This window comes from Triturus cristatus, chromosome 5_1 (assembly GCF_964204655.1).
Source record: "Triturus cristatus chromosome 5_1, aTriCri1.1, whole genome shotgun sequence".
NCBI lineage: Eukaryota > Metazoa > Chordata > Amphibia > Caudata > Salamandridae > Triturus > Triturus cristatus.
The window spans coordinates 970,211,898-970,500,255 of record NC_140587.1 but is presented as its reverse complement, the minus strand read 5'-3'; the positions used below and the strand labels follow the sequence as shown (position 1 = coordinate 970,500,255).

At 45.5% G+C, this 288,358-nt stretch overlaps 1 long non-coding RNA gene across 1 annotated transcript; it reads left to right on the top strand.

Annotated features, from left to right (window-relative positions):
* The first annotated feature begins 130,132 nt into the window (after window positions 1–130,132).
* On the top strand, window positions 130,133–130,891 carry LOC146832738 (uncharacterized). The gene is made up of 3 exons (XR_014961329.1): window positions 130,133–130,215; window positions 130,580–130,666; window positions 130,758–130,891. It is a non-coding gene; the product is annotated as an uncharacterized LOC146832738 (long non-coding RNA).
* The last annotated feature ends 157,467 nt before the right edge of the window (window positions 130,892–288,358 follow it).

The following is a 288,358-nucleotide window of genomic DNA, read 5'->3' as shown; positions in this document are numbered from 1 at the left end:
CTAATGTAATTGCTTTAACAAGCCGTGGCAAAGGCAATACAGCAGGCTAAGCTGTTGGCTTTTCCAATGTTGTCTGCAAAGTATTGTTTTAAAAAAGTGACATTCAAAACCACTTCAAAATTCTAGAGGATAAGCCAGCACATAATGTGTGGTATCTCAAAACTGTACAGTGAAATCAATGTTTTCAATCTTTATAAAGGGCATAGTTTCTTTTTCATATACTTGTGTATCAAAAATCTCAGAACAGAATATAAAAAAATAAGGAAGTGTCAGGACGTAAAGGGAAACACTTGCCTAACACTAATTTACTGTCTACAGTATTTCACTATTTGGCCCTCTGCAGTTGCCCTAGAAGCATATTCATGTGCATCCAGGAGAAATGTCAGCTAAGTCTAACTTCTGCCTCAGATGCCAACTGAGCAACCGCAGCAGATGGCCCTTCCCCAGCAAATAAAAGCTTTTGTGTGCCAAAGATTCCCAGAATTCCCAGAAGTATTTTTCACAGAATCATGGGCTGTTGAGCTGACACCGGGACTCAAAGCTTGTTGCCCAGTTGCAAAGGCGCCCACTCTAGCCTTTAGGTCACATCTCATCCCATGCATATTTGGAAGGTAGGAGATAAAACAAAAACAACCTTTAATGGCTGCACTTTAGCCATACCATAGTAAAAACATCCCTGGTGCTTTGCTTTTATATACAAACTGGGAGGGGTGGGGAACAGCACAGTGTTGGGGGTTACTTGAGCTGGGATAAAAGAGCACAGAAGGAAGAGAGTTAGAAAGCACATGCTTTCTCACTGAAAGCTAAATGAAAACTAAAGATAAGTAGTTCTCTAAATGTGAGTAGTAGAAGTGTACAAGTCCGCCAATCAAAATGCTCATAAAGAGGTTATGCTCCAGTGGAGGGTAAAACACAAAGGACCTAATTATGATATCGGGCGGATGTGATCGCTGCGGTCTCGGGACCGACTGACCTCTGGTCGAGGGTCCCGACACTGCCATTACAATGCAACTGCACATGGTGCAGTCGCATACTCCCATTTCTCTATGGGAGCTTGTGCTGCGGCCGTAAACCGGCCTTAGAACAAACTCCCATGGAGAAATGGGAGATTCTGTTAATCTCTGCACCATATAGCAGTCACCTCAAGGTGCCTGCCTCACGGTGCAGGGATCATCAGGGGGGCACCATAAGTGCCCCCTCAGCCCCCGACCGGAGGCCGTGGAGTAACGGGGGCCCTGCTAGGGGCCCCTAGAGCCTGCAAAGTCACTTTCTGACAGGCATCCCATGTCGGAAATCCCAACATGGTAAGCCTGTTGGAAACCAATATCGTAATCCTGACGGTGGAAACGCCGTCCTCAGGGATTACATTGGGGCCTCCAACTGGCTGACGGGCTCCTTGAGCCCATTGGAATCCAGACGGAATGACTGGCCGGTTTCAATTCCGACCGCCTACATTGTTATTAGGTGGTTGGAATTGAAAGTGGAGATGTCGGTAGGAAAGCCTCTGACCTGCAGCCCCAAAGTGTGGAAGGAAAACCATTTAATAATAAGCAAACAAACGAGAATGACAATAAAGCCTACCAATGATAAGCAATGGACAGGCTGAAAGCGAACGGTAAGTTCATTACAGGTCTTTCACAACCAGCCAGCTTGTGCTGTCTTTTGCGCGGTCTAAAAATGCCAACAGCCAATGGTTGAAAGGGGTTGACCCAAAGCGCAATTTTTTGTACTGTATGTCCATGCTCAATTAATGTATGTAGTGTAGTGTATTAGCAACTTGAAGTCTCCAACTCACAGCTACAGCTATTTGTAGGTGAGTCCTGAAAAGTAAGACTCTGCCTTTCTTTAAATATGAATGCAAATTTTTGAATTTAGTTAAGAGTGCCCTCCTTAATGACAGCAGCGCTGGCACGTCCCTATCTTCCTCCAGTGCTGCTATATCTAACACTTGTCACGGTCGCCATTTCTTACGTTTTACATGTGGTTTTCTGCACCATGTGTTGAATATTTAATACATTGTTTACAGGGCGCCCTCCGATAGGACTGCCCTTTGTAAAGCTGTATAGACTTTGCAGTTTAAGCGCAATGTGCGCACGTTAGATTAATATAAGCAAGACATCATTTTTGGCAAATAAAAAGGTACTTTTATGTTTATATACAAAGAAAAATGATTCATGTTTGTGCTTCATATTAAGCTGCTTTATATGATTGTAAAATAAAAATGTTATCTTTAAAAAAAAGAGTGTCCTCATTGATAAAAGTATACTTGCACGGAATAGAAAGCACGGGACGATGTAAGTACAATTTTAGCAGAGATTAGAGGGGCTTTGAAGGCCTTGGTACCAACGCCTACTTCCCCAATTCGCACAGTGCCAGAGGTTGCACCAGTGGTGGCCCAAGCCCAGTGGGAGTGTCTGGTCTGATAGCGCCCCCCACCTCAGGACAAACGGGGTCAACAGCAGAGGGAGGGCAAACAAATACAGCGGCCATACTGGCAACAGTGGCGACACATTTAGCACAACTGGGCGCACCCACAGTGGGGAACCCGAGTAACAGCGGCGCGACGGTAGTGCCATGGGCTCCAGCAATGGGTACGCCAGACCTAATCGACGAGTTGAACAAACAGGTGGCCCTTCTGGGGAAAGCCCAGGAGAAGGATGCAAACACGCCCCCTCAGGCAGTGGGTCAAACTACCCCCGCTGTATGTGTGACAACGGGGGTAACTGCAGGTAAGGCAGGAGAGTGTACAACCAAGGAGGTAGACAGTGGTTCAAAACCGAGTGGAAGTCATGATGTGGTGTTATCTAAACGGGGGAAATTGGCATCGCACGTTGCGCAGGACACAAGGGAAAAGATCTGGAAAGGGGATTTTATTGACATATTCTCCTTGATTAGACCAAAGAGGAGGGAGGTAGAGTCTAGGGAGAAGGATGGGAAAGACGGTTCCTTCAGAGAGAGGAAAGAGAGGGTTGAGGAGTCAATCCCTAACTGGTTTTTGGCTTTAATGTTTTTTCCATAGTAATGCTAGAAAAGAAACCAGAGTTGGCTATTCCCCTGATTTGTTATTCCAATAAAATTCTAAAGGCTCAAGCAATGTATGGTGGTATGGCTTAGCTAGATTATGATAGGGACTTCAGATGGGCCAAGGTAGATGACCCTGACATGGGCTGGGATCAAACTGAGGTAAATGTGTGGTTAGAGAGCGTCAATCACAAGGTGCCCATGAAACAGCCCTTTCAGACTTCCCAGGGGGGCACGGGGGAGAAAAAGGGAACATGCTGGGCTTTTAATAGGAAAACGTGTACATGGGCACCCGGTACATGTAAGTTCAAACACGCTTGTGCCTACTGCGGCCACCCTTCTCACCCAGAGTTTAAATGCATCAAGAAGTCCAAAGAAAAGGGAAGAGAGCCTAAACCCCCGCAACAGTGAGCTGCCCACGCCAGTTGATCTAGGGAAGCTGATTTTCTGGCTGAATCAGTACCTGAATAGGAAAGCAGCCAAGATATTGTATGAAGGTTTCTCCATGGGCTTCCGCATCCCGGCGCAAGGTGTGCCCCCAGTGGGGTACTGCAATAATCAACTGTCCGCGTGCACACATCCTGCAGTGGTTAGGCAGAAGGTCGATAAAGAGAGGGTGCTGGGGAGGGTGGCTGGCCCGTTTGCTGCTCCTCCGTTGCCTGGGTATGTGTGTTCACCGCTGGGCGTGGTTCCTAAGAAGGAGCCAGGCCAGTTCCGGATGATTCACAACTTGTCAGCGCCGAGGGGGGCATCAGTGAATGATGCCATAGACCCGTCCCTTTTCTCTGTGACATATGCTTTCTTTGATGCGGCCCTGCTAAAGCTACGTGGCCTGGGGCCCTGCGCCATCATGGCTAAAACGGACATTGAGTCTGCTTTTCGGTTATTGCCAGTTCACCCCAAGGATTATCACTTGCTGGGTTTCCAGTGGAATCACCAGTTTTACTATGACAAATGTATGCCCATGGGTTGTGCAGTATCATGCAAGTACTTTGAGATGTTTAGTTCTATGCTGGAGTGGTTGTTTGTCTTCAGAACAGGGCATGGGGAGGTAGTACACTACTTAGATGACTTTATGATCATGGAGCCCCCAGCGTCAGGAGCCTGTGGCCAGGCATTGACTAAGCTAGTAGATATTATGGCGGAGCTAGGCGTGCCACTGGCTCCTGGGAAGACGGTGGGCCCGGCCACTTGCATGTCCTTTTTGGGCATTGAGATAGATTCTGTTTTGGGTGAGGGCAGGTTGCCCGAGGACAAAGTACAAGCCTTTTCGAAAGCAATAGATTCTGCCTTAGCCGGGCCTAAGGTAACGTTGCATCAGCTTCAAGTCTTGGAGGGTCAATTGAATTTTGCCCTAAGGATTATCCAGATGGGACGCCCTTTCTCAAGGTTGATTGACCGGGCTATGGTGGGGTTAACCCAGCAACATCACCACGTGCGATTACAGGCTGAGGTAAAAGAGGACCTGAGGGTCTGGCGCAGTTTCCTGGCCGATTTCAATGGGAAGGTAATGTGTCCAGAACCCGCTATATCCAATGTTGACTTTGGTTTGCTCACTGATTCAGCCGGTAGTGTTGATTTTGGAGCGGTTTTGGGGCTGCACTGGTGCAGGGGCGACTGTCCATCTTCATGGCATGAGAGCGGTCTGACCGGGAATATAGTCTTTTTGGAATTATTTCCCATAATAGTGGCAGTGGACATCTGGGCGGGGTTGTTTAGGAACAAATGTAAAATCTTTTGGTCAGACAACATGGCAGTGGTCAAGGCAATCAATAGGCAGGGAGCTACTTGTAAACATGTTTTGAGATTATTGAAACACCTGGTGTTAGCTTGCTTGAAACTCAATCTGCTCTTCAGAGCAGCTCATATGCCGGGGGTGGAGAATCAGGCTGCTAACGCTTTGTCTCGCTCCAAGTTACAGGATTTCCAGAAGTTTCACCCCAAGGCGGAGGAGCAGATGACTGGGTTCCCGACATCTCTGTGGAGGATTGGAGCCCCGCCCTAGCAGGGCTGGTGGGAGCCTCTTTGAGCGAGCGTACTAGAAGGACGTACCAGCAACAGTTCAAGACTTACAGGATATTTGCTAAGCGCGCGGGCCAGTTGGCCCTCTTTTCCACAGCTGCGCTTTGCGAATTTCTATTTGTTTTGAAGAGTCAAGGGAGGCCAGCTTCTTATGCTAGGGCGCATGTGGCGGCGATTGGTTTTTTCGCTAAATTAGCGGGCAAGCGAGATCCCGGCGCAGCCTTTGTAGTAAGGAAAGCATTGACAGGTTGGGCTAGGCTGGAAGGGGTCAGGAAAGATAGTAGAAGACCGTTAGATGTCGAAACCCTGGGGGATATTCTAGGGGTTCTACAATCGGTATGTTCTTCCCATTATGAGAGTATCCTATTCGGCAGTCTTTTCCCTTGCTTTTTATGGGGCTTTTCGGTTGGGGGGTCACGATTCGGTTGTGCCGGGCGCCTGGGGAAGATATCTGCCCGGTGGCTAGGATGAGGGCATACTTGGGGATTCATCCAGCAGGGGTGGGGAAGGCCCTGTTCATACATGAACAAGGTGACTGTGTGTCACGCTTTCAATTCAGTGCTGTATTTGGGCGGGCACTGGGTTGTCTGGGGCTGAATTCTAAGGGCTATTCTTCACATTCATTTAGGATTGGGGCGGCGACACTGGCAGTAGGTGCCGGATTACCAACTGAGGCAGTCAAGAAAGTGGGGCGTTGGTCTTCAGCGTGTTTGAAGCGCTATGTGCGGCCCGAGTTGTTATGAGGTGCTCGACATGTCCATGCTGGCTTTTCTATTTCTTTCCTGTTATTAGTATGTCTGCGAAGGTCGTATGGGTGTTGGGACACTCGTTCAGGCGGCGGACCGCCGCCCGTTTGCGTCATAAGCACGTGTCAAAACCACCGGGTCTGAAGAGGATGGCGTTCCTATGTCGGGGCGTCGGTGGCCTACGAATCCGGCAGCTGCGGCAGTTGATCGAGGAGACAAGGGCACGCGAGGGACATCAGTTCCCGGACTTGGTAATCCTTCATCTGGGCGGCAATGACATGGTGGATTTGGGACGCTTGGCGGTCAAGGAAGCCTTACTGACTGAGTTCGCATGGATAGGGAGGAAATTCCCTCACACACGGATTGCATGGTCCTGCATGATGCTTCACCGGACATGGGCCACCGGAGTTGATCCCGCGCCCTGAACGTGTCGGTGAGGCGTCTCAATGGGAAGTTGGCCAGGATGTGCCCAGGATCGGGCCGTTTGTGTCACATTCCACATAGACTGATTGCAGGGGACATAATGTTTCATCCGGACGGCGTACATTTGTCGGATTTTGGCACAGACACATGGATCAGAGGGATTTGGTCTTTTGTCGAGAGTTTGTTTGCAGGTGGTGAGGGTGAAGGACCTGTGGGCCCTGGTCACCCTAGTGGTGGAAAAGAGACCCCACAACATTGATTTCCAGTGTAACGAGAGGCCTACTTACATACTCCTGAGTCCAGCACTGAGGGGAGAGGCAGTAAGCTCCTCCCAGAGAGAATGGGGATACCGGCTGGGGTGGCAAGAGCGCCAGGTCATGAACACCTCCTTTGCAGCCTGGTGGTAGAGGGGTGGGCCCCGGAAAGGACAGACAAGGATCGAGGGCTAGGGGCTCACCGCTCAAGGACGCAGGTGGGTTGCGCCTTGCGTGGTTCTCAGTAAGAGGGGCGAGCCAGAGGGCCCCTTGGTGCTGGATTAAGTAGATAATTAGATAATTCATAACCGGTGGTTATGATCAACGGTAACACCTGTAAATATTAAAATGTAAAGTTTGAATTTATTAAATGAATTTTAAAGAATACTTTGTCATGTTTATGAATAAGTGATTATCTGTTGGTTATTAAACATGGCCATTCTTCAACCCACACTCAGGTTCTGTCAAATTTGATTGTGGGATTTCAGGGGTTGGGGCGGGGGACTACTTGGGTGGTCCGGGCTCTAGGAAAAGCGCGAGCCTCGGTGAGCACGCTGTTAGGGCCCGGACCCCCAGGACTCAAGCCACACCCCCCCTTTCTCTTTTCGGGTCCAGGCCAGTAGCCCAGTGGGCTGCTGGCCGGACAAAGTGCTTCCGGGTCAGGCCGTGACGTATGTACGGTCAGGGCCTGGAAGTGGCGGAGCCGTGGTGGGGGCTATTTAGCCCCAGGTCTCACCTGTACGCCCTCTCTTCGCTCCAGTACCCTCCTGGGACATTGAACGACCTATTTTCTTATCTCCCACCCACCCGTCCCTTGGTTTGGAGGTTTCTTGGGGCAGGTTAGGGCAGGTATGGGTGGAAAAGAGACCACACAACATTGATTTCCAGGGTAACGGGAGGCCTACTTACATACTCCTGAGGCCAGAACTGAGGGGAGAGGCGGTAAGCTTCTCGCAGAGAGAATGGGGACACCGGCTGGGAAGGCAAGGGCGCCAAGTCACGAACGCCTCCTTCGCAGCCTGGTGGTAGAGGGGTGGGCCCCGGAAAGGACGGACAGGGATCGAGGGCTAGGGGCTCACCGCTCAAGGACGCAGGTGGGTTGCGCCTTGCATCGTTCTCAGTAAGAGGGGCGAGCCAGAGGGCCCCTTGGTGCTGGAGTAAGTAGATAATTAGATAATTCATAACCGGTGGTTATGATCAACGGTAACACCTGTATATATTAAAATGTAAAGTTTGAATTTATGAAATGAATTTTAATGAATATTTTGTCATGTTTATGAATAAGTGATTATCTGTTGGTTATTAAACATGGCCATTCTTCAACCCACACTCAGGTTCTGTCAAATTTGATTGTGGGATTTCATGGGTTGGGGCGGGGGACTACTTGTGGGGTAAATGTTGTATACTTGTAAAATGTAAAGTTTGAATTTATTAAATTAATTTTAAAGAATACTTTGTCATGTTTATGAATAAGTGATTATCTGTTGGTTATTAAACATGGCCATTCTTCAACCCACACTCAGGTTCTGTCAAATTTGATTGTGGGATTTCAGGGGTTGGGGCGAGGGACTACTTGGGTGGTCCGGGCTCTAGGAAAAGCGCGAGCCTCGGTGAGCACGCTGTTAGGGCCCGGACCCTCAGGACTCAAGCCACACCCCCTTTCTCTTTTCGGGTCCAGGTCAGTAGCCCAGTGGGCTGCTGGCCGGACAAAGTGCTTCCGGGTCAGGCCGTGACGTATGTCCGATCAGGGCCTGGCCTGGAAGTGGCGGAGCCGTGGTGGGGGCTATTTAGCCCCAGGTCTCACCTGTACGCCCTCTCTTCGCTCCAGTACCCTCCTGGGACATTGAACGACCTATTTTCTTATCTCCCACCCACCCGTCCCTTGGTTTGGAGGTTTCTTGGGGCAGGTTAGGGCAGGTATGGGCGGAAAAGAGACCACACAACATTGATTTCCAGGGAAACGGGAGGCCTACTTACATACTCCTGAGGCCAGCACTGAGGGGAGAGGCGGTAAGCTCCTCGCAGAGAGAATGGGGACACCGGCTGGGAAGGCAAGGGCGCCAAGTCACGAACACCTCCTTCGCAGCCTGGTGGTAGAGGGGTGGGCCCCGGAAAGGACGGACAAGGATCGAGGGCTAGGGGCTCACCGCTCAAGGACACAGGTGGGTTGCGCCTTGCGTCGTTCTCAGTAAGAGGGGCGAGCCAGAGGGCCCCTTGGTGCTGGAGTAAGTAGATAATTAGATAATTCATAACCGGTGGTTATGATCAACGGTAGCACCTGTATATATTAAAATGTAAAGTTTGAATTTACGAAATGAATTTTAAAGAATATTTTGTCATGTTTATGAATAAGTGATTATCTGTTGGTTATTAAACATGGCCATTCTTCAACCCACACTCAGGTTCTGTCAAATTTGATTGTGGGATTTCAGGGGTTGGGGTGGGGGACTACTTGTGGGGTCCGGGCTCTATGACAATAAAGCCTACCAATGATAAGCAATGGACAGGCTGAAAGCGAACGGTAAGTTCATTACAGGTCTTTCACAACCAGCCAGCTTGTGCTGTCTTTTGGCGCGGTCTAAAAATGCCAACAGCCAATGGTTGAAAGGGGTTGACCCAAAGCGCACTTTTTTGTACTGTATGTCCATGCTCAATTAATGTATGTAGTGTAGTGTATTAGCAACTTGAAGTCTCCAACTGACAGCTACAGCTATTTGTAGGTGAGTCCTGAAAAGTAAGACTGCCTTTCTTTAAATATGTATGCACATTTTTTAATTTAGTTAAGAGTGCCCTCCTTAACGACAGCAGCGCTGGCACGTCCCCATCTTCCTCCAGCGCTGCTATATCTAACACTTGTCACGGTCGCCATTTCTTACGTTTTACATGTGGTTTTCTGCACCATGTGTTGAATATTTAATAAATTGTTTACAGGGCTCCCTCCGATAGGACTGCCCTTTGTAAAGCTGTGTAGACTTTGCAGTTTAAGCGCAATGTGCGCACGTTAGATTAATATAAGCAAGACATAATTTTTGGCAAATAAAAAGGTACTTTTATGTTTATATACAAAGAAAAATGATTCCTGTTTGTGCTTCATATTAAGCTGCTTTATATGATTGTAAAATAAAAATGTTATCTTTAAAAAACAAAGAGTGCCCTCATTAAGAAAAGTATACTTGCACGGAATAGAAATCTGCCATAAAACAAAGGGGCATTTTGGTAAGTAACGATATCAAATATTATATCCCCAATCTTTTCAACATGTACAACGACGACAGCTTTTTAAGCAACGTTTTATAAATCTGTAAATACAGGTTTCTATTTGGGGCCAAACGCATGATAAATGTTCAACACGGAGAACCAACACGTTCGCGCGGTAAAAATGTTGCAAAATTAAACAGGCCTGCAAAACGGCACCCCCACAACGTGCAGGAATGCATGCCAAACAATTACTTATTTTGATTGCATGCTCCGTAATTTCAGATTACTACCCTACAATACTTTGCGTGTCTAGTTACACGTGTGGGCTAGACGAAGGGTGCGCGTAGCGAGGGCTCAATGACAGTCCACTCTCAGCTGCGCCACGGCCCCAATAATTAGCCTTCCGTGACAGCCACCTCTTGTGGGTTTGCCTGTGAGAGACATTTGACACAACAGACTTCAGAGGGAATTTTCAGGAGGCTCTTGCGGCGTCCGAATGGCTCTTAATTAACCACTTAGGTACCCCTCCCTCCCTCTTCACTCTCCTGCTTGGCGCGTTCCAAATGGTAGGGGCTGCACTCTGGATCTAAACACCGGGGAAGCGTACTATCAAAAGATCTCGTAAATGAAGGCTTGTGTAAATTATTTTTAATGATTCCCTCCTGGCGCATCATTATGTTTGTAGTTACACGCAGGCACTTCAGAGCCGGCTCATCCTCGGTGAGGTCAGCTGCAGGACCACCATAACTAGCTGCAGTCAGTAAATGGCTTATTAATTAGCGCAGTGGTTTTACATTGCTAAGAGCTCTGATGTATGGAGCTGGAATTGTAATTGCGTGGGACCGAAATAATAAGCCATCTCAGGGCTCCTTATGCAAATTGGCATATTATAAAATCATTACCTATCTAAACACCGAGTTTTAATAAGAATTACAATGATGAATTTTATGATAATTGACACTCAAATTCTAATCTCTGGGATTTTTATCATTTTGGTGGTTAAAGTGTGTTTCTAATTAAATGTTACTTAAAATGCAAAGGGCTGTTTAACGATTCCATTCAGGACTTCTGGTTCACATCAGGTTATTCTCTTTGTTCACAGGAAATGGCACTTCTTGGTAATAGGTATATGACATTTTGTATTGCTTGTAGAATAAGATGTTTAATCATGTTTTTATTTCAGTTATGATTTTGATGAAAATGTATTGTCAACTGTGAGACGGAGACTACCAGGTGTCATTAGGTATGTCATTCATAAGAGAAGTGGCTCAGAGAAAACAATTAAAAATAGAGCACATTTTGCATATTTATGAGTTGCACTGTGCTTAACATTGAACATGGTTCTTATGAGGAAGGGATGCATGTACTTCCGCTAAGCGTGTAAATTCTAGGTGTATAGCAATTTGAGGGTTCTGGGTGACATCACAAACCTCGAGGCCAAAGGCCGCGTGGTGTTAATGGCACCAGAAACATGACATGGCAATATAGAACCATATTAAATGTTATCGGTTATGTCGTTTTTTTAAATTGCATATTCATTTTGGTACAGTTACCATAAAAACTAGATTTTTTTTTTCATATACGGATATGTTTGTTGAACACAGCAAGTGAAATAGTGGATTACATTGCCTACTGAAAAAAACAAAAGAAAAAAACTTCAATATGTAAGTAAAAAAAGTATTTTTTTTGGGAGCAAAATCGTTTTTCTGTGTTAAAAATATATTTTCTGTGAAGTACCAAGATATTTTTGTAGCTGCTCTCCTTAAGGTAGAACTATCAATGGGACCTAAATGCAATTAGAAATCAAGTTTGTTTACATGCTTTGAAGTTGATTTTGATTAAAAGGGGCAATGGTGAATCACAGCAGTTTCAATGAGCTGGAAGCAGGGAAATTAAGCCTATCAATCCTATCATTGGATAAAATCCAGATTTCTCAGGAATTATGGCATATGTGCAAAATAACGCTACACTCCAGTGAAATGTGGGTTTGAAAATTATAATATTGTGACTATAAAAACGTCAAACGTGTGATTTAAATATATGCCATTTAAAACCCAAATTGGCCACCTGTACAGCCATGGAAAGTGGTAGATGTCACTTGTGCCACCTGTGCGACTGCTCAGGGCACCAATCCAGAGCACCACCATTGGAGCTCCATGCCACAGGGTTTCCTTGGCAGCTAACAGCAAACACCCCTTTTCTACTTCTTAGGTCTCTAGTTATAAACAAAGCTACATATGAACACATTTTGCCTTCTTCATTTGGTGATTTTCTTGGCTTATTTGTTTCAGATGCTTTTAACATAGATCAGCCATGGCTAGGTAAGGTGGAAACATGTTAAATGTGCGTGTCACAATGGACACCCTTGTTCCACCCTGACAGAGGGCACTCAATGGGCACCCAAATCCCACAAGGGCATTTGAACAGAGATTCATACTGGCTCCAGGTGAGAGTGTGCCATGTTGGAAAGACAAAGCTTGCAGTTGAAGAGTGAGTAGAGTTCCCAGTGTTTTCCTCTCTTCTCGGGTGGTGCTAAACTGGAAGGCTGTGCCACCTGCTTAGCTACTAGATGTGATGAATGACATATCCAGAACCCCAAGTCCACCTAGTCTAGTCATTTTGGGAGTCTGCTGATGGCAATGTCATTTGAGATCAGCTTCCAACTTTGCCCACCCAGGTCCCTACTTGCCACCACCTACAACAACCTTCTCTATACATGCTGCTGGTGCTCCCTCTCAAAAGAGCACACCAGTGTGTGCTTCTAACACTGCTTATCATGGCTTTGAATACTATTACAGGCCTCAAGAAGTGTCTAGCGGTGCCCACTCAGAATTTTTCTTTCCACAGCTATTGGAAAATGGCCCTCTCTGAAGGGTCACCCCAAACCTTTTGCCTTCCTCTTCTGTTTTCTGACCTTCTTTGTGTTAGCTTTAGGACTTTCCTCTAAACATTGTATAATTGGTTTACACCTTTTTGGCATATTTGATTTACTTGTAAGTCCCTTGTAAGATGGTATACCATACACCAAGGGCCTATAAATGCAATGCTGCTAGAGGGCCTGCAGCACTGACTGTGCCACCCACAGAAGTAGCTTTTCAAATCTGTCTCAGGCCTGCCACTGCAGGGCCTGTGTCTGCAGTTTACAGCCACTTCGACTTGGCATTTAAAACTACTTGCCACGTCTTAAACTCCCCTTTTATTATATGTAAGTCAACCCTAAGGAAAGCCCTAAATAACCCTAAGGGCACGTTGCTATGTAAGTATAAGGTAGGATATGTACTTTTATGTTTTACATGTCCTGGTAGTGACAAACAGCCTACTTTGTTTTTCACTACTCTGAAGCCTACCCCTCTCATAAGCAAGCATTGGGAATTCCTTACTACACTTCTAAGCTGTAATTCTTGATCAGAAAGGAGTAGCTTTTTTCATTTTTCATATGCTTGGAATGGTAATGATAAATCCTCTATACTGGTGAAGTTGAATTTAGTATTACTGTTTTAGAAATGCCACTTTTAGAGTGGACATTTCTCTGCACTTACTGCTCTGTGTGCCTGACAGCCTGTCTCCAATACACGTTGTGGGTGGGTGACAGCTATACTTTGCGCATTCCCTCTAAACACCCACAACGCAGGAAGGCTAGGTATGTCTGAGTAACCATCTACAATACATCTGCATTCTGATGACCTTGCCTAGGCAGGATGGAAGAGAGGGGCTAACACTTCACTTGAATAGGTAATGTCCTGTCCACACACAAAGCACTGATTAACCTCCCCCCCAGATAGCCTGGCAGACAGGACTGGGTTGAAAGGGATCCTTGTACACTGCATAGAGCTGCTTTGAAGTCACCTCGTACATCAAAGGCACTTTTGAGTATAAGCACTTGGTCTCTGACCCACTAGATCTTGAACTGAACCTCTGACAGAAGGACTGTTGCGCTACTTAAAGGACTACTTTTCTGGAAGGACTGCCTTTCTGCTTGTTGCCCTACTGCCTGATGCTCCCTGACTTTGCTGGAAGAGAGCTGGACTCTGCCTTCCCTCTAAGTGATCTCCAAGGGATTGCTGGCTTGCCACCTGTTTCCTGAAGTCTCAGAGACACAAAAGACTTTTGCAATTCTGCTAGTGCTGCTGGACTCTGCTTTCTGTGAGCTCTAACCTTGCCTGAGGTGCCCTCTCTAAGATCAGGGCCTCAGAAGTGGCTTCTGCAGCTGTTTTGCTACAAAATCGACACATCGTCACCACTGTGCTGATCTGATTCGATGTAGTGCCCTTCGATGCCAACGCAGTGTCGATCCAGGGAAGCCCTGCACGGCTTGACGACGACGCAGGACATGACAGCGAGGTTCAATAATGATGCCAAATTGATCTGAGGTCCTGACCGCAAGGCTCGACTTTGACGCATTTTCCCGCCTGCGTGAATCGGAACCAACGCAGTGCCTTTACTGTGTGGAGAAGATCGACGCATTTTGTTGCTTGCGACCATGAAATGTAATTTGTTCACTGGGGCATGCGTGGGTCCTGTAGCCGGCCTGTACTTCCACGAGGTCAGTCCGAATTCTGACTTTGTCCCTGTCCAGCATGAGCTAAAGTAATCTTTTTAGCACTACTTGCTTCTAAGCGGTTTACTGCATTTATTCCTTTTAAAATTCAATACCTCAACTTCTATACATTACATTTTTGTCATTTTGGACTTGTTCTTAATATAATCTATTCTTCTCAAAATGTGTAGAGTAGTTTTGTGGTATATTCATTGTGTTACAGTGTGTGTGTGTGTGTTGCACAAGTACTTTACAGATCAGATAAAGTAGAGTGGGGCCCTACATGCCCAATGGGACAGGGCACCGTATCAGACTAGTCAGTCAATATCAAACTCCCACTGGGTTTTTATATGCACAGTCTTGGACTCATACAACACTCTCACTTCAGTTTCATTCCGTCTTTCGTAAACATCCTCAAGAACATTAAGGTACGAGCTTTACACCAATATTTCTATATAAAAAGAGTATTCTCTTAGCTTTTTATTTTTATTTCTAATCTCATACTCAAACTGTTTAAAAACTATATATCATTGCACAATAAAAAGTCTAAAAACACAATTAAAAACTCCTTGTTATTAAATCCCTTTAAAAGCGAAAAACGGGCCCATTTTGCAATAAAATACAATCTGTTACAGAACACATAAACATAGACAGGGAAAATACAATAGACAACAATGTATGTTTTTCCTATCACCAATCTTCTTGGTTCGTTGTATGCATCAAAAAATGTCATCAAATAATTAATAACTACACTGTACTTTCAATGCTCTCCAGATTTGGTATCAAGTTTCTGCATCAACGCATTTCGGTGGATATGCTGGACATTAGGCCACCATCTTCAGGACAAATAAATTCTCTCCCACCATTGTAGCAAAAACATATTCTCTTCTCCATGCTGCCGTTGTGCATAGCATAAGATTACACGTTATCGCACTTCGTGTGGATTCAATTTAGACTTGTAAAAACAACCCCATCAGAATGTCCGTCCGTTATCTCCGGTGTGGAGGAGGTGGATCTTTATCAAATTTGTGGGCTGATTCGCATATTCTTAATTTCGTTTTCTCTTCTGCCATAAACAAATGTCCTTTATATAGGTTATGACCTTATGGTCTCTGGGACTCGAATATCTTCCTGATTCAAACCACGTTTGTGAGTCCCACACGTAGGGTTATGCCATGCACATTGGCAGGATGGAAAAGAGAATTTGTTTTTGCTAAAATTGCGGGAGAGAATGTATTTGTCCTGAATAAGTTGTCCTAATATCCAGGGTATCCACCCAAACACATTGATGCACAAACTTGATACCAAATCTGGGGGGCATTGAAAGTACACTATAGATAATAATTATTTGGTGACATTTTTTGATGAATACAATGACCCAAGAAGACTGGTGATGAGAAAAACATGCATTGTTGTCTATTGTATTCTTCCTGTCTATATTTATGTGTTCTGTAATGGATTGTATTTTAGTGTAAAATAGGGCCCACTTTTCCCCTCTAAAGGGATTTAATAACAAGGATTTTTTTAATTGTGTTTTTACACTTTTTATGGTGCATTGATATATATTTTTATCAGTTTGAGTATGGGATTTGAAATGAAAATAAAAAGCTTACAGAAAACTCTTTTTATATAGACATATTGGTGTGAAGCTAGTGTTATTGGGGATGTTTACAAAAGAGAGAATGAAACTGAAGTCAGAGTGTTGTATGAGTCCAAGATTGTGTATATATAAACACAGTAGGTGTTTGAATTTGACTGAATAGCACAAATACTTTACACATTTCCTCTTAAAATAAGCCTGACTGCTCTGTGCCAGAGAACCAGAGCGTGAGCACAAGTTATCTTTTAGTGTGTATCTAGCTTACCCTGACTAGAGTGGTTGTTCCTGCCTGTTCTAGGTGCATACCTCAGCCAACCAGGAATCCACTTAGTAACAACTTGTCCTCTTTCTACTATCTCCCTTGCTAGTCTTACCACTAATGAAGGCTACTAAAACACGCTGCTTCAAGTTTCTCATAATCTCCGAGATTACCAGCTGCTCACAGCTCACTGCCACCATTACTCACACTGTCCATCAGTAATGCTCACTGTCCAACAGCACCTTTCTTTTATCACCGCTTTCTTGCATTGGCCATCATGTTCTCCTCGTGCTGATCATTAGATATTATTCTCGTCAGCCGCACTGCCCATCAATAACTCACTCAACCCATCAGTAGATCACAGTGCCCATCGGTAGCTAACACTGCCTGCAAAAAGTGAAGTGATGTCACTTTCTGTGATGTTGCTTTACTGATGTCACTTCCTCTGAGGCTGTCATAGCATATGGAAATTAGAGGGACCTCACCTTGCTTCTTTCTTCCAAGGAACCAAAAAAGCAGAGGTTCAACCCAGTTTGTATCTATTTATAAAACAATTTAAAGTTAAGATTAGGGGCGTGGCTTGAACGCCGTGGGAAGATGGCGGACCCTGCCTGAGCTCCGCTTTGTCGCGGGTCTCAGATCCGGCTAATTCCGTCGTTTTGGCAGCGGTGCTGTTATGAGGGACTGCAAAGCAATGGGGACATTGCGGTGAGTCGTTTGACCGCCTTCGCTTCAAGTTTCCTCACAACTGGTGGCTTTTACTCGCATCGGCGTTTTCTCTCCCTCAGCGATGCGAGCGGCCGCCATTTTGTTTCGTTTTTTGCGGCGCTCGCCTCTCCCTCTTCAATCTTTGTCGTCTGCTGAATTAAGGCTGTGTTCCCTCCAACCAATTTCTCTGTGATGCCTGAGACCCACCTCTGGATTCATTATTGTTATTTTTAGCAGTTTTTCTCCGCTTCCTGATACTGAAGTGCACTGGACCGCTTCCTATTTTAAATATGCTGTGCGTCTCCTCACATTGGCTGTACTTTATGAGGTACCTTTGCGGTTTGTGTTTTTCTCCAATTTCAGCTGCTTTTTCCAGGTGCTCTTTGCTTTATTGTTGATGGACTATTTCTATTCAAGGCTTGGGACCACTGTTTTTTTATTACTTTCATCAGTGCATTGCCCTTGGGGTTCCTCGGCCCTGCTCAGTTCCAAGCTCTAGTCCATTTTCAATCGTCAATCCCTGAATTGTTTCAGTGCACCTGCGTAAGTGGCGTACTTACCTCCTTACGTTGCAGTTTCGTCAAAAATTTTGCTGCTTTGGATTTACTTTCTCATTTGACTTTCTGGTTTTTCTTTCCTGTTGTTTTTGAGGATGGCTAGCGACCCCCACTTGTCCAGACCATCGGTTTCTGGCACAAAGCCGAAAAGACACAAAAATGATCCACCTTCACCAATTTTATCATCGCAAAATCCAATCGTGGATACCATTTTGGATGAGGTTCGTGGCCTTCAGCCCTTCATGACTGCCACCAATGACAAGCTTAAGCAAATTGAGGAAAGATGGATTGTTATGGAAAGTAAAGTTCTTGATCTTGAGCAACGAGTTAGTAACATTCAAGATATCTGTTGGACAGGCCACACGAAGGGCTTGCTCCCTCCCCGCACGACAGGGCCCGAGCTCCGGCCCGCCCGGCATAACCCACGAAAAGCACCTGTACCCCGTCTCCCGACGGATCTTCTGCCCTCGGACCTCTACTCATCACGGGGCCCAGCCCCACCGGCTTCCCCGGCCGGTTCAAGCCGCCATCTTGGGCCCTGCACCACGAGGCCGCGTGGCCTCGGCCCGACCCTAACCCCGGGCCTGGCCGGCCCCGACATCCCGGCACCACCTTCCACCCAGGAGGTGAGCGGACCACTTGGCAGGTCAAAGGGAGAACGAAGTGTCAAGAGCTCTTCCCCCGCCAGGTGCCGATCGCCTCCAGCTCCCCCAGGAGCTGGCTCCAACCCCTGCTGGGTGTCTGGACACCTTCATCCCGGGCCCTCCGACCTCCGAGTGCGAGGGTCCGGACATCAAAGGGCGCCTGCCCTATAACTGGGGCAGCTCCGGAGCAGGAAGGCAGTTGTATCCTGGAGTCGAGAGACACCGAGAGAACTCAGCCTTGACAGACTACTGGCGCTGCCGTAGCCCGCTCTTGTGAACCATCGTCCTGCCTGCTGGCGCTGCCGCGGCCTTCTGCAACATCCATCCTCGTCGGGACCTGCTGGCGCTGCCGCGGCCCGTTGTAACGACCATCCTCACCGGGACCTGCTGGCGCTGCCGCGGACCGTACATCGACCATCTTCACTGGGACCTGCTGGCGCTGCCGCGGACCGTGTATCGACCATCTTTCACTGGGACCTGCTGGCGCTGCCGCGGCCCGTACATCGACCATCTTTCCGGGACCTGCTGGCGCTGCCGCGGACCGTGTACCGACCATCTCAACCGGGACCTGCTGGCGCTGCCGCGGCCCGTACCAACTAACCCACCAAGCTCGAGGATTGTGAGCTAGTCATCATCTCATCCGAACTACCTGACTGGTAGACAGACTGTCCCGCTACCCCTTACCCTGCTTTGAGAGACTTGAATCGAGGGGACCCCTGAGTCCAGACCTCCTTGTACCATTCAACCGTACCCTAAGAAGTGCATATAAAGAACCCTGAACCTTATCCGTGTGTGGTATCCGTCTGTGGGGGGGAAGTTACTTGTCTGTACGATCGCTGGAGACGGCTCTCCCCGGAGACCTCTCCTCCTGACCCCGGCCGACCCTCCCGGTCCGTCTACCCTTTCTAACATTGGTGGCCAGCGGCGCGATCCGAATCAACGCGTAATCGTACAGAGAGTAGCTCACCCCACGACAAAAACACGATGTCAGCCAAAGATAGCAACTCCACCGAGAAATTCCAAATGGATAAATTAGAAGAATACAACCACCGCGAACTGAGACAATTCTGCATAGAACTTGGCATTGCTACCACCGGCCTGAGTACCAAAGATGATCTAAAGCACGCCCTAGAGTCGTGGACAGAAACTGGGGTCGCCGGACCCTCCGACCAAAGCAGCATCACACCAGAGGGGAACGCCACGGCTCCCGAGGAGCGGGGAACGGGCCTCTCGCAGGAGGAGATCCGAGAAAGAGAAAGAACCAGATTGCACGAGTTGGAAATGGCACGACTCAAGATGGATGGGGAACTCAAGTTAGCTGAACTGAAACTCAACCTCGAGCATATGCGGCTCCGAGATGAACGAGAAGAGAAGCAGAGACAGAGAGAGCTGGAGGAGAAAAAAATAACGCTCGAGCACGAGCGCAAACTGGCGGAAATAGAACTTCGGAAACAGAATAAAGAACTGGGGGTGCCTGAGCGACCACACACCCCGGGGCCAATCGAGAAAAAAGTCCACATCCCCAAGGATGTTGTCCGCGAGTATGTCCGAGAAGACGACATACAACAGTGGTTTAAAGCCTACGAGATCGCCATGACCTCCCACCGGATCGACCGGAGTGATTGGGGAGCCGGACTTTGGGGGAGGTTTATCAACGAGGGTCGCGATGCCCTACTGCAGCTCCCAGATCACCAAATGTCGTCCTACGACCACATGAAGGCTGCCCTCCTCACCCGCTACGGCCTCACACCCGAGATGTACCGCCAGAGGTTCAGAGATTGCACCAGGATCCCAGGTACAACTTGGGTAGAATACGTGAACTATTTCAGCCGTGCCTTCGAGGGTTGGATAAAGGGGAGCCATGTCACCACCTACGAACAACTCTTTAACCTGATGGTATGGGAGCACCTGTCGAACAACTGCTTCGTCGAGCTCAGGCAGCACCTCCTCGACAGTAAGCTGACTGACCCCCGGCAGCTCGCCGCCGAAGCTGACCGATGGGAAAGCACCCGAGTGGGCCGGAGGGTGCCACACGAACAGAACCGAAACAACCAAGGCCAGCACCGTCCTCGGGGAGGAGGAGGGGGCCAGGGGCGAGGGAGAGACGCCTTGCCCGCAACACCCGTGGCCAGCACCCCGCCTCAGGCCCGCCGGGGCAACCCCCCGTGGCGTCCTGGGGTCCGAGCCAACGTCACGTGCCACCGATGCCAGCGAGTCGGCCACTACGCCAATGACCCGAGCTGCCCGCAGAACCAAACACCCAAGCCCCGCCAGGTAGCTGCCGCCGCCCTGGGGGAAGAGCGATCATCGGAGGAACCAGAGGAGTATGAGCCAGCCCAGCAAGAGTGGGAACCGGCCGCCATGGTCCTGGCGTGCTTAGGGGGAAGAGACATGGTCCCGCGGGCTCCCCTACCCGCTAACACCAGGAAATACGGTCAGTGGGTGACCATTAATGGACAGCGAGCCGAGGCCTTGCGTGACACAGGCGCCAGTGTGAAGGCCGTCCGCTGTCACCTGGTGAAGCCCGAGCAGATCCTGCCGAACATTCTCTGCCCCGTCCGCTCGGCAGACAACTCTGAAAGTATGTGTCAAATGGCCTGCGTCCCATTCGAATGGGGAGGGATCTCCGGCCTGTTGAAGGTGACGGTCCGGGACGATGCCCCCGTGGACTGCCTCCTGGGGAATGACCTCGAGAGTTCCCCGTGGGCCACCGTTGAGAGAAGAGAGCACCTGGGGATGCTGGGCCTCCCGGACTGGGCCTGCATAACCACCCGGTCCATGGCCGCCCGTGCCGTCCCTCGATCAGAAGAACCAGAATGGCCAGCACCTCCGCCCCCGGTCGCCCCAGTAGAAGACAACGACGAGGCCAGCCTCCCAGACCCGACGACCGAAGGGGACGCGCAACCCCAGGACCTTCCTGACCTGGCTCAGTGGCGTCAAGAAGGGGGGCCCACCCAAGAACAGTTCCGCCAGGAACAAAAGACCTGTCCCTCCCTCGAGGGACTCCGCCAACAAGCCAGCGCCCAGAACGCAGGGGACTCCACCGGAACTCACTGGGTCTACTGGGATAACGACCTGCTATACAGCGAGCAAAGAATCGCCGAGCTGGGGGCCGGTCGAGTACTGGTGGTACCTCTCCGCTTCAGAGACTTTCTGCTCAACCTGGCCCACGATGTCCCCCTGGCTGGACACCTGGGCCAGGATAAAACGTACAGCCGCCTAGTGACCCACTTTTTCTGGCCGAAAATGATGAACGACGTCCTGAACCACTGCCGATCTTGCCCCACATGCCAAGCCAGCGGGAAGAGTGGTCGGAAGCTGAAAGCCCCTCTGCAACCCTTCCCTGTGGTCACCACCCCGTTCGAGAGGGTGGGGATAGACATTGTGGGGCCTCTGGACCCCCGCACGGCACAAGGACACAGGTTCATCTTAGTACTGGTGGACCATGCCACCCGCTACCCCGAGGCGGTGCCCCTACGGACCGTGACAGCTCCGGTGGTTGGCCGGGCCCTAATGGGGATCTTCTCCCGGGTAGGCTTCCCCCGAGAAGTCGTCAGCGACCGAGGCACGAACTTTATATCCAAATACATGAAGTCCCTCTGGCAACAATGCGGGGTCACCTACAGATTCACGACCCCCTATCACCCCCAAGGGAACGGACTAGTGGAGCGTTTTAACCGCACCCTCAAGGGGATGATTGGGGGATTGGAAGAGCCCCTCCGTCGCCAGTGGGATGTACTACTCCCGTGCCTCCTCTTCGCCTACCGAGAAGTTCCCCAGAAGTCCCTCGGTTTTAGCCCTTTCGAACTCCTGTACGGGCACCCGGTGCGAGGGCCCCTCAGCCTAGTAAAAGAAGGTTGGGAGATGGCCCCCCTGAAGACCCCTCCAGACGTCTTCAAATACATCCTGGCCCTACGCAATCAGACCCGGCGCTTCAGAGGGATGGCCAAGGCGAACCTCGAGGCCAGCCAGGAGGACATGAAGAGGTGGTATGATCACAATGCCTCCTCCGTTGAGTTCGAGCCTGGGCAACAAGTATGGGTGATGTCCCCCACCGAACCATGTGCCTTGCAGGATAAGTGGACGGGGCCCTTCAAAGTGGTCGAGCGCAAAAGCCCCGTCACTTACCTCATCGACCTGGGGACCTCCCGGAACCCCCTCCGGGTCCTCCACACCAACCGACTCAAACCACACTTTGTGCGCTCAGAACTCAGCCTCCTGATGGCTACGGACAGTGGGGCAGAGGAAGACTCCGAACCCCTTCCGGATCTTCTGAAGACTCAGGAGAATGACGGCTCCGTGGACGGGGTCCGGCTATCTGACGCCCTCACTTCGGAGCAGCGCCAGGGCTGCCGAAACCTCCTGCTGCGGTTCGCTACACTGTTCTCCCTCACCCCCGGGGTCACCCCTTGGTGTTTGCACGACGTGGACACCGGGGACAGCCCCCCTGTCCGACACCGGGCCTACCGCGTACCAGATCGGGTACGGGCCTGCATACAGGAGGAAGTGGCCAAGATGCTCACAATCGGGGTCATCGAGCCCTCGGACAGTCCCTGGGCCAGTCCGGTGGTATTGGTTCCCAAAGCCGCTGCCCCCGGCACCGCACCTGAACTGAGATTCTGCGTCGACTACCGGGGCTTGAACGCTGTCACCCGGACCGACGCTCATCCGATTCCCCGAGCAGACGAGCTGATCGACCGGCTGGGGGCCGCCCGCTACCTTAGTATCTTCGACCTAACAGCGGGCTACTGGCAGATCGGCCTCACACCCAGGGCTCAGGAACGGTCAGCCTTCTCTACCCCCGATGGCCACTACCAATTCAAGGTCATGCCCTTCGGCATGAAAAATGCCCCCGCCACGTTTCAACGCCTCGTGAACCAGGTCTTGGCGGGGCTCGAAGAGTTCAGCGCTGCCTACCTGGACGATATCGCTGTATACAGCCGCCACTGGCCCGACCACCTCCGTCACCTCCAAGCGGTCCTGCAGGCCCTCCAGCGGGCCGGCCTCACAATTAAGGCCGGCAAGTGCCAAATTGGCCAAGGGTCTGTGACCTACCTTGGGCACCAAGTGGGAAGCGGGCTGGTGGCCCCGCTACAACTTAAGATTGCTGCCATCCAGTCCTGGCAGCCCCCCGTCACCCAGACCGAGGTCCGAGCCTTCTTGGGGCTCACCGGCTACTACCGGCGGTTCGTGAAAGACTACGGCAGCATCGTGGGGCCCCTCACGGGTCTCACGTCCAAGAACCAGCCGAAGCGGATTAACTGGACCCCCGATTGTCAAGCGGCCTTCGAGAAACTGAAGGCCGCCCTGTGCACCGCCCCTGTGCTCCAGGCCCCCGATTACAGTCGGGAATTCGTGGTACAGACCGACGCCTCCGACCACGGCATCGGAGCCGTCCTTTCTCAGTTAAACCCTGAGGGTCATGACCAGCCGGTGGCCTTCATCAGCCGACGTCTCCTGGCCCGAGAACAGCGCTGGAGCACAATCGAGAGGGAGGCCTTCGCAGTGGTGTGGGCCCTCAAAAAGCTCCGGCCTTATCTCTTCGGTACCCACTTCCGGGTACAAACCGACCATCGACCCCTGCAGTGGCTGATGCAGATGCGGGGAGAGAACCCAAAACTCTTGCGCTGGTCCATTTCCCTGCAGGGAATGGACTTCACTGTGGAGCACCGGCCAGGCCAAGACCACGCCAACGCGGATGGCCTGTCCCGCTTTTTCCGCCTCGACGAAGAGAGTCCCTAAGGAGATGGGTGACTCTCCCCGCCTTCAGCTGGGGGGGACGCATGTTGGACAGGCCACACGAAGGGCTTGCTCCCTCCCCGCACGACAGGGCCCGAGCTCCGGCCCGCCCGGCATAACCCACGAAAAGCACCTGTACCCCGTCTCCCGACGGATCTTCTGCCCTCGGACCTCTACTCATCACGGGGCCCAGCCCCACCGGCTTCCCCGGCCGGTTCAAGCCGCCATCTTGGGCCCTGCACCACGAGGCCGCGTGGCCTCGGCCCGACCCTAACCCCGGGCCTGGCCGGCCCCGACATCCCGGCACCACCTTCCACCCAGGAGGTGAGCGGACCACTTGGCAGGTCAAAGGGAGAACGAAGTGTCAAGAGCTCTTCCCCCGCCAGGTGCCGATCGCCTCCAGCTCCCCCAGGAGCTGGCTCCAACCCCTGCTGGGTGTCTGGACACCTTCATCCCGGGCCCTCCGACCTCCGAGTGCGAGGGTCCGGACATCAAAGGGCACCTGCCCTGTAACTGGGGCAGCTCCGGAGCAGGAAGGCAGTTGTATCCTGGAGTCGAGAGACACCGAGAGAACTCAGCCTTGACGGACTACTGGCGCTGCCGTAGCCCGCTCTTGTGAACCATCGTCCTGCCTGCTGGCGCTGCCGCGGCCTTCTGCAACATCCATCCTCGTCGGGACCTGCTGGCGCTGCCGCGGCCCGTTGTAACGACCATCCTCACCGGGACCTGCTGGCGCTGCCGCGGACCGTACATCGACCATCTTCACTGGGACCTGCTGGCGCTGCCGCGGACCGTGTATCGACCATCTTTCACTGGGACCTGCTGGCGCTGCCGCGGCCCGTACATCGACCATCTTTCCGGGACCTGCTGGCGCTGCCGCGGACCGTGTACCGACCATCTCAACCGGGACCTGCTGGCGCTGCCGCGGCCCGTACCAACTAACCCACCAAGCTCGAGGATTGTGAGCTAGTCATCATCTCATCCGAACTACCTGACTGGTAGACAGACTGTCCCGCTACCCCTTACCCTGCTTTGAGAGACTTGAATCGAGGGGACCCCTGAGTCCAGACCTCCTTGTACCATTCAACCGTACCCTAAGAAGTGCATATAAAGAACCTTGAACCTTATCCGTGTGTGGTATCCGTCTGTGGGGGGGAAGTTACTTGTCTGTACGATCGCTGGAGACGGCTCTCCCCGGAGACCTCTCCTCCTGACCCCGGCCGACCCTCCCGGTCCGTCTACCCTTTCTAACAATATCTCTACAAAGATTCCTCTTCTTGAACAAGAAATTTCGAAACTAAAACTCCACACTGAGGATCTTGAAAATCGCAATCGTAGAAACAACTTACGCCTTTTTGGCCTGCCGGAAAATGTTAAAGGGTCTGACCTGGTCTCGTTTCTACAGAAATTTCTTCCAGAGCTTTTGGACCTTCAGTCACTGTCTAATCCTCTCAACATACAAAGAGCGCACCACTTGGGCCGGCTTCAGCCATCTGCTAATAAACCTCGTGGTATTATAATGTTGTTCTTGGAATTCACCGAACTCATGCAAGTTTTGAAGGCTGTCACATTTAAACGTCGCCTTAGTTGGTCTGGTCATAACATTTTCATTTCTCAAGATATATCTAATGGTACTAACGCCAGACGCAAAGAATTCCTCGCTCTTCGGCCTCAACTGCGACAACTCAACATTCAATATGGAATCCTTCATCCCTGCCTCTGCAAAATCACTCATGAGGGTCGCTCTCGCTCCTTTGAGGATCGGGATAAACTCAAACTTTTTCTTCATAACTTTTCGTCGCATGGCATGGAAACTGGCTCTTGATTTCATTTACATTATTTGATTGTTCCTGCTTTAATTGTTTTATTGACTTACCTGTTTTCTAATGTTGATTTTCTGTCCTTCTTTATTATTGTGCGGCTTATAGACCATTTCTTATTTTCTCCTCTGCCCTTGTTTTTTATTGTGGTCCGCGTCCTTCGGTGTCACTACGCTTCCCTGCTCTTAGATCTTCTTTCTTTTTTTTCAGATCTGGATGTTCGTCCTTGGTCTGTTTACTTTTCTCTTCCTCTCTCTTTCCCACCTCTTTCCTCTTCATCTTCCTTCTTTCTACTTTTCTTTTCTTCGTTCTTCCTCATTTTTAATCTTGTTAGCTAAGTCTGGCTTATTTCATAAGACTTGTCTTTATGTTTTACTTATTGTAACATGTCTTTCCTTTTTTCTCCTTGTCAACCCCGCAGTTTTATGGTCCTATGTTCGTACGTTCCCCTGTTCCTGGAAATATGGTTAATGTCGTGTCGTGGAATGTTCGTGGTCTGGGTCACCCCGTCAAGCGTCAAAAGGTATTGTCTCATCTAGCTAAACTTAACACCCAGGTTGCTTTTTTACAGGAAACTCATTGCAATGATAAAGAATCACTTAAACTTAAACGTCAATGGGTCAGTCAGATTGTTTTCTCTCCTGCTAATGACCGACACGGTGGTGTCGCTATTTTATTTCATAAATCCATTAATGCTCAAATCCTATCATCTGAATGTGATCCGAATGGTTGATGGATATTGGCTGAGGTTATCATTAATAAACGACAACTGTCTTTTTTCAATATTTATGGGCCGGTTAAACCAGACATGGATTTTTGGAATTCTATAAAATTGAAATTATTATCAATCTCCAATGCTAATATTGTGATTGGTGGTGATTTTAATAATTGGTTGGACCCGTTCACTGATAGGCAATCCAAATGCAAGTTCAAACCTGACAAATCCCACAAAACCTTTCAGACAGCCATTTCCTCTCGTCCGTTATTCGATACTTGGAAAACATGTAACCCTGATACCTCAGAATTTACTTTCTTTTCACCTGTACACCACACTAGATCTCGTATTGATTATATTCTTATTTCCAAATCACTACTTCCTTGTCTCCAGTCATCTGAGATTGGATCTATTTTTATTTCTGACCATGCTCCTGTCTCCACCCATATTGACTTATCTCTCACCACTTGTATACAAGGTAGATGGCGTTTTAATAATTTTCTTCTAGCAGATCGCACTTTTATTTCAGAAGCGACCTCTTTTATTAAGGAATTTTTTTCTTTTAATAACTCTTTAGATACCTCCCTACACAACAATTGGGATGCTTTTAAAGCTTCTTTCAGAGCTTTTACTATTGCATATTCCTCAAAGAAGAAAAAATTGCTGCATGCTAAATATAAAGAAACTTTATCCCACATAAAAGCGTTAGAGCATAAGTATTATTCTTCCAAATCCTCCTCGTCACTACATGAGTTAATCAAAGCTAAATCCACCCTGAATAAGATTGCTACTACGGATGCCTGTAATATGCTTCTCAAGGTTAAGTCGAAATATCACGGAGGCCAAAATAAAGCTGGGAAAATGTTGGCCAACTATCTAAGAATTAAAACAGAACGAAAAGCTATTGGCCCAATCCATTCAGAAGTTGACGACTCTCTCCTCTCATCTGATTCAGATATTATTGACACATTTCAATCATATTACAAGCTCTTATACACAGAAACCACCAATCCCTCTGATAATGATTTTACTACTTTTTTTAGGGATATCCCTAAGCCTCAAATTTCCCAAGATAATTTTCAACCCCTTGAAGATGAAGTGTCCTTACAAGAATTATCTGATGCACTTAAATCTATGAAGAAAGCAAAAGCGCCTGGCCCAGATGGTTTTTCAATTGAATTACTTTCTGCTTTCTCCTCAATTTTCGCACCCAAATTATTAGAACTTTTTAATTCTTTTATTTCTAATTCCCAAGCCCGTGGTTCTTTTCTGGAAGCTCTTATCATTGTAATCCCCAAACCAGACAAAGATCCCTCCTATTGTAAAAATTTTCGTCCTATTTCATTAATTAATTATGATTGTAAAATTTTTGCAAAAATATTGGCTTCTCGTTTAGAGAAAATTATTCCCCTTCTCATTAATCCTGACCAAGTTGGTTTTGTTAAAGGTCGCTTGGCCTCTGATAATGCCAGAATGTTTTCCAATATCCTTGCTCTTAGTACAAAATATCCCTCCCCATTAGCGGCTTTATCCCTGGACGCTGAAAAAGCCTTTGACCGTGTTAATTGGGAATTTCTGCTTCACACCTTACGATGGTTTGGCTTTGGTCCAAAGTTTATTTCTTATGTTAAGTTGTTATACACCAACCCCAAAGCTTGTGTTTCTGTTAATGGTCTCTTTTCCCCTTATTTTTCCCTTCAAAGAGGTACACGCCCGGGCTGCCCTCTTTCTCCATTACTTTTCCTGTTATGTCTAGAACCATTTCTGGAACGTATCAGAAGTAATCCTCTCATTACTGGTTTCAATCTTAAATCTCAACAAATTAAACTGTCCGCTTATGCTGATGATGTTCTTATTTATATGTCTAATCCTGTATCCTCCCTACCCCCCTTTTTGAAGAAAATTGCATCATTTGCTAAGGTCTCAGGTTACAAATTGAACTTCTATAAAACTGAGATTTTACCTTTAAATCCTTCATGCTACAGATATATGTTTGAATTGTCTAATTTCACATGGTGTCCCCAGAAAATAAAATACCTTGGTACATGGTTTACCCCCACCATTCGTGATACACTTGCTCAGAATTTCGCTGCCTTAAAACTTAAAATTACTAATTTGTTAAATCTCTGGTCTCCGCTGTTCCTTTCTTGATGGGGCAGACTTGATACAATTAAAATAATGATTGTTCCTCAGATTTTGTTTATATTGTCTATGCTACCCTTCAAAATTCCTAAATATTATTTCTCCCAGATTAATTCGCTGTGCACAAAGTTTCTTTGGAATAACAAACATGCACGCATTGCTCTGGCTAAACTGATTCGTCCTAAAAATGAAGGAGGTGTAAGATTCCCTGATTTCAATTTATATCATAATGCATTCTTGATTCGTCAATTTTTTGCTTTGTCTAGGGACTATCAAGATTTACCTAAACCCTCTTGGGTTAATGTTGAATGTTCTCTGCTTAATGAATTTTCAATACGAGATGTTGAGCACATGACGAACTGTACTTTTATTTCCAAATATCCTATTTTGAAACATTCTCAATTGTTGCTACACACACTTTTCTTTAAGAACCTGAACAATTATGAATCTTTTCTTGCATCATCACTTTGGTTTAACAAGTACATTAGATTTCGCCACAAGTCATTTTACTACAAACAATGGAAAGAAAAGGGCCTTCTCTTTGTACATCAACTAATTGTCAACAATGTAATTCTTTCCTTCAATCAGTTACAAGTTACCTTCAATCTCCCTGATTCATGTATTCTACAATATGATACGCTGGCCCCAATTCTACAGGAATATCTACAGAAATTCTCTTCTCCTCCATCTCCTCCTTCCTCTCTTTCTGACTCTTCATTATTTCTCACTTCTTCTGATACTATTCCTAGTGCCTCCTATATCTATAAATCTCTATCTACTCCTATCTGTACATGGGTCAAATCTAAGGTGGAACTAGAGTGGGAACTTGATCTTTCCTTGACTCTGTCAATATCACAATGGGATAAGTTTTGGCAGAAACTATTCAAGACCTCCAAAGCTGCAAATCTCACACAATCCCTCTTTTTTTATTTTTAATAGAGTCATCATTACTCCTCTTTTGTTACATAAATTCAATCATTCTGTCACATCTTCTTGTTGGTCTTGCCCTAATGCTGAAGGCTCCTTAATACATTTATTATTTTATTGTCCTAAAGTTTATGCCTTTTGGAAGGAGATATGGTCAAAATGTACACAGATTTTTCCTAACATTGTCCAACTTAATATTCAAAACGTATTTTTGGGCACTGTTTCACCAGATTTTAATCTAACTACTCCTGCCTCCCCGCTGTTAGACTTATTCCTTGCTGTGGCCTTTGAAGTCATACTCACTTGCTGGAAGGACAACTCTAAATTATCCTTTCTTCATTGGTGGAACTATATTTGTGACGAACATAGAATTGCATCTATCCCTCAATCCTCCATTCACGTACAAATTAAATCAGACCTACTATGGCTACCCTTTACAGCCTTCTTATCATCAACATCATAGTCCCTATCTACTCTTAACATTTTGTTCTTCTTCTTTTTCTTCCTGTCCTCTTCTTTTCCTTTACTTCTCTTTTCTCTCTCCTTCTATCTTTTTCCTCTATCTCTTTCCTTCTCTCCTTTTTGCATAACATTTTTTCTCTCTTCTATTTAAAAAGTATATTCAAACTACTACCTTTTTTAGGAGTTCTATATTTCTTTGTGGTTCACTATGCTTTGTTTTTTATTGCCTGTTCTTAGCAAATTTTTAAGTTTTACTGTTTATACTGTTTAAATTATGTCTCCTCATCCCGTAGTATTAGTTTAGTGCTTTGTCTCTATCTCTATTTGCTGGCTTGTTTTACAATTTACATACTCCTCCTGGCTAAATTTGTATTCGTTATCTTGTGTGCTTTTATTTTCAATAAAAATTACTTAACTAAAAAAGTTAAGATTAGCTAATTCCTAGCCTACATATTGGATACTTTATAGGAGGCCATAATAACGTAAGAAAGGCAGCTTTTTGAGCTTAATAGGTCGAGGCCTGAGGAAATGTGCTACTGCCAAAGTATGTCATATCAGTTGCAATTCGTGGTTTATGCCTTTTTGCAAATTTATTTGTGGAAACAAATATTCAGTGACTTTATCATTTCCTACAGGCCCTCATACCCTTGTGAATCCCGATATAATTCCCTGCCCTCTATTGAAGTTGGGCAGGAGAAGTTATCAATTAAAGCTGAGAAGAGGGGCACGTTTCAAGAGCTGATTTGGTGCCCAAAGACAGGTTCATCTATGGTATCAGAATTTGGGCACTTCTGGTGTCTGAGCCACTAATACTACAGTAGAAGCAGACGAGACATGTACATCATGGCAACTGGCAGCAATAGTCCCTGTCTGTAAAAAAAGTGACAAAATGTTGTCAAATAATTACAAACCTATCTTGTTTCTTAATGGTGACGGTAAATTATTTGTGAAGTGTTGGGCCTCTAGACTCTGTTGTTATGTGAGTAAGACTGACATTAATAATTGACTGACTTGCATTAAGTGCTCAATTGGGACAGTAGAACAACATTTCCAGCTGTTCTGCTCAGTGATGAAATATCCCATCCTGAAGAAAGGGAGGCTCTTTTGACATTCCTTGACTTCAAAGTTCAGAAGTTCCTTGAAACCATGGTATGTTCTTTTCATATTGGTCAATGTTTTTTTTTCTCCTGGGTTCAAACATTTGGCAGCTGTATGCTTTGGCACAAATGCAGAATCATCAGATTACTTCCTGGTCACGACCGGAGTTTATCAGGGCAAGCTTTGGCATTTATGTTATTTAATATATTTATTTATGGCATTTATTGATATTGACAAAAGTGTAATGTTGATTGTTAAATGGCAAATATCTCTGCAGTAATGTGCCTGTTATATCCAGATGATATTAATATACTAGCACGTAATGAGAACACTTCACATTAGCAGCTTGATACAATTCAGAAATAATAATACCAACTAAAAATCTGGAAGATAACGTCAACAAATTTAAGGTAATGGCTGGAGAGAAAACATATTGTCCATAGAGATCCATTTTATTAAGTTATGATGTAACTATTTGTAGATGAATTTCAGTTACTGGGTTTAAGGTTTTGTGTAATGAGGATAGCCAAATGCCATGTAAAAACAATGTTGTTATCCTGAGTAATATTGAACTAACATTACATGAACTTGTTTTCAGGGGCGTAACACAGGCCCCCGCAGCTCCTGTGGTGTGGGGGGCCCCCAAGCTCCAGGGGGCCCCCTCGGCACAGCACTCTGGCCGGAGAGCTCTTAATTGAGCCCAGAGGGGGCCCCTCCGTGTACCTTACAGGGCGGGCCTCTCAATTTACGTTACGCCAGTGCTTGTTTTTCAATTTGACGTACAGACTTCGGAAGCACCCCCAGAGCTATTTAGGTCTAAACTAACTGCTGAGTCTTTATCTAAAGTTGCTTTTATGGGTATTTGAATATCCGGCCATTGTCAAGAGGCTACAATATGTACCTCAGAAGACTTACCGGCTTCTCCCAATCTTCCATACTGCAGTCTCAAGATTGAGTTGCGAATTATGGATATAAAGCAGGCTCTTTAACCTTCCCATCGGTGGGCTGGACTATGGGTAAACTGAAGCCACAACAGTATTTCAGCATACCATTCAGCACTTGTTTAAAGGAAATCCTTCAGGTTATTTTCCTTAGGGTTATCATTAAAAACACTGTAATGAAAATTTTGATATCAGGTGTGGAAAGTGTAGGTATTGCTTGTGGAAGTTTATAATGGTGTTGTCTCATGGTTGGATGAAGACTGGGAAGACTAAATCTATTTTTCCACAATAAGTTTAATCTCTCCTATGCTTTCGCATAGCATAGTCTTTAAATGAAGAAAAATATGACTATGATAATTTGTGATACAATCTACATAAGTAACTGTCTTGGAGCTTGTTGTATTACATTGGGGGGCAGATCACTGTTTTACCTTGTTTTACTTTTGTGTGGTGACATGAATTTAGTTTTAATAAGGTATATTTATCTATTGCATTGTTTGATTACACTTGTATAATGTGCATAATCCGAATAAACAAAATTCATTGATTGATAACATATACATTTCATAAAAAATACACTGAAAGTGTTGTCAACAGCGATGTCAGCAATGGTGTCATGTGTGATGTTATCTGTGACATAATTTTTGCAAGGCTATTGTGGGGTGAGTGTTGTTATGCGCAGCCGACCATAACATTTTAATATGAGTGGCTTTGTTTCTCAACCATAGCATCACTTTAATGTATTATGTTACTCCTTTAATTCAAAGGATGTGGTGTTCTCTTCTTCTGCATTACCTTCACAGATGCGGGCTAAATGAGCATCACATCTACACATCAAAGGACAAGAAATACCTCTAGTGCAAGCGCCAGAGCGGTTCCCTTCTAGAGCCTTCCACTTTGAGCTGCTGGGGAAAAGGTTCACCAGCAGCATGGGGCTTTTTTTGTGAATGACGTGCATGGTGTGCTGACGTCATCAGTTTTGAAAGTGCGAGTTCGCCCCACAAGCACCAATCACAATGGGAGCGGTTCCATTTGAAAGGGGACATTCTTCATTTTCCAATTTTGACTCTCTATAGGAAATCCCTGCTTGAGGAAAGCCATAGGAGGGTGATCCGCTAGGAGGGTTTCAACCACTAAGCATGAGACAGGTGAAAGGGGGCAGAGTCTCCAGGGATGCATAATTACTCCTTCCACCCTTCAAAGTCTCTAACATTTTCCTACTCTTATATGGTGGGAAGAAAGCCCACTAGACACTAGGGATTGATAAAAAGAAAAGTTGGATAGGCAAGGAGGATGGCCAATCCTACCATCAGGTTGCATCCCTATCCCTGGAGTCTAAATGGTATTTAGGGCCAAAAGCACACTAGATACCAGGGACAATTTTTTCTAAAACAAATAATAGAATTATGTGGGGGCAGCTCATCCTGACTTCGGGCTGCATCCCCCACCTTTAGAACTCAAATAGTTTTTCTGCGCCTCTGTGTGGCAAACTCATGAATTTACCACAATTTGCCTTCCCCAGAGTGGCAGAAATAATACTAATCACCCAGAATTGCTTAAAAAAATGGAGTGGGGAGGGGCTGATACTTCATGGCATCTGGCCACAAACACCACTCCTAGAACCGAAACAGTCCTTCTGCCCCCCAGGGAGAAGATTAGGGGACTGAAAGTGCTCAGAAATAAGGGGCCGTTTTACAAAACGTTTCCTGGGTGTGCTACTTGAATTGTGGCCATTCTTTATGCTCTACCGTTTAGTAGAAGGGAACATAAATGCTTGCGCATGTCAGTCCATATTATGGATTGCACCAGCATGATCCCAAGCAGGCATTCCGTTGTTTGTATGGGGGTTGGCCCTATGCAAACACGGGAATACTTTGTCTTTGCTCTGCATTACAGATGCTGGTGCAGAGACAACAACATCTCTAGAGACACACTGACTGTGTACCACATAGAGGTGGTGCACTAAGAGTTCACTGGGGAGCCCAGGGTCCCAGGTTCTCCTCAAGCATCCCCGTGCAGGTGGGTGATGTCACCCAGGTCACCCTCCTGCAAGAGATACCTTTCCCCTCTTCTAAAATATTCTGGTTTACTTACAGTGAAAGATAGAGTCGCCGATTCAACCAACAGCTCTGTCTTCCAGTAATGCATCCACCTCAGTGTCAGCACGAACAGCCAGAGTTTGCACTTACACTGAGGACAGTGAGTTTTTGTAATCGGGGACACTGTACTGGTCAGCACACAACACTTTGCTCAATGCATAATTCAGTGCCAGTAATTCTATTTTGTTTTTTCTAAAAAAAGAATGAAGCAAGGGTTGCCTGTCCTCGTATTGGGCACACCGCCACCCCTTGAGCCCAAACAATCTTTCTACCCTCTGTAGCTCAAACCCAAATATAGCATCCATTCCTATATTTGAGAGGATATTTGGAGCCTTTGGGCATGTATTTGAGATATTGTCCAGTAGGGAAGAGCTAAACAAATCAAATCTGCAGAAACACCATCTGGTGCCCGGGGGTATATACCAATGCCTGAACCAGCCTTGGCCCTACATCATTCCATTTTTTGGAAAACAATGCCTTGTGTCTAGTGGACATTCTGTCTTCTGGGCAGGTGAACCCTCCAAAGTGCCCTCTAGGAGACAGAAAAACTGCCTGGTACCCGTGGATGGGGACTGCAACCCAGTTCAAGGAAGGGCAATCCCTGCTCCGTGTCTTTTATCTCCCAGGTGGTCTAGTGGACTTTCTACACCTACTGTGATGGGCAGATATGTAGTAAACACACCAATTCTCCAACCCGGGGTTACTACAAAGCCGACTCGTCAACCAGGGGGAAAAATAAAAAAAACAAGGCATGTGGTGTGGGGCTGTCAAATCAGGGCATTCAGAAGCACCCCAAATTCTCCATGTTTCATTTAGTTTTTCAGAACACCCTTGGAGTGCTGGTTGCGGCACTAACTCCTTATCTGCCCTCAGCAGGGATGGCTTAACTGACTACCAGGAAAATAAGTGAGAAAATGAATGAGATGGGGTGCCAGGTCTGGTGTATGCCACACACCTATACATAAGACAGTTTAAGTGCCTCCAGGATGAGGCTGAATGAGGGGTTTATCCCATGTCTGCCAGCCCATATGTCAAAATAATGTCCAAAGAAATTATATTTTCTTTCCACTTGCCAAGGGGGATGGTTGGCAAACTTGGAAATGTCTGAAACAGAGACCCTAAGGATCTCATTTTGGCATGGCTTACATGGATCACCACACATTTTCTTACTCAGTATGCCCTATAGATATTAAACCTGCCATAAAAAACCCAATTGCTTCTCTCTTTCCAGAGGAATTTGGATCCAGTGTTCTGTCACACATAGGGAAGCCTAATAACCTAGATTTTTCTGAAAACTACAGACCTAGTGAAAACCAGGGTTGTGTGGCTTATATGGATCCCACCAAATTTTCTTACCCAGAATGTTGTGCAAATTTAAAAAAGCTATATCTAAAAACACCAAATTATCTCTCTCTTTCCATGGGAATGGCTACAGTATTCAACTCATGGGAACAGCAGCCACCAGGGAACACTAACAAACCTGGGCATTTCTGAAAACTAGTGACTGAGGAGGGTAGAGTGGATGCGTGATTAAAGCCTGTTAAATTTAACAGAAGATAATGAAAATATCCAAACTGTACCTTAAAACACCAAATTATCTCTTTCTTTCCCTGGGGGGCGGGGGTGCCTGCAGCATTCAGATCATGGGGTTGGCTATCACTTAGGGAACCATACAAACCCTGGCCTAAAAACAAGCGATGCTGGAGAATCCAAGGCGAGTGGCTTGGGTGGATCCCAGCATCATTCCTTACCGAGAATGCCATGCAATTGTAAAATTTTGAATTAGTGTGACAATGTGACAGAAATCTTCTGCACTTACAGCCAATAGCAAAAGGTTTGCCATGATACATTCCCATATTTCTTCCAAAAAAAACAGCACCCCACATTTATGGGCCATCAAAACGTGTGTGATAGGAATAGATTAAAACTGTAGCCCTGTGAAGACCTCATTGACACTATTTTAACATCACACACTCAGAGTTTTGACTCGTTCCTGTCCAGTATGATAGGTCCACTCAATAATATGGGGCAATGTTTTTATCGGGAAAAGTGTGGAAATGCTGGGTGATAGGAGTTTTGTTGATCCCCAGAGACTCCTGAACTATTCCTCAAAAAAATAAAGGAAAATGTGTTTGTATCGGGCAAAGTGTGGAAATGCTGGGTAATAGGATTTTTGTTGATCCCCAGAGATTTGTTATTTTTGCTAGAGATCGATGGGTGCAAAACATTCTGAGGAAGAAAATCTGAAAGCATCCAAATAATCCATACCATACTGGACTCACTCAGGTGTCCAGTTTTCAGAAATGTTTCAGATTGGTAGGGTTCCCTGGATGCTGGCCAACCTTGAACCCAAAAAATGCAGCTAACCATTACCCAGAAAGACTGAAATTCAAAGGAAATATCTTGATGTTTCTTCGTTGCTTTATGGGGATCATTCCTGCTACAGGTGATAAGTTCAGCAATAGAAGTGGGGTACTGTTATCGAGTGAACAGTATGATTGTTGGTGCTGCTGAGATTTTCTGATCCCTGCAGATCTCCAAACCTTTCTTCAAAGAAATGTGAATACAAGTTGTTATCTTTTTATAAAAATTGATATTTGCAGGTCCTATTGGGCACTAAAAAGGGGTGGTATCCAAGCAAACTACACCACCCTGGACTCCCCTGATGTCTACTTTGCAGGGTAATCTGTGTAAGAAAACATAGAGGGATTAGTGCAAGCCACACCATCCAGGACCCACCCAGAAATCTAGTTTTCATAAATGCCTATGGTTAGTAGGTTTTCATGGGAACTGAAAGACCACAGGCCCAAATACCACAGCAACCCACATACCCTGAATGAGTGAAAAACAAAAGAAAACCTTGATATTTCCACGTTGAATTTTAGGGCCTTTGCTGTTGCAAGCAATTGGCCCACCACGCAAGTGGGGTACTGTTTTTATTGGGAGAAGTATGGGATTGCTGGGTGGGAAGACTTATGTTGAATCCTGCATAATGTAGGCCTTTCCCTCACAGAAATCATGTGAAAATCATTTTTTTAGCCAGAGTTTGATGTTTGCAGAGCATTCTGGATTAGAAAAAGCAGAGGGATCCAAAGAAGCTTCACCACCATGGACTCAAATTGGTGTCTAGTTTTTGGAAATGTATGGGGCTGGTAGGTTTCCCTGCCTTCTGATCAACCCGAGCCAAATACTGCATCACCACAAATCCCTAAAATAAGTGACTTTCAAATGGTGGGTGGTAGGACTTTTGTGGATCCCCACATATCCCAGAACCTTCACTTACAGAAATTTGAGGAAAATTTGTGTTTTTAGCCAAAGTTTCACTTTTGCAACATATTGTGTCTAAGAAAAAGTATTGGGATACACACAAGCCACACCACCTTGGACTCGGATGGGTGTCTAGTTTTCAGAGATGTCTGTGGCTGGTAGAGTTTCCTGGGTGCTGGCCAACACCAGATCCAAATACCTAGCAACACACATACCGAGAATGAATGAATTTCAAACAAAAAACCTTGATGTTTCCATTTGCAATATGCAGCCATTCATGTCGCAGACGATAGGTCCACACACTAAAGTGTGCCACCATGTTTATTGAGAGAAACGTATGAACACTGTGTGGTAGGACGTTTGATAATCCTTGCAGATTCCAGAAATTTCATCATAGACATCTGAGGAAAATCTGGAATTTATCCACAGTTTTATGTTTGCAGGCATTCTGTGAATTATAACAGAGAGGTATCCATGCAGGCCACACCACCTTGGACCCATCCAGTTGCCTACTGTTGGTAGGTTTCTGTGGGTACCAGATGACCACAGTTGAAACACTGCAGCAGCTCACATTCCCAGAATGTTTGAATTTCAAAGGAAAAATCTTGATCTTTCCACATGAAATGTTGGGGTCTTTTCTATCGGAGGTACTAGGCCCACCAAAACAGGTGGGTTTATTTTTATAGGGGGAAGTGTGCAAATGCAGGATAGTAGGATATTTGGTATTATGTTTTGAATTTTACATTTTTGGTTTCAAACTGTAAGCCAGTGTGCGCAAACTAGCTTATTTTGTAAAATTCCCACAGATCATCTGATATTAAAAGTAACAACAATTCACATATATAAATAACCCCTATTCCTAAACTAACATTTATGGGCACTTTTCAAAAATATATAGCTTTCCTTCCTAGCCATTTGTTATTGATTTGATTTTAACTCCTGACTTGATGGATGGTCAAAACGCCAACAAAAAATTAATTATGTGTTGCAGCTTGGTTGATAGGTCTGAGTATGACACAATTATAATCAATACATGTTTTATAACTCCGCCACTGAAAGAGTCTGACAGTCATAATGATATCTTACTTTTGTAGATTGGCCTTCAGTTAAAAAAATTGCTGCTGAAAATAACGTGTCCTATTTTAATGTTTTCCTAGTTACTTTCACAATGTTTTGAATTAAAAGATTAGTGTATTTGGGAAAATCATAAATGATTTACACAAATGGCTCCTTGTTAAAGTTATCTCTTTTTCAAGAATGCATAACTTTCCAGATTCACCCACGGATTTAACATCTTTCTCTCCAAAAACCTGCAAGCAGGCAGAAACAGCAAAAACATTTTTAGAGCTTTGCCTATTCTCGCAATCTAGGAGAAGGGTGTTCTTAGCACAGTAAACGTTTGTTGATTCAGTTCAGACACATTCTTGCACAGCACATTTGTTACGAATTTGTTTAAAAAAAAAAAAAAAAAAAGAAGTTGCTACATTTTGACTCAGATCCCTCCAGAGGAATTATCAAATCTTGGGTACCTTTAAAATTTCCAAATTGTGCAGGACAAAGGACACACATTTGACAAGGATATCTTTTCTGACAACACGTTATGAAATCCTAAGCAAAAACTACCACAAACAGCAGAAAATGGTTCAGCACTGAGGGAAATGCATCACCTGTTAAAGTGTTAAAGTTTATTCCTGGGTTTCTTTTTGAACAAACATTAATGCCTTTTAAGAAAAGAAAACGTCAGTTTCTTATGATAAAGAACATCCGGTGTTTTTGTAGTCCTCTTTTCTCAACCTACTGACTTAACAGCTCCCATTTCTGATCAAAGCCTTTGGCTATGTGCAGAGGGGCTTACCGCAGTGCCTTGTTTGTAGCACTATAGTTGGCAGCAGGGTTTGGCCTGTAGTCAGATCCAGCACCCTACCTCCTTTTTGGCCAACCTCTGCTCTGTATGGCTTTAAGACTTTTTATAACATAAACATTTCAAAAAATGGGTTTTCACGAACCAAAAACGAAATTCTGTATCACAAAATCACAAAAACTACAAGGTGGATTTACACCAAGCATCTATAGGCCCTTTTAGGAGAAAAAAAAACAAGTTTTATTCCAAGTTTTGTATGATTCAGTTTAGCAATATTTGCTACAACAAAGAGTAGGAATTCCCAAGGGAGCTAGAATGGGAAACACAACCTTTTTCCACTTTAACATTTACTACTCTGTAACATGTGGAATAGCATTTACAAAATATATGTATATGTGATATTACATATGGCACAGGCTTTGCTGCAAGTTACCATAACTATTGGTTTTGCATAAAGTGTATTTGACTGCTTGATGGCTCTTTAGTGGGACTGTTAGCGTTCAAACTTGTATGGTTTCAATCGTCACATATTTTTCTGTAGCTCAAGTTAACAAGGCACAGAAAATATTATTCCACATGTTGCATGTGGCCAGGTATAGGCGAGACCCACTCCTGCGTTTAAATTACCCACCAGGTCCTCCTCCTCTCCCTGTGCATCATCCCTCACAAAGACAGCACACAACAACTTCTGTAACTTTTTAGGTTAGCGAACGTAAACCCTCGGTCATTTTTATTATGGTAAACAGAATTTTTTTAACAAAAATCCAAGTTTCCAATGTCATTTTACAAATTTAATACACAGAAACCCCATAAAACCAAGATAGTATTATTTACAATTTTCATGGATGGCTAACCTTAACATAGACTCTAATACATAGCCATTCCTAACCATATCTTGCCTTGTACCTGCGTATCCAGCATTGAGCCTACGAGTGAGATCATGACTGGTCAACATATGAGGGGCCCTCTCTTAGGAGAGAGGGTTCATTACCTTGCCTGCCTCCCCGGAGTAAGCTTGTGCAGGGGGCCCTTCTGCCCGCTAGGTGACCTACCTCAGGCACCCCTTATACTGAGCCCTCTTTAAGGGGAGGGAGCCTGTTAGACTTGGCATCTTTTGGCATGTTTTCCCTGAGTTTTTGCTTTCTGACCTCCCAGTTTTGACTCTGTTTTTGCTGGTGTAGTGTTTCTGCGCACCTTTCTCACTGCTGATCAGTGGTAAATTGCAAGTGCTCCTGTGGTAAATTGTGTTATGGATTGGTGTTTCCATGATTGGGGATTTGGTTTACTTGTTAGTCCCTAGGAAAGTGCACTGAGTGTGCCAGGGCCTGTAAATCTAATGCTACTATTGGGCTTCAGCACTGATTGTGCCACCCACGTGATTAGCCCAGAAAAAGTACCTCAGACCCGCCATTGCAGAGTCTGCACGCAGTTTGTAACTGCCATGTCGACTTTGCCGGTGCACACACTAGCCAGTCCTTCACCTTCCCTTTTCTTACATGTCAGCCAACCCTAAAGTAGGCCCAGGTACCCCCGTGGGCACGGTGCACAGTATGTGAATTGTAGGACATTCCCTGGTGTGTGTGGCATGTCCTGATAGTGAATTACGGCCAATTTCGGTTTTCGCTAGGGCAGGGCTAGCTGTTCCCCATAGGACAGAATGGGGAGTTTGTGTATAACATCTTATAAACATAACTGGCCCGGGGAATTAGGTAGAATAAAGTTTAGTATGCCTGAACTCAGAATCTAAAGATGCATCTTTTAGTGAAGGTGATTTTTACATTCGGTGTTTGAAAATACCACTTTTAGAAAGTAGCTATTTTCTTGCTCAATCATCCTGTGTGCCTCTGCAGGAAAGTGGATTGCCTGTCTGGGTTTTGGATGGCAGAAGGCTGGGGAGCAGGAGCAGCTCCAGATAGTCTAGGTGGGTCAGGAAAGGGCTGAATAGATGTGGGCTGCAATGGGGGAAGGGGGATGAGATTTCCCTGCTCCTAAAACGGCCTAGTCTGCCTCTGACCATGCCGTCTCCACTTACTGCCAGGAAGTCAATCCAGAGAAGGCAGAACTGGTTCTGGCTGGGCACAGACACTATCTGCCTAAGAGATCAAATGATTTTGGAATATAACTATTGGGGCCTAGACCCCTGAACTTTAGAACTCTTTTGGACCAAGAAGACTGCCAAGAAGAAGAGCCGGAGATGCTGTGAGGAGGAACTACCACTTTGCTGTGGGCTTTGCTGTGTTGGCCTGCAATGGCTGCTTCTGTCTTGGGCAGTGAAAGGACTGGACTGAACTTTCTGCAATCTACTTTTGTGAGTTTCTCCAAGGGAGGTAGAGCTTGCCCCCTGTTCAAGAATTCTCAGGAACAACAAAGACTTCAAGCTCTTCTTCCCTCAGCACTGGGGATTGTGTGTTTTGCGCTGCAATAGAGGAAAAGCAACCCAACGACGTCTACGAAGCCACTGCCGACTCCGTGTCCTGAAGGCACTCAGAGGGAACTGCTGCAATGCCGCACCGCGAGCCTGGTCTTACAGACGATGCCTACTGATGCCGCCACTGAGCTGCTGCTCGTACCGCAACCTTTGGGTACCGCACTCCGCACCGTCTCGCTTCACAACGATGCCTTGATATCCCCAACACCGCCGCTCCACGCCAAAATCTACCCCGCTGCTTGCACCATGGTTAGAGGGCACCACTCGTAAACTTACATGACGCACTGCCCTCCTCCCACACCACAGCCTTGGCCTACCAACGCCGGCGCCATCAACTCCAGTTCGTCAGTCAATGACAGCGCCTCAGCAACGACGACGACGCTGCTTGCACCGTGACCTGCCAGCACCGCAACGAGCACCACATTCATCTCGCACTGTGACCCTGGTCTCACCGACGACGCCGTCTGACGCCACCACCGAGCTGCTGCTCGCACCACGACCTGAGGCCATTGCACCGCTGCACTTCGCACCGCAGCACCCGACGCCTGCCGACCCCAGCGCTCCTGACTCCAAAAGAGGAGTTTGATCTGCAACGCGTGTGACTTCAAGGGCCCCGTCGACTCCTGTACCGACCTCCAGAACCGACGCCTGCAGACGCCGTGGTTTCGGAAGCTCAACGAGAGGTCGCTGATGCCCTGCATTTCTAAAAGGTACTGTTTGCGGGTCTTACCAACACCATAGCTGCCCTGCCAAACTGCAGTCAGCCAGAACTGTTTGGATCTGTTTGCTCACGACGCCGTGATAGCCCCAGACAGAGCTATCGACATCAAGGGAATGTTTTTCAACCATATTTTGATAACTGAATATTTTTAAGAACTGTATTGTGGATTTTTTATTATTTTTGGTCTTGTCTTAGGTATATAAAAATATTGGATATTTTTCTAAACTGGTGTGGTGTCCTTTTGTAGCCCTTACACTGTATTACTGTTGGTTACGTGCAAATGCTTTACACACTGCCTCTAAGATAAGCCTGACTGCTCGTGCCTAGCTACCAAGGGGGTGAGCAGGGGTTATTTTAGGAGTGCAACTCCCTTATCCTGAGTAGAGTGGTGGTTTCTGCCTGGCTTTGGCACATGCCCAAGCCTGCTAAAAATCCCATTTCTAACAGGGCCCATCACCTTGCCTCCCACCCTGGGGTAAGCTTGCAGTGGGTGCCCCTCTGCCTGCCCAGTTACCTACCTTGGGCACCCACAATGCCCTCTTTATCCCCACCAAGGGTCAGTGCTGTTAGCTTGGCACATAAGTGCCCATGCGGGTATTGGCAGTAAGGGCCTGTTGGCAGTGTGCACTCCAAACCCCGCACTCTCTAGCCAATTTGCTGTAAGCACCCCCTGGAGGGCCCTGTGAGACCTCTGTCTCCACCTATCCAAAGTAAAAGGATGCCTTCAATGTACCAGAAGTACCCCACCAATCATGACTTCACCCACATCTGGAAGAAAAGAGGTTAAACCAACATAGCCAATCAAAACACACCAACTTAAATCACAGAGAGCTGAAAGAGAAAACCAAGCAATCTGCAACAGGAGAAAATTTCTACACAAGTAACCGCTGTCTAAGGGGATGGCGGGCGGGACAAAATTATACTGTTCTGGTGCCCCTTAACGGGGGTACTAGCTCCGTTTCTGCCGCCGGAGCAGTGAATGGAAAGAGAATGGCTCACTGCCCTGTCACCCCTTTTATGGGCAAAAAAGTTTCCAACTGCTTCTGGGTCACCACGCTTGACAGACCACTCGCTGTAGCTCCTGTTGGCTGGTGGCCGTGGCGCCATATGTCTTAGCCTCCAACCTCCCACATCTTGGGCAGGACTGGTGTCCCGCCATAGGCACGGCTCTCCCTATGCCAGGGCACCTGGTCATATGGTCAGGTATCGCCGATACCCGCCCCTGCAATTAAATTACCCACCAGTTACTCCTTTTCCGCTCCCTGTGCCCCCATCATCCCTCACAACTTCTGTAACTTTTTGGGTTAGGGGTCATAAAGCCCCGGCCGTATTTATTATGACAAACATCAGAAACATCACAATGATCAAATAGTTTCCAAAATTATTTTACAAAATTAATAGACAGAAACCCCATAAAATCCACACCGTGTTATTTTCAATTTTGATAGATGGCTAATCTTAGCATAGACTCTAATACATTGCCATGCCTTACAATATCTCGCTTTGTCCCTGCATATCCAGCATTAAGCAAATGAGTGAGATCATGGCTGGTCAGCATGTGAGGGTCCCTCTCTAAGGAGAGGGGGCCCATACCTTGCCTCTTACTCTAGAGTAATCTTGCACAGGGGGCCGTCTGTCCACCAGGTTACCTACCTTTGGCACACCCTATGCAGGCCCTCTTTAAGGGGATGTGTCCCATCACCTTGCCTTCTACCTGGGGTAAGCTTGCTCAGGGTGCCCGTCTGCCTACGTGCCTGTGCGGGGATTGGCGGTAAGGGCCCATTGGTAGCATGCACTCCTGTACCCCCCTTAACCCTTTAGCCGACTTGCTGCAAGCACCCCCCGGAGGGCCCTCTGAGGCCTCTGTCTCCATCTATCCAAAGTAAAAGGATGCCTTCATTGTACCAGAAGTACCCCCCCCCCCCAAGACGGTCATGTGCAACTGGCCGATGTATCAACCAGGCTAGGATGTTCTCCAGAAAAAAATCTCATTTAGCAGCTTAGAGAGGGGAACCCCCATCCTGAACAAAAAGCCCACCTCTTGGTGTGCCCATGCAGGATAGTCTGCCATTTGGGTGATCTCAGCAACTTGTCTACCTTCTTATTAATACAATTCACAGAATGATTCATAGCTCTGACTGACTGCCCCCCTCCCCATAACAGCCTCTGGATGATGTGGGATCACGTAATGCATTCCTGTGGAAATTTCTTTGCCAACCAGCCTATCCTAGTGATCAATCCTTCTCTCCTGCCCAAGTGCACCAAATCATTGCCACTGTGATGCACTATCACAATCCTCGGGGGTGGTACACCCCTTAGGTAAACATGATTCAAGAGCACTCCTCAAATGAGCCAAACAGAGCCCTACTTGCATGGGGAAGGACTCATTATAGGCCGCCTAGCGCGCCCAGTGCTCAAAATTACCTTCAGAAAGACATGTTTAAATGTTTCTACATAAGAATGGCCAATTACTCACACCTCTGCCAATTGCCACTGCGGCATACAGCAGGGCTGCACAGGAATCTGGCAATTTACTTCTCTCTTCTGACTCCCCTCCTGCTTCACAGGACAGGAAAACTGTGGGAGAGGAAAAAAGAAATGGTCAGCACCAATTCTACAAAATGATCAACCTAACAAAGTGCTTGTGACACTCCGAGGACCTTCTGCCAATCCTCGGCACCAGATAATTGAGAAGGGGGATGAGTCAACCCTACCAACGCCCTCTCAAGCAGGAATGCTTCCGCCCATCCGTGTGCTTCCAGAGCTTCGAAGAGCATGCGCTATGCTTGCCTGGCGTAATGCAATGTTTTGCCCCAACTTCTGTTAAGAATTCCATCAATGCCCTAACCAAACTCTGGGGTGAACCACACCCCTGCATGCCCAAGTGAGTCTCAGGGTGGCTCATGTAATGTCTGGAAACTGGGGCGAAAGGTCACCGCTGTTGCTCCGGTATCTTTATTGGAGCCACGAGGTCTGGAACTCAGCTGCTCCCAGTAGATTGTACCTGGGGACCTACTTCTTCCGAAAGATAAATGTAACCACTGAATTGGTCAGAAACAGAAACAGGTGCGTGTTTGGAATTTGATTGACCTTCACCGGTTAACACAGCAACACCATCCCCTTAACAGCTTAAGGACCCACTAGCAATTGTCTGTCTGCTGATTAGTGAATTATGCCATAAGTATGGTGTCTAACCAGGGTTATTACAGACTGGTTGCAGAAACTACCCAGGCCCGGACTGTGAGGGTCACTAGGGTGGGAGTAAGGATGAAAAGGAGGAGCAGAGACTGTTATTCTTGCAACGAGGCGAACAATCACACACCCCATTAGAGACCTCTTCCATTTCATTCCCCTTTGCCAAGCAAGGCAGGGTCAGGATTGAATGGCTTCAAACAAATTCAAGGGAAATCACAGAATGAACATGGGGCCTGATTTATAACTGACTCAGTACACTTAAATCGCTTTTTTCTGAAACCAACGCACAGTATTCCTAGGCCCTAAGTGATGACCTAAGTCTGAGGCACCATAAAGCCCTACACCGATTGTTTGCTCCATAGGCACGTGCAAAAGAAAAATTCTTTCAGGGGCTACAAACTCTGGACTGTGATGTGACCACAGTGAGATGGGTATAGTGGAGGAGGCCTATATACAAGTGATACCAAATTGCGTACTGTGAAGCCAGAAAACCAGAGAGTACACTCAGCATCCCCACTTCACCAAATTGTGTGACCCTAGGCCACTTTCCCTCCTTGTCCTTTGCACTACATACAAGAGAAGTACAAAATACATAACCTCTGGATATGAGCTGAACAGAACTTTCACCTGTGCCTGCTTTTCAGCCGACTGTAAAGTTTTACATATATAATAGGAGACCTATTGCTTATTTCCTGTCATCCAATGTCAGTGTAGAGTCGGGCCAACCACAGCCCAGTCCTGCAGATTAAACCAGGAACCCGTCCAAGGTCATGCGGGCTGCATTTTATAGGGCTCCTAAACCTATAGCCTCTCCGCTTGCTGCATGGTCAGATAGCTCCTATAGTTATTTGAGCTATATAAACAAAATGTATTACCGTAGTGAACCAAGCACGTCGAGGATCATGGTGACACCAAGTGTGTTTAATAAACCTACGGGAGGAAGCTGCAAGTATTCAGGCCATCATCTTTTGGTTCATAATACGTCCACGCAGCTTTAGTGAATGAAGCCCAGGGGCTAGGACCTAGAACATAAATGTGCATTAATTCCAAATTACTTCTATCCCTCTTACTACCCTTTTTTGTGCTGCTTAATGATAAGTCAACTTGGTTTCTTAACCTGTGCTTCGTGACAGCAGAGGATTATAATGGTGTATCTAGAGCCCCTCTTGGGTAGGACATATGAATTCCAGAAGACTCCATCAGGACAACTACTTATAAAACAGACTCTCTGTATGGAGCGTGGCCTAATGACCTCCAGCGGTGAATCAATGGAGTCATGGGCCCTAATCTTCATGAAGAACCTGTGGCCTGCAACCAAAGGTCAAAGAGAGTGGTAACCGGGAAGCAGAAGGCCTCCCTCAGCATTGTAACCACCTGTCGTAGCCCCTGCTGCCATACTGATGGCTACTCCATTGGTGCTCTTGCTGTCAGAAAACCTCAGAACCCCGTTAGATTCCCTAATCTGTGTAACCCAAATCTGAGCCTTCTATACCCACCAGCAGGCCATTCCCTTACTTCAAATACTCTTAAGGTAAAGAAGCATTTTCGGGCCTATCTTGCCTACGGTGGCATGAGTCTGCACAGTAAAACAGAGCTGCTAAGGAATTGATTAAAACTGAGGCTAAGGATCCGGCTGCAACAGAGGTTGGAGTGATGTGTAAAATCCCCCTTTCCCGTCTACCCACTGCTCCCATCCAACTGCTATGAAAGTGCTTATGATTTATTAAGGAAATCGTTGTGCCTCGGTCTTCCATGCTCATGAGCTGACTCTGGGATTCCCCAAAACGCAGCCTTTCCGTGTCCACAGAACAAACAGCCTTTCACGTAAATACTGTTTGATTCAAGAATCACTGTTTATGGCAGCTACTTGCTAGCCTCACAAATCCCACATTCCAGCAATGACCTCCATATGTACAACTGTTCCTGAGGGACTAAGCGCTCGCCCCCATGAATGAAAATGAAAATCTCTAGCCACTTACGTGGTCTGCTATTGCAGGACAATTCCAAAGGTGAGACATGCACTATATCCTGTCCTATAACTTAACTTGGCATAGGTATATATATACATACATATATATATTCACTTAAAAACCATAGGTTTCACACACGTTATAGTTAGGAATTAGCATTTAAAAAACCTTGCAAATTCACTTAAAAAACCATAGGTTTCACACATGTTATAGTTAGGTGGACATTTCACTCGTAAAAAACCAATGAAATTCCACCGTTATAGTTAGTTCAGATAACTATAACTCGCGCGCCCGCAATCCACTGCTCATGACATCACATATTACATCACTCATGACATGGTCAGTGGCATCACTCATGACATCACTGATGACATCATCCTTGTGATAGAGTTGCGGTCGCGCGGGTTATAGTTATCTGAACTAACTATAACGGTGGAATTTCATTGGTTTTTTACGAGTGAAATGTCCACCTAACTATAACATGTGTGAAACCTATGGTTTTTTAAGTGAATTTGCAAGGTTTTTTAAATGCTAATTCCTAACTATAACGTGTGTGAAACCTATGGTTTTTTAAGTGAATTTGTACGGTTTTTTAAATGCTAAGTTATGTATGTATTATTATTTTTTTTCACCGTGCGCGTACCTTGTGATATTTAAAAAAAAAAATTAAAATGTTTTTTCACCCTTCGGGGTCCTTTAGGGACCCCATGACAAAGGCTAGGGGGCAGGAACTCTCTACCCTGCCCCCTTTTCACGTTCGCCACCTCTCTTTTTCACTCTCGTACCCAAAACAAACGAAAATGGTGGCCGACACTTCCTGATTTTGACCCATTCGAACGTTGACTGACATGTAACAACCAATCAGAATTACGCTCGCGCACGTTAGGGTGCGCGCACGGTGCGCGCTTATAGATATTTATATGCTTTTAAATGCTATTTTCTCAGGAAATACTAAACAGATTGACTCCATATATGCAAAAGGCACTTCCTTGACCTGAGGACTACCTCTTTGCCAAATTTCAAGTAATTCTGTTCAGTTGTTCGGGCTGTACCTTCGACTAAAGGTCCTATGGGAAAATGCATGGGGAAAACGCGTTTTGGGACCCCCTTTTTTCTCGGCCCCCGCTTGACAAATCACCCCGAGACTTTCAGGGTAGGAGCTGAGCGGAGCGCCCCATTAGTTTTACAAGTTTCGCGAGGATTCGTCAACCGGCGCCAAAGTTATTCAAAATAGAATTTTCAGATTTCCTATGGAAACACGATCCTAACTATAGCTATCTACTGGCGACCGCCAGTAGATTATATACATATATATATATATATATATATATAAAGTCACAGGTTGCCCCAAATGAGAACGCCACACACAGAGAGAATGACGCACACCACCAATTGCAGCAGCAAGCAGGTCGGTGATCGCGCTCCCACCCTACTGAGGGATAATATTTACTAAAGCGGGAACTGCAACCACTGGGTTAATGAACTTTGGGGTCCTGGATGGCAGTATATGGACTACCTTAACCAGCATGCTATGCGCCCAGTTGGGCGGGACCTTTGATCCAATAAAAACAATTGTTCTTACGATGCAGTTTTCCTGCTTTTGTGCCAGTGAACAAGAGCTAAATCAGAGCTCGAAACGCGTATGGCTGTTTGGGACCACGAGCGACCTGCTGAACTGTTGACGCTTGCGAGGTGGTGTGCGTCATTCTCTCTGTGTGTGGCGTTCTCATTTGGGGCAACCTGTGACTTTGTGTATAGCGGCTAGTCCGGCCGCGAGAATGCCCCGCTGCCTATAGGCGGACCGTGAGTGCCGGGATACAGCAGTGCTTAGCGGACAGAGGGAGCCTCACCCGCTTGGAGAATTGCAGCAGCAAGCAGGTTGGTGATCGCGCTCCCACCCTACTGAGGGATAATATTTACTAAAGCGGGAACTGCAACCACTGGGTTAATGAACTTTGGGGTCCTGGATGGCAGTATATGGACTACCTTAACCAGCATGCTATGCGCCCAGTTGGGCGGGACCTTTGATCCAATAAAAACAATTGTTCTTACGATGCAGTTTTCCTGCTTTTGTGCCAGTGAACAAGAGCTAAATCAGAGCTCGAAACGCGTATGGCTGTTTGGGACCACGAGCGACCTGCTGAACTGTTGACGCTTGCGAGGTGGTGTGCGTCATTCTCTCTGTGTGTGGCGTTCTCATTTGGGGCAACCTGTGACTTTGTGTATAGCGGCTAGTCCGGCCGCGAGAATGCCCCGCTGCCTATAGGCGGACCGTGAGTGCCGGGATACAGCAGTGCTTAGCGGACAGAGGGAGCCTCACCCGCTTGGAGAATTGCAGCAGCAAGCAGGTCGGTGATCGCGCTCCCACCCTACTGAGGGATAATATTTACTAAAGCGGGAACTGCAACCACTGGGTTAATGAACTTTGGGGTCCTGGATGGCAGTATATGGACTACCTTAACCAGCATGCTATGCGCCCAGTTGGGCGGGACCTTTGATCCAATAAAAACAATTGTTCTTACGATGCAGTTTTCCTGCTTTTGTGCCAGTGAACAAGAGCTAAATCAGAGCTCGAAACGCGTATGGCTGTTTGGGACCACGAGCGACCTGCTGAACTGTTGACGCTTGCGAGGTGGTGTGCGTCATTCTCTCTGTGTGTGGCGTTCTCATTTGGGGCAACCTGTGACTTTGTGTATAGCGGCTAGTCCGGCCGCGAGAATGCCCCGCTGCCTATAGGCGGACCGTGAGTGCCGGGATACAGCAGTGCTTAGCGGACAGAGGGAGCCTCACCCGCTTGGAGAATTGCAGCAGCAAGCAGGTCGGTGATCGCGCTCCCACCCTACTGAGGGATAATATTTACTAAAGCGGGAACTGCAACCACTGGGTTAATGAACTTTGGGGTCCTGGATGGCAGTATATGGACTACCTTAACCAGCATGCTATGCGCCCAGTTGGGCGGGACCTTTGATCCAATAAAAACAATTGTTCTTACGATGCAGTTTTCCTGCTTTTGTGCCAGTGAACAAGAGCTAAATCAGAGCTCGAAACGCGTATGGCTGTTTGGGACCACGAGCGACCTGCTGAACTGTTGACGCTTGCGAGGTGGTGTGCGTCATTCTCTCTGTGTGTGGCGTTCTCATTTGGGGCAACCTGTGACTTTGTGTATAGCGGCTAGTCCGGCCGCGAGAATGCCCCGCTGCCTATAGGCGGACCGTGAGTGCCGGGATACAGCAGTGCTTAGCGGACAGAGGGAGCCTCACCCGCTTGGAGAATTGCAGCAGCAAGCAGGTCGGTGATCGCGCTCCCACCCTACTGAGGGATAATATTTACTAAAGCGGGAACTGCAACCACTGGGTTAATGAACTTTGGGGTCCTGGATGGCAGTATATGGACTACCTTAACCAGCATGCTATGCGCCCAGTTGGGCGGGACCTTTGATCCAATAAAAACAATTGTTCTTACGATGCAGTTTTCCTGCTTTTGTGCCAGTGAACAAGAGCTAAATCAGAGCTCGAAACGCGTATGGCTGTTTGGGACCACGAGCGACCTGCTGAACTGTTGACGCTTGCGAGGTGGTGTGCGTCATTCTCTCTGTGTGTGGCGTTCTCATTTGGGGCAACCTGTGACTTTGTGTATAGCGGCTAGTCCGGCCGCGAGAATGCCCCGCTGCCTATAGGCGGACCGTGAGTGCCGGGATACAGCAGTGCTTAGCGGACAGAGGGAGCCTCACCCGCTTGGAGAATTGCAGCAGCAAGCAGGTCGGTGATCGCGCTCCCACCCTACTGAGGGATAATATTTACTAAAGCGGGAACTGCAACCACTGGGTTAATGAACTTTGGGGTCCTGGATGGCAGTATATGGACTACCTTAACCAGCATGCTATGCGCCCAGTTGGGCGGGACCTTTGATCCAATAAAAACAATTGTTCTTACGATGCAGTTTTCCTGCTTTTGTGCCAGTGAACAAGAGCTAAATCAGAGCTCGAAACGCGTATGGCTGTTTGGGACCACGAGCGACCTGCTGAACTGTTGACGCTTGCGAGGTGGTGTGCGTCATTCTCTCTGTGTGTGGCGTTCTCATTTGGGGCAACCTGTGACTTTGTGTATAGCGGCTAGTCCGGCCGCGAGAATGCCCCGCTGCCTATAGGCGGACCGTGAGTGCCGGGATACAGCAGTGCTTAGCGGACAGAGGGAGCCTCACCCGCTTGGAGAATTGCAGCAGCAAGCAGGTCGGTGATCGCGCTCCCACCCTACTGAGGGATAATATTTACTAAAGCGGGAACTGCAACCACTGGGTTAATGAACTTTGGGGTCCTGGATGGCAGTATATGGACTACCTTAACCAGCATGCTATGCGCCCAGTTGGGCGGGACCTTTGATCCAATAAAAACAATTGTTCTTACGATGCAGTTTTCCTGCTTTTGTGCCAGTGAACAAGAGCTAAATCAGAGCTCGAAACGCGTATGGCTGTTTGGGACCACGAGCGACCTGCTGAACTGTTGACGCTTGCGAGGTGGTGTGCGTCATTCTCTCTGTGTGTGGCGTTCTCATTTGGGGCAACCTGTGACTTTGTGTATAGCGGCTAGTCCGGCCGCGAGAATGCCCCGCTGCCTATAGGCGGACCGTGAGTGCCGGGATACAGCAGTGCTTAGCGGACAGAGGGAGCCTCACCCGCTTGGAGAATTGCAGCAGCAAGCAGGTCGGTGATCGCGCTCCCACCCTACTGAGGGATAATATTTACTAAAGCGGGAACTGCAACCACTGGGTTAATGAACTTTGGGGTCCTGGATGGCAGTATATGGACTACCTTAACCAGCATGCTATGCGCCCAGTTGGGCGGGACCTTTGATCCAATAAAAACAATTGTTCTTACGATGCAGTTTTCCTGCTTTTGTGCCAGTGAACAAGAGCTAAATCAGAGCTCGAAACGCGTATGGCTGTTTGGGACCACGAGCGACCTGCTGAACTGTTGACGCTTGCGAGGTGGTGTGCGTCATTCTCTCTGTGTGTGGCGTTCTCATTTGGGGCAACCTGTGACTTTGTGTATAGCGGCTAGTCCGGCCGCGAGAATGCCCCGCTGCCTATAGGCGGACCGTGAGTGCCGGGATACAGCAGTGCTTAGCGGACAGAGGGAGCCTCACCCGCTTGGAGAATTGCAGCAGCAAGCAGGTCGGTGATCGCGCTCCCACCCTACTGAGGGATAATATTTACTAAAGCGGGAACTGCAACCACTGGGTTAATGAACTTTGGGGTCCTGGATGGCAGTATATGGACTACCTTAACCAGCATGCTATGCGCCCAGTTGGGCGGGACCTTTGATCCAATAAAAACAATTGTTCTTACGATGCAGTTTTCCTGCTTTTGTGCCAGTGAACAAGAGCTAAATCAGAGCTCGAAACGCGTATGGCTGTTTGGGACCACGAGCGACCTGCTGAACTGTTGACGCTTGCGAGGTGGTGTGCGTCATTCTCTCTGTGTGTGGCGTTCTCATTTGGGGCAACCTGTGACTTTGTGTATAGCGGCTAGTCCGGCCGCGAGAATGCCCCGCTGCCTATAGGCGGACCGTGAGTGCCGGGATACAGCAGTGCTTAGCGGACAGAGGGAGCCTCACCCGCTTGGAGAATTGCAGCAGCAAGCAGGTCGGTGATCGCGCTCCCACCCTACTGAGGGATAATATTTACTAAAGCGGGAACTGCAACCACTGGGTTAATGAACTTTGGGGTCCTGGATGGCAGTATATGGACTACCTTAACCAGCATGCTATGCGCCCAGTTGGGCGGGACCTTTGATCCAATAAAAACAATTGTTCTTACGATGCAGTTTTCCTGCTTTTGTGCCAGTGAACAAGAGCTAAATCAGAGCTCGAAACGCGTATGGCTGTTTGGGACCACGAGCGACCTGCTGAACTGTTGACGCTTGCGAGGTGGTGTGCGTCATTCTCTCTGTGTGTGGCGTTCTCATTTGGGGCAACCTGTGACTTTATATATATATATATATATATATTATCTACTGGCGGTCGCCAGTAGATAGTTATAGTTAGGACTGTGTTTCCATAGGAAATCCGCAACATTCTATTTGGAATAACTTTGGCGCCGATTGATGAATCCTCGCGAATTTTTCAAAACAGGTGGGGCGCTCCACTCCGCTCCTACCCTGAAAGTCTCGGGGGGATTCGTCAAGCGGGGGCTGAGAAAAAAGGGGGTCCCAAAACGCATTTTTCCCATGCAATTTTCCATAGAGACCTTTAGTCCAAGGTACAGCCCAAACGGCTGAACAGAATTACTTGAAATTTGGCAGAGAGGTAGTCCTCAGGTCATGGATGTGTCTTTTGCAAATCTGGAGTCAATCTGTTCATTAGTTCCTGAGAAAATTGCAGTTAAAAGTACATATATATCTATAGGCGCGCACCGTGCGCGAGCGCAATTCTGATTGGTTGTTAGATCTCAGTAAACATTCGAATCGGTCGAAATCAGGAAGTGTCGGCCGCCATTTTGTCTCTCACAGTCTGAGGCAGTTAAAAACAAAGGTGGAGAACGTGAAAAGGGGGCAGGGTCGACAGTTCCTGACCCCCTAGCCTTTGTCAGGGGGCCACTGAAGGACCCCCAAGGGTGAATTTTTTTTTTTTTTTTTTAAAAAGCTCGGGGTGCGCGCACCGTACGCACATGGCACGGACAACGCATCGTAGGTGCTCGGTGCGCGAAGCGCACCTAGCGCCTACAGAGAGCGCACGGTGCGCGAAGCGCACGGTGCGCGCACGGTGCGCGCATGGTGAAAAACCTGAAAAAAAAAATATTAATAAATACATAACTTCGCATTTAAAAAAACGTACAAATTCACTTAAAAAACCATAGGTTTAACACACGTTATAGTTAGGAATTAGCATTTAAAAAACCTTGCAAATTCACTTAAAAAACCATAGGTTTCACAGATGTTATAGTTAGCTGGACATTTCCCTCGTAAAAAAACAATGAAATTACCCCGTTATAGTTAGTGCAGGCAACTATAACTCACGCGACCGCAATCCTCTGCTGATGACGTCAGATATTACATCACTGATGACATATGTGTCTTTCTGAAAAATAAATATTTGTAATATATGTATAGCTAAAGATTAATGGAAGAAGACATGGGTAAATAAGTGTCTAAATACAGTGATGTAATATCTGACGTCATCAGCAGAGGATTGCGGTCGCGTGAGTTATAGTTGCCTGCACTAACTATAACGGGGGAATATCATTGGTTTTTTACGAGGGAAATGTCCAGCTAACTATAACATGTGTGAAACCTATGGTTTTTTAAGTGAATATATATATATATATATATATATATATATATATATATATATATATATATATATATATATATATATATATATATATATATATATATATTCCTACGAAGAAATCCAATGGAAAAGAATTCCAGGCGAGCCCACAAGCTGATTCAGCAGGTATGATTTATTCCTGGCAGAAAAGAAGACGCGTTTCGACCACGTCCGTGGTCTTGGTCACATAACCTCCGTCTCCATATTACAATCCTTTTAAAGGCATAGTGAGGTTCATTGTCATAGACATAGTAGAAAGCAAAATAAACATGTTTGTTCACATTTGAAATAAATGAGAAAGTGCAAAAGTGCAATAGAGTGCATATATAAAGTACAGTACTGACATTTCATACAGAAGTTTCTAACAATGGTTATTGTTTATAAATAAATAGTCAAAAGGACATTCATTATATAAACCATAATTGTTTTTTATAGTGGTTTTCTCTGTTTTGCTGCAAATGTTCATATATAACCATGTGTGATGACTAATAATGTGCTCTAGTGCCCATAGGTACTACATAGATGTGCAAATTCTTCATTTCCTGATAAATCAAGGGAAAGGTTTCTTGTACAGTGAAGGTAAAGTACCGTAGTGTATCTAAATTAAGAGGTGGCTTGGAGTTCAGGACAGCCGCCGTAGACTCCAGTGCTCATATCTTTACTATTAGGCGTGATTTTCAGGATTTGTTGTGCAACATCTTCCTGTCAACGAGAATTTATAAGGTTTTAGTACATACAGCAATACTTCAATTCAATGACATATATTGTTCACTGAAAAAAGCAAAGGTTACCGGGACATTATAGCATTATAGTTAGGAATTAGCATTTAAAAAACCTTGATAATTCACTGAAAATTCCAAAGGTTTCCGGGACGTTATAGTTAGGCTGTTGTTTCACTTGTACAAAACCAGAGAAATTCTGCACTTATAGTTAATGAGCTGATTATAACTCAAGCCCCCGCAATGCACTGCTTATGACCTCACATATTACATCACTCATGACATGGTTAGTGACATCACTCATGACATCTCAAATGACATCACTGATGACATCATCTGGTGACTGTAAGTGATTTTAAAAAATTTGAGTGTTAAATGATATACCAAGGTTGGTTGAGGCTGGATGGATGAGTCAGTGGGTGCATGACTAACTGTATAAGTGAGTGATTAGGTGTCTCAGTGAATGTATGGGTGAGTGACTGGTTGTGTGAATGTCTATATCTGTCTGCCAGTTTGTAGGTAAGTGGTTGTATGGCTGTGTGAGTGGGTATGTGAGTTTCTGTATGGGTGAGTGATTAGTTGTCTGAGTGTCTCTATGGGTGTCTGAGTATTGCGTGGGTGGGTAATGAATGAGTGGGTGAGTCAGTGGCTGTATGGGTTAGTGAGTGCAAGTATGGGGGGCTGTATGGGTGAGTGAGTATGTGTATGGCTGTGTAGGTGAATGAGTGCATGCATTAGTGGTATATGGTGAGTTATAGGGTATGTGAAAATTAGTATAGGTGAGTGATAGGGTATATGAGTGACTGTATGGGTGAGTGAGTGAATGTGATGGTGGATGTGTAAGTGATTCTGTGCTTTTGTCATTGACTCTATAGGTAAGTGAGTACATGTTAGTATCTGTATGAGCAAGTGAGTGTGTGTGCAACTATATGGGTGAGTAAGTGGCTGTGTGATTGACTGTATGGGTGAGTGAGTAGGTGTGTGAGCAACTGTATGGTTGACTGACTCAGTGTGTGAGTGGCTATATGGGTGTATGAGTGGATAAGTCAGTGGCTGTATTAGTGAGTGGGTTTATGAGTGGCTGTATGGATAAGTGAGTGGATGTGAGTGTTGATCTATGAATCAATGAGTGGCTGTGTAAGTACTGGTGTGGGTGTGTGAATGGGTTTGAAAATGGTACTGGGGAAGCTGAAGTGGATGTTTGAAAGGTTACATGGGGATGTGAGTGGGTGCATCAGAGATTCTGTGGATGATGTCATCAGTGATGTCATTTGAGAGGTCATCAGTGATATCATGGACCATGTCATGAGTGATGTAATATGTGAGGTCAGAAGGAGTGCATTGTTGGGGCACAAGTGTTAGTTAGCTCACTAACTAAAACAGCTGAATTTCTCTGGTTTTATACAAGTGAAATGTCAACATAACGATAACGTCCCTGTCATTTCCAAGGGTTTTAAATCTAATTCCTAACTGTAACATCCCTGTAACCTTTGTTTTTTTCAGTGACTTTCTAAAGATTTTTAAAATGCTAAGTTCTAATTATAAGATATCTCTATGCTTTAGTTTTTAAATTGAATTATAGAATGTTTTTATTATGTTTTTGACCTAGAACATTCCTCCACCATATAATATCTTAGTAAATATTTGTAACTTACTTTTTTTTAAAATGTAATTGGAAACAGTATTGTATTGCATATTTTTTTATTAACTAAATATTTTTGTAGATTTAAAACTGTAAATTAAAGTGTTTTAAGAAAAGCTTGATTAATAAAAAGTAACTAAATGTTTTTTATTTGTAAACTTTGATATTCGTTAAAATTTGTGACAGTGATTGTACAGTGGAATGCATTATTGTATAATAGAGTGTATGTATAGATATGTAAGTATTTGATTGTATATGTTAATGAAATTGATATACTATATTTTTTTGTAATTTAATGCCATTAGTTTAAGTGTTTCAGTAATAAGTTTATATGTTTTTAAGGAACATTGTATTGTTGGTTGTATACAGTTTTTTTTTTTTAGTACGGTTCACGTACCGGGTGCGAATCCCCACGTATGGTATGTGACTCGGGCGCAGTGTAGCTATTAAAATTATATATTATTATATATGTATAGTAACATTTTCAAATTAGTTTGTGGTGAGAAGATTATTAATATAGTAAATACTAAAATATAGGATGCAAAAATATTAAAGATTTGATGTCACAATGGTGTTGCATACAGTTTTAGGGAATCACGTCGGGCAAGCGATTCCAACGCAGTTTTGGCACTATTAATACACATATATATAGATATGTATTTATGTTCTTTATTTTTAGATTATCGTTTTATTTATGCACAAATAAAAATAATATTAAAATTTTAGTAGGTTTTACTACTTTTTAAAAATCATTTAGTGGAACTGAGATACCATCGCACACCCTCGCGTCACGCATTCTGGTGTTGCAAAGGGTGCGTGATGCTAGCAATTTTTTCAAAAGTATTAAAATGTATTTTTAATTATGTTTTTAGTTTACATTAAATGAGGAGATATACTTATAAGAATTTAGAATGGTATATTTAAAAAAAATACATACAACTTACGGTTTTGCGTTGGAGGCGCGAGGGGGTCCGAAGGGGTCATGCATCCCATGTGACATAAAATTTAAAGGATTTCATTGGTTAAAGAGCTTTTTATCGTATAGAGAGTGAAATCATACCTATGTTCTTTTTCATTTGGGTGTGGTACTGAACAGTATCATTTGTAAAGAAAGCAACAATTGTGAAGGTTCTTTGTTGTTTTTTTCTTGTGTTTAAGAGAAGATGGCAGTCTCTTCTGATTTGCAACAGGAGTAGGAAGACAACATGGAGGAAGAAGAAGAGGAACCACCAAAGTTTACTATACTCTAATGTGTCTTTACAGCGTGATGTTATATCCCTTGCAGGTACTGTGCGTCAAAGCAAGGGGGCTAATATCGCAACTAGGAGGTGATATGTGTTCGCCTTACCCTGTAACATTTTAACAACAGACAAAGCGGTTTCCCTCATAGAATACGGTAGGCATCTAAATCTTAATGCTTTGGGATAACAATTAGAAATGAAAGCATTATATTCAGATCTATTATAATGGTTCACGTTTTAGGTGAAAATCACCAAAGACAAATTGAGGAGGAGTTTCACAGTAAGAATAATCTGCCCCGTACTGAGAAGACGCAGGAGCAGGGTCTTGAAACACAACTAACTAATACCGCTCAACAAGGTGATAAGATTTGACAGTTTATGGAAATTTCAGATATAAAAAACTTTGTAATAATAAACATTACAATTTGGAGATTTATTTGGCGCAAAAATTTAAGGAGGAATATTTGCCTCTCAGCCATTAGTGATTGATTAGTTGTAAATGGTTGAGGTTAATTTAATTTAGGATATATGGTGGTTCTCAAAATAAATAAAGAGGCAAGGGGTGTCGTGACAATGCAGGACAGGAACATTGAGATTCGGCCAAGTTTAAGGCTGATCTACCTATTGTTTTTTCAGATGTTGTTGACAAAATTATAAAGAACAAATAGACAATCCGCGAATCTGAAGAGATCAAGATATGTTATAAGGTAATCCCCTGATTCCAAAATCTTCTTTATATACCTAATACCAATAACATCTCAAGCTTCTCTGGCTGGAGTAGCCCATTTGATAGGATAAAACAAGAAAAAGTGCAACATGTATGTAGATATTATCCATATGGTAATATAAATGACACTGCTCTATCTAGAGTTGAATAACTGAATTAAAGACTAAGTGAAATTCAAACATGACCATATGTATAGGTAACAATGTGTTATATACAAGATTATTTTAAATAATATACAATGCAGATGTTTTTTAATAATTACTACTTGCCATAAACGTAACTTTGCACTATTGATACATTTGTCAACAGGAGTTTATTACAACGGCAACCAAACAGTGCCTATAATAAGAGAGATGATGAAACAATTTTTGTCTTGAAAAAGATGGACAATTAGACTAAACCATCGAAACGCGTCGACGCAGCACTACAACACAATCTGTGGGAACAGCTTTTCTTGCAGACACTGTATTCATATATTGTGTATAGGAAAAGCCTTTTTGAGATTTATTAACGGATGTGTTACTTAATGACAAATTGTACTGTCTATTTCTGTCTCTCTGTTTTAAGTTTGTGGGATTGTTAATTGATGGGTGTAGTTATTGTGCACTGTTGGGTCCGAAAAACTGTACTCAAGTAAGGTGTATCAGTTGTGCTCTTGAATTTAGTAGAATTTACTTTAAGTACATATGCTATTTGTATATTGGCAACAGGCACATTTATGACAGGATCATAAATTGCTTTTGTTTTGCTTGTTTTTAACCGGTTTTTAATAAAATATGATGTTTTTATTAAATTGTATAGTGGTATGACTTATATTAATTAGACATATCCTAACACATGGGCTTATGATTGTGTATCTGTATATAACAATTCATTTACCTAACACGATTAATTCCTACATTATTTTGTACCACGGGAAAATTCTCTCTACCTTGATGTAGGGCAGCACAGCAAGAATCCGTACAGCGCTGACCTATGTCAAAATCTCATAAATTAGACCTTTGGTGTTAAATAGGTGCAATGAGGAGAAATTATTAATTTCTTCCTGTTTTTGCTGATTCTATGTGTGCTGTATTTTGCTGTATACACAGAAACAGCAAATTGCAATTAGTGCTTGTTCATGTGCAGGATGGTAGTCTTTCCTGGACATGAACAATCATTTCCTACAACGTAGACACCCTTGTACTATGTTTCGAAGGTGTCTGAATTCTCGCTAGGCAGCTAAATTTAGTACCAGTGCAAAATTGCACAAATAAAGCAGTCTCTAGGGAGTAGACTACCTCTGTTTCAGATCTTATGCTCTGCAAGTGTGTGTAAAAGAAGCTGCATGGATCACTTTCTGGTTATTATACAGGGCAGCAGGATATGAAGCTGTGTGTTCACGTTCTTCCATGAGGACTGCATAGCACATAGATCTGTGCTTCTGGGACTAAAAGGAGAAATAGCTCTCGCAATATTTGTCCAAGGGTATGATAGATCGTATAGTTTTTAAGTTAGGGTCATCATCTGCACCACACGTCAGACTACATGTAGAACTACAGACATACCTTAAATATGATAGCAGTCAGATATTCAAACTTTCTCAAAGAAGGAGTGCGGCCCCAACTACTCCAAGAGCCAGGGTACCTTATACAGTTAGTGCATCATAAACAAATTCTTTTGGAGAAATCGATTTATTCAGACATCTCACATTGTGCTGTTTACACATTCACACATTTCAGAATATCAATCTAAAATGGGACCCAAAAGGCAATTATAGAACTCTGTTTAATAATGCAATCAATAAAAAGACAATTATACCATTATATAAAATACAAATCACTTAAAAACATTCTAAAAACAATCTCAATTTATCCTACATTTTATCACAAAGGTGTTTATAGGAGACACAGTAATCAAGACATACATATTTGTCATTACAGTTTTGTTAATTAGAATGAATCAATAAAACATAAGCATGAGGTCTGACTAGCAAACAGATTTGTCCTTTTTTTTTCATTCTCACCCACCCACCATCAATAAATACCAGCCACCACTGGCAATGAACATTTTTAGGTCTAGCGTTAGCCAAGACTTTTTTTGTCACTGGGATAAAACGCATAATCTACTCACTTGTAGGGGTTTCCATCCGGAACTCATCAGTCACTGGTCTGTTGTATCATTTACATTTTTCTTCTGCCTACTACAGCATCCAGCGTAGTGCAATCTGCTCATTCACAAAGAGCACGTCCACACACAAAGTACTTCCCTTCAGTTCAAGGGACTGCTATGGCAATGCATGCATTTTCAGGCCAAATAAATATTATGATGTTCTAGTAGTTGTCATCAATAAATATTACAAATACTATGATAAAACACAACGAGCATTGACAAAGCCAAAAGACTAAGCACCAATTAAAGAGCTATTGGCTTTGTCAATGTGTGCTTCATCACCACTCTAAGTATAAACCATTGAAGTGTTTGTACCACTGCTTTTGTTGCCAGTTACAATTGACACCCTTGTCCAGTCCACAACACACTACACACAACAGAAGGAACAGGCTTTGGTGTGGGGCACATTAGCACTTCATAAGAGTGCCCCTTTCATAATGCACACGGCATCCACACTTTAGACATGGTTTAGTCACTCTGTGAGTGTGTGGATACATTCTGCAATTGGGTCAAGCATACATTTTAGGCAGCATTAAATATAATGGGGTTACCCTGTGTCCCTCAGAACCTAGGTATACAGTTATGAGCTTTAAACAGTTCTGTCGGGTAAAGGAATTGTAAATAATGTTATTCATCAAACATTAGATACCCCACTTATAGGCCCTTCCAGTATCTAATGTTTAATAGATAACAGTATTTACAATTCCTTTACTTACTTTCAAGCCGTGAGGGGAACGGCCAGCGTGTCCAGTTTGCCCAGCAAGTGGTGCTCCAGCCCTCCAGCTCTCCAGCTCTCCAGCCGTGAGGGAAACGGCCAGCGCTCGCGCACCGACGCTCGGGGGAACTACAGTACCCAGGTGCCCCGGCGGCGGAAGTGACGCCGCACGAGCGCCAGGAGGCGCCTTAAGGCACGGAGCGCCCTGAGCTCCTCGGGGACTTACTTTCAAGCCGTGAGGGGAACGGCCAGCGTGTCCAGCTTGCCCAGCAAGTGGTGCTCCAGCCCTCCAGCTCTCCAGCTCTCCAGCCGTGAGGGAAACGGCCAGCGCTCGCGCACCGACGCTCGGGGGAACTACAGTACCCAGGTGCCCCGGCGGCGGAAGTGACGCCGCACGAGCGCCAGGAGGCGCCTTAAGGCACGGAGCGCCCTGAGCTCCTCGGGGACTTACTTTCAAGCCGTGAGGGGAACGGCCAGCGTGTCCAGTTTGCCCAGCAAGTGGTGCTCCAGCCCTCCAGCTCTCCAGCTCTCCAGCCGTGAGGGAAACGGCCAGCGCTCGCGCACCGACGCTCGGGGGAACTACAGTACCCAGGTGCCCCGGCGGCGGAAGTGACGCCGCACGAGCGCCAGGAGGCGCCTTAAGGCACGGAACGCCCCTCGCACCCGCGAGTCGCACCCGCGGGAGAAGCCCGGGCAAAGGGCGGGCCCTCTGAGGCCCTCAGAGGTCAACAGTGGTCGGGCGGGCCACCCATCTAAGCTGTCTACATAGGGATTATGAGGTGAGAGAAACGAAAAAATGCCAATTAGCGGAAAGTGCCCTGTAAATCAAACCAGCAAATCATTAATGGCACACCCCACCATTCCTTCATCGTTAGAAAGCATGCTGGATAATGCATTTAATATGGTCGCTAATGAAATCGCGAGCACTGAGAGACGGATGTCATTGGGCCTTTTACGTACACACCCGGAGTCCGGGGATTTTAGTACAGAACACACCCTACCCCTATCCCCAACTGTGACAGTTACCAAGCCCAACATGTGTCATCCACCTACTATTACCCCAGAGGAGGAGGGCGACACTATCATCCTTGATTCTCAGCTTGACGTCACTGAATATGTCCCTATTTCCCAGGCACCTTCAAAAACCAAACCCACTGGTGGGACAAGGAAAAAAGGGTCTATTAAACAGTCAACTAATAGAAGGAAACCAACCACATGCAACAAGGATCAGCCCACACCACAGAGCATGTGGACCAGAGGGAAACAAAAAACAACAGAGGGTAGTAATGCCAGGACTGAACTCGTACACTTGGCCGAAGGATTGTTGAATACTACCCCCCCCAGAGACGGTACAAACTGTATTTGCACACAGACTGACCCAGTGAGTGAAAGTGCCACACTCAATAAGCCAAATGCTAATTTTATGGAAACCATTGTGGACACCATTTTTAAACAGCTAGAATCTCAAATGATCAAACAGTTTAATAATGTTTTTAAAAGACTAGATCGTATTGAAACTATGATCAAAAATGAGGATGCAAAAAGGAAGGGGGCTATTAGCCTTGACTTAACAAGGGGTGAGCGCTTCATTAAAGATCTAGAAGCTGTAAATAGGGGCACTCTGACTGAAAAACAAAATGCTCCCAATAAAACGACCACCCCTAGCATCATTATACCCAGAGGTGTTAACAAAGCTATAGAATCAACACCATACACCAGTCAGGCCAGTAATTTGACAAATGATGCTCCCACTATGTCATCTTCAGGGAGGAATGTAAACCCAACACGCCACATTAGTCAGGCTAGTAATATGCCAAACGATGCCCCAACCCTGCTATCCACTGGGGGGAAGGCTTCTGCTCCCACTGGATTAGATAAGGGCCATACACTCACTATCAGGCCAACAACGCATTTTGGGCCTGTTCTTCATCTGCCCCCCGACGCCTGCCCCTATGTAATAATTTTGGCAGGCGTACCACAGCTAAGAGAGGGGCAGAGCGAGTCATGGATGCAATTAAATAACAAATGCACAGACTGGCTATGCAAACACAAAGGAGTAGGCCCCAACATTATGAGAGAAATCATAACCACTAGACGGGTGAGTTGGGTCGGGCCATCACCCAAGAATATTGAAGGGGACTGTATTGTCATCAACTTTAGAAATCCTTCTACAGTTAAATATATCCTTGGCTGTACTAACATGCGCTTTTCCCTTCCGAGCGACATAACTTCTCTGCAACTGGGCTATTTTTACAGACCGCATCATAGATTACCTAGCCCTTCTTCATTACCTCTTCCCTTACACAATAGATACAGTGCACTGTCTGACTTGGACACTCTGGACTGACCATCAACTATTCCCTTTGACCCACTGGGTAGAAATCAATCTAACATACTTGACCCAGTAGGGGATCTGTCCTTGGACCCAAATAAAATGACTGCTAATGCACCTAAGGCGGCAACGGACAGGTGTTATGTCTCCCCCTCGGTAATATCTATCAATAACTTGACAATCCTGAGCTGGAATATAGCAGGTTTAAGTACTAAAGTAACAAATGGGGATTGGGTGGACTGGGTCTCCAAAAATGATATCCTGATGTTTCAGGAAACCTGGTGTACCACTCCTTTGTTTTTTGATGGATACCACTGTTTTAACCAAACCGCATTAATTCCTGCGTTAGGTAGACCAAGTGGGGGACTATCCATATGGGTTAAACTAGGCGCAGACATTAAAATCGAACCATTGGCAACACACGACAGGAATTTCCAGGCTTTGCTCTACATCAGTAGCATTAGAATATGTTTAATACATTTTTACAACAACGATTTTAAAACACATCCCAATATGAATTTTATAAGGCTGTTTAATTTTATCGACGATGTTTTAGAGGGACATAAATTTGGGAAACTCGACGGGATATGTGTAGGAGGAGATTTTAATGCACACATTTACCGACAAAACCCTCCTTGTAAAAGAGGCATAGAATTATCTAACCATCTGGCCACAAGGGACCTAATTAATGTCATGGAAAAAGCCAACATTATGGAAAATAAACGTCCCGCGGTCACTTATGTCGGGCATGGGAGTGCATCCACAATTGATTATGTATTTGTGACCTCCGCACTTGTGGACCTTTTATTAGAGGCCAAAGTAGTTAGGTCTGTACATAGTGACCATTACCCAATCCTATCCACTTTGAAACTTCCCCTTAAGAGGGTGAACCGGATAGAAATTGGGGCAAAAAACCTAGTTGCATCCACAGACAAACTTAGGGTGGTCTGGAAGGGGATTGACAATAAGGGGGTGTTAGCCCGAGTTATCAAATCTGAACCAAGATTAGTTCTTACTTGTTTATCTTTTGAAGGCCCAGATCATGCGATCATTGAAGCATTCACGGAGCTGTGCAGGACCATAAAAAAGGAGATATCTAAGCCAGCTAAAATCAACTTTGATACTACCCCTAGATGGTTCGATAACTCCTGTTCTAGAGCAAACAGAGATTTGAGAGCTGCCCTAAAAATCGATCCACCCAATCAAATATTGGTGAGGTCCCTGAGGATCAGTTACAAACGTACTTTAAAAAGACGATCTGAAGAGCTATTAAAAACTCACTGGGAATCACTCGTACGCACCGCAGCAACTAGGGATGCTGCTGGGTTTTGGAAAGAGGTTAAAAACCTGAAAACGTTTGGTTCCAATATCACCCCCACAAATTGTAGCATAACAGGGGACGTATGGGTGAAGCACTTCACTAATATTTACCTGTCATCGACCCCTCCCACCGAAAATCGTCAACCTTTTAAGCTTCCACATATTTTAATAACAGAAGTGGAGGATGCAATTTCTCAGAGCGCAGGAAATAAGGCGCCCGGGCCTGATGGAGTATCCATCGATTTAATAAAATCAGAGCCCGACCTATGGTCCCCATTACTGTGTAATGTTTTTAATAACTTGTCCATTACCTCATTGCCTGATACCTGGTCAAATAGTACAATCGTCCCTATTTTTAAAAAAGGTGACAGACTCGACCCTGGCTGTTATCGCCCAATATCACTGATTGACAATACATTGAAGATTTTGGGCAGGGTCATTTTTAATAAGATCAGCACCTGGGCCGAGGAAAACAAAATTTTACACCCTTGCCAGCTAGGCTTTAGAAATAACGTAGGGACGGTTGAGCAGTGCTTGAACCTAAACCTAGTCTTAGATAAATACATCAGAGCTAAAAAATCCCCACTTTACCTAGGTTTTATGGATTTAAGCTCTGCTTTCGACCTTGTCAACCGATCTCGCCTATGGATTGCCTTGCTGAGCTATGGTCTAGATGAATCTCTGGTCCAATTCTTGGCTTATCTACACAGAGACCTAAAGGCCCGTGTTCGCATCAATAATGATGGTGAGGTTTCGGACGAGATTTTAATTGGTAGGGGTGTCAGACAGGGTTGCGTCCTGGCTCCCCTACTTTTTATCTTATATATAAATGAATTAAGTTCATCAATAAATAAACTAACCACTGATGTTCCGCTCGTCAACGGCAATCCTTTACCTGTACTCCTTTATGCCGACGACGCGGTACTCATAGGCCGTACTCCTAATGCACTTCGCACTTTAATTTCAGGCTTTGTTTCTTTTATGGCCAACCTGGACTTATGCACAAATTTTAAAAAATCCTATATAATGTCCTGCGGGCCAAAGAAACACAAAATCCGACATATAATGGCAGGGAATAATACCTTAGACAGCACTTGCACTTTCCCTTATTTGGGCCTGTTGTTTTCTGACTTTGGATCCTGGCAACCACACGTTGCCAGAGGGAGGAACAAATTGGGTAAAGCTATTAATTCCTTAATCACTTTACGCCAACCAAGGCACGCTGAGGTCACTTTATCTTTACTACAAATCTATAAAACCCAGTGCGTCCCTACAGGAACGTATGGCGCCGAGGTGTGGGGTTACTCGAGCTGCACCAATCTTCAAGTAGAAGAAAATAAGTTTTGTAGGAAGGTACTGGGGGGAGTCTTCTCGGCCCCGTCATACATATGCCACAGAGAATTGAACCTCCCCTATATAGAGGATTTTATAAAATCAAGACCCGCTCTATTCTGGCTAAAAATTTGGCGTAACCAAGCCGCCTCATTGACCCGCGATATAATCTCTGATTGTTTAAAATGTGAGCGGGTAAATTGCATTCCTTGGCTTAAAGCGGTACAGGCGAGCCTAGAAAGCATTGAAATGGGGCATCTTTTTTCAGCACCTGACACAATAAATTCATCACACAAGCTTATAGTGAAAAGGGCCTTATTCGACCTATACCGAATAAATAGAGAAAATATCGAATTTAGAAAGCCAGCCATCCTTGGGTACCTACACATACAAGAACATTGTATTAGGCCATCAATCAAACCCCAAGGTTATTTGTGTAAGGTATTGGGCAGATGGGACAGGAGCCTGTTGTTTAGATTTAGGGATGGGAGCGTGGTAAATCTACTTTGTTTCCCCCTGGGTTATTCCCATAACTTAAAAGACTTACCCTGTCCATGCAACCAAGGTGGCAAGCAAAGTTTGATGCATTTTACATTATTTTGTGGCTTCTATAAAAAATATACTAAAAATTTTCTCATCCCTTACTTTAAAACCAATGCACTGACAGATTTTAAAGAGGCCTTTAGGACCTTGCAGACACTAAGCAATGAAGATGTTATTTATAGAGTCAGTCATTTTCTTCGAACTGCTGTCCGCTCCCGTGCCTCAATGAACACGATTTGAATATTGTCTATTATTTTAGATTTCTGTATAACGGCTTGTATATTATTGTATGTTGCATCTCTGCATTTTAGGCGTACGACAATATGTGTTGAACATATATTTTAACTTTTTAAATTATTCATTGGGATGTTCTTTTTATGGATTTTAAAGACGTATTTATTGAGCTTCTGACGTGAACAAACCGAACCTGGCCCGTTGGTCTTAGATGTATCCTTTGCACATTTACATTTTGACTTTGCACTTTGTATAAGAATATATGGAATGATTTTTATGTACTTTTATGGATGTCTCTTATATATCCGAATAAAGATCATTTGATTGATTGATTGAATTCCTTTACAGAACCTGAATGGCTTAAGAACAAAGCACAGGATGGAGAAAATGTTCCAATATTTGAGAGATACTTCAGAACAGATCCTTATATTTCAAGAGATCAACTTATCAGAAAGTGAGTTAAAATCCTTATGTGAACCTAGAAAGTGGATCCAAGAAGTGGTCTGCACCACACAACAATTTTCAACTAAGGGAGTTGCAATTATTATCAAGAAGAACTCAGCTATCTCTCTAGAGTCCAGTACTGTGGATAAGATGGGGAGATGGGCTATTGCCAAAATTAAATGCTATGCATACGAGTTCACAGTAGCAGGGTACTATGGCCCAAATACAGATGACCCTACTCCCTTTAGGAATCTACTTTCTAAACTGTTAATTTACACGGACCCGCTAATATTGGCTGGATATTTTAATGTGGTCTTGGACCCAGTGTTGAATAGATCACAGAAAAGTAGAGCAATTCATAATTTTAAAATGGGTGTTCTGATTAAAAATGCAATGAAACAGTTAGCATGGTATGATGTGTGGAGAAGTAAAATGGGAAACAGGAGAGGTTACACCTTCCATATTAAAAAAATATGGACATAAGTCCCGATTAGATTTTTTCCTGTTGAGTACAGATTTTAAGGCATGGGTACAAGATATTAAGTATGTGGGGCAACATCTCTCTGATCATTCAGCAGTAACACTATCACTTAAGGTGCCAGTAAAATCGATCCTCAGGAGATGAACACTTGATCGTGCTATTCTTCTGGAGGAGGGCATAGTTGATAAGTTAATCCTTGAATCGAAAGCCTATTTCCAAATAAATCTAGGTACTGCGCCGATGCAAGTGGTCTGGGACGCATACAAAGCTTTCTTAAGGGGTTTTATAACATCTTTACAAATTGCCAGATACAAAAAGTATAGAGCCGAAGTTGAGGGGATAGAGAAGGAAATACAAGAGACAGAGTATTACCACACCACACATGAGAGTAACCCCTCAAATGCAGATATTCAATCAAACCTGCAGTCTCTTAAGTCAGATTTGGCTGGGGTGCTCAATTCAAGGTTGAAAAAGAGATGGCTAGCCAGCAAATTAGCTCACTTTGAGTATGGGGAGAGCTGTGGAAAGCTCCTGGCATGGAAGACCAAACAAGATCTGGCCAGAGGTACCATCAATGAGCTAAACTCTGTTGTCTCGGGTAGTTTACTTAAGACCCCAGCTGAAATCGAAAAGGCCTTTCAGATGCATTTTGGGGAAGCTTATCGTGAAGATTTAACTGTCCAGGAAGAGGAAATCAGAGGATGGTTGGGTCAGGCTCCCACAAACAGAATTGCTGAGGATAAATCTCGCAATATGAATATGCCAATATTAAGTGCCGACATCAGGAAAGCCATAGTAACCGGTAAAACTGGAAAAGCCGCAGGCCCGGATGGGCTACCTTCGGAACTATATAAAGCTTTAATTGAGGTATTCATCCCGGCCATGACGACATTATTTTCTCATATCATTGAGGAGGGGGAGGACATACTACCTTCTAGGAAAGAATCAACAGTAGCTTTGATCCTCTAAACCTCAAAATCACCACGCTCATGCGATTCGTACCGGCCTATCTCTCTGCTTAATATTGATTATAAGATCTTTTCAAAAAGATTGGCAGAGAGGTTGAATGGAGTGATAGAGGACCTGCTCCATAGGGATCAAAAGGGATTTGTTCAGGGAGAGGAATCCGGGATCTCACTTATAATCTGATTGGGGCAATTGTTATAGCAACTCTCTATAAAACACCTCTGGCCATAATAACCATAGATGCCACGAAGGCCTTTGATAGAGTAAACTGGGTATATACTAAAAGAGAGCAATTTAGGAAAACAAATTTGTAGGACAGTTTCCTTGATATATCAAGGCCCAATTGCCAGAAATCTGGTAAATGGGAACTTATCTGCACCAGTTAAAATTGAGAGAGGTACAAGGCAGGGCTGCCCGGTATCTCCACTGCTTTTTAACTTATACATTGAGCCTTTAGTTGAAAAGATTAGACAACATTCAAGTATACCTCCTTTTAAATTTAGCAACTGGGAAAGGAAGGTGGTGTTATACGCCGATGACTTAATGGTATTTACATCGGACTTGAATGCTGCAATCCCGATAATTTACAGGGAAGCACAGAGCATTGGTCTTGTATTGGGATATGAAATAAATGCTGCAAAGACTGAATGTATGGCATGGAATCTAGACTCTAGTGCTCATCCAACAAAAAAAGTGTTGAGGTATCTGGGTATACTGATCACCCATAATATTGACAATATTGCAGATACAAATCTTCAGAAAATCAAAAAAGAAATATATAACTTTTTAACGGACTGGGCTTATTTACCTTTGACTCTAATTGGTAGAGTTAATTTAATAAAAATGATGGTGCTTCCTAAAATAATATTTTAATTACAAAACATCCCTCTGGCATTTAACGAAAAAAGTCTGAAAAAACTCCAGACAAAAATAAATACTTCTATTTGGGCCTCAAAACGTATCAGAATATCGTGGACGAAAAAGCGCAGAAAGAAAAACAAAGGAGGGCTATGCCTCCCAGATCTAGTTTTGTACGCAAGAGTATTTCTACTGAGGGCAGGGAAAATGCTTATGGACTTACCAGGTAGCTCAGATATTGGTATAATGTTAAAAGAAATGCTGTCAGATCTTGAGGGAGATAATCAGGACTTCTTGTACAAATATGGAGACCCAAGATTTTTAAGAAAGTTTGCTTAAAGATATTGAAAGGTTTAGTTAGTACATGGTTTAAAGTTAAGAAAGTTTCAAAGATCAGTTATTTTAGCGCACTAGCACCCATTTGGAATGCTCCAGGCTCACCAGGATGGACCAAAGACTCTTTGGTAACCCCTTTTGATAAAGGCCGAAATCTTGCGTTGGGAACAATTGATACCGGAAGGTTCTCTGCTGTCTTGGGATGTTCTGAATACACTCACAGATAATGGGCTGTCCAAATTTAAGTACTGGCAAATAAAAAGCTGACACCAAGCCATCAGGACAGCTGTGGGAAAGTCCAACAAATTGGAAACGACACTATGGAGAAAAATCTCAAAAAAGAATGAGGTGGCGATCCTTTATTGGCTACTGCTGGAACAGGCGGAGAGTGAATTTAAACTACCGTGGGAGCTGTGGGAAGAGAACTTGCCTGGCGTCCATACTGAAGATTTATGGCAAGTATCTCATGACATGTTGTATACTACAGTGCAACCTGCAAATTTAAGAAGAAACCATATCTTTTCTTTTCACAGGGTGTACTGGTCTCCCTTAAAGCTTTCTAAAGTTTCGAAAGGTCCAGCGCCGAAATGTCCAAAGTGTTTCCAGGTCAATGCGAATTATGTCCATATGTTTTTAACCTGTCCAAAGTTGCATAATTTTTGGTCAGCTGTAAGTGGAGGTATGGAAAGTATTTTTGGAGTAAGCACCCAGGTAAGCATAACCCTGCTATTTTTTGGGTTGTTTCTATGTTATGAGTCTATGTCTCAGTTGGAAAATAAGTTATGTTTATACTTGATCTTACATGCAAGAAGAGAAATCTGCAAAATGTGGATTAAGGACACACCTCCAATGTTTTTAGATTGGGTAATGTCCATTAAATATACGATGAAGCTTGACAGAGTTAAATTAGAAAGAGACAAAAATAACATGAAAGATTTATGGGCTCCATGTGAGGAATGGTTGAGCACTCTTTGACACTAGGATAAATTAGTCAGATGATTATGCCTTTACAATGATTTACTTCACCCCTCTGTTTTCTGTGAGGAGCCCAGTGTGATACGGAACAAGTCAGCAGAGAGGCTCTGTGTAAAGCATATCCATCTAGGTGCAGAGTTTCTCCAGTTGACCCATCTGAGAGGGGGGCCACAGGAGTTAATCGAACGGCTCTGAATTTATCTGATGGCAAACGAGGACAAAACAAACAACATTTCCATTACTCACCACATAATTCAACAAGAAACCACATAACACATATCAACAACACAATGATATAAAACACCACAGACATACCACCCACACCACATAATTCAATATCCCACCACAAAATTACAACAGCACACCACATTATCAAAATCCAATACATAACACTCCACAACACAAAATACCATACCACATAATTACTCTCCATAACACACAACCCCACTCCACATAATACCTATACACTAAATACCACAACATTTCTATCCAAATAATTCAACTGCACAACATACCACACAATTCCATTACACACCACATACGTCACTCCATTCCGAAACATATAAAGAAAAAACAATTATATTTACAACACCAATAGCTCTAACTCTTGCAAATGCCAGACCTATTCCATTGCAAATGCTTGTTCAACTAGTAGTCGCGTTTGCAGAGTGGTGGAGAAAGGGTCTGGGCCTCTGAGCAGCTCTCAGGAATCCTGCTGTGTAGGAATTACAGGAGGTAACAGGAGGGCTTCTTGGCCCCCAAGGTCCCTCAGAAGTAAAGTGAACTTCATCCCCCAACCAGCAGGGCACCACGAGCAGTATTTGCAGAGTGGTGGAGAAAGGGGCTGTGGCCTCTGAAGACCTATTAGCAATCCCACTGTGTGGGACTTATTGAGATAACAGGAGGGGTAGCTGGCCCCCAAAGTGCTCTCCCCACTATTAGAATAATTCTGAATTATATTATTAGCATAATTAGAATAATTGTGCCTTGTTTCATTTTTATACTGTCTACTTTTAATTCAACTCCTCTATCTAATGTTTGCTAAATTCTTGTTATCCCTACATTATCCTCTTTTTCTATATTTCATGTTTCTGTAGCTGACTGTCACCTTTCTGTAGCTTTCTTCTGCTTTTTAGGTCTCGGCTCGAAGGCTGCACTTGCGCAGTCTCGTTCCGAGATTTAATGTTTTGGAGTAGAGGGGCTTGCACCCGCCCCTCTTCTCCCCTCTTCTCCATTGGCTGGCCTCTTGAATGCTGGCCAGCCATTGGAGAAGAGCTTCATCACTCCGAACAGGCTCCGTTCTTTTCGGATTCGGGGGCGTGTTTTTTTCAACTTTTCTGATTATCTCCTCCAGCCAATGGCAAGAGGAGAACACGCCCCCGAATCCGAAATCGCCGCTGCCTTTCTCCGAGGCATTTCTGCTTCGCCTCGGAGAAAGGCAGTGGTGTGCTTGTTGTCGTGGTTTCCAGCACCCTCACACGAATTGACTCCTATGAACTGCCGTGTGTACATTATTGTGAATGGGCAAATATGCTGCTTTTGCACTAATTAACAGTTTAAAAATTTGAAAAATGATTTATATTTTGTTACATTATACAAGCTTGGACAAATCAGTTATTCTCACTGTACTGACAAAAAACGTGACTGTGTCCTTGTGTAATGTTAACTGGTGCTCGTGTAAAGCGCTCCAATAGCTACGGGTCGAATTCGCGCAATATAAAACTGCAACAACACAAAATTGCATTACAATACAGACAAGTTCAATGAGCTGGCAGCCACACACTGTTAGCTGTCACTGGGGGAATGCCAAATTATGTCTCAGTAATTTTAAAGAGCAAAAAAACAAGGAGTGGTTTGAAGGGGAGGGAGGCCTGAGATCAAAAACCGAAGCTCCGCCTTCACCACCAGCAGCGGTGTGCTGGTGGTGCCTGCGACCAATGTGCGTGGCGGTTATTCCTAAAGGGAGAACAGGGGGCTCGGCAAAGGGGGGAAGGGCGCGCGCGCAGAGCACGTGAGGGAACCCAGACACAGACTGCAGCAGGACCTGCGCCCGGGCGCCCCCCACATTCAATACCTCGACCCCTTATCTTGGAGTCAACTTGCGTACGTTTCTGGTGAGTTGAAATGCCGTGTTTGCTCAAAGAAAGTTCTGTGGGTTCGTTCATGTCTTCGCAGCTGGCTCCACAGTGTGCAACTTGCACCTCACAACCGTACTAAGCAAGCGTAGTGGGTTCATGCGCAGCAGAGACCTGGGATAAGGGACAGACTTCGCAAGTGGCCGCCCTTGAAAGTTTACACAGTGAGGAACCCGTTCGCAGCTGCCATAGCAAATCACACCCCGCTCCGGTCACTGGAGAGAGCCGCGGTGGGCAGGGGGCTAAAACCAGCCCTGGGTGTCTTCGTACCAGCGCCACAATGTACTGAGCCCAGCCGTCTCCAGGAGGACTGCAGGAGCAATAAAGTGTTTAAGTGTGTGTCATAAGGCTGTGTGTGTTCCCCCAGGGTTGTGTAAGCAGGGTGGACGGCCAACGACCGATCTATCCGTCCACCCCTAAAAGCAGCTCTCTGGTCTGCAGCCTGTGCCCCACTTGGCATCCAACCCCGTTCCCGAGCTCAACTCAGTTTCCATTAATTCTTCTGATGAGCTAGAGAGAAAATTGTTATTTACAGTTCTAAGAATCCCTCACCTTGGCAGCAGCAGCTACAGGAAACAACGACCCTTATTATTCCAGTGGTCCCCTGACAAGGTGGTGGGTAAAGTAAATCATGGGCGACTTTCGCCTTTTGTTTTCTTTACCGACGATAAATGCCAAGGTGGGTTTCACAAGTGTTGTCATATGTGTTCGTGACTGGCGGAATGCCAAAGCTTGGGAATGGAGAAGAAGTCGCACCACTTCCCTCAGGAAAGGCAGTTTATCTTTTTGAGGGGCAGACATGGCTGCGATTTATCATTTCCTTGCCACACAGGCTGATTAGGAAGATTAGAGGAAGGGGTTTTTCCAGACAAAGAGGATGGAATCGGGGCAGGGGAGGGAATCAACAAATGTATACTCACAGGGTAAATCAGAACCCCCCACCTCAAAGAGGCAACCAACAAGTGAGATTCTTCGATCAGGTGAATCATGGGGAAATCTCAACGAGACGCCAGACATATCGGTGGTAACCTCGACCCCCATAATTGCAATTTCTGATACTTCACCCTCCTTACGCATTATTGCAACTTTGCCAGTTACCCATACCTCTCCCCGAGTTGAAGACACCAATGTCGCTACAGTTTCTAACAATGTACACAAGGAACCTCTGGTTTTGAATGATAGTGACCCTATTATCAATCTTTCCAACTATAATCTGTCGCAGGAGGAAAATAATATTCTTTCCAAGGGGTTGTCTTTTGTGCCCACTCACAGAATGGATCCATTTATGGTCAAATTAGAACTTATGCAGTTTTTCAGAAAGATCAGACTAAAATATTTCTTTGCGCAAAGAGAACCGTGTCTTCGGCCGATTGCCGCAACCCCTTTCAAACCCGACTCTGTCTTTACACCTCCAACACAGACTATGAGCCAAAAAATTCTAGCCTTTGAACAAATTGTAATACAAGAAGTGTTGTCCATATTTGATAAACCCAGATTTGTTCCTTACAACATCTCATTAAGAGAAAAATCGGCCCTTATGTCTCTCAAGAATAATGAGCAGATAATTATTAAAGCTGCCGATAAAGGTGGCTCTATTGTAATACAAAATCGAATGGATTACATCAATGAGATCCAGAGACAACTCAATGATCATGGCAGTTACCAACCTATCACAAAGGATCCAACATCTGAGATAAAGATTTTGATAGACTCCCTGGTAACACACGGCCTTGAATTGGGATTCCTGAGTATCCCAGAGTCAAAATTCCTTTTGAAAACCAATCCGAGAATTCCCACAATCTACACCTTGCCCAAGGTCCATAAGACGTCCAATTGTATCGGGCTGTGGTTCTGTATTAGAGCCTCTTAATCAATACATTGATTATTTTTTACAGCCATTTGTGAGTGAAACTAAATCTTTTGTTCGGGACTCTACACAGATGATTCAGTTTATAGAGGATTATCCTTTTGACAAAGAGAGACAACTGTTAGTAACCTTAGATGTGTCCTCTCTGTACACAAGCATTCCCCAGCTTGAAGCACTTACTGTGGTGCAAGAGGTACTTAATACAAGACCGACTCCCCATAGAGTCCCCACGGAATTCTTAATAGCTATGTTGGACATTGCAATGACAAAAAACTATTTTGTTTTTCAAAATCAATATTTTTTCCAGTGCAAGGGCGTTGCTATGGGTGCGAGCTATGCGCCGTCCCTAGAAAATCTCTACATGGACAATTTTGAGTGGGAGTATCTGTATGATGAAAATAATCCGTATAAAGACAGCATCGATATGTGGAAAAGATATATCGATGACATCTTTATGATTTGGACCGGTACAACTGCGACTTTGACGTCATTCTTTGAATGGCTAAATGAAAGATCCAACGATATAAAATTCACAATGAGTGAGAACAATGAGGCCATAAGTTTTTTGGACCTTAATGTGAAAACTATGGATGGGGTACTGTATACTGGGCTCCATAGAAAACCCATTGAAAGAAATGCTCTACTCAGGTACAACTCTAATCACCCTCGCAGTCTCCGTGATAATTTGCCCTACGGGCAGTTTCTCAGACTGCGACGTAATTGTACTCAGAGAATAGACTATTTTGCTGAAGCAACAGTTCTAACACAAAGACTAAGGAGTAGAGGCTATTCTAGTACTCTTTTGAAACGCGCCAAAAAGAGAGCGTGGTATTGTCCACGAGAGACTTTACTAGAGACGAAAACAAGTGATAAAGTGAATGACAGAATGGTGTGTGTCACCACCTTTAATCCAGACAGCCAAGCAATCAAGAAAACGATAGTTAAATACTGGAACTTGGTAGCTACAGAAATTGGGACTGCAGATTTACCACTGTTTGCGTTTAAACGTGGCAAGAGTATTAAAGATGCTGTAGTCAATGCCTACCTTCAGAGTCCCCCAGCACCAGACTTACATTCCCAATTATCACTACCACCGATCTTGGGTCATAAAAAATGTGGCAACTGTAAAGCCTGTGTGTCCACGATAGAAGGCCCCTTGTTTGTTTTTGGTACAAAGAGTTATACTCGACCTGCGTTCACTAACTGCAATAGTAACAACGTAATTTATGCAATATATTGCCCATGCGATAAAATCTATCTAGGGCAGACTACACAAAAAATAAAGTGCAGAATTTTACAGCACATGAGCAGGATCAAATGCAAAACACATGGGGCACCTTTGGTGGATCATTTTCTTACATCCAATCATTCACCAGATAGTTTGAGATGGACAGTAGTTGAGAAGGTGCGGCTGCATCCGAGAGGCGGCAACATACATTCCATTCTCAACTATAAGGAGTGTAGATGGATCCACTTTTTGGACTCTGTAAAGACAGGGCTAAACGAAAATGAAGAAACCAACAAACAACTAGGCATATTATGCTTTGGATAAGCAAAGATATGTTTAAAACATTTTTTTGCCTAATATGTTTGTTTATCCTTTATACTCATGTATGTTCGCTTGTCCTGCTCACTAATAATTAACCATTGTTAAATGATGATCTATGTGTTGATGAACTGGTTTCTGTGAATTATCGGGGTGTTACACTGTGCCTTAATGATTATATAACTGTTAATATCTCCTGAGTTATTATCTTTATACGGTACTTTTCCTCCTTTTTTGTGACCATATAATTGTTGTTGGTTCCGCATGTCAAAAAGTTGTGCTAAATGTGAAAAATACCGATTAGTGTTTTTAAACATTTAATTTGAAATGATTCATTTTAAAAGGGTTGCTATTTAATGTGAAAAAACATGCAGCTTTTGCGGAAATGTTATATATCTAGATGAATGACATATTCTGCATTGAATTATAGAGCATCGACAATATGGCACTGTTTTGTCTTCGTATGCGTAAGAAGAACAGGCAGGCTCCGAAAGAGCCGTCTTCTAGTTCTGTGGACGCTGCAGCGAGTTAGTCCTGTTTCTATGTTCTCTGACAGCAGCAATATAGCTGCTGCACGCGCGTCTTTCTGGCTCGTTGTCTCAAGCGAACGGACTTCCTTTTGAAGTGAGAGAAATAATTTGAGTACATCAGGTATGAGGCGCATTCACCGTTTTGCTCTTTAATCGGAAAGCATTTTGCTCGGGGGCTTTAATTTCTTGAGTATGCCGTTAGCCCAAATGCCGCTAGGCGCATTCACCGTTTGCTCTTTAACCGGAAAGCATCTTGCTCAGGGGCTTTAATTTCTCGAGTATGCCGTTAGCCCAAATGCCGCTACGCGTATTCACCGTTTGCTCTTTAATCGGAAAGCATTTTGCTCAGGGGCTTTAATTTCTCGAGTATGCCGTTAGCCCAAATGCCGCCAAATAGACTGCCATGAGTATTTTGTATGCATTAGATAAACATGGGGTGTCCGTGGAACTTTAATTATACATTGCATACTGTGTATTATGATTTGGTTGCAATTAAATCCTTGCAATACCAGCTTACATCATTTGGGTAGGATCTATTTACCCTTGAATATGTTTGATACCGCATACATCTTTTTATGCGATTTACAACACGTGGAACCACACATGGTTCGTTGACTTTACAATTTGAATTTTAAAGACCTAATGTTGAGGCCAGTGAATTTCTAGTAGACTGTACCTCGTTTGAGTATAATAATCTGCGAAACTAAAATTAGTTTGCTTATGCATTTGTAGTTGAATTCGTGTCCTGATGGCGGTGTCTACTTATGTAGTGATACACGCAAAGTCTCAAGCTTGAAGCCAGGTGAGCCACCACGTGGGTTATTATTAACCTATATTGGTGTTAAATGTTTATTGTATGATCAGGTTTTTTTGATTATTTTTCATTTTGGTTTACATTTGTAGTAATCTACAACAAGTCCCGCCAATTGAAGCGAAAAAGACAGAAAATAAAGAAAAAATTTCTCAATTAGACTCAGATGAATCTTTTTTCAACCAAGACTCTCTACGATTCTGGTGATAATTTTCCTAAGGGCTAAAATGGTTAAAATTATCTTTGCCTTCGATATATTCTCATTACTTTTTATATGTCACCAGGCAGTTTCCTTTGATTCATTACGAGTGGCAACTGCGGAATTTGTGTGAACATCTGTTCCATCACCTACTATCTAGGTGAGTGTATGGAGATACCCTCGCTCTCCTCATCAAAAAAACCTTTAACACAGCATAGAGATCTATTACTTATACATATTTATTTTGTTTAGGCTGTTATACACCTCCAGTGTCCTGAAGAAGACCCGATATGACTGTTTACAACGAATGGTTGATGTAGGGTCGAAACGTTGACGGTTCCACAGTCCCTTACCAATTGGAATTCCTTGTTATATAAAAAAAGATAGGACATGTGCCTTACAAGGTTTATTATATACCCATAAGGAAGTTGAGGACTTTTTACAACAGTTTTTGTATATTTCGATTTTATTTAAGAAATACGTGCTTATATTGTAAATATTTACACTTTCACTATTGCACTGAGTCACTTTATTCACTTTGTCACTGCGTCGTTTTTCTAAAATACTGTATATACAGCCTTTTCATTCTTCGTGTAGGATTTTTGTTTATTTGCATATATTCAAATGAGTTGTTACCTAATTGAATAGACCAAGAATAAATTGTTGTCTCCTAAATTGTAATTCATTGTTTAATACTGATTATTTGATTATTTGATTGGTTTATTAATGCTGTGTTTTTTGATGTGTTTTTGATTTGTGTTGTTGGATTGATTACGATTGAAATTAACTGTTTCCCTAGGGAACCATTGTTTACATTATATTGATGATGCCCAGGTTCCTTGGGTTATAGGGTTACCCCTGTTTGTTTAATCCTAGGAAGATTAGAAGGCACAGTGTGTGAGGGTGGCTGGACTGTTTCTTTAAATGTTTTAAAAACAAAAACATAAACAAAAATAATGTCATGAGCAATGCCAATAGCTCTAACTTTACCAATGCCGAGACCATTGCATTGTAAATGCTTGTTTAGTAAGCTTTCCATCTCCCCTTATATGTCTTGTGGTACTGTAAGACTAAGAGAACAGAGTTTTGGTACTGTGAGGATTGCAGGCCCAAGTAAGCTATTATTCACCACACATGTTTGTTGAAAAGGCTTTCGTGCTCATGCTCAAACAGTCAAAACAAGAGAGTGACCATGGTCAGGTACCCCTCCCCAATGTTGTATTATTATTCATTTATAGAGCATACCAGCAGTTGCCATGACAGTGCAGCATGACATGAAACAATGAGATCCCATTGCATTTGCCAACCAAGAGCATATGTTCTTCTTTGACCATTCCACCCCTTCACTGCACTTCAGTGACTCAGAATCATCATAGCTCTTTCCCTCCATTTTGAACATTTTTGGTTTGCTTGACTACTTGGCTTTTATTACATGTCAACCAACAAACCTCCAAAAGTGGGAGTTTCGATAGAAGACACTGCTAACCAAACTGTATTGAGGTATTGCTGTTGTACATTGTTAAAAAATAATAATTACTTAAGAGGCAAATCTGGTATCTAAAATGTATAATTTCTTTCTAGCCGCACAGACCACCAGTGATAGGGCCAGCAGCGCCAGTGCTATGATGGAGGCTCAGGAGGAGGTTAGAGGGTGAGGAGTCCCAGTGATGTCAGGGATGGGTGGTGTTGGTAAGTTATATTGCATGCTTATTGACAAATGAAGTATTCTATATTTGTTAAGCAAGGCAGCTATCACACCTATTATCATTCATCACCTCCCTGTCCATGGCATTTTGTCTCCCGTGACCTAACTGCAGCATGCTCGATTAATCTTCCCGAGGGCCCCCAGCGTCGGGATGCCTAGGGGTAGCTGTGCGCTTTACAAATACTGGATTTCCATTTACATGGTTCAATTCTGCTCTGCAATGTTGGCTGTGCAATGTGTGCCTGATTCAGATAATGCTGCATTATGAAGTTTAGTTTTCAATGCATTACAGAACAAACTCAAGGTGTTTCCCAGTGTCTACTTAGTCACCTCCCACTAGATTTCACTCCATTATTCTTTCCTAAATTCTGTCTCAGCATACCAAAAAATTGAAAAGTCCATTCTTGTTATGTGCCACATTTTTCTGGCGAAGTGATTAAATTTCATGGCTTCCTGGTTATTAAAATTTTTTCCTTTTGCTGTTCGTCAACTACAGTGACTGACTAAGCAAAAATTTAGCACATGATGATCAGTGACAGGCCACTATTCTACATCAAAACCTCTACCTAGCTTAGTCCCACTAACTTACAGTACATTCGATTACTTTCTCTACTGCCAAGTGAAGGTATTTGCTTAAAATAATTTCTGGTGAAGGGCAAGGCCAGGGAATAAAGACAAACAGGCACATGCATCAAAGAAAAAAACGGTCGCAAACGGGCAGATTCTCAGAATCTGCCCCTTTGCGACCGGTATTTTTGCATTTGGGATGCATCATCCCAAATGCAAAAATCGCAATTTAAGGAATCTCTCAATTGCGATTACTTAAATTGCAATTGCATTTAAGGAATCCCAAATTGAGATTCCTTAAATGCAATGCATTAAAGTAAAAAAAAAATAGCGATTTCGCTAATAGGGGGAGATAATTACCATGAGGTTGAACTTCATTGTAATTTGCAAAAACTTTGAAAAATGCACTTTTGTGCATTTTTATCAAAGTTTCATGTTGCGCACACACATGCCCTTAGGGCATGTGTGTGTGCAACATATGTGCACATATGTGCACAGATCAATTTCAGGGGTGCAATAGGGTGTCATTTTGACACCCTTGCACCCTTGAAATTGCATGAGCTATTTGCGAGTACCTACAGGTACTCGCAAATTGCTCATGCAATCTCCACTTCCTGAAGGCCCATAGGAATGAATGGGATGGCATTCCTTAATTGCGACTCGCAATTTGCAACTCGCAATTAAGGAATGTGTAGGAATCGCTATTTTGATAGCGATTCCTACATGCATAGGCTTTTGCAATTCCTTAATTGCGATTCCTTAATAATCGCAATTAAGGAATCGCAAAAGCCTACGTTGATGCATGTGCCAGTTAGTGTCAGATTTAGAGTTTGGTTGATGGAATACTCCTTGACGAATGTGCAAAATGAAAGATATATCTCCCTCTCTTCCCTGTACTGCTGGGCTCCATTTGGGCAGACAGGATATCTGCATTTATACATGATGTGTGTGACATATTATTTTTATTATTATTATTATTATTATTATTATTATTATTATTATTATTATTATTCATGTGTCTTTTTGGAGTCAGGGTAGAATTAAAAAGCAGGCAAAGAAAAGAAGGGCCATTGGAATTAAAGTCAGATAATAAATTGTTCATTACAGCTACCCTAGATGCAGACTGTAGAGAGAACCGGACCTGAGGCTAGCATGCCTACATTAATGTTGTACAACAAAAATAAAATACTATATGAATTGTGCTGCATATATGCCTTACTCAAAAAATCACTTTTATTCTGATGGTGTTCTGGCTTAATTTCTTGCAGTCAGTTGTATATGTGATACATGTGTAGGGAGAAGTTGGCCCTGACTAATCACATCAAACATTCAAATGGCCCTAGTAGACCAGCACTGGTCTGCTTCTGTGCTACTTTATAAACAAGTGTTTGCACTGAGAATTAGAAAAGTAATAATAAATGTAAGTATGAGCGTGGGGCCATGTTTTCTTAAGTGACTGCAGCTGGCTTCAGGACCACTGGGACTAGTGGTAGCTAGAGCAATGCCAGGGTACAACAGTGTAAACCAGTGTTAGCAGCTACTTCCCCTGGCTACCACTAATTGTCATCCATGCTACCTTCATATATCTAATAAACTAGATCTATTGCCTATTAGCTTTAATATTTGACACGTGTCTCATGCAAAATAGTTTGATTCCAATCTAGTTAAATTAATATTCTCTTTCTACATACTTGAGACGTTTCAACCCCCGTTGTCCACTATGAAAAGCCTGTCCTGGACATTGCTGAAAAGTCCCCATCGTTGATGCATGAGGAACTTCACCACAGGCTGTAATATGGCATCAGTGCTTATTGCAGGCTGTTTGAACCATTGGACTAGTCCTGGTTTCATGTGACAGGTACAGAAATTACCTTCTTCCTTGGTCATACAGTGCGCAGTGTCTGTCAACACATGGCTGCAAGTATCACAATATTTAGTAAGCTACTAAGATGCTTTCACTGTCTTTCAGATTAGGAAGAACTGGTAATCGTAAAGTCTGACTCTTTCTGTGTAGCATTTCACACTATACTTCTGTAAATGCTAGGCACTATAAAGAACAAACATTAATATTATCCAATTGAACGGAATAAAATTTTCGAAGCAAGGTTGAATGAAAGGTAAAGTCTGCTTTGCTAGGATTCAACCTTGTGATCTGCAGATCACCACATATTGCAGCAGAGATTGATGAACTCACTCTGTTGAGCTGTGGTATAGGTCAATCATTGATGAAAGATTCATGTACTCACCTCCTTACATATACTGGTTTAAATTACTTGTCATCCATGCCACATACATTTCCTTTTAGCTACCACTGTGTGAATATTTACACCATGCATCACATAAAAGGTCCCTCTCTATCTCTGCGGCTTGGTAAATGAGGCTATAGAGACTACTTCTCAGCAGAGGTGCTATAGAGACTACTTCTCAGCAGAGGTAGATAGCACCATGATCACAAGGACAAAGGGCAAATGAGATCAGGTCAACTTTAGACGTTGGAGGAGGGTTGATCTTTCTTGGTCCGACAATGTACCCTTCCTTTGTTCATGCTCCCAATCTAAACAACTTGACTCTTGTCTAAAAACTCGTCACTGTTTTATGGATGATTGAGCAGCACTTTTTCCTGGATTTCTTATGCCAATAAATCTTTAATCATAAATCATTTACAGTCGTATTCTGATGGTCCTTTTTGAAAGCAAACAATGGTCAGTTTACATCCCTGTGTTTACTCAGTTTGTTGTCTCCAGTGATAATAATGGAAGGATCCCTGGAGTCATCCAAAATCTTTAGTTTTATCTTTTATTTAGAAATACTTAATTTTCCTAGATGAAGAGATTTCTTTTCTAAAACAAGTTGCAACCTCTTGTCAAAAATGTACTGCTGTCTGCCATTTGGTTTCACATCTTCATGCTAATACGGAAAGGTATTCTCCAGTACCTCAATTTTCACATTAAAGGGGTGTGCATAATTGAAAAAAGGTCCCTTTCTTAATGCATATAAGAATAATAAAAAATATATGAAATTATGCATATTACACAACATGTACATGGCTGGAATCGCTTGTCAAAACTGCATACAAGGGCATACTATGCATTAAAAAAACCTCATGGAATATCAACGGGAACTCTTTGAGCAGAAACTGTCTCATGCCATTGTGAACAACAGTTTCAAAATTCTTTTCAAGACTTTTTCTACTCACACAAGTCTCTTGATGGAGAAAAAGTTCTCAAAGACATAAATATAAAAAACTTTAAATAAATCGAAAAATGCAGAAAACACTATGGGCCTACTTATAATGTCAGGTGGATCGCCACTAACAGGCCATCAGTGGCAGTCTGTCCGTCATCTGAAGCAGTGGTCCGACTGCCGGATTAAGATACCGGTGATCAGAACACATCTGGTGGGGGTAAAGATTGCCACCTCCGATAGGCTCAAGGTTCTCGTCGGGCAGTAGTCGGACCCTAATCCCTACAAAGGGGGCAATGCCTGTGCAGGCACTGCCGCACGGATCATGATGTCCATTTCCCTCTGCCTTTATATGGCAGTCTGAACGCCATGTAAAGGCAGACAAAAAGGAACTTTAGAGGCCCCTAGCAGGGCCCCCATAGGCCTCCATGATGTGGTCTGAATGGCAGATGTGATGTCCCCCCAAACATCCATGCACCGTGTGCCAGGCACCAAATGGTGTCTGGCACACAGTGCATGTGTTAAATGGTAGCGGCAGTTTCAGTCGATAACCTTTCAAGTATTGCCCGGCGGTAATCGCCTCTTATACCATTCGATGATTTACCAATAAAAGAGGCAGGCGCTGAAGACTGGAAGGCAAGAAACAAAGGTTTATTCTCTCCGGAGGAGAACACATCAGATCAGACCCACAGGGAATCTTCCCGAGATGCTCTAACCACATCTCTGAGGCCTGGCCTCTTATACACAAGTTTATTGCTTTATTACACGGTTTATTGCACATGGCACATTCTTGAGATTGCTTTGATACATGAAAGAACATCCTCGGAATCCCTGGCTTAGATCCGCTCCCACAAATAACTACAGTGGAAGTCCCCACCCCACCCACAGCAGGAGATGGCTATCACACAGCTGGGCATTCTGCCAATTCCCGGGGGGGTGAGCGTGACTGATCGGGTCACAGGGGTTGGGGGCCTTGATCTACTGCAATCCCTTAGATGTGAGGTGCTTCCTTTACAGTAGGGGCAATAAAACTGCGTCCGTAGGGCTAGGTGATGCCTGGGATCAGTTCGGACGATCAGGCGTGGAGGAAGGGGTTACCGAAAGGATGTATGACCATGTAAGGGATAAAAGGAGGTGTTGGCCAGGTGCGGGATGTGGTTTCATGGCAGGGTCGCGCAGAAGGAGAGGGTTCATGGCCTATGTATGAGAGAGCGGGGGGGTGACCGGCGCGCGGGGGATGTTTTGCAGCGCCTGGGGAACGCGCTGGTGGTTGGCGGGGGGAGGGGCAGAGGGGCCATGGCGCTTTCAAAAATGGCTACTGCTTGAGGGAGCGTACGGGCCTGAGAGGGGACAAGATGGCGACGATTATGTTGACATCGCAAACCAGATTTTAACAGTCCTCCCTTTTCAACATATCTAGCCAGCTTGTCTAGCCGACATTCACCTTCCTTAACCTCTTAGCCATAATATCGTAAATGCTTTCATGCGTTCCTGTTTTAAAAGTACAGAGTTTTAGGACAGACAGGAACAATCTGACACAATTGTACATAGTTACATGTGGTTGATGTGACAGGCGAGGAGGGAGCGTATACAAAATTACATCAGCTGCGTCATATGTCAGACCCAGAGATAGGTGAAAGGAAGCTCACTTGAACACAAATTTGATACTGTAAGAGGTGGCCCGGCAAGACAAGGAATATTATGCACATTACTCAAGGCCTAGACTTTGTGTGGATCAAACCAAACAGCATAGTCAGGTGTACGGCTGATGCTATACAATTGTCATTTATACCAAGCTATTGTTTCTTAGATATTAGTGTGTAGTTGGAAGTGACCGATAAAGGACCTTGGAAACTTGATTGGAAGATAGTAAATTCAAAAGTGGTTGGGAGAGGAATACAACTCAACATGAGTTACAGTCAGGGAGGGGGGGGTTTCTTCTTTCCAGTGTCTTATTGCATCGAGCCATCACTGGTAAGCTCTCATTGTTCTTCTTCTTTCGTTGGCACTGTTGAGCACCGGCGGTGGAGCTAAGGTCCAGCTCAAATCCAGGCTTTCGCGTTGCAGGGTGTGACCATTCTTTGCTTTTGGATCACAGTCCTGTTTTGTCCAGTCCCTTGACTGGTCTTATCATAGGTACCTTGAGACGGAGTACCCGCTTCTCATTCTTCTTTTGTCAAGTCAAGTTCAAAATAGGGGTGCTTTGGGAGGCCGAGGGAAGAGGGGGTGGAGTGGGATCGGATCAAAAAGTGGGCCAAGGAGAGCAGAATCTTTCAGCACTGGGCCCATCAATCGGGCCCGACGGGTTGGGACTTCAGGCACGAGCTGATCAGCGAGCAGGGGGCTTCGGGATAGCCCTTCATTCTATCGCTTTCCATGCTGAGAATGGTGCCTCGTCCCGCATCCTTTTGCTTCGTGGCTCCCCCTTGGTCGATGCCATAGGTGTTCCATGATCCGCAGCCAGGCTGTGCGTCACGTCCGACCCCTCTCTTCCGATGGCTGCATGTTATCTTTGAATGAGTACAAGAAACAGAATCTTAGAGAGCTGGCAGGGAAGACATTTACGCAGTTCATTTTCTCTCCCAACCACCGAGTAGTCGGGGAAATGTTTTATCGGTCGCTCTATGATGGATGTCTATTAACTCTTATGTCGGTGTATGTTACTGACTTATTAATCATTGCTGTGGTGCATGTTTTGTGCGTGTTCCTGCAAATTTCCATCGTCTGGCCTGCTAGGTGTCTATTCCTGTACCTTATAATCGTTGTAGGAGGCCTGACATCTGTCAACTTTCTGGTCTATCAAAATTCGAACCGGCTTCTCCGGTAGAAACTCGTTCTTCTAACACAAGCTCTGTTAATTCACATTTTTCTCCGAGGACTGCTAAGTTTATGAAAAAGTGCGAGGTGCTACTGTCATGGGTTCACAAATATCTATTTCGGGGAGGGACACAAGCTAAACATTTTTTTTTTTCTTGCTGGAGACAATAGGTAACCCTCATTAGTTTAGGCGATGTATCTTCAGAAAATAAAGTCATCAGCTGTATTATTCAAAATACCCTGGGACGGCTAGTACAGAACTGGGGCTATTCTGGGAGGACGGGGTGCTTAGACGTTCCAGTTCTGAGCAATTGGGCGGGGCGATTCTGAGCGGTGGAGGTGGTGTCGTTAGAGCTCTAAAACGAAAACCACTGACATATAGTCCCCGTGATGAGGGCCAGATTGGGAGACATCAGTCGTCGTACCTGTCCTTTCGTTCTCAGCCAGTTAAGTTCAACATTTTACAGAAAGGAGAGGTAGTAATGTGGTAAAATACGGTCGCTTTGCTTCTGTCAATTTGTTTGAACACTGTCGTGTTTTAGGCCAATTATACACATACTGAGGAGGTATAGTGTCGTTAATTTATTCAAAAAGAAATAGGGCAAGAGAGCCTTCAGCGAGGGAGAGAGAGAGAGAGAGAGAGAGAGAGAGAGAGAGAGAGAGAGAGAGAGAGAGAGAGAGAGAGAGACGTGCGCATCAAGTAGGCTATTTGGTATACGTACAACATAAAACGAGAGAGAGAGAGAGAGACATGTGTACGATAATAGGCTACTTGGTGTACACACAACATGGAGTAGCACGGGTCAGTTCTACGTAAGAAAACACAAGCGGGGGAAAAACATAAATTCGGCGATCACGTACACACAAATACCGGATAGGGCGTAACAGTACATACATCAAGCGCAGAAACTTAAGACGAAGACACAGAGCTACGTTGAGTACGGGGACCTCTCCTTTCCTGTCCTCTTTCCTATGCATGCTGCGTATTTTCAGTATTTTCCGCAATTCATTTTGGGGGGGGGGGGTGTCGGACTTTTTTTTTTTTTTTTTTTACTCCCCTCCCTTTGATCGATAGATAAGCACTTCAGTCATACGATGACGTTCTCTTCCAGCGACCCAAGCACATGAAATGCATACACATTCATACCGTACAATCAGGGCACATACGCACAGTCATACCATACAGTTTTTCACGTTCCCAGTGGTGGTCTGCACTTCACGCACCATCCCACAACGTTTGTCTATGTTTTTCCCTACATTGAGCACGGTGCGGTCCATGTCCACTCCATTCTTCAGACGGAACTCCGATGTGACCTATAGAGAAGAAAAGAAGGGGGGGGGTGTGCAGCATTCAAAGTACGTTAGCGCGCGTAGATACGAAAAAGTTCTACTTACCACGTACCAGGCTAGCTGCAGGAGCGGGTAATACCACAGACCTACTATATCCTTCATTTCGATTATACAAGATGCTCCATTTTATTCGTCTCCTAAATTCGGGTTTCCTTGTCGTGCATTTGTTTCTCAATCGGTCGCATATTATGGGGCAAGGTACCGTACCTTGCATTCGGCAGATACCTTAAGCTATAGTCAACCATTTTCTAACAACTCTGAAAAAGACAGGCGTGATAGGTACAAATTTCATCAATCCAAAATTCAGGCAAAAAAAAGAAAAAGGGTCTGCATTATCTGCCTTCTATTGCTTGGGAGTAACAGTCATTAAAAAACCTTTACCAACCTAGATGATTTGTTATGACGCTGATTCCGTAATTCCTTCAAAAAGCCCTTTATTGAAAACAATGTCAGTATACAAATACGGGCCTACAACCGTTACAGGCCGGCCACGGTGTGAGAGGCGTCGAGTATCATGAGCAACACTACCTTAACACGAAAAAAATAAAAATGATAATAAAAATGGGAAGGCCAGCATTAATAAGGTTGTTCGTATGCCCGATCAGTACCCTCCCCGTCCCCCCCGCCCATCATGTGTGAAAACATCGCATACATATCCTTCTAACATAAATGTCAAGTAACCGAAACGCCATAAGGAGTTGTAGGCCCCTCCTACATCGGCGCCATTTTGGGGCGAGGTCGGGTGGGTCCAGGGTACAGTCTAAGTCCTTCCACTAACTGGCGGCCGGACCAGAATCCCTTTCGGCAGTTCGAGAACTTTCGTTAGTGCCAACGGAAAGAACAGACAGCATGAATCGTGATTCGGGGGTGGGGAAGCACAGTTTTTGTTCCTACCGGGCCATGTTGAGGTTCCACCGGAACTGATCCGAGCGGCTAGGCTACAGTGTCTCCTGATAATTCAAACAGAAGCTTGCGTCAGCATGGCTTCACCACGGTCTCGCAGCAATGCCGTGATCCGTTCTTAGGGCGGGACAGCAGGCGGGTCTCTCTGCCGACGCCTTGAATCAGTCTCTCTCACGGCATCAAAAGGAGGCAAGATGGCTGCCGCCCGGGGCAAAGACAAGTTAATGTGGAATGATCGAGCAATAGCGGCGGTTGCCCCCACCGGAAGTCCACGGGAGTCGAAGGCCAATGACTCCTGCAGAATCTGCAAAGCTGAGAGGACGTTTCCAAGGGCGTGGCCCACGCCCGAGCAGGCAAGCTTCCGAGTTCCAAGGTAGCCCAGAGCCATCTTTTAGTGGACCAGGCCTGAATCTGAAGAGCTGACCGCCATTTTGAGAGTCCAGTGGCAGCAGCAGCTCTTCATTACAGCCACCGGGGTGGGTCCCCTCGACCACTTGGCTGCGGGGGCCCACTTCTTGCGTCGAACGCTAATGGCAATCTTGGTGCAGAAAGGAACCCGCGCCTGGGTGGTCGCCCGGCAGGCGAGATGTAAATGGCTGTCCTGCTGCAGCTGGCCGGTGAGGGAAATGGCAGGGGTGCCTTCTCAGCTAATCGGCGAGTGGAGGGGTGCCTTCTCAGCTGGTCGGCGAGTGAAACGGCAGGGGTGCCTTCTCAGCTGGTGAGCCTCCACCTGGGGAGGCCCGTTCGCGTCGCCTTCCCCCCCAGGGCACCCTTCATTGTCGATCTGTGTAGCATTGTAGGTTAGCAAGACCAGCACAACAACTTGTTGGACACCACTTCTTATGCCGTCCTGGTCTTGGCGCGTCGTGTTGCCTCCGGCCTATTCGCACAACATTCCGCCACTGATGCCACCTCACAGGGCGATGGATTTTGCGGGCTTTTTATAGCCCAAAGCCGACTAAAAAGACCGCCCAAAACAGGCCAATGTTGCTACTTCGAGGAAGGAGGGGCGAGGACTGTGTCACGCGGACGTGAATGCTTTGGGATGGGTGTTGCAGCAGGCTGTTATGTAAATAGTTGTTAAAAACGTGTTTTAACGTGCTTACCCTGTTGGAGTGTTGCATATATCTATAAGTTATTAAAACGTCTTAATTATACTACTTTGTTGGAGTGTTGTATATATTTGTAATCTGGCAACGAGCACAAGGATGTCACTGCGTAACCGGAAAATGACATAGCCCAATTGTGCGCGATCTAGCCCAGTTCGGTAAGGTCGATGGTGGGTATCGGCAGACTTCCATTTGTGCAGGATTTTGTTGGGTTTACTGGGCGAGGTGGGTGGTAGGGCAGACATGTTTAGACAACGAGAGCGACGGAGCCGAGCTACCTCGTGGCCATCTCGACAGTGAGCTTGGCTCCTTCCCCTAGTTTCATATTTTTCGCAAAGGGCTATTTCCTAGTGTTTCTTATTTTTGTAGGGTCAAAAAGATCCCATCAGTGGTCTACTGGTCTCTCTTGATTATTTTTGTTTCTCTATAGCGATTTTTATGCCCTAGTTTGTTGTAGGCTACAGCGACTGATCCATATTTAGCAAATATGTCCTTATTAGGGGTGCCTTCCAGTGGAGCCGGATGGTTCATCTCTAACAAGCGGTCCGGGCGGAACCAACTACCAATCAGTGGGGAGAAGATAGGCATGACGGGTTACAACGGGGACAAAAGTCTGCACTACCTATCTTTTCACTGCTTGCAAAGACTAGACAGAATATCTCTATTTCGCGTTGTTTGCAAGCAGAGAATACCTCCAAAGAACCAATATCGAACAACTAGTGTTCGGACAATCAATCAATCAATGGTGAGAGAGAGAGGCACGACGGGTTACAATGGGGGACAAAAGTCCGCGTTACCTATCCTTCACTATCTGCAAAGACTAGACAGAATATTTCTATTCTACGTTATCTGCAAACAGAGAATATCTCAAGAAGTACTATTCTTCAAAACAATCAATATTCGGACAATCAATCAGTGGGGAGGAAAATAGGCACGACAGATTACAGTGGGGGACAAAAGTCCGCGTTACCTACCCTTCACTATCTGCAAAGGGAGAGAGAGTATTTCTACTCTTCCCCGTTTGTAGGCAGCGAAGACCTCAAAAAGAGCAATCAATAAGCAATACTAGTATTTTCAATCAATCAATCAATCGTTTCGCAATTCGTCGTGTTACACGACCTTACCCGGACCGCATGGACAGTTTCCCATCTTCCACCTCCAGCGCCCCGATCGTCCTCTACTCACCGTGTTTGCCGCGGCACTCCTGATGGTTCCCAGTCAGGACCGTAGATCACTCGAGAGAGGTCTGCTCGGAACCAGTGAAGTTCGGATGATCGGCTGCCAGACGAGGGTCTATCAGGCAGGAGCTCTCCCGATCGCTGCAGTCGTTCACTCTGTCGTCGGGACCTCTCCCACTGGATCCACGTGTCGCTGATGGGCCCCACGCTTGGGACGCCAATTGTTAAACGGTAGCGGCAGTTTCATTCGATAACCTTTCAAGTATTGCCCGGCGGTAATCGCCTCTTATACCATTCGATGATTTACCAATAAAAGAGGCAGGCGCTGAAGACTGGAAGGCAAGAAACAAAGGTTTATTCTCTCCGGAGGAGAACACATCAGATCAGACCCACAGGGAATCTTCCCGAGATGCTCTAACCACATCTCTGAGGCCTGGCCTCTTATACACAAGTTTATTGCTTTATTACACGGTTTATTGTACATGGCACATTCTTGAGATTGCTTTGATACATGAAAGAACATCCTCGGAATCCCTGGCTTAGATCCACTCCCACACATAACTACAGTGGAAGTCCCCACACCACCCACAGCAGGAGATGGCTATCACACAGCTGGGCATTCCGCCAATTCCCGGGGGGGTGAGCGCGACTGATCGGGTCACAGGGGTTGGGGGCCTTGATCTACTGCAATCCCTTAGATGTGAGGTGCTTCCTTTACAGTAGGGGCAATAAAACTGCGTCCGTAGGGCTAGGTGATGGCCTGGGATCAGTTTGGACGATCAGGCGTGGAGGAAGGGGTTACCGAAAGGATGTATGACCATGTAAGGGATAAAAGGAGGTGTTGGCCAGGTGCGGGATGTCATTTCATGGCAGGGTCGCGCAGAAGGAGAGGGTTCATGGCCTATGTATGAGAGAGCGGGGGGTGACCGGCGCGCGGGGTATGTTTTGCAGCGCCTAGGGAACGCGCTGGTGGTCGGCGGGGGGAGGGGCAGAGGGGCCATGGCGCTTTCAAAAATGGCTACTGCTTGAGTGAGCGTGCGGGCCTGAGAGGGGACAAGATGGCGCCGATTATGTTGACATCGCAAACCAGATTTTAACACATGGATGTTCAAAAACATCCCTTTTTCCATTGCGGCTTGTGCTGCAGTCCTTTTCCTGGCTGCAGCACAAGTCGCACTGGAAAAAGGGATCTTTACAACCACATGAACGGTGGTCATGTCATAATTGGGATGTTGGGACAGCTGACTCCTGGTCGGACAGTCTCGAGCCCGAAATTATGGCAGTTGGACGCTCGTCCGACCACCATCATAATGAGGGCCTATGCTTGGAAATTATGCAAAACTATTGTTGTGTGATAAAAAAATATAATTTGCCAGGTTCTCATTCCTATACCTCTTCCATGTAGATGAATTTGCAAGTCACAGGTTCCTGGACGACTTTACACCATGCCCTCAAAACTTTATGAAATCATGAATCTTCTCAAATGAAGTACCAAGATCCTGAAGTCCTGGTGTCTTTTGTTTCTTTTTTTACCGTTTTCTACACATATAGCCTATGTAGATGGAGGTCAGAAGGCCTTGTTATTTTGGATTCAGGGCCTGGAATTGGGTCTGTCATTAGATCTCTGTTACAATTTGCTCATTCTGTACTATCAATAAAACTACTCTGCCTTATTCAGAGATATCCCAGTAACTTACACATTGCAACTATTCCATCCATGCACGATTTTCATGGATTTACAATTTGTTGTGGATTTTTGAATCCCCAAAGAGTTATTCCTGGATATCTATGCAAACTCTTTATTTCCAAGTATATTCACTGTTACTGAAGTGGACAATTGGTGGGAGAAATTATGGTAGAAATGTGAATTTGTTATTTTATTCCCCGTTATTCTTGACCTTGAACCTAAGGGGCATATTTACAAGTGGATATCACCATCAGGACATAAGTTTTAGTGCTGTTCTGATGGTGATATTCCCTTCTCCTTATTTACAAAGCGGTGTTAGGCCACTTAACGTGGCTAAACCTTGCCTTCTAAAAAATCCCTATTTCACACTTCACTTAGCGTGAAAGAGGCGTGCAATGGGTGCTGCAGTGGGCGTTCCACTGCAATACCCATTGCTTTTTGATGCTGCCCCATATTTACAAGGCTGAGGCTGCGCCAAAAGCTAAGACAAGGGAATACTTGGTCTTATACTGGCGATACGAAGAGAAATTATTCATTTCTCCTCATTTTTTGCTCTTCCCATGTGTGCTGCATTCTGCAGCATTCATAGAAAGAGCGAATCGTCTTTCAAGATTGTTTATGTGCAGGAAGGTATCCCTTCCTGCAAATAAAAAATCGCCCATGCAGTGCAGGCACCCTTGCAACATGGAGCAAGGGTCCCTGCGCTGGTGCTAGGCAGCTTTCTTGGCGCCAGAGCGAATATAGCACCTTACATCGTATTCGTTTACAACTCATGCGATTACAATGCGGTTGTTACAATGACAGCGTTGTTACATCGCAGTACATTACAACGTAAGTTGTTACATCGACTTGCTGGATTTAGGAATTGTATAATTTGCTATTCCAACTCCAGTGTGCGCAACAGTAGGGAAGGTGTTGGAATAGTAAATTATATTATTCCTTTGGTTAGTGCGCCCCTACAGCAAGTCGAAGTAACGACTTGCGCTGTAATGTACTGCGATGTAACAACGTGGTCATTGTAACAATCGCGTTGTAATCGAATGCGTTGTAACGCATTCGATGTAATGGCTGTTTCCCCCCAGCACTAGGAGAAACACAGGGGTACGCCGTATTTTTGTAAATAGGGCGCATCTCTGTGTTTTAAAAATGTGAGAGCATGGCGTTACCAATTTTGACGTAACACCGCACTCTGACATTTTGTTGTAAATATCCCCCTAAGTTTCAGCAAGAAGAAAACCCTACCCATAATCACTGCTACCAAAAAGGGGGATCTTTGGAGCACGTTCAAGAACAATTTGTGCAATTAATTCTATTATTAAATTAAATGACAAAACTAGGTATAGAAAAAACTGTGAATGTTGAAATACCTACAAATGTCTAATTGTGTGGATGGTCACAGTATTTTTAACACCTCTCTTAGGAAACTCTAATTTCTCACATTCCCACTCTTAATGCTTTTTTATATACAATATGTAATGAGCTTGTTATGCAATGCAATAATTCACACAATATAGGCCCGATTCACTAAAAACCCTCCTAAATCTAGACCAGCAAATGTACTCCACAGTACAGCCAAAGAAGAGATTCTGTGTACCTTCGATGTAGTACTTCAAGAAAGCTGCACAGGTTTCTTGGTGTACAAGTGGGAATGTCATGTGGCACTCTTCTGAGTTGGCATTCCCACAATGCAGAGTTGTATGCACAGCTGAAGTCTGCATTGGAGGAAAGTAATATGCTCTGTAATGCAATTGTTTGTTTGTTTCTGCAAGGGCAAATAATGTTTTCCCTGTACAAATATTCATGTCTCCTCACCTCCACAAATATTCTGTGCTTGAGCAGGATTTACTAGCCGTTTTCAGGAGCAAATCTACAACCATTTCCAGAGTGTGAAAGGGTTGTAGAGGAGTTTGTGACAGCTCACGAACCACTGAGTTAATAGTCTTTTTATGTCAATCTCTTCACATATTTTTGAAAATTTGAAACAAGCTACTTTTAAAGCACTCGTGTGCAATGTTTAAAAATTAATACAGACAAGAAAATAATAGGAAAAGCAACAAAAAGGACTATGGAGAATCTCAAGCATTGATTTTCCTTAAGTCTTTGCTCTTGACATGACAATATTAATGTGAGAGTGGCCATTCCATTGCATTTGCTCCTAATGTACTGGAAAGTCTTCCGCATGGCGTGCTTTTCTTCGTGTTTCAGGATATCTAGAGCTCAAGCACTTCCCCAGGCAGAACAACATGGCCTTCTCTCAGAAATGCCCAGTGGGCTATTTATTGTCTGTCTATGTTATGTTTCAACAGTGGAAACTTCAGGGGGAATTTTGTGCAGTTGTAGCAGGAACAAGAGGTCTAAACAAACACAAGGGCCATTGGAGCCCTCCAATTTATCATACTTCCCTGACAGAAGTTCAGATATAGCGTATGGAACAGCGGAATGGACGCTACATTACTTTTAGAGCTTGACATAAAATGTATTTCTCCCTTGTTTTGAATGTATTCTGTGCCTTCGTCATATTTGAGCTGTCAATGCAATTTGTTGCTTTCGTTACATACAATGTACAGGGAAGTGGAATGGAACGTTGAAAGCACTTTGACAGTTCTTTGAAGAACTTTGAAAGTACTTCAGGGGGAATTTTTTAAAATCATAATATTGAAGCAGTAACTTTATGTCTTTATCTGTGTGGAGAATATGAATTCGCTGAAGGTGAGACCAAGGACAAGGGAACCACTCAGCTAAAAGATAACAATTTCTCAGAATTATTCTGGTTCAAATTTAGACTGAGCTACAGATTTTCAATAAATGGATATTTTTCCATTCACTGTTCTATATTGATACTAGATATCTTATTAATTTCAAGATACCTTTTATTGTCAATCAACAGCGGAGTGCACCCAATATGGGGAGCAGCACAGATACACAATGGCAGGCTGCCCTGCCACAGAGAGCCACCAGGTCAGACTTCTGGTACTTTAGGGAGATAAAGGTTACAGTGCAGAAAGGGTGCAAGTGACATCCGCTTCTATCAGAAGTTATTGTCAAAGCATGAGGCATGCTGGGAAATGGGTCAGCTACTTAGCAAGGGGGCAGAAAAGTCCCATGGTGGAGGAGATTCAGCCTCTTTGTTTATTCTGGAGCATCACCCACCATCTGACAGCCAGCGTATAGACCTTTTTGGACAGAGGACCACTGTTCCACTGTTGTTTTCCCCACTGACCCAGTCCCTTGCTTTAAGGTCTGTTTTTCGTTTTTAAACAAGTGTAACATTTTGTAATGTTCATCAAATGTTTTCTGGTCACATTGCACATGATACATATAGATACAGTATGATTCAAGCACACAAACACTAAATGGCTCAGAGTTTGCATTGTTTCCACAGGTGTGGACTAGGGCTTAATTAAAGATCCAGGGCTTGTGCTTTCGAAATACCCCACTAGCCTCATCGATAGACGTGGAGGAGGGGTCGTTTGTTCTCGACAAACGAGCCATGTGTCCCAGGGGTCCAGGAATGTCCAGTGAAAGGGTGTGCGAGAACAGCTCAGATGGTTGAAATAAAAGTGATGAGTCGCACTCACATTTAGAGAAAGAGCAAAAATTAGACCCGCTTTTCTGTTAAAGTTCTTTTGGAAGTTAGCGATCAGGCAGCAGTATTCAGTGTGTCAGATGCTTACAGCCTTGGGCAACTGCAGTAAGCACCCAGTTATCTGACCACCTGAGGTTGTTTACTGGATCCAAATTTCGAGGCGCCTTTTAAGAATTCTAATAGGTAAATTGGAAGGTAAGCACAATCTCATGTGAATATTCAAGTAACATCAGAGCACCTTTCTTGATTTGTACTTTGCGCAAAAGGGATAAGCAAAAGACACTTAAATTGTAGTCGAATTTAGGCCTGGTTGAGGGTAGTCTGCTTTCTCAGAAAAACATTAACATTTTGTTAATCCATTATGCATATGGCAAAGAAAATATTTTTCTAAAGTAGTGAGCTGCAGAAAATATTGTCTGGTTTGAAAGGTCACTGTTACTCGTGTGTATCTGTCCTCTGCTTGTCATTTTAATGGCCTGCATGTTAAAATATCAAGGTCAGTAAACACGGATCTGAACACGAACATCACAATATCGGCCGACAATATATCATCAAGGTAAGCATATAGATAGTTCTGACTGTGATTTCCTTTACCTGCTGATATGGGAACTATCTAGTCAGCTGGGAGATATATGCTCTCACTTGTGATGGAGCAAGGTTTCGTATAAAAAGAAACTTGCTCGTATGCAATCCTCTCTATGTGCTTCCCTAAATAAGTAGCCCGAGTGTCCTAAAATGGCCGCCAAAAACGCGATAAATCTTCTGCGCAGGCGTCTACTACATCTACGTAGTATGACGCCTTCTGTCGCTTGGGGGGATTTCTTTGCAGCTGCGCAATAGCTTCTAACATGGCTGCCCGAAAACCCTCATACTAACGCACATGCTGTGCTGAAACTAACCTATGCAAGTTTTACTAAGCTATTAAATGCAAAAGAAATATTAAGTAAATGGGGTTAGAGTAGACATAGGTGGTATACAGTGAAATCATTTAATTTTGTATTCTAACATGTTTTTCTCTGACTTTGTTACAAGTTTGTATTTGGGTCTTGGACGGAGACAGATGTCCCTATCTGCTGCGACAGCTACGCATGCGCGCAACCTCCTTGTTCAGAAACTAATTAAGTCATTGGGTGACTGCTAATCCATGTGCCCAGCAAGGACATGATAAGATCAACTCTTGACCCTACAAGAGGAAGAACTAGAAACATAGTATTACAGATTTACCAATCCCCATATGAAATGCTCGTGGGAATAAAGCGTGTGGGTATTAAAATTAAGGGGCGGGGAATTAGACAATAGAACCAAAGAAGAGTATTGAACTTAGTAGGGTGTGATGCCCTCACCCCACTGCTTAGCCCAATCAAAATGCGGGTGAACCGGGAATTGAAACATTTGGGGGTGGATCATGGATTTGAATTGGTATAACAGGTAAGTTCTAGATAGTTGCTCACACTTGCCACACTTGACCTACGAGATGCTGATGCTATGCTGAGATGCTGCCCGATTTTGCTGCAATCTGACTGAAGAATCTAACACTAGGGAAAATTTGCGGAACAACTGAGGAGGCACATCTAGGAAGGGGTCCGGACGAGCCCGAGCCAGAGAGAGTAGCACCAGAGAGGGGTGTAACGCTGGCGTTACACTACAAGAGGCTACCTTCCCTGTCCTGAACATGGCCTGAATCCTTGATTCTCTGATGTCTAGGTCCTCACACCATTCTAGGTAAATATAGTTCTGTGGGTTGTGCTACTTGTTTGCTCTCTGTCCTTTCTCTCCTCAGGTACTGTCACCATATGAGATTAATTAATGTGAATTGAACTTATAAACTAATTGAACTTTTATTCCTGATGGAGAATCTTTATGTGTCCATGTGTATTCTGATTTGACTCACAAAATTATTAATTCAGATGAACTTGTAAAACTCCATCTGAGTCTGTGGTTCTTTAAATAAAGATAAATGTATTTCCTCCCTATACTAATCTACTACTAGATCTTTTGAATGTGCTTTGTTTTTTTACAGTTTCATATAGCGCGAATTTGACCCGAATCCAATCAGGTATCAGAGCGCTTTACATAGCACCAGTTACGTTACATGAGGACACACATTCATTTTTTTTATTTTTGCATTTACTCAGGAGACAGGAATGGTAGGATTACTGGTGTAAAGGTTTCTTTGGGTAAACAAAATTGATGACCAGTGGATTTTTGCTAGCTCATTGAGTGTATGAATGTATATGGGCCCTAATGAGTGTTGTGTGTATGTATGTATAGAGCTGGTAAACTCCGCTGCATCAGTTGTATCCAACTCACTTGTATGCAACTGACTGAAAGCATTATGGCACACTATTGTGGATGTAAAACTTCTAATGTTTATGAAAATGTATCCATAACACTCTAAAACAACTGAAATAGAACCAATATTGGTGGCTGCAATGTTTCAACCAGCTTTTATTAGACATCTATCCATCTGGCATTGAGGCAGTATATCATTGATGGAGTGTTGGGCAATACCATTTTTTGAAAAAGCAACACTACAGGCGCAAGCTTCTATCAAACGCAGAATAGGTCAGTATGTTGGCTGTTTTTTTACTGTTTGTGGGCCTGTTTTATGGTCTGCTTGGCCAATTTTTACTGCCGATCTCCCTGATACTAACACAAACAATCCCTTCAGCAACCACAAAAGCATGCATTGCCTTGCAAAATACAGAATGTCATTACAAGTTTAAAAGTGCTCTGATTTGTAAATGTGGGTCGCTTTTTAACTGTCTGATTCACTAATGGGGGACACCTATTTTGGTACCCAGGCCTTTTATCTGTCTCAGCCTAACCCTGAATGTCCATGAGACAGAGAAGATGCTCCAAGGGTTCAAGCATCCCTCACACAGAACAGGAAACACCAGGTGCAACATCACTCACACATAGACAACATAGACAGCATGGAAAGCAGCTCAGTGCATAATTTCAGCAAGTGTTGAAGGTGGGGCCCATCTGTACTTATTTTTGGGGACCAGAACTTATAATTCCTCAAAAGACTTTGACCCTGAGCAAGAAAGAGCAAAGAGCAAAAAACTCAAAAAGGGGGAAAGAAGGAGGTGGCAGATAAACATGTACAAACATTGACAAAGGGGGAAATCAGGGAGTAAAGGAGAGCAAAAGGAGCTAGGAGTGCTTGGTGGTAGCTAAAAGAGACATGAGGTGAAATCTAGACTATGATGCCTTGGTATTCAGCATCTCAGACATTCGGCCATGAGCTTCTGAGGCACCAATGCTTTTATTTTACGAATTAAGCCCTGGCAGCACTGAAAGCAACCTTGATACACACAGCTGCGTTTGCGCATGGAAATAAGTCAAGCAAGCTTTCCTCTCACAAAAATTGTTATAGATGTTGCAGAGGGTTAAATACATTACTATAACACATCTCTGCAAAAGTTCTGTACAGATTTCCACACATCACTCCAGTCTCCTCCTTACCATAAATAAATTAAATGAGAATGGTGTTTAAAACAATCACATTTTTTAACAGCATTGGAAGTTATCATGGCTGGACTATCAACAGAACACAGCTAAGGCACATAGTTGAGAATGATACCCAGGTTTTTAGGGAACGCCACTCAGCCCATACTTTAAAATGGCTCTAACTGCCCTGTATGCAGTTGTGCATATGTCCGGCCATAGACATCCAAATGTTATGCCTTTTGGTGTCAGTAGGGAGATCTTGATCGCAAATGTGGGGCATTGACAATTGCCCACACTGCCCATGTCTTAAAACCTCTCTGCACGAGGGTCGATCTCTCTGCGGTGCATCAGAGACTGGAAGAGATTGGTGTCTGCGTCTCTTTTGGATCTTAATTTCTATGAGCAGATAAACTGAGATTAATCAGATTTTCATGTCTAAATGAAAGATCCCTTGTACTGCGAAGGCCGGAGCTGGGAATAAATACCAGCCACACAACTACTCCATTGAAGGCTTTGTTGAGAAAGCAGTCAGTCTATTATCACCGAGGTCACCTCCAATTGAACAGCTCCTAGGAGCTACAGGTTTGTCACACAACTCAAATAAGTCTTGTCACATTGCTTTAACCTGTCAGTTTCACCCAGTTGATAATATTAGCATTAACGTTTCTGATAATAATGTTAATTGTCCTGCTAAGGATCCAAGCCAAACTGCGGGTGTCCAGAACATTCATACTTATAATGCTGTGAGTCCAGTAAACTTGTTCTCATTTCCCATTAACACACATTTAGTGGAAATTATCCTTGAGCTTAAGACTAACATCTTAGGTCTTGGCGATGGATAACCTTTTCTCTGTGAAGACTATCTCAAAGGTATGTGACTGGGCCACTGAGACTGGAAAGCCTAACATCCCCTATTGCTATCCTTTTGTGGCAACACTCAATTCTGAGAGCTCTAGGCAGAGTGGGGTGTGAACAACCAATAATTGATGATGCCTTCCTTGTCCTAACAACAAGCCAAAATCACACAGCCCAATGCTCTTTGATCCCACAACCCTCCCAAGTTTTGAACCTCCCTTCCCAGGCAACCCCCATGTGGCAGTTTTATTAGGGAATTCAAATATAGAGTGTGGGCTCTTGAAAACACAGACTCGCACATTAACAAGTTAGACTATTGATTTAAAAAGCACACACAAGCAAATTCATTATGGTATGCTGATTTACTGATATCTGACGGGTATCATAGGATTTGCACTTGTGGAAAATGTATTTCAGGTGACTGTTTTGTTGATCCTCGTTGGTTGCAGAGTTGCCTTTGCAGGCTACCAACCCTTTTAATCATTCACACAGCATGATTAGCCCCAACCAAGTCATAATACGTCTACAAAGGAAGTCCTTTTGATACAGAGTAGGTATATCAATGTTGCATAAAAATGTCAACATGTTTTTAGAGAAAAAGTTGATAGTAGTACAAAAGAGTCTAATCTGGGTCAGCGGAAAGGTAATTTAGGGCAGCAAGAAACTGGGATGACCTTCTCCAAATCTGTTATTTTATGTTCGAACATTGAAGGTTTAGCTCCATATTTGCATGTTCCAGGCCAAGAAACATTTGTGAATATTATCCACATTATCATTTTCCAAGAAATGCAGGTTATGAAGCCATTATAATTAGCTGGGTTTCAGCAATATATTATCACATCTGTACCTTTATTGAGCAGTGTTCTTCTGGAGGTATATGTATTTGGAACACTGTTCTTCCTTGTACCAATACATACTTACCTAATACTTCCACTGAGGTTGAGACCCTCTAGCTGGATTTTTCAAAAAGTTCTCCTGTCCCTTTATGTAATTACTAAAGTAATAATTTTGGCAGGGACTTTTTTCCTTACCTTCCTGGGTTCTCTGTCTTTGTGAACATTTGGGAGATTGAAATCATTTTACCAGGCATAGAAGACTCTTATTTGACTATCATTGATGGCTTTAATGCTAAGATTGGCTCGGGCGGAACCACTGTTGATATTATGTGATCAAGGGATCTGTGAGGGGATAACTGATGCAAATGATGATGATAATATTTACAATGTATACATATTCCCAGATCTCTTGACTGGGGGTGAATGTTTTGATTTGTGCTGCAGTTTAACTCAGATCTCTTGACTGGGGGTGAATGTTTTGATTTGTTCTGCATTTTAACCCAGATCTCTTGACTGGAGGTGAATGTTTTGATTTGTTCTGCATTCCGGCCATCAATTGTGTGTCTTTTGCTTTTTCGCTCTAAGTGCGAAAGGTATGCCCAGACGTGGCTCCTGGGCTCACTGTGCCACTGGAATCAAGCTATCCTGGCTGAAGAGGGGTGAAACCCCAAAACCGGTCCTAGGATGCTTGTTTCTGGTCCAGGGAGGGCCTGGCTTGGCAGTTCGGGCTGGACTGTTCCCATGAGGCACAGGGTCAAGACTGATTTGCATATGGCCAGGTCTAAACTGGGGTGGCATGGTGAGCAAAAGAATGATGGATTTAACCCAGATCTCTTGACTGGGGGTGAATGTTTTGATTTGTTCTGCATTCCGTCCATCAATTGTGTGTCTTTTGCTTTCTCGCCCTAAGTGCGCCAGGTATGCCCAGATGTGGGTCCTGGGCTCACTGTGCCACTGGAATCAAGCTATCCTGGCTGAAGAGGGGTGAAACCCCGAAACCGGTCCTAGGATGCTTGTTTCTGGTCCAGGGGGGGCCTGGCTTGGCAGTTCTGGCTGGACTGTTCCCTTGAGGCACAGGGTCAAGACTGATTTGCATATGGCCAGGTCTAAACTGGGGTGGCATGGTGAGCAAAAGAATGATGGATTTAACCCAGATCTCTTGACTGGGGGTGAATGTTTTGATTTGTTCTGCATTCCGTCCATCACTGTTGTGTCTTTTGTTTTCTCGCCCTAAGTGCTCCAGGTATGGCCAGACGTGGGTCCTGGACTCACTTTGTCACTTGAATCAAGCTATCCTGGCTGAAGAGGGGTGAAACCGCGAAACCGGTCCTAGGATGCTTGTTTCTGGTCCAGGGAGGGCCTGGCTTGGCAGTTCGGGCTGGACTGTTCCCATGAGGCACAGGATCAAGACTGATTTGCATATGGCCAGGTGTAAACTGGGGTGGCATGGTGAGCAAAAGAATGATGGATTTAACCCAGATCTCTTGACTGAGGGTGAATGTTTTGATTTGTTCTGCATTCCGTCCATCAATTGTGTGTCTTTCAATGTATACATAGTCAAAGGCTTTTTCTGATAGAGTTTTAAAATTAGTTATTCTGGAAGCCCCACGCCCCTATATGGTGGGGAAGGGCTAGTATTGTTCATACTCCAGTTTTCACTATCTTGTGGTCCCCGAAATACTCTTTTGAAATTATCTTGTGACCTTAGAGCAATCATAACCCCCATGGCTCTGATTTTTGGGGTTCGCTGGCTGAACCTCAGGCAGCACAATGAGTCACGTGCACAGGCAATATACTACTTCTAATGATAGTAGGAGGATTATTTGGGACAAAGTAGATTCCTCAGCCTTTTTAAAAAGGATGGTAAGTAATACCTTTCCTACTTTCCTTACACATTAAGATTCTGAGAAAAGCAACCAGGAGGTTCTCTATAGGATAACATGTGCTTTCTGATTCATATGATCTTACTTGCCTGTAAATTTCTACTTCTAGCACAATGATAATTAATGCCAATCTGAGGAATAAAAGTCCCAGACCTAATGGGGTCCCTTGAATGTTTATAAACCTAAACTGAGCCCATGGAGTCCACATCTTACCAGGGTGGTACAAGAAGCTTGCACTTATCCTGATTGTCCACAAATATGGGGCAAATGTATTGTTTATAAAATAGGGAATGGACTGAATTCAATTCACTATTGGCCTTTCTCCTTCCTAAATTTCACTATCAAACTCCTTGGCAGTATTCTGTTGAATAAATTATAGTCCAGGGCTAGGAGTGCTGGATTTTTTTCAGACATTCAGTTTTTTTTTTTTGATTAATACTCTTGAAAAGTATCTAAATATGTTTAGCAGCTGCCCATGCAGGTAAGAGCAGTGGGGCAGCTGGCCCTCTTGGTGGGGGAGGGGGGGGGGGATTCGACAGATGAATACAGGGAAAATTAATTATTTACTTAATTTTCCCTTCCCTTGTGGTCGTCTGTTGAATCCCCCCCAACCTGGCCTCACCACTCCTTCCTGCACGGGCCGCTCCTGATTATGTTCAGAGTATCATTCAAAATATGCCTTCTGCATTAAAACCCTTCTTAATATGGGTTCAGAGACTTATGACCTGCATTCGGCCTTTTGGGACACCCTAATGTCTGGACCATTTTGTTATCATTGCGCCTGGATGCTGACACTGTTGCAATTTTATATGCTTTACATAGATGCCTCAGCACCTTCATAAGATTTGTCCTAGGATGGAGAAGACGTCTTCCTTTAGCCCAGATAGAAATGTCAGGCAAGGCTTCATTTTTTTCTCTCTATCTGTTTTCACTTTTTGTGAACCAGCTAGACTTCAAGTTGTTGTATAATTGTGTCAATCCTGTCAAGGTTGGCCGTAGAAATCTGTCATCCTTCTCTATGTTTATTGTCACAGTCTCCAAATGGTTTGATAACACAAAAGGTTTTCTATTTGACATCTTTGGGCCTTGTCACAAATTTAGCAAAATCAAAGGCTATGATGGAAGTGATCATTCACCCACGTTTAAACCGCTTTTACCCATACCCACGGCTAAGCTTTGGTACCAATTTGAACTAGTCACATCTTATTTAAGATTGACCAGTAAAGTTAGTAGAATTAATGGGGAGATTCATGCTTTTGAATATACGCAGGGTTCCAGTCATATTTCTTCAATGTTGAAGGGGGAGCTGTTATTCGTGGATACTTTATTATGGAGTAAATACAGTCCATGGAGAAAGAATTCTTATTTTGGACCCTGTTTCTCTCTTGCTGTCACATTGTAAAATCTGCATGCTTCAGTCATGAAGGAGATAGCAGCAGTGTGATCAAGCATCCAATACCCGCAATATTCCTTGATTGGTTTTCATCAGAAATATTGTAGCACATTTGTGGTTTTCACACATTTTTGATGTTTCTCATTTGATTTTCCCCAAAAGTCTGAGTTAATAGAAGTAAAGCAAGTGAGAAAAAGCCATTTCTGTGAGAGGGATCATAGGCTGTCAAAGAAAGTTATTTGTGAACTGTTCTTGGTTTGGGCTGAGAGCGCGTATAATAGAGTATTCTTAACTTGTCATTAACTGGGGCTGGTCATTTAGATTTCCTAATTCAAGAGATCCTGTGAACTTCTGTGCATGTACCAGTATGAGCCCTCCACAAAACAAGCAAGACTACACTTTTTATTTTTCTGCAAGCTTTATTCAGCCTCAAATTGAACATTTTTCCATCCAATCTTCAACAAAGAGATGATTCATGAATGCAGACCTTTCTTTATTAATCTTTTATCTTCATCTTGTCCTTTTATGTGTTTTACAATCTAAAGGTTTGTTTTAACTGCTGTACACTGTGGAAAGTTTTTATTTTGTATTTTAGATCATATGGTTGCCAATAATATGCATTTTGTGTTCTTTGAGGTTGATTTCCGATGGCTTATTCTCATAATATTTCTCTGGGCCTGACTATGCACTTTATCAACTTTTTGTATTTTTGCATTTTGCTGATTGCTGTCAATAGTTTTTCGCATATGTATTATTTTAATGAAGGACCTAAGTAGGAACATAAGGGTTTTAAACACAGAAGAAGAATGCGGTGACAAATGAGGAAACAAATGCAGTGTAACTGCAGTGTAATTCTCCTTATACATGGGCACACAGAACTAGGAAAAGTGGTTAGCACCATCTTGGACTGAGAGCTTCAGATAACAAATATTGGGAAGATGACCATATATATTAGGCAAGAAGGAAAATGTTTGGTGTGTACTACGTTGTTGAGACAAATATAAGTTATTACGTGTGCCTTCAATTGATCTCACAATGTGTCAGCCACAACTACCCTCCTCCTTATTATACACATATAAATCCAATAGCTGCGTTATCTTCTGAGGGGAATAGGCCACATTTACTACTCACCGGTAGCCCAAATGTGATCATATTATTCATCTGAGAGATTGATTCTTTTTGAGTTATTTATTTATGACATGTAAAATATTAAACAGAATTCACTTTTTTCTTTGTCTTTAATATCATTCCAAATTCTATCTGCAGTCAATTTTACAACTTTATTATATCATTTTAAAGTCATGATCTTCAGCCAACTGATAACAATCTGTCCCAAATGCATTTTGGACCAATTGGTCCTTCATCAGGAGGATACACTTACTGATTTGTACATAAACTGTGTATCAAACGGAACAGAAAATACATCAATAAACAGTCAAAGGAGGAGGTTCATAGTTCATATTATAACACTAAAAACAGTCAATGCTTGTTCCACAAAAAGTTGCATCACAGTACGTCATTATTAACTGTGCCTTAAATCCAACCATTTATGGTGTATAGTAGCATGCCGCAACAAAATCACATTTAATTATTAACAGTGTATGTGCATTAGTTATTATGCTAAAGCTAGAGAGCATCAGACAGTACTAAGGAGCTTTTTTTTTTTTTTTTTGCATATTTATATAGCGCGAACTCGACCCGAAGGTATTGGAACGCTTTACATAGCACCGTATTTACATTACACATTCAGGCACGGGGAGATTAAGTGATTTGCCCAGAATCACAGGATGTGGATGCGACCTCGAGGCTCGAACCCTGGTTTCCTGCACCAGAGGCAGCAGCGTAGCCGACGCTAATATGCATAAGAAATAATGTGGACGTAGCACTGTGCTTCCACACATTTCTTTTTTAATCATAACTGTATGCAGCTTATCAAAAATGTACAGACAATTCATTAAGAGCAACCTCATTTAGCATGAGGCTTGCTCTTGAAAGAAACATAAATGATCAAAATGCTGAAGATTGGGGGTGTGGCCAAGCTGGTGACCAAGTTGGCCACACGGCATTGAAGCTCTGGAGCCGAGAGTCCGTCTCTGCAATGGTTTGGCAGTCATCTGAGATCATCACCATGCTACCAGCGCATATACACATGGAGGGAACCTCCATTTGTCCATAGCCGCCACTCCGGGGATCCGAGGCATGCTCTGTGGCACCCTCTGTGTGGCCCACCGCCACGGCCCTTGGAGGCCCTGCGGTGATAGGAACCACAGGTGAAACTGAGGGCGGGGCTGCGGCACATACTGGCCTTTTGGGGTCCAGCGAGCTGATGCCGCTTCCGTGACACCAACTTGACGGTGACAAGGCCAGAGGTCAGATGAATGCTGTGGTGACTGTGGGTGTGAGGCCTAAGCTGTACTTCTGAACCACTGGGGCCTGCATTGCATGTATGGAGGACTGAATGGGGAGCAGCCCTACTCTTGTGATATCGCTGCACTGGAGTGTAGGCGGCCCATGACTTCCCCTGTGTGTCTGCAGCCCCCTGTACACCAGGGTGCAAGGTACGTGGTTTGTGGTTCCACCAACCCCAAGTTTATCCAGCAGATGCAATTCTGCTTATTGGAGGCTGTCAGCTCCCCTGCGTACAACTGTAGAGTTTGCATGCAGCTACACTCAGCGGGCGGTATCCTTATGGGCAGCCGCTGCTCCTGACTGAAGCACAGCACTCCTGTTCCAGACGGTCACACTTGGGCCTACCCCTTCATTGGACCATGCAGCCTATGCTGTGCCTTACTCACCTTTGGATCTCTACTGCGCTGTTTCACGGCAGCTGTGATGTCCTTGCACTGGGGACTCTTTTTGTTACTGGACTGCATGCCTGGTGCTTAAGATGGGGTGCTGTGACCCCCAAACAAAGAAGCTCTACTTTGATGCAGCTAGTGTTCAGAGGCACCACCATTCCTTCACTGATACCAAGTAGCCCTCACACAGTGATGCTGCTCCATTGCCACTGGATAGGACTTCCCCCTTCATTGGCTGAGCTCTGCACTGGATTCAAATGCCGCTTTGACACTCTTAACAGTCGCCTGGATCATATGAGTGAGCGAATTGACCACCACAAAATGCGGCTAGCATGGGCGGAATGCAGAATCTCTAAAGTGGAGGACGACACCACCAATGTTAAAAGGTGCCTAGACAAGGTAGATCGAATGCTTAAATCTGCACTGGCTAAAAACAAAGACTTGGGAGTGAGATCACACCTCAATCACCTGTGAATTATGCGGATGGTTGAATCCACAAACATTGGATACCCAGACGTATTCGTCAAGAATCTACTCACAGAGCTCTTTAGCAGACAAGACTTTAGTGATACCTTCGTAGTAGAAAGAGCTCCTAGAACACAGGGCGCCCTAGTCCCTATCCTGGTGCACCACCACGCCCGATTATAGTTCGCATCCCTAATTTCAGAGACAGGGACATAGCACTGCGCCTCGCTAATGAGCGCAGTCCCCTCCAATATCAGGGCTCAACATTGTCACTATTCCTAAACTCTACACTTGCAGTCAAAGAAGTGTGGCGCAAATTTTCCAATGTCAAAAATACTCTCAAGAAACAAGGCCTCAAGTACAGTATGGTCTACCTGTCATGCCTCCGCATGGAGGGAAATGGACAGCAGCTAATCTTCAACACCCCTATGAATGTGGCCCAATTCTGAAAGCATAGCAAAAAGGATCCGTTGATGACGGATCAAAAGAACCTAGCCAAGGACATACGGGTGGTTCACCAATTGGGTGTAAACCACCTCTGTTGGCCAAAAATAAAAATTTATTTTTTTGAGTCCCCTCTCTCACCCAGGGTTGCCCCTAGGTGACATGCTTCATCATTGGGGCCATTCCAAACATCTACTTTTTGGGGCGTGCTGCGACTTGCGGAATTACGTAGGAGCACTTTTTTTGTGAGGATATGTGTAGTGCAGTGTAGGGGGAGTGGTGTAAGTGATATTTAAAAAATTTACCTAACTAGTGAGCCAAAGTTTTATTCCTGCTCCCAGCCGGCAAGGATAAAAAGGGGTTAATAAAAAGGAAAAATAACTGTTATGTAATTATAATCCCTAGTATTGTGTCGACATGTTTCGAGGTAACCCCTAAACCTCTTCTACAGGACAACAAAGGGACCAGCCCCTTGTGTACCACTCCATGCAGGACCTATAGTTAAGTGAAAATAAAGATAATGAATGCACACCTATTGTGCGAGCATTTCGAAAAAATACATACGGTTGATTCTGAACACGTAGTATTCATTTTATGGCCAAATTGCGCCTCATGGTCTGTCTGGGTGGAGGGGCCTGTAGATGCGGTCCACCCTGGGAACGAGTAGGTTGTATTGACAGAGGGTTGCTGAGCACAGGTTCTATAGGCCCCTCCACCCAGACAGACCATGCAGCTACCCACGCCACACCACACCTGATCGCTTCCCCACTGCGTCCACATCGGCATCACAGCACAACCCACCTGCATGATCGAAACACTTTCTGTCTGCACAGGCCTTTGTTGACTGATACTTGGTGCCACTTTAGATCTTGTCCCACCAGTGAAAACACTTTCCCCATGATGGCCATTGATACTGGATGATCGGCTTGAACCGACACCTCCCAGATACATACTAAGCGTACAGTAGTGCATGCAATTGAATGGTATACTCACGGAGGCCTTCCCGGTTACTAGAGGAATACGTCAGGGTTGTCCCCTTTATCTATTGCTTTTTGTTATTGCCTTGGACTATTCCTTTCGCTAATGCATTGATTAACATGTTGTCCACATAGATGACCTTGTACTTACACATTGGTTGCTATACAATAGTTATCCTGGGATATCTGAGTAGAGCGTGCACAGATTAAAATATACCTGGTAAAGTTTTCTATTAAGAGGATTACTTTTGGATTACTATTCAGTTTCAGTACATCTACTGCTGTTAGCGCCATACCTGCAATACAATCACAACTAGTTCTAAATCAGGGGCGTTTTTCTCAGCCTTATATTTCATGATGTAAATTCTTTTTTATATTACAGAATATGATATATATCACACAGAACTCAATGTCACATGAGGTTTTCCTGCATAACACTCTAGTGGCTTTATGGCTTTCAACAGCAATAGTGAGCAGAGTTAAGTAGCCATTGCAACATTGTTCACCATTGAGACCTTGATCTCCTAATAACATCATGTTATTCCAAATGCTTTAATGTCATTACTGCACCACACTGATGGCACTGGGTAGTTTGAAAGCGCCAGTCAAGTTTTATCTTACCATTCACAATGGAACATGTGTTCTACATATCTAATATCTACAGACAATGAGAGCTAAGCACATAATGGTATGTTTTGTTTTAGTACTACATAACAGGCAGTGACATCTTGATAATATATGTTTCTTCTAAGTAAAAGCTGATCATTACTCGTGCAACAAGATGCAACATTCAGTTGCATTGAATGCATTTTATACACTTTTTGACATGCTGCTTACATTTATGATTTTGAGAATGTTTTGTTGAATCACAGGGCTATGACCATAATCACTTGGTATGCATATTGGGTTGGCACAGCATATGATGGCTCCCTGGTATCACCTAATGCCCTCTAGCTATTAACACAATAACCAACAGTGAACACAATGTTGATAATTACCAACCAACAGTGATTACAATGTTGATCATTACCTGCGGGTATTTGTTGTGGAATATATTGTACATGATTAACTTGTGGATTTAGGGCACAGTCACTTATGACAAGGGCTCCCGGTTTTATGGCATTAATTTTTTGAACATTTCCGTCTGTATTTATCAATAATAATTTGTTCGGCCATCTTATTGGTAGTTATCCATCTTTTTTGTGTTTTGTGAATACATGAGGTGATAACTTTTACATTTCTGCATTTAGTTAATGAATAAATGTGCACTCATACTTTGATACCTGTTAGGCTTTCGCGCATTACACAGCCATAAATATTAAAATAATAAACCCACATCGAGAAAATAGCATGATAACACAAATTAATGTTGAGATATGCAGGAATTCAAGCAAATCTCATTGAGCATTGTAACTCCCCCTGCTGCCAATATGTACAGGTATTGGCCTGAAAGTCTTTAATCTCAGCATGGAGAGTCACTCAAAAAAAGCCAAATTACCTTCATTTTTCAGCTTTTAAAAATAAATACAGACAGGAAACACAATATATTCTGTCTGTATTTATTTGTAAAAATCAATAAAAATGGAAAACAGGGAGTCCTACTTATGACATATCATAATAAATCTTTAATGGAACCACTGTTGATTGTTTTTAGGGTCTTGATGTTAACTATGAGCCTCCTCCTTTGTCTGTAGATTGATGTATTTTTGTTTAATTTGATTTACAGTATATGTACAATACAGAAAATGTATGGCCATGATGAAGGACCAATCAGTCTGAAATACATTATCTGATGGTTGCAGATTATGACTTTGACTGATATCATAAATATTTAACAAGATGGAATTTGTGATGATGATAGAAGAATGTGAATTCAGTGCGATATTTTACATAGCAACTATATCTTGAATATGATTAGCATCACATAGGATTTATTTGGGCACTTGTGTTGCGTAATGCACTAAGGGTCTATTCCCCTTTCAGGGGATAGCAGCGATTTGGTTGATTTAAGGCTAACCATGCCGTCTTCCTTATGAGAATGTGTCTTTCAGACACGAAAAGAAGAAAACAAACTTTGACATTCTTCCTCCTTTCCATACTCCTGTACTTTGTAAACAGCAATCCGAACAGTAGCAGACACTTAGACACCCACATTTGATGCTGGAGAAAATGCCACACTTTGCACTGAGTGGACAGACAATTGATATGCAGTCTCCTATAAGAGCACTACCCCCATGCAAATACCGCTGCCTTGGTGGTTCATCTTTGCAAATGTAGCAATACCTATCTTGGAACCCAGTCTGCATAGCATGAAAAAGATCATTTTCAGTGGGTAAGCAGGACACTTTATTCAAGATATACAAGTCAAGCTCTTCAGTGAGCTCGTCTACCAATAGTGTAATTCTATAGGAATCTAAATCTATCAGATCATGTTTTCTGTTCTGTGGGATAATACTGGAATCTTTCTTCTAGAACTATTTATTTGGACAATAAATTCCTGTCATTGCGCTCCAATCTAAGTGCACCTTTAATTGGGAAATAGAAATACACATCAGGACCAGAAGCCTTAGGTTTCCTCATATTGGTGTCATACTAGACAACACAGACTCTTCTGAGATTGCTGGTAATAATAATGCAAAAAAATAACTTTCAGTGCCAGTGTCAAAATGAGTTGTCAAATAGGTTGCCTAGGAGTTTTCAGATAAGACCAAGTGGTCTGGGACCAATATGGTGCTAATGCTGATTCCCACCAGGGCTTATTTTCTGTCCAGGATGGCCTCCCCTCTGTATAGAAGTCAACTAACATAACAACTCGAGTGACATACCTAGAGGGAGTACCCACCTGTTCTCAGTGCTCCTTGCCAGTGCTGTCCCTAACAAGTTCCAGAACCGACGGAAAAACGCTAAAAAAGCAATGGCTGCTTCTGAGATAACTATTTCGGAAGAGCAGGAGTGAGGGTGTGGCTTTATCACTGTTTAATGCTTCTAATGCTTCTTTACTGTGCCTTTGAGCAACCCCTTAGTGTTTTTTCTAAAATGTAATTACAATTTTGTGTGTAAGGAGAAATGAGGGTTATTCTTATGTTTTTGATACTTAATTCCTCTCCCTATCACAGCAGATTTGTCCCTACACCCTACATATTTCCGTGGAGCTGGTGCCACTTTTAGCAGTAACAACAGCAGCACAATAACTGGTTTCCCTTCTCATGTCATTCAACAGAATTCTGAACACTATGGTGGTCAACAGACCACACTTTAGATGTATGGAGATCAAAGGTTTTCAAATCAAGGCACTCATTTTGGATTATATACCAACAGATGGCAGAAATGCTGAACTGTGTCAGATACATTTAGGGAACATGATTATCAATCAATGGGTGCAAGTTTAAAAAGAGTGTAAAGGTTTTGGGATAACAGGATAAACAGGCAGGTGCGATATAGGGTGTACTGGTCCCCTTCCTGTGTATCCTGCATATACTACAAGTTAATGACTTGTGTATTCGCCTGATTGAAAAAGAATCCATGGTTCCAAAGAGAAAAGAAATCGGAATGTCAATTTTACTATGTGTGGATGATGAACTGTTATCAGATCTGTGACTGGGGGTGAGTGTCTGAAAAGTTTCAGCACTCCGTCCATCATCTGCTTGTGTTTGCTTTGTTCGCCCTAAGATGGCAGGGTATGCCCTGACGTGGGTCCCTTGCTCATTTTGCTACTGTATTCAAGCTAGCCTGGCTGATGAGGGGTGTTACCCCGAATCCGGTCCCAGGATGCTTGTTTCCGGTTCAGGGAAGACCAGATCTGTTACTGGGGGTGAGTGTCTGAAAGGTTTCAGCACTCCGTCCGTCATCACCTTGTGTTTGCACAGAATAAAATGTAACATATTAGAAGAATAGATTAAATACATGAAAAGTTGAATATTTTCGTGTTCAAAGTCATCAATTATATTACTTTCAATTTAATTACATATTGTGAGCTTTTATATTCTTGTTCTCTTTACTCATTGCATTTCTCTGTTTCTATTTGTACATTTTAAAGTGCTTGCATATTTATGACTACTTTGAGGGTTTGTTTTTTGGTTTTTAACAGGAAAATTGCTTTGAAATATATTTTGATTCTTCGCTCTGTTCTTGGGTAACATGTCTAAAATGGCAGACCTCCAGCTTATCAGTGTCCTGTGCTTCCAGCATGTACAGAAGGGTGTCTACTAGGCCTCTGCAAAGTTTTAATTACACTGGAGTAATTGGAGTAATTTCAGTAATTTTGCATTGTTCTTTTGACACAAAAATGAAGACAATTATGCCTCATTCACATAGTTATGAATAATTTGGAACAAAAATTCTACAGCAGGAGCTCAGGAACAGCAAACTTAGCGAGCAGCTGTTAGCTACTATTGGTTATGTTCTGTTGCATTTAGCACTATTTTCTTAGAGCAAAATGCATTCTTAAGTCCATTTTGGATGCAAGAGTGCATTTTGTGTCAAGAAATTAGCGCTAAATGATCAGTCATGCTCCTTGCATAATTTTGCGCAAGCTCACATAATTTTGCTCCAATTACGCTACAGCAATTTACAAAAGTTACATCCACCCATAGTGTCTACCTTTCTACCTTCTTTGTAGAAGCCACTAGTATGTCATAAGACAACTGCAGGTCGTCCAAAATGCTGCTGCACAAATTCTGTACAGACTCCCGAAACATCATTTAGCCGCCCCCAGTCATAGTTGTCCTGCACTGTCTTCTGGTGCAAAAAGGATTTATTTTAAAGGTCTATGCATGGCCCATCATGCAATAAAAGGAAAAGGTTCCTCCCTTATTCAGCAACTCCTTATATCTCACATTTCTAGTAGGCCTCTATGATCTGGAAATGTAAAGTTTCTGACAGTACCTAAGATCAGAAAGGAGAGATGCGGGGGATGATCCTTTGCATATCTGGTTGTCAAGTTCTGGAAGAATCTCCCCATTAACCTTAGGTGGGAACAACCAGAAACCACCTTTAGGAAACTCCTGAAGACACATCTATTTCAAATGTCAGCTCTGTCAGATCCTTTAAATGAGTCAGGGAACTGACGGGTGTTTCTGTCTCAGTGCTGTGAGGCCCGTACGGACAGCCATGTGCTATTCAAAAACAACCTACACTGAACTGAACTGAACTTTGTAAGGGTGATGGCAGGTGTGCCTCTTTTATATCAGCAGTATTTCCTCATGAGGTAGATAAGGGTGATTCAAGTCCACGCACTTGAGGTGATGCTTACATTTACATTTGCTACAAAAGACCAGTTTGTAGAGCGCTGTGGAGGTGACTCTCTCAAGTAATGAGTGAGTTGAGGGCACAGGTAGATGTTGAAGCACGTTTATTCAAGAGTAAGCGTAGATGAGACCCCATCCAGACACCCAGCTCAACTGCCACACAAGCAATTCAACCCAGTGCCCGGCAACCGACCCTACATTCTAGAACAATAGGAATGTAGGCGTCAGGGACATTCAGGACACCACACTTCCTCCCCCTTTACCATCCAAAACAAAGTCAAGAACTTTATACACATAAGAGCAAACTGAAACAAAATATCAAAACATGAGAGAATCACAACATCAGGAATGTATGACAGAAATACACATGACGCAAGAGAATTAAGAAACAAAATCTTGCAGATAGGAGGAGTGCGTTTCAACCGACAAGGTCTGCCACCCCTATCATTAACAATGGCAACTTCTTGAACAGGACTTTGATTCCCAGTGCTAGCAGTAGAAGCACTGACAGTGGTGAACTTAATGGGACATTTCGCCACTCTTCCTAAATTACAGATTTTATGGTCACTGGTCTTTACCGCATTTTTAAACACTTTGATTTCCTTAAAAGATTTACTGAACTTGGAAGTAACACCACCCTACCTGGGAGACTTAACTTTTACCCAACCACCCACATTGACAACCGTACTCTTCCACCCTTTCTCTCATCAAACCGAACTTTCCTTTTAAGCAAAACTTCTCTTTCTTTTTCTTTCCAGCCTTCACTCCTTCCTGCATCACTGTCCACTAGCAACCTCTTAGTGGTAACCCATGACGGAACAACTTCAATGTTAGGAACCCTTCCTTTACACAAACGAAAGGAAGCTACCCCAGTGGAAGAATTGGGTATGAATCTATACTCACACACCTTTTTTTTGATTTCCAACTCCCAGTTATCACCACAAGTAACAGATTATTGCATGGTTCCTTTGAGAACATTAAAAAACCTCTCCATGACACTGTTGCACTCTGGGTGGTAAAGGGCAGGTTTCTTGTGTCTAATTCCCTTTGAACTTAAGAACTCTTCCATGAGTCTTGAGGTGAATTGAACAGCGTTGTCTGACAACAATGTCAACGGAAATCCTTCACGTTTGAAAAGTTCCTCTAAGAACTCAACTACGACAGAAGTCTCAACTGAATTTACAATTTTAATATCAGGCCACCGAGAAAACATGTCAATGCATACGATGACATACCGCTCCTGAGTCTTAAGTCGTACAGGACCTAAAATGTCTATGGAAATATCTGTCCATGGACCAGTGGCTTGCTTCCTAATTACCATGGGCTGAGTTCTACATTTAAGAACCCTGTCAGAACATGCACACTCTGGACATACACATACCAACCTTTTCACATGCACATCCACAGTCGGCCACCAATATGCCTCTCTGATCCTTTCTTTTGTTTTTGCAATACCCATGTGAGCTGCATGCGCACTTTCAATCAACTTGTCTCTTAAGACATGTGGTGGTACAAGTTTGCTACCACGCATGAGGAGACCATCTACGACAGAAAAGTCTTCTCTAACATTCCAAAAACCCTTGAGAACTTCCTCACAGTCTTTCTTCTCACACCAACCACCACTGACAAAGGATATGACCTTTTGCAAAACAGAATCTCCTGCCAAGGTTTCTCTCCAAAGACTCTCAGAAATAAGTCCCTCACTGATTACACACACATTGACTTCCTCTTCAAACTCCTCACCACCAAAACGATCAACTTCATCCGTCTCACCATCTTCACCACCCAACCTAGAAAGGCAGTCTGCCAAAACATCGCTAGAACCAGGCAGGTACGACATGTCAAAATTAAATTATTTTAAGGCCACCACCCATTTTCTAATGTGATGGTAAACAAAGTCAATCCCCTTCTTTGAGAAGACATCCTTGAGAGGTTTGTGGTCCGTAAAAATTTTAAACTTCTTCCCCCACAAAAACCTCCTCAAGTTGCGCACAGCCCAGAATACACCAAGTGCCTCCTTCTCCACTACAGAATAATTGCATTCCGCACCACGCAAAGGTCTAGAGATATACAAAACTGTTTTCTCCTCCCCGTCAACCTTCTGCAACAGAACGGCACCCAATACAGTGGAACTCGCATCAGTCATAACATAAGAGACTTTCTTGGGGTCAAAACTACTCAAACATGGGGCATTGTTGAGATGTTTCTTAATACTTAGAAATTCCTCCTCACAAGACTTTGACCATACAAATTTGCATCCCTGTTTCAACAGTGCTCTTAGACCCAACGTCTTCCCTGCAAAATTGGGAACAAATGTGTGGTAGAACTCAGCCATGCCAAGAAATTTGGCCAGTTCTTCCTTGTTCTTTGGAGCCCACAGGCTATTGATAGAACGTACCAAGGACGCTTTTGGCTTAATACCTGTAGAAGAAACAGAGTGACCACGATATTTATTTCCTTCACATCAAATTTGCACTTGTCAGCTGTAAGCGTGAGACCTGCATCATGAAGTTTTTTTAAGACTGACTTAAGTCTTGTGTCATGTTGTTCTGAATTCACACCAAAGATGAGCACATCATCTTGGTACACCTTGACACCATGGATACCTCTAAGAATGCCTTCCATTGCTCTCTGAAACACTGACACAGCAGAAATGAGCCCAAAGGGCATTCTCAGAAATCTGAAAGTGCAAAAAGGTGTGACAAAGGCAGTCAGATCTTGGGAAGTAGGGTGAAGCTTGACCTGGTGGTAAGCGGAGGTAAGATCTAATGAGCTGAAATGTTTTGCCCCCTCAAGTGAACACAACATCTCAGTTATATTAGGCAATGGGTAGTGATCAAGGATGACAGCTCAATTGAGTTCTCTCAAATCAACACATCATCCATTAGCTTTATGGGCCATTACTACTGGAGAGACACCCACTCTGTTTCTTCCACTTCTTTAATTATCCCTTTGGATCCAGCTCGTTCTTCATGCTCTCCCTTACCAATAGAGGCACATTTCTTACTTTGGCAACCTTGGGAATTGTACTAGACTTTATCTTTATACGATGCATATAGTTCTTCAAACAACCAAGATCACTTGCAAAAACAGAGGGAAGTTCCTTGACCCAGTCACGTTTGATTTGTCCACCATCCTCACCGGAGGTAATTCTTTTAAACAAACCAAAGGAGATTCATTAGGATCGAGAAACACATGCAAATCTCTTTGATGTAGCCAGCTTATAAGCGAATCTCCTTTCATTGAGACATACATTTTGCCAGGAATAACCCTTCCCTTGAAGTCAATTGTGCCCCAAAAATGACCAAGTAGCTGTATGGTAACTCCTCCATAACCTTTCGGTCTAATTTCTGACTTTAAAAGAACAACATTCTCCAGAAGACTACTTTCGTAAAAATGTTTTGGCACAAGAGCAATTTTTGCTCCAGAATCAAAGAGCATTTTTACAGGTGCATTGTTGACCAAGACAAGCTCATGTGGACCATCACTGATATCACCTGTAATTTGAAGAATTTCAACTTCCTCCAAATCTTCTTCGTAGAGATCAACCTCACTGACTTTCTTATGAGCCTTGCTTGAACGACATCATTTAGAGACATGTCCTTTCTTACCACAAACCTTACGAACAGCTTTGAACCCTGGACATCCTTTAAAATTCGCCAAGTGACCAGGGTTACCACACCTACAGCATTTACCTTGAAAGGTTTTTGGAGACAAAGTCATTTGAGTCGAAACGAGCTTGGGTTTAGTGGAACTATCCACAACTACCTTAACATCAGAATCCACCTTCTTATCATTTGAGGAGTCTTTACGTTTAGTATCAATACAAGCATTAGAGTGTTCATGCGTCTTGGCTATCGTGAGAACTTCTTGAAGTGAAGGGGAGTCTTTTTGCTACAAAGCATTTCTTGCTTTGTCTAGTGTACATCCCAACATGAATTGGTCTCCCAAACTTTCTTCCAAGGTTGATCCAAAGTTACAGGTGGAAGCCAATTTGCGTAAAACTGTTATGTATTCCTCCACTGTTTCATCCTGCCTTTGCATTCTTCTTCAGAAGTGGTAGCGTTCTAGAACTGTGCTTACTTTAGGAAGAAAGTGCAGGTTTAACTTCTTTATGCAAATCTCATATTCATTTAGTGAAGCAGCCTCATCATTAGGTAAATCTCGAAGATGTCAAAAAATGTACAGTCCCTCTGACCCTAAACAATGTAGCAACAAAAAGAGCGTCTCTCCGCACTCAAGGAAGTACCACAAACACGTGCATAATGTGAAAATACTATCTTCCATTTGAGCCAGGAGAGTGGTGGATCACCAGGTGTGGTCAGAAAGAACGGAGGAGCAGTAACATTCTGCATGGCGAGAAGTTGATGAAGAGAAGTGCAAAATAAAGGAAGAACAACAGATAACGCAAATAACACAGCTTTATCAAAATGTGAAATGAAATGCTACTGCACTTTGTGTGTAAAACTTTCACCTCTGTTGATAGCTGTGCGCATCAGTGATGAAGAAATCAGCTGTGCGCTGCTGCTCTCCAATTTGTATGGTCAAGGCAACGCTGCAAGTGCGCATCAGTGACAAACAAATCAGCTGTGTGCTACTGCACTTTGTGCGTCGTCAAGGTAATGCTGAAAACACATTAACAATGCCCCTTCAAAATGGCAGCCCAGTGTGTCCTTATGAACCGTGTATGGCACGACTGGCAAGTCAGGCAGTGACGTGACAGAAGGAGTCACGAGGCAACTCGCACAAGAAACTTTGTAAATGAGGTGGTGATGTTGAATGCAGCAGGTTACTTGCACGCGCTGCAGCCGGTCTCGTGCTCGAGCACACCAGAAGCTCGCGCACAGGTCTTGTGGATATTATTCCTCTGGTAGTGCCCGGGGACTCACAAAACGTAGTCAAATAGGGGTGCCACAAAGAAGCCCCTCCCCCAAAACGCCGAAGCAAAGCAGGGTCTTGAGGGCTGTGGATCCCGCTAGCGCCCGCCAGAAGCAGGGATGCGCAGCAGATGAACAAAAGGAATCCAGGCGAAACCGGCAACCCCCGATCCTCCTTACTTGTTTAAACAGAAGGGAGATGACAATCGTTCTCAACTTCAAGCAAGGTGAGCGATTAAGTTTGTGAGTCTCTGCGTGTCACTTTTGTAGAGATGATAACTGTTGGGGTCTCGTAACACGTGTCAGCTTCTTCAAGGTGTTGATTGCAGAGCGTGGGTAAATCGTCGCCAAAATGTAGAGGTGACTCTTTTCAGTAATTAGTGAGTTGATGACACAGGTAGATGTTGAAGCATGTTTGTTCAAGAGTAAGCATAGATGAGACCACATCCAGTCAGACACCCAGCTCAACTGCCACACAAACAGTTCAACCCAGTGCCCGGCAACCGACCCTACATTCTAGAACAATATGAATGCAGGCCTCAGGGACATTCAGGACACCACAAGCGCTTTATTTGTAAAATCTCTTTTTGCAGGGGCACACACAGACCAAGGTGCCGATCACAATCCGGTAAAAACCGGGTACGAACCGTCGGACGGAGCATATTCTCCGTCCGACGCGTACCCGGTCGTCAAAATATACAAACATGGAATTACGATTCGCACGGGTACACCATTACCGTACGAATCGTAAAAAAGACCGACCGAACAAAAAACACCTACCAATGCGATCCGGGAAAGCGCCGACCTGACGTCGGTACGAGTCGGACCACGCCCACACACGTCACCCCAACAATGGCGGGACGGATCGCACCCACGTGGCAAAGGCCTGGGTACGGGCCGCACAAACATCACATAGCGTGGGGACGGATATGTACGGACCCTACCCCCACCCCGTATGCAAGGAGCGTACCCCCCACCCCAACAGTGAAAGTACGACCCGTACCCCCACCCGCGTATGCAAGGAGCGTACCCCCCTGCCCAACAGTGTAAGTACGACCCGTACCCCCACCCACGAATGCATGGAGCGTACCCCCCATGCCAACAGTGTAAGTACGACTCGAACCCCCACCCACGAATGCAAGGAGCGTACCCCCCAGCCCAACAGTGTAAGTACGACCCGTACCCCCACCCACGAATGCAAGGAGCGTACCCCCCACCCCAACAGTGTAAGTACGACCCGTACCCCCACCCGCGAATGCAAGGAGCGTACCCCCCTGCCCAACAGTGTAAGTACGACCCGTACCCACACCCGCGGACGTACGGAGCGTACCCCCAGCCCAACAGTGTAAGTACGACCCGTACCCCCACCCGCGGACGTACGGAGCGTACCCCCAGCCCAACAGTGTAAGTACGACCCGTACCCCCACCCGCGGACGTACGGCGCGTACCCCCAGCCCAACAGTGTAAGTACGACCCGTACCCCCACCCGCGAATGCAAGGAGCGTACCCCCCACCCCAACAGTGTAAGTACGACCCGTACCCCCACCCGCGGACGTACGGAGCGTACCCCCAGCCCAACAGTGTAAGTACGACCCGTACCCCCACCCGCGAATGCAAGGAGCGTACCCCCCACCCCAACAGTGTAAGTACGACCCGTACCCCCACCCGCGAATGCAAGGAGCGTACCCCCCTGCCCAACAGTGTAAGTACGACCCGTACCCACACCCGCGGACGTACGGAGCGTACCCCCAGCCCAACAGTGTAAGTACGACCCGTACCCCCACCCGCGGACGTACGGAGCGTACCCCCAGCCCAACAGTGTAAGTACGACCCGTACCCCCACCCGCGGACGTACGGAGCATACCCCCAGCCCAACAGTGTAAGTACGACCCGTACCCCCACCCGCGAATGCAAGGAGCGTACCCCCCTGCCCAACAGTGTAAGTACGACCCGTACCCCCACCGGCGAATGCAAGGAGCGTACCCCCCTGCCCAACAGTGTAAGTACGACCCGTACCCACACCCGCGGACGTACGGAGCGTACCCCCACCACACCAGTGTCAGTAGACTCGTACCCTCACCTCTAATGCAGTGTGCGTAACCCCACCGTGTATGTGCCAAGCGCACATATCCAGAAATCGGAGGTGTGTGTGCAGAGTCCACCCAGCAGTGCCCTGAGACAGGAGTGGTGGGTGTGGAGTCCTCCCAGCAGTGCCCTGAGACAGGAGGGGTGGGTGCCCATCACTCCCAGCAGTGCCCAGAGACAGGAGGGGTGTGTGCAGAGTCCTCCCAGCAGTGCCCTGACACAGGAGGGGTGGGTGCAGAGTCCTCCCAGCAGTGCCCTGACACAGGAGGGGTGGGTGCAGAGTCCTCCCAGCAGTGCCCTGACACAGGAGGGGTGGGTGCAGAGTCCTCCCAGCAGTGCCCAGACACAGGAGGGGTGGGTGTGGAGTCCTCCCAGCAGTGCCCTGAGACAGGAGGGGTGGGTGTGGAGTCCTCCCAGCAGTGCCCTGACACAGGAGGGGTGGGTGCAGAGTCCTCCCAGCAGTGCCCTGACACAGGAGGGGTGGGTGCAGAGTCCTCCCAGCAGTGCCCTGACACAGGAGGGGTGGGTGCAGAGTCCTCCCAGCAGTGCCCTGACACAGGAGGGGTGGGTGTGGAGTCCTCCCAGCAGTGCCCTGAGACAGGAGGGGTGGGTGCAGAGTCCTCCCAGCAGTGCCCTGAGACTGGAGGGGTGTAACACATGTGTGTGAGGCCAGAATTATCCACATGCATACTGGCTACAAGGGAACATGTCCCCATGAACTCATGTCAACAGACTCCACACACAAGTACAGTGATCACCAAGGATGCCACGATTGTCGCAGGTGGAGACATGGCCCTGCATGCATGGCCAAAGTAGAAGGGCTCCGTCACACACACAGCTCATGTAGACACAGCTCTGCGCTAAACATTGGGAACACCCTGCAGGGAAGAAAGCTGGGTACACAGAGGAAGGAATACACCCTTGGACAAGTGCACCATGCAGTAACTGCCTACATGAACAAAGAAAGTTAGCCAACACCTTGTGATGGCACACAGATCACAGGGTCCCACCAATGAGCAGTACACTACTACATATCCCACACACCCAAACCCTTACACACCACCCAAAACCATGTAGCAGCCCCACCAACACCAATACCAGCATAGCAGTAGTGTGATAATGAAAACAAAATTAAGCTTTATTCAGCAGGAGCACAATGTCCGTGGATCGCAGGCAGTTCAATCTTCACAAAGCCCATAGGGCAGTCAATGATTCTCAGCTGGATGGGGGACACAGTGGGATGCGTGTCCCCTACCTTGCCTGCACAGTCAAATGGCATCGTCTTCCACACTGGTGAGGGCATCGGGGGGGGGGGAGCAACAGGCACCGCAGGGACATCAGGGCAAAGGGGCGGCGTTGTGGGTGCAGGGATGGAGGAGTCCACCACAGGGGGTGGGTCAGTGCCAAAGGCGGAGGCCAGGATGGCACTACACACCTTTGCAAGGTCATCCAGGGAGTCCCCTGCACCCGAAGGGACCTCAGGCCCCAAGGAGGGGGGGGGGGTCAGAGGGATGGGTCGCAGCGCCACCGGGGGAGGGTGGAGACAGGGGGGAGACTCAACCACCCTGACCGGGGACCTCCGTGACCGCTTGCGTGGTGGTGTAACTGTGGGGCTCAGGGACAGAGCGGCCATGAAGGAGTCCTTGGGGGAGATGTGGCCAGGAGAGCTGAGGGGAGGGGATTTGGAGGGAGTGGACTGGGTGGAATGCGGACTCCCACTATGGCTGCGTGTCACACGTTTGCCCCCCGACCCAGTGGGTGTGCCTACCTCACCCTGTGTGTGCGTGTCAGGAGGAGTGCGGTGGACCTTCCCTGCTGGTGTGGTGCCCGTGTCCGTTGATGTGGGTGCATGCCGACGTCTGGGTGCACGTGTGACAGGCATGGGAGTGGGAAGTGTGGATGGGGCAGGGGTAGGTGGGGGGAGGTCGCGCTGCAGGAGACCCACTGCTGCAGTCAGTGTGGAGTCGATGGACCTCAGCAAGTTGCGTTGGTCAGCCTGCGATGAATGAATGCCCTCCAAGAAAGCCTCGATGTTGGTGAGGGTTTTGCCGTGGGCATGGAGGACATTAAGGATCGCAGCCTGACCAACCTGCAGTTGCCGCTGGATGTCCACAGACTCTGCATTGGCGGCAGCAGTGGAGACAGGGGCAGGGGGCGCGGTGCCTGGCAGGAAGGAGACATGCTGTGACCGGGCACGCTGGGAAGGGACACGAGCAAGTGGGAGGCGGCTGGTGGAAACTGAGGGGGCGGTGCGAGGTGTTGTTCCGCTGTCAGCTGCTGGTGCAGCCTCCGCCCACTCGGAGACATCGTCCCCGGACCTGTCAGCTTCGTAGTCTGATGTGCCAGTCGACAGGTCCTCGGCCACACTCTCCTCCGCCTCTGTCCCACTCGATGTGCCAGCCCCGATGTCACGGCTGGCACTGGTGCTCGGTCCCTCCGCCTGGTCTGTGTCCATGTCTCCCTCTGTGTCCCCCGACGATGCTGTGGGCAGGGTGGAGAGACAGAAATTATTCAGACACCTGTACACATCTGTCACATGAGTCCAATCTACATAGGTAACATTGCATGGCCTGAAAAGGAAGATCCCTAACATCTACTGAACAGGGTACCGATGTAGGGCATGCAACACACAGTTGGTTGAGCCACCATGCCACTGAAATACCATGGAGAGCATGAGACAATAGCTAAACACAGGAAAAGGAGTCTGACATAGCACCCAGGTCCTGGGGACAATCCAGCACTGCATCTGCACCACACAGCGTTTGCGAAAATACCGATGACCAGGGACCATATCCATGAACTTGAGACACATGCTGCATAGGTAATGCTGAAAACATGCACAACATGACTCGGTCACTGCACATTGCGTGTGTGTCCAGGCACATCACACACTGCCCAGACCCAGCAAGTGGTAATCAGGATTTAACACATAGGCATTGCCCGCCCCAACAAGACCCTACACGAGGCAAATTGTGGAGACACAGGTGGCACCAACATCTCATGGTCTGGGTGATACACACAGGGGCAGGCAAAAAGCAAGATTGGACGCCAAACAGCCAAGGTGCGCCTGTACAAATAATGAGGTACCAGTGCCCATCCTCAGATGAGTATAACAAGACACACAGGCACTGGCAACTGTGAGTATGAAGAAGGACAATCAGGTCAGGCTGCACAGTGGACACCTGTACAAATTAGCACGTCTATATACATGGTGACAGGGGACAATGGCACAGAGCACAACTTACGCTGTAGACACTGACAGTGGCCACGTTCATGATGACACATACACCACTGAGGAAAAGGTGCCCCAGGGGACAGTAGTGGGCACGCAACTACATGCTACTGAATGGTAATGACAGCAACACACGTCACCATCCCTGCACTATGTGTATCGCACACTCATGCACATCATGTCACAGGCCACTACATAGGACATGCGCGCTGTAAGGCATGACACATGAGAGACCAACTCCCATGTCTGGAGTCAGCATCAGTGCCAACTGACATGGAACCCACATGCAGTGAACTTGACAGTGCACAGGCAAGGTCCCACAACCTGTTACACACCACCCCCACACATGATGCTACAGACATTGTTCCCGTGGACAAAGCGCCAGCCTACATTACCCTGGGAAGGAGTGACTACACACAGACCAGGGAACACATTGCAAGGAGGGGAAGGGTGGCAGGGGCACAGCGCTATACTGGGCCAAACAGGATCTGCACAGCACCTTTAAACCCTGCCAGTGGATTCATGCTACTGTGCCCTTACAAATGCCGGTGACACACAACAAACACACATGTACCTACCCCCTTCCGGCTGCTGCATCGCCTGTAAGCGCCTCTCCAGGTCTGGAAAGACCACCGGCAGCACACGCCTGTGGAGGTGGCTCAGACGGCGGCGGCCGCGGTTCTTGTGGCTCTCAGGTGAGTCCCCCAGCAGGAGCCGTGCAATCCTCCGCGTCCAGCACCGGATATCCTGCCAGCGTTTCCTCACCTGGGCCAGGCGCCGCCTCCGACCATCCACACCCCTCACGGCACTGACGGCGGTCAGCCAGATCTGCTCCTTGGCAGTGGCGCCTACCTGTGAGGAGGAACAAGTGACACCACATCAATACACCAGCCACATGTCACAGAGAGACATATGGGTACAAATTAGCTGGTAACAACAAGGCATGTCATGCAGCCAACGCATTGCACCTTTGTCATAGGGACATCATCCCCTGGTGAGGGAAAAAGCAGTACGTGCCACAGTGGGTACACAGGTGGAATGATGGCAATGTCACAATCAATGATCTAGGCTCACACTGTGCATCACACCCACCCCTCCTGGCTCAGGGCACTGCTGTGAGGACTCCACACCCACCCCTCCTGTCTCAGGGCACTGCTGTGAGGACTCCACACCCACCCCTCCTGTCTCAGGGCACTGCTGTGAGGACTCCACACCCACCCCTCCTGTCTCAGGGCACTGCTGTGAGGACTCCACACCCACCCCTCCTGTCTCAGGGCACTGCTGTGAGGACTCTGCACACACCCCTCCTGTCTCAGGGCACTGCTGTGAGGACTCTGCACACACCCCTCCTGTCTCAGGGCACTGCTGGGAGGACTCTGCACACACCCCTCCTGTCTCAGGGCACTGCTGTGAGGACTCCACACCCACCCCTCCTGTCTCAGGGCACTGCTGTGAGGACTCTGCACACACCCCTCCTGTCTCAGGGCACTGCTGGGAGGACTCTGCACACACCCCTCCTGTCTCAGGGCACTGCTGTGAGTGATAGGCCCCCACCCCTCCTGTCTCAGGGCACTGCTGTGAGGACTCCACACCCACCCCTCCTGTCTCAGGGCACTGCTGTGAGGACTCCACACCCACCCCTCCTGTCTCAGGGCACTGCTGTGAGGACTCTGCACACACCCCTCCTGTCTCAGGGCACTGCTGGGAGGACTCTGCACACACCCCTCCTGTCTCAGGGCACTGCTGTGAGTGATAGGCCCCCACCTCTCCTGTCTCAGGGCACTGCTGGGAGACATCAGGCACCCCCCCCCCGGGACCCCCCCGACAGTACATGGCATTTGTGTTACACCTGGACGCAATGGCAGAAGTCACAGTCACCACATAGGGACAGTCTGTGGCAGTGGCCTATGCACTCACCTGATAACCTGGTCGCCCATACAGCATGGAGTACTGTGGGAGGATCACATCCAGCAGAGCCATGTTCTCCTCCAGGGTGAATGGCTGTGTCCTCTCCACAGCCCTTGACATGGTTCCAGGGAATCAGTAGCAGCAGCTGGGTCGACGAATGCAAAGATGTGCAGGCAAGTGCTCCCTCATGGGACCTGGCTGCCTTATATGTGCCCTTCTGCCCAGTCTCATGCACAGGAGTACAGAGAGATTGGTCACTCACATTTGCATCCTATGTTTCCACCAATCCCTTCAAACCTAGCAGTCTGTGGGTTCTCTATCGGTTTCATTCTCCTGCATGATGTCAGCCCCACAAACACATTGCAACAAAGTAGACAAATCCCAACTGACTTCTGCTGTGCACCTTCCAGAACAATTTCCAATTTTGAACTTGGTCTCCATGACAACCAGCATGCATGTAGGCCTTAATACTTGTCCCCCATGTAATTTGGAGCATCACACACAGGTACGGTGCGTGTGGGGGCCCTAGGGCACCCCAAATGCATGGCAACGGCCCGTACATGCATGCCTACGCTCTCCATCACTTTTGGTCTGCACGCGTATGCGTACTCGTAGTGGTACGGACCGAACACTCGCATCTACGCTCACTATCACTACGGGTACGCATACGCGTGCAGACCCATAGTGATAGTGAGCGTAGATGCGAGTGTACGGTCCGTACCACTATGGGTACGCATACGCGTGCAGACCCATAGTGATAGTGAGCGTAGATGCGAGTGTACGGTCCGTAGCACTACGGGTACGCATACGCGTGCAGACCCATCGTGATAGTGAGCGTAGATGCGAGTGTACGGTCCGTACCACTACGGGTACGCATACGCGTGCAGACCCATAGTGATAGTGAGCGTAGATGCGAGTGTACGGTCCGTACCACTACGGGTACGCATACGCGTGCAGACCCATAGTGATAGTGAGCGTAGATGCGAGTGTACGGTCCGTAGCACTACGGGTACGCATACGCGTGCAGACCCATCGTGATAGTGAGCGTAGATGCGAGTGTACGGTCCGTACCACTACGGGTACGCATACGCGTGCAGACCCATAGTGATAGTGAGCGTAGATGCGAGTGTACGGTCCGTACCACTACGGGTACGCATACGCGTGCAGACCCATAGTGATAGTGAGCGTAGATGCGAGTGTACGGTCCGTACCACTACGGGTACGCATACGCGTGCAGACCCATAGTGATAGTGAGCGTAGATGCGAGTGTACGGTCCGTACCACTACGGGTACGCATACGCGTGCAGACCCATAGTGATAGTGAGCGTAGATGCGAGTGTACGGTCCGTAGCACTACGGGTACGCATACGCGTGCAGACCCATCGTGATAGTGAGCGTAGATGCGAGTGTACGGTCCGTACCACTACGGGTACGCATACGCGTGCAGACCCATAGTGATAGTGAGCGTAGATGCGAGTGTACGGTCCGTACCACTACGGGTACGCATACGCGTGCAGACCCATAGTGGTACGGACCGTACACTCGCATCTACGCTCACTATCACTATGGGTCTGCACGCGTATGCGTACCCGTAGTGGTACGGACCGTACACTCGCATCTACGCTCGCCATCACGATGGGTACACATACGGCAGCACTCCCACAGTGATTTGGGAACATGCACAGGCCCTCTCTACAGCAGTACGGCGGATTTTACACATCACTGTGGTGATAGGCGACACACATGTCGGAATAGGGCGGACATACTTGTCCATGGATGGACATACTTGTCCAGGAATGGACACCAAGGCATCGTCTGTGCATTACCACATGTGTTGGGCACAGGTGTCACAGGCTGTGATGTGGAACATGCCTCCTGAGTGGAGAAGGCACCAGATGTATGATGAGATGTGTACATGTGTACTGTGTGAGGGTGCAATGTGTGCCAGGCATGCCCTTGACTCCTTTGACATGTGTGCATGTGGGACTGCGCACTTGGGGTGAGCGTCACTGGCATGGCACGGACACCAACACACGGAAGTGTCCCATGATGCCCGGTACAGGGGTCATGACACATGACTCATCACTACCCACAGTGCACAATGTGACTATGCCATATATGTGTCCGGGATTTACATCGGGTTGATGTTGTTGCACCCTCAAAAGCTGCAGCCGTTGCAGCAACCAACATGTGGCTGTGTGTAGATTGTCATTGCACACTGTTCCCAACACCATGCCACATGTGTTACCGGATGTGAGGTGCACATGTATGCAAGGGACACGGAGTAGCGTGACAAGGCCATGTCAGCAAACTCACAAGGAATGTGTGGGGAGTCATGACATGTGCACCTTCATGGCAAGGTGTGTGGGCTGGACTAGTGTAATGTCATGTGACCTGTGGCTCAAGTGTTCCGCTGCCAGTCTCTGCAATCAGCATCACACTTCTGCTGATGTGTGGGTGTATGTCACTCCTGTCTTGCGTCGGGCAGTGCACTTGCACTGGGACACAGCTATTCCCATGGCGTGGCATGGGGAGGTTCTCAATCACCGTGTGTAGCTGGGTCTTGGAAGGAGTGTCACCTTGCATCCATACGTGTCCTGGGCATGTAGCACATGCCTGACTCCCTATGTGGCATGTGTGTATTGGCAGATTTACATGTGCTCAGTAGACATGAGTTGTTCTCGTAGTGCACTCACTCTTCCTTGTCACTTCCAAATTACTGCAGAGCGCCTCCTGTTGCCCGAAGAATTCCAGACTTGGCCACCATGCAGGAGAATGACAGGATCCGGCTCTACCGCTTCACCCAACCGTTGATTCTGGAGCTGACGGCGAGACTGGCACCACACCTGCAACCGCAGCACAGGTATCCTACGGCACTGACACCCCAGCTGAAGGTAATGGCTGCCCTACATTTCCTTGCCACGGGTACCTTCCAATATACCATAGCTCATGTTGGTGGCATGTCCCAGAGCATGTTCAGCGGTGTGCTGCATGATTTCTTGGAGGCCATGTTGATTCACCTGGATGACTTCATCAAGTTCCCAACCCCTGAACAGATGACTGAGGTCAAGCGTGGTTTCTATGCCCTGGGAGGGATGCCCCATGTCATTGGGTCCATAGATGGGACACATGTAGGTTTGGTACCACCACACGCACGGGAGGTGGCGTACCGCAATCGGAAGCACTACCACTCCATCAATGCCCTTGTGGTGTGTCTGTCCAACATGGTGATTTCACATGTCTGTGCTCGTTTTCCAGGATCAGCACACGATGCCTACATCATGAGGCGTAGCGGGATGCCTGATATGATGATGCAGCTGCGCAACGAACGTGCATGTGTTGTTGGTGGGTACAGTCTGTCTGTCCTGTATTCTGTTTGGCCGAGCAGCACTACCGCTTCGCCAGTTCTAACGATATCCATGTGTTTTCCATTTAGGGGACGCTGGCTATCCCAACATGCCTTGGCTGCTGACACCTCTCCGCAACCCCATCACGCCGGCCCAGCTCCGCTACAACACCGCCCATGGCCGGACAAGGCGAGTGATAGAGAGGACGTTTGGCATGCTGAAGAGCCGATTCCGGTGCCTCCACAAGACCGGCGGCGCACTCCCATATGCCCCGGCGAAGGTCTGCAAGATCTTCATGGTCTGCTGCATGCTGCACAACATGGCAGTTGAAAGAGCTGTGCCCCTCATCCTGGATCAAGATGACGAGGACCATCCACCCGTGGAGGACGAAGGGCTTGGCAATGGGGCTAGTGATGTGGAGGATGTGGAGCCGCAAGAGGACATCCGGACTCGGCTCATACGCGACTTCTTTGCTTAGTGGTGAGTACCAGGGTCTGAGTGTGCACGCATTGGTCCCCGTGTGGCATGCGTTGTGATGTGTGTCTCCACCTGCATGTATGGCACGTGGGTCAGAGGTGTGTGTGGGTGTGTCACTGGAGTGATGGTGGCAGTGATGGTAGTATTTCCCCAGGCATAATTGTGACCTAGCATGTTGTCATACATACATGTGTCGAGTAAATGCACATGCAAGTGGCTGTGCTTCTTGTGGCTGACTTCTTGTGTGTCTCTCTTCCCCAGGTACCTGCGCATGCCGTTTGCTGGTTGCATTGTTGTGGCACTGCTATTCCTCATGGACATGGCATCGTGGGCTGACTCAGCGTTACAGGCACGGACACGTTTGGAAGTCTCCATGGGGTAAGGGATGCATCTGGGGTGTATTGGGTGTGGCAGTTGTTCACGATGTGTGCACACTGCCCCGGTCGGGGTTTGGGTCCTCTGCAGACATGTGGCATCCCCATGGGACACGACATGCAGCTGGGTACACCTGAATAGATGGGCTGCCTGGTTGTCAGTCATCAGTGATGGGATGGTGGATTGTGATGAAGGCATCAATGTGTGTGACACTGCCCTCGGACACATACGGTTAACATTGTCTTGACATGGCGTGGGACTTCCACATCAGCGGATGTATGGTGTATGGCAGGCTCTCCGTGAGCAGCTGTGGGTATTTAGCTATTATCCGACATTTGTGTGCCAGTTCCATGGCTATCACGCATTTGTGCTGCAGAAGGGGGGTGCCAGTGTTGGAGCCACATGTTACTCCACATGATGTGTTCATGTGTACTTCAAGTTGCCTCTGCAATCCCAAACACATGACTATTAAAGGTGTCCCTATGCCTCCAAGGTGCCTCTTCTCAGTCAATGCTGGTGTGTTGGCACGGTGCATCCTGCATGTCTGGCATGGTATTCCCTGATTGTGGCTATGTGTCAATGTGTCGAGTGGCAAGATGCAAGCTGTGTGTGTGTGCTGAGACTGTGTAATGGGCATGATGTCCATGACTGTGTGGGTATTGTGACATGTGCCATCCCCATGCATCCAACGTTGTCCATGACCCCATTCTCTGCATCCACCGGACTCAAGCTTGCAGGACATGGTTCTGCCACCTGTCTACACGTACCTGGGTGCCCCCCAGGACACGGGCCAGGATCCCTGACCTCTGCGCATGAGTGTTGCTGTACTCAATGTGTCTGTCAGCACGGTTGTTCGGCCACCCCCTCAGCTGGTTCTGACCATCACGGGTGTGTATGGTGCTCCATGTCTGTCTTGCCTAGAAAACTGTGACCCATGTGTCCTGTGCCAGACTCAGGCCCCAGGGTGTGGATGGTTGAAGTGAACAGATGACTCAGGCATGTTTAGACTGTACAAGACACATGTTAGGTAATAATGCTACCAGCAGGCATCTACTCTTAATAGTGTGATTTATTATTGGGGGGGGGGGCAAGTGAGGGCCTTTCCGGGATTAGGGAATCCAAAGTTCAGTAGGGGAGTTGGTGTCCTTGCCATTGGAAATCCTCAGAGTCCATGCCACAGTCTTTGTCAACATTGGTCAGCCAGTGACCAGCAGGGCCATGTGGCAGAGAATGTCTCTTGATGCTGTGATGCTGTTGCTCCAGTGGGCCAGGTGCCAGGCCAGGTGTCCTGGGAGATGGTGATGTAGCAGCCACCCTCACGGTCCTTTCCGTGGACGACCCGGCTTCCTGCGGGGAACCTCAGCAGCAGGCCGTGACGACGTCTGGGATGCTCCGTCGGATGTTTCCTCCTCCTCCTCATGATCCCTCCCTGTGGGTGGTGATGTTCTCCGCCTTCTGGCACAGGGAGGGTCGGCCATGGTGTCGGCCATCCGACGGAGTTCAGCGTGAATCCCCTGGGACGCCGTCACTTGCTGAGCCTGTCTGTCCTCCATCCTCCGTTGGTGTAGCTGTAGACAGGCTATTAGCTCCGCATGTTGCTGGGCCTGCTGGACCTTGATCCCCTCGAGGACGGACACAACCTGGGCCATGCCCGTGGTGTCCTGCCGGTATGAGTCCAGGATGTTACGGACATGGGAAAATACCGGATCCCCAGCCAACTGGTCAGGCTCGCGCCTCCGCCGCTCTCCACTCCCACCACCCCTGCCCACTTGCGTCTGGCCTGCACTTGTGGGCACATGGGGTCTCCGGGACCCCTGAGGGGTGGCATTGGCGTTGTCGCCTGCCTCCTCCTGGGTGCCCGGGACACCGTGTCCCTCCTGGCGAGCCTGGCTGCATTGTGGTGTTGGGGCAGGGATCCTGGGTGTCTCCTGGGATGTGGCAGGAGTGGGGGTGGTGGTTGGCACGGTTGTACCTGACGCAGGTGCTGCAGGTGGTTGGACACCAGAGGGGCCAGGTCGGTCGGGGTCGTCCGCAGAGTGGTGAGAGTGGTCGCTGCCGGTGGGATCGGTCTCCTGCAGATCCGGGTCCTGTGAGTGTTCCCCCCCAGTGTTGGGGGGTGCAGCACGACGTTGACCTGTGTGTGAGAGAGACAATGTTAATTTTGATCCATGCAACATCCATGTTTCATCCGTTACAAAGTTGGCACATTTCCTCTTGGAATTAGGATCTGTCTTGCATTCCACTCACAGTGCACTTGTGCATGTGTGTGTCCCTTGGGCACCAATTTGGCCCCTTTAACTATGTGTGGCACAGTCTTACTTGCTGCGTAGAGTGTGACTGCAGTCAGCAGTGGAGTGTGCATGTGTGCCGAGCTATGCGTTTGCGCCTTCCTTGTAGCACTGTACATGTGCACATGGAGTAGATCCACACACTCATATGATGCAGGTGGCTGTCCTTGTGCTCGTGTACAGGTTGTAACATGGCCCTGCGTTTTGCCATGATGAAGAGGGGGGGTTCTGGCACTGGGCACCCTTGTCTACATGCACGCAGTCCACCTGCTGACGAGCAGACATTCCCACACACCAAAGGACTGATTTGCTCTCCCTGTGTCTCCCTCCTTCTCTGTCCCCCTCTCCCTCCCTCTCTGTCCCCCTCTCCCTCCCTCCGTGTGTCAGCCTCCTCCCTCTGTCCGTCTCCCTCCCTCTCTGTCCCCCTCTCCCTCCCTCTCTGTCCCCCTCTCCCTCCCTCTCTGTCCCCCTCTCCCTCCCTCTGTGTCCCCCTCTCCCTCCCTCCGTGTGTCAGCCTCCTCCCTCTGTCCCCCTCTCCCTCCCTCTCAGTCCCCCTCTCCCACCCTCTGTGTCCCCCTCTCCCTCCCTCCGTGTGTCAGCCTCCTCCCTCTGTCCGTCTCCCTCCCTCTCAGTCCCCCTCTCCCTCCCTCTCTGTCCCCCTCTCCCTCCCTCTGTGTCCCCCTCTCCCTCCCTCCGTGTGTCACCCTCTGTCACCTTGGCCCAGTTTCCTGGGCACACACTGTTAGCAGATCTTTGAGTGGCCCTTGGCCTGTTGATGTGAGTTTGTTTCTGATCTCCAGGCACCCATTTTGTCTGCTGTGTGTCTGTGCGCTGCTGCTGTGGTGGTGTGTGCTGCCACTCTTTCACACTGTTGGCTGTTCATTAGCTGCTGGCATGTGCAAAACAGTGCCTTCACCCCCATGTGTTGATGCAAGGCGTCCGCCATTTGCTGGCAAGTCATTCCTGTGTTGGGACACAGTGTTTGTCTGGCTGTGACCTAGGCCATATGGGCAGAGGGCATTGTTGTCTGCTTTGGAGTCGCACTATGTGATTCTTGGTGCCCAGCCTCCCGCCATCCGGGTTACCGTGTCATGTGTTGTTGTCTTCTGTGGCCTGTGACTTGACATTGTCCAGCTGGGTGCATGGGGCATGGTGGCAGCAGTGGCATGTGCCTGCTCATGGAGTGTGGTTGAGTAATGCGATGGCTTGTGGTGGTTGCGTGCCTGTTATTGATTTTGGTTGTGGTTGCAGTTCCCCCCATGTGAGGTGCGTTGTTTGTGTACTCACCCGGGTCTCGGAGTCCTTCTACTCCTTCAACTGCCTCCACCGGCAGTATGGCCATCACCCTCTCCTTCCAGGGATGGTACTGTACGGCTCTGCGGGAGGGCCCTCCTCCGGTGGCGTTGGCCTGGTCGTGTTCCTCCTGCCTCTTGGCTCTGACCCTCCTCCGCAGATCGTACCACCTGTTCTGGCAATCCTGCTTGGTCCTCCTGGTGTCCGCAACAGCATTCACAGCATCGACGATGGTCTGCCACATGGCTGTTTTGGCTGCCTGGCTGGTGCTTCTGACCAATGTTCCAAAGATCTGTGGCTCGACTCTGAGGATTTGATCAACAAGGACCTCCAACTCTCGGTGACTGAACTTTGGATTCTTGGTAGTGGGCATGGTGAGGGGTGTGGGTGGGGATGGTGTGGGTGTGGGGGGGGGTGTGGATGTTGGGGGGGGGTGTGGATGGTTGTGTGTGTGTGTGAATGTGATGAGAGGGTGTTTGTGAGGGTGGTCGTTTGAAGGTGTGCAAGTGTAAGGTGTGGTGTAGCTTGTAGTCTGGTTCTGTGGTGTCTGGCAGCAGTGAGTCTGTTGGAAAGGCTCATGGTTTGTGTGTGTGGGCCCTTTTTATTGGTCCATGGGTGGGTGTGGCAGTTTTTGAATTTTGGGTGGGTGTGTTATAAGGAGTGGTGGTGTATTGGGCCTCTGTTTGTTTTTGGCAGTTGCAGGTCAGTGATTGTGTTATTTAAGTGGTTGTTGGCCATGTTTAGTGGCTGTGTGCCTTTCGACTGGTGTATTCTTGTGTTGTTTTATTTTGTCCTGGTTGTGTACGTGCGTTTTGAGCGTGTGTACGGTGTGTACATGGGCCATTTGGTTGTACGATTTTGTCCTTGTGTGTGGCTTTGTAAGACTCGTACATGCGGTTGTGATGTTGGGGCATGGGGTGCGCTCCGTACTTAGGAGGTTGTGTTGGGGGTGCGCCAGGAACGTACTGGGGTGGGGGTACGACTGGAACGTACTGGGGTGTAGGTACACGGGGGGTACGACACGTGCAGGGGTGGGGGGTGTACATTGACGGTGGTACGACACGTACAGGGGTGGGGGGGTGTACATTGACGGTGGTACGACACGTACTGGGGTGGGGGTACGACTGGAACGTACTGGGGTGTAGGTACACGGGGGGTACGACACGTACAGGGGTGGGGGGTGTACATTGACGGTGGTACGACACGTACTGGGGTGGGGGTACGACTGGAACGTACTGGGGTGTAGGTACACGGGGGTATGACACGTACTGGGGTGGGGGTACGACTGGAATGTACTGGGGTGTACATAGACGGTGGTACGACACGTACAGGGGTGGGGGGGTGTACATTGACGGTGGTACGACACGTCCTGGGGTGGGGGTACGACTGGAACGTACTTGGGTGTAGGTACACGGGGGGTACGACACGTCCAGGGGTGGGGGGGTGTACATTGACGGGGGTACGACACGTACTGGGGTGGGGGTACGACTGGAACGTACTGGGGTGTAGGTACACGGGGGGTATGACACGTACTGGGGTGGGGGTACGACTGGAATGTACTGGGGTGTACATAGACGGTGGTACGACACGTACAGGGGTGGGGGGGTGTACATTGACGGTGGTACGACACGTCCTGGGGTGGGGGTACGACTGGAACGTACTGGGGTGTAGGTACACGGGGGGTACGACACGTACTGGGGTGGGGGGTGTACATTGACGGTGGTACGACACGTCCTGGGGTGGGGGTACGACTGGAACGTACTTGGGTGTAGGTACACGGGGGGGTACGACACGTCCTGGGGTGGGGGTACGACTCGAACGTACTGGGGTGGGGGTACACGGGGGTACGACACGTACAGGGGTGGGGGGGTGTACATTGACGGTGGTACGACACGTACTGGGGTGGGGGTACGACTGGAACGTACTGGGGTGTAGGTACACGGGGGGTACGACACATACAGGGGTGGGGGGTGTACATTGACGGTGGTACGACACGTACTGGGGTGGGGGTACGACTGGAACGTACTGGGGTGTAGGTACACGGGGGTATGACACGTACTGGGGTGGGGGTACGACTGGAATGTACTGGGGTGTACATAGACGGTGGTACGACACGTACAGGGGTGGGGGGGTGTACATTGACGGTGGTACGACACGTCCTGGGGTGGGGGTACGACTGGAACGTACTTGGGTGTAGGTACACGGGGGGTACGACACGTCCAGGGGTGGGGGGGTGTACATTGACGGGGGTACGACACGTACTGGGGTGGGGGTACGACTGGAACGTACTGGGGTGTAGGTACACGGGGGTATGACACGTACTGGGGTGGGGGTACGACTGGAATGTACTGGGGTGTACATAGACGGTGGTACGACACGTACAGGGGTGGGGGGGTGTACATTGACGGTGGTACGACACGTCCTGGGGTGGGGGTACGACTGGAACGTACTTGGGTGTAGGTACACGGGGGGTACGACACGTCCAGGGGTGGGGGGGTGTACATTGACGGGGGTACGACACGTACTGGGGTGGGGGTACGACTGGAACGTACTGGGGTGTAGGTACACGGGGGGTATGACACGTACTGGGGTGGGGGTACGACTGGAATGTACTGGGGTGTACATAGACGGTGGTACGACACGTACAGGGGTGGGGGGGTGTACATTGACGGTGGTACGACACGTCCTGGGGTGGGGGTACGACTGGAACGTACTTGGGTGTAGGTACACGGGGGTACGACACGTACAGGGGTGGGGGGGTGTACATTGACGGGGGTATGACACGTACTGGGGTGGGGGTTCGACTGGAACGTACTGGGGTGTACCTAGACGGGTGGGGGTATACATACACGGGGGGTACGTGTCGGACGTACGGGGGCTGGGGGGAGTGTTGGGCGCGTATGCGGGCACATGTCTCCATGGTTGCTATGGGTGTTCGGTGCGGACGGTGTTTTTTCCATACGGTTGTACGCTCGGACGCACGGGATGGATCGTGATTCCTCGGTCGGACTTGGCTTTTCACGTTTGTAAGGTAAATCGTCCGAGGACGTGTCGGACACATTTTCCGACCCGAGGACGTGTGGGGAATGATTCCCAGTGCGGTTCGTATGGACTTTTTACCATGCGAATCGTGATTGCCAGTTCGTACGGCACTTGTACGATTCGTACGGTAAAAAGACCCGATACGAGTCGCACGGGGGAATTTTTTACCGGATTGTGATCGGCACCCAAATGTCTACATTCTCTACGTTTTTTGTGGAGAAAAATCAGGGAGAATTATTGTGTTTATTATGTCTCTTTCTTAGCTTGATTATTTTATTTAAAAAGAGGACGGTAATGGATCATCAATGAGAGGAGGGATAGGCCTGAAACCACTTGGTGTATGTGTGCTTTACAAGACCTTTTAACATAACATAACGGGCATCGATGAGAGCAGCATCAGTCCCTTGATGAATGGGTGGCAACAGGGAGATGTTCTCTCTCCAGTCCCTCCGAGGCAAGTTGACCCCTTAAATTGGGCATAACCTTGTTACCAGATATTAAGAGAGTTTCTTGCATTCAAAAATTGCAGACAGTGACACATAAGCAACTAGGGATCGCACAGTTTTAATGAAAGCATTGTGATCCTTGAAGTCTAAAACATGTTGAATTAATAGGATGGCAGGATAGAAAATTCCTTTTCCATCCACTTGTATCATTTTTAATCTTGCCTGGAGCACATCAGAGCACAATAAATTATTGAGAGGCAATTTTAGTACCCTAAAATCATTCAAGATGCAGCAAAACAATGTATACAATATATTAAGTTTTCCAACTAGCGTGGTCAAGCACATCCAAACAGGAATCATTTTGTAATGTAGAGCCCAATAATGAAGCATGCCACTAATTGCGGATGAGGTCTGTTCTCTTAAAACAAAAAGGAAAACATTTTTCCTTTGAGGATTCAAACATACAGTACTTAAAAGTATGCATAGGCTAGTATACAGTTGGTGTAGTACTTAATTCCAAAGAAGGATGTATTAGTAAATACCTCTCTTCCCTTCTCCATATGTGTGTGTATTGTTTACATTGTTGCTTGTGGCTAATGCCTTTAACAAACTGATCACTCTTTAGATCTATTAAGGTCAACGACGCTGATTGAAACCACGTGATTCTAGTAGGACATAAAGACATTGGAAGCAGAAAGCAAAACCCTCAAAATACAATGGAAAAAACAATACAACTCTGTTTCCAACTTCACTTAAGAATGTACAAAGCCACTATCAATAATTCAAAGAGACTAATATGCCAGACAGAGCAAGAAGCACCACCTCCAGCATTATTCGTTCACTAGACATATTTGCAGACTACTTCATCTAATAATCTAGGAACCTGGAAAAATAAATTCTGTATAAACCCCTATGATCAATTGCTGTCTCACTCTCATTAACTAGGGTCTTTGCTGTAGCCAGCAACCAAAACTGCTTTCCTTCAATCTGTTCTACAGAAACAATGTCAACAAACATGCCAATTCCAGTAGCACTCACTCGCTGGCAGCTCCATGTGCCTATCAGGGGTATAACACAGGCCCTTGCAGCCCTCGCAGCGCGGGGGCCCCCAAGATCAAGGGGCCCCATCAGCACAGCACTTTGGCCGGAGAGCTACTGATAGAGTCCAGAGGGGGCCCCTCCACGTGCCTTGCAGGAGGGCTCCCTCAATTATCGATATGCCACTGTTGCCTATTAGTGTTTAGAAGCTTCCTTTTCTGCCCATTCCAGCAGTTTCCAGAGCCAGAGCCATCATACCCTCTGCAAGCTTCCCAGTTATCTGAAGACTTCCCAGATTAAACACAATCTAAAGAAATAAGGCCTTCATGAGGGAGAACTGTGAAACTTTTGGTTTATTGCCAATGGTCTCCATATAGACATTGAAACATCAATCTTTGTCAAAACCTCTTCTTTCCATGAACATAGCATAAACAGAATTCCTCCTTGGCAGGAGCATGGGATCTGCATTGAGTGGCAGCTGAGATAACTCAATAGCCAAAGTCCACACAAATTGAGTCTTACCCCCTTTGTGCTACTGGATATTTCTTCTGCTTTTCAACATGATACACCACCCCTCTTTCGTTCAGTGAGTGAGCAACATCACAATGTATGGTACCATCCTGAACTGGATCTATTTCTACCTTGCTGAGAGATCCCAAATAATCTCCTCTTCGCCTTTCTCTTTGGATCATTCTTCCTTTGTCACCAATGGTTTCATTTTTGCTCATCCACTTTTCATTGAATATGATAGTCATCTCCTGGAGCTCATCAAATTCTTTATTGTCTCCAACTACAGCAATATTTATAATTTGTGCATACCATCTTAAAGTTGAAAGTCTCAGATGACTCCAAGCATTGATTGCTCGTTGCTAAGCAATAATCTCAAGTTCAACTCTTCAAAAACTGAAATTCTCAAATGTGAAAGCAAGAAAAATTATTACAGCCCTTTGGTCTCAAAAGTCAGACTCCCCAACCTCGCAATGGAAATTAGAATCGGGTTGTGATCAAAGCCTAAATGTTCTCCTTTGCACCACAGGTACATGTAGAGATTAAAGGTGCCTTTACACTTTCAAACTCTAAATATCTTCCCACAACCCAAGTTCCCTTGACTGCGCTGGTCTCCACTGCCATGGATCTATCATGTATATCCTGTAATGTGACCTTGTAAAAACCCCTGGAATTGCAGTGCTTCTATATCACTTGTTACCGAGAAGGGGACACTGATAACTTTAGCAGCCACAGCATGATTGCAGTGGGGACTGTGATTAAACCATGTGTCATTGACATGGCATAGCTGAAGTAAAAAAAGTTTTTTATTTTTTTCCACCTGAGTTTTATATAGCGTGAACTTGACCCAAAGATATCAGGTATCAGAGCGCTTTACATAAGCACCAGTTGCTTACACAAGGACACATTTATTTTTGCTAGGCATGGGCAGATAAAGTGATTTACCCAGAATCACAGGATGTTGAGTGTCATTGCCGAGACTCGAACCCAGTTCCCCAGATTTGAGATCGACCGCCCTAGCTGTTAGGCTACATCCTCTCATCAAAAATCTTTCACAAAGTGACATACACACTAAACACATTATTGATGTAAACATACACTTATGTCATATTTTTTAACACTACCTCACACACAAAAATAGGTAACAAGAGAAGGACAGGAAAAACATGAAGGCACAGGGACCTGCAATAGCCCAAAATGCCAATGAGCCAGTGCTACACTGAATGTGATGGGACTGATCATGGGTGTTTCTAACTGGATTGATTTACTAGGATATCAGAGCCAAACCAGATTCAAAGGTAACACCTGGGAAGCAGAGATGCCTTAAGCACCCACATTTACTAATATGGTGTAACACTTGGAACCACTGGGGGGTAGTGTGCTGAATCAGGTATTCAATTGGCACCTCAACAGAGCTTGAGAGACCTTCAGAGAATGACTCAAAATTACACTGCGGTGTCCCTCCACCACTCCTTTAGTAAAATGCACTCAAGGCAAAGATACATATCCTAGTTAGGTCACAACCAGCACTTTGGAACAAAAACACATCACAAATGACCACTGTATACAAGTAGATACGTACTCCTAATGCAGATGCAACCGAGCAAAGAAGACCAGCCCCATACGTGTTTCCAGCCCCTAAATATTGGAATTGGGTCAGCCACATCAGAACTTGTCTGAACCCCATCAACATGTCTTCGGTACATGATTTGAAAATATATATATAGAGAGACCTGGGTAGCATCCTGCTGCACCTTGATACTACTGATAATTCACTAAAGACCTACATTGCCAATAGGACTGATATTCTCCCTCACACACATGTACCCAGCATCACAACAAAACAGCACTTATGTAAACTTACAGTTATAATGCTTAGCCACATGTAAGAGAATCAACAATGGATGGCATATGTAGCTCACTAGCAATGCCTCCTGTACAAGAACATCTGCATGTGCATCTAAAGGGCATGCAGATGCTCATGGGGAATCACTGACACAATATCGAAAGACTAAAAATCGACCTACAAATATATCGATACAAAATAATCGATCACATTATTATCAACATCATATACTTATTTAAAACATTACAAAAATATCGAACACACAATTTCGAACTACAGAAATATAGGTACACAAAATATCGGCAACACAAATATCGAAATCCTAAAATATCGATGCTCAGTAATATACATATACTTCATAACAAAATATCGTAAACTAAAATATCGACCACTAAAATATCTCCATTTTACTAATATCGACTATATAACATTTAATTAAAACCTAAAATCAAACTACATAAACACCAAATAATGTCTTTTATCTCTACACAAAATTATTATTAAACAATTATATATTTACTACATTTAAAAATGGATTTAAATAATTAACTCTTTACTAAAACATTATTAACAACCTTCCTACATTAAACAACTATATTATTAAATTATACTTTATCAATTCATGCATCCAATACATAATATAATGTTTAGAAAAATACATATAGAATAATACACCACAAAACCACTAATTAGCGTTTTCCTTATTAGGAAACTAACTACCAGAAAAAAAAAAAAAACAATTCGAACTAACCAATAAAAACACTCCGAATTCAAACTGACCAATAAAACACATATTACAACATCCAAAGCACTATAAAAAGAAGTTCAACTTCATTCACAGTCCAAAACCAAAAAAACGAAATTGAATGAAGAGGAAAATCTACTGGATTGCAACTACAGATATAAGAAAATCAACATAGAGGAAATATTTAAAACTATCAAAAGTAAGTTAACTATATTATTCTCATGAAGACTCAAATAGAATAAATTGTAATTACAATATACATACACTATAAATAAATTAATGTCTTCTTTCTATTTCATGTTTTCACTACAGGAAACTCCAAAAGAAACTAAGAAAATACAGAACAGCACCAAAAAAGATACAACTAAAAAGTAAGTATTTCACAACCAAAAATCAACTAATAGATTAAAATACCACCCTAATTAAATCCCAATTGCAAATCCCCTAACCATTCCCTATAAAAATATAGAAACAATTATTACAACACATTTCCTTTTCTTTTCCAGACAAAGAAAATACTAGAGGAAAATCCCACAAATAAAGAATCAGGAGCATTCTACTCAAACACATCAAAACCAACTTTGTAAGTATATAGTAACTAAATCTTGTTTTTTTCTACTGAAAATTAATATAACATCATATATAATAACTATAATATATATTTTTCATAGATAAAGCTACATCAAAATGACTGAAGGAGCTGAATTCATAACAAGCCAGAAGGGAAAAATGTTACTATGCTATATGGGATACACTTACACACAGGAAAAAGTGTATGGTTTAAAAGTTAACTGGAAATGCACTAAATACTACTCTAATAAGTGCTATGGGCGTGCTACAACACGACAAACAACAGTACTATACACTAGAGAACATAACCACCCACCAAACATTACTGAAATCGAAGTCAGATCTGCTTTAGAAACTATAAAGGAAGCTAGCACAAGTTCTCAAAAACCTACCAGTGTAATTTTAAAAGAGCAGCTTCCCAAAATTCCTAAAACTGCTACTACACAAATGCCATCTGTAACTTCACTCAAAAGAACTATAGCACGTACTAAAAAAACCACTACTACTTCAACCCCAATTCCTCACACATACAGTGAAGTTATTCTAAGTCCAGAACAAAGTATAACTTTAAACAAAGAACCATTTGTCATTTTTGATAATAAAAACAATGACAAAAGAATAATAATATTTGGAACAGCTAATAATCTCTGTAAACTACAAGAATCACATAACTGGATGATGGATGGGACTTTTACCATATGTCCCAAACCATTTTTCCAACTATATACAATACATGTCCTATATCACAATTGCAATATACCATTAATTTACACATTATTACCAAACAAACATAACTCCACATACACTGAACTATTAAATATAATAAAACAAAAAACAAATGACTTTTCCCCACAAAAAATAATCCTAGATTTTGAACATGCAATGATTAATTCTATATTAAAAACACACCCCCATACCTCCATACAAGGCTGTTACTATCATTTTAATCAATGCCTATGGAGACACATGCAAAAATCAGCCCTAAGCATTGAATATGCAACTAATTCATCTTTTGCATATCAAATAAAAAAACTCATAGCACTAGCTTATGTACCTGACACAGACGTAACAGAACATTACAACATTTTAATAGACAGCGCCTTCTACAAACAAAATGAAGAAAAACTAAGTTCACTATTGGACTATTTCGAAGATACATGGGTCGGCAGACTACATAGATCTGGCCACAGAAGAAACCCTAAATTCTTAATTCCCTGGTGGAACGTATACAGAAGCACCTTAAATGGAGAATCCAAAACTAATAACGCAGTTGAAGGATGGCATAACGCCTTCCTACAATCAACAGGCAGAACAAAACCAACACTAGAAAGATGTATATCATGCCTACAAAAAGAACAGAGTTATCAAGAGTTCCGAATGGAACAATCCATAACTCAGCTAACTCCAAAAACCTCAAAACAAACTAAACAAATGTATAAATATCTAGAGCAACAAGTAAAATTGTACCCTACTACCAAAGGCCTAGAATACCTAAACATCATAGCTAAAACACTTCTTTAAAGTACAAATACAAATAAATGACTAATTACCCATTTTCAATAATATCAAACACATAAAATATATGTATCTTATTACAAAAATAATTACTGTGTGTAACATATTTATACATATTGTCAAAAATATATTAACACACATTAATAATATTTGTATTAAAATAAAAATAAACAATAATATTAAACAATACCCACCCACAAGAAATAATAATAAATTAACTTACCAAGTTTATTCCAAAGTCTGAAAAATCCATTTCCTGCTTACACAATCCAAACATAAAAAAAAAGGTTCCCCAAAAAAAATGCAAAAATACAACTGGCGATTAAATCCATAAGCCATTCACCAAATATTCTTCGAAAAACCATGAAAAACCCGAAAATAGCTAAAAATATTAAAAAACGATCCATGAAAACCGAAACATTTAAAGTAGTGTAAAAAACATATTGTTCAATAAAACGAACACACACTTCTTTAAAAAAAAAAATGAGTCCATCCGAAACGAATAACCTAGAAAAGAAATAGTAAAAACAAAGCAACTGACATTCCCACCCACATAAAACAACACATACACACTTACTAACAATAATACTAGATTTAAAACAGTTCTAAATATACATTAAACACCTTAAACCTAACTTTCGAAACATGCCTACACATCGTTAAAAACACGTAAAAACACAACACGCAACTCTAACACATAACATTTCCAAATATAACTAATATATGTACAGCTACACTAAACATTATCTAACTAGGCTCAAAATAAAATTTAAAACCATCTAAAACACATAAAACAAACCTTACCTTTCACGACGCGAAGTAACTCCCAACCGCGAGCTTCCCTTCAAACCAAATGACCCAAAACAACATTACCCGGTTACAAAATAGAGTGTCCAAAACATAATAAAACATTTAACTATACTAAAAAGCCCTAAATAAATCAGGTAAAACAGTAAATTCACACACAAATATTTTATATTATTTAGCAAAAATATACCTATTTTTTTCATTTACCTACAAATTGTCAACAAATGTTCCTAATTTGTAAAATTATATAAATAAATATTTTAAAATTTAAAATATTTATTATTATAATTTCTAAAAAGATAATACTACAGAACAATGTATGAAAAATTGTTAAAATTTTTTTGCATGAATGCTAAAATTTTATTTATGTTAAAAATATGTTTGTTTCGAAAACATTGTAAAAATAATTAATATTAATATTTTACATATTAATATTAATAAAAAAGGTATAACATGTTTGTCCTACAAATATTAAAATGTTTATATATGAACATATTTGTATAAAGATTTACAAAACCTATTGCTATGTTAATTTTAATTTAAAACACTACATTGTACAACATTATTAATAATCTTTATAATTTACTTAAAAATGTTAGAAAATATACTTAGGTGCCAATTCCGATCCGGTAAAAACCGGGTACGAACCGTCGGACGGAGCCTTTTCTCCGTCCGACTCGTACCCGGTGCGAAATCCATCCGAAAATGCAAGTACGATTCATACGGAAACACCATTTCCGTACGATTCGAACAAAACACCGACCGAACAGAAACTAAACACAATTCCGATCCTGAAAGGAGCCGACGTGACGTCGGTACGCATCCAGCCTACGTTTCACGAACCAGGAAGTACGATTCGAACCGACGTCATCCCGCACGGAAAATATTTACCGGCTGCCAAAAACTGCCGGGAAATCAGGACGACACACGCAAGGAGCAGCTGGACGCGACGAACAGACATGGACCCGAACCTACGTGCCATCCCTGCCCTCCTAGCAGTCCACCTGGCGTACAGGAACCGACGCAGACGCCGCAGAAGGTCAGCACAACAACCAGGGGCAAAGGGGGGGGCAGGGGCAGGACACACAACACCAACACATGGTACCAAATCACACATGGCCTGGACATACCTGACCATCAGGGCCTGGTCACTTCCAGGGGGTGGGGGCAAGGCCAGCAACGCAAGCGTCCGCCACAACGGAAGTGGATGGTCACGCGAACCGGTACGTACCCTACCCAGGCCGCAAGAGCGTGGGTACGGAACGTACCACGCGTCCCCCTACGTCACTCCAACAATAGCGGTACGGCCCGTACCCACGTCAGAAAGGCCTTGGTACAGCTCGTACCAGCATTGCTGGGGTCATGTAGGGGTACGCGTGGTACGACCCGTAGCCACGCCCCCAAGGCCTGTGTACGGTGCGGACCCCACGGCCCGCAACAATGGTGGGACGCACCGTACCCACACACCAAAGGCATGGGTACGGCCCGTACCCAGGCACGCAGAGCGTGGGCAGGGGTATGTACGGACCGTACCCCCACCCGTGGAAGTACGGCCCGTACCCCCACCCGTGCATGTACGCCCCGAACCCCCACTCGTGTATGTACGCCCCGAACCCCCACCCGTGTATGTACGCCCCGAACCGCCACCCGTGTATGTACGCACCCAAGCGCCACCCGTGTATGTACGCCCCGAACCCCCACCCCACCCTGGTATGTACGCCCCGAACCCCCACCCGTGTATGTACGCACCCAAGCGCCACCCGTGCATGTACGCCCCGAACCCCCACCCCACCCTGGTATGTACGCCCCGAACCCCCAGCCGTGTATGTACGCACCAAACCCCCACCCGTGTATGTACGCACCAAACCACCACACCAGCCGTGTATGTACGCACCAAACCCCCACCCCAGCCGTGTATGTACGCACCGAACCACCACCCGTGTATGTACGCACCGAACCACCACCCGTGTATGTACGCCCCCGAACCCCCACCCCAGCAGAGTATGTACGCCCCGAACCCCCACCCGTGTATGTACGGACCGAACCCCCACCCCAGCCGTGTATGTACGCACCAAACCACCACCCGTGTATGTACGCCCCCTAACCCCCCCCAGCCGTGTATGTACGCACCGAACCACCAGCCGTGTATGTACGCACCAAACCCCCACCCGTGTATGTACGCACCTAACACACACCCCAGCAGAGTATGTACGCCCCGAACCCCCACCCGTGTATGTACGGACCGAACCCCCACCCCAGCAGAGTATGTACGCCCCGAACCCCCACCCGTGTATGTACGGACCGAACCCCCACCCCAGCCGTGTATGTACGCACCAAACCACCACCCGTGTATGTACGCACCAAACGCCCACCCGTGTATGTACGCACCAAACCACCACACCAGCCGTGTATGTACGCACCAAACCCCCACCCCAGCCGTGTATGTACGCACCGAACCACCACCCGTGTATGTACGCACCAAACCACCACCCCAGCCGTGTATGTACGCACCAAACCACCACCCGTGTATGTACGCACCAAACGCCCACCCGTGTATGTACGCACCAAACCACCACACCAGCCGTGTATGTACGCACCAAACCCCCACCCCAGCCGTGTATGTACGCACCGAACCACCACCCGTGTATGTACGCACCGAACCCCCCCCCAGCCGTGTATGTACGCACCGAACCACCACCCGTGTATGTACGGACCGAACCCCCCCCCAGCCGTGTATGTACGCACCGAACCACCAGCCGTGTATGTACGCACCAAACCCCCACCCGTGTATGTACGCACCTAACACCCACCCCAGCCGTGTATGTACGCACCAAACCCCCACCCGTGTATGTACGCACCTAACACCCACCCCAGCCGTGTATGTACGCACCGAACCACCACCCGTGTATGTACGGACCGAACCCCCACCCCAGCAGAGTATGTACGCCCCGAACCCCCACCCGTGTATGTACGGACCGAACCCCCACCCCAGCCGTGTATGTACGCACCAAACCCCCACCCGTGTATGTACGCACCAAACCACCACCCCAGCCGTGTATGTACGCACCAAACCACCACCCGTGTATGTACGCACCAAACGCCCACCCGTGTATGTACGCACCAAACCACCACACCAGCCGTGTATGTACGCACCAAACCCCCACCCCAGCCGTGTATGTACGCACCGAACCACCACCCGTGTATGTACGCACCGAACCCCCACCCCAGCAGAGTATGTACGCCCCGAACCCCCACCCGTGTATGTACGGACCGAACCCCCACCCGTGTATGTACGCACCAAACCACCACACCAGCCGTGTATGTACGCACCAAACCCCCACCCCAGCCGTGTATGTACGCACCGAACCACCACCCGTGTATGTACGCCCCCTAACCCCCCCCAGCCGTGTATGTACGCACCGAACCACCAGCCGTGTATGTACGCACCAAACCCCCACCCGTGTATGTACGCACCTAACACACACCCCAGCAGAGTATGTACGCCCCGAACCCCCACCCGTGTATGTACGGACCGAACCCCCACCCCAGCAGAGTATGTACGCCCCGAACCACCACCCGTGTATGTACGGACCGAACCCCCACCCGTGTATGTACGCACCAAACCACCACACCAGCCGTGTATGTACGCACCAAACCCCCACCCCAGCCGTGTATGTACGCACCGAACCACCACCCGTGTATGTACGCACCGAACCCCCACCCCAGCAGAGTATGTACGCCCCGAACCCCCACCCGTGTATGTACGGACCGAACCCCCACCCGTGTATGTACGCACCAAACCCCCACCCGTGCATGTACGCACCGAACCTGCTATAAGAATGGGGTGTGCAAAACACCCCCAGCAGTGCCCAGACACAGGAGGGGTGGGTGCAGGGTCCTCCCAGCAGTGCCCAGACACAGGAGGGGTGGGTGCAGGGTCCTCCCAGCAGTGCCCAGACACAGGAGGGGTGTGTGCCTATCACTCCCAGCAGTGCCCAGACACAGGAGGGGTGTGTACCTATCACTCCCAGCAGTGCCCAGACATCGGACAATATACCCCATCAACAAGTTCAGTGACCTACAAGGGTGATACCCCAGATGCAGGCGGAGCCATCGCTGAGCCAGCATGGCTATATTGAAAGGCAACCCTCACACATCCAGGAAATGTAGACACAGCACAGCACAGCATTTGGGAGACACCCTGCAGGAAAAATGGCCTGGGCCACAGAGGACGGAACACACCTTGGGACAATGTCACCATACAGTGAGAGCAAACATGACCAAATACCATTTGCAGAGACCTTTGTGATGGCACGCAGATGGCAGGGTACACCCCATGAGCAGCACACTCCAACATTTCACAGACCCCTAACACATTATCACCACCCCAACGCAGGGAGCACCAGCACCAACAGCAAGTCCAGGAAAGCATCAGTGTGCAAAACAAAAAGAAAAGGCTTTATTCAGCAGGAAAATATATCAGAGAAAATGTCCACTATGTACAAGGGCCATGGGCCAGCCCAGCAGCAATGTCCGGGGGGGGGGTACACATCGGGACGTGTGTCCCCTAGCTTGCCTGCACAGTTCACAAGTCCATTTCATCCACAGAAGAGGGGGCATCAGGGGGGAGGGTGGAAACAGGCACCGCAGGGACAGGAGGGGAAAGGGTAGGTGTTGTGGGTGCAGGGAGGGATGAATCTGCCACAGGGGGGGTGCCAGCGCCAAAGGTGGAGGACAGAATGGCGCTGCACACGTCGGCAAGTTCCCCCAGCGACTCCCCCGTACCCAATCCAACCACAGGCCCCAAGGAGGGGGGGGGGGCAAAGGGATGGGTCGCAGCGCCACTGGGGGAGGGTGTGGACAGGGTGGGGGACTCAACTCCCCTGGCCGGGTCCCGCCTCCACCGCTTGCGGGGTGGTGTCATCCTGGGGCTGGGGGGCACACTCGCAGTGGATGATGCTGTCACTGACTGTTGGCCAGGAGAGCTAAGGGGAGTGGATTTGGAGGGAGTGGGTTGTGTGGAATGCGGACTCCCACTGTGGCTGCGTGTTCTACGTTTCCCCCCCGACCCAGTGGGTGTGCCTTCCTCACCCTGTGTGTGCGTGACAGGAGGTGTGCGCTTCGACTTCCCTGGTGGTGTGGTGCCTGTGTCTGTTGGGGTGCGTGCACGCTGACGTCTGGATGTGCGTGGGACAGGCACGGGAGTGGGAATTGTGGATGGGGCAGGGGTAGGGGGTGTTACGCAGCGCTGCAGGAGATCCAGTGCTGCAGTCAGTGTGGAGTCTATGGACCTCAGCAACTGCCGTTGGTCAGACTGCGCAGCCGACATGCCCTCCATGTATGCCTCCATCTGGGTCAGCACCTGGGTGTGGGCATGGAGGACATTTAGCATCGCAGTCTGACCAACCTGCAACTGCCTCAGGATGTCCACAGACTCCGCACTCACCGCAGCAGTGGTGACAGGGGCAGGGGGTGCGGTGCCTGGCAGGAAGGAGACATGTGGGGACCGAGCACGGAGGGAAGGGCCACGAGCATGTGGGAGGCCGGTGATGGAACCTGAGGTGGCGGGGGGATGTGGAGGGCTGCCATCAGCTGGGGGGGCAGACTCCGCCACCTCTGGGAGCTCAGCCTCGGACCCGTCTGCGTCATAGTCTGTGTTGGCAGTCAACAGGTCCTCCGCCTCACTCCCTTCGGCCTCCGTGCCACTCCATGTGCCAGACAGGACAGCACTGCTGGTACTGGTGCTCAATCTCTCCTCCCGGTCCGTGCTAGTGTCTCCTTCCGTGTCCCCCGGCGATGCTGTGGGCAAGGTGAAGAGACAGGAGAAAATCAGACACCTGTACACTTATGTCACATGAGTCAAATATACATAGGTCACATTGCATAGCCTGAAAAGCAACAGGAGTAACACCTACAAAACAATGTACACATGTAGGCCATGGAACACACAGTTTTTCTACCCACCATGCCACTGAGACACAATGGAGATCATGACACAACAGCAAATCACTGCACCTGAAATTTTAGAGAGGAGTCAGCCTCTGGGGACAAATGTGCACAGCACCTGCACCACACTGCGTCGTCAAAAAGGGATGAGCATGAATCATATCCATTTACTCTTGCCGCATGCTGCAAAGGCAATACATGAAACCAGGCCACACATGACAGGGTCACTGCACCTTGAGCGTATGTCCAGTCAAACATCACACACAGGCTAAACCCAGCAAGGAGGATGAAGCTTCTGACATGTAGGCCTTGTACGCACAAACCACCCACACCTGAGACAATCTCATTGAGACGGAGAAAGTATGTACACCTCTTACTCTGGGATGGAAACACATGGCCTCCACTAATTCATGACTGTAAACACACAGCCCCTGGTGGCCATGTCCACACATCATTGACAGGCAAACATCATCAGATTGTCTCAACAACACACACAGGTAATGCCCACTGTGAGTATACACAAGCAAAATGGGTCCCCCTGTACAGTGGACACATGTAGCAACCTGTAGGTCCTAACAGTTGAGCCCAGGGTACAATGCCACCCTACGCAACCCATGGCAAAGACACAGTGAATGGCCATATTGTTGGATGACGCACATGATACCTAGGAAGAGGTGCCCCAGGGCACAGTAGTGCCCACACTCCTCCATGGTCCAGGATGGACATGACTGCAAATTAAGCAACCGTCCCTGCACTTAGCAGGCCTCCCACTCAGGCACATCATGTCAGAGGGCACACAATTGGACATGCATGCTGGAAGGCTGTACATTTTGGAGACACACCCCTATGTCGTGATTCACAATCAGTGCCAAGTGACATGGACACCACAATGACTGAAATTGGCCATGGCACACGCAAGGTCCCCATACCTGTGGCACATCACCCCCACACATGATGCTGATAGCATAGGGCACCTGCATGAACTGCCTGCATAAATAACCTTGTGCAAGAGTGGCGACAGACCAGGGAACACATTGCAAGGAGGGGAAGGGAGGGAGTGAGAACAGCACTGTGCTACTTTGTGGAGAAGTTGACGCACTGCACAATCAAACCCTGGCAGTGTATCCATGCAACTGCACACTTACATTGGCTGGGGACACACAACTGACACACATGTACCTACCCCCTTCCTGCTGCTGCCTCTCCTGTAGGCGCCTGTCCATATCGGGGAAGACCACCGCCAGCACACGCTTCTGGATGTGGGTCAGACGACGGCGGCCACGGTTCTTACGGCTCTCAGGTGAGTCCCCCAGCAGGAGCCGTGCAATCCTCCTCGTCCAGCACCGGATGTCCTGCCAGCGTTTCCTCACCTGAGACAGGCTCCGCCTCCGACCCTCTGTACCCCTCACGGCACTGACGGCTTCCCTCCAGATCTCCCCCTTGGCAATGGCGCCTACCTGTGAGGATGCAAAAGAGAGAATACATTAATCCACATGAGCAAAGACACAGAGACACACATATAGAACAATCCTCATTATGAACAGGCCATGGTATGCATGCAACTAATTGCACCTTTGTCATAGGGACATTATCCACTGTGGAAGGCCAAATGCACTACGTGCCAGTGGAAGCACACGGGTGGCATGAGGGGTACCACACACTCACTGACCAGGGATCACACTGTGCCTCACAGGCTACACCAGGATTATGTACAGCACCTCACAGCAGTCACCTGCCCCAGCACACTGATGCTACCTCAGCAGAGTACACAGACACACACAGGTACAGGACAATCACATGGCATTGCCAACTGCGGGTACACACCTCACTCTGCCCATGTGCCAGTAGACGTGGGTGTCACAGGTGTGGGGCTGGCTCAGCACGGCATGCACACAGCACTGCTCCCTGCTCACATCCGATGGCCAGGCCATATCCATCCCTCATGCTGCTTGTGTGCAACACTCCCCATATGCACTCACCCACATGACAGGGGACTAACACACACACCAATGTGCAGGGGACGAACACGGCCTTTGGACACTCACAGCACAGGTACACTGAACAAACACACATCCATGGGTACTGACACCTGTCACACTGGGGGGAACACAGGATCACATCAGGACTGTGGAAACAACATCCCCAGGAGGAGTATGCAGGCAGAATGTGGCATGCACCTTGCATTCATTGTCACAGTAGGCACTATGCAAGTGAGGAGTGCACACAGGAAACACAGCATGCTCTGCATGGGTGACATGAGGCCTTCCACACCCTGGGACCCACTCCAAACAACAGTGCATGTCTGTCACACATGGACACAATGCCAGAAGTCACTGTCACACAAAAGGGGCACAGTCTAAGCTAGTGGAGTCTGCACTCACCTGAACCCCTGGTCGACCATACAGGCTCTGGAACTGTGGGAGGATCACATCTATCAGGGCAAGGTTCTCCTCCTGGGTGAATGGCTGTGACCTCTCCACAGTCCTGGACATGGTGCCAGAGGAATCACTATCAGCAGCAGTGGTCATGGATGAATGGATGTGCAGGCAAGTGCTCTCTCATGGGACCTGGCTGCCTTATATATGCCTGGCTGGCCTGTTCATGTATAGGAGTACAGATTGATTGGTCAGTCACATTAGCATCCTACGTTTCATCCAATCCCTTCAAACCTACCCCAGTGTGTGGCTTTGCATGGTTTCAGTTTTGATAATGATGTCAAGTCAACATCCACATTGCAACAATGTAGATTCTTTCAAACTGACTTCTGCTGTGCACCTGGTGCTCAAATTCAAAAATTTAACTCAGTCTCCATGGCAACCATCAGGCATTTAGGCCCTTATACTTGTCCCTCATGTGTCCCCTATGTGTTTTCATACATTTACACACAGGTACGGTGCGTTCCACGCCCTAGGGCACCCCACAAGCAGTGATACCGACCGTACATGCGCTTGTACGGTCCGGATCACAATATGGGCGCTGGCGTATGCGTACGCCACAGTAGTACGGACTGTACACGCGCTTGTACGGTCCGGATCACAATATGGGCGCTGGCGTATGCGTACGCCACAGTAGTACGGACTGTACACGCGCTTGTACGGTCCGGATCACAATATGGGCGCTGGCGTATGCGTACGCCACAGTAGTACGGACTGTACACGCGCTTGTACGGTCCGGATCACAATATGGGCGCTGGCGTATGCGTACGCCACAGTAGTACGGACCGTACAAGCGCGTGTACAGTCCGTACTACTGTGGCGTACGCATACGCCAGCGCCCATATTGTGATCCGGACCGTACAAGCGCGTGTACAGTCCGTACTACTGTGGCGTACGCATACGCCAGCGCCCATATTGTGATCCGGACCGTACAAGCGCGTGTACAGTCCGTACTACTGTGGCGTACGCATACGCCAGCGCCCATATTGTGATCCGGACCGTACAAGCGCGTGTACAGTCCGTACTACTGTGGCGTACGCATACGCCAGCGGCAATATTGGCCCAGGGACCCTATACACGCGCTCCGAGCGTATGTACGGTGCGTATAACAACTGTCAGTGGTGACAGGCGGCACACAGACAGGAATGGAGCGGACAGGTATTGCCAAGGGTGGACACCAATGCATTGTCTGTGCAATACCACCTGTGTGTGACACAGGTGTGTCAGGATGTGATGTGGCACTTTACCCCTGAGGTGTGGGCAAAGCACATGTACGATGAGCTGTGTACACATGTCGTGTGTGATGGTGCGCATTGTACCACACATCCCCTGCACTCCTTTGACATGTGTGCATGTCGTACACACTAGTGGAGCCATGAGTCACTTGCATGTCCCAGTCACGGACACCCGCACCTGTCCCCTGATGCCAGGTACACGGAATATTACATATGACACGTGTATGGCTGCGTTGCATGCTGCAACCATGTCATGTGTGTGGCATGTCTTTCCATGATTTTGCTGTAGGTGTGTGATTCAATGTGTCAGCAGTTGCTGCTGCCAACATGTGTCTGTGTGTCGATGGGCATGGCACACTGTTCCGCACACCAGCCCACATATGTGATTTGCCATGAGGTGTGTATGTATCCAACTACACGGAGTATCAACACAAGTACATATCCACATGCTCCCTATGTATGTTCTGTCTCGACATGTACTCCTCAAAGGCAATGTGTGTGGCCTGTCCTATTCCTATGACATGTGACCAGTGCATATCGCATCCAACTACCTGTCTGTACCATACGCATACTACCTCTGCACATGTGTGGATGTCTGTGAATCCTGTGATGCGTGTGCATGTTCACTTACACTGGCCCACAGCTAGTCTCATGCCATGTCATCGTGATCTTGCCCCCCTCCGTTAGTGGCTGTCCCTTGGTAGGAGTGTAACCTGACTGGCGTTCGTGTCCAGGAACTGTGGCACAGACCTGACTCACAACGTGGCATATGTGTATTGGCTGTGTAACATGTGCTCAGTGCATTGACGATGTTGTTGTACAGTGCTCACTCTTAGGTGTTCCTTCCATTTCACTGCAGGGCTCCGCCTCTCCCTCGACGTATGCCAGACATTGCTGCCCTGCATGAACGGGACTGTATACGCCGCTACAGATTCAGCCAACGGTTGATTGATGAGTTGACTGGCCGGCTGGAAGCACAACTCCTCCCGCGCCACAGGTATCCAAGTGCACTGACACCCAAGTTGAAGGTGATGGCAGCCCTACATTTCCTTGCCACGGGTACGTTCCAACATACCATTGCTGATGTCGGGGGCATGTCCCAGACGATGTTCAGCCGTGTTCTGCATGATTTCTTAGAGGCCATGTTGGTTCACCTGGATGAGTACATTAAATTCCCAAATCGTGAGCAGTTGACAGATGTCAAGCGTGAGTTCTATGCCCTGGGAGGGATGCCCCATGTCATTGGGTCCATAGATGGGACACATGTTGCGTTGGTACCACCACAGGCACAGGAGGTGGTGTATAGGAATCGCAAACATTATCACTCCATTAATGCCCTTGTGGTGTGTCTGTCCAACATGGTGATTTCACATGTCTGTGTTCGCTTTCCAGGATCAGCACACGATGCCTTCATCATGAGGCGTAGCAGGGTGCCAGAAATGATGCTGCAGCTGCGGAACGAGCGAGCATGTATTGTTGGTGGGTAGACTCTGGCAGTTCAGTGTTTGGCGTCATCTTCCAATCTCACTGCCTGTGCTGACACACTTCTGTCCATGATGTTTCCTTGTAGGGGACGCTGGCTATCCCAACATGCCATGGCTGATGACGCCTGTCCGCAACCCCAGCACGGCTGCCGAGCACCTCTACAACAACGCACATGGGCGGACCAGGAGAGTCATTGAGAGGACGTTTGGACTTCTGAAGAGCCGATTCAGGTGCCTCCACAAGACCGGCGGAGCACTCCCATATGCCCCGGTGAAGGTGTGCAAGATCATCATCGTCTGCTGCATGCTGCACAACATGGCAGTGGAGGAAGCTGTTCCACTCATACTGGATCAAGATGACCAGGACCATCCACCCGTGGAGGATGAAGGGCTTGGTGACGGGGCAAGTGATGTGGAGGAGGAGGAGGCTGTGGAGGACATGCGGAGTCGGCTCATACGCAACTTCTTTGCTTAGTGGTGAGTTCCAGTGTCTGAGTGTGCACGCATTGGGCCGTGTGTGGCATGTGTTGCAATGTGTGTGTCCATCTGCATGTCTGCCAAGTGAGTCAGTGGTGTGTATTGAAGTGTCACTCAAGTGATGGCGCAATGGAAGGATGTTGTCTGAGGGTCATCATTGTCACCTGTCATGTTAACAACATGATACGTGTTAAGTACATGCTTGCGGATGTGCTCCTTTGTGCTGAATCCTTGTGTGTCTCTCTTCCACAGGTCCATGTGCATGCTGTCTGCTGGTGGCATTGTTGTGCTCCTGCTACTCCTCATGAACACAGCGACATGTGCTGATTCAGCGTCACATGCACGGGCAAGTGTTGAAATCTCCTCAGGGTAAGGGATGCCTCACGTCGTTTTGGGTGTGTGAATTGTTTGTAGTCTGTGTGCACTTCTCCGGTTCATGTGTGTTCCATTTGCATACATGGTGATCCTACATGGGGAACATGACATGGGGCAGGCTTCACCTGGAGCCATGCTCAGACTTGGTGACTGTCATGTGGCAGGGGATTGGGGATTGTGATGAGGCCATCATTGTGTGTAACACTGGCCTCGGAAACATACAGGTTGCACCGGGTTGACATGGTGTGTGATTGCCCCATCAGGGCCTCAATGGTGTATAGCGGCCTCTCCGTGGCAGCAGGGGGTGTTTAGCTGTTATCCGTCACTTGTGTGCCAGGTCAATGGGATGCCAGCATCTGTGTTGCAATGGGGGGTGCCAGTGTTGCTCCCACATGTACATCCACATGACCTGTGTATGTGTTGACAGAGTATCATTGTCATTCCAACACACATGACTAATAAATTTGTCCCTCTGTCTCCAAGGTGCCTCTTCCCTGTCAATGGTGCCCTGTTGCCACTGTGCGTGCCGCAGGTCTGGCATAGTTTTCATAGGTGGTGCATATGTGTCTATGTGTAGAGTGACAAGATGCTAGGGGTTTGTCAGGGAGTGGGAACTGTATTATGCACAAGATGCACAGTTCCATCCACCTCAAGGCAAGAGAGACCATCCCCCAGGGAAACTACAACATCTGTGTAGAATCCTACCCTGCAGTCTACGGACATGTGCCTCACGACTCCCATGGTACTTGTCCATATCCGGAGTGCATCTGCACAGCTCTGCTACTGCGTCGGGCAACCAGGCCACATCAACGTCCTAACGGGATGGGGGGAATGTTTCACAGCCAGCTGCAGGATGACCTTCTAGATCCACGCCCACACTCATGATGCAGCCCACAACCCCAACACAACCATGTGGCACAGTGATCCTAAACTGCATTCTGGCATCTCCATGCATCCAACCTTGGCCTAGCCACCATTCTCAACATCCGCCTGACGCAAGCATGCTGCACATTGTAGGGACACATGTCTAGACATACCTGGGAGCGGCAAGCCAGGTCACTCCACATGATCCCTGACCTCTGCGCATGACTGTTGCTCCCCTGAATGTGTCTGTAGCCACAGTTGTGCGGGAACCACTCAGCTGGTTGGGCCCAGCACAGGTGAGTTTGGTACTCCATGTCTGTATCAGATGAGACATTGGGACCCATGTGTGTCCTGGGCAAGACTGCGACCCCACGGTTTGGATGGTTGGAGTTAATTCTGAGATCAGGCATGCTTTGACTGTACGACACACACATGTATTGTAATAATGTAGAATCACGGCATCATCTTGTAAGTGTGATTAATTTATTTGTGGTGGGGTACGGGTTTGTGGGGATGACAAGAGGTGCACAGCGGGAGTGTAGAATCCAAAGTTCACTGGGGGAGTTGGTATCCTTGTCGTAGCAAAATGTCAGAGTCCATGCCACAGTCTTCGTCAACATAGGTCAGACAGTGACCAGCAAGTCCATGTGGCAGACAATGTCATGTGCTGCTATTGGGCCAGAGGGCCAGGTGCCAGGCCAGGTGACCTGGGAGATGGTGATGTTCTGCTGACTCTCACAGTCTTTTTCGTGGACGACCCACCTTCCTGCGGGGACCCTCGGAAGCAGTCCGTGACGATGTCTGTGACGCTCCGTCGGATGAATCCTCCTCCTCCTGATCCCTCCCTGTGTCTGGTAATGGCCTTCGCCTGGTGCCACAGGGAGGGTTGCCCATGTTGTCGGCAATCCGACGGAGTACACCGGTCATTTGGGTTTGCACCGCCACGAGCTCAGCCTGTCTATCCTCCATCCTTCCTTGGTGTTGCAGTTGACAGGCATGTTGCTGGGACTGCAGGGTCTTCATCTCCTGGAGGGTCCCCTTGATGTCATTGAGGGTGGACGCAATCTGGTCCATGCCCCTGGTGTCACGCCGGTATGTATCCAGGATGTTGCTGACCTGGGACACTACCGGGTCCTGAGCTGCCTGGTCAGGTTCGCGCCTCCGCCGTCCTCCACTCCCGCCACCCCTGCCCACGTGCACCTGGCCTGCCGTTGTGGGTGCATCGGGTCTCCGGGACCCCTGAGGGATGGCATCTGCGTTGCCGCCTGCCTCCTCCTGGGTGCCCGGAGGACCGTGTCCCTCCTGGGCAGACTGGCTGGGTGGTCGTGTGCGGGCAGGGCTCCTGGACGTCTCCTGGGATGTGGCAGGAATGGGGGTGGTGGTTGGCACAGTTGTACCTGACGCAGGTGCTGCAGGTGGTTGGACACCAGAGGGGCCAGGTTGGTCTGGGTCATCCACGGAGTGGTGAGAGTCATCGCTGGCGGTGGGGTCATCATCCCGCGGAGCCTGGTCCTGTGTGACTTCCCCCCCAGTGTTGGGGGGTGTTCGTCGACGTTGACCTGTGTGTGAGAGAGACAATGTTGACAGTGTCACATGTGGCATCCATGTTGCATGCATTTCTGATTTGGCACTCTTCCTCTGGGTAGTTGGATCTGTCCTGCATTCCTCTCACAGTGCACTTGTGCATGGCTATGTCCCTTGGCCACAGCTGTCAGGGCTTTACGCATGTGTGAGACACAATCTTAGTTGATGCATCTATTTGGGTACACAGTCAGCAGTGTGGTGTGCGGGCGTAGCGAGCCATGCAGAGGCGCCTTACGTGTTGCACTGTACGTGGCCAAATGGTGTTTTGGCAAGGCAATTTGATGTTGCAGGTAGGGGACTGAAGCATTTGTGACAGGGTTCTTACCGACACGGTGGGTGGGTATACTGGGTGTGTGGTTAGGTCTGTGCCTGCAGCACGGATGGACTCGTGCACAGATTGACACATGGACCGGTCTTCATCTACGGAAGGGGGGGTTGAGGCACTGCCAGACCTGGTCTGCATGCACACAGTCCACCGGCTGACGAGTGGACATGGCCACACCACCCAAGGGTGATTTAGTCTCCCTGTGTCTCCCTTCCTCCCTCCCTCTGTCACCCTCCTCCCTCCCTCTGTCGGTCTCCCTCTGTCACCCTACTCCCTCCCTCTGTCTGTCTCCCTGTGTCCCCCCTCTGTCTCCTTCCCTCTCATTCCCCCTCTCCCTCCCTCTCTTTGTCACTCTCTGTCACCTCAGGCCAGCTTCCTGGGCACACACAGTTAGCCGGTCTTTGAATGGCCATTGGCTTGTTCATGTGAGTTAGTCCCTGTTCTCCGGGCACCCATTGGGCAGTGTGTCTGAGTGTAGGCTGCTGCTGTGGCGGTGTGTGCTGAGACTCTATCAGAGCGATGCATCTTCATTGTCTGCTGTTATGTGCAAATTGTGCCTTCAGACCCATGGCATCCTGCATGGCAGCCATCATTTGCAGGCAAGACAGTACTGTGTGGGTACACACAGTTTGTATGGCTGTGCCCTGGGCCATATGGGCTGAGGGCATTGTTGTGTGCTTGTGAGTTGCTCAATGTTAGTTTTGCTGCCCCCCCTCCCAGCATCGACCACATCCTGTGTTGTGTTGGTGTTTTGTGTGGCCTGTGACTTGGCATGGCCCTGATTGATGCATGGGGCATGGAGGTGCCAGTGGCATGTGTGTGTTTGTGGAGTGTTGTTGTGTCCGGTGGTGGCTTGGGGGGGGTGGCATGCATGATTGATTGTGTATGGCATCCCCCCCATGTGAGGTGAGTTGTTTGTGTACTCACCAGGGTCTGGGAGTCCTGGCAGTCCGTGTAGTCCCTCCACCGCCAGCGTGGACATCACCTTCTCCTCCCAGGGATGGTATTGTACCGGTCTGGGGGGCGGCCCTCCTCCAGTGATGTTCCCCTGGTTGTGATTGTCAGTCATCTTCCTCTTGACCGTCCTCCGCAGATCGTACCACCTGGATTGGCACTCGTGCCTGGTCCTTCTGGTTGTCCCAACAGCATTCACAGAATCGACGATCCTCTGCCACATGGCGGTTTTTTCGGATATGCTGGTCTGTCTGACCAATGTCCCAAAGAGCTGTGGCTCGACTCTGAGGATTTCGTCGACAAGGATCTCCAGCTCCTCCTTTGTGAACTTTGGATTCTTGGTGGTGGACATGGCGTGGGGTGTGGTTGTGGGGGTGTGGGTGTGGATGGCTGTGGGTGTGTGGGTGTGGTAGTGGAGGTGTGTGTGTGAATGTGATGAGGGGGTGTTTGTGTAGGTGGTTGTGTGAAGGTATGCAAGTGTGAGGTTCAAGTATGGTGGTGTGGGTCGTCTGTGGGCTCTGGCAGCAGTGGGTCTGTTGCAAAGGCTCATGGTTTGTGTGTGTGGTCCATTTTTATTGGTCCATTTGTGGGTGTGGCTGTGTTTGAAATTTGTGTGGGTGTGTTATGAGGAGTGATTGAGTTTTGGGCCTCTGTTTGGCAGTTTGGCAGTTGCAGGTGAGTGTATGTGATGTTTGTGGGGTTGTTGGGCCTGTTTGGTGGTGTGGGGAAACTCTACTTGACTCTCCTTGTGTAAATATGGTTTGTCCGGGTTCAGTACGTGTTTTTTTGGCGTCAGTACGGTCCGTACATGCACTGGTGGGGGTGCGGTCCGTACATTCCCTGGTGGGGTGGTGGTTAGGTGCGTACATACACGGCTGGGGTGGGGGTTTGGTGCGTACATACACGGCTGGTGGTTCGGTGCGTACATACACGGCTGGGGGGGGGTTCGGGGGCGTACATACACGGCTGGTGGTTCGGTGCGTACATACACGGCTGGGGGGGGTTCGGGGGCGTACATACACGGGTGGGTGTTTGGTGCGTACATACACGGCTGGTGGTTCGGTGCGTACATACACGGCTGGGGGGGGGGTTTGGTGCGTACATACACGGCTGGTGGTTCGGTGCGTACATACACGGCTGGGGGGGGTTCGGGGGCGTACATACACGGCTGGTGGTTCGGTGCGTACATACACGGCTGGGGGGGGGTTCGGGGGCGTACATACACGGGTGGGTGTTTGGTGCGTACATACACGGCTGGTGGTTCGGTGCGTACATACACGGCTGGGGGGGGGTTCGGGGGCGTACATACACGGCTGGTGGTTCGGTGCGTACATACACGGCTGGGGGGGGTTCGGGGGCGTACATACACGGGTGGGTGTTTGGTGCGTACATACACGGCTGGTGGTTCGGTGCGTACATACACGGCTGGGGGGGGGTTCGGGGGCGTACATACACGGGTGGGTGTTTGGTGCGTACATACACGGCTGGTGGTTCGGTGCGTACATACACGGCTGGGGTGGGGGTTTGGTGCGTACATACACGGCTGGTGGTTCGGTGCGTACATACACGGCTGGGGGGGGTTCGGGGGCGTACATACACGGCTGGTGGTTCGGTGCGTACATACACGGCTGGGGGGGGGTTCGGGGGCGTACATACACGGGTGGGTGTTTGGTGCGTACATACACGGCTGGTGGTTCGGTGCGTACATACACGGCTGGGGGGGGGTTCGGGGGCGTACATACACGGCTGGTGGTTCGGTGCGTACATACACGGCTGGGGGGGGGGTTCGGGGGCGTACATACATGGGTGGGTGTTTGGTGCGTACATACACGGCTGGTGGTTCGGTGCGTACATACACGGCTGGGGTGGGGGTTTGGTGCGTACATACACGGCTGGTGGTTCGGTGCGTACATACACGGCTGGGGGGGGTTCGGGGGCGTACATACACGGCTGGTGGTTCGGTGCGTACATACACGGCTGGTGGTTCGGTGCGTACATACACGGCTGGGGGGGGGTTCGGGGGCGTACATACACGGGTGGGTGTTTGGTGCGTACATACACGGCTGGTGGTTCGGTGCGTACATACACGGCTGGGGGGGGGTTCGGGGGCGTACATACACGGCTGGTGGTTCGGTGCGTACATACACGGCTGGGGGGGGGTTCGGGGGCGTACATACACGGGTGGGTGTTTGGTGCGTACATACACGGCTGGTGGTTCGGTGCGTACATACACGGCTGGGGTGGGGGTTTGGTGCGTACATACACGGCTGGTGGTTCGGTGCGTACATACACGGCTGGGGGGGGTTCGGGGGCGTACATACACGGCTGGTGGTTCGGTGCGTACATACACGGCTGGTGGTTCGGTGCGTACATACACGGCTGGGGGGGGGTTCGGGGGCGTACATACACGGGTGGGTGTTTGGTGCGTACATACACGGCTGGTGGTTCGGTGCGTACATACACGGCTGGGGGGGGGTTCGGGGGCGTACATACACGGCTGGTGGTTCGGTGCGTACATACACGGCTGGGGGGGGGTTCGGGGGCGTACATACACGGGTGGGTGTTTGGTGCGTACATACACGGCTGGTGGTTCGGTGCGTACATACACGGCTGGGGTGGGGGTTTGGTGCGTACATACACGGCTGGTGGTTCGGTGCGTACATACACGGCTGGGGGGGGTTCGGGGGCGTACATACACGGCTGGTGGTTCGGTGCGTACATACACGGCTGGTGGTTCGGTGCGTACATACACGGCTGGGGGGGGGTTCGGGGGCGTACATACACGGGTGGGTGTTTGGTGCGTACATACACGGCTGGTGGTTCGGTGCGTACATACACGGCTGGGGGGGGGTTCGGGGGCGTACATACACGGCTGGTGGTTCGGTGCGTACATACACGGCTGGGGGGGGGGTTCGGGGGCGTACATACATGGGTGGGTGTTTGGTGCGTACATACACGGCTGGTGGTTCGGTGCGTACATACACGGCTGGGGTGGGGGTTTGGTGCGTACATACACGGCTGGTGGTTCGGTGCGTACATACACGGCTGGGGGGGGTTCGGGGGCGTACATACACGGCTGGTGGTTCGGTGCGTACATACACGGCTGGGGGGGGGTTCGGGGGCGTACATACACGGGTGGGTGTTTGGTGCGTACATACACGGCTGGTGGTTCGGTGCGTACATACACGGCTGGGGGGGGTTCGGGGGCGTACATACACGGGTGGGTGTTTGGTGCGTACATACACGGCTGGTGGTTCGGTCCGTACATACACGGCTGGGGGGGGTTCGGGGGCGTACATACACGGCTGGTGGTTCGGTGCGTACATACAGGGCTGGGGGGGGGGTTTGGTGCGTACATACACGGCTGGTGGTTCGGTGCGTACATACACGGGTGGGGGTTCGGGGCGTACATACGCGGGCGGGGGGTGGTGGGGTGTTCGGCGCGTATGCGGGCACATGTCTCCATGGTTGCTATGGGAGTTCGGTTCGGACGGTGTTTTTTGCGTACGGTTGTGAAATGGGGAGGACGGGAGGGATCGTACTTGCGCAGTCGGACTTTATTTTTCCGCACGGTGGGTTTCTCGCCCGGGGACGTGTCGGTGACTTTTCCCGACCCGAGGACGTGTGGGGAAATCTTCCCAATGCGATTCGTATGGACTTTTTTCCGTTCGAATCGTACTTGGCAGTTTGTACGCTACTTTGACGATTCGGACGGAAAAAAATCCGGATACGAGTCGGACGGGGAATTTTTTTACCGGATCGGAATTGGCACCTTAATGTACATAAAATTTGTTCTGACCTATATTCAATATGTTTGAATGTAATTACAATGTAAATAATGCTATTTCTGAATGATCTTACTCAAATGAATAAACAATAACAAATTTAAAAAACTACAATAAAAACCATGTTCTTGTCTTATTAATTGTGTTTCTCTGATTATTAATATTCATCTTCTATTATGAATATTTAACATATAGAATAATTATTTTATAAAAAATTACAAATCAATCAATATTATAAAATTACAGAATGCCATTACCCATTATTCCAATACAAAATATTCATATATTTTTCCTAATAATAATATTAAATATTCCAAACATATCAAATTAAAAGGTTACATGTATATATTATCCTAAACTATAAATATTGAATTAATTAGTACAAATCCAATATATAATAATACAATACAAATAATATTCACTTAAATATATTTTTATAATTGCTATCTCAATGTAATTTAATTTAATTAAATACCAGACAGATTAGAGTAGTTGCTGGACACTGACCATAAACAATTTACTATTCCCACTCCACTCTATAATAAATTAAAGTAGATGCTTGACACTGACCATAAATAACTTACTATTCCCACTCCAGTCTATAATAAATTAGAGTAGGTGCTGGACACTGACCATAAATAATTTACTATTCCCACTCCAGTCTATAAAAAATTAGAGTAGGTGCTGGACAGTGACCATAAATAATTTACTATTCCCACTCCAGTCTATAATAAATTAGAGTAGGTGCTGGACACTAACCATAAATAATTTACTATTCCCACTCCAGTCTATAATAAATTAGAGTAGGTGCTGGACAGTGACCATAAATAATTTACTATTCCCACTCCAGTCTATAAAAAATTAGAGTAGGTGCTGGACAGTGACCATCAATAATTTACTATTCCCACTCCAGTCTATAATAAAATAGAGTAGGTGCTGGACACTAACCATAAAAAATTTACTATTCCCACTCCAGTCTATAATAAATTAGAGTAGGTGCTGGACACTGACCATACATAATTTACTATTCCCACTCCAGTCTATAAAAAATTAGAGTAGGTGCTGGACAGTGACCATAAATAATTTACTATTCCCACTCCAGTCTATAATAAATTAGAGTAGGTGCTGGACAGTGACCATAAATAATTTACTATTCCCACTCCAGTCTATAATAAATTAGAGTAGGTGCTGGACACTGACCATAACTAATTTACTATTCCCACTCCAGTCTATAATAAATTAGAGTAGGTGCTGGACACTGACCATAAATAATTTACTATTCCCACTCCTGTCTATAATAAATTAGAGTAGGTGCTGGACACTAACCATAAAAAATTTACTATTCCCACTCCAGTCTACAATAAATTAGAGTATGTGCTGGACACTGACCATAAATAATTTACTATTCCCACTCCAGTCTATAAAAAATTAGAGTAAGTACTGGACAGTGACCATAAATAATTTACTATTACCACTCCAGTCTATAATAAATTAGAGTAGGTGCTGGACAGTGACCATAAATAATTTACTATTCCCACTCCAGTCTATAAAACATTAGAGTAGGTGCTGGAAAGTGACCATAAATAATTTACTATTCCCACTCCAGTCTATAATAAATTAGAGTAGGTGCTGGACACTAACCATAACTAATTTACTATTCCCACTCCAGTCTATAATAAATTAGAGTAGGTGCTGGACACTGACCATAAATAATTTACTATTCCCACTCCAGTCTATAAAAAATTAGAGTAAGTGCTGGACAGTGACCATAAATAATTTACTATTCCCACTCCACTCTATAATAAGTTAGAGTAGGTGCTGGACAGTGACCATAAATAATTTACTATTCCCACTCCAGTCTATAAAAAATTAGAGTAATTACTGGACAGTGACCATAAATAATTTACTATTACCACTCCAGTCTATAATAAATTAGAGTAGGTGCTGGACAGTGACCATAAATAATTTACTATTCCCACTCCAGTCTATAAAAAATTAGAGTAGGTGCTGGACAGTGACCATAAATAATTTACTATTCCCACTCCAGTCTATAATAAATTAGAGTAGGTGCTGGACACTAACCATAACTAATTTACTATTCCCACTCCAGTCTATAATAAATTAGAGTAGGTGCTGGACACTGACCATAAATAATTTACTATTCCCACTCCAGTCTATAAAAAATTAGAGTAAGTGCTGGGCAGTGACCATAAATAATTTACTATTCCCACTCCAGTCTATAATAAATTAGAGTAGGTGCTGGACAGTGACCATAAATAATTTACTATTCCCACTCCAGTCTATAAAAAATTAGAGTAGGTGCTGAACACTAACCATAAATAATTTACTATTCCCACTCCACTCTATAATAAATTAGAGTAGGTGCTGGACACTGACCATAAATAATTTACTATTCCCACTCCAGTCTCTAAAAAATTAGAGTAGGTGCTGGACAGTGACCATCAATAATTTACTATTCCAACTCCAGTCTATAATAAATTAGAGTAGGTGCTGGACAGTGACCATAAATAATTTACTATTCCCACTCCAGTCTAGAAAAAATTAGAGTAGGTGCTGGACACTGACCATAACTAATTTACTATTCCCACTCCAGTCTATAATAAATTAGAATAGGTGCTGGACACTGACCATAAATAATTTACTATTCCCACTCCAGTCTATAAAAAATTAGAGTAGGTGCTGGACAGTGACCATCAATAATTTACTATTCCCACTCCAGTCTATAAAAAATTATAGTAGGTGCTGGACAGTGACCATAAATAATGTACTATTCCCACTCCAATCTATATTGAATTAGGATTACTATATATGTTAGATTTTTTCAAACAATTACTAATTTGTACACACTACCCACCCTTATCCCCTATAAATCCTACATCACTCTTATTAAATGAATTATCTTCTTAAAATTGTTAAATGTTAATTCAAATAACATTTCTAAATGTAAATAATTTTTTATGAATAATAACATTTTTATATATTTCTAAAACACTCCCCACCCTTATCCCCTATAACCCCAAAATACCACTTATGAAATTTTTTGTATTATTAAAAAGATTAAAATTTACTTTTATTAAGAAATTAGAAATTTCCATTATATTTTTCAAATATAAAATATTACATATATTTCAAAAGCACTCCCCACCCTTATCCCCTATAACCCCCAATTCCCACTTATTAAATTTATTGTATTAGTAATTTTTTTAATTTTAATTTTCAAACCCAAAAATTAAATTTCTATTATTTTTTTATAAAATATTACATATTTTTCAAAAACACTCCCCACCCTTATCCCCTATAACCCCAAAATCCCACTTATTAAATGTATTTTATTAGTAAAATGTTTAATTGTAAATTTTAATACAAAAATTTAAATTTAAATTTTTTTGAATTCAATATTAAATAATAAATATATATCTAAAACACTCCCCACCCTTATCCCCTATAACCCCAAAATCCCACGTATTACATTTATTTTCTTATTACAATTTTCACATTTAAATTTTTAAAACTAATTTGAAATTTTTTTATTTGTAAATATAATATTTCAAAAATTATATCATAAATTATTAAATTTTATTAGTAAAATTTTTAATTGTAAATTTTCATACCAAAATTGAATTTTTTTTTTTAATTAAATATTAAATATTAAATATATATCTAATACACTCCCCACCCTTATCCCCTATAACCCCAAAATCCCACTTATTACATTTATTTTATTATTACAATTTTCACATTTAAAATTTTAAAACAAATTTGTTTTTTTTTTTTTTAAATATAATATTTCAAAATTTATATCCTAAAATATTAAATTTAATATTTATTTCCAAAACACTCCCCACCCTTAACCCCTATATACACAACATCCCACTAACAATATTTTTTTTCATTATTAAAATTTAAATATTACTATTTTATTCAAAATTTAAATTCAAATTCTACAAAAATTTATTAAAATATTTTATTTCAAATATATATTTTTAAAACACTCCCCACCCTTATCCCCTATAAACCCAACATCCCGCTCCTAAAATTATATATCCAAATTAAAAAAATTATATTAATAATATTTCAATAATTATATCCTAAAATATCACATATAATATTTATTTCCAAAATACTCCCCACCCTTAACCCCTATATACACAACATCCCACTAAAAAAATTTTTTTTCATAATTAAATTTTAAATATTTGAATTTTGTTCAAAATTTAAATTTAAATTCTACAAAAATTTATTAAAATATTTTATTTCAAATATATTTTTTTAAAACACTCCCCACCCTTATCCCCTATAAACCCAACATCCCGCTCTTAAAATTATATATCAAAATTTAAAAAATTATATTAATAGAAACAAAATTGTTATTTTTAATACACTTAAATAAACATTTGCTGACACTTCTAAACAATAATTTTTGACAAATCACAAAGTAACTTAATACTATACTTTTTCGATATTTTTACTACACGATATTATGTCTTTCGATATACTATACCTCGATATTTTACTACACATCACAATCTCGACATTTTTTACATCGATATTATTGACAGAGATATATTGTTCCATCGATATTTTGACTTCGATATTTCTGTATATCGATATTACATTTCCGATATTTTGTCTACTCACCGCTCAGGGGAAATCTTACTGACCAAAAAATGACTCCCATTTATCCAGTCAGACATCATCAATGAAGTGCCAACTGTTGATGATGGAGAGGCAAAAGCAGATGTGGGACCATTCCAGCGTGATGGCATTCCAATGCTGCAGGCATCAGTGTGCCATTTAAGCATTTGAATATTATTAACAGGAAAACACTACACAATAAGAGGGAGTTATGATCTACTGGCATGACAGCAGTTGTTTGCCCCGTCTGTGCCAAGGACTGCATAATGCTGTTTTCAGTGTTGCCCTGTGCAGAATGTTGGACAGTAACTTTACCATTTCTTCATCTTCCAAGTCAACATCTCAATGTTTAGTACCCACTTCATCCATGGAAACATACAGTGCCTCAATCTTCAACACATCTACCACCTTCTGCTTTCTCCTTCAGTCTGCAGAGGTGTGATAGAGCCTGACACTGCAACTGTGGCAATGGAGTCAATGGCTGATGTAAGTGCCTTAGACACAGCAGAGACAGTTGAGGATGTGGTACCTGTGAGATGAGAAAACAGGGTTACAGTGGCACTGGTAAAAGATGGGTATTCCATACTGTGCCGAATACTGGCTAAGGATATTATTTCTTTGACATTTTGGTCTGTTGTGCAACATGTGTATCCTCTGTCCTAATATTTTCCTTCCCTGTTGACTTGAGTGATAATTGTGCCTGAACCTTCCCATAAATTATATGTTAGGGTCACAGTGTGTTACCCAACATACAGTGAACCACTGCCTACTGCCCTGAAGCCTCCCAACACAATTCCCAAAGGGTAAGCTGTCTAAATGGTGCTAGTAATATTCCAATGGTTGACCACCGCAACTGCAGTCAGAAACCAATGACACATTTCATGGTGAATCGTAAAGAGCAGGGGAGTCCCATTTCATGCCAAAAACATTTTATGAATCACAAAATGGGTTTAAATACATTGTAAAGAACATTTTACCATCACAAACCCTGTGATTTGAAATATGGTATCATTTGTTACTGTGGTATGGTTTAGTGTCTAAGGCCCTGGATATTTCCTGAAAATGTCAAGAATACATTTACCTTTGTAGGAGAATGAAAGTCTACGGGCTTTTTACCTATGTAGGCACTGTTCATAAATATTTGCAATGCACATTTTAGGGTACTAGGCTACAAAGTAAATATTTGAACTGGTAACTGGGACTCAATGTGACTAGGGGCCTCATTATGAGTACAGCGGTCCCAATACCGGCGTACTCACGATGACAGTCTGACTGCTGCCTCCCCAGTGGTCTGACCGCCCCATTCCAACCCTGGCAGTTGGACTGACACAAGGCCGCCGCCACCGCCAGAATCCTAGATCCTACGGCGGCGGCAGTGGGGAAAGTGGAAGGGAATGGAACCGGTGCCATAAAAAGGTCGGCGGAAAGGCAGGTAAGGGGCCCCAACTAGGCCCTACAGGTGTTTTAGCCCATTTGGAATTGTGGCTTAGCAAATATGTTGTGCCCTCCCTATGCCTGCACTGTCGTGCACGCACTGTGTGCTATGCATGACATGGTGCATGGAAAGAGTGCGTGCATGACAGTGCAGGTGGTGCAGTGCGGCAGCATTGAATTCAGGCTCACTCTGAGAGCCAAAGAATGCCACCGGCACACCGCCATCCCGGCGGTCAACTTCAAAAGCGGCAGTCAGGATACCTTTCTTTGCATATGCAAGAAAAATATTAATATATGGGCTGCAGATTCTCAAATGTGTATATTTTATGTCTTTGTCTCATTCCCCTGGACATGTTCACTATTAATTCATACAGTAAGTGCAGCTCACTTAAAATCAGATTAGCGTTAATTGGTGCTATCATAAATGTATTTTGAATATGTTATAACAAAGTTCGCATCACTCCAGTTCACTTAGAGAAACAGTTAGAACGTTAAAGAAATTGATATAACATAAAGAATCTTCACTTTCATTTCTGCCTTTCTCTCTTAGTAAATGTCTACATTATTACTATTTGCCTAATGTTAGCCTATTTTCTACCTAATAGTTACATTAATAATGATAATAATATGTTGTTTTTATTGCAAGTTATAGTTACTTTGGGTGCTGGTGGTGTTGTTTTTGATGCTGTTGTTGCAGTTGTTGTATGTTATTTTACATATACATGATTTGAACAGCCTTGAGCAGTAGCAGGAAGAACGAGCTACAATGTTCATCAAACTCAATTGTGCCAACATTAAAGGAGGCTGATTCAGCATTTATCTAGAAAAGGAAATTATATATAATTGAATAATACAGTTCGAATGAAAGGCACCTTGACTAGCGGGCAGAGTTAATGTGGGAAGGTGAGTAGAAAGTGGCCAACCATGGGAGAGGTGCTTGGACAAAATAGTGAGTCCAAAATATTGTGTGAAGAAAATATTGTGTCAACAATATCGAGCACAAGAATATTGTGCAGGTACGTTTCTATGGCTATGCAAAGCTTTACGATATCAAACTCCACATATATGTACCTGGATGATAAATGTATATATCTTAAAGGGGCATAGATGAGGAGGTTAAAATAGTAAATCTATCCTTACCTATTTACTCTTGATATTTTGGACACAATATTCTATCCACTCAATATGTTTGCCCACAATATTTTGTCAGTGATCCAGAGGAGATAGGAACAAACATTAACCTATAGGGACAATGTAAAAGTGGCTTGTGCAAGTCTCACATATCAGAGAAGAGCTAGGCTAAGACTGACCAATTGTGAACTACCAAGTCTTTGCTGTGCTGGTGTCCTAGCCGAATACATGGAAGCGTGCTAAGTGTTCTTTCACAGCATAATTTCTATTTTTGAACCAGAAATGCTATTTCCTATTAAAAATGTAAGTGCAAACTGCTGATGAGGAAATTTTAGAAAGGCAGGAGGATACCTTCTCCTGTATATTAGAAAATGAAAGGGTTCATGGCATCTAATGGATAGCTCTGTGCTCACATGGTGGAGGGATGACAGAAGGAAAACATGGCGTAGTTTGATTCAGTCTTGTTCTGTTAGGGCAGCAACCCACTGAGCCCTTTCTGTCTCATCCTTGCTTGTGCAGGTTTCCAGTATGGCCATGGTTGAGCCACGACCTGAATAGGTCTAACCAAGCTGGATCTCTTCCCCCTTTCAAGTCCTTCAGGATCATGAAAAGAGATTGATGCACTATTGCCTGCTCAAAATGTGGCTACGTTTGGCTTAGTAAATTTAGGTACAATCTGGGCCTTTTATTGCTTAGTTTCTGTTCAGGTTGCCAATGATTACTCTTCCACTTCTTACCTCACTCATGAAGTGTAAATGTACTGCAGTAGACACTATCCATGTATTCAAAAACTGCATGGCATCTGCTCAAGTCACCAACTTTTCTTTCTGCTCTGTTTCACACATTTAACATTATTTACTCATTTGGCAGTATTCCTCTCTTTAGCATAGGTTGGCGAACACTACACAGTCTATATCTCCTTGCTTATTAAAAAAACCTCCAAAAATTAAATTAATTTCTCGATGCACTCCATATAGCATACACCCCGGTGTGTTCCATATACTCACGTTATGCATTCTATTGTTGACTCAACCTTAGGACACCAATGACTCCTAAATAGTTAGGTTTTAAAGCAGATTTTATTTCTCACACTTTCCACAACGCAACATGCTTATATGCGGTGATATTGCCAGCATCATGTTTGAAGAATGTCTTTGGACCTCATGCACCTCACCCAACACTAAACATATTTATGCCACTATCTAAATGCAATAATACTATGCAACTTTGTTCAGTGCCATACATTATCTACAAGTAATTGCAAAAGGATTGAAAAGGATTAGTTAGAAAATTAAGTAGTTGTCCAATAATCACTTGATCACACACTTGTAAAACTTCAGGCTTCCAGTCATACAAATGAGTCTCCTAAAAATAAACATGATTCGACATAAGGGCAGGATAGACATTAAGAAGATACGAAATTCCTTTAGTGATTAAGTCACATGGTCTGCAACATTTACACAGAAATTGGTATTCTTTTCACAACAAATCGTAAAGCTCTAATAGGAAGTTAAAAAAAAAATAGGAAAATCATTATTAAATAGAGGTGATGTGGAACAATTCTGTATGAATCTTTTTATGATAGAATTTGTTATATGTTGAACAGTAATGGTTTTATTTAACCCAGCTACAACATATTATTGTTGGTCACTCATAATAATATTAACAATAATAATAATGATAATAATAATAATAATAATAATAATAATAATAATAATAATAATAACAATAAAACATTAATACTAATAATATTGAAACAATAGCAACAACAACAACAACAATAATAATAATAACAATAATAACAATTATAATAATATTATTAAGAAGAAGAAGACGAAGAAGAAGAAGTAGTAGAAGAAGAATAGAGAGTTTAGTAGATATTTTCAATATGTCCTATTTTCTTCACTTAAGCAAACACTAAAGGCCCTATTACCATGTCGGGTGGAGTATCCTCCCCACAACTTCGTCTCGGTCATGGGACTGACCGACACCCGGTCGGCAGTCTCGACCGACTAATTAGGATGCGACCGAACACTGTTTGGTCGCATTCTTGTACTTTACAATGGAAACATGTGTTCCGGCTGTAAAATTAAGTACATATTCATTTATGGTAGGCAAGGGAAGATTAAGCGATTTTCCTGGAATGACAGGATGTTGAGCCCAGGCAAACACTAGAACCTGGTTCCCCAGCTCGAAGTCAGAAGCTCTGGTTGTTATGCCACATCCTCTCCCCACTTTCATGGTTAGTAGTTGGTTCTGTTTTAGGCGGCACTAATAGGAGAAAAGGGCTGGTGCAAGCTGCCTACTGATAACCACTGGTGGGAAGGGGGTGGATCAACGTTTGGGAATGCCAAGAAACATACATATGTGTGAGAGTTTACACACCTTGTAATGCCCACTTCCCTCTCTTTTGTGGGCTTTACTACAGTACTACACGCATTTATAGATGAATAGTACGCTCCTAGTGAATTCCTGGCAAGCGTAAACAGGAGCCTTTTGGCGTAAATTTACGTTTGCGGTCCAATTTGTGCATTGGGCCCATGGTAGTTAACTCCTTCAGAACCAAATTGTAAACAAAGCGGTGTTCTCTCTATGGTGAAAGTCAGGAAGACAAATACAACTATCCTTTCAGCTCCTTCAAGGTTAGTATTATTATGCCACGTCTGATTTTATTGTAATTTTCCATAATGAAACTCCACATGTGTGAGACAAAATGCACATGCTTTTCCTATTACAAGTTTTCAGAACGCCTCATTAAATGTTTGACAGTTTATTTAAGTATTGCTGTGCTCTCTTTGACTTTTCATCTTTGTGGCTTCAAAATGTGTTTCCATAATCAAAATAAAAAGAAACAGTGTAATTAAGGATAATGCAATGATTACAATTAATAGATATTAAGATGCCTGAGCTGTATAACCTCTTCCTTTTATGTACTCGCATGCTAAATTGTTTTATAGCCTATAATAAACCTATTAAACTACTGGTAATAAAGGATTGTAATTAGTGATAAAACCTTGTTGCTTAGTGAGCCAAGACAAGCATCCTTACTTGAGGTTTTATTGAAAGTAATCAGGATTAAACCTTCAGCAATGTCAAACAACACTTGAAGAACAAGCCAGTACTTTTTGTTGTGGAAGCAACATTCAGCCTTTTCAATTATTCGCTGATATATTGCTTCAACCCGCATTTGGGAGAAAAAGAGCTTAATGCACAACAGGAGGATTTAAACAGATGCGGCAGAGCTCAGTGTGTACTCTAAATGAGTGTTACTTTAACTGATGGAGAAAGCAAATTAAGCACAGCGTGGAAAGAACATCTTTTCAAATGTGGGTTGATTTCTCATTATGGATCTTTAAAATTTGCCTATTGCAAGAAGTTATATCTCACGAATTGTATTTCAAGGTCAGAAAACGAATGCGCGTCTACAATACATCAAATAGGGTATATTTATTCTGGGAAAGCTTTATTTTTCATCACAGATGACATTCAATGGGTCACTGTTAATAAAGAAAAGTGTAATTTTTACTTCTAATGTGGCCTGGTATCTGTCAAGAAGAATCCAGACGGAATGCTTTGTAGGAACGGAGGGGCAGATTTACAAGCCCCTTGCGTCGCTTTCTTTGATGCAACGGCGGCGCAAAAATGAGGCCTATTTACAACATGACGCATCTAGGGAGATGCGTCACGTTGTAAAGCCCTGCGTCAGATATAATGTATGCAGGGTGGGCGTTCCCACACAGGAAGGACCCATAAAAGTGACGCAGCGAAATCTACAAGATTTCACTGTGCCACTTTTAGGACACCGCTGTGTCAAAACCTTACGTCTGCTTGAGGCAGACGTAAGGAGTGATGCAATACAATAAGTATAGGCCTCAAAATACATTTCTGGAGTTGCGTCATCCTTACGACACAACTCCAGCAATGCGTGATATTTGGGCCAACAGATGCATCAGAATTTCTGACACATCTTTTAACCCTTGCACCATGGAGCACTGTATTGTAAATATAGCACATCCATGGTGGCGCAAGGACATTTGACGCTGGCACAAGGAAACTGACGCATCTATACAGATGCATCAGTTCCTTGTAAATCTGCCCCAGAATGCTTTTTGCTTCCTCTGTGCAGTTACCACTAGTGTGGGAGTAGGTGATTTGAGTCTTGCTAGAATATAAAAAGCTAACTCCAGGTAAGTTAAAAAAAGGTGGGGTGCTGCATATAGCATCCCCTAGTTCCCCCCCTGCCATATACCTTGAACTGCACTGATGTCAGACGGTAGGTTGCTGCATACCCATGTCTCTTTGAAATAGACATTTTTCTTGACTGTTAATTTAGATTCCATGTTTGGAAAAGGCAATCAGCATCAACATTGCATCTCAAATATAATCAGGAGGGTCAATTTTGGTATGATATTAGTTAGCTTTTTTAAATTGGTCAGTTTGTAAGTTTAGAGATAACGGAGGGTATATGTATATGTGTGGAAGAGGTGGCCTTATGGACTTTTTCACCTATTGGTTTAGGTTGTCCCCAATATTATGACAGCTTTTCTTTTAACAACTTTTGCTTATTTCCACTTGTCTTTCAAACCTATACTGGGACACTGGAGAGGAAAGTATCAGAGCTCTCACTATGGTCTGTTTAAAAGCTTGGATATAAAGGCTGGATTTCAATTGTGAAAACTAATGGGGAAAGCAGCCATGATCCATTAGTATTTACTCTCATTCCCTTAGATGGTGTCACAAGACAAGAGGATCATCTATTCCAACCCTCTCCATTATTTTTTATACTAGCCGAGCAACTAAATAGAGGTTGTTGAATTTTGAAAATGTTCCTTAAATTGGACTCAGATATTTTACCCTTTATGAATATCACCTTGCGGTCTAATAATATAATTCATCAGTTGCAATCAATGTTTTCTCAGAAAAGAGAGGCTTCCACATAGGAAAAACAATTGTCATAAGTAAATGGAAGGAGCATAGTACCATTGTGGGTGGTTTTATAATACCTGTCGGAAAAGAAGGGTGAACTTGTATGGCACATTGTGTCACACAGTCCTACAGAAACCGACAATATTGTATTTTATACATCAGTTTAAATGATACCTATAGGCCAGCAGGTTAAAGATAAGAAGAATGAATATAGAGCCCAAAAGTGGGAGGTCTATGACAGAGAGAAAAGATCCAAAGATCAACAACAAATTACATACATAGCAAAGACCAGAGCACGTTCTATGACATTATCCTGGAAGAACAATATATCTGAAAATATTTAGCATGACTCCTGTTCTTTCTTTAGCAATGAGATATTTAAGCAAGAGACTTGTCTATTAAGTTGTAGATGAGGAATGAGTAGACCTTCAGCAGCTAATTCTAGGTGTTATGAAGCAAGTCATGAAGACAATGCCATGGGGTAATAACCAGACCTAAACACGCTTCCCTTTGACATTTTCTAGAAATGTTGAGATGTGAGTTCATTCTATTGCTAGGCCAGTTAATGTTAGACTATAGGCAGCTGAGCTATACCCTCATGAAATCATTCATATTCCTAGGAAAAGTCAGATGGATCTGTTTGTAAATTATATATGAACCTCTCTGATAATTGCTTATTAAAAATATTGAGTATCAGTTGGAAGTTTCAGATATCATTTTGCCATTCAAAATACAGCTTCTGTCATGGTGGTCCAAAATGTAATGCATTGAAATGAACCAAAATACTCCTCTTCCTGCCAGAACCTCTTCCTGCATACACACGCTAGACAAATCAATTGGTAGTTGGGTGAAAAAAGGGTTGTGAAGGAGATAAATGAAACACTTAGCATCTAAACATTTACTATGGTCACTCTTTAGCGGCAGGGGAGAAATGCTGTGCAGAGAGTGAAGTAAATACCTGGAGACTTCCCCACTACCAATGAGGAAGTGGAATACTTTTGTCCAGCAAACGTTGAGCACGGGAAACAACCATTACAATGCAGTCATTACAATGCACTACTTTTACAATGCAGTCATTACAACGCAACATCCTTTACATCGCATGCCATTACAACGCATGCCACTACAACGCATGCCATTACAACTCATTATAAGGTAAGTAATGGGAAATAGTAATTTTTACCCCTACACTATCCAACACTTACCCTACTGTTGCACTCACTGGAGTGGGAATAGTAATTTTTACCCCTATACTATCCAACACTTACCCTACTGTTGCACTCACTAGAGTGGGAATAGTAAGTGTTACCCCTACACCATCCAACACTTTCTATTTCTATTTCTATTTAAAATTATTTGTACAGCGCACGTACACCAGCGGTTTCTTGGCGCTAAAAACTGAAAGAGGTCAGAGAAGAAGTCCCGGGTTAGGGGAAAAAAGAGAGACTAAGGTATTAATTAAAGGATTTGGCAAAAAGGTATGCCTTGAGTTGTTTCCGAAATAACAGATATGAGGTTGAAGCCCTGAGTTCTGCAGGCAGAGAGTTCCAAAAAGTCGGGGCGAGAGTCGCAAACTTCGAGCCTCCCCATTTCTTTCTTCGGAACCGTGGGACAGTGAGAAGGGATTGGGAAGATGACCTCAGTTCCCTAGATGGAACGTAGGGAATGATCTCCGAGGAGATGAAAGCTGGCGCCGTGCCCAGTCGTGCTTGGAAGGTGATAGATGCAAGCTTAAACTGGACACGGGCCCAGACGGGAAGCCAATGTAAAGCTTTCAAAAGGGGAGTGGTGTGGGAGGATTTAGGGAGTTTGAACACCAGGCGTGCCGCCTGGTTCTGGATCTGCTGCAAACGCCGAAGACTATATGCAGGGATACCTGCATATAGGGCGTTGCCATAATCCAGGCGGGATACGACCATGGCAAGAGTGATAAGTTTTAGGGCATCAAAAGAAAAGAAACGGGACACCTTGCGAATGGTGCGAAGAGCCAGAAAGGAGGAAGAAACCACAGAGCTCACCTGGGAGTGAAGGGTGAGTTGTGAATTGAGCTTGATGCCTAGGGTTTTAACCGAGGTGGAGGGAACGGGTGGGGCACCAAGGGAAGGGGGCCAGAAAATGGGGGACCAGGGGCTGGATGAACCACCCGTCAACACCAGCTCAGTCTTATCTGGGTTGAGCTTAAGATGGTTGTGGTTCATCCAGTCTCGGATGTGAATCATGATAGTTTGAAAGTTGGAGACAGAATCGGGGGAAGAGGAGAGGTTGAACACAAGCTGGAGGTCATCCGCATAATTAAATACGGTGACCTCCATTTGTTGCAATGAAAAGATAAGGGGGGAGATGTAAAGATTGAATAAGAGGGGGGAAAGGGAGGAACCTTGGGGAACCCCGCACTGAACGTCACGGAAGTCTGCAGTGAAGTCACCCAGGCGAACAGCCTGGGTGCGATCCCTCAGGAAGGAGGATAACCAGACCAACGCGGTACCCCCGATCCCCGCCGCCCTGACACGGGAAAGTAAGATGGAGTGGTCCACCGTGTCAAAGGCGGCTGAGAGGTCGAGGAGAACCAGGGCCTGAGGTTGGTTGGTATCCATTCCCTCCCTGAGGTTATCAAGGACTGAGAGCACTACCGACTCCGTGGAGTGTGCGGGGCGAAACCCGGCCTGGCGGGGGGCAAGAGCCCCGTTCTTCTCCACGAAAGAACTCAGGGCGTAGGTGACGTGACGCTCGAGTACTTTCGCCAGGAAAGGTAGGAGAGAGATGGGGCGGAAATTGGCTGGAATAGATGGATCGGCGCCAGGCTTTTTCAGGATAGGGACTATTACAGCAGATTTAAGTGAGTTGGGTACCACACCCTGGGATAAGGAGCTGTTGAGAAGGTGAAGGGGGGGATCTGGGCAGTTAGAGAAGATATGATGGAGGATATGAGCCGGGCAGGGATCTAGCGGGGACCCTGATTTAACAAGTGGAATTATGGCATTTATTGATTCCTTAGTTAGAGGTGGGAGGGTGGTGAGATGGTCCTTGGGAGGAGGACACTGAGGGTCCACAAAGGTAGGGGAAGGAGGGGGAATATTGGTTTTAATGGTTTCGATTTTTTGAATGAAGAAATTATTTAGGGAGTGACAGAGTTCCAGAGAAGGGGTGGGTTTGAGAGAGGTTCTGTCCGAGTACGCTAGATTGTGAACAATCGAAAAGATTTCCTTCGATTTGCTTTCGGCTGCGAGGATTTTGGAGGAAAAGTAGATGGTTTTTGCCTCAAGGATGTTTTTCTTATATAGGGTCAGGATGTTTATAAACTCTAAGCGTAAGGAGGGGCAGTAGTTTTTCCTCCAAGCCCGCTCCGCACGCCGCACCGCCAGTTTAGTGGCTTTAAGATCTTGATTAAACCACTGGTTGGCGTCCTTCTCTCGTTTGGTTGAGACCCGCTTCAGAGGAGCAATGGTGTCACAGCCTGCAGAGAGCCATTGGTCAATGGCCGTGACCTGGGAACAGGTAGATAGGTCTTGGAGGAGGGGAGCGGAGGAAGTGAGTATGGAGGATAGACTGTTAGGGTCTACTCGGCCCCATGCTCGAACCCAGGTGTTTTTGGGGAGCGGGGGCTTGATCGGGGGGTGAATGGGAAGAGAAAAGGAAATCAGGTGATGATCGGACCAGGTGCAGGGTAAGATTGAAAGGGATTCAACGGGACAATTGGAGGACCAGATCTGGTCGAGAGTGTGACCTTTGACATGGGTGGGAGAGTGAATGTGGGAAGTAAAGTTAAGGGAGGAAAGGGTAACTGAGAACTCCTTGGAAGATGGGCATTCGGCTTGGTCAGAAGGCCAAAAATTAAAATCACCCAAAAGTAAAATGGAAGAGTTGTTGACAGTGATAGTAGCCAGAACTTCCAAGAAATCCGGAAGGAACAATAAGGGAGATTGGGGGGGACGATAGATGAGAATACAGGTGAGAGGGGGCGTGATGGAGGTGGTACGGATGGCTAAAAATTCCGTAGTAGCGATATCAGGAAGGGACAGGGGCTGAAAGGGGAGGTCGGTTCGAGCGATGACCGCCACCCCACCTCCAGCTTTGCCATTAGCCCGGTCGGCACGAATAGCATAATATGGAGCTGGTAGAGTAGCCAATAAGGTGGGGAGGGAGTCGTCGCGGAACCAAGTTTCTGTTAAGAAAAGAAGGTCGGGGGCATGGAGATCCAGCAGGACCGAAAGTTCATGGGCGTGGGCAACTGCAGACCTAGTGTTCAGATAGAACGCCGTAAGAGACCTAGAAGCAGCTGGAGAAGCGCTACCGCTAGAGGGAATCAGGGGCAGAGGTTGTGGCCAAGGTATTGTCAGAGGGGCAAGAGGAGCTAAGCCAAGAGACAAGATGTGGGAGCAGGTGGAGGCAGGTAACGGCCATGGGCCCCGAAGGCAGCGCAGTTGGGCAGGTGAGTAGGTGGTAAAGCAAGCAAAGTGGCGTGCCCCTTGCCCCGGACGGTCGCGGACGAGCGCAGACGAGCTTGCCTTAAGCGCGCCTTCGGCGCGCAATCGTCGCGCCCGCTGCGCTCGTCCGCTGCGCTTCCTGCCAAGGCACATAATTTATGTTGGTTGGTCGGGGCGTTGGAGGGGGTGTGGCCAACCGAGGTGGGCGTGTCTCGTGGCTCGCCTCGCCGTCAGGAATGGCGACCAAGATGTAAACAAGCGTTGCAGCGCGAGGCGCGCTGTTCAGGAGAAGCAAGGATCAAGCAGTAATTAAAAGGTACATGGTATCACAATAATTTTTAAAAAGATGTCTTTCGCCCTCCCGGCTTCCGCCTCAGGAGTCTCTATCAGTGTCGCGCTTAGAGATCTGCGCGCACTATTTATAGGTTTGGTGAGGGGGCGTGGCCAACCGAGGTGGGCGTGTCTCGTGGCTCGCCTCGCCGTCAGGAATGGCGACCAAGATGTAAACAAGCGTTGCAGCGCGAGGCGCGCTGTTCAGGAGAAGCAAGGATCAAGCAGTAATTAAAAGGTACATGGTATCACAATAATTTTTAAAAAGATGTCTTTCGCCCTCCCGGCTTCCGCCTCAGGAGTCTCTATCAGGGCTACTTGCGATGTGGGTGGTACTACAGAGTAACACTTACACTACTGTTGCCCTAAAAGTATTATGCGTTGTAATGGAATGCGATGTAAGTGTAGTTTCTAAAAATGTGTTGTGATGGCATGCGTTTTAATGGATGTTGCGATGTAAAAACTGCGTTGTAAAGGCATACGTTGTAAAAGTATATGTTGTAACGTGTACTATCAGTTGAGCACAGTAGTACAGAGGAGTGTAAAGAAATCACCAAGAATGAAAGCTTGGCAACAGCACAGACGGCAGTTAAATATGTTGAGGGCACTGAAGACAGGAAAACAGAACAAAGTGCAGAGAAATCATGAGGCCAGGTGTCAACTGAAGCTTCAACAGGATTCCCTAGCAGCATACAAAGTTGAGGGGTAAAGCACAATTGTAGAAATCCTATTTTTGTAGCGACTCACTAGCTTTACTCTGTAGTACCACCCACATCGCAAGTAGCCCATCCCAGTGAACCCGAAACACTAGTGTGCCAACTTGGCTTTCAGCATTATCCAAGGTCCAGTAGTCCAAACCCACCACCCAACATCTAACCATCATCCGTCCCCTGATTATATTGGTTCCAATTATCCCTGCAGTATAAGGTGTACTTTTCATGTGGAGTATGGGTCTGATGAATGCACCCTCACAGAAACACTTGCCTGATGTAAGCTGTCCTTCTGCACTGCAGTGAAGACCTCACAATTCCTTAGCAGTATGTTGATAATCAATTATGCCTTTTTTAACTCTTCCTTCAATATATCAAATGAGTTCAGATAGAAAAGGGTAGGATTTATGTGTGCGTTTAGATTTGAAACCACCATTGACCTATTTGATGGATCTTGGTTGTGGGATGTGCTGGAAATAGCTTTCCAGTTACACATAGCTAACTAGGGACAAAAATATGCTTGTGGGACTTTTAGTAACAAATTCAGTTGATCAAGAGGAGTTTGCCAGGGTTATGTACTGGTTCCTCTTTTTTTACTCCCTTTTTATAAATGATGTTGCCTCATCACTAATGAGATAACGGGAGCCTAATCAGATCCACCTACTCATGCAAAAAGAATCTGTAAGTACCCCGAGGGCTCCAACATTTGTTGAATACCTTTCAGCTACATTCTCAAAAAACTGTCATGGCAGGCAAGCTCTACCTGCACTTCTTTGCCAGTTGAAAGCAGTCTGGGTTTCTTGTGTTTCTGTCTGGAAGGGACCTGACTTTGCAAATGCCTTGTCTCTGTTTAGAGTGACATAGAGGGCAAAATAGTAATGGACAAGAATGAGGCAATGAGTTCTAACTAGCGGCTGATATTTTTTCAGGCATTTTTCTCACTTTTTTGCATCAAGTTTCTGTCTTTGGACTTTCCCTGAATAAATTGCTACCAAGGTAATTCTAAGATAGCAGAAATAGCTCACCCATTCCAGGTCTCAGCATCCCAATTTGAAGCTTTTGTTTCTTGTAGTAACGGTTGATGCATTGCCTTGCTTAAATAATTTTAACTACAACACTTAGAGATGGCTAGAGTTAATCTCATTGGGAACCATCTTTTTCTGCTTGATATGATTGTCACGCTTTGTTGTGAAAGAACTATTATTTTGGTTGGTGCATTATAGTCTTCTGCTTGCTGGAGACCAATTCTTATACCAAAACATTATTCATTGTACAAGAATAATGATCTGTCCCCTAACACTTCTTTTCTTGGCTTGTCAAGGTGTGTAAGTATTTGAGATCAACTAACGTATTGCCTACATTACGTCTTCAAAATGCATGGTGAGTCATCTACCGGAATTCTGTTCCTTCCCACTTAATAGGGCACTGTTCCACAGGATGATTTTGTCCTTCAGATTGAGCTGCTTAGGAAAAGATATCACATGTGTGGTGACAAGAACCTTGAATGGGAGGATATGATGGACTACTCAAACAACACAACTACCCTCCTACATAGAGTTGTTAATTCCTTCCAAATGTCATCCTAAAAAGACTCAGAACTCCCAAGAGAGCTCACATTACTTTCTATAGTCTTTACCGACAGCCACCTACAGGTGATCATAATTTCCCAAATTAAATGTTATCATCCATCAATTGAATGTCTGGTATCATTGTAGAAAGACACACACCATATTACATCATTCTAATTAGTACAACTTTTACCAGAAAATGTTGATTCTGAAGAAGTTTACCTGATGAACAGTTCTATTGCTCCGCCCCAGCTGAGAGGCTTTTGGAAAGGTTGTCACCATTAATACAGTACACTTTGATCAATAATACCTATCTAACTTGCTTGCATGTTAACATTGAGCTGAAGAAAATTACCCAATAGTCAACGTATTGGTTTCATCAGCTTGGTTCATTTCCAGTCATAATTTCCCTCTCATTCATGCTTCCTTAATCATTTTGTTGAGCGTTAATAATCTATTTCCTGTTGATAGTTATCTCTTTATCCTCATGCACAAACCTCATTATCCAATGAATGTATCCAAGTTCCGTTTGTTTACATTAGGTCTTCTATTCAAAACATTTATTAATATTTTTTTGTATTGTATTGCACTGTTTTATATGGGTATTTATAAAGTGCATCCCATACTCTGTGAGAGACCTAAATTGATTTCTGCATTGTCAAGTAAAAAACTACTCCACATACTCTGATTTTAAATGGCTTCCTTTGCCCCTTTCAAGTTCATGATTGAAAGGGTGTTCATTTCAGTCATATAAGGATTTAGTTTCACCTATGATTGAGGTTGGAATGCAAAGTATAAGTGGCACATAGATGTTGAGAAGTGTATAAGAAATGATGCAATTGTGGCTATGGGAACTTACTATATTTGTGTAGAGTTTACTATAAATTGTGCTTGACATATATGGTGTTTTAGTGGTACACAGGTAGGAAAGTACGCCATATTGGCCACATATGTTTGTGAGAAAGAAACAAGAAATCCTTCATGGATTTAGGACCCATAGGTTGACATAATGAGACTCCACCTACAAGGGAACTGATAATCATTAAGTAAGATTTGACAAGGTGAGTCAGTGCCCAAATTCCCTGGAACACTGGTAGTCTATCCTAAAGTGAGTCGATCACCTCCACTGTTCATATGATCATTTTATGGGGTGTACTGATATGGGATCCTGTATGATCTGGAAGAGGTTGAGCCAAAATATAGAGGAAAGGCCAGGTTCTTATTGCCTTTCTATATTTTAAGGTAGTTATGCAGGTTTGCACTGAGAATGAGCCTCCACCTATTCACGTTCTTCTGCAGCAGGAACATTAAAGAGTGGTGCTATTCTGGATCACTGACTTAATATTGATCCATCACCTATCAAAATACAAAAATATTTTAAATTAAATATCTATAATAAAAATATTGACTCTGTATACTTAGCTATAAATTCTACAAATATCGAGAACACACATTTTGGTGCCGATTCCGATCCGTTAAAAATATTCCCCGTACCAATCGCATCCGGATTTTTTTACGTACGAATCGTACAAGTCCCGTACAAACTGGCAAGTACGATTCGTATGTAAAAAAAATCCATACGAATCGCATTGGGAAAATTCCCCGACACGTCCTCGGGTCGGAAAAAGTGTCCGACACGTCCCCGGACAGTTTTACGTACGAGTCGGGAAACTGAAGTCCGAGCGCGCAAGTACGATCCGTCCCGTCCGTCCGAATGCACAACCATATGGAAAAAACACCGTACGGTGCGAACTCCCAAAGCAACCATGGAGACGTCCAAACATGTGCCCGCATACGCGCTGTACCCCCAGCCCACCCCCGTAGGTACGCGCCGTACCCCCAGCCCACCCCCCCATGTATGCACTGTACCCCCAGCCCACCCCCGTAGGTATGCGCCGTACCCCCAGCCCACCCCCGTAGGTATGCGCTGTACCCCAGCCCACCCCGTAGGTATACGCCGCACCCCCAGCTCACCCCGTAGGTACGCGCCGTACCCCCAGCCCACCCCCGTAGGTACGTGCCGTACCCCCAGCCCACCCCCGTAGGTATGGTGCGGACCCCCACCCCCGTAGGTACGGAGCGTACCCCCACCCCCGTAGGTACGGAGCATACCCCCACACCCATAGGTACGGAGCGTACCCCCAACCCCGTAGGTACGGTGCGGACCCCCATCCCCGTAGGTACGGTGCGGACCCCCACTCCCGTAGGTACGGTGCGGACCCCCACCCCATAGGTACGGAGCGTACCCCCACCCCCGTAGGTACGGTGTGTACCCCAGCCCCGTAGGTACGGAGCGTACCCCCACCCCCGTAGGTACGGTACGGAGGTGGGGGTCCGCACCGTACCTATGGGGGTGGGCTGGGGGTACGGCGTGTACATGGGGGGTGGGCTGGGGGTACGGCGCGTACCTACGGGGGTGAGCTGGGGGTACAGCGCGTACATGGGGGGTGGGCTGGGGGTATGGCATGTACCTACGGGGGTGGGCTGGGGGTACGGCACGTACCTATGGGGGTGGGCTGGAGGTACGGCGCGTACCTACGGGGGTGGGCTGGGGGTACGCTCCAGATGTATGGGGGGCTGGGGGTACGGTGCGGATGTGTAGGGATGGGGGTACGGTGCATACCGTGCCCCCTTTTCGTCGTGCATCGCGGCATACTTAGCTTTTCTGGCACTTTTTGGGTCCCATAAAAATTTTGCCGTGCGAAGTGCTGTGGGTACGAATCGTACTTGCTGATCCGTAAAACGCTGCCTGACTCCGTGCGAATGTCGTGTACGCGGTGTCCCGGATCCGATTTGTATGTATTTTTTTGCCGGTCGGTGTTTTTTACGATTCGTACGGAAATGGTGTTTCCGTACGAATCGTACTTGCATGTTTGTAAGGTATTTCTCCCGGGTACGAGTCGGACGGAGAAAACGCTCCGTCCGACGATTCATACCCGGTTTTTCCAGGATCGGAATCGGCCCCTTTGTTGTTAGAAATATAGATTTTTACATATATCAAAACCAAAAACATCTGAAACAAAGATGTTGTTACTCTTAAATAATAATATGACAAAAATATTGATCCACACAATAGCCAGTACAATATTATCACAAAAATAATTAAACAATCATTTATATAAAAAAAACTTTTTATATTTTTATTAATTTAAATAAGCCCTAAATTTGTTATACAAATATTTAAATTAAACAAACATATTTTACATCAACACTATCTTTACCATTGACCCCCCAAATATTACATCTCTAAAATATATACAATAAATCCCCTCAATAAAATTAGCATTAACTACAAAGATGGAGCACCAACCTAAATATAATATATATATTTTTTTTGGGGGGGGGGGGTCAGTTTATTGTATGTACTTGAAATATAATTTTTGGGGGTTCAATGGTAAATATTGTGTTGATGTGATATATTTTTCTTTCATTCAAATATGCTCCGGGTACAGCCACCTTCTCAGGGCTAAATTTTACAATGGAGGGGGACGTGCGACCCCCCCCCCCTCCTGGAGCCATTTATGGCCCTGGGGACTGCTACGCCCCAGGGCCAGATCCTGCTACCTCCCGAGGTGCCCACCCTCGGGAAGTAGCTGTTTGCTTTTGCTTGATGGGAACTGACAGCACCCTTCAAGCAAAAGCAAACATAACTCCGCTTTCTGCAAGCCAGAGCTGTCAAACAGCTCAGGCTTGCAGAAAGCGGAGATTTCATCTGTTTCACTGCATGAAAATATGCGTGCAGGGAAACAGATGAAATCATTGCTCTGATAGGCAGAGAGCCTTTCAGCAGCCCCTGTCTATTAGAGCAATGCCTGCTCCTGCAGGAGGTGGGTAGACGGCTGGGTACACAGGGGCCTTGAGGCTTCCACCACGGCCCTATTGCACACTGGGTACCCTATGGGCACCCAGGTGACAGGACCAGGCCCTGAGGCATGGGGTCCCTGGCGCCAAAATCAGCCCAGGGAGGTGAGCCACATGGCCCCTTCCTCCTCTGATTAAAAAAAAAAAAGCCGGGCCCTGGGGGATGGGGTCCTCTGGACCGAAACAGAAATATGGGAGCAGAAAGAGGCAAAATAAAGCCAGCAATGAGGAGAAAGGGACAAAATAGAGATCAGAAAGAGGCAAAATAAAGATAAGCGTCAAGCAAAAAAAAAAGGCAAAATAGAGATCAGAAACTAGCAGAAAGAGGAAAAATAAAGACCAGCAGCGAGCAGAAAGAGGCAAAATAAAAGTGAGCAGCGAGCAGAAAGAGGCAAAATAGAGATCAGAAGCGAGCAGAAACAGGCAAAATAAAGGTCAGAAACGAGCAGAAAGAGGCTAGATAAAGGTGAGAAACAAGCAGAAAGAGGCAGAATAAAGGTCAGAAACAAGCAGAAAGAGAAAAAATAAAGGTCAGCCACGAGCAGAAAGAGGCAAAATAAAGGTGAGAAATGACCGGAAAAAGGCAGAATAGAGGTCAGAAAAACAGGAAGAGGCAAAATAAAGGTGAAAAATGAGCAGAAAGAGGCAGAATAGAGGTGAGAAACTACCAGAAAGAGTTAAAATAGAGGTCAGAAATTAGCAGAAAAAGGCAAAATAGAGGTTGAAAACGAGCAGAAAGAGGCAAAATTAAGGTCAGAAACAAGCAGAAAGAGTCAACATAAAGGTCAGAATTGAGCAGAAAAAGGGTGGAAAATGAGCAGCAAATGTGCAGAACCCACTCAGGCACTCATGCACCCACTCACAGAACAACTCAGACACTCTCACAACCACTCACAGACCTATTCACTCATGCACCCACTTACAGACTAACACAGACACCAACACACTTTCACAGACACAGACACTCATGCACCCACTTACAGAATCACATATAATCTCTTGCACCCACTCACAGATCTACTCAGAGATTCTCGCACTGACTCACAGACCCTCTCAGAGACTCACATACCACTCACAGACCCACTCAGAAGCTCATATATTCACAGCCTCACTCATACTCTCTCACACCCACTTACAAACCTACTCAGACACTCATCCCACTGAGACACTCATGCCCTCACACACTCAGGGCCTGATTATAAGTCTGGCAGTCCAAGGACTGCCAGACTTGTGCTGGCACAGCAGTGGCAGTCCAGTCACTGCCGTACCGGTGGTCCAACCGCCCCATCATGATTTGGACAGTCACACCACTGCCGCTGCCAGGGAACAACTGGTCCCTACTAGAGGACCGGTGGGGTAGACGCAGCAATATGCTTGGTGTGACCGCTGTAATCCAGTCAAGCATACTACCTGGTTCCTCTCTGACGGCGGTGCCATGGAGGTTTCTACTCCATGAACACCATGGCAGAGAAGAAAAAGGCCCCCATGTCTCTTCCGCATGGTGATGCATGCAGGGGGGCACATTCTTTGCCCCCTATGTGCATGCACCCCAGTTCCTGCATGGCATGGACTTTCGAGTCCATGCCATGCCGGAACCTTGTTTTGCAGTCCCATTGTGTGCCTGTTTTCTAAGGCACCACAATGGAACTCCCCGCTGCCCACCACTTTAATCTTGTAATCTGGAAGGTGGTAGGAGTGACCTTTGGCTGTGCAAAAGCATGGGGTGGCATACCGTCTGCTCCTGCACCACCAAAAGTCATAATCAGGCCCTCAATGTCAAAGGTTAGTGGTTACAGACACAAAATAAAATTTAAAAAACCTTACAAATTCACTTAAAAATGCAAAGGTTACAGGGAGGTTATAGCTAGGAAATGAAATTGAAAAAATTGATATTCACTCAGAAAATCAAAGGTTACAGGGACGTTATAGCTAGGAAAAAGAATTTAAAAAACTTAGAAATTCATTGAAAAAACCAAAGGTTACACGGAAGCTATTGTAATGCTCAGATTTTACCCATATAACACCAGTAAAATTCAGCAGTTTTAGTTACCTGGGCTAACTACAACATATGCCCCCGCAATGCACTGTTTAAAACCTCACGTATTACATCACTCATGAAATGGTCATTGACATCACTGATGACATCACTGATGATATCTCAAATGACTTCACTGATGACATTATCCACAGACCCACATACACACCCTCTCACATCCACACACACCCCATACAACCTCTCATATGCCCACTCACATACCCACACAACCACTTACATATGCATTCATAGACCCATACAAGTACTTACACAACTACTCAATTATCCATTGAGCCACTCACATACCCGCTTACTCACTCATAGAGCCTTATCATACAACCAGACACTCACCCATGCAGCCACTCACACAGTAACTCACTCACCGATACAGCTACTAACACACACAGTTATTCATCTATGCAGCCACTTACACACCCACTCACTCACCCATACAGCCTCTCAACAGAGCCACTCACTCACCCATACAACCACTCACACACCCACACAACCACTTACATATGTATTCATATATCCATAAAACCACTCACACAGCCACTCACTCACCCATACAGACAGATACTCATTCTTCCATACAGCCACTCTCACACCAACTCACTTAACTAAACACTCACTCAAACAGCTACTCACTCACCCATACAGAAACTTACACACCCAGTGACTCACTCATGCAGCCATCCAGACACGCACTCACTCACCGATACAGTCACTGGTATACCCACTTATACAGCCATCACACAGTCTCTCACTCACCAACACAGCTACTCAGACACCCACTTATATAATCATACAGTCACTTACACACCCAGTCACACACCGATACACACAGTCATATAGCAACTCACACACCCACTCACACACAGATACACACAGTCGCATAGCGACTCACAAAACCTATAATAAAAAGGAATCACTCATTAATAGTACACCAAATATTCTAATTTAACTTTTGAGGTACCTTACTATATACGTTTAAAGCACAAAAGCTTTTAGGAAACACAATCAGTGGATGATGAAATTAGTGAAGTCATTTAAAATTTCATCAATTATGTCATCAGTGATGTTACTGACCATGTCTTGAGTGATGTAATAAGTGAGGTCATAAGCAGTGCAGTGCAGGGACATAGGTTATAGTTAGCTCGGGTAACTATAACTGCTGAATTTCACTGGTTTTGTATGAGTGAAATCTGAGCCTAACTATAATGTCCCTTGGAAAATCATTTTTTGACTTGCCTATAACTTTGGCGTTGTCTGACCAATCTGCATGAAATATTCCCAAAAATGTGTCAAAGTAGGTTCTGTGTGTCATTGAAAGTCTGGGGGTGAACCATGCAGTGGGGATCAAGAAATAAGGACGCAAAATATGGGTGTTCTTGTAATTTTAATTCCCATAGGAACACGTTGTCGAACCTACCAACCCCTGAACAGCTGGACGGAATTACATCAAATTTGGCAGAAAGGTAGATGTTGTTACGCAGATTGTGCTTTTTGTTCTTTTATGTAAATCCGTTCCTTAGTTTTTGTGAAATTACAACAAACAATATAGTGATATATCTGGCCATGGATATTTTGCAACGGTTTCGCAGTGATCATGGTGAAATAGTGACGTCTTCAAGGTTAATTGTGGAAGGGCGCACCAGCAGGATGCTCTGATTGACCAGATGCAACCCGAACAGAAAGTTGCAGTGGTTTTGCGGTGACTGCGGTTGAATCGCGGCATGTTCATGGTAAATTGCGAAAGCATGCTGGCGATAATGCTGTGATTGGCTAGACGCAATCTGAAAAGAGAGTTGCAGCTACCATTTTATCGATTGGGAACAGTTTCCGGGGCTGAAAATTTCTGCAAAAGTTAAGAAAAGGGGTCAGGGTGGTGGTACTCTGACCCCCATGTTTGAGAAAAGGGGGTGTCAGTGACACAAGCTATGGGTTCAAAATTGATTTTTTTAATTGCGCACAATATCAGCGACGACCTCCGCCCATGTACCATTGCCGGAGCATCAAGAATATCGAGGTGACTTCACAAATATTGATGAAAATATAAAAAAATCTGTACGCACTCACCGGTCACTGAAACAGACTCATGTACGCACTCCAAAACTCACTCAGACACTTATAGACCCATTCACATACCTACTCATGCACTTATATATCCAGTCACATACCCACTCAGATACTCATGCAACCACTCACATACCCATTCAGGTACTCATGCACCCACTTACAGACTTGCTTGGAGAGTGACGCACCCATGTACCAACCCACTTAGAGACTCATGCATCTACTTAGAGACCCACTCATAGACTTATGCACACAGTCTCATACCCACTTAGAGACTCTTACACCCACTCACAGACCCATCTGGGCACTCATACACCCACTCACAGACTCACTCAGATACTCATGCACCCACTTACTGACATAGAGAGTGATGCACCCATGTACAGACCCACTCAGAGACTCACACACCCACCTACAGACCCACTCACACACTCATGTGTGTTTTCGCAGACCCATTGAGACACTCACATACCCACTGACAGACCTACTGAGACACTCATACAACTACTCGCAGATCCACTCAGACACTCATACACCTACTCACACACCCATAAAGTCCCTCACACACTCAGTCATATACTCATTAAGTCACTCACACACTCAGTAACAGACTTTATTAGAGATGCATGCACTCAGTGACTCACTCATATACTCAGAGACTTGCTCACCCACTCACAGACTCACTCTGATATACACACATCCACTCACTCACTCAATCACCCACTCAAAGACTCACACATCTGCTCACAGACCCACACAGACACTCAACTTCCCAGTCACAGACCCACTCAGATACTCATGCATGTACCCATTCACTCACACACTCAGAGATTTATGCTATCACTCACAGACCTATTGAGACACTTAAATACCCAATCACAGATCCACTCAGATGCTCATACACCCACCCAAGACCCACTCAGATACTCACACACCCATACAGTCACTCACATATCCACTCACAGACCCACTCAGAGACTTATGCACACAGTCACTGATACACTCAGAGACTGACACACCCACTCACAGTCACACTCAGAGACCCATGCATCCACTCACAGAACCACTCAGACACTCACATTCCCAGTTATCGACCCACTGAGAGATTCATGCACTCACTCACAGATCCACTCAGACAGTGATGTACCCATTCACTCACCCACTCAGACACCCACTTAGGCACTCATTTATCCACTCGCAGATCCAGTCAGACAGTTATATACTTACTTACAAATGCACAAAGGGACTCATGCACCTACTCACAGATCAGCTGAGAGACTCATGCAACCAATCACAGACCCATCGGGACACTGATGCACACAATCATAGATGCACTGAGACAGTCATGCAGTCTGTTACAGTACAATTGATAGACTTATGCACCGTCTCACAGATCCACTAAAATACTTATACAGTGAATGAGAGACTTACTGATACAGTGATGCATACAGATTACATTGAAAGAGTTATACATTGTGTTATGGAGATATTAAGGGAGTTATGTATGCTATTATAGAGTCATTTATATAGTAATGTGTTTAGTGTGTTGATTATAATCCATTTCGCAGTTATAAGTTTTGAATGTGGTGGTGGCTGAAATTCACTGAAAAAACAAAGGTTAGAGAGATGTTATACTTGGGAATCAGCATTTGAAAAGCCTTAGAAATCCACGGAAGAAAAAAGGTTACAGGAACGTTATAATTAGGAAATAGAAATTAAAAAACCTTAGAAATCCACTGAAAAAAAACAAAGGTTACAGGGACATTATACTTATGCTGACATTTCACTTGTACAAAACCAGAAAATTTCACCAGTGATAGCTGAGCTAACTATAACTCACGCTCCCACGATGCACTGCTTATGACCTCATATATTACAGCACTCATGACATGGTCAGTGACATCACTGATGACATCTCAAATTACAACACTGATGACATTATATACATAATCTCTGACAGACCCACTCACAACCGCATATAACCTTCCCTACACCCACTCCAACTTCCAAACTACCATTCTCAAACCCATTCACATACCCATAACAGTACTTGCACAGCTACTCATTGATTCATAGATCAACACACATTTCCACTCACACCCATACAGGCACTCATACACCCACTCACTCACCAATGCAGCCACTGATATATCCACTCATACACCCATACAGCCACTCGCACACTGAGTCAGTCAGCCATAGAGTTACTCAAAAACCTGCTCACTCACTCTCATAGTCAATCACACAGCCACTTACTCATCCACAGTTACACACATACTCACTCACTTACTCATACAGATGCTAGCATGTACTCACTCACCTATACAGTCACTGAGACAAGAACGCACTCACCCATACAGCCACTCACATTCACTCACTCACCCATATAGTCAATCACATACCCCATTACTCACCTATACTGCTTTTCACATACCCAGTTACTCACCAATATACCACTGACGCATGCATTTACTCACCGACACAGCCATACACACACTCACTCACCGATACAGCCCTTCACACACTCACTTACCCATAGAGCCACTGATGCACCCACTGACTCATCCATACAGGCAGTCACACACCTCCTCACCCACCCACACAGACACTGAGACACCCATAGAGGTATTCAGACAACCAATCACTCACCCATACTGAAACTCACATACCAATTTACACACCCATACAACCACTTACACACTTAGACACCAACTGACAGACAGATACAGACATTCACACAGTCACTTACCCATATATTCACTGAGACACCTAATTACTCACTTATACAGTTAGTCATGCACCCACTGAATCATCCAATCAGGAACTTATACGCCCACTGATTCACCAATACACCTTGGTGTATATATATTTATCACTCCTAAACTTTTTTTAAAACACTCACAGTCACTGGATGATGTCATGAGTAATGTCATTTGAGATGTCTTTAGTGATGTCACTGACATAGTCATGAGTAATGTAATATGTGAGGTCATGAGCAGTGCATTGCGGAGGCTCAAGTTATAGTTAGCTCAGCTAACTATAACTGCTGAATTTCTCTGGTTTTGTATGAGTGAAATGTCAGTTTTTTCAGTGACTATATATATATATATATATATATATATGTGATCGAGGCTGCATGTTTGGCAGCCGAAATGCGTCATGTTGGACCTTTTCGGATGTGTGAATAAACTACCATCCTTTTTTCACACTAGTTTTCGGAGTCTGTGCCCGTGTGTTACGCCGGAATGTCTGTCGTGGTATTGGGATTTCTTTGTGATAAATATATATATAAACTATATATTATACATAAAAAGTAAAACTTAAATTAGTATTTACCATAGAAGGACTTGGCTGATAAAAAAATCAAACTATACTAAACTAACCAATAACATTAAACTACAAACAACCTGAACCAATAAAATCAAACAAACAATCAAATCAACAATATAACAGGTAAACTCATTTAAACAACTAAGGGGGATAGTCACAAGGAGATATTGCCAAGTTAGCGGCACTTTATCGCAGCTAAAGTGGCGATAAATTGATCGCCCCATTCACAAGCTGGTTTTAACAGCCCACAGCACCAGTTTACCTGCAATAGCAGCCGCAAAAAACATCGCCACAGAAGCCCCCCGCAACTATCGCTAATGAGATGCAGAGTAGGCGTTCCCGTGCCCAAAGCTGCGACAACACCACTCCACAACATTCACAACGACCAGACAGAACTGCCATAAGAACCTCAAAACAGGCGATAAGGCTAGTTAGCAGCAGGAAAATAACACCTGCTCTGACCTGATGCCAAGTCGGACCACAGCCTGCACCATGAAAGGGAGACCAACCCACAGCCACATCGGAAGGGCAACAGATGCCATGGAGCCACCGGGCATGCGGGCCGGACACCCAAGAGTGCCACAACACCCACAGCCACCACCCCAGGACCCCAAACCCCACCTGGAACATCTCCCCGGACCACCACAGAGGCAGCGCAGACAAATACAGTGTACCCCCAGGAAGTGCACCTGCCTCACAGACCCAACACCTGAGAATGTCATTGCCCACTACAGACCCAAAAGGACAATCATCCAACGCATCCTGACCAACAACGCCCAACAGGCCGACAGCACCAACACAGTGGACAACTAACATCCCATCCCATACAAAGCTGCTGGCTATGCTGCACCTGTTGGCCCCTGGTACCCCCAACCAACACCCGCCACAGTGAGGGGAGTCACACAGCCAGCCACATCCAAGTCCCTCACACCTGACCTGGACAACCCCATCAACCTGTCACCCCAGTCCCTATACGTCCAACACAATGTGTAGGATCTGCTGAAAACACCAAGCAAGGACCATACGCCATAGCTAGATGCACGCACGTGTTGGGGCAATCCACAGCACACATGTCCTACCTATGCCCCCTGCCGACACAGCACACAATCACCGCAACAGAAAGCCCACGTCTCACAGCAATGTGCAGAAAACAACCGAACACCGTGGAAACTCCAACAATCACGCCTCCAAATACACAGCCAGTGTGCATGATTCCCTCATCCTCCAACAGTCCATCATCAACCAGCGCTTACAGGATGGCACCAATGGGAATGCACTGCCCTTGATCAAGTACCAAAATGAACACCCCACACACCTCAACTCCACAACCATGCAACTCACAACCCTGGCAATGCACACGTCACAAAATCACATTCAACATTCAAAACAACATGCCCACCCACCAGACACGATAGAACTACTCACAATGTTAACCTGGGCAAGCCGTGAACATGAGCCATCAACGGTATGGCACCTCAGCCACACAATAGCCGAATGTGTGGAGAGGTGGCAACCAGGCATGTGTGAAGGAGGCAGGAGAACAATGCAGAACACACCCATATCCATGTGACATACACCACTGGTGTATGGAGTTTAGTGGACAGTGGACGCAACCATGTCACCCCAGCCAGTGGGGGAGTATGCAGAAATGTTGCCTGTTATGTCCCCCCCGTAAGCGTGAGCAGATTGGGATGGTGGGATGGCCCAGCGTACGCCAGGCCAGCTTAGGGGTGCGGATAAAAAGCAAATAGCCCTGGGCGTGGTTCTCTTCCGGAATGCCCAACGTCCCTGCCAGGGCGGCGCCTCTCACCCCACCACGAGGCCGATGCCGTCCTTGTGAGCGGAGTTGACTGCAATCCTGTGCGCCTGCCGTACCCCGGCCCGCTGGACCCTAACCCGTCAGGCCGGCCCCTGCGTAGCCAAGCCATACTGCCCACCTTACAACACCGGTGTGTGTCAAAGAGGGCCCACCGTGTGCCGGCGCAAGCTCCAAGCCTGATGCCCGTGACCTTGGCAGCCTCCTCAGACCATCACAGCCTCCACGACACAGGTCCGCTCCACTCCTTTCCCGTTGACGTTCTCTACTGCTGCATCCGGCCTACACTACGGACAAGTAGGTCACACATTTGGAACTGAGTCTTGATTACACCATGACAGGGAATATCATTTAAGGCAGAGTTTATGTCACTATACTCCCTTCGATGTGGTGTCACCAAGTCTGTGCATAGCATTACAACCACACGTGTCTGTGGGCCTACGCGGACAACTGCCATCGGCCTACGCTGCGCACGAGTAGGTCACAGGATTTGAACTGGACATCGATTATTCAAAGGCAGAATACATGTCATCGCACACAAGGCGAGGCGTAAGAGAATGACACGTTTCAGTCCGAAGAGAATAGGATCATCGTTGCGGAGGTGATCGAACACTACCGACAACTGCACTGGTGTCACTAACTCTGTGCATCGCGAGCCAATGACACGTGGCTCCTGACTGATTATTGGGTGACCTCAGTCCTTGTTCCGGCTCCCTCCATGTTGCTCTGCAGTTGACTTTGCTATGCGGAGGTTTTCTGTTTCCATTGCACTGGTGTCCACTGTTCAAGTTGTTGCCATCACCAAGCACTCCATGCGGGCTAGCTTATACTCACCCCACACACATCCAGCACAGGCATCACTGTACATGTGGCCCTGCTAATAAAGGGGACCAGGCGCACGTGCTCATAGCCAGTTCAACATGATATATGCGTGTGTCCCTGTGGTCTTGTTGTATGCATGGGGGCCCTGGGCCCTATGACATTACATTGTGCTGTGTACAGCGGACTCAGATATGTCACCGCAGGCAGCGGGTTAGAACTTGGACATGTAGCTTTGTCGTCACCCACTCAATTCATAAGGGGAGTGGACTGTGTCGTCATACGCAGAGCCAACGTGGGTGTGTGACTGATATGTGCGTGCCCCTGGGCGTGGTCTGTACTGGGAATGTGCATCTGCATGTCTCTCTATGGCAGTGTGGGTCTCCTTTGTGGGGTGTAGGTGGTCCATGTAGGGTATTGGACACCCACGTATGTGTTCTAGTTGGACATCCATGGGTTTGGACCACACCGGCACCTGTTGGGCCACCTCCTTTTGGCATTCTGACACCTGGCATTGGGGTGCCATGTGTGGGTCGGTGAAGTGTTGTGGGCCGGCCGTGCTTGCGGGTGCTCCATGCTGTGTGGTCTGTTGTAGGGGCTGGGTTCTCCGCTTAGTAGCTTGTCTGCCCTGGTCCTGGTGGTGGGTTGCGTGGGATGGACAGAGGCTGTTGTAGGGCATTGGTGTTCAAGGTGTGGTGTTCGTCTCTGGCATCACTGATGGCTTGTCTTGTCTGACCTGCTGGAGGTGTTGTTTGTCCCTCTGCAATGTGAAGGGGAGATGCATGTTTATTTGTTTATTTATAAAGTTTTATATAGAGCGAACAAGATCCCGAAAGATATCAGAGTGCTTTACATTAGGAAGGAAAGTAAGGACAATAATACAAAATCAACATCAGGTAGGAGTAAAAACAGGAATGATCACAGAGTACAAGACAAATGCAACACGGAGGGTTATAATAAACAGTTGTACACGGGTAGCTATTTTCGTGGGCCAGGTGACAGATAATTTGTTTTAAATTTAGAACCGCACTGCCCCGCACCCCGATAGGATACGATCAGGGATTTAGGTGGGCCGGTGCTCAGCAGGTGCCGAGACGGGTCCCTATCGGGCTCTCCATTTTCACCCTCAGGGTGAAAAAAAAACAAAAAAACATAACTCTGCAATAATACAACCCATCACTGCTTTTGATGTAACTTCAAAGAGACTCATTTTTCAGTTTTGTATAGCGCAAACGTGGAGCACCAGTTACATTACACAAGGATATTATCATGTTTTGAATCACAGGATGTTGAGTTGCTGTCTGCTCAGCTCGAAAGTCGGTAGCTCTAGCCTGAGCCACACCCTCACCCACAAGTGCGAGCAGCATTTTCAATATACTCTACGAAGGTTGTTGCTTATTTATCTTATGCAACTTACAGCCATTGACAAAGCCAGTAGCCCTGGCTTGTTGTAGGTGATATGTTACTTGTTGTGTTAAATATCTGGATGAATGGACAGATTCAGCAAAATACCAGTGGGGCAGCACACTATGCTAAGCACAGGTTTTTAGCTTAAGTGTTTTAAGCCACGCCCTTAATAACAGTGGCCATGCCCCTATGAGAGACCCCCCCAAGTTTTCTCATCCCATTTAAAGCCCTGGATACGATACAGCTCTTTCCGTACCAACCGAAACACCCACCCAGTGCTGCATTGTATGCCCACTGCAACCTTCTGTCACAGGCACAGTGCTCTCTCCTACTGCCTCCTACTCATTATACAAATCCCACATACAGCCACAAATCAGGCCCACACACTGGCCTGTACCACTGACTGAATTGGCACTGCCCGATTGTCCTATAGGCCAGTCTGCCCAGCTTCTAATCGGGGCATTGTTTGTTGGTATACAGTTGCATGACTCACGGGGGGGTCAGGGGGTTGCGCATGGAGGGGGTTGCACAGGTGGGGGAAGGTTTAAAATTTTTAAAAAATGTAACTTACCTTAGCCGGCCTGATCTGGCACCGTGTCGTCTCTGCTTCTCTGCTCCTCGCAGAAAGCAGGCAGCCTCCTTCCCCTAAGCCAATCACAATGTTGCAATGGCAGCGTTGTGATTGGTGGGGACGGTGCCATTTCCTCCATGTAGGCTGCATGCAGCCTACAGGGAGAAAATACAAAAACAACAGTTGATGGACAGAATGCAGAACAATGTCATACATTCACCCCAGTACAGAGATCTGGTCCTAAATCCATCGTTTTTTTCCTCACCATGCCGTTCCAGTTTGAACCCAGCCATATGCAAATCAGTCTTGACCCTGTGCCTCATGGGTACAGTCCATCCCGAACTGCCAAGCAAGGTCCTCCCTGGACAGGAAACAAGCATCCTAGGACCTGTTTCGGGGTTTCACCCCTCTTCAGCCAGGATAGCTTGATTCCAGTGGCATGGAGAGCACGGGACCCACGTCTGGGCATACCCTTCCCACTCGGGGTGACAAATACAAAAACAACAGTTGATGGACAGAATGCAGAACAATGTCATACATTCACCCCAGTACAGAGATCTGGGCCTAAATCCATCTTTTTTTTTCTCACTATGCCATTCCAGTTTGAACCCAGCCACATGCAAATCAGTCTTGACCCTGTGCCTCATGGTAACAGTCCAGCCCGAACTGCCAAGCAAGGTCCTCCCTGGACTGGAAACAAGCATCCGAGGACCAGTTTCGGGGTTTCACCCCTCTTCAGCCGGGATAGCTTGATTCCAGTGGCATGGAGAGCACGGGACCCACGTCTGGGCATGCCCTTCCCACTCGGGGTGACAAATACAAAAACAACAGTTGATGGACAGAATGCAGAACAATGTCATACATTCACTCTAGTACAGAGATCTGGGCCTAAATCCATTGTTTTTTGCTCACCATGCCGTTCCAGTTTGAACCCAGCCATATGCAAATCAGTCTTGACCCTGTGCCTCATGGGTACAGTCCAGCCCGAACTGCCAAGCAAGGTCCTCCCTGGACTGGAAACAAGCATCCTAGGACCGGTTTCGGGGTTTCACCCCTCTTCAGCCAGGATAGCTTGATTCCAGTAGCATGAAGAGCACGGGACCCACGTCTGGGCATACCCTTCCCACTCGGGGTGACAAATACAAAAACAACAGTTGATGGACAGAATGCAGAACAATGTCATACATTCACCCCAGTACCGAGATCTGGGCCTAAATCCATCGTTTTTTTGCTCACCATGCCGTTCCAGTTTGAACCCAGCCATATGCAAATCAGTCTTGACCCTGTGCATCATGGGTACAGTCCAGCCCGAACTGCCGAGCAAGGTCCTCCCTGGACTGGAAACAAGCATCCTAGGACCGATTTCGGGGTTTCACCCCTCTTCAGCCAGGATAGCTTGATACCAGTGGCATGGAGAGCACGGGACCCACGTCTGGGCATACCCTTCCCACTCGGGGTGTCAAATACAAAAACAACAATTGATGGACAGAATGCAGAACAATGTCATACATTCACCCCAGTACAGAGAGCTGTGCCTAAATCCATCTTTTTTTGCTCACCATGACGTTCCAGTTTGAACCCAGCCATATGCAAATCAGTCTGGACCCTGTGCCTCCTGGTTACATTCCAGCCCGAACTGCCAAGCAAGGTCCTCCCTGGACTGGAAACAAGCATCCTAGGACCGGTTTTGGGGTTTCACCCCTCTTCAGCCAGGATAGCTTGATTCCAGTGGCATGGAGAGCACAGGACCCACGTCTGGGCATACCCTTCCCACTCGGGGTGACAAATACAACATCAACAGTTGATGGACAGTCCATCATCCCCTTAGGTATCGCTTTGTTCGCCCTAAGTTGGCAGGGTATGGCCAGACATGGGTCCATTGTTCACTTTGCCACTGGATTCAAGATAGGCTGGCTGATGAGGGTTATTAGCCCGAAACCGGTCCCAGGATGCTTACTTCCGGTCCAGGGAAGACATGGCTTGGCAGTTCGGGCTGGACTGTTCCCATGAGGCACAGGGTCAGACTGATTTGCATATGGCCATGTCTGAACTGGGGTGGTGGAGTGAGCTAAAGAATGATGATGGATTAAACCCAGATCAGTTGACTGGGGGTGAGTGTTTGATTTGCTCAAACGCTCCGTCCATCATCCCCTTTGGTATCGCTTTGTTCGCCCTAAGTTGGCAGGGTATGCCCAGACATGGGTTCCTTGCTCACTTTGCCACTGGATTCAAGATAGCCTGGCTGATGAGGGTTATGAACCCGAAACCGGTCCCAGGATGCTTGTTTCCGGTCCAGGGAAGACATGGCTTGGCAGTTCGGGCTGGACTTTTCTCATGAGGCACAGGGTGAGACTGAGTTGCATATGGCCATGTCTGAACTGGGATGGTGGAGTGAGCTAAAGAATGATGATGGATGAAACCCAGTTGACTGGGGGTGAGTGTTTGATTTGCTCAAACGCTCTGTCCATCATCCCCTTTGGTATCGTACAGGGAGAAAATGGCAGAGTGCGCATGACTGGTTTGGTCGGCCAAACAGTCGGAGCCCGCAACATTGGTCTTGCCACTCCTCCCCTGCCGTGTTGCAGTACCGCCCACAGGCCCACCCCCAACCAAACCCTTATGCTTTCTCGCAGTGCTAGAAGCAGTAACATAAAATGGTATTTATACCATTTAATGTTACTGCTTCTCGCACAGATCAACCGACTTAGCTGTTGGGCCACACACTCTCCGTACATGGTGATGAGAGTGTGTGAAACTGTATGAACAACTCTTATATTCAGAAACTATTGTAGGAAGGAAAACTATTTAATGAAAAACACATTTTACCTGAAGAAAAGATAATCGAAAGGTATCTATAGCTCAAGTTCAATGTGATCTATCCCATGTGGAGATTTTGTACACATATTGTAAATAAAAACAATGTACACCAGGAATATTTGCGAGTTACATAACCCTACTTGCACAGGATCACTGAGAATGGACATTTTGAAAATTCGGTAACCAGTTGTAAATTTCCGCAAAGCACAGACACATGTATTTATTACTTTTCTGTGACTCAGGAGCACAATCTCAACCATGCAAATATTTTATGACTGCATTGTGGTCAAAAAACATTCACACATAGCACTGCAATTCAGTATTAGGAAGGGCATCCCTAAACGTCCCCCTTTCTAATAGCGAATCACAAACCAAATTTGCAGTTCAGGAATAGGTTACCGAATTGCAAATATGGCTTTGCACATTTAAAAAATGCTTTATTGCGATTGGAAATGGCCCGATTCTGTGAATCGGGATGTTTGCAACCTCAAAAAAGCTCTGTACATCTGGCCCCTAGGTTACGGTCAGGTAGTCACGATCATCACTCTCCACCCTGATAAAGACCAAATAGTCTACAGCACACCATCAACCACAATTAGCAGTAACAAAATTAAACAATGATGGGTACAGTTACATTTATATAGAAATTGCACCCTTTCATAACACAAATACGGGTCTCCATTCCCATGTTCACAGAACAAGGCTAAGCAAGTGACATTACTTTCATGGCTCTCCAAATCTTGCTTTTTTAAAAGGGGACATTCAACAACCCCGCAGAATCCAAGCAAATGCTATGGCTGAGGCCTTTTCTCCAAATTTTGTGTTAATCAGTCATTTCTGGACTGTTCTCTGGTAACTTTCATTTACCACTGGTGTCATGGGGCATGGCGTACCTTTTGCACTACACACATGGTGCAAAGTGTATTTTTTTGTTGGTTTTAACTTTTCAAATTCTAGTGTGGTTGAGCACTAATGTCTTATTAAAAAAGGTGAAGATAGTTTGCATTTGAGAGATATATTGCACAAAGTAACAACTTTCCAGAACGCTCGCTCAGATGTGCCTGGGCCATGTGTCATGAATTGGATTCTCATGGGTGTAAAGAGTACGATGTTGACATTGTGTTGACATGTATGTTGGCGCATTGTTCTTGTAGACATGCAGACTGTGTGACAATGTACCCTGTGACGGTTTGGGGGGTGCTTGCAATTTGGTTTGGGACAGTGGACATTTGGACTACATGGCTGATGTGAGGTTGTACCTGTACATATGCATCTCACAGTTCCCTGCTCTGTCCAATGTGGTTGGGCTGTTTCTGCGCATGGGTGGGCCCAGTTGTGTTCCCTGTTCTGCTGTGTCGGTGTTGCACTTTGTGCCACATTGTCATGGGATGAGCTGTGATTGCTATGTGTGTGCTGCAGTGTGACACGGGGATGGGGACAAGTCCCTGTGTCATTGTGGTTGTGCTGTGTGCTACACCTCATTGTGCATGTGTGCCATTGTGCCCATCTCCCACCGTCCCCCAGTCCCTGCTGGATCCTCACCCTGTTGTTGCTGTGTCAGGTCCTCTAGAGCTGTGTCTTTACTCCCACCTCCTTGCACCGTCTCCACACTGATGACTGGCCTCCGTTTCCTCCAGCTCCTCCTGTGGTGCAGGACTTCCACCTCCTGACGCCGTTGCTGCCTTCCTGTTGGCAGCGGCTTTGGGCCTGGTTCAGGTTTTTAGGTCATTCCAGCGCCTCTTGGCCTCATCCATTGTCCTCCTCGACACACCGGCTGCATTCCAGGTAGTCTGATTGTGGGACAGTTGCTTGTATGTGTTCTGTCACCTCCGTGACGCTGGTCTTGTTTTCCATGTGGACTGCACCCTGTCTTCCTCTCCCTCTTCTCCTTTGCCTTAACTGGCCACGTTGTTCCTTGCTGGTGCTCTGTGGGACTTGTGGGGTTCGCGTTGGCCTCTGTGCTGGGTCAGGGTGCATCCATGTTGCTACACACTTTGGATTCTTTGTGGTGTGTAGTTTTTATAGCTTTTATAGTGCATTTTCCTGCCAGACCCGTGTGATTTGCAGGCCTGCGGCTGGTTTTTGCGGATTTTTGTATTGCGATTGGCCTCATCGCAGGATTTTTTGCGTTACCGTTTTGCATTTTTGCGGCGTTGCATTGTTTTTAACGTGGTCAGTTGACGCGTTATCCATGACTATCACATGGTACCACCTTGTTGTGAATTCCACGTTGACACGGGGTTATTTTCCCGCAATCGTCTGCGATGTTGAGAGTTGCGTTAAGCTACTCTTGCGGTAGTTATCACACGTTCTTGTGAATATGCCCCTAAATAGTTCACAAACGACAAATGCTGCAAGACAAGGAAACTCTGCTGGATTATCTCAAAGACCGTTAAAGAAACATCCAAACAACTACATAACCAAGTAAGGAATACTTATATTCAAACTAAAACAGAACTTTTATAAAACTTAGAAATATAAATAAAAAATAAATATTAACACCCTCTCCAAATTTAATCTTCTTTACATAGACAACCTAAAAGAAAAACTTTACAACTTGAAAACCGAATGAAGGCCAATAAATATAACTATTACAAACCAGCAATAGCAAATTATAAACTCATTCATTAGCATACAAAAATAAACCTAACGACCTCAACCTCTACAAACTAGTACCAAAGTATATTTTAAAATGTAACTTATGGTTTTTTTTTGTCATTCAACAGAAAAGAAAGCATTTAATCCACATTAAAGAAGCATCAACGGAAAGCTGCAAAACTGTGTAAAACATCTTAAAAAAACATACTTGCGAGTATACAAAATAGAAGTAATTTTGGAGTTACTAACATATAAATAACAAACATTTAAAAATATTATGGATTTTTACTATTGCACTACTTACAGACACATTGACAGAGACTGACAAATGCATCACAACACAGAAAGAAAAGCAGTTACCAAATCACATGGGCTAAACCTACAGCCAAGAAAGGGCATCATCAGAAACTATAAACTGAAAATGTATTAATTATTATTCTGAAGTCTCCTATGGGAGGGAAATTAAAAAGATGATGTTGCAATTCATGTAAGAAAGCACAACTACCCCCAAATGTGACAGAAATAGAAGTGAAAAAAATATTGCAAGAAATAAGATACACAAGCACAAGCTCCCAGGACCTTACAAGCAAAATATTGAAAGATATCCTACCTAGAGTCCCTGAACACAGAATTGGGCAACTACCAGCTACCCCACTTTTAAATAATCAATTGCACAGACTAGAAAATCCATTAACAGCACACCACATGCCCCTAAAGGATAGTAAGACATTGACATGCCTGAATAGTTAACAATTACACTTGGGCCTGATTACAATGGAGATGAGTGTGACCACCATCTGTTCGGGCAGGAGTTCAACCAACTATATGTCGGCGGTTCCACTTGCCCGATTACAATGGGACCACCATGCCGGAGGTCAGAATGCTGCTCTTTTCCACTGCGACATGTGCTGCGGCCCTAGAAAAGAGCTACAGCACAAGCTGCAGTACAAAAGAGCAGTTCACAAACATCCATATTGTGCCTGGCACACGGTGCATAGAAGCTTGGTGGGCCACCACATGTGCCCCCCAGGGCCCATAGCAGCGGCCCACAGGGCCCTCCTAGGTGACCCAAAGTCCCATTCAGGCTGCCTTTTCATGGTGGTTGGACTGCCATGAAAAGGCAGTCGGAAAGTGCCATCGTAATCCCTACGGAGGCGCCCCCACAGGCACTGCCGCCATTTTAGAGATAACGGTTGGACTGATGCTCCGACAGGCTGGATCTATTTTTTGAATAATAAATATAATATTTTCTTAGATAAGTCAAACAACTATTTCAAATCACAATATTAATAAAGACTGATATATAAAAAATATATATAAATAATCTTTAAAGAAATGTAACTGTCACAAACAAAAATTGATAAAATAAAACTCAATCAATCGCATAAATTAATTACATCACATAATCCAGACAATTCCTCACATCAATCACATCAATTTAACATAAAAATATAATACCACATTTCCCATCCAAAATAAATGAATGAATTCAAACTTACTGCTCTGTAACTGCAGATCTTTTCTGTCTCCAGTAAAAAAAAATTGTAAGCCACCAAAAATGTGATAAATGAATCCAGAAATCTACCCCAAAAATGAAAAAATATAATGGATCCACTCAAAATCCCTCGAAGCAATTCAAAATATCAAGGTTGCATCAAAAGAAAAACTGAAAAAGTGTTTTAAAAAAGGAACTGCTCCAGGAAACCCCAAAAAAGGTAAACCAAGGTAAAAATCATTGGTTTCTTCTAAACCAAAACGTATTTCCTTTAAAAAAACCACCAAAAAAATAAACGCCAAATGCCTATAGAACGCGTCTGTAGACAAAAACCTGTAAAAGTTGGGCAAGCCGGATCTTTGAAGCACTACCGAGACATCGTGTGTCAAGCTTTCCAGGTTAGACCTAGTTAAATCCTACAGAGGGGCCAATTCCGATCTCGGTCGGAAGGGCACCGAATCGGGTTCGGCCGGAAAAACTACGAGCCGTACGCGTGTTTTCCGGCCGACTCGTACAGCTGTACGAGCGAGCAAGTACGATGCGAGCTACATGAAATTCACCAACCGAGTCGTTTCCGGGTCCGAACCACTCCGTACGTCCCGGTCGGAAGCTAACCGTGGCATGCAATGGATGCGATTTACAACCGAGCCAGTACGATGCACGCGTCGGACAGCCTGTGCGAGCCAGAGTGTCTGGCTCGCAAAAGCTCCCGGAGTCGGACTTTGGGGGTCCGCGTCGGACCCCCTGACACCTGCAGCCCTATGACTCGGGCACAGGGGGAGACCTATGGGTCTCCCCAACACAAGCATGTACGGTGCGGGTGGCACCGATGCGTACCCACTGTAGGGGGCGCACTTGTTCGAGACGTACCCATTCAGTCAATGGGAGCCCATGTACGCGTCGTATGACCGGCTCCCATTGACTTCTATGGGAGTCCGACCGAACCGAGTCCGACAGCATACGTGCGCATCGTACTTGCTCGGTCGGACTGTAGGGGTCCGGCTCGGTCGGAAAACACTCCGGATCCGACTCGGTCGGAGTACTTTCCGACCCAGATCGGAATCGGCCCCAGAGTAGTTAAGCTAACGTCTATCCGAGAAAGCACCTCAAGTGGTCGTTTAACTGCAGAATTTCTAATGGTAAAGGATGTATACAGTGGGGAAACCTTTTTAGATTTTGTCCAACCCCCACTGGCCAGGAAACTGTATATGCAACTGAGACTGGGGACAATTCCATTGGCTGCACACACCAGCAAATGGGTGAGAGATCAAACGGGTGAATTTCCTGCATGTAAATACAAGGCGGAGTCTGAATTACATATTTTGTTCCTCTGTCCAGCCTATCGGCTGCCGCGCAAGCGTTGGTTAATCCAACTATGTAAAAATCTAGGTTTTGTGTGCTCCATAGAGGCTTACAGAGTCCTAAAGTATGACACTCACCCACCAATTGTCTTTGCTGTATTGCGCTTCCTAAACTGTATGTGGCACACTCATCGGGCCTACTTAAAGTAGGTTCTAGGTTGTTGAAGAGTTGTATGAACTGGCGAAGGGCGAGTATGTTTGTAACCAGGTCCTATGCCCTGCATCGCTGTCCCATAGTTTTATTTTAGCATAAATTTTATAACTTGTTCATTTTTATATGGACTGTTGTTTTTAATCATTTTATCTATGGACGGTTGTATTTTAATTGGCTTATGTTATAGTACATACTTCCACATCCCTGCTGTACCTACGCAGTGGGCGTTGTGTGCCTTTCATTTGTGGGCGGACTATTGTACAGAAGATTTTTGTCAGCATTTACTGTCTTTAAATCAGATGTGTATATCACTTGTTTTATTGATGCACTTTAATGGCCCTAGAGGCCGAAATATTGTATTGATGATGATGATGACATATATATAACAGTAAATCATCAAAATATAACTAACATGTCAATATTCAACATAGCTTTGTAAAACGTTCTCAAAACAGTGTAAAAAATGCAAAATGACAACCTAGTGTAAAACAATAACAGGCATACATCTAAATATACCAAAACCTCACAAACAACACTATAAATAACTTTTAAACCTACCTCCTCAATCCCCCCTACCTTAAAAAATCTTAAAACATCCTTAAAAAAGACTTACCTGTTCCTGATAACAGCAGCACCCTACCACAACTTGCTTTCAGGAATGGTAGACTAAAAATAACACAGATTACAAAATAGAAGTTAGCGGTAAAATAAACAATTGGCTGCTAAATGAAACAAAAAAAAAAGACTACATCCCCATAGAAATGAAAGGGAACTATTGTGAAAGAAAAAGTTGAATAAATGTTTTAAAAAATTGCAAAACATTACTAAACATGCAAAACATATCAAATAATGTTATATAGAATCAAGAGAAAAATGTAAAGTATAAATAAAGTAACAGTATAAAATAATATATACTAATAAAACATATGTTGAAATAATGTTGAATATATATATATATATATATATATACATATATATATTTAAAAACAAAGTTTAGAAATGTTGCAAAATTAAAAAATAAAATAAACATTGAAAACATATCAAACAATATTATGAATAATTATCCAAAAATGTAAAATATAATCAAATATTAGTATAAAATATATACAATTATTTAACATATACAAATAAACCATGTATCCAAATAATGTTGGAGGTATGCATGAAAAAAAGTAAATAAATGTTAAAAAATGTGTTAGCAATGAAAATTAAGACTTGAAAATATATAATGTATAAATGTATATAAATATGATTACATGTTTTATTATTGAAAAGGTGTTTGATTTACTTAGCTGTATATTTTTTTTATTGTTACTTGAAGTGTATATGATTCAAAATGTAAAACTATATAATAATAATAAAATTGGAAACAAACAAAAACATAAAAATGTGTGACGTCTTTATTATACAAAATTTGGGGAAGGTTTTGCACACTAAAGAGGTAACATTCACTTGTCTCACACCAATCTAACCATATTGCAGAAGGTGATGGACACTCAAGGGTTGACATTTACCATTCCCACTCCACTCTAAACAAATTTGGGGAAGGTGTTTGACACAAAAGGGGTGACATATACTATTTCCACTCTAATCAAAACCAATTTGAGTAAAGCGTTGGGCACTAAGGGGGTGACATTATTATTCTCATTTCAATATAATCATATTGAGGGAATATGTTGGACACTAAAGGGGTGACATTTTCTATGTTCACTCTAATTGCACCATAATGGGGTACGTGTTGGACCCTAAAGGGGTGACATTTACTATTCCCACTCCAATCTGAACCAATTTGAGGAAGGTGTTGGGCCCTAAAGGGGTGACATTTACTATTCCCACTCCAATCAAACCAAATTGGGGGAAGATTTTGGACACTAAATGGGTGACATTTACTATCCCTACTCCAATCTAACCATAATGGGGGAAGGTATTGTACACTGAAGTGGTGACATTTATTATTCCTACTCTAATCTAACCATACTGGGGGAAGATGTTGGACACTAAAGGGCTGACATTTACCATTCCCACTCCAATCTAAGCCAATTTGAGGTAGGTGTTGGACACTAAATGGGTGACATTTATTATGGTCACTCCAATTTAACCATATCAGTTTAAGTTGGTGGACACTAAAGGGGTGACATTTATTATTTCCACTCCAATCTAAACCAATTTCGGAAATGTGTTGCACCCTAAAGGGGTGCCATTTACTATTCCCACTCCAAAGTAAGCATACTGGGGAAAGGTGTTGGGCACTGAAGAGTTGAACATTACAATACTCACTACAAAATGAAAGATTTTATACAACATTTTACAAAACAAATTTATAGCAAAGACTGTCAATAATCCATATTCTCACATATTTTTGTGATATAAAATGTACTTAAATGTTACCTAAAAACACGATGAACTAAACTACAAATCTGTATATACATATTTACATTTTAAATTATAAAATTACTATTTTAATTAGTATTAAAAAATAACTTATTTCAAATATTTACTACCATTCGTAATCTTTAATGAATAACAAAAGATGAATTTAATAATCATAAACTAAATATATTAATACATTCAATTTTTTTTAGAAGTTAAAAAGGTATAACTTAAAATTTAAAAATCTTTTTTATTGATTGTTTTAAAACTCACCCAATTGTAAATATTGTTTTTTAATATATTATTTTTTTAAACATAAAAACATTTCTAAATATTACATTTAATGAAATAAAATGTATAGATGTTTAATATTTGATCATGTTTTTCTTAAAACAAATATGTATATCTCAATTAACATCAAATTAAAGTATATTAAAATATTACTATGATAATATAAATGTAAACATTCTAAATTATTAATTTGCATAGCTTAAAGAAAATTACCTTAAATATACAGATTTTAAAAATCTTTTCGCCCTCATCCCCTAAAAGCCCACTATGCCTTCATTAAGAAAAAATCAACAATTAGATATATATGTACATTATTACAACCAAAATTAAAAACTTCAACAATTTCATATATAAAATATGTTACTAACTACACAAATAAAATAAAAACATAGAATTGAACACACTACAATATGTTACATGCTAATTAATACTTACAAACAATATTACAAACAATGATATTTCAACATCAATATTTTTTATAACGATATAAAAAACAACACTAAAAATGATATTTTTACCTTCGCTGTTCCTGGCCACGATATTTGGTGTCCTGATATTCTTGACATGGTATTTTTGAAACATAGTGTTATTTTTCTGATATTTTGCCAGAACACCGCTATTCTAATCTTAGGTTTTCTGTTTGTTTGTAGACCTTGAGTTAGATTTTAGAAAAATTGGTTCCTTGCTATAGATTGGCTTATGAGTGAAGCCAAGGCTTTTTAAATAGATTTTTCTTTTAATAGGTAGTCAGAGTAGGAGCTTGAGGGCAGGGGTCACGTGATCAAGATGGCTCAAGTTAAGATGTTGCCTAGCGACAACATTTTGGATTTGTGGAAAATTGTTGTTTAGACATATTGCAAGCCAAAAGAGGAGTACCTTGGCATAGTCTAATTTTTTCAGTGCTAGGGAGTTTTAGGCATTTACCCTATGATTAAAATGTCCTCAGCTTGCTTATGTTGAAGACATGTTTTGTGAAAATGTTGACCTGAATTTAGACTGAGAACTAGAGTTTATAATTACGCTCAAGTTCTTTATTTCAGTTCATGTGGTATGGTGTGATTTAATCTACTTTGTTCGGACTGCAATTTGTCATAAGCTTTCCGTACTCCACAACAATTTGCAAACCCCACATGTTATTGCCTACAGGCATGTGGTGAGTTCAAACTGATGGTTCATCCAGTTACAAATGAGGCAATGACCTCCCGGTGTGGAGACAAAAATACTTTGAAGAGAATAGAAGTGATCATTGGACCTTTGGGAACACCTACCGTTTTGGGACTCTGTTACTGTGATACGATTTTTATTCAACTGTGAGTTAGAACTGAATCCATTTTATGGATATACCCTACTTTACTGTTTCAGTTGGCCTTTGAGGTAGACATTGGTGGTCTAGATTGTTAAAAGCTGCTCAGAGGTTAAGGGGAGAACTCTAGGGACTCCACTAGAGTGCAGTTTATTAAATGTAGCATATAGAATCTAAATAAAAAACATATTAGTAGAGGACATATTAGTAGAGGTTTATCTTTTCATGCATTGGTCTTTGGTACGAGCTTTGTGATGGGAAACTTGCATTTTGAAGAAGTTTGAGTATCAGTGCAGATACTCAATAAAAGAGGTTTTCAGGAAGAACATTTTGCATTGTGTACTAAAGAAGAAACCTTTTTATTGTAAGCGATTCTAGGTTCTGTCTTCTCTTCTCATTCATGTGACAGGACCTGCCAGCACTCAATTTCATGTGATAGATGAGTAGTGAGACTTTGCCATGCATGTAACAAAGTATCTTCTTTATTGCTGTTTGCCATAGGAGCTTTAAGTGAAGTTTGCGGTTTAGACAACATGACTTTTTTATCTTCCATTGTTTTATTAAAGCATTAACAAACAAAAGTCATTGGATAACACTCAAGTGATTGAGTAATTGCCCTTGAATGCACAGGACCTCCCAAACTGTTTCATTACAGAAAATAACTGATCACTCAATTTATTCCTACATCACATATTCTAGAATTGGAGAAACAGTGCCAAGAAAGGGTCACATTTGAAGACCTGTACAATCCTTTCCTGCATGTCAGATATTTTATTGCACATACTTTCTCTTCCAAAGCAATTTCCTTGTTTAATGTACACTTGACAAGATAGCCCCCTTACATTGAAAAGTAAGAAGGTATAAAAGTCTTAAATTTGGAGTGACTCTTGTGGTCTCAATAAAGAAAGAACAACTTTTTGAGGCATTGAAAGAAGTTTCAAGAAACTCAGCTGTGTCTTCAAAATTTTAAAATATAAAAGACCAGTTTATAAGGAAAAGTCATTTTGGCCAAAGCCAACAACTCTAGTAACCAGCTGAATAGTGTTAAAAATAGACTCAAAAATTATTTATGTTCTGAAATAGTTATGACTAAACGTGATCAGAAAGGAACTCTATTGCCAGCTGTTGATACATCTAACTATCTCTCACTAATAAAATGATTGCTTCATAATCCCTTTAAAATTCATTCCAGATGTGCCACTTGAAGGCATAACACAATGCACTGAACCATCCATTTAGGAGGCTGCTCCAAAACCCAGCTAAACAAATATGTGAAGCCCTGGCATCAAACTGACTTAAAATTATCTTATCGGGGTAAATGATTCAGTTCCTTAATTCTGGCCATGTTACAGTTCTTTGTAACAGCACCAATGGTTTTGAAAACTTCCAACCTATCATACGACTAGTATCCAAGAAAGTTTTCTTGCTTCTTAGCTTAAGAAATTTTGAAAGAAAACAACCTCAGTGGTATTTAATCAGGCTTCCATTTAGGCGCAGCACTGAAATTGATATGTTGGGAGTGGTAGCTGACTTTCCAACATTTTTTATGCAAATGAGAACTGTCTCCTAATGCTTATAGACATATACTCAGGTCCTGATTGCGACTTTGGTGGTCTTGGGACCACCGTCGCATCAGCATTGTATTGACAACCCACCAACTAGGCGGTCAGACAGCCGAATTACGATGTTGGTGGCCCCACATATGAAAGACCACCGCCTCTGCCAGGATTTCTCTTCTTGACTCAACGGCGGTCAAAGGGGACAGCAACTGATGGAATGAGTCCAGCATCTGTCCTGTCGATGAGATTACAATGTGCTTTACCGCCAAGCTAACTGTGGCAGGAAGACCTCCACACTTGACCTGTTGGAAACGCAAGATTAAAAGAAAAACATTAGCTTGTTTCCTGTTTCCACTCCTCTTTCTATCATAGAGCTCCTCATCCAGGTCCCTTCTTTGCTGCAGACACTTTACCGTGAGGGAAATCCGCACCATCATTGCCAGAGTCACACGTAAGTTGCTTGTCCATTTGACCTCTGTTGCAATGGCGGTGGACCCTGCTGTAGGAGAAGGTTCGTTTTCCATAGGTGTAATACATATGTGTGCATTTACAGGCTTGTTTCATGAAAATACACACATATGTATTTGCACTGTGGCAAAAAACCTAAAAATAAGTGAGATTCCGAGCACAAAGGTCTCCCTCAGTTGGAAGAACACCACCGCGAGACCGCCAGCACAACGGTAACATCGTAATTCAGTGGGAGAAGACCACTAGCTCAGGGGTCTCCTTGGGATCATCGTGGTGGCGATCCGGCGGTAAGTGCACTAAAGTCGTAATCAGGCCCTCAGTCTTTGATACAGAGAGCAATGAAATGCTCCTCCAAAGTCTCAAAGAAAGTCCAGGAATTAATGACACAGTACTATAATTGTGTGTGTCTTGTATTGCCGATACCAATCTTTCCAAATTTGGTGATTGTCTCACAAAACTGATCCCTGTAAATGTAGGGTACACCAGAGCTCAATATGGACATCCTTACTGTCTAATATATATAATGAACCCCTTGGGTAATTGCAACCTGAATATGGGATTTAATGTCATCTCCATGCAGACGTCCAAAGTTATATCTTAAAATGTGTGCTTATTTTGAACACTCCCACCCCCCTGTCTTATTAACAAACATAAGTGGCTGAAATGTAGACATCTAGGATTGAAAAAATAAAAACAGAATGTCTAATTCAGTCATCAAATGTGCCTTTTATATGAATGAAAATGTTATCAATATGATCAGGTCTGCCTGTTTGCAGTCTTAGGGCCTTGTTATGACTTTGGAGGTGCTAGAGCATGCCACCATGCCAGCGCCCTGCTTCCACATCGCCAAAGCCATAATTAGACCGTCCACTGGATTGCGACTAGAATCCAAGTCCTGCGACAGCTGGACCGCAGCGGTGTCTGTTTAAAACGGCACCGCAATGTGAATGCCATTAGAGGTTCCTGCTGGGCATAGACTGTCAAGTCCATGCATTGCAGGAACTAGGGGTGCATGCAGACAGGGGGGCACACCATGTCCAACCTGCATGCATCCTCTGGTGTGCGGCCCCCTTGGTTTCCTCTCTGCCACACTTTTTCATGGCGGGCTCACCACCATGAATACCGTGGAGGCGAGGAAACTCCTAATATGCTTGGCGGGACGCAGTGGCCCCGCCAAGTATATTGTGGCCTCAAGACCACCGCAATACTGCCAGGGATCTCTGATCCCTGGCGGTTGTGGTGGTGCCAATGCAATGCAACCGCCCAAGTTTTAACGAGGCGGTCGGACCACCAGTGCGAACGTGCCCACACCACCACCATGGCTACAGTGGTCCGATGGACTGCTGTAGTCATAATAAGGCCCTTAAATTGCTGACTTCCCAAATTCTTACGAATTATAGTATACATCATATTACGAAACCTAATGTTGAAGCCCACATTAACAATCAGGCTACTGGAGCTTTATTTCATTTTAAAGTCCATGCATTGCAGGAACTAGGGGTGCATGCAGACAGGGGGGCACACCATGTCCACCCTGCATGCATCCTCTGGTGTGCGGCCCCCTTGGTTTCCTCTCTGCCACACTTTTCATGGCGGGCTCACCACCATGAATACCGTGGAGGCGAGGAAACTCCTAATATGCTTGGCGGGACGCAGTGGCCCCGCCAAGTATATTGTGGCCTCAAGACCACCGCAATACTGCCAGGGATCTCTGATCCCTGGCGGTTGTGGTGGTGCCAATGCAATGCAACCGCCCAAGTTGTAATGAGGCGGTCGGACCACCAGTGCGAACGTGCCCACACCACCACCATGGCTACAGTGGTCCGATGGACTGCTGTAGTCATAATAAGGTCCTTAAATTGCTGACTTCCCAAATTCTTACGAATTATAGTATACATCATATTACGAAACCTAATGTTGAAGCCCACATTAACAATCAGGCTACTGGAGCTTTATTTCATTTTAAATTAATTAGCAAATGCAAAATCTGCAAACAACCAAATGCTCTACAAACTGAAGTGTCGTGCTCTCTCACTGCAGCTATGGAAATTCACTTTTCATTGGGCTTCTGAAGAAGCACCTAGCTTTTGTACTTGCTCTCCTTTAAGATGCAGCTAAAGTTCACTCCAATTTGAGGAAATACGACCAGATTGCATTTATCGCACCTCTTTGAATAGGTTGGCCAATCAAGATATGTTGCTTGTTAACATAAAGGATGTTACACTTATAGTCTCGTAAATATTTTTCCAGAAATAGACCACCTTCCAGGGTTGAGTAAATTAACCTGTTCGGTAAGGATCCAAAGATACAGTAAAAAGTCCATTGGCCCATTTTTCGCAGGCAATGCTGCTACTTGTTGGTACTCCATAATAGTTTTCATTAGAATGTTTAATTGCTTCATCCCATTTAATGACTTCCTGCTATCTCACTTACTTGAGAAATGCCTTGTCCCTTCTGTCTATTTTAAAACCGCCTTTTCACCATTAAGGATTATTTCAGCATATTTCCCCATAAAACAGAAAATCTGCCTAATTAGAATGTGACTTGTTACGTTTAGTTTTTTACATTTTTGCCAGCTAATTTGGGCATTTATTTCAATAAATGTTAAAATGTTTCCTGATTTGTAATTTTGGCAACATTGGATGGTTATACAGCATTCTCGTAGGAGTGATAAAAATGAGTAGTAAACTCACATATATGACCGTGCATAGTCGCAGGCATGTTATCACAGAAGGAAAATATAGAAGACTTAGCTGGATAGTAAAAGTTATTTTTAAAATAGCATCAAAGAATGATTTTATTTTTTTAAAGCTAGCATTAATTTATCATTGTTCCCCAATATAAATGTGTCTATTCCTTTATAAACTTTTGGAATCTAAATGTGTGTTCGTCATTACTGCGAGAGCAGGCAGGATTTGGTTTCATTTATTGATGTAAACCCCTTGATTGAAATTAAATACTTTTCTTATTTCTGCATGGCTAGATATTTTAAAAAAATCTAAATTTCACGCTTCTGCGAAAGCAAATCTAAAAGACCCAAAGCATCTTTGTTGTAAGCAGCCATTAGCATATAGAGCTTGCACGACAATATAACCTTGGTTTGAACAAAAAATACACTTTACAGTTTAAACTAAATGCACGAGAAATTGTTCACAGTTAATCCAAACACTGTTACAGATATTTACATGTCATTTACATGAAAACCAGAAAAGCAGTAAGAAATATCGTATTTGCAAGTAAATACAGAATTACTTTTTTTACATTTTAAATGTAGCCAGCATTTTGTCGCTAAGTACTAAAGCGCTAGCAGTTGGTCATGCTTTAAGCTACTGGAAGAAAGTTAAGCTTCTGTGTTGGCTGGCCGAGATATCAGCTATAAGCTGACAAGTAATTAAACCAGCATATCTATAACAACTGTCATCTCTTATTTCTGTGCAACTTGGATGTAAACCAAAGGCAAGAAAAGCACAAAAAACAGACTTCACATTACTGGGCAACTGCTGAGCGTCTCCTGCTGAACAGTTTAGCAGACCTGGGCATTTAGAGGATTGTAACCGAGATCAAAAGGGTCAGCGATCCCTTTACCAATTAACAGCAGGGAGAAGAACATCAAATAAGGTGTACATTTTAGCTCTGCAGTTTTGAGTAAGCCAAGCATGAAATGCATTCTAATGCTCTTGAGTAGCTGCGGCTTTGAGCTGTCTGTGATGTCACTGGTGCAATAAAGGAAGCTTAATCACACTCAGAGTGGCATGTAGCAATCCATCCCAGCGAGGTGCTAAACCCCGCTGCTTCTTGGCTCTTTTGACAACACATGGGAATCGCCATTCCTGATGCTGCTGCTAAGAAGACAAGGCACTCCTCGCGGAAAAATAACACACTTTGGGCCAAGATGTGTTTATCGCTAAACCCCTTGAATTCGCAACTCAGACGATGGTCTGTGGTCACATGATAGGCAAAGATATTTTAAAGAAATTAAAAAATATTGTATGTCCTTTGTCATTTTATTATATTTTGCTTAACAAAGACACCACTCCTTTCGCCAGTTCACGAATGTTTGGGTACAATTCAAACAACGTAAGTTTGGGTACAATTCAAACAACGTACTTTTCAAATAAACATGATAACGGCCTGATTCACAAAGGTGAATGTACACTTTTAAGCAATTTACACTTTTGAAAAAGTTTACGACTTTTTGCATATTATCGAAATCTAAATGTAAATTTACTTCATAATTGTGACTTACATGTCTCCACCAAATGTAATTATTAAATTCAACCTAGGTTATTAAGATACTTCATATAATAAATATGTACAATATCCATTAAAAAAATAAACATTTATTTATATGTATTTTTATTTGAATATATTTTAAATAATTTAATTTAATGTTATTTCCAATGGGGTTTTATTTTTATTCCCTACCTCCATTATTTTACATGGAAGAGCGTTGCAGTATCAGTGGTTGGCCATGTGTAGGTCTGGACTTACTACTGACTAGGTTTCCTGGGCAACATCGCATGCGATGCATGTGCTCTCACTTGCGAGAAATATTGTATACAACAGGATGCTTTGCAGCTCACCCATTTCTTAACATTCATTGGCTGCATTTACATACTTATTTGCTGCCTTTTAATTGACCAGCATCCTCCTAGTACTGATTGCTTCAGCTTGATTGCTGTCATTCCGATGACTGTGTTGTGACTGAAGTACTGATTTTATTATTTTGTCTTCCCTGTGGTCCTAGTTGAACTTCATGCCATTTGTAGCTATCTTTTACTATGCTGCACACACATCAAAGAAGCCGTTTTCACCTTTGAAATGGATGTTTATTGAGACAACTGATGCTATCTGCTTTCATTATGACAACAGGTGCTATCTGCTTCCAAATGTATCTTCACTAAGACATGGACAGAATTGATTTCTGTATGTGATAGGATTTTTTGCAAAATTTCGTATTTATGTTCGTTTTCATGCAGACGGAAATAACTGATTTGCTAAGAATCATAGGGGTGTTGGGTCAAGACCTAATAAGCATTGTCAAAGCCAATATGTCACACTTTTTTTGTGAACTTTTTTATTAGCTTTCAAGTCAAACAAACCAGTGAGATGCAGTGAGGGGGTGAAGAGTGGCACATAAAAATAGACATTACTCAAACACAATATAAAAACAATCAGCATAGATTTTAAAACATGGACAATAACATAGAAAGTATATGATGTGGACAGGGGACAAGGAGGGGAGAGATAATCAAAGGTCCCTGAAAGCAGGGAGGAACACAATGGCTGTGAAGGCCAAAGTCAATACCCTCCCCCAAAAAAGAAAAAGAGCCAGGGTGCACCCTTATACCAACAGTTACCATGTACAAAACTCACTTCTAGGTATCTACGTCTAGCCTAAGTTGTCAGAGGAGGATCCAGTCCATTGGAGAATGGCAAGGGAGCATCCAAATGAGGATCATCCAACATTATGGCACCTGCACGATCTAGCCAAGGGCACACAAGTAGGACCTCATCCCATGCAGGCAGTATGAACACTCTCTTAACACCCCTGACCTCATCCTTATGAATAGCGTCCCTCTCGCCATCCACCCATTTTAGCAGCTCAGACTCCCACCTGTACAAGTACGGCCCATGAGCCGACTTCCAGCACATAGTTATTTGCTGATGTGCAAGGATCAATGCCAAATCCGTAAACTGAGCCGTTACCTTCCTAGCTACTGCGCGTTCATGGAGGCCCAACAAATACAGGCGGTGTCTGGGGATGACACTCTATCAGTAGTTGTGTGAACCAGCTGCTTGACTGTGGACCAGAAAGGCACCATATGAAAGAATCCTGCATCATCAGTTGCACATCTAGGGCAAGCTGAAGCTATTGATGGGAACATAGCACGGATGTGACAGGGATGAGATAAGCATGATGCAGGTAATAAACCTGAATAAGTATGAGGTGGACGTTTGGAGACACGCGGGGTGAATTCCAATAATCTCTTCCAATCTGCATCTGAAATAGGAGACCCCAAATTCTCCTCCCCAACGTTAACAAATCAGGCACAGTATTGGTTAATACCCAAAAAGAAGTAAACTTACTCAAAAGTGTAAGTCATCTTTGTGAATCAGGACAGGCTCATAATGTATATTCGAAACAAAGTATTGTCAAGAGATGTTCAATGAGTGGATATTGAAGAATTTACATTGTATTACAACTGTTGTAGAACAATTTCCTAGCTCTTAAGAAGCTCTGATACATATTGCAAGTGCCTGAATTGCATGCACAGGCCATTTTGTCTGCATGTCGTGAATGGACAGAGGCCCACTGCAGGCCTAACCTTGCTTTGAGCCTTTTTTCCCATACCATAAACTCATCTATTCTTTCCTACCCTGCTTTATTCTTAATCCTTGCCAGTTTTATTTTTATTTCTTCGTATCCTCTATGATTCCCTCCGGTAATTTCCTTTTTTTAAGTCTGACCAAGGTGTGAGTGGTCATGTCAGCAAAACAAAAGATATATACACAGTGCATATTTGGGTCATTATCTTTCAGCCGTTGCTTGTATGCTCCACTGCAGCCATTTGGTGTTGGAAATTTCAGACAATACATATGGAATTCTGCTTCTATGTCGCATTTGGATATTTCATTGGTAGATCTGATATACAAGTTCTCAAAGAAGATTACTCAATGGCCCGAGGAGACTGCGCCATCACCACTATGGTGCTCACACACTGGTCCTTCATGGAGCTGTGAGGCTTGTGTGTGGGAACTACAAGGTGGCAAAGCCAGAGACAAAATAAGGCCATCATACACAGAGGCTGACAGGAACAGACACAAAACAGTCCCTTCTCTACACTGGAAGAAGCTGTCCTGCTGCTCTTGAAGGAATGGCAAAGCAAACAGCTCTCCAGCTACTGCTGCTCCCACAGGCATTGTTCAGCTGCACAATAGCCAGAGCACTACTGCTGTGTGGATTCAGTCAGAATATCATACATGTATCTAAAGTTAGGGAGGTGGGTTCGGGGCAGATTCAGATCCTTTCCTGCTGCATTGTCAATGCCCATTTGTGAGAAGTTGGCCTGATATATGCTCTCCACTAGTTATAGTGGGCACCTTGTATCAGTCCAAACAACCCCTTATGGTGAAAGGTTAAAGACAACCTTTATTGAAAGCTATCCTAGTGGTAGCTATGGAGAGCAGCCTTCAGGCTAAGTCTTGAAGGAATGTAAAGCAGCTTGTTTTACCAGCCTATAATCTCTCGAATGACCAAATGAAAGGACAACCACACCAGGTATATATTTAAAATATATGTATTTAAGATAAAACACACCCCTCTAGTCTCTTTATGAGGCTGGAGTTCGAAGTACTTAAGTTACAAGTCAGTATTCAACAGTAAAAGCACAAATACACATTTGGGCCCTGGGGCGTACCAAACCTTATACCAATGAAATGGTATAAGAACCACGACTGAACAAGACACAAGGCCTAGAGCCTGTAGAAGTGCTTGGACCATAAGGAACCACCCAAGGTAGTGACACAGGGGACCCAGGGGGGACACGTGCAGTGTGAGAACACAGCCGCGAATCGCCGTCAACTTCTATGGGGAAAGTTGCGGTTGGAAATTAAGAGTTTAAGGACACTTAGAGGATGTCTAGGAGCGAACCCTTTTGGACTTAAATGTGTGTAGAGCCAACACCCACGGGACCACCGGAGTACTCGAGTTACCTCACCCAGGGAAACCGGGTGCATAGGTGTCAAATGGTGTCGCGTCGCTGTTTTCAATGGAAGCTGCTCAGGAAGTGCTGCTGCCGTGCAAAGAAGTGTCCGGAGAGATCCAAGCCTGGATGTAGGATGGAAGGAACCTGAAAGCAGAGGGGACAGAGTCTAGATCACTTACCAGTGACCAAGGGCACGATAGACCAATGCCCACAGATGTCGGGTGCTTCAGGTGAGTTGACGGGTGCTTCGGGTGAGTTGACTCTTCAGCCACAAGGTCCAGGAGGTGCCAATGACAACCAAGAGCTGGATTCGAGCTGTCCCACAAAGTCTGTCGAGTGCTGCGGTGTCGGCGACCAGATTGGACCCAACAAGCCTTGGCAACGGCAAGTCACTTGGAAACAGATAAAGGACGTCGGTGCAGACCAGCAAGGTCTGGGGTACTCACCCACCAAGGGTGTTCGGTGGAGGCTGAAGTCTATTCATGGTGATGGAAGTAAGAGCATTGATGTTTACGTCTCTCATGTTGTGAATCCATTGTTTCACTTTAAGAGGTTGTTCCTTTCTGATAGTTGACTTTTCCAGTATGTGGAAGGCAATTTGATGATGGTCCGACCAATCGCAAGGTAGGATGTCCTTCAGTTGAATGAGATTGTTTCTAGCAATAATGAGCTCCAGAGTGGCGCCTTTGATGTGGGTGGAACCCTTACAGACCTGAGAGAAGTTGAGATCAGAGAGGAAAAGCTTAAAGGAGCTGACTGAAAGATCATTGGTGTCATTCCAGTGGAGGTTAAAGTCTCCAAGGAAGATATGGTATGGTTGATCAAAGCATGAGCTAATGAGCTTCATGATTTGCTCTATGAAGATCAAATTGTCACCAGGAGGATGGTAAATCATGTGGAGCACACAGACAATCTTTCCCTTATTCCAAATTTCTTTCATAAGTAGTTCACAGGAAGATGGCGGAGCCTTTTGAGATTGCTTACGGTTAGGCTGGAACAGTGAATGCAGGCAATGCCCCCCCCCCCCCAATTTTCCTGGGAGATCACCTCGGATAATGACATAGTCAGGGGGTACTTAAAAGTCCAGAACCGGGAGGAGGTATCGTTGAGCCAAGTTTCAGTGAGAATCAATAATTCCAAATCTTGCGCTAAGATGAGTGCCTAAATGTCAGCAGCATGTTTCACCACAGATCTGCAGTTGAGCAGCGAAGCATTAATGTGGGGGGAGGTGTTCATTCTCTTCAATATGAGTAGTATTTATTTGGTGTAGATTTTCCTTCTTAACCGATCTGGAGTTAACCCTGGGTTCCCTGTCAGGGTCCGGGGAGACAGCGGGGATGTTAATAACTGAGTTAGAGGAGGCGACAGACGTCGAACTACTATACAAGAATACAAGAGCGTGGATGTCTACCTCCGACGACTGAGACTGTTGAAGTTTAAAGAAAGAATTGGAATGGGTTGATGCTAATTTTATATTTTTTCTAATGGAGAACATTTTGCAAACTTGCCAAACAGCAAACAAGCAGCTAACACAGCATTACAAGACAATCAATCATTGCAAACAATATAAGCTTATGTAATCAGACTACTTAAAATGGCAGTGGTTCAATGATCAGGAACATGAAGCAGCTTTTGCTTTTTGCTATGCCACAATGCACTTATGCAAGTCCACAAAATCAGTTTCCAGAAGTTAGACTCTGTCTGGCTTTGGATCTGCACTGCCTAATAGCTAGGGTGTTTATCTCAGAATCAACACGTGAATTGTCTACGTTCACTTGACAACAGTCTATTAATGGTGCGAAAAATATGTCTCAACAGCTTGTTGTACTTTAATCTCTAAATCATTGGTGCACCATTTTTCATATGTAGATAGTCTGTCTAATTTTGATATTTTTATTCTATCTAAGCATTATGTTTTTGTTATTCCATTATGTACCAAAGAAGCTCAAAGAACACAACAGCCTTTTAAAAACATTGCATTGTTGCCCGATTCATCAAAAAACTTTAATTCATCACAAATCTTAGTCAGATTTACTTTTCCACACACCATCAATGTATCTGATGATCAGGGAAAGAGGGTTAGGGATTAAGGTTGATTTTGTAGGAGGGGAATTAGGATAGGTTTAGAAGCACATAATGCTTTAACAGTATTCACACTACAAACATAAAATACACATGTATAATGTATGCATTGACAGTTTTGTTGCTATTTTTTCCCATCTTCATTTGGTTATTTGCCAAACTGATGTTAATGAACAGAATTTAATTGTAGAATTGCAGTACCTTCTTTCAAATCTGGACTTTGCTATTTGTCAGGAGAAATATGAAATGCAATTCGCCTAGTTCAATCCACTCAGGAAAAGGATCATTGCCATGTTGTTGCACATCAGTGCTCAATCTTTGGGAGTTTGTTTTTGAAAAACTAAACAGTTGGTGGATGGCTGTCATCTGCCACCCAACAAAGTTTTGGTACCACTAGAGGAACCAACTTGGCAACATTTCCTCTGAAGGTACAGAGATCACCAATGGGCCAATGGTGAACTTTAAATATGGCGTTGCTCTGTCTGTCAGGGTGGCAGACTTAGGTGCCAATTCCGATCCGGTAAAAACCCGGTACGAACCGTCGGATGGAGCCTTTTCTCCGTCCGACTCGTACCCGGTGCGAAATCCATCCGAAAATGCAAGTACGATTCCTACGGAAACACCATTTCCGTACGAATCGAACAAAACACCGACCGAACAGAATCGAAACACAATTCCGATCCTGAAAAGCGCCGACCTGACGTCGGTACGCATCCAGCCTACGTTTCACGAACCAGGAAGTATGATTCGAACCGACGTCATCCCGCACGGAAAATATTTACCGGCTGCCAAAAACTGCCGGGAAATCAGGACGACACACGCAAGGAGCAGCTGGACGCGACGAACAGACATGGACCCGAACCTACGTGCCATCCCTGCCCTCCTAGCAGTCCACCTGGCGTACAGGAACCGACGCAGACGCCGCAGAAGGTCAGCACAACAACCAGGGGCAAAGGGGGGGGCAGGGGCAGGACACACAACACCAACACATGGTACAAAATCACACATGGCCTGGACATACCTGACCATCAGGGCCTGGTCACTTCCAGGGGGTGGGGGCGAGGCCAGCAACGCAAGCGTCCGCCACAACGGAAGTGGATGGTCACGCGAACCGGTACGTACCCTACCCAGGCCGCAAGAGCGTGGGTACGGAACGTACCACGCGTCCCCCTACGTCACTCCATCAATGGCGGTACGGCCCCTACCCACGTCAGAAAGGCCTTGGTACGGCTCCTACCAGCATTGCTGGGGTCATGTAGGGGTACGCGTGGTACGACCCGTAGCCACGCCCCCAAGGCCTGTGTACGGTGCGGACCCCACGGCACCGCAACAATGGGGGGACGCACCGTACCCACCCACCAAAGGCATGGGTACGGGCCGTACCCAGGCACGCAGAGCGTGGGTAGGGGTATGTACGGACCGTACCCCCACCCGTGGAAGTACGGCCCGTACCCCCACCCGTGTATGTACACCCCGATCCCCCACCCCAGCAGTGTATGTACGCCCCGACCCCCCACCCGTGTATGTACGCACCGAACCCCCACCCCAGCCGTGTATGTATGCCCTGAACCCCCACCCGTGTATGTACGCACCGAACCACCACCCGTGTATGTACGCCCTGAACCCCCACCCCAGCAGTGTATGTACGCCCCGACCCCCCACCCGTGTATGTACGCACCGAACCCCCACCCCAGCAGTGTATGTACGCCCCGAACCCCCACCCGTGTATGTACGCACCGAACCACCACCCGTGTATGTACGCCCCGAACCCCCACCCCAGCAGTGTATGTACACCCCGACCCCCCACCCGTGTATGTACGCACCGAACCCCCACCCCAGCAGTGTATGTACGCCCCGAACCCCCACCCGTGTATGTACGCACCGAACCCCCACCCCAGCAGTGTATGTACGCCCATAACCCCCACCCGTGTATGTACGCACCGAACCCCCACCCCAGCAGTGTATGTACGCCCCGAACCCCCACCCGTGTATGTACGCACCGAACCCCCACCCCAGCAGTGTATGTACGCCCCGAACCCCCACCCGTGTATGTACGCACCGAACCACCACCCCAGCAGTGTATGTACGCCCCGAACCCCCACCTGTGTATGTACGCACCGAACCACCACCCGTGTATGTACGCCCCGAACCCCCACCCCAGCAGTGTATGTACGCCCCGAACCCCCACCCGTGTATGTACGCACCGAACCCCCACCCCAGCAGTGTATGTACGCCCCGAACCCCCACCCGTGTATGTACGCACTGAACCACCACCCGTGTATGTACGCCCTGAACCCCCACCCCAGCAGTGTATGTACGCCCGAACCCCCACCCGTGTATGTACGCCCCGAACCCCCACCCCAGCAGTGTATGTACGCCCCGAACCCCCACCCGTGTATGTACACACCGAACCCCCACCCCAGCAGTGTATGTTTGCCCCGAACCCCCACCCGTGTATGTACGCACCGAACCACCACCCGTGTATGTACGCCCCGAACCCCCACCCCAGCAGTGTATGTACGCCCCGAACCCCCACCCGTGTATGTACGCACCGAACCCCCACCTCAGCAGTGTATGTACGCCCCAAACCCCCACCCGTGTATGTACGCACAGAACCACCACCCGTGTATGTACGCCCCGAACCCCCACCCCAGCAGTGTATGTACGCCCCGAACCCCCACCCGTGTATGTACGCACCTAACCTGCAATAAGAATGGTGTGTGCCTAACACCCCCAGCAGTGCCCAGACATAGGAGGGGTGGGTGCAGAGTCCTCCCAGCAGTGCCCAGACACAGGAGGGGTGGGTGCAGAGTCCTCCCAGCAGTGCCCAGACACAGGAGGGGTGGGTGCCTAACACTCCCAGCAGTGCCCAGAGACAGGAGGGGTGGGTGCCTAACACTCCCAGCAGTGCCCTGAGACAGGAGGGGTGGGTGCAGAGTCCTCCCAGCAGTGCCCAGACGCAGGAGGGGTGGGTGCAGAGTACTCCCAGCAGTGCCCAGACACAGGAGGGGTGGGTGCAGAGTCCTCCCAGCAGTGCCCAGACACAGGAGGGGTGGGTGCCTAACACTCCCAGCAGTGCCCAGAGAGAGGAGGGGTGGGTGCCTAACACTCCCAGCAGTGCCCTGAGACAGGAGGGGTGGGTGCAGAGTCCTCCCAGCAGTAGCCAGAGACAGGAGGGGTGGGTGCAGAGTCCTCCCAGCAGTGGCCAGACACAGGAGGGGTGTGTGTAGAGTCCTCCCAGCAGTGGCCAGACGCAGGAGGGGTGGGTGCAGAGTCCTCCCAGCAGTGCCCAGAGACAGGAGGGGTGTGTGTAGAGTCCTCCCAGCAGTGGCCAGACGCAGGAGGGGTGGGTGCAGAGTCCTCCCAGCAGTGCCCAGAGACAGGAGGGGTGGGTGCAGAGTCCTCCCAGCAGTGCCCAGACACAGGAGGGGTGGGTGCCTAACACTCCCAGCAGTGCCCAGAGACAGGAGGGGTGGGTGCCTAACACTCCCAGCAGTGCCCAGAGACAGGAGTGGTGGGTGCAGAGTCCTCCCAGCAGTGCCCAGAGACAGGAGGGGTGGGTGCCTAACACTCCCAGCAGTGCCCAGAGACAGGAGGGGTGGGTGCCTAACACTCCCAGCAGTGCCCTGAGACAGGAGGGGTGGGTGCAGAGTCCTCCCAGCAGTGCCCAGACATAGGACAATATACCCCATCAACAAGTTCAGTGACCAACAAGGGTGATACCCCAGATGCAGGTGGAGCCATCGCTGAGCCAGCATGGCTATATTGAAAGGCAACCCTCACACATCCAGGAAATGTAGACACAGCACAGCACAGCATTTGGGAGACACCCTGCAGGGAAAATGGCCTGCTCCACAGAGGATGGAACACACCTTGGGACAATGTCACCATACAGTGAGAGCAAACATGACCAAATACCATTGGCAGAGACCTTTGTGATGGCACGCAGATGGCAGGGTACACCCCATGAGCAGCACACTCCAACATTTCACAGACCCCTAACACATTATCACCACCCCAACTCAGGGAGCACCAGCACCAACAGCCAAGTCCAGGAAAGCATCAGTGTGCAAAACCAAAAGAAAATGCTTTATTCAGCAGGAAAATATCTCTGAGAAAATGTCCACTATGTACAAGGGCCATTGGCCAGGCCAGCAGCAAAGTCCGGGGGGGGTACACATCGGGACGTGTGTCCCCTAGCTTGCCTGCACAGTTCACATGTCCATTTCATCCACAGAAGAGGGGGCATCAGGGGGGAGGGTGGAAACAGGCACCGCAGGGACAGGAGGGGCAAGGGTAGGTGTTGTGGGTGCAGGGAGGGATGATTCTGCCACAGGGGGGGTGCCAGTGCCAAAGGTGGAGGACAGAATGGCGCTGCACACGTCGGCAAGTTCCCCCAGCGACTCCCCCGCACCCAATCGAACCACAGGCCCCCAGGAGGGGGGGGGGCAGAGGGATGGGTCGCAGCGCCACTGGGGGAGGGTGTGGACAGGGTGGGAGACTCAACTCCCCTGGCCGGGTCCCGCCTCCACCGCTTGCGGGGTGGTGTCATCCTGGGGCTGGGGGGCACACTTGCAGTGGATGATGCTGTCACCGACTGTTGGCCAGGAGAGCTAAGGGGAGTGGATTTGGAGGGAGTGGGTTGTGTGGACTGCGGACTCCCACTGTGGCTGCGTGTTGTACGTTTCCCCCCCCGACCCAGTGGATGTGCCTTCCTCACCCTGTGTGTGCGTGACAGGAGGTGTGCGCTTCGACTTCCCTGGTGGTGTGGTGCCTGTGTCTGTTGGGGTGCGTGCACGCTGACGTCTGGATGTGCGTGGGACAGGCACGGGAGTGGGAATTGTGGATGGTGCAGGGGTAGGGGGGGGTAGGCAGCGCTGCAGGAGATCCAGTGCTGCAGTCAGTGTGGAGTCTATGGACCTCAGCAACTGCCGTTGGTCAGACTGCGCAGCCGACATGCCCTCCATGTATGCCTCCATCTGGGTCAGCACCTGGGTGTGGGCATGGAGGACATTTAGCATCGCAGTCTGACCAACCTGCAACTGCCTCAGGATGTCCACAGACTCCGCACTCACCGCAGCAGTGGTGACAGGGGCAGGGGGTGCGGTGCCTGGCAGGAAGGAGACATGTGGGGACCGAGCACGGAGGGAAGGGCCACGAGCACGTGGGAGGCCGGTGATGGAAACTGAGGTGGCGGGTGGATGTGGAGGGCTGCCTTCAGCTGGGTGGGCAGACTCCGCCACCTCTGGGAGCTCAGCCTCGGACCCGTCTGCGTCATAGTCTGTGTTGGCAGTCAACAGGTCCTCTGCCTCACTCCCCTCGGCCTCCGTGCCACTCCATGTGCCAGACAGGACAGCACTGCTGGCACTGGTGCTCAATCCCTCCTCCCGGTCCGTGCTAGTGTCTCCTTCCGTGTCCCCCGGCGATGCTGTGGGCAAGGTGAAGAGACAGGAGATAATCAGACACCTGTACACATATGTCACATGAGTCAAATATACATAGGTCACATTGCATAGCCTGAAAAGCAACAGGAGTTACACCTACAAAACTATGTACACATGTAGGCCATGGAACACACAGTTTGTCGACCCACCATGCCACTGAGAAACAATGGAGAGCATGACACAACAGCAAATCACTTCACTTCAAATTTTACCGAGGAGCCAGCCTCTGGGGACAAATGTGCACAGCATCTGCACCACACTGCGTCGTCAAAAAGGGATGAGCAGGAATCATATCCATTTACTCTTGGCACATGCTGCAAAGGCAAGACATGAAACCATGCCAAACATGACTGGGTCACTGCACCTTGAGCGTATGTCCAGTCAAACATCACACACAGGCCAAACCCAGCAAGGAGGATGGAGCTTTTGACATGTAGGCCTTGTACGCACAAACCACCCACACCTGAGACAATCTCATTGAGACGGAGAAAGTATGTACACCTCTTACTCTGGGATGAAAACACATGGCCTCCACTAATTCATGACTGTACACACACTGCCCCTGGTGCGCCTGTCCACACATCATTGACAAGCAAACATCATCAGATTGTCTTAACAACACACACAGGTAATGCCCACTGTGAGTATGCACAAGCAAAATGGGTCCCCCTGTACAGTGGACACATGTAGCAACCTGTAGGTCATAACAGTTGAGCCCAGGGTACAATGCCACCCTACCCAACCCCTGGCGAAGACACAGTGAATGTCCATATTGTTGGATGACGCACATGATACCTAGGAAGAGGTGCCCCAGGGCACAGTAGTGCCCACACTCCTCCATGGTCCAGGATGGACATGACTGCAAATTAAGCAACCGTCCCTGCACTTAGCAGGCCTCCCACTCAGGCACATCATATCAGAGGGCACACAATTGGACATGCATGCTGGAAGGCTGTACACTTTGAAGACACACCCCTATGTCGTGATTCACAAACATTGCCAAGTGACATGGACCCCACAATGACTGAAATTGGCCATGGCACACGCAAGGTCCCCAGACCTGTGACACATCACCCCCACACATGATGCTGCTAGCATTGGGCACCAGCATTAACTGCCTGCCTAAATAACCTTGTGCAAGAGTGGCTACACACAGACCAGGGAACACATGGCAAGGAGGGGAAGGGAGGGAGTGAGAACAGCACCGGGCTACTTTGGGGACAAGTTGACGCACTGCACAATCAAACCCTGGCAGTGTATCCATGCAACTGCGCACTTACATTGGCTAGGGACACACAACTGACACACATGTACCTACCCCCTTCCTGCTGCTGCTTCTCCTGTAGGCGCCTGTCCATATCGGGGAAGACCACCGCCAGCACACGCTTCTGGATGTGGGTCAGACGACGGCGCCCACGGTTCTTACGGCTCTCTGGTGAGTCCCCCAGCAGGAGCCGTGCAATCCTCCTCGTCCAGCACCGGATGTCCTGCCAGCGTTTCCTCACCTGAGACAGGCTCCGCCTCCGACCCTCTGTACCCCTCACGGCACTGACGGCTTCCCTCCAGATCTCCCCCTTGGCAATGGCGCCTACCTGTGAGGATGCAAAAGTGAGAATACATTAATCCACATGAGCAAAGACACAGAGACACACATATGGAACAATCCTCTTTATGAACAGGCCATGGTATGCATGCAACAAATTGCACCTTTGTCATAGGGACATAATCCACTGTGGAAGGCCAAATGCACTACGTGCCATTGAAAGTACACGGGTGGCATGAGGGGTACCACACACTCACTGACCAGGGATCACACTGTGCCTCACAGGCTACACCAGGATTATGTACAGCACCTCACAGCAGTCACCTGCCCCAGCACACTGATGCTACCTCAGCAGAGTACACAGACACACACAGGTACAGGACAATCACATGGCATTGCCAACTGCGGGTACACACCTCACTCTGCGCATGTGCCAGTAGAAGGGGGGTGTCACAGGTGTGGGGCTGGCTCAGCACGGCATGCACACAGCACTGCTCCCTGCTCACATCGGATGGCCAGGCTATATCCATCCCTCATGCTGCTTGTGTGCAACACTCCCCATATGCACTCACCCACATGACAGGGGACTTACACACACACCAATGTGCAGGGGACGAACACGGCCTTTGGACACTCACAGCACAGGTACACTGAACAAACACACATCCATGGGTACTGACACCTGTCACACTGGGGGGAACACAGGATCACATCAGGACTGTGGAAATAACATCCCCAGGAGGAGTATGCAGGCAGAATGTGGCATGCACCATGCATTCATTGTCACAGTAGGCACTATGCAAGTGAGGAGTGCACACAGGAAACACAGCATGCTCTGCATGGGTGACATGAGGCCTTCCACACCCTGGGACCCACTCTAAACAACAGTGCATGTCTGTCACACATGGACACAATGCCAGAAGTCACTGTCACACAAAAGGGGCACAGTCTAAGCTAGTGGAGTCCGCACTCACCTGAACCCCTGGTCGACCATACAGGCTCTGGAACTGTGGGAGGATCACATCTATCAGGGCAAGGTTCTCCTCCTGGGTGAATGGCTGTGACCTCTCCACAGTCCTGGACATGGTACCAGAGGAATCACTATCAGCAGCAGTGGTCATGGATGAATGGATGTGCAGGCAAGTGCTCTCTCATGGGACCTGGCTGTCTTATATATGCCTGGCTGGCCTGTTCATGTACAGGAGTACAGATTGATTGGTCAGTCACATTTGCATCCTACGTTTCATCCAATCCCTTCAAACCTACCCCAGTGTGTGGCTTTGCATGGTTTCAGTTTTGATGATGATGTCAAGTCAACATCCACTTTGCAACAATGTAGATTCTTTCAAACTGACTTCTGCTGGGCACCTGGTGCTCAAATTCAAAAATCTAACTCAGTCTCCATGGCAACCATCATGCATTTAGGCCCTTATACTTGTCCCTCATGTGTCCCCTATGTGTTTTCATACATTTACACACAGGTACGGTGCGTTCCACGCCCTAGGGCACCCCACAAGCAGTGATACGGACCGTACACGCGCTTGTACGGTCCGGATCACAATATGGGCGCTGGCGTATGCGTACGCCACAGTAGTACGGACTGTACACGCGCTTGTACGGTCCGGATCACAATATGGGTGCTGGCGTATGCGTACGCCACAGTAGTACGGACCGTACAAGCGCGTTTACAGGGCGTACTACTGTGGCGTACGCATACGCCAGCACCCATATTGTGATCCGGACCGTACAAGCGCGTGTACAGTCCGTACTACTGTGGCGTACGCATACGCCAGCGCCCATATTGTGATCTGGACCGTACAAGCGCGTGTACAGTCCGTACTACTGGGGCGTACGCATACGCCAGCGCCCATATTGTGATCCGGACCGTACAAGCGCGTGTACAGTCCGTACTACTGTGGCGTACGCATACGCCAGCGCCCATATTGTGATCCGGACCGTACAAGCGCGTGTACAGTCCGTACTACTGTGGCGTACGCATACGCCAGCGCCCATATTGGCCCAGGGACCCTATACACGCACTCAGAGCGTATGTACGGTGCGTTTCACACCTGTCAGTGGTGACAGGCGGCACACAGACAGGAATGGAGCGGTCAGATTTTGCCAAGGGTGGACACCAATGCATTGTCTGTGCAATACCACATGTGTGTGACACAGGTGTGTCAGGATGTGATGTGGCACTTTACCCCTGAGGTGTGGTCAAAGCATATGTACGATGAGCTGTGTACACATGTCGTGTGTGATGGTGCGCATTGTACCACACATCCCCTGCACTCCTTTGACATGTGTGCATGTCGTACACACTAGTGGAGCCATGAGTCACTTGCATGTCCCAGTCACGGACACCCGCACCTGTCCCCTGATGCCAGGTACACGGAATATTACACATGACATGTGTATGGCTGCGTTGCACGCTGCAACCATGTCATGTGTGTGGCATGTGTTTCCATGATTTTGCTGTAGGTGTGTGGTCCAATGTTGCTGCTGCCAACATGTGTCTGTGTGTAGATGGCCATGGCACACTGTTCCGCACACCAGCCCACATATGTGATCTGCCATGAGGTGTGTATGTATGCAACTACACGGAGTATCAAAACAAGTACATATCCACATGCTCTCTATGTATGTTCTGTCTCGACATGTACTCCTCCAAGGCAATGTGTGTGGCCTGTCCTTTTCCTATGACATGTGACCAGTGCATATCGCATCCACCAACCTGTCTGTACCATACGCATACTACTTCTGCACATGTGTGGATGTCTGTGAATCCTGTGATGCGTGTGCATGTTCACTTACACTGGCCCACAGCTAGTCTCATGCCATGTCATCGTGAGCTTGCCCCACTCCGTTAGTGGCTGTCCCTTGGTAGGAGTGTCACCTGACTGGCGTACGTGTCCAGGAAATGTGGCACAGACCTGACTCAGAATGTGGCATTTGTGTATTGGCTGTGTAACATGTGCTCAGTGCATTGACAATGTCGTTGTACAGTGCTCACTCTTCGGTGTTCCTTCCATTTCACTGCAGGGCTCCGCCTCTCCCTCGACGTATGCCAGACATGGCTGCCCTGCATGAACGGGACTGTATACGCCGCTACAGATTCAGCCAACGGTTGATTGATGAGTTGACTGGCCGGCTGGAAGCACAACTCCTCCCGCGCCACAGGTATCCCAGTGCACTGACACCCAAGTTGAAGGTGATGGCAGCCCTACATTTCCTTGCCACGGGTACGTTCCAACATACCATTGCTGACGTCGGGAGCATGTCCCAGACGATGTTCAGCCGTGTTCTGCATGATTTCTTAGAGGCCATGTTGGTTCACCTGGATGAGTACATTAAATTCCCAATTCGTGAGCAGTTGACAGATGTCAAGCGTGATTTCTATGCCCTGGGAGGGATGCCCCATGTCATTGGGTCCATAGATGGGACACATGTTGCGTTGGTACCACCACAGGCACAGGAGGTGGTGTATAGGAATCGCAAACATTATCACTCCATTAATGCCCTTGTGGTGTGTCTGTCCAACATGGTGATTTCACATGTCTGTGTTCGCTTTCCAGGATCAGCACACGATGCCTTCATCATGAGGCATAGCAGGCTGCCTGAAATGATGCAGCAGCTGCGGAACGAGCGAGCATGTATTGTTGGTGGGTAGACTCTGGCAGTTCAGTGTTTGGCGTCATCTTCCAATCTCACTGCCTGTGCTGACACACTTCTGTCCATGATGTTTCCTTGTAGGGGACGCTGGCTATCCCAACATGCCATGGCTGATGACGCCTGTCCGCAACCCCAGCACGGCTGCCGAGCACCGCTACAACAACGCCCATGGGCGGACCAGGAGAGTCATTGAGAGGACGTTTGGACTTCTGAAGAGCCGATTCCGGTGCCTCCACAAGACCGGCGGAGCACTCCCATATGCCCCGGTGAAGGTGTGCAAGATCATCATCGTCTGCTGCATGCTGCACAACATGGCAGTGGAGGAAGCTGTTCCACTCATACTGGATCAAGATGACCAGGACCATCCACCCGTGGAGGATGAAGGCCTTGGTGACGGGGCAAGTGATGTGGAGGAGGAGGAGGCTGTGGAGGACATGCGGAGTCGGCTCATACGCAACTTCTTTGCTTAGTGGTGAGTTCCAGTGTCTGAGTGTGCACGCATTGGGCCGTGTGTGGCATGTGTTGCATTGTGTGTGTCCATCTGCATGTCTGCCAAGTGAGTCAGTGGTGTGTATTGAAGTGTCACTCGAGTGATGGCGCAATGGAAGGATGTTGTCAGAGAGTCATCATTGTCACCTGTCATGTTGACAACATGATACGTGTTGAGTACATGCTTGCGGATGTGCTCCTTTGGGCTGACTCCTTGTGTGTCTCTCTTCCACAGGTCCATGGGCATGCTGTCTGCTGGTGGCATTGTTGTGCTCCTGCTACTCCTCATGAACACAGCAACATGTGCTGATTCTGCGTCACATGCACGGGCAAGTTTGGAAATCTCCTTAGGGTAAGGGATGCCTCACGGCGTTTTGGGTGTGTAAATTGTTTGTAGTCTGTGTGCACTTCTCCGGTTCATGTGTGGTCAATTTGCATACATGTGGATCCTACATGGGGAACATGACATGGGGCAGGCTTCACCTGGAGCCATGGTCAGACTTGGTGACTGTCATGTGTCAGGGGATTGGGGATTGTGATGAGGCCATCAATGTGTGTAACACTGGCCTCGGAAACATACAGGTTGCACCGGGTTGACATGGTGTGTGATTGCCCCATCAGGGCCTCAATGGTGTATAGCAGCCTCTCCGTGGCAGCAGGGGGTGTTTAGCTGTTATCCGTCACTTGTGTGCCAGTTCAATGGAATACCAGCATCTGTGTTGCAATGGGGGGTGCCAGTGTTGCTCCCACATGTTCATCCACATGACCTGTGTATGTGTTGACAGAGTATCATTGTCATTCCAACACACATGACTAATAAATTTGTCCCTCTGTCTCCAAGGTGCCTCTTCCCTGTCAATGGTGGCCTGTTGCCACTGTGCGTGCGGCATGTCTGGCATAGTTTTCAGAGGTGGTGCATATGTGTCTATGTGTAGAGTGACAAGATGCTAGCGGTTTGTCAGGGAGTGGAAACTGTCTTATGCACAAGATGCACAGTTCCATCCACCTCAAGGCAAGAGAGACCATCCCCCAGGGCAACTACAACATCCGTGTCGAATCCTACCCTGCAGTCTACGGACATGTGCCTTAAGACTCCCATGATAGTTGTCCATATCCGGAGTGCATCTGCACAGCTCTGCTACTGCATCGGGCAACCAGGACACATCAACGTCCAAACGGGATGGGGGGAATGATTCACAGCCAGCTGCAGGATGACCTTCTCGATCCACGCCCACACTCATGATGCAGCACACAACCCCAACACAACCATGTGGCACTGTGATCCAAAACTGCAATCTGGCATCTCCATGCATCCAACCTTGGCCTAGCCACCATTCTCAACATCCGCCTGACGCAAGCATGCAGGACATGGTAGGGACACATGTCTAGACATACCTGGGAGCGGCAAGCCAGGTCACTCCACATGATCCCTGACCTCTGCGCATGACTGTTGCTCCCCTGAATGTGTCTGTAGCCACAGTTGTGCGGGAACCACTCAGCTGGTTGGGCCCAGCACAGGTGAGTATGGTACTCCATGTCTGTATCAGATGATACATTGGGACCCATGTGTGTCCTGGGCAAGACTGAGACCCCACGGTTTGGATGGTTGGAGTTAATTCTGAGATCAGGCATGCTTTGACTTTACGACACACACATGTATTGTAATAATGCAGAATCACGGCATCATCTTGTAAGTGTGATTAATTTATTTGTGGTGGGGTACGGGTTTGTGGGGATGACAAGAGGTGCACAGCGGGAGTGTAGAATCCAAAGTTCACTGGGGGAGTTGGTATCCTTGCCGTAGCAAAATGTCAGAGTCCATGCCACAGTCTTCGTCAACATAGGTCAGACAGTGACCAGCAAGTCCATGTGGCAGAGGATGTCATGTGCTGCTATTGGGCCAGAGGGCCAGGTGCCAGGCCAGGTGACCTGGGAGATGGTGATGTTCTGCTGACTCTCAAAGTCTTTTTCGTGGACGACCCACCTTCCTGCGGGGACCCTCGGAAGCAGGCCGTGACGATGTCTGTGACGCTCCGTCGGATGAATCCTCCTCCTCCTGATCCCTCCCTGTGTCTGGTAATGGCCTTCGCCTGGTGCCACAGGGAGGGTTGCCCATGTTGTCGGCAATCCGACGGAGTACACCGGTCATTTGGGTTTGCACCGCCACGAGCTCAGCCTGTCTATCCTCCATCCTTCCTTGGTGTTGCAGTTGACAGGCATGTTGCTGGGCCTGCAGGGTCTTCATCTCCTGGAGGGTCCCCTTGATGTCATTGAGGGTGGACGCAATCTGGTCCATGCCCCTGGTGTCACGCCGGTATGTATCCAGGATGTTGCTGACCTGGGACACTACCGGGTCCTGAGCTCCCTGGTCAGGTTCGCGCCTCCGCCGTCCTCCACTCCCGCCACCCCTGCCCACGTGCACCTGGCCTGCCGTTGTGGGCGCATCGGGTCTCCGGGACCCCTGAGGGATGGCATCTGCGTTGCCGCCTGCCCGGAGGACCGTGTTCCTCCTGGGCAGACTGGCTGGGTGGGCAGGGCTCCTGGACGTCTCCTGGGATGTGGCAGGAATGGGGGTGGTGGTTGGCACAGTTGTACCTGACGCAGGTGCTGCAGGTGGTTGGACACCAGAGGGGCCAGGTTGGTCTGGGTCATCCACGGAGTGGTGAGAGTCGTCGCTGGCGGTGGGGTCCTCATCCCGCAGATCCTGGTCCTGTGAGACTTCCCCCCAGTGTTGGGGGGTGATCGTCGACGTTGACCTGTGTGTGAGAGAGACAATGTTAACAGTGTTACATGTGGCATCCATGTTTCATGCATTTCTGATTTGGCACTCTTCCTCTGGGTAGTTGGATCTGTCTTGCATTCCTCTCACAGTGCACTTGTGCATGGGTATGTCCCTTGGCCACAGCTGTCAGGGCTTTACGCATGTGTGACACAATCTTAGTTGATGCATCTATTTGGGTACACAGTCAGCAGTGTGGTGTGCGGGTGTAGCGAGCCATGCAGAGGCGCCTTACGTGTTGCACTGTACGTGGCCAAATGGTGTTTTGCCAAGGCAATTTGATGTTGCAGGTAGGTGACTTAAGCATTTGTGACAGGGTTCTTACCGACACAGTGGGTGGGTATACTGGGTGTGTGGTTAGGTCTGTGCCTGCAGCACGGATGGACTCGTGCACAGATTGACACATGGACCGGTCTTCATCTACGGTAGGGGGGGGGTTGAGGCACTGCCAGACCTTGTCTGCATGCACACAGTCCACTGGCTGACGAGTGGACATGGCCACACCACCCAAGGGTGATTTGGTCTCCCTGTGTCTCCCTTCCTCCCTCCCTCTGTCACCCTCCTCCCTCTGTCGGTCTCCCTCTGTCACCCTACTCCCTCCCTCTGTCTGCCTCCCTGTGTCCCCCTCTGTCTCCTTCCCTCTCATTCCCCCTCTCCCTCCCTCTATTTGTCACCCTCTGTCACCTCAGGCCAGCTTCCTGGGCACACACAGTTAGCCGGTCTTTGAATGGCCATTGGCTTGTTCATGTGAGTTAGTTCCTGTTCTCCGGGCACCCATTGGGCAGTGTGTCTGAGTGTAGGCTGCTGCTGTGGCAGTGTGTGCTGAGACTCTATCAGAGCGATGCATCTTCATTGTCTGCTGTTATGTGCAAATTGTGCCTTCAGACCCATGTCATCCTGCATGGCAGCCACCATTTGCAGGCAAGACAGTACTGTGTGGGTACACACAGTTTGTATGGCTGTGCCCTGGGCCATATGGGCTGAGGGCATTGTTGTGTGCTTGTGAGTTGCTCAATGTTAGTTTTGATGCCCCCACTCCCAGCATCGGCCACATCCTGTGTTGTGTTGGTGTTTTGTGTGGCCTGTGACTTGGCATGGCCCTGATTGATGCATGGGGCATGGAGGCGCTAGTGGCATGTGTGTGTTTGTGGAGTGTTGTTGTGTCCGGTGGTGGCTTGGGGCGGGGGGTGGCATGCATGATTGATTGTGTATGGCATCCCCCCATGTGAGGTGAGTTGTTTGTGTACTCACCAGGGTCTGGGAGTCCTGGTAGTCCATGTAGTCCCTCCACCGCCAGCGTGGACATCACCTTCTCCTCCCAGGGATGGTATTGTACCGGTCTGGGGGGCGGCCCTCCTCCAGTGATGTTCCCCTGGTTGTGATTGTCAGTCATCTTCCTCTTGACCGTCCTCCGCAGATCGTACCACCTGGATTGGCACTCGTGCCTGGTCCTTCTGGTGGTCCCAACAGCATTCACAGAATCGACAATCCTCTGCCACATGGCCGTTTTTTCGGATATGCTGGTCTGTCTGACCAATGTCCCAAAGAGCTGTGGCTCGACTCTGAGGATTTCGTCGACAAGGATCTCCAGCTCCTCCTTTGTGAACTTTGGATTCTTGGTGGTGGACATGGCATGGGGTGTGGGTGTGGATGGTTGTGGGGGTGTGGGTGTGGATGGTTGTGGGTGTAGTGGAGGTGTGTGTGTGAATGTGATGAGGGGGTGTTTGTGTAGGTGGTTGTGTGAAGGTATGCAAGTGTGAGGTTCAAGTATGGTGGTGTGGGTCGTCTGTGGGCTCTGGCAGCAGTGGGTCTGTTGCAAAGGCTCATGGTTTGTGTGTGTGGTCCATTTTTATTGGTCCATTTGTGGGTGTGGCTGTGTTTGAAATTTGTGTGGGTGTGTTATGAGGAGTGATTGAGTTTTGGGCCTCTGTTTGGCAGTTTGGCAGTTGCAGGTCAGTGTATGTGATGTTTGTGGGGTTGTTGGGCATGTTTGGTGGTGTGGGGAAACTCTTATTGACTCTCCTTGTGTAAATATGGTTTGTCCTGGTTCAGTATGTGTGTTTTTGGCGTCAGTACGGTCCGTACATGCACTGGTGGGGGTACGGTCCGTACATTCCCTGGTGGGGTGTGGGTACGGCCGTACTTCCACGGGTGGTGGTTCGTTGCGTACATACACGGCTGGGGGTTAGGTGCGTACATACACGGCTGGGGGTTAGGTGCGTACATACACGGGTGGGGTGGGGGTTCGGTGCGTACATACACGGGTGGTGGTTGGGTGCGTACATACACGGGTGGGGTGAGGGTTCGGTGCGTACATACACGGCTGGGGGGGGTTCGGTGCGTACATACACGGGTGGGGGTTCGGGGCATACAAACACGGGTGGGGTGGGGGTTCGGTGCGTACATACACGGCTGGGGGGGGTTCGGTGCGTACATACACGGGTGGGGGTTCGGGGCGTACATACACTGCTGGGGTGGGGGTTCGGGGCGTACATACACTGCTGGGGTGGGGGTTCGGTGCGTACATACACGGGTGGGGGTTCAGTGCGTACATACACGGGTGGGGGTTCGGGGCGTACATACACTGCTGGGGTGTGGGTACGGTCCGTACATACATGGGTGGGGGTTCGGGGCGTACATACACGGGTGGGGTGGGGGTTCGGTGCGTACATACACGGGTGGGGGTTCGGGGCGTACATACACTGCTGGGGTGGGGGTTCGGGGCGTACATACACTGTTGGGGTGGGGGTTCGGTGCGTACATACATGGGTGGGGGTTCGGTGCGTACATACACGGGTGGGGGTTCGGGGCGTACATACACTGCTGGGGTGGGGGTTCGGGGCGTACATACACGGGTGGGGTGGGGGTACGGGCCGTACTTCCACGGGTGTGGGTACGGGCCGTACTTCCACGGGTGTGGGTACGGTCCGTACATACACGGGTGGGGGTTTGGTGCGTACATACACGGCTGGGGGGGGTTCGGTGCGTACATACACGGGTGGGGGTTCGGGGCGTACATACACTGCTGGGGTGGGGGTACGGGCCGTACTTCCACGGGTGTGGGTACGGTCCGTACATACACGGGTGGTGGTTCGGTGCGTACATACACTGCTGGGGTGGGGGTTCGGTGCGTACATACACGGGTGGGGGTTCGGTACGTACATACACGGGTGGGGGTTCGGGGCGTACATACACTGCTGGGGTGGGGGTTCGGGGCGTACATACACTGCTGGGGTGGGGGTACGGGCCGTACTTCCACGGGTGTGGGTACGGTCCATACATACACGGGTGGGGGTTCGGTGCGTACATACACGGGTGGTGGTTCAGTGCGTACATACACTGCTGGGGTGGGGGTTCGGTGCGTACATACACGGCTGGGGGCGTTCGGTGCGTACATACACGGGTGGGGGTTCGGGGCATACATACACTGCTGGGGTGGGGGTTCGGGGCGTACATACACTGCTGGGGTGGGGGTACGGGCCGTACTTCCACGGGTGTGGGTACGGTCCGTACATACACGGGTGGGGGTTCGGGGCGTACATACACGGGTGGGGGTTCGGGGCGTACATACACGGGTGGGGGTTCGGGGCATACATGCACTGCTGGGGTGGGGGTTTGGTGCGTACATACGCGGGCGGGGGGGTGGTGGGGTGTTCGGCGCGTATGCGGGCACATGTCTCCATGGTTGCTATGGGAGTTCGGTTGGGACGGTGTTTTTTGCGTACGGTTGTGAAATGGGGAGGACGGGAGGGATCGTACTTGCGCTGTCGGACTTTATTTTTCCGCACGGTGGGTTTTTCGACCGGGGACGTGTCGGTGACTTTTCCCGACCCGAGGACGTGTGGGCAAATCTTCCCAATGCGATTCGTATGGACTTTTTTCCGTTCGAATCGTACTTGGCAGTTTGTACGCTACTTTGACGATTCGGACGGAAAAAAATCCGGATACGAGTCGGACGGGGAATTTTTTTACCAGATCGGAATTGGCACCTTAATGTCCTCCACCACCCTGACGGACAGTGTAAATACTGCTAAAGACTAAATCAGCTCCTAACTCATTCTTACCCCCCTTTTCATCATCATGAATACTCTTTAGTTCAGTGAATTGCCATAAAACAATAGGTAAAAAATATAAAAATCATAAATACAATAAAAACAGGCTGGAATGCCTTCATACATTAAAACAATCAATTACTAAAAAACAAGCAAATCATAGAGTGCTCAGCAAAGATAAAACACCCCAACCACAGAATGCCAAACAGGCCATAGAGTGGGAACATATTATTAATGGCTAACACTCCATTATGATGGAATACAGAGTAGGTAGATTCTATTATCCTGTTAACCTAGGAAATGCTTAACCTCAGTAGGGGTGGGCGGAATTTGCGGAATTAACCTTCGCAAATTATCGCGAGAATGTTTAAAATTATCGCAAACAAGCAGAAATATCGCAAAGATGCGGAAGTTTTTTTCCGGCATGTTCGCGAGATTTTCTGCATGGTTGCGGGTCGCCAACTTACCCATGTGGTTGCTTGCGGGCGCGGCCATCTTGTTTTGAGTTGTTCTCGCGGTGCATGATCGCGAGAAGAAAGACGTGATCGCGCGACGCATGACGTCACTGCGGGCGCGAACTGTCGCGAGACAGCGCAAATGGCTAAAAACAATACAACATCTCATGGAGAACGCGACCGGATCAAGAAAACTTGTCGGCGAACGCAGGGATTCAGGTAAGGCGATCGCGCGCGCGCGAGAATGTATCATTTTACAGCGCGAGCAAGAAACAAATTATCGCCAAGCTGCGGAAACCGGAATTTTTGACATTTTCGCGCTCTCCGCGGAACGCAAAAATGTCAAATTATCGCAATTTCCGCGAACGGAACGAAATTTTTGCCCAGGCCTAAACCTCAGTAGCGCTAAGTGTGACTTTTAAAGAGCTAAGTCTAGGTTTACTTTGCCACATTTTATGACAATACCTTGAAACAGCAAATACAGTGTGTTGGCTGGTGTCAAACTGGAGCATTCGATAAGCCTCCATATGCCAGTTAGTTCCTAGATTCCTCAATATTGGGTTTAGCCACGTTCTCCTATCCTCTCTGTACTCTGGACAAAAATACATGATATGCTCTACTATTTCCATGGATAAGCTGCATGATGGGCAAGCCTGCTCTAATATTCTAGCGCAGTGGTCCCAGGTAGCAGTAAACAAGCACAGTGGCAAGGTCCCATATATGAATTGCAAGCAAGGCAGGGTCAATTTCATCTAAGAACTGTTCTACTTTATAATCATCCTTCGACTGGGGGAAGAAGTTTGTCAAAGAGCCCAGGGCTGGCCTAGACCATTAAATACTCAGTTTGACCTTCTTAAAATTCCTCTTAAGGTCTGCTTTAGAAATAAGAAAAAAAGCCCCCCCCTCCTAGGGTCAACCCACAACCTTTTCCTGCCCATCTTTCACAGGATCTTTCTGACATATTTTATCCAAAGAAGATTACTTGACCCCAGGAGACTGAGTATCTCCTCCAGACCTTTTCGATAGGGATGGAACTCAGGATACTCAGGCTCTTCTCCAATATACTATTGGTCTAACAGCTATACTCTCAGAGATTGGCCTAAGCCACACATCCATCCTTAAAGGGAGCAGAGGAGGGCTGCCTGGAAGTCTCAGCAACTGCCTCAGAACTCGAATCTTTGAGACCTCCAGGGCATTAACAGCCTTATGCCCCCAAAGATATGCACCGTAAAGTGCTACACCAAGAGCTTGGTGTGTGTAGATTTCAATTACCGGGCAGGTAGGCCTAGAAAACGAGCCCTGATGGATTTTAGACAAACGCTCTACTGTAATGCTCCAAGGCAAGCCTGCATCCAGAGACATGTGCAACCCAATCCATATTCTCATTGAGAGTAATCCCAAGATATTCAAATGTTTGGGCCCATTCTAAAGAAATCCTTTTCAACGTAGGGTTGGATCTCATTGTGCAACATGGGTTAAACACCATATATTTTGTTTCTGTCACTTTAATGTCCAGGCCCCTCTGCTTGCAGAAGCTACTAAATCCGTCAAGGGTCTTCTGAATCCCCATGGCCGATTTAGATAACATGTGCAAACATTAGGCCAGGCACCTTCATGTTCGCTAACCTTGGGACATTGCTCTCACACATATTCAAATGGGCAACCAGGTCATTAATAGACAGCGTGAAGAGGGTTGGAGCAAGCACCCGCCCTTCCTAACACCTCTTTTTACCAGAAATGGCTTTGTTACTTCTCAAAAATAGCCACATCTGACCTGGGCAAAGTTCTGCACTTGGAGCCTGCAATAATTGCAAAGAGGTAAAGTGAAACTCCTGTGTTGGCTAACACTTGCCACAGCATGTGTCTGGGCACCATAGGCAGGTCTTCAAACACCACATACAAATGCCCACCCTCTAGGGCAACAGTTTTCCAAAATAACAACGGGAGCCTAAACACTTGATCAATGGTGGATGTGCGTTCATGAAAACCCACTTGCAGGGGAGTCAAAATATCATTAGCCTCCATCCACTCCTGAAATCTTTCAAAAATGACTATACTGAACAGTTTTTGTGTTGTGTCAATGAGACTGATAGGTCTGTCATTTGTTGGGAGAAGAGGTGAGCACTTTTTGAGTATTGATATAATTTCGGCCGCCGCCCAAGATGGAGGAATAGGCATACCTTTCATAATAGCATTAAACAAGATCACAAAATTAACCCTGGGCGTAGTTTGCGTAGTAGCGCTACATGTAGCTACGCGAAGTGCACTTCGCACTACGTGAGATACGCGTAGCACTCCGCTAACTGCGTAGTGCGCTGTTCGCGATGATTGCACAGTGCCGGATGCTTGTCCACACTGTGCAATCATTTTAAAAGGCATTTGCACAGTGCGAGCTGTCGTTTTCTGCCGCTCAAGTAGATTTTTTCTCGAGCGGCAGCTTTCTCAACGCGGACTAATAGTTTCTCATCGCGAGCGGTCGCGAGCATACGCGGCCACTCGCAATGAGAAACCTGACCTCTCCGTGTTGAGAATCTCGCAGGGAGGTTTATTTTCCACGCTCACGATCGGCAACTTGATGTTGCTGATCGCAAATGAGGAAAAAGTCTCGCCGGGATGTCATTTTGCTCGCTCGCGATTGCCAACTTGACGTTGAGGACCGGGAGCTAGCAAAAAATGGCAATTACGCTACGCTACGCGATTTTGCACTGTGCTACGTGCAATTCGCAGAAGTAGCACAAACTACGCAAACTTCGCAAGCGTAGCATAGTTGTCCGCCCAGGGTTACACAATAAAGGACCCCAAATATCTAGCTTGGCCAGGAACAAGTCAACAGGGATATTGTCAATGCTGGTGCTTTGATGGAAACAATCTTATTAATACCCAGGCTCACTTCCTGACTCGATATGGGAGGAAACTCCACATATCCAGGTGCCCTCCAAAGGCCAACCAAAAGGGAACTCAGCTCATCTGCTGGAATGGGGCTAGCTCCTGCAATCATGGGATACAAGCTAGAAAATGTGTAATCCATAACCCTGCAGCAACATTATTATCAATGGGGGCACTGCCCTTCTTGCTCCCTGTGGTTACTAAGTTCCAAAAGGTATCATGGTCACCTTCCCTTGCGTCGTTGAAAAGACCCTCCAATTTCCCTTGGCCTAAGCCTTCTTTGCCTTGCTAACAGCCTTTTATTATGCTTCCCTCCTAATTTGTATAATTTGTCTGTCCTGTGCCTTGATTGAGGCAATCAAAGCAAGCTTAATCTCTCTGCAGGGGCAATTGAACCAAGAAGGGGAGCTTTTCTTAACTCCAACAGATTTAACTTCCACACAGAAATGTTTCTTAAGACCAACAAACAACTGTTCACGAATTTCCTCTATCTTCACTAGGCAAGTGTCTTGTTCCAAAGCCAGGCCTAAATTGAGTAGATACCCCAAACTTCCCTTTACCAGTTTGCATACCGACTGAATTAGCTCCTGGAAATGTTACACTGCACTCCATTTTATTCTGCGCTAATTTGGTGCTAAATGGTGCCTATCATCAAATGGTTCAGGACAACTAACTGGCCCTCTGCATATTGGAAAACCCATGACAAGTGCTAAGGCATTATGGTAACTGTTGTGTCTGGGCACAACCACCATATCAATGCGGTGTGGCCATAGTCTAACATCTACTAATATTTAATCTATTACACTAGTGCTTAAAGCACAGTTAAAAGTGTGTTTTCCTAGCCTGTCTGATGGTGTTCTCTCATTACATGTGCAGACACTGATTTAAGACTAGGGCATTGATATGTATGGCTGGCAGGGTCAATGTTGTATTGGGAGGAGTGCCAAATCCGGAACGGACCAAACCCTATCTTCCTCCTGTATAAGGTCATCGATACTAGCATCTAGGGGCTCAAAGTGACAGTTGAAATTCCCACCCACAATTGTAAATGCTCCCTCTGGCACAGTAGCCAAGTGAGCCGTGAGTAATTCACCAGTTGATGATTGTATTTATGAGGTTTTTGTAGAGCGCAACTGTCACTCCAAGGAGCATCATGGCACTATGACGGGACAGTAGGTAAGGTTTATTGTGTACCCTGCAAAAATTAAATAAGTGAGAGAACTAATGCGTCTCAGGCTCCAAAAATCAAGGTTTTCATGGATTTCCTGAAAATAAGTTCTGTCTGAGAAAACCAGAGGAGGCCAGGCAGAATATTCCAGGCTTTAGTCCGCAGGGTTTCCACTGATTTGCCACCTTTTGAGCTGTACCTAAAGCTGGGAGGCTTGAGGAGGTTCGCTGATGAGGATCTGAGGAGGCCCTGCACCACATACGGTTTAACTCTGGCCCTATGGTACTTATGTCTTGATTATCTGAAGGCTCTGTAGGTGATTACCAGGATCTTAAAAAGGACTCTTTTATGAATGGGTATTCGATGTAAGGATTTTAGGGCTGCTGATTAGCCTATAGACAAAATTAGAACTAGAGATGTGGCTGCGTTTCGGTGCATCTGTAGTTTGATCAGGATGGATTTATTGGTCCCTGCATATAAGCTGTTAGAGTAATCCGGTCTGGATGTGTTCAGGGCTACTGCCACTGCCTTTCTAGCCATGCAGGGTAGTAGATCGAAGAACTTTTTGAGAGACTTTATCAAATGAAAACCCCTTCCCGGCCACCGTGAGAGCTTGTTGATGGAAGTATAGTGAGGTGTACAATTTCACTCCTAGATTCTTTACTACATCTACTGTATTGGGAGGGGAAGTGATATCTTTAGGCCACCATAGGCTGTGCGAGAAGGTATTGGTTTTTCCTAGTAGAATGATTTCAGTTTTTTGGGCTTTACACTTCAGATGGTTAGATTGCATCCAGTGAAAGACAGCTGAGTGGCAGAGTTGGAGATTTTCTTCAGCCTTGGTGGAGTGGTTGTCTAGTACTAGAATTAGCTGAGTATCATTGGCATTGGAGAGGGTTTCAAAATTGAATGATGATATTAGTTTTATCAGGGAAGCCATGTAAATATTAAACAGTACTGGGCTTAAAGCGGAGCACTTGGGGGGCCCCAGATGTTAATGGTTTCTCTGCTGATTGGTAGTTACCAAGAGTGACTATTTGTCTTCGGTTTGACAGGAAGGATTTCAGCCATTCTGGGCCAGGTGGGAGATGGCATATGTTTTAAGGCAGTCCACCAAGATGTTGTCGGAGATCATATCAAATGCGGCAGGCAGATCTAGTAAGATCAACACAGCATTATTTTCCTGATCTAATACAAATTTGAGAGTTTCTGTGGTGTGTAATAATGCCGATTACGTAGAGTGTATTGGCCTGAAACCAGATTGACTTGGATGGAAGATATTACCCTCTTCTAAAAAGGAAATCAGTTGAGTATTCACTAATTTTTCAGTGATTTTGGTAAGACAGGGTAGCAGGGAGATAGGTCGAAGGTTGGAAAGAATTGTAGGGTGGGCTAGTTGTTTTTCTGAAGGGGTTTAATTGCCGCGTTTTTCAAGGCTAAAGGTACTTCCACTAGTGTGAGTGAGGAGTTGATTATTTTATTGATAATCAGGTTGAAAATATCAATAATAGCGTGCAGTACCTCGGGGGGGGCACGGGTCAAATAGAGACCCTGAATTGCAGGAAAGGATAGCTTGGCATGCTTGTTTCATATTAATGGCATGGAAAGATAAGAATGTTGGTCTATCAACTGAAGATTTAGCATATTCTTCTGTAAAGGAGGATGGGGTCATTTGAATTTGTTTTGTCAAATTTGAATTTTCTGTTTAAAAAAAATCTGCAATTTGATTATAAAGAGTTTGTGATGGCTGAATATCGTGTTCAAGTATTTTAGGGTGAGTGAAGGATTTCACAATTTTTAAAATAGTTCTTTGGTCAGAGTCGACCAGCCTGAGTAGATTGGTGAAGTGGGATTTCTTTTCTACTTTAATCTGTCGGTGGTAGGTTTGGAGGGCAATTTTGAAAGGAGTCAGACCTGGGACAGAAACTTTGTTGGTGGACTTCTATCTCAGAGGGACTGGCAGGGCGAAAGTGTTACTGAGTGTAGACATGCAGGAGTTAAAATAATGGGTATCTAGTGAGGGATCTCCTGTCAGGGAGGGCCTGCAGGAAGATGCTTCGGACTTAAGGTCCGAGTTGGCTGATTCCATTTTCGCACGGTTTATAAGTGTTCAACGTAGGACCCCAGGGAGTATCCATGCAGTGGTGTCTACTTACAAAGGGAATGTATTTGTGATCAGACCATGTTAATGTGACTGGGGAGCTGACTTTTAGAGTGGTGAAATTTGAACAGATCCCATCAGTGCATAGGGGAGGATATCCGGGTTGAGGCCCAAAGTTTCTTAAAATTTCTAAAAGGTTTTAGACTCTTGGGGTGTTCTCCAAGTCTAAGTGAAGATTGAAGTCCCCAAGTAGAGTGAAATTATAATATCTAAGGATTAGAGTGCCTAATGTGTCTCCAAGGGTGTCTAAAAATTTAATATCTGGGCCTGTAGGGTGGTAGATCAAGGTTCCAGAAAAGGAGATATAGCTTTCAAATTGAAAACATAAACCAAGACTTTCCGTCCCTTTGAGCCCTAAAAGTTCAAAGATTGAGCATTTGAGTATATTGCGATATATTATAGCAAGACCTCCAGCCCTTTGGTCGGGTCTATCTTGTCTATGTATTTGGTATCCAGGGGGAAGGGCTTGGACAATGTCTGGGTCGCACCATTCTTTAAGCTAAGTTTCAGTGACGAAAAGGCAATCCAGATTGAGGTCAGATATCATGTCAAAAATGTATTGTGCATGCTTGTACAGAGATCTAATTTTAATTAGACCCCCTAATAACCGGTTTGAACCATAGTCAATTATTTTATGTACAGCAGGAGAAGATTTAATTCATATTTACATCCCATGCAGCTAAGTAGGCTAATCCATTTATTTACCTCCAAGCGAGTATTGCATTTCTGTTGAATATTATTGAGAGAAGATACTCTCTTGGGAGGGACAGACCTGGACCAAATTGGGCAGCGTTGGGAATTCCAATCTATTTCCTAACTGTCTTAAATAGACATTATATTTTTTCAGGGCTAGGTTCTATGGGAATTTAAGATTTACACAGAATGTCATCCAATGCTATTGCAATCTCCTCTCTGCACACCAGAATGCAGAACTAACCCAGATAACCAGTCCCCCAGAGGGTCTAACCCTGCCCCTTACAACTGCCTCTTTACTAAAGTTTGCAAAACCTGCTCGTTGCACCTGTGTAGTAACCCAGGCCTCTTGAAAGAGGCAAAAATCAAACAGGTCTTTGAAATGACCCTACTCCGTGAAATCTACTTTGGAGTCCAATCCTGCAACATTCCACAAAATCAACTTAACAGACAATAATGATCAATTAGCACCTGATGCCTCCAGGTTCCTTCCCCAGATGGGGACCTCCACAATGTTCCCTCTAATTTTGTTCCTCCATGTTTGGCAATGAATGGTCTCTATGCACCAAAGCCAAAGCTTTGTGAACCAAAGACATGTGTCAAATCACTTCGCAAGCGAGTGCAATGCATCCAAATTCCAGCACTTTACCTGCTTTTTCTCACATTGGAGTGGGATTAGTAAATCTAACCCCTCCTAAGTCCACACCTGTTCTACTTTTTCTTACGTTTTTGATGTATCAGTTAATTTGACTCCTTTCAATTCCAACACATTTGCTAGTGTTGTTGATTTTTATTTATTTTCTTAATGTTCATATTTATATTATTTTGTAAACTGTCACTTTTTATTATATATCTTAGTTTTTATATATTAATTTTATTTCCTGTGTAAGTGTAATATTGGTTTTCTTAGCATATGGTTTTAATGTATATATTTTAAGTAATTGTTAATATTATCAATGTATTTTTTTAATTATGCAAATATTGGTTTTATATTTTTAAATATATGTATATATATTTATTATCGTGAGCAAGATAGCGTGAGGCTATCGAAACGCGTTGACAAAGCGTCTCGTTGGAATAAAGGAGACCCGTTTGAAAAGAATCCTTTGGTGTGCTGCATGATTTCTTTGGAAAGAAGCAATCAGATATCTAATATTTATTATGTGTATACTTTGTTTACAGTATTAAATAAAAGAATATATCTTGTATTACATAGCAGTATAACATGTAAATTAGGTTACATATATGTTTGTTAAATTTTGTTTTTAGTTAATATTTTTGATTTAATGTATTTTAAACATTGTTTAATTAGTCTTTTTATATTTTTAAAGAATATATATTATTTACAATAATTATAAAAACATCTATATTTTTAATTATATTATTATTTTGTAGTTTTATATTTAAATAATTTACTTATAATGCTATAAATATTATTTTTCTATCTAATTACCTTTTGTTCCATAAGATTTGTGACACAATATTTTGAAAGTTTAGATACAAAGGGGCAGATTTATGAGCCCCTTGCGCCACTTTTGCGTCACTTTTAACATGGGAAAAGTGACGCAAAAGTGGCGCAAGGGGCTCATAAATCTGCCCCAAAGTATATTGACTCAATCTTTTTGTAGACAATACTTTTGAAAGCATATTCTGGTGTGACATTATTGTTACTCAGGAAATTCTGTCCTTCAACCATCAGAAGCTGAGTTCAGAGTAAGTGTGAAACTAATCCAAGGTGGGGTCTCATTGGGCCTGTGCAAATAATGAGTGAGCTTGGATGTAATTCATAGCAAAAATCTAACTGGGTCAGTGACTAGCAAGAGCAGGCCGCAGAGTGGATTCAGCTGTAATGAATATCAGTGTTTAGGTGAGTTTGGAATTAACAAAAGCAGAGCCCTGTGTAATATTAGCAGAAAATTCTGAGCAAGTGTACACATTATCATAAAAGGAGCTCTGAGCGAGTATGAGAATTAACCAAAAGGACATTTCTCATATACTCAAGATATCTTTAAGAGCAGATCTCTCAGTATATTTGCATTTGCAAGAACTGAAGTTTCAGTGGCTCGGTGCTGTAAAAAGTGGAGCTCTTACAGGTCTCTGTGTGTCACCAAGTGCTGGCCTCTCTGAATATATTTGCTGATACAAAGAATAGAGGCTTGAGTGAATCTGTATATTATCAGTAACTGAGTTGTGGTTGAAATGACGTGGATGACTTCAATATCAATGCCCTGGAAAACCCAGACTGATCTGCTCTTATCGAAAGTAAATCACAGATAGATTCTAGGTACAGTAAAACAAAAAGAGTGATGAGTGAGTATTTGTATTATCAAGCATGGACATCTAAGTGATTCTGGATTAAATCAGGCAACACTGAATTGTATAGCTTCTTCTCAGAAATGAACAATAGTGTAGCCAACATTCATGATGCTAGACTTTTCAGAGTCACTATTTTATCTGTGCCAGCCCAGAATATATAAACAGGCAGAGCCTACAATAAACCTTCATCTGCTTCCTGATAGATATGTCAGCATACTTTGTTACTCTGCATTCTTTAAGGTGACAAGAAGAAGATGCAAAGATTCATGTTGCTTTTATGATTATTGTATTCCACCTTACAATATTCCAAGAAATAACTTTCTGTGGTACAGTAATTTATGGGGCTGTATGGACCCAATATTTTCAGAGGCATTAACCCATTGCAAAGTAGGACACTATGCAGCACTATTTTAACTGTGTACAAATTATTTTGCTGCAAATATCATTCCCAGTGGAGTGACTCTACATCTCAGATTAAATAGATTCTGGCAGTAAAATCATTAATTCCCTATAATGTATCCAGAATTGGGAACACAATATTTAATTTTTGAAATATTGCAATATGTTTTCTCTTGCCTCAAAGTTTAGATCCCTTGGCATCTGGTTAGACCCAGAAGTCTACATGACCTCGCCGATTGAGCAGAAAATAAAATATGCAACAAAAACCCTTTAGTCTATAAAAATGTTAAAGCCTATGCTTCAGCCCAAAGACTAGTGATCCAATCTCTTGTTTTATAATGACTTGACTATAGTCCACTGTGGCAAGCATGATCAAATCCACCTAGGAGCCCCTGAACTCCTTGATGAACTTCGCTTCGATACCTGTCTCAACTAAAAAGAAATTTGACATTAACCAAATCTGTTGTAAATTATACAGGCTTGCTGAAGGAGCAAGAATTAAAATCAAGCTTGCCTGTTCCACATTTAGGGGCCGATTCCGATCCGGGTCAGAAAGCACTCCGACCGATTCGGATCTGGAGTGTTTTCCGACCGAGCTGGACCCCTACAGTCCGACCGGGCGAGTACGATGCGCACGTATGCTGTCGGACTCGGTTCGGTCGGACTCCCATAGAAGTCAATGGGAGCCGGTCGTACGACGCTTACATGTGCTCCCATTGACTGAATGGCTACGTCTCGAGCAAGTGCGCCCCCTACAGTAGGTACGCGTCGGTGCCATCCGCACCGTACATGCCTGTGTTGGGGAGACCCATAGGTCTCCCCCTGTGTCCGAGTCGTAAGGCTGCGGGTGTCAGGGGGTCCGACGTGGACCCGCAAAGTCCGACTCCGGGAGCTTTTGTGAGCCGGACACTCCGGCTCACACAGGCTGTCCGACGCGTGCATCGTACTGGCTCGGTTGTAAATCGCATCCATTGCACGCCACAGTTAGCTTCTGACTGGGACGTACGGAGCGGTTCGGACCCGGAAACGACTCGGTCGGTGAATTTCATGTAGCTGGCATCGTACTTGCTCGCTCGTACAGCTGTATGAGTCGGCCGGAAAAAAAAGCGTGCGGCTCGTATTTTTTCCTGCCGAACCCGATACGGTGCCCTTCCGACCGAGATCGGAATCGGCTGCATAGTGTCCGATTATAACTTTGGGGTTTCGCCCTGCCACCGCACCGCCAAAGACGTTGTCAGACCGCCTGCCAGATTAGGAGTTTCCTCCTGTCTGGCTGACTGGTTTTTGGCGTTCCTACGGCGGTGCCTCAAAAAATGGGCACCGCAATGGGAACGCCCAAAACAGGTCCTGCACAGCATGGACTGAAATGTCCATGCCATGCAGGAACAGGGGCACAAGCACATATGGAGACACACATTGTGCCCCCCTGTGTGCATCCCAAAGCAGAGGTGGCACAAGGAGGCCTGCAGGGCCCCCTTTGTTTCCTCTCTGCCATGGTGTTCATGGAGGAGGAATCTCCATGACACCGGCGGCAGAGAGGAAACTCGTAATATGCTTGGTAGGACAATGGTGGTCAGGTCAACCATATTGCGGCCTCCTGACCACTGCAACACCACCAGGGAATTCCCTGGCAGCTGCGGTGGGGCGATGGTGGTCCGGCTGCCCTATTCGTAATAGGCAGTCAGGAGACCACCACTGCTGCGATCCCACTAGTCTGCCAGTCCGTGGACTTGCAGACTCGTGTACGGGTCATCAACCAGCAAAAAAATCTGATTATCTATTGTCTTTTTTCAGATTCTCCAGAGGTTGTAAGAACCTTATAAATAGGATGATTTTCAGCCTCATTGCTAAACCAAGCCTTCTCAGTAGCAGCCCAATATCTGTGGAACTCTTCATCTGAAGCTTTCTGTAAAAACGTGAGCTTTCTTTAATTCTGGAAACAATTATAACACCCACCTGTTTAAGCTCTACTTTAATGAGTAAGTTATCAGGTGCAATTGTCTTCCTTTGTCTTGTTTGTCTATTTCCGTCATCCTGTTCCTTACATACCTTATGCTTGATCATACTCTTTGTTGATTTTCTTATCCATAGGCCAATTGTTCAGCAGTACCTCCTTTATCTCTGCTCTTTAAGCTGATGTCTCATGCCACCTGCTACATGGTCCACCATCTCCTAGCCTTTCATTTTATCATGGGCCTATGCTCTGTCATTTCCGGTTTGTGACTTCTATGTTTGTTTACTACCTCCCCTCTATCCTCCAGACCACCCTACTTTTCTGCTCTTACCTGCCTCTCAACCCTTCCACTTTAATCTAGTGCGTCCCATTTATGATACACTATTCTACCATCATACTCCCATTTGGGCTACTTCTTTATGGTATCATTTCAACGGTTTGTATTTTCTTCAGTTTCATGGTAAGCAGATTTTCTGCTCTCCAATGTTGTTGTTATTTGCTAAGCACACTGACAGTCTGTGTTGAGCTGCACTATACAAAAATGTGAAATAAATCAAATGAAGACATATAATGCTTTGGGGACTGCTGAAGACTGTGGCTAACAAATATATTCAACTTGTTCCAGTTATATCTACCTTTATAAAAAGGAACATCAAAAGATTGGAAACATAAATTAGGACTGGCCTGTTCTCTGAGAAAGAGTTGAATTAATATCAGTATCAAAACATACCTTCTATTGACAATGTACTTACTATAAATGGCCATGCACTCCATACCACATTTTATCAATATATTTAAGAATATTAGACTGGATGTACTAAGATTGGCTTTGCAAAACAAGTTCCAATCTGATTTTGCAAACTGACCTATGTACTAATAGGTAGGGGTGGGCGGAATTTGCGAAATCCACTTTCGCAAATTATCGCGAAAATGTAAAAAATTATCGCAAACACGTGGAAATATCGCGAAGATGCAGAAGTTTTTTTCCCGCATGTTTGCGGCTCGCCAACTTACCCATGTGGTTGCTCGCGGGCGCGGCCATCTTGTTTTCAGTTGTCTTGCAGTGCACCACGAGAAGAAAGACATGATCGCGCGACGCATGACGTCACTGCGGGCGCGAACTGTCGCGAGGCAGCGCAAATGGCTAAAAACAATACAACATCTCATGGAGAACGCGACCGGATCAAGAAAACTTGTCGGCGAACGCAGGGATTCAGGTAAGGCGATCGCGCGCGCGCGAGAATGTATTATTTTACAGCGCGAGCAAGAAACAAATTATCGCCAAGCTCCGGAATGCGGAAATTTTGACATTTTCGCGCTTTCCGCGGAACGCGATAATGTCAAATTATCGCAATTTCCGCGAACGGAATGAAATTTTAGCCCAGGCCTACTAATAGGTAGGTTAGCAAAATAGGGAATCATTGTGATTCGTAGACCAAACTACCTTATGAATTTTAATTAGGCAGGTTGCAATTTGCAACTCACTACAATGGGCTACAATAGGCTACAGTCACAGAGTGGTGGGCTGTAATGGTGAGCAGACCACCATGGCAGATCACCACCTCTTTGATTGTTTTTAAAAAACAGACTATTTTTTACAGAAGCCAGATTTCCTTGATTGAAAAGTGGCTTCTTTAAAAGCTGATAGTTGTCTGCTGAACTCCTACCTACTCCACTGAAACCAGTCACCACAATTCACACAAGGAAATGGTCCAAAGGAGCCTTTTACTTTTTGCGATTGAGTTACTGCTCAAACTTGGGACTTGGTAATATATCAGTGGTTTGCATCAGGAATTCCAGTTCCAAAACAGGGAAGTGAATAACAATTTGGAAGGAACAACCAAAGCACACCCCTTTCAAATTGCGATGTGTTATCCATTCACAAACATATTTTAGGAGTCGGTAGTTTATACCTAAGATGGTTTCGTAAATAAGAAAAAGGGATATTGCAGACACAAACCCTGTGGTTTTGCAAATTGTATCACATAATACCTTAGTACATCTGGCACATTGCATCATACTGATCCTTTGAATCAGGACTTGGTAAAAAATAATCTTAGATTATCATTCACAACCACCTTCTGCTCTTCTTGGTGAGTGAAGTGACAAGACTGTGTATGGAGTTGTTTTCAATTTTAAATACTTTATTTAGACAATCAAGTCCATTAAAGCAGCAGCATAAAATGATAATATAAAGGAATAAAATCAATGAATAAAAAGCAGTGTCAACGTGTACATTACAGTATGACTGACAAGACCGTGTACCGAGGTGCGCGAGTGGTATTATTTTAAAGGTGGTGCGTAAGTATAAATGGGAGATACAGGTATGACTTGTAGTAATTTGAAAGTGCTATAAAAATGATAAATTCAACACATAAGTACAACTTTTGAATTTGTTATGTTTGTGTAGGTTAAGTTGTGTTTGTCTCAAATAAGATAGAAATAAGTGCATAAGTGGTGCATAAATATAAGTAAATACCTATAATTTTAGAATTTCTACTGTTTGTGCAGTTTAAGTTAGGTTTGTATACCGATCTTAAATACATATTTTCTAACTATAACTTATCTTTAACCTTTGTTTTTTTCTGAATTTGAATGGTTTTTATAATGTTAGTGATAAATTTGTAATATTTGTCCAGATCAGTCTTGTGTAGTGGAGTGTTATTAAGTTGAGTATGGCAGAACCCCTTAGTGGATAGTGTTGTAAAGTGTACTGTGGCACACTATATTGTAGTATAGTGGAGTGAGGTAAAGTTGGATGAGGTATACAAGAGTGGCTTACAATTGAATAGTATACAGTAGCGTGGATTAGAGTGGAGTTGCATACAGTGAAGTGCAAAATGAACTCGGATACAATAAAGTGACATATATTGGAGTGGAATAGAGTGTAGTGGCGTTCACTGCAGTGGTATATAGTGGGATAGAATAGAGTGAAGTGTGGTAAAGTGGAGTTACATCCTGTAAATATTGTAGAGTGTACTCATGTACTTGAAGTGCTATACACTGAAGTGCTGTATAGTGTAGGGGCATATATTGGAACAGCATATGCTGAAATAGCATACAGTGGAGTCTGGTACAGTAGAATGTGGTACAGGGGAGTGGTGTAAACTAGAATAGCGTACACTGGAGTGTGGTTCATTGGACTGCCATAGAGTGCAGTGGCGTACAGTTGAGTGGTGTACAGCGGGCTTACATAAAGTGGAGTGTGGTACAATGCATGTTGTAAAATAAAATTTCATAAACTGAAGTGCCATATAATGGAGTGCCGTATAGTGCAGTGCTGCACAGAAGAAAAGCGTACACGAAAGTGGGGTACAGTGTAATGGGATATTGTGCAAAAGAATATAGTGAAGTAGGCTAAAGTGTTGTGTGATTCAGTGGAGTAGCGTAGAACTGAGTAGTGTTCAGTGTAATGAAGTAGAGTTTAGCAGCATGAAGTGTTCTGACATACATCGGAATGGCATACAGTGGAGCAGCATACAGTAGAGTGTCATAAACTTCAATAGGGTTAACTATGTAAAGTGTACAGTCTAGTTACGTACAGTGAAGTGTGGTTTAGTGGAGTAGGGCAGAATGTAGTATTGTAAGTGAAATAGCATACAGTGCATTGTGGTACAATCCAGTGGTGTATACTGCATTTCAGTACAAATGAGTGTTGTAGAGTGGAGAATCATACTCAGGAATGGCATACTCTTAGGAAGGTACCATCAAGTGGACCTGGTGGAATAGCATGTAGTGGAATAGCATAAAGTGAAGTTGTGTACAGTGTAATAGCATACAGTTGCGATCAGTACAGGGGCATCCAGTAAACTGGTGTTAATGAAATTATAATACAGTGGGGAAGAGGATATTAGTGTAGAGTATAGTGGTGTAGATTGGAGTGGCATACAGTGAAGTTGGGTGTAATAGAAAGGAGTAACATACAGCGGATTCACGTACAATGAGGTGGCGTATACTGTAGTGTGAACTAAAATAGCATACTCTAAATAGCATCAAGTGGAGTACCATAAAGTCAACAGTCATACGCTGGAGTGGCATGTGGCGTAACGCGGAGTGTGTAAATAAAAGGAAAAGTACTGTAAAAATTAGTGAAAAGATGTCAGTGTTTTATCTCTGAAATATATGTTATAATATGTGAATGTTGGGGGTCCCAAAACATGCTTAAATCCATTTATATACAATGTTGTAGTTTAAGCGTCACGAAAACCGCCATTCAGATTTTGCTAACATTTGGCAGCATTACATGTTATGGTGTGCAGATGATCATTTTGGGTAGTGCAGGTGCGTAGTGTAATTATTTTATTAGTTTTAAAGTATTTAATCTTTGTGGGATTTGCTGCCTCAGTATTTTAACACATTCTGGGGATATTTTGCTGTACTACCACGGTACATAACTGATTCACTAATAAATGTCTTTACAAATTTAAAGGCAGGCATGTTGGTTTTAGGTACATTTTGCTTGTATTCTGTGTTACGCCAGTATTAGGTTTGGTATTTTGGCCCTACCTATTACCACTTTAGCAAGGTGGTAATAGGTACGGCTATATATTGACAAGTGAGATACTACTGCGATGCCCCAAAAATATTTAGTTTTACAAATTGCTATATATTTTTGTAACACTCTACTGTGAACTGTAGGTTTTTTGAAGGAGCGCTGTAATTTTTAGTAATTAACTCGGTACTTTGTAGAATTTGTTCAGCATATTTAAACATAAAAATTGTGAAATACAATGTAGCACACTATATTTATCAAATATAGTGTCTTATATTGTATTTCCAATTGTTTTTTCTTAATTCTTTTTATACCTCGGTTGTACAGTGGTACTCTGTATTTTTTTCAATATATATAAAGTTATAAATATTTTTCCCTACTTATTACCACTTTGCTAAAGTGGTAATAGGTATGGGAAAATATCAAACCTAATACTTACCTAGATTGCAATGCAGAACACAGGGAAACTAAATCTGATAACAACATGGCTGCCTTTAACTTTTGCATAGCCAGTAATTAGCCAATCAAGTGATGGGTTGTCAGTGCGGTATGCCTCTGTAGTACCGAGGAATTACCATGGCCATAAAGTTCACTAAGGTAAAAACACTTAAAACATATAAAATACTTGCCCGCACTACCACTAAAAATCATATGTGCATCATAATCTAGAATCCTGCCAAATTTCATCAAAATCTGATTGACAATTTTCATGGTACACATAATACAAAACTCGGTGAAAAACGCATTGATTTTTTGCCCATTTTGGGACCCCCTTTTTTCTTTGCTCCCTTTGACCAAACACCACAAAGCTTTCAGTACTACGACAATTATATGGGTGTACCAGGTCTGCAAAATTTCACGGATGTTTGTCAAATGTGTGCCAAGTTATTAAGGGACCAAGATCCCAACAAATCCCTATCTCTGCTGGTGACCCTCTAAGTAACTACAGAATGTATATATATATATATATATATATATATATATATATATATATATATATATATATATATATATTACCTACTGGTGGTCGCCAGTAGGTAGTTATAGTTAGGACCACGTTTCCATAGGAAAACCTCAACATTCTATTTTGAATAACTTTGGCGCCGGTCGACGAATCCTCGCGAATTTCTCAAAATAGGTGGGGCGCTACGCTCCGCTCCTACCCTGAAAGTCTCGGGGGGATTCGTCAAGCGGGGGCTGAGATAAAAGGGGGGTCCCAAAACGCGTTTTTCCCATGCATTTTTCCATAGGACCTTTAGAACGAGCTACAGCCCGAACGGCTGAACAGAATTACTAGAAATTTGGCAGAGAGGTAGTCCCTAGGTCAAGGAAGTGCCTTTTGTAGGTTTGGTGTAAATCTGTTCAGTAGATTCTGAGAAAATAGCCTTTAAATCAATATATATATCTGAGCCCGCTTACGGTACGCTTACCGTACGCTTACGGTAAGCGTACGGTGGCGTGCGCGAGCGCGATTCTGATTGGCTCTTAGATCTTAGTAAACATTCGAATCGGCAGAAACCAGGAAGCGGCGTCCGCCATTTTGTCTACCGCACTGAGTGTTATGTATCAAACATGATGGCCAAAAACATGTTACGGGGATGTTTTGACAACTCCCTCTCACATAGTCATGTTGAGGGAGTCCCCAAACATCCCCCAAGAGCAAAAACGGCATTATTTTTTTTTCGGCAATTTCGCGGGGTACGCTTACCGTACGCTTACCGTAAGCGTACGGTAAAAAAATAAAAATAAAAAAAACACTATCCACACTTTCTCCACCCCTTGTGCAAATGGTGGCCGAAGGCCACCATTTGTGCATGGCTTATCAGAGCACAGAAAATTTTCCCAAAAAATTTCAACAGATTACCTATCACAAGGAAGCGCATAATATGTCCTCCATGTGCGCACGGTGCGCGAAGCGCATCGTGCGTACATGGCCCATCTAGCGTAACGTGGGCACGGCACTAACTGCGTAAAGTGGGTGCGCGGTGCGCGAAGCGCACCGCGTGCTCACTGTGCGCGCACGGTGCGCGAAGCGCACCGTGCGCGCACGGAACGAACTGCGTTAAGTGGGCGCGCACGCCACGAATGGCGTAAAGTCACTTAGCATTTAAAAAACCGTACAAATTCACTGAAAAAACCATAGGTTTCACACACGTTATAGTTAGGAATTAGCATTTAAAAAACCTTGCAAATTCACTGAAAAAACCATAGGTTTCACACATGTTATAGTTAGCGGAAATTTTACTGATAAAAAACCAATGAAATTGCCCCGTTATAGTTAGTGCTGGCAACTATAACTCACGCGACCGCAATCTTCTGCTGATGACATATGTGTCTTTATGAAAAAAAAATATTTGTAATATATGTATAGCTAAAAATGTATGGAAGAAGACATGGGCAAATAAGTGTCTAAATACAGTATTAGCATCAGCAGAGGATTGCGGTCGCGTGAGTTATAGTTGCCAGCACTAACTATAACGGGGCAATTTCATTGGTTTTTTATCAGTAAAATTTCCGCTAACTATAACATGTGTGAAACCTATGGTTTTTTCAGTGAATATATATATATATATATATATATATATATATATATTCATACACAATGTGGGTCCTTCTGGGATCAGTCCCGTCGCCAGGTGGAGCGTCCTCCGGTAGTGACCCAAGCCGGTATCAAATTGTACAAAAACTTCAAATAATGACGCTCACTCGGGAGTCCATTGCAACCATAGAGGTTTAATAAAGTGAACCGCTACGCGTTTCGACACAGAAAGTGTCTTGATCAAGACACTTTCTGTGTCGAAACGCGTAGCGGTTCACTTTATTAAACCTCTATGGTTGCAATGGACTCCCGAGTGAGCGTCATTATTTGAAGTTTTTGTACAATATATATATCTATATATATATATTCACTGAAAAAACCATAGGTTTCACACAAGTTATAGTTAGCTGTACATTTCACTCGTAAAAAAACAATGAAATTCCACGTTATAGTTAGTGCAGGCAACTATAACTCACGCGACCGCAATCCTCTGCTGATGACATATGTGTCTTTATGAAAAAAAAATATTTGTAATATATGTATAGCTAAAATTTAATGGAAGAAGACATGGGCAAATAAGTGTCTAAATACAGTATTAGCATCAGCAGAGGATTGCGGTCGCGTGAGTTATAGTTGCCTGCACTAACTATAACGTGGAATTTCATTGGTTTTTTACGAGTGAAATGTACAGCTAACTATAACTTGTGTGAAACCTATGGTTTTTTCAGTGAATTTGCAAGGTTTTTTAAATGCTAATTCCTAACTATAACGTGTGTGAAACCTATGGTTTTTTCAGTGAATTTGTACGTTTTTTTAAATGCTAAGTTACTTTACGCCGTTCGTGCCGTGCGCACCCACTTCACGCAGTTCGTTCCGTGCGTGCACGGTGAGCACGCGGTGCACTTCGCGCACCGTGCGCCCACTTTACGCAGTTAGTGCCGTGCACGCACGGTGGGCACGCGGTGCGCTACGCGCACCGCGTGCCCACGTTACGCTGGATGGGCCATGTACGCACGATGCGCTTCGCGCACCGTCCGCACACGGAGGACATATTATGCGCTTCGTTGTGAAAGGTTATCTATTAAATGTTCTTCTAGTTTATGTGCCATTCACAAAAGGTGCCCTACAGGCACCTTTTGCACACGGGGGTGGGAATATGTGAAGTTTGATTTTTTTAAATTTATTTTTTGCCGTAAGCGCATTCTGCTTTTTTTCAACAAAAAAAAAAGATTGAATTTTTGGCCTTGGGGGTCCTTCTGGGACACCCTGACCAAGGCTAGGGGGTCAGGAGCTGTCTAGCCTGCCCCTTTTCATGTTATCCAACTTTGTTTTTCCTCCCCCTCTCAGAGTGCGAGAGAAAATGGCGGCCGACACTTCCTGGTTTCGACCGATTCGAATGTTTACTAAGATCTAACAGCCAATCAGAATCGCGCTCGCGCACGGCACCGTACGCGTACGGTAAGCTTACGGTGCGCGCTCGGAGCGCGCTTACAGATATATATATTGATTTAAATGCTATTTTCTTAGGAAATACTGAACAGATTTACACCAAAACTACAAAAGGCACATCCTTGACCTGTAGACTACCTCTCTGCCAAATTTCAAGTAACTCCTTGACCTGTAGACTACCTCTCTGCCAAATTTCAAGTAACTCTGTTCAGCCGTTCGGGCTGTAGCTGTGTCTAAAGGTCCTATGGAAAAATGCATGGGGAAAACGCGTTTTGGGACCCCCCTTTTTTCTCAGCCCCCGCTTGACGAATCACCCCGAGACTTTCAGGGTAGGAGCGGAGTGTAGCGCCCCATTAGTTTTGAAAATTTTGCGAGGATTCGTCAACCGGTGCCAAAGTTATTCAAAATAGAATTTTGAGATTTCCTATGGAAACACGGTCCTAACTATAACTATCTACTGGCGACCGCCAGTAGATAATATATATATATATACATACACATGTATAGTTAGGACCTATTTTCCATAGGAAATCCGCAACGTTCTATTCCCAATAAGTCTGGCGCCGATTGACGAATCTTTGCGAAATGTTCCAAATTTTTGGCCAGCTCCGCTCCGCTCCTACCCTAAAAGTTTTGTGGTGATTTGTCAAGCGGGGGCCGAGAAAAAAGGTGGGGCCCAAAACGCATTTTCCCCATGCAATTTCCCATAGGATCTGTTGTCGCAGCTACAGCCCGAACCGCTGAACGGAATGACAACTAATTTGGCAAAGAGGTAGCCCTCAGTTCAGACTTGTGCCTTTTGCATAAATGGTGTGAATCCGTTCAGTAGTTCCTGAGAAAATTAGAGTTAAAAGTACATAAATATCTATGGCCGGGGAGGATCTGCCGACCCAACCCGCACCGTAAGCGCACCCTCCCCGAACCGAGCGCGGACCCTCCCGATCGCGCACTGAATGCTAATTGGCTGTCGAGTGTCTGTCTACATTCGAAACCAGGAACTGTTGGCGGCCATTTTCTGCCTCGGTAGAAGCGAGGCTGAAGAAGCAAGGGGAATAAGTGTGTAAAACATATAAAGGGGGCAGAGTGGAAATACTCTGACCCTCTAGAGGTGCTTAGGGGGTCCCAGCTTGTAATGGTAGGTTGCCGTCTGATAGCCCGAATGCCCCCACATTTAGAAGGGGTAACTCCAAGAGTTGTATAGATTATATACTGGTATCTATCACATTATGGTCCATTCTTTGTGATCTGAAAATCGATGATAGATCTGAGATTGACCATTATCCATTATGTTTGACACTTGCTGCTGATTTTTTCCAGCCAGCTATTTTGAGGGCTGGAGATAATATTAACAATGCGATAGAACCATTAATAACAACTAATCGTAGAGCTCTAAAGTGACCTTCTCTAGGGGGAAACGAGGTGGCTATGAAGCAGATCTAAGATACCTTTGTAGGAATGATTTCCCCTTATATAGATTTACCTGTTGCAGAGATATCAATTATGAATATATACCAAGGATTGGTAAATTCCCTTATCCCAATATTAAGTAGGATCCCAAAGAAATGTCAAAAGGGAAAAATAGGGGGGAGTAATTCAGGCAATCTGTGGTATAACAAAGAGTGCCGTGATGCAAAAAAAGAACTTATTTTGGCAGCCAAAGGTAAAAATTATGTGGTTCTAAGGGACAAAAGAAACACATATAAGAGGTTATTAATCCAAACAAAGAAAAATTGGGATGATAACATTTGGACAGAGCTAATTATTGCAGCAAAAGCGAAAGACCAACTAAGCTTTTGGCGCCTAATAGCTAAAGGCAACAAAGACGGAAGATGTACTAAATATCTCTTTCTGGATGCAAGTACATGGGTAAACAATTTTTCCCACCTCGATTCTATAGCCGATTGCGACATAGAGTTCAGTCCACCAGAATACATAATTACCGCTACTTTAGTCCCACTACATTATAGTTTGGAAGAAACCCTGGCAGCAATAGATGCAATTAAACCAGGGAAGGCACCAGGACCAGACATTATACCAAGAGATCTGTGGAAACATGATAAAAAGGTCTGGGGCCCCTATATTATTTTTATATGTAACTCAGTGGCTGCAGGTGCAACGATACCTCAATCATGGAAAGGAGCTGAGATCAAAACTATTTTTAAAAAAGGTAACCGATATGACCCTTCACATTATTGACCAATTAGTTTAATAGATGTTTTACAGAAAATATATGCACGATAAATTTTAACCAAATTGAACGATTGGATCGAGGAGAATAGCATTTTATCAAGGTATCAGGCCGGGTTTAGAGCTAAAACCAGTACTTTTGACCAGGTTTTTAGATTTCTCTGTATGAACTGGAAATACACAATACTTAAGAAGGGCCATTTGTATATTGCCTTTGTCGATCTGAAGGCCGCCTTCGACCTCATCCCCAGAAATCTCCTTTGGAAATCCCTAAAAGAACAAGAAGTACCGGGAGAAATACTCGTGCAGATTATAAGGTTGCATGAGGATAACTTTGCAAGAGTAAGATGGGGTCCAGGGGGTGAACTTACTGATCCTATTAAGGTTAGCAGGGGCTTAAGGCAGGTATGTGTACTGGCCCCCACCTTGTTGTCATTATATGGTAATGACATTCCAGAATATTTGTTGGGCTGAGAACACGATTCTCCCAAATTGGGGGGTGTGCCAGTAACGGCTCTTTTATTTTTCCGGCGATACCATTTTAATTTCCCAAACACCCAAAGGCTTACAAAGCCTACTAGATACCTTTGGGGTTTACTGTGAGTCTAAAGGCCTGGAAAGAAACTCAAGTAAAACTAAATATATGGCAATTAACCCACCCAAATTTTTTAGAAAGAATTTAACCGTCAAAAATCAGAAACTAGAATATGTTAATAATGTTAGCTACCTAGGCATTACCTTGGATACTAAAATGACTTGGAAGTCACAGTTGGAGAAGAGTAAGACTATTTTATACCAAAACTCCATACCAATTGCTAAAAAACATGAGAGCTCGATATCTAAAGCGTTTTCCCCTGCCCTTGAGGTGTATAAATATAGGGTACAATCGGCATGCTTATATGGGGCAGAATTATGGGGCCCTTTGAATAATAATATCCTCAGGGTGGAAGAGAATACGTTTTTTAGAAAGTTATTGAGCCTTCCAAAGCGCACACCATTAACTCCCATAGCAATGGATCTTAACATACGACGTATAGATTATCAGGCGAGTCTACGCCCACTATTGTTTTGGGTTCGCTTGTGGTCTACAGTAGAACTTTTTATTATAGAGAAGGATTAGAGGAAGTTTTAAAGTTCAAAAATAGCAAAGGATTAGCATGGTTGAAACATATCCATGGTTGGTTCCATAAACTAGGACTTAAACAATTTTGGGAACGTCCGGTTGAACTAACTATGGCTTCCAAAAATCTATTAAAGCAAACTGTTTGGGCTTATATTCAAGATGGCCTATCATATAGCTCAGCATCAGACACATTGACAACGCGGTTTCTTTTAATGAAATCATCTTGGAGCTTTGAGCTATTTTTAGATGAAGTGCTGAGATGGGCACATAAAAACGAGAACATAAGTACGGAGTGTTGTGATTTATGTACTATGGGTGCAAAAGAAAAATAATTACATCTACTATTGTTCTACCTAGCTTACACAAAATATAGAAGGAAATGGATCAAACCCATCTGCCGATTATTGGGCATAAGATCCTGTAATGAGGCAGAAAGAATATTGAGATCAGATACATCACAACCTGTAGTTTTCAGTGTGAGTATGTACTTGTTTGGTGTGAATCTAATAAGGAAAAGGGAGGGTGTAGGAGAGTGGAATCTGACTAATGGTTGCCCCCAACTTTTATCCTGGTATTTGAGTGGTTTTTGACTAGTCTGGCTGGGATCCTGCTATCCAGGACCCCAGCCTATCTGCTGTCTCCCTAAAACTGATGTGAGTACTCTAGGTACAAACCTAATTGGATGCTGGGCATGCCCTACCAGTCCCTTGTAGATGGTACCCTAGGTACCCAGGGCATGGGTCCCCCAGGAGGCCTACCAGGGCTGCAGCACTTATTGTGCCACCCTGGGACAGCCACCCAAACTGACACCACCAGACCACTACTGTAGTCTGGGTAAAGTGGTGCTAGCACCCCTTACAGGGATGTAGGTACCCTATATCCCACACCATTACAACACATATACTCTCATAGGTCACCCCTATGGCAGGCCCTGGTAATCCTACAGGGCTGGGTGTTGAGGTATGTGTGAGGGGGGACCCCTACGTGAGTAGGGCCTCTCTGCAACCTTCGTAAAATCGTTACTGGGTTGTTTGTAGTGTAGCCATACCATATACTCTTAACCGCATTATAAGTGAATCGCGTCATCGCAATAACTTGAGAATGGCTACACAGAACCATATCGTGTTTGGTCTCAAACATGAAGGAATCATACCCCCAGTCCAGCCATGGGCATGAGGGTATGATCCCCCCTTGCTAGGAGGGCGATATGGGAAAAGCGGTAGAATTTAGACACCAATTTAAAAGTGCACATGTACCACAAAATGGCTACTGTCCGCCACCTACACGACTCTGGCTGGCTGTTGCTGGGGAAAACCCCAGCCTCGCCATCTGGACAATAGGGCTCCTGTGGCAGGGAGGTGCCAGCACCTCCCCAGACAGGATATGTGGATTGGAACAGGGTGGGTGCACCAAATGTCCTTTCAGAGTTGCACGTAGGCAGCTGCAGACCCCCAATTCTGCATACACCGCCTGGAACCGGTTCAGGGGCATCCTGCCCCTCGCCCAGGCGGGAAACACACAAAGGGGAGTGGGTTTAGCCACCCTTTCCCGCCTCTACTCTGATTGGTAGGCTCTTGTTGGGACCATCCCCTAATCTTGGGGATATATGTGAATAACCTGGCCCCAGAGCCTCAGATTAATCCAGAACTTTACAGAACTGACCTTCGACAAGCTGCTGCCCAGCTGACTGAAGAAATCTCCCTTGGGATAAAAGAGTTATCCCCCTGCTTGGCAGGCACCTGAAAGACTGCAAGATACCCGGTTGGAACTTTGCTGCTCTCACGAACTTCAACGTCTTCCAGCAACCTTGAGGTGGGTCTCCAGAGCATCCCAGAGTCCTGTGAGCGTGCCCAGCAAGTCTGAGCATCGTGGACCACGTGGGTGCTGAGATCCCTGCATACCCCGAGACCCTAGCCACCTCTTACATAGCACACGACCCCGACCAGTGGGGAAGTTGTGCTTTGGCCCACTGCTGAGCCAACCTTCAAGCAGTATCCGTGCCAAATCTCAGCTCCCTAGTCCACTCCGGTGACCCGTGGGACTCCTTTTACGCACTCCATTTTGCTGCCTTCTGCGGTCCCTTGTCTCTCAACTTGTGGGCCCTGGCAGAGGACAATCTTCACATCCAAGAGTTCACCTGGTTGCTCCAGGCCTGCTCTGCGCTCTCTTCAAAGGAGAGTACCCTCAGACCTCGTGGGTCTGCACCAGCAGCTGCTTTGTTCATCTTGCGTGGGTTGCAGTTGCCAAGGCTTAGTGGATCCAATCGGGACACTAACACCGCAGCAACCCTCATCCAACGTGGGACAGTCGCCCTCCAGAAGCTGGCCTTCCTTGAAGCCTCCCGGAGCCCGTGACTGCAGAGCCAAGCTGCATCTTCCTCACCTGAAGCAGCCGACATCGAAGGGCTCCTTGCTGTGAGCCCCCTGGTCAGTGTGCCGTGACCCAGACTCTGTCCCCTCTGCTTTCAGGTTCTTCTCTACATTTTCTACATCTTAGATCTTCACGACTTCATCGACGCTTTCAGCTAGCAGCAGTTTGGACTCCTTTTCCATTGAAAATCAGCCCGCGACCCGACACCAGAATCGACCCATGCACCCGGCTTCCCTGGGGCAGGTAACAGTGGTACTTCGGTACTCCCGTGGTGGTGGGCTCTCCAAAGCCTTAAGTCTCAAGCCTTAACTTTGTACTACTGCTAAAAGTGTCTTTAAACTGTAAATATTCAACCGCGACATTCTCCATAGGCTAACATTGCGATCCCGATAGCAGCTCTTTGCACTGCACGCGTCTCCCGTGGGTCTCCTTCCTCTTAACTGTGGGTGGATTCTGAAGGGGCAAGCGATCCTGAATGCCCTAGGCATTGCCTGTAGAATTGTCGTGGTTCTTATACCACTATTTTAGTATATGGTTTGGTCCCCCCCTGGGGCCCATTGATTTCTGTGCTATTTATTGTGTTTATAAATGCTTGTTTGAAGTGTAACTTTGCCACTAGCCACATAAAGTGACTGTGGGATTCTGTCTAGAATAAATACATATATTTTAGATACATATACCTGTGTGGGCTACTCTTTCATTTGGTCATTCAAGAGGTTATTATGGTAAAACAATAAGCTTAACACTCCTTCAAGACTTAGCCTGAAGGCTGCTCTCCACAGCTACCACTAGGATAGCTTTCTTTAAAGGTTGTCTTAAACCTATCATCAATAAGAGTCGAATTGGACTGGTGCAAGGTGTCCCTATAACTAGGAACAGCATATGCCAGGCCAACTTCTCACAGAGGGCATGACATTTAGGCGGGAAATATACTTAGCTTTTTTAGTCTTGCACTTGCACTTTAAGTTGGTCATATGGAACTTACCATAGACACTATACGGATTCTGTATTATACCAAAGGAAAGCATATTTGCACAGTGCACTTTGTATACAACATTATTATTGTTCTTTTTTATTTTTTGCTAATCCTGAATGTGACCCATGTAACTCCTCAATGTTTTGAATTTTTTTTTAAAATATTAATTTTTTTAATTGTTAAGAAAGGTCTTTCTTGGGAATGTATTCACAACAGTAATGTAATGGTCTATTGGTACTTGAAATGTTTTTTAATATTACATGTGTATGTACATCTTTTATGGTTTTTTAATCCAAAATAAAGATTATTGAATTGAAGTGAGAGTGGCTGTATGTGCGAGTGTGTGCTTGTGTCAGCGATTGTATAGGGGAGTAAGTAGTTGTTAGTATCTGTATGAGTAGTGAGTGTGTGTGTTTCTGTATGGGTGAGTAATTGGCTGTGTGATTGACTGTTTTGATGAGTGAGTAGGTGTGTGAGTAGCTCTATGTGTGACTGACGGTGTATGAGTGGCTGTATGGGTGTATAAGCAGAAATATCAGCGGCTGTATTGGTTTGTGACTGGCTGTATAAGTGCAAGTATGGGTGAGTGAGTGGATGTGTATGTAGACCTATGAATCAGTGAGTGGGTACGCACATACTGGTATTGGTGTGTCAATGTTTTCATGAATGGTAGTCTGAAATTTGGAGTGGGTGTGTGAAAGGTTATATTGGGGGTGTGAATAGGTGCATCAGAGATTATGTTTATGATGTCATCAGTGATGTCATTTGAGATGTCATCAGTGATGTCATCAGTGATGTCACTGACCATGACATGAGTGATATAATATGTGACATAATCAGCAGTGCATTGCGGGGACACGAGTTATAGTTAGCTCAGCTAACTATAACTGCTGAATTTCTCTGGTTTTGTATGAGTGAAATGTCAGCATAACTATAACGTTCCTGTAAACTGTGGTTTTTTCAGTGGACATCCAAGGTTTTTTAAATGCTAAATGCTAAATCCTAACTATAATGTCCCTGAAATCTGTGTTTTTTCCAGTGAATTTCTAAGGTTTTTTTTAAATGCTAATTGCTAACTATAACGTCCCTGGTACCTTTTTTTTAGTGAATATACATATACATATACAAAAAAAGATTGTAAAATATTTTTATTATATTTATATACATTTTATAGATAACTCATACATATATGCAGTAAATAGTTTTTTTAAATATGAAAATAGGCTGCAAGATGCTACCTTGCCATGATACATGGGTTGTGCCTAAGTGATTGGATGAGTGCATGGGAAGTGCCTGGCTCGTTGGATGAGTGCATGGGTACTGCCTGGGTAACTGGATGAATGCATGGGTATTGTGTGAGTGAATGTACGAGGGCAAGCCTAGTGCCTGGGTAATTAGATGTGTGCATGTGTAGTGCCTGAGTGAATGATTGACTGTAATAGTAGTACCTGGGTGATTGGATGACTGCACAACTAGTGCGTGCATGATTTCATGAGTGCATGCATAGTGCCTGGGTGATTTAATGAGTGCATGGGTAGTGCCTGAGTGAATGGATTAGTGCAAGGGTAGTGCCTGGCTCATTGAATTAGTGCATGGGTAGTGCCTGAGTTAATGGATGAGTGCAAGGCTAGTGACTGGGTGATTAGATGAGTGCATGGGTAGGGCGTGAGTGAATGGTTGAGTGTAATAGTAGAGCCTGGGTGATTGGATGTGTGCATGATGTGTGTGTGATTGCATGAGCGCATTCATAGTGTCTGGTTGATTGGATGAGTGCATGGGCAGTGCCTGAGAGAATGGAAGACTGTATGTGGAGTGTCTGAAAGAATGGATGAGTGGGCCTTGAACTACTGAAAGTTTATGTTTTTCCTCACACCCTTGGTGCGCTTGTATGTTAGAATCTTCAATTCCTTTATGACACCTTTTTCAAAAACATTGATTGCATCACATGATGCTAAAGGCAAGAAGGTGGATTGTGGCGTAAATCACTTGGCGAACTCATCCCCACATCCAAATCAAAGTTCAATACATTTAAGTATGGGTCTTCATGATATGTACCAGCGTCGTCAAGTGTGGACAAAGTATGTAGTAATTCCACATCATTAGTGTGCAGGTTACTGACAGTGGGGTGTTCTGGGTGATACTCTGCCCCTTGTGTTTAGTGTGAAACAATTTCTTGAGTTTCAACTTTCTAATGAAGTAAAACAAATCAATCCAAATTTGTACGTAGTTTAAGTTTGTTGATGGACAAAATGACAAGCCCAAAGAGAGTAGATCAATTTCCATTTTAGACAATGCAATTCAGAAAGATTTACCACATTCATGGTGCCTGCAGACTGCCCCTTGTCATCATTCTCATGGGGTTCTGGTTTTCTTTTCTCTTATGGGCATGCTTCCTCCTCTTTTGGCTCTGCCTCTTCAAAAATGTTGTTGTGTTGGTGGTTCTTTCCTGACCTGGATTTAAATGTTGAACTGTTTTAAAAAATTCTTTTGGGATCCCAATTGATGTCCTCATGTAAGGGTGGTGTCAGATACATCAGAAGCATTGCTGTCTGAAACATCACTTTTTTAATGGTCTGATGTGACACTGTAGTAGCTGGATACCAAGAGATGTTCTTCATTGTAGAGTTGGTCATACTTCCTGTGAAGCTTAAGGATTCGCCCCGCCAGATAGACTTTGTAATCCCTGACACATTTTCTTTGTTTCTTGCTTGTAATTTCCTCATTGGTTTAATTCAGTTTTGTTTGTAGATTTTTCATGAATTCTTCAAACATCTCCTTCGACACTATTGTGGAATTCCTGGATCAACTTTTCAATCTCATCCAATAATTTTGTTCTTTCTTTGATAGCATTTTTTACCTGTATCCACATCACTGTGTTGGTGCAATTTTTGGAATTGTCAGCCCAATACTCTAACATTTCTGAATCTGGGTCATCGTATGTGGGGATGGTAAAGATCCTCAAGTCCATGGGACATGTTGCACTTCAATGTACCTAAGGAGCGATTCCACTTCCAGACATTTAGCCAGTTCTTTTTTTATGGAGTTTCTCCAGTTTGTCAAATTTAAATTGCATGTTGATACATCTGTTTGTCTTAATGCTAGAACTGACAGCCTCAAAGTTTCAGGCAAAAAACAATTTCCTGGAAACTTGCATTCTTCTGACCTCAATGTTAGAAGCCATGTTTACATGATCAAATGCTTGAAAATATAGGACGTGCAGTCTATTATAGGTGCTACCTTATAAGAGCAAATCTTCCCTACTACCCCGCTACCAATCTTCCCCACTACCCCGCTACCAATATCACCAATAATGTACCCAGTGTATCCAGTTATACAATGTATGGCAGAGAACAATCGAACACTAAACATATACTCTGTATGGCCGTGAACCGGGTCTCCAACTCAGACTCAACCTCCATTTCTGTGGTTTGACCACATATCGGCTCAGTGCAGGTTACAACACCAATGGTCTTCTTTGCCCTCTGCTTGCTGAAATGAGCCCAAGTGCCATATAGAAAAATGTTACTGCTGTTTGAGTTGCTCTTGATTTAGTCAAATTGTGGCAAGATGTGTCATGGTGCTAGCCTCCCAAAAAACAGCAGTTTCCAAAAGTATGTGCCAACTGTACAAGATGATATTGCAGTTTGCATGTACTCTCCTTTATTACTGACCAGCTATGAATTTCATATGCTATAAGAATTGAACAAACTCAAAAACTGTCCAAGGTGATATGGTTAGTATGTATATATAGATTACCTACTGGCGGTCGCCAGTAGGTAGTTATAGTTAGGACCTTGTTTCCATAGGAAAAGCATTTTTTGTTTTCCTAATAACTTTGGCGCCGGTTGACGAATATTTGAGAAATTTCAAAACTTGTGGGGCGCTCCGGTCAGCTCCTATCTTGAAAGTTTTGAGGTGATTCAGCAAGCGGGGACCGAGAAAAAAGGAGGGGCCCAAAACGTGTTTTCTCTATGTTACTCCATTAGGAAACTTTAGACACGACTACAGCCGGAACTGCTGACCGGAATTTCACCAAATTTGGCAAAAAGGTAGCCCTTGGTTCAGAAAGAGACCTTTTTTTTTAAATGGTGTAAATCCGTTCAGTAGTTCCTGAGAAATTAAAAAAATAGAGGTCGGAAAATCAATTTCCCATAGGAAACTTTGGACACGGCTACAGCTGGAACTGCTGAATGGAATTACACCAAATTTGGCAAAAAGGTAGTGTTTGCTTCAGAAAGCATCCTTTTTTTAAAAGGTGTAAATCCGTTCAGTAGTTGCTGAGAAAAGCAAAAACAAAAGTTTCGATATTTAGAGGCGCGGAGGATCCGCGGACCCTCCCGACCACGAGCTGTATTCTAATTTCCTGTCAACACTCCAAACCAGGAAGTGTTGGTTGCCATCTTGTGCCTCGGTAGAACCAAGGCACAAGAAACCAGGGAAACAAACCCATAAAACAAGAAAAGGGGGCAGAGTAGAAACACCCTGGCCCCCTAGGCCTGCTTAGGGGGTCCCACAAGGACCCCCAGGGCCAAAAAATGATTTTTTTTTAAATCAGCGAGATGTGCGGAAGATCCGTGGATCTGGCTGCGAAAATAAAAAAAACAAAGTGCAGGCTCCCGCGCTTCGTTATTATTTAGCCCCCGGGTGTGCCAAGTCCTGGGGGCATTCAATAATGTTATTGCAGGGGCCCAAGGAGGCCCCCGCAGCCCTGGGTATTGACACCCCCGGGGCTGTCCATAAATATTTACAGGGGGGCACAAAGCCTCCCGTAGCCCCTGAGACTGCCACCCACGAAGATACCTATTTTTATTGTGTGGCGGGTCTCCAAGGCCCCCCAAGCCCCGGGGACTGCCACCCCTGGGGCTTTTATTAATTATAATCGTGGAGCAACATGGCCCTCCGCTGCCCCAGGGACCGCCACCCACCAGGGCATAAATTTTTTTAAATATACACCTGTGTGGGGGGGCTCGAACCCCCCCACACGCCCCGGGGACCGCCGCCTCCCTGGGGCACTAATTATGTTAATTCGGGGGTCCTTTACGGACCCCCGAGCCCCGGGGGCCACCACCTCCCCGGGGCTGTGTGCACATTGGGAGGGGGCCCATGCAGCCCCCCTCCTGGAGCCCTCGATGGCCCTGGGGACTGCCACCCCCCAGGGCCGCCTCCTGCAGTGTCCCAGGGTGCCCACCCCTGGGGCACTGCTGTTTGCAATGACAGGATGGAAGCCGCGTGTCTCCCGTCCTGTCATTGCAAACTGCTTTGCTTCATTGAAGCAAGAGCAGGGAAACCTGCTCTCGCTTCAATGAAGCAAAGCAGATTGCTTTTTTGCACATGGGGAGCTGCATGTTAGCAGCTCCCCATGTGGAAAAACAATGCCAGCTCCCGCAGGATGTGGGGAGCCGGCAGGGACCGTTGGGGCATTGGGGCTCCCCCCATGGTCCCCATCAAAGATGCCAGGCCCCGGGGAATGGGGTCCCTGGGGCCAGAAGTGGCCCGGGAGGGGGGCAACACGGCCCCATCCACAAAAAAAGAATAATAATGTGGCCATGCCCCGGGGATGGTGTCCCCGGGGCTGGAATTGGCCACGGGAGGGGGGCCAATGTAGCCCCCTTCCCGTTCATTTATTATTATTTTTTAAAAAGGGGTCAGACTCTGGGGGATGGGGTCCCCAGGGCCCATAAAAAGGGAAAATAGGGGGGCCACACAGCCCCCTTCTAAAACAAAAGAAAAAAAACAGACGCAATAGTGCCAGAGGCCCCGCCCCCTACCAGCAACACTCTGCAAACGCACCCTTTGGCGCGTTTTATGTTAGGGGCTTAAGGCCACTTGAATCCTGAGGGTCCCTGGGGGCCAACTAGCCCAGCAGGTACCTCCAGTATGCGCCACAGGGCTGCGTTGCAGAGTGGTGGTCCAGGGCACGCCCCTTTTTACACCTCTCTGCAACGCAGCTCTGTAGCGCTTACTGGAGGTACCTGGTGGGCTAGCTGGACCCCAGGGACCCTCAGGATTCAAGAGGACTTTATCCCCAACTTAAAACGCACCACGGGGCGTGTTTGCACAGTGGTGAAGGGAGGGGGCGGGGCCTGAGATGACATGTGTACAAACACGCCCATTGGCATGTTTTAAGTTGGGGGATTAAGTCCCCTTGAATCCTGAGGGTCTCTGGGGTCCAACGAGTCCACCAGGTACCTCCAGTAAGCGCCACAGAGCTGCGTTGCAGAGAGGTGTAAAAAGGGGCGTGGCCTCTGAACACCTCTCTGCAAGGCAGCTCCCTGGCGCATATTGGAGGTGCCTGATAGGCTAGTTGGACCCCAGGGACCCTCAGGATTCAAGGGGACATTAGCCCCCTACTTAAAACACGCCACGGGGCATGTTTGTACAGTGGTGAAGGGGCAGGGCGGGGCCTGAGGTAACATCTGTGCAAACACGCCCTGTGGCACGTTTTAAGTTGGGGGATTAAGTCCCCTTGAATCCCGAAGATCTCTGGGGGCAAACTAGCCCACCAGGTACCTCCAGTAAGCGCCACAGGTCTGCGTTGCAGAGTGGTGGTCCAGGCCAGGCCCCTTTTTACACCTCTCTGCAATGCAGCTCTGTAGCGCTTACTGGAAGTACCTGGAGGGCTAGTTGGACCCCAGGGACCCTCAGGATTCAAGGGGACTTTATCCCCCAACTTAAAAAACATGCCACGGGGTACAATTGTACAGTGGTGAAGGGGGGGGGCGGGGCCTTAGGTGGCACATTTTAAGTTGGGGGATTAAGTCCTCTTGAATCCTGAGGGTCTCTGGGGTCCACTGAGACCTCCAGGTACCCCCAGTAAGCGCCACAGAGCTGCGTTGAAGAGGTGTAAGAAGGGGTGTGGCCTCTGAACACCACTCTGCAATGCAGCTCTGTGGCTCTTACTGGAGGTACCTGGTGGGCTAGTTGGACCCCAGGGACCCTGAAGATTCATGGGGATGTAATCCCCTAACTTAAAACGCGCCACTGTAAAAATCTAACTATATTGAACACGGCCTTTAATAAAACAATAAAAATAGGGGGAAATCTGATGGTCAAATCTGGTTTTGTTGTGTATACTCAAATGCCCCTGTGAAAAAATGTATGTTGGGAGCACAACATTGCCAGTACACAAACATGTGCTACAACACATCCGTGCCATTACCAACAATGAACGCAACTACCCTACAGCTAGGCATTTTGGAAAAATGCTGCCAAAGCAATTCCACCAACCTTAGGTATAGCTACATCGCCCGAGTCCCCAGAAAAAAGAGAGGAGGGGATAGGGAGAGAGAGCTTAGGAAGCTGGAAACAGTCTATATTCTAAAATTGGAGAGTAACAAACCCAACGGCTTTAATATAGATGAAGAGGTTTATACATGCCTGTATTCGACCAATCATATCAATTTGTTTTTATTATAAGGCTATTTTTAATGGGTAGCACAAAGACACTTTGAAGACAACACATAGGGAGCATCACTGACATCTTTTAAAACCTTTGATTATATGTCAAGTACTCTTTATATATATCTTCCTTTGTTAGAAAATATAACCAGTGTATGTATGTGATGTCGACACTAAGAGAATATATCTTATATTTTAAAATTAACAGCCCTGAAGAAGCAAAACTTTCATGAAACATGTGTTGGCTTAGCTGTATATGTCACATTATTTGATGGAGAATTTTGATCAAGTGTATGAAACAAAGACAATTTTGAAATAAAAAGACTTTATATGGATTTCTAAACTGCTGTGTGTGTCTTCGTCAGCACATGAACTATAGTGGACTATATGGATTGTTCCCTGTGAGCGAAACGGGGAACTGAGAATCAGCGCTGGGCTATTTTTCTATTTTCCTCTAGTTAATATATATATTAGGGAGATGGGAATGCCCCTCTATATATCATCTTTGTTGATTAGGCTACATGATAAGTACTTTGCTCTGGTGAGATGGGGATCACAGAGCCACTGATTGACTGTTCTGGTATTGAAGGGGGTCCTCCATGGTGTGTATTGTCCTCTACCCTGTCTAAATGGCTTGGTACACCATTTTGCTGAGATCAAAGCAGATGCTCCTTCTATAGCTAAGGTTAAGGCGCCAATATGGTTGTTTTCAGACAATACTTTATTGATTTAGAAACACTGTGTAGCCATCAAAAACTAATAACCAGTTTTACTGTCTTATGTTCAGAACAAGCCTTAGAGATTCACGTAGACAAAACCAAATATGTGGCATTTTTATCATCGCAAAAAGTACAAGGGAAGTCTAGTACTAGGGTACGAAGTATTGGAGGTAGATTCCTTTGAGTATCTTGAAATTAAACTATCATCTAATCTGTCATGGTGAGCACATATCAACCAAGCCAGTTAGGGCAATTTTAAAAGAGCATTGTGCCTCTTATATGAAGCCCATTGCACCAGCCCTACAAGTCAATGAAGCCCAAGCCCTGGGAGCAGGTTTATATGGTGCTGAGATATGGGGTTTTAGTGATATTTCTGACTGTGAGAACAGAGAACACATTTTCAAGATAATCAACCTCACTTCCAACTAACAACCCTCTGTACCCCATATCTCTAGAAATGGACATAAAATTGTAGCCTTTAAGACTCCCTTGCGCCCACTGCTTTTCTGGCAGAAAATCTGGGTTACTTCAGAGTTGGTGCATTATGCAGCTGCCCTAGAAGTGATTATTTAGGCTGACAGTTCCAATAAAATCCCATGGCTATTCTCAAATAAATAGCTGTTGAAGTATCTAAGCTTTGTTGATCTTTGGCCTCATCCTACTATAGACAAAATCCCTTCCAAAGGTGCTCTTAAAAGATATATTTTTGGGCATTCACTCAACAGAGGGACGGTACTACCTTGACTGGGGAGTTCCTAGACTTTTAGCCATCATATGGTCTTAAGCAGTATTGGGAGCTGATCACAGTTCTGCTAGAAGTTATATCTCCAGTTTAGAGTGGGGTCGCTCCCCTTAAAGCCATTCACAGCAAGGTGGGGGGGGGGGGGTTCGGTTTCTGTGGACTGCCTCTTTTGTGATGGCCAAACTGAATCTGTACTGCATGTGCTATGTGTGTCCTGCATAAGCCATGTTCTGATCCACATGGATTGCACCGGATTGTAGACAGCTGGCCACCTTAAGCCACCTGAAGCATTAAGAATTTGAAGACCTGATCCCTGTTCTTTAGATGCTTGTGAGGTTTTAAACTTTTCGGGACTGATGTGGGTGAAAAGAAGGGCTGCTATTTGCTGTTTCGTGACATCATAGTTTGGCTTATTGGAACATGATCCTTCTTTGTACCAGCTTGCAACAGAATTTCATGGAATAATTTGGGATTTTAATATAAGTATGCTGCTAATTGTGATGTCATCAGTGATGTACTTTAGATGCCATCAGTGATGTCATCAGTGATGTCTGTGACCATGTCATAAGTGATGTAATGTGTGAGGTCATAAGCAGTGCATTGTGGGGGCGTGAGTTATAGTTAGCCCAGGTAACTATAAATGCTGAATTTCTCTGCTTTTGTACGAGTGAAATGTCAGCCTAACTATAACATCCTATAACCTTTGTTTTTTTCAGTGAGTTTCTAATGTTTTTTTAATTCTGTTTCCTAACTATAATGTCTCTGTAACCTTTGTTTATTTAGTGAATTTCTAAGGTGTTATTAATTCTATTTCCTAACTATAAAGTCTCTGTAACCTTTGTTTTTTTCAGTGAATTTCTATGTGGTTTTTTTATGTCGTAACTATAACGTCCCTGTAACTTTTCATTTTTTCACTGAATTTGTAACGTTTTTTAAAATTCTATTTCCTCATTTTAGTGTCTCTGTAACCTTTGTTTTTTTTGGTAAATGTCTATGATTTTTTAGTACTCATTCCTAGCTATGACACCTCTATAACATTTGTTTTTAAAGTGATTTTGTAAGGTTTTTAAGATTTTAATAGTTAACTTTAATGTCCATATTACCTTCGCTTGTTTGGAGAACTTGTATAACTTTTCTATTTTTTTCATAATTAGATTTTGAACATTATATCTGCATGGTGCACCACTTATTGTTGTATTTGTCATCTATTTATTTAAAATATACATGAATCATCTTATTTCAAGATATTTTTAGATTTTGCCATAACGTCACGACTGCCGCAGAAACACTGCAAATACCAAGTGTTTTTGACAAAGTGTAAAACACATATATAGACTGTTAGAAATGGGATCTCTGGTTGGCTAAGGCTTGCGCCAAAGCCAGGCAGAGACCACCACTCTAAGTCAGGGGAGTTACACGCCGATGGTAACCCCAGCTCACCCCCTTGGTAGCTTGGCGCGAGCAGTCAGGCTTATCCCGGAGGCAATGTGTAAAGCGCTTGCGCGCGCACACAGCAACAACACCCTAGGCCCACCACAAAGGAATCACCACACAAGGTTATATATAAAAATAGCCTTTGTATTATAATAAACACATTAGATGATAATCACATAATTTACACTGTGCCAACTGGCACTGGGCAGAATTTTACAGGGGACTATTTACACAAGACAGGGCCACATGGACCACTGTCAGAATTAGCACAAATCACCAATTGTAAATGTAGAACATATACCAACTGTAACACAAATTATAACTGTAGAGCACGACCAGTAACTACTGGCGCAATAATGACTTCAGCATTATCACAACAGAATCAGGTATAAAACCTATCCTGTATACATCACAGGGGCATAAACACATTATGCAATTTCTCATAAGTCTAACGCATTAGACGTTACCTCCTAAGAATAATTACACTAGGGGCGTATATCACACAGGGAAGTATAATCTCCCTAACATAAACCTAAACAGGTAAAACAACCTCCTATGCAGAAATCATACCTAGAGGTATAAAACACAGGGTGCGCAAAACATACTACACACAGTACATTTCCTAACACCATAAGCATTAACCCAGGGTGCGCAAAACATACTACACACGGTACATTCCCTAACACCATAAGCATCAACACAGGGTGCGCAAAACATACTACACACAGTACATTTCCTAACACCATAAGCATTAAAACCCAATAGTACTTCAATCACATTAGGGTCCAGGTTGCGCCAGAACCTAAACGTAGCAGCTGCCCACTACTTGCTGGGCAGCTGGGGACAAGAACAGGGCCTAAACGCTGCAGCTGGCACTAAGTGCTGCGCAGCTGGGGAAGTCAAATGAGGCATGGGCTCTCAATGGCCCTTGAAATAATGTCAAAACGTGGGAGCCACCTAGGCTCTAAAAACAACATGTCCCCCAGTACTGTGGAGCACTGGCGCTTTTAAAATGAAATATGTCCCCAAAACATGGAGTGCCCTGGCCATCGGGCAGCAGACAACAAAGCATAGGGGCACGGCACCTCGGTGCCATCTACAGGGCTTGGAAATTACTTGCCCCCAACCGTTGGAGCCACACACCGGCTCTGGAAACAAATGTACCCCCCGTTGGAGCCACGTAGGCTCTTAGAACCATTATGCCCCCAAGCCCCCACGGGGCCAAATGGTGGCAGCCCGCCCGATGTCAGCCCTCACTCACCGGCTCTCTGCGGGGCTTTGCTGACAACTGCAGCACTCCTCCACTTCCCCTCCGGGTACAGGCCATTCGCATCACGCAGCCTTTCTCTTTGTCTGCACGCGGGGCTTCCCTGTCCTCCCGGGAGCCCCGCACTGCCATTGGCGGCCTCGGCCACGGCAACTCTTCACCCGGGCCCCCTCCTGGGACCCGGGACTTTGGTTTTCTTCGGCTGCCACTGCGGGGCTCTCCCTTGCACCTGGGAGCCCTCCGTCGCCCTTGCCGCCGGCATCTCACTCGCGGGGCTTCCCTTCCCTCTCGGAAGCCCCGCCCACAGGGACGCAGTCTCTCCTGCCTTCCGGGTCGTGCTGGGCAGCGGCCCGGAAGAGATTTCATTGCGGCTTGGCCCGCGGCGGTGATTTTGAAGACAGGCAAATTGCGGGGTGGGCACCCGCGACGTAAAATAAATAAATGGGGTGGGCACCTGCAACGTAAATAAAGAAATTAGAAAGGCGGCCATGACGCGGGGTGGGCACCCGCCGCTCCTCAAGAGTCACTACGGCACGGCATCAAAGCGGGGTGGGCACCCGCAACTTTAAATAAAGATGAAGCGGGGTGGGCACCCGCGTTAGACAGTCAATAAGCGGGGTGGGCTCACGCGATTAAGATACAACATTAGGCGGCCATGCGGGGTGGGCACCCGCAAAAGGACACGATGCAGGGGAATCCCTATGCTGGGGATTCCCTCCAAGGAGATCGCAGCCCAGCGCTGCCAGGAGGAAACACAGCGCCCAGCAGAGAGTGAGACAAAGCGCTCACCGGGCGCTAGGAGTAAAGTACAAAGTCCTCAGCAATCAAAATAAGTGCTTAGGGAGGAAGGGCAAGGACAGTCTCCCAGCCATCCTCAGGCCAGGCAGGAGGGTCTAGAAGAAGTCTTCCAGCATCCAGGGCATCCAGGGGCTGGGCAGGGCCCAGGGAGGCAAGCCTTCCCCTGAGCCCCAGCAGCAGCACGCCCCTGGTAGTTTCTAGTCCAAGAACAAGAACATTTTCATGGGGTCACAGCCTCTCTTTTATACACAGAATCCTTTGTCTCCAAAGGTGCAGGGAAGGGGCGGACCAGATGTAACTGGTTCCTGAGCACTTTGTTTTGCTCAGCCCCTCTCCCTATTCACAGGACAGGCCAGGGACATCAGACGCACCACAGGGGGTGGAGCCAGCATTGTGTAGGGAAAGCCCAGCCCTATTCAGGTCCCAGGTGTACTCCTCCCTGCCATCAACATGCAGATCTCTCCATTCACCACCGGGGCAGACCCATCCTGACTCCTGGAGCCAGACACACCAGCCAATCACAAGCCAGACAGTCACTGCACATTTATTACACAGACATGCCAGCTTCTAGAAGTCATGTAAACAAGGAAGTGCCAATGCTGATGAATACTTCAGCCCAATGAATGTGACGTGGAAGATGACCTCAAACAACCATGCAAGTACTAATAAATAGTATTTATTTCAATTTCTTTTCATAAAGTTATAGATACATCTTGTATAAAAATTATTTATGTGCACAAGAATCAGAAGCCGTCCACAAATTTAAGTACATGTTAAAGTGAACACATAATAGAAAGAAGTTTGAAAACATAAAGGAAAACTCCACTACACTCGTCTGCCAGGAAGGCAGACCAGAAACTAAAGAACCACATTCAAACACCACTCCTCATACATCAAACAAACAATCACACACACTTTCCTTTGGAAGCCTATTTGCAGCTGCTTGAAGTTAACCAAAGGACTAATCAACCTGGTGAAACTTGAAAGAAATTATACAAGGGTGCATTATTTTTCCGCACCCTTGTGGAAGCATCCACCAGCACAATGATCATCCTTGCGGTTCTGAAACTACATTACCCATAATTCTGGGCATCCCACAATCCTTTTCAAGCCATTTACGGAAGCATCCACTGAGCACTCGCCAGCATTTGCTGCAAATCAAAGCAATACTCGCCGTGATTCAGGTAACTGCTCAGACTCCTCTGTCTGTCAGCCGCTTCCCAAAAGCTCTTACATGCCTTGGACTATCCCGTTTTATAACGCATCTCCCTCCCGTGCAGATTCGGCGCCGCCGTCTCCAGGTGCAAGCTTACTTCGCACGACAACGAAGGGACGACTAAGGTATGTTTTTTCCCCCCCCCCACACCCAACAGCTACATTATGCATCTATGGGACCGGGTGTCACTTTGTAACTCTTCGCATTTCGTCTAAACAGAGTTCCCTCGCCCCATTCCAACTATGAGAGTTATTCACTTCAGATCACGAGAAAAATTCCACGTTTCTTTTTAAAGAGACCACCCCCGCCATTGGATGTGAGTACATATCGTGGACGTAATGACTGTTATGACTCGGACATTTTGCGTATTGTTCTATGTTTTCACTGTCTGTGTTAACACAGTCCAATCTTTTGCTTTCTTTAGTTGGCCCCTCGCTTTCATAGCTTGATTCACGCTGCCACTCTGGTAAGACTTGGCTCTATTTTTAGCTTTCTGAATGCTGAGGCACTGTTGTTTGTTAAAGGAGTAGTTACACCCTCTTTTTTCATCTTCCTTTTAGTGTCTTGGTCCTGAGGAGAACCCCTCATTCAAGGACTAGGGGTTCGAAACGCGTCGACCTTTTGTTTTGTTATGTGTACTGTATTTTCAAACACTGGTGTAAATATAACAAGTTGGTGCATCTTTACAAATGAATTCGAATTGCTAAGGTTTTGAGCAACATTCGTTGTTATGCACCCTTGTATAATTTCTTTCAAGTTTCACCAGGTTGATTAGTCCTTTGGTTAACTTCAAGCAGCTGCAAATAGGCTTCCAAAGGAAAGTGTGTGTGATTGTTTGTTTGATGTATGAGGAGTGGTGTTTGAATGTGGTTCTTTAGTTTCTGGTCTGCCTTCCTGGCAGACGAGTGTAGTGGAGTTTTCCTTTATGTTTTCAAACTTCTTTCTATTATGTGTTCACTTTAACATGTACTTAAATTTGTGGACGGCTTCTGATTCTTGTACACATAAATAATTTTTATACAAGATGTATCTATAACTTTATGAAAAGAAATTGAAATAAATACTATTTATTAGTACTTGCGTGGTTGTTTGTGGTCATCTTCCACGTCACATTCATTGGGCTGAATTATTCATCAGCATTGGCACTTCCTTGTTTACATAATTATCTGGCTCAGCCTTGCTGATTAGAGCCACACCCAGTATTGGTCACAGCTTCTAGAAGTGGCACTTCTACACTAGACACCGTAACGCCGCACACATCATTGCGCAGCATTCACTCTCACGAGTTAGCACATACCAAACTCGACCCCGTACTCCTCTCACATCAGGACTTAACACGGTCACTCAGTTCTCCCATGCATTCCTATGGGAGGGCAGGTCAGTCTCACTAAAAATTACACAGAGCGCACGCACTTTCCACTGGGACACAGTGTAAAAGCGCCTAGAGGCCTAAAACCACTAGTACAACATAGGAAAAAGGCTAGGATAAATGCAAAATGTTCTAGGGGTGAACTTGCCAGAAGGGCCAAGTCCAACATAGACATATATGACATAACGTTTGAGTCTAGCTGTTTAGTAACATATTGGTTTAACTTTTTTTTCTCTAGGCATTTGTCAAAAAAAACTGTTTAAAAAAACAACTTTTCATTTTCACGGCGACGCTGGAAGTCTCTGCAACATCGGTACTCGCAAATAACATGTGACTACCAAGTAAAGAAATATCACAGTTTCCTTCATCAAAGGAAGTACACACCCATTTCTTGAACTTCCAGGTACTGGTTAGTTTATTACAGGCGCTGTCCCAAACTGATGCAACTGATTTTGAAGATTGTGCTGTTTTTTGCTTTTTTGGCTATTTATATAAAAATAAAATGATATCAGAAGGTCCCAGAGGAAGATCTTAAACTGTTTGAAGTTGTTGAAGATCAGGAGGACTCAGCTACACATGAACAGTCTTCTGATGAAGAAATACCAATGAAGAAAAAAAGCGTAGCTGGGATTTGTTCACTAATCCAACGGGTGAATCCAAGACTATATTTAAATTGGTGAGGTGCAGCATATGTGAAAAGACATTATCTCAGGGCACAGCAAAAAAATATTCATGTGATACAACAAGCATGTTGTACCATTTGAAAACATACCACAAGAAGCAATTTAAAATTGCAGAGAGAGAGAGAGAGAAGGAGAGGGAACATCAGCATCCAGACCTACAGCCCCTGCTCCGGGTGACAAAGCGAAATGCCACTCAAACTAAAGTGTTTTGCAGACGTCTGCATGGACTATAAAACCATTGTAACAGGCGGGGAGCAGTCTGAGGATGTAACGAAGAAAAATGTATTAGGATTTAATTTTCAACAACAGGTAGCCAAATAAAGGTACAATATGTTCTCTCCAAAACTTTAATACAACATAATAATATGTTTTCAGCTTTTGCACTTTTTTCACTTTCAACAGTGGTCTGTATGACACATCATCATCAAACAGTGGGGAAACACTATCAATGGATTGCAACAAAAAAAATGTGCACAGTACATTATTATAAATATGTGATAGAATGCATTCTACTCACTGCAAGTTTACTAATAGTGGCTTGCTGAAAAGTTATGACCTTAATGAAAGCAACTATATATAAAAACTGTTTATGATATCTTTATATCTGGTACAAAGTGTCCAACAATTATGAAGCAGACTTTATTTTTGGATATCCTCTTGTAAACACCATCCCTGTTAGTCCAAATGATGTCTAAAATGTTCTTGGCCCATGTATGAAAAACATAACACACAGTACTACGTAGAAGTTGCTGTAGCAGAAACAAAATGGGTGATTTTTTTAGCGCTGAAGATAATTTTTAGATGCAACTTAAGACTGCTGATTTTTCAGGACCTCCATTTAATTTTTATCTGTACTAACATAATGTAGTCCTGTAATGTTTTATAAAATCATTTCCCGCAGTTAAAAAGAGTCTTTAATTTCTAACAGCTTGCTGTAGACAATACTCCCAATAGCCCGAATAATATCTCAGAAACACATAGTTCATATACATGTTAACACAATACCTCATTTTGTTATCCTAAATTGTCCTTAGAATTTAAGTTCTAGAAATAGCAGATACGAGTTAGTTAACTTTTTAGGTAGTCTTGATTTAAATGTCATTTGTATGTCATTGCCCTCTTTCCATCCTCTGACATCTTAAATATATGGTGCAGTGTCCAGAGGTTATATTAACTCATTCATGAAATATGATTGCTATAGTTGTGAAAGGCCTTTTTGAAATGGAAATTTGACCAGCTACAAAGTTTGTAATTTCAGTTTCTAATTTAGAACCATCCACTCTGCTTTGTTGTAGCATTACTATGACATATTTTCCATACCTTTGTAGTAACAATGTAGACCTAAATTCTTTATCTGTTATTTGGACAGGTCATACTTGATGGGCTTTTTTGCTTACATTTTCAAAGGCCACAGCTTTCCAATCTGGTAACGCCAAGTAGAGAAATTGTTCCAAATGTATTTCAGTGCGAGAGGGCAATTCACAATGTTCACAATTATGGTTCCATTTATAAGTTAAACCAAATAATTCATTGATATTTACATCTTCTTCCTCTAATAGTCCTAGCATTACCATTAAGTTCCTGAGCATCCTGCTGAAGATTTTTAGAAAACACTACTGATCCATTACACTAATCTGTACGTTTTCTTATTCCAGAAGCAGAAAGTATAACAGTTCTGTCACTTCTTAATTCTTTGAGTAAACTACTCAGTGGTGAAGATATTCTTTTATCTACTTTTTAGAAAATATAATTAATATAATTTGTAAAATGAGGCAAATGGTACAGTCCATTTAACAGTATATTTGCACAACAGCTCACTCCAGATTTATTATCAAAGTGATATCCTTCCATTTCCTCATTGTGTTGTAGTTTTGTTTTCTTAGGTCCTTGTCGTTTTTTGTTTTCTTCATCTTTCTGTTCAATTCTGATAGAATGCATGGATATCTTCTGCTTTAGACACATTATCATTGTTTCAAACACAGGATACCGGCCTAAATGAGGAGCATATTGACCTCCTAACCAATTATTCCCTTACACAGTTCACGTCAGCACTTACTTTCTTCTCTTTCAAAGTCAAACAGAAATAAACCAGACTATGTTCTAGTTTGCGACAAAGCTACATATGACATTCCTTCTTTGAATACACTACTACCAATATTAACAAGAGCTGCATCTACACCTAAACCTTGTGATGTGTGAATAGTTAGTGCATACGCTAAAGACATTGGGAACTGCTTTCGCTGGACATACATGTCTTTCATGAGTAGGAAATGTACAACACATCTATCAATTTGCTTAACTTCAAGAACATCATCAAATTTTATGGCTAAGTATCCCATGTCATTTCTGTTTGGAAAATTAATAAAATTTGTAACTATACACAACATTAGCAATGGAGTATTGCACCATTTACGAGCCCTTTTTCAACATTTATATTGCGATGCAAGTTTACATGACACTTTTTACAGATATGTAACTGTTTTTTAATCCTGCAGTTTTTTTTAAACAGAATTTTCTAAAGTATCCAATTTTGATTGCAGTTTTCCTGTTAGTAGCACTGTAACTCCTTGATGTTCCATTTTATCATTTGCTGTAATTCCAATAGTGTCTTCTTTTTCCAGTTGCAGTAATTGTTCATTGAATTCACTACACTCCTCAAAGGTTGGCAGCAAGCAAATAATAGACTTCTCTTCCTTATCAAATTTATACACTAGGGGGCAGATTTACAAGCCCCTTGCACCACTTTTGCGTCACTTTTAACATGGGAAAATTGACATAAAAATGGCGCAAGGGGCTTGTAAATCTGCCCCTAGTTCTGCAGCTGGGTTTGTAATACTAATTGGTTGTTCGGAACTGAGTGCGATTCGGTTAGAAACAAGGGTTCCGAATCGGATTCGGCAAGCCTGAGTCCGATGCGGTGCCCTTCCTAATGATACCAAAATCGGGCCGTAAGTGTTTCCTCGAAAAAGCACGTGTTAGTCAGTTTTTAATATCTGCTGCATTCTTAAATGTATCAAAGTTAGCATTAGGTTAGACACCATGCTGACTCCATCAATAATTAGTAGCTTCAATTTTTTTAATACTCTTAATACCTCATGACATGCATCACCAGATAATTTATTGTTGTTAGACCTAGCACCATTGGCGTGGGTCTCCCCTGCATTTTTTGCCTTTGCCTCCTGTGTTTTTGCTGTGTGTTGGAC